This window comes from Bufo bufo, chromosome 8 (genome assembly GCF_905171765.1).
Source record: "Bufo bufo chromosome 8, aBufBuf1.1, whole genome shotgun sequence".
In the NCBI taxonomy this organism is placed as follows: Eukaryota; Metazoa; Chordata; class Amphibia; order Anura; family Bufonidae; genus Bufo; species Bufo bufo.
In genome coordinates, this window is record NC_053396.1 from 36,847,813 (window position 1) to 37,136,170 (window position 288,358).

Here is a 288,358-nt window from a genome sequence, read left to right on the forward strand (position 1 = left end):
AGATCCGGCATTCCGGCAAGTATTCCGGAATTTTGGACGGAGAAAATATAGCAGGATGCTGCGGTATTTTCTCTGTCCAAAAATCGTACAGTGACTGAACTGAAGACATCCTGATGCATACTGACCGGATTGCTCTCCATTCAGAATGCATAGGGATAAAACTGATCAGTTTTTCCGGTATTGAGCCCCTAGGACAGAACTCCATACCGGAAAAGAAAAACGCTAGTGTGAAAGTACCCTTAAGCTACTTTCACATCTATGTTTTGCATTCCGGTTTTGAGATCCAGCAGAGGGGACAAAAGAGAACAAGCCAGATCAGGATGCATTCTGAGCTCCGGTTTGTTCAGTTTTTTCGATTGGACAATAAACTCCCGCGAGCTGCGGTTTTGTGTCCAGTCAAAAAACTGAACAAACCGGATCCAGCATGAAAATCAATGTAAGTCAATGGTTCCGGATCAATTTTTTTTCGGTAACGAAAAAAAGGTTCCGGCTCCCATTGACTTACAATTATTTTAATGCGGGATCCGGTTTGTCCAGTTTCTATTTAATACAACCGGATCCGGACGAAATGGATGCATCCGGATGTAATAAATTATAAACAGAAGCGTTTTATTCAGGGTTTGAGATCCTGTGCTGGATCTCAAAACCTGAATAAAAAACGCAGTTGTGAAAGTAGCCTTAACATGTATGACTATACACATTCAACAGCTGTCGGTGATCTTTCTGCCAACAGACATCTTTCCCGTACACATACACCTTCGGCTCGGCCAAACATTGTATGTGTATTCTGTGGAGAGATCAGAGAAAGCTGCTGCCAGACAGTTCTGGTGGCGGCTTATCTTCCCGGAGAACAAAAGGATTGAGCGAAAAATGTTCGGAAAAGAGTTGAAAGGTCCAAGTTCCATATTACTGTGTTGGCTGAACCCGCTATTCTTGGTGGGTTCAGCCAAAAAAAGTATAATCTGTATGGCCAGATTTAGACCTGTAGTTTCCCAAAAGCTGATGGGATGTAGGTTGTAGCCCATTGGTTAAGGGTACCATTGTATGCTATGTATATGTTGTGCATGTAACCACCAGATCTGCTGTAGGATGATTATTTGATATGGTAGATAAGGAAGAAGCTAAAGGTTCGTTTTAATGAACACCAGTTTTGTCATGATGATTAAATAGGACAATTTTTCAGAAGTGGATTTGAAGAAGTTGTTTAATACTGAGGGGAGTTGAACAGGGCAGGCCAAGTCAATTCCTGAGTATAGGGCATTGCAAGAGAAGTCTTGTAGCTGTGTATGACAGGAAATTATGATAAAGGACAAGTCTTAAGAATTGCAGAAAGGACGGTTTATGGATGAGGTCTGACTTGTAGGGGGTCATAAGGATTAAAGTGACTTATGTAATGCACAGATGTTAATTTTAGGTTAATTTGAAGCCAGTAAAGAAAGTGCCAGCAGAGATCCAGTCTAGTTGCAAATTCAACAAAAAGTTGGATCCTCTGATAAGGCTCCATGGAATGCCTGGGTGAGAGGACCATGCATGGTACAGACTCCTGCCTCCCTAGTCATAATGAACAGCCGTGTATGTGCACAGCGTAAGAGAGGTCTGCATAGCGTGGCACGGTAGAGAGAGGCCCTGTTGTTTTGGGGACAGTTGTAGCTTGAGTGCATCCCCCAACTGCCTGGTTCTGTAGGGCGTAGGTGTATATCCTATTTTTATTCCATGAAATGGTTTTCCTACAAAAAATTATGGTACATTACCAGGATAACTTTTTCAGTACCTATCAGAAGGAGCTCAACCAATGGGACACCCATAGTCATTTGAAGGAAGGCAAAGTGCGCCACCCCGTTCAGCACCTTATCTGTATGTGAGATCCATAAACCTTATACTATATACCCCTGTATGTTAAAGTGACAAGTATCTAACAGCTCATATATCAAAGGAGCAAATGCAAGTTTTTGTGTGGATTTTTATAAAAAATCATTTTTGCTCAAAGTCCTTTACCTTAAATTCACAAAAGGTTAAACCTGGGCACTTACAGCTAACAATGCATGTTCTGCTACCTTGTAGTGCAGCAAGCCTCTACTGCATGGTTTCTTATGTATTCATCCTATGACTTCTGAAACCTGGTGAAGGAAACGTGAATGTTGAGTTGGAAATGTGCACCAAACTAAACTGCAAATTGGAAATCTTACGGTGGATTCTCTAATATATCAAACATTGGGGTGTGATGTATACCTGTATCGCCACCATTGATTTCATTCCAGAATGGCTCTACTTCTGGTGGTCCAGTGTCTTCTCTGCAATGAACTGTAGACAACACTATGCTTAGCAACAACTCCAAGTAACCGTGTGTATGTACCGCGTATAATGGCTGTCTTTGGTCCTTCATGCTTAATAGCATTATTAAGTGTATTCTCGTTGTCGATGAAAGCAACCCCATGACATAACTTTATAAAAAGGTTAAATTCACTTGCGCCAGCCAAGCCGACAAGTGGTCATATGCCAGTGCATGGGCCAAGTTCCAGCAACCACGATACTCCAAAAAGCAAAAGTCCAGCACTCTGACACTAAAACCATAACTCCTTTATTCCAGCTTGATTAAAATCACTCCGGTGGCATATTGCAGGACAGTCAACGCGTTTCGATCACCGAGTGATCTTAAGTCATACCAGTAATTAAGATTGTGTTGATGATCGAAACGCATTGACTGTCCTGCAATATGCTCATGGAGTGATTTCAGTTTGTAGTAAAAAAAAATATGGTATGGTATGGTTTTAATCTCCGAGTGCTTGACTTTTTTATTTTTAGAATTAACTTTATAAATACAGTACCTGGCAATACACAGGGTAAAGTAAACCTAAAATGTAAATGATCCATATGGGTTAATAATAACTGTTGTTTGATAGAGGTAAACCTGAACCTCACACACTGCTCTAATACCATTCTGTTCTAAGGATTTGCAATATGGCATCCATAGCCCCTTCTATGGGCTCATACTGTGTATCCACATACTTCTGTATACATTGGGGACATGACATGTTTTTTTGTTTTGTTTTGTTTTTTTTTTTATCATGGATCCTGCACCCATAGACGGCTTCTCCAGAAGTATTTTCCGCCATCATATTGTCTGCATATTTAAAGAGGACCACTGTTTAAGACCCTCAAAATAATAAAGAGTCCTTCAGAACAATATTGTTGCATGCCTGGCATACCAATCCGCTCGCTTTACTGAAATCCAGCATTTATTTCTCAGGAATGTGTTGTGGTTTTGGCAGTTTGCGTTACCTTCTCCCAAACTGCACACACGCTATATTTTTTTTCTTCTTCTGGGTTGTTAGCACTTCAGCCTTTCTCTGACAGCTCCTTTGCTTCCTCACCCCTGCTCTACAAGTTGGCAAAAGCTTCACTATTTCCTATTCTTGGCAATAATTTGTTCATTTGTCATCCCTTTGAGAAATAACACATGGTTGGCATTTAGATTACCTAGTAGCAGTCGTATTTTAAAATAAAGGATTTTATCTGTTGGCTTTAGATATGTCTCATATGTATTGTTATGCTCTGCCTTAAAAATCGACGGCCTTCCTGATATGTATCGAATGTTTTGTACATCGACCCTGGTTGAAGCCCTCAACAATGTGTTATCCACCTGTTATTGCTTTCTGACTGGAAAAGCTGTAATGAACACTACAGGTTATTGATGCATTTGTTGGTATGACGGCAAGGGTTGTCACAAATGTGTTAAGACCAGCATATTACACACTGGTTTTAATCTGTCCAGCAAATTTTTGAATGGGCCCCCCCCCCCTAAGTAACTTCTTTACAACCCCCTCCTCCCATGCACTTCCCACTCCTGTGTCTAGTCAAGATTGTTCTCTCAGACCAAGCTCTTTCAGTTTCCTACATGTCAATGTATAATTACTGTTGAGGGGGCCCTGACAATAAAATCTTTTAGTCCTTCTCCTGGTTGAGCCCCTTCGGAGCTAGGGCCCAAAAGCAGCTGCTTCCCCTATAGAGAGGGTTTTAAACCCCCAAAAAGTCACAACAATGAATACACATGAGGTTCTTGGTATATGTTTTCATTACCACATATAAGCCCACTTGTCAACTTCACGATGACCTTTTTTAAGTAGATTCCTACGCTATTGGGTGCTGCACCACATGCCGACCACTTCAACACAGCACCCGGAGGGGAGGGGGGGGGGTAGTAACCCAGAAGGGCATCAGTTGCCAGGCTAAGCCCTCTTGCCTTTGGTCCATAGGACCACTATAAGCCATGTACTCCACAGAAGAGATGGAAGTATCTATCCATAGGACCACTGTAAGCCGTACACTCCACAGAAGAGATGGAACTATCTGTCCGTAGGACCACTATAAACCATACACGCCACAGAAGAGATGGAAGTATCTGTCCATAGGACCACTATAAACCGTACACTCCACAGAAGAGATGGAACTATCTGTCCATAGGACCACTATAAACCATACACTCCACAGAAGAGATGGAAGTATCTGTCCATAGGACCACTATAAACCGTACACTCCACAGAAGAGATGGAACTATCTGTCCATAGGACCACTATAAACCATACACTCCACAGAAGAGATGGAACTATCTGTCCATAGGACCACTATAAACCATACACTCCACAGAAGAGATGGAACTATCTGTCCTTAGGACCACTATAAACCATACACTTCACAGAAGAGATGGAAGAAGTATCTGTCCATAGGACGACTGTAAGCCGTACACTCCACAGAAGAGATGGAACTATCTGTCCATAGGACCACTATAAACTATACACTCCACAGAAGAGATGGAACTATCTGTCCATAGGACCACTATAAACCATACACTCCACAGAAGAGATGGAACTATCTGTCCTTAGGACCACTATAAACCGTACACTCCACAGAAGAGATGGAACTATCTGTTTTTAGGACCACTACACTGCTCAAAAAAATAAAGTGAACACAAAAATAACACATCCTAGATTTGAATTTATTAAATATTTTTCTGAAATACTTTGTTCTTTACATAGTTGAATGTGCTGACAACAAAATCACACAAAAATTAAAAAATGTGAATCAAATTTTTCAACCCATGGAGGTCTGAATTTGGAGTCCCACTCAAAATTAAAGTGGAAAAACACACTACAGGCTGATCCAACTTTGATGTAATGTCCTTAAAACAAGTCAAAATGAGGCTCAGTAGTGTGTGTGGCCTCCACGTGCCTGTAGGACTCCCTACAATGCCTGTGCATGCTCCTGATGAGGTGGTGGACGGTCTCCTGAGGGATCTCCTCCCAGACCTGGACTAAAGCATCTGCCAACTCTTGGACAGTCTGTGGTGCAACGTGACGTTGGTGGATAGAGCGAGACATGATGTCCCAGATGTGCTCAATTGGATTCAGGTCTGGGGAACGGGTGGGCCAGTCCATAGCATCAATGCCTACGTCTTGCAGGAACTGCTGACACACTCCAGCCACATGAGGTCTAGCATTGTTTTGCATTAGGAGGAACCCAGGGCCAACCGCACCAGCATATGGTCTCACAAGGGGTCTGAGGATCTCATCTCGGTACCTAATGGCAGTCAGGCTACCTCTGGCAAGCACATGGAGGGCTGTGCGGCCCTCCAAAGAAATGCCACCCCACACCATTACTGACCCAATGCCAAACCGGTCATGCTGGAGGATGTTGCAGGCAGCAAAACGTTCTCCACGGCGTCTCCAGACTCTGTCACATCTGTCACATGTGCTCAGTGTGAACCTGCTTTCATCTGTGAAGAGCACAGGGCGCCAGTGGCGAATTTGCCAATCTTGGTGTTCTCTGGCAAATGCCAAACGTCCTGCACGGTGTTGGGCTGTAAGCACAACCCCCACCTGTGGACGTCGGGCCCTCATATCACCCTCATGGAGTCTGTTTCTGACCGTTTGAGCAGACACATGCACATTTGTGGCCTGCTGGAGGTCATTTTGCAGGGCTCTGGCAGTGCTCCTCCTGTTCCTCCTTGCACAAAGGCGGAGGTAGCGGTCCTGCTGCTGGGTTGTTGCCCTCCTACGGCCTCCTCCACGTCTCCTGATGTACTGGCCTGTCTCCTGGTAGCGCCTCCATGCTCTGGACACTACGCTGACAGACACAGCAAACCTTCTTGCCACAGCTCGCATTGATGTGCCATCCTGGATAAGCTGCACTACCTGAGCCACTTGTGTGGGTTGTAGACTCCGTCTCATGCTACCACTAGAGTGAAAGCACCGCCAGCATTCAAAAGTGACCAAAACATCAGCCAGGAAGCATAGGAACTGAGAAGTGGTCTGTGGTGACCACCTGCAGAACCACTCCTTTATTGGGGGTGTCTTGCTAATTGCCTATAATTTCCATCTGTTGTCTATCCCATTTGCACAACAGCATGTGAAATTGATTGTCACTCAGTGTTGCTTCCTAAGTGGACAGTTTGATTTCACAGAAGTGTGATTGACTTGGAGTTACATTGTGTTGTTTAAGTGTTCCCTTTATTTTTTTGAGCAGTGTATAAACCGTACACTCCACAGAAGAGATGGAACTATCTGTCCTTAGGACCACTATAAACCATACACTCCACAGAAGAGATGGAAGTATCTGTCCATAGGACGACTGTAAGCCATACACGCCACAGCGGAGATGGAATTATCTGTCTATAGGACCACTAGAACCCATACACTCCACAATGGAGATGGAAGTTTCTGTCCATAGGACCTCTATCAACCATACACAGCTTGGAGCTGCTGTAGATTTCATTCTGGCACACAGACTGGGACGGAGGTTCACCTTCCAGCTGGAAAATTACTTGAAATATAAAGCTACACTGGAGTGGTTTATGGGGAAACATTTAAATGTCATGAAATGGCCTAGTCCAAGCCCAGACCTCAATCCAATATAGGATCAGTGGCATGACTTGGAAGCTGCTGTACAGCAACAGAACCCATCTAATGTGAGTTGGGTCTGTTTTGCCTGGGCAGAAATCCAAGTGCCTAGATGTGCTAAGCTAATAGAGACATACCACAAGATACTTCGCTCCACAAAGTATTGATTTTCAGGGGGTGAATACTGTACTTATTAACATTAAAGGGGTTGTCTCACTTCAGCAAATGACATTTATCATGTACAGAAAGTTAATACAAGTCACTTACTAATGCACTTTTATTGTCCATATTGCTTCGTTTGGTGGCCTGATTCATTTTTCCATTACATTATACACTTCTCGTTTCCATGGTTACGACCACCCTGTAATCCAGCAGCAGTGGTCGTGCTTGTGGCTTCTCCATAACTTCGGTTCATCCAGTGCCAGTTCTAAATGTACAATAGCTTCCTTGCTGTCTTACATCTAGACCTTTTTCTACGCCTGAAACAGGCGTAGAAAATGATGAATAAGACGGGCCTGCCGTTCCACCCCCGTCCCCGCCCATGCCACACCAACAATTTTAGACCTGGCGTGAGTGGGGCAAAGTCGCAGATAGCTGCGCAACTAACCGTTGCATCACCATCTGCGCCTGAAATACGCCTGATTTAGGCGTATTTCAGCATGATAACTGACCCCCATAGTGACATGGAATAAATAACCACTAAAAAGTATTAAAAGTATGTCTGCCATAGAATCTTGGTTTAAACAATATCTCATTTTCTGATGACATATTCCCAAGAACTAAGCCAGAAAAAAGCAATAAAAGTGGTTTCTTTAATTAGTACAGGATATACCCCATTGGCTGCTCTCTTCATTAATGACTCACAATAATTAATCATTTTCTCATCTTTTCTTCTGTGTTAACGCTTCAACTATTTCAATTTTGCTGACTACAAATATGTTTAATTGTTCTCAATAATTCTCTCCTTTTAAATAAACCACAAGCTGTATGCACATTTCTTAAAGGGAACCGCCACATTTGTACCTTCAGAACATTTTGGATTTGTTTGTTCTGCGGATCTCACAGCAGAAGATGGCAACTTGCACACAGACCACCAGCCATCAGGAGATAATGAGCCAGCCTGGGTGACTAATTGCTGTTTCCTGGGCATGCTGGGTGGTCATAACCTGCTGGGACATGTAGTTTAATACCATCAGCGCAGCGTTCCGGTAGTGGTAAAACACAGTGCAAATTGGCTGCCTTCTGGGGGAAGCAGAGGGGAGAGCAGCTATATAGGTGATGTAATGCCCTAAACGTCCCCTTCTTTTTGTTACACGGGGCTAAATAGGTATGGAAAATCTAAATCCCAGGAGCAGTAACCAGTTCCTCCCACTACACTGTGCCTATATCCGGTGCCAGAGCTGCTGAAATACAGCCGATCTTTGGGTTGTCAGGAGCTGGACCTTACATTGACCCCAATCAATGTCTTAGGGCTCATGCACACGAACATATTTTCTTTCCGTGTCTGTTCCGTTTTTTTGCGGACCTTAAGCGGAACCATTCGTTTCAATGGGTTTGCAAAAAAAACTGAAGTTACTCCGTGTGCCTTCCGTTTACGTCCGTCCGCATGTCCGCTCCGCAAAACAATAGAACATGTCCTATTATTGTCCGCATAACAGACAAGGATAGGACTGTTCCATTAGGGGCCAGCTGGTCCGTTCCGCAAAATGTGGAATGCATCTAAAGTCTGTTCACATACCCATTAAAAACATAGGGGGTCATTTACTAACCAGAAATATGTCTATATTAGGCGCATTTCTGGCGCAGATTGCGGTGCAGAGCCAGGTCTAAAAAAAGGGGGCGTGTTCGGGGAAGAGGACAGGCCGGCAGGCCCGTCTCATTCATCACTTTCTATGCCTGTTTTAGGCATAAATCTACGCCGGCAAGAGAACTGGCGTCAATATAGAAACGGCGATGTATCTGGTCAAGTTATGTAGAGGCTGGCTCCTCTACATAACTTCTGTGGAGCACCGCCAACTCGGGTTATTAAGACCGACGTCTAAAATGCTGGTCTTAATAAATGACCCACTATACACTCTAAATGCCTTTCACCTCATCCCTCTATTCTCTTGGAATGTTTTTTACTATTTACTCTTAAAAACTGTTTGTCCAAAAAAGAAATGAAAGGGAATGAGTAACTTGAGAATTACCTTTTTTATTATGTTATATAATTGTAAACTGCTTTTTAAAAAAAATAGGTGGCTGGATAAGCCCTTTAAACCTTTCCTTCTCTTACTTTTGTCTTCTTATGGCATCTCATTTTCAATACCATGAGATTTAGGCTATTTACACCTTCTGGGGCATTTTTTATGACTGAATTTTACTCATTTTGGGCTGAGTAACAATGAGGTGACAGCTAAATGAGTAAAATGCTGTTATAAAAATGTCCTGAAGGTGTCCATAGCCTTTGTCTAATTTTTTTACTTTTATTTTTCACCTGTATGTGTGCCTTCTTTAGTCATTTTGCACTCTTGTATATTATGTGACCATTGCCCATGTTTGTACTCTTACTTACGGTACATACTTACAAAGAGGGGTTAATCCTACTGGTAAGACACTTATGGAGGATGTATGATTGTATGTATCATTTTGTTTGGAATTGTTGTCTTTCCTAATTTTGCCTGGCTTGTGTCAGATACAATAGTGAAGAAGTGACATTTACTGACTCGTGTCACGCTCCATTACAAGCAAGATGTCACACGCTCATGACATAATGAACTACACAATGTTTCTCTCTTTATAACTCTTCAATCAGTGTCGTGCTTTTGGAGTGCTACCATTGAGGCTGAACATATTTTGTTGAAATGCAGTCTTGATGTTGCTGCTGCTTTCCTGAAAGTACCGGAATGAGCTCTTCTGACGAATATCTTGTGGGAGACTTTCACAAATTGCTTGAAATTGATCCTTGAAAAGAGAGGGGTGGAGGAGAGAATCCAAATTGAGCTATTTGGTTAAATCATCTTAAATTTCAAGGTTTAAGACACCTCTTAAGAACCTCATTTCTATGTTATCTAGCTCACATCAGAGACGTTCTTCCTTCTCACTCTAGGAAGCCTCTTGACCTTCACATTGTTGCTGCAAATTTCACTTCCATTGTCCTTTTTGTATCATAAGCCACCCTCTGCCAGATCATTGGCAACTATTGCTTTCCTGTTTCCTCATATGTGTTTATGTGCCATTATTCAAAATTGTCTCCTTTTTTTTGGACAATGCTGTGGTGATGTTATCATGTCTGGTAATAGTCTCAGAACGTACAGTTGAAATGTTGAGTTCTACTCGTGGCATTATAGACCATATTTGCCAGCAGTTCATATTTTTTTCCCAGGAAGTCTTTGCTCATGTGGTCAAATAGATTCGGGCAGGAGCTGGGTTTAAACATTGGGAAAGATTTCTGCAGGCAATTGTTGGGAAGGCAGCATTCTTTCCCGGCAATCGCCTGCTCATTAGCGGAGGAGACCGCTACTGTTACTTGCCATCGGTCGTCTCCATGCTGTCTAGCTTTTTTCCGGCAGCAGATCGTGATTAGACAGCCCAGCCTGCCATTGCTACCAGTGTCAGACTATGAAGGGACACACCCACAACTGGTAACGGCCAGCTGGACCTTCATTGCAAACATCTAGAAGGAATAATAAAGAAATGGCACAACACAGAGTCATAAGAAAAGTTGATCCAGAATTGTTATTACCTGGGGAGTACAAGTAGTTACTAAAACAGACATGTCAGGAGAAACGTTCCCTCTTTAAAACTAGACCAAGGAGGCAGAAGAGGCACCAAATTTAACACACTATGTGACAGACACGGTCTCTTCCTTATCCCACCTCTTGGTTGGCTTGCCTTAGCCCAATATTTTGCACCAAAATTTTGGCACAATTTGCTACATCTTAAGACCCCTATAAGCCATGACCTTTTTGAAGGCCCTTTTTAAAACTGTCTAATGAGGCACAAAAAGTGTTGAAAATACATAGTAAATCTGGGGTAAGGCATGGCCGACAGTTTACTGGCACACATTGAGCCACAATTCTGGATCATTTAACTTAATCTACCCCAAGATTTCCAAATTTTTTATCAACCAAATGAAATTGAACATTATACATAAACATAGTGAGATAAGTTTGATAGGCCACCTCGATGGTCAGTGATTACTTGGTCACGTGTCAGGTTAGTCTCACAGCAGTGCAACCAAAGACTGGTGAGGAAAACTAAAACCATCAGCATGGAAGATTTCAAAGGTAAGAAGACATATGGCTGACTGAATGGCTTTGCTTAGTTTCCACTACATATTTCTTAAGCTACAGGGCAGATTGGACAAGCTTTGGAAACACCTGTTAGAAGTCTTTATCTCCATCCTCTGTTTTCCTACTTTTCTCACTGTCTCCCACCAAAAGAGAAGTGCAGGGAAGCACATAAGTCATAAAGTTGGCAGGAAGAGTAGGAATCGGATTTTAGCAGGACTGGCAAAAATTTTGCGAAGGTTCTCTGGGACTGAACAACTGATGACTTATCCTTAGGATAGGTCATTAGTATCTGAGCGGCGAGGGTCCTCCTCCCAGCACCCTGCTACTCGGGTGTTCTCAGAAGCAGGCAATGGAACGTCACATCTCGGTTAAAGTGGCCAGGGCTGGTCATTACACACTACTCCCATTCACTTGAATGGCAGTTGCATTGCAGAAACTATGTCCATCCTGGAAAGCCCATATGGAGTCAAGCATCTGTATAAAATATACAAGTTGATTACTGTAACCGCCCAGTCCCTGGTTTTCATCAGGTTTGATGTTCGGTGCCTCTACCAGACTGACTTCTCCCTCCTAATTGTTTTACTAATGTTTTGCCAGTCTCTGCGCTGGCTCCCTGTTTCTTTTTGGATGCAGTTCAGGTTTCTGTTTCACATTGTAGGCGCTCACCACAGTCTTGCAATCGGCATCTCTCTACTCATCTTCCTTCAGCAGTTTTGCTTATGCCTGTGACTATTAAAACCTCCTGCTTCGGACCTGTCCTCTGTAATGCACATACAAGCCGCAAAATGTATTGTCATCATTAACTAGGACAAAGCAGTACAACACTCACACTACTCTGCACTGGAAATTCTTAAAGGGGTTCTCCAGGAATACTGATTTTCTTTAGGCAAATGACCACAGCATTTCTCGACAAAGAGCAGATTCATACATACCTGCTCCCAGCCATTCCAGTCCTCCGTGATGCCACCGCTGTGTCCATCTTCCATTCCCCAGCTTGTGTCCTTCAGGCGCTGCATGGACATGTTCAAATGCAGCCAATAACTGGCTTCAGTGGTGACGTAGCCAGAAGCAGAACGTCACCGCGGAGCCAGTCATTGGCTGCAGTGGAGCATGTGACCAAGCCCATGCAGCGCCGGAAGAAAACTAACCGGGGACCAGAACATGCACGCAATGGGGAGCAGGTAAATATGGATCTTCTGTTTACGGCGAAAGGCTGCGGGCATTTGCTGAAAAATCAGCATTCCTAGAGAACCCCTTTAAGGTTATCATTGTATGCAGTTAGTATATGAAACACATATGTAACACATATACAGTACACTGCGTGCAGAATTATTAGGCAAATGAGTATTTTGACCACATCATCCTCTTTATGCATGTTGTCTTACTCCAAGCTGTATAGGCTCGAAAGCCTACCATCAATTAAGCATATTAGGTGATGTGCATCTCTGTAATGAGAAGGGGTGTGGTCTAATGACATCAACACCCTATATTAGGTGTGCATAATTATTAGGCAACTTCCTTTCCTTTGGCAAAATGGGTCAAAAGAAGGACTTGACAGGCTCAGAAATGTCAAAAATAGTGAGATATCTTGCAGAGGGATGCAGCACTCTTAAAATTGCAAAGCTTCTAAAGCGTGATCATCGAACAATCAAGCGTTTCATTCAAAATAGTCAACAGGGTCGCAAGAAGCGTGTGGAAAAACCAAGGCGCAAAATAACTGCCCATGAACTGAGAAAAGTCAAGCGTGCAGCTGCCAAGATGCCACTTGCCACCAGTTTGGCCATATTTCAGAGCTGCAACATCACTGGAGTGCCCAAAAGCACAAGGTGTGCAATACTCAGAGACATGGCCAAGGTAAGAAAGGCTGAAAGACGACCACCACTGAACAAGACACACAAGCTGAAACGTCAAGACTGGGCCAAGAAATATCTCAAGACTGATTTTTCTAAGGTTTTATGGACTGATGAAATGAGAGTGAGTCTTGATGGGCCAGATGGATGGGCCCGTGGCTGGATTGGTAAAGGGCAGAGAGCTCCAGTCCGACTCAGACGCCAGCAAGGTGGAGGTGGAGTACTGGTTTGGGCTGGTATCATCAAAGATGAGCTTGTGGGGCCTTTTCGGGTTGAGGATGGAGTCAAGCTCAACTCCCAGTCCTACTGCCAGTTTCTGGAAGACACCTTCTTCAAGCAGTGGTACAGGAAGAAGTCTGCATCCTTCAAGAAAAACATGATTTTCATGCAGGACAATGCTCCATCACACGCGTCCAAGTACTCCACAGCGTGGCTGGCAAGAAAGGGTATAAAAGAAGAAAATCTAATGACATGGCCTCTTTGTTCACCTGATCTGAACCCCATTGAGAACCTGTGGTCCATCATCAAATGTGAGATTTACAAGGAGGGAAAACAGTACACCTCTCTGAACAGTGTCTGGGAGGCTGTGGTTGCTGCTGCACGCAATGTTGATGGTGAACAGATCAAAACACTGACAGAATCCATGGATGGCAGGCTTTTGAGTGTCCTTGCAAAGAAAGGTGGCTATATTGGTCACTGATTTGTTTTTGTTTTGTTTTTGAATGTCAGAAATGTATATTTGTGAATGTTGAGATGTTATATTGGTTTCACTGGTAAAAATAAATAATTAAAATGGGTATATATTTGTTTTTTGTTAAGTTGCCTAATAATTATGCACAGTAATAGTCACCTGCACACACAGATATCCCCCTAAAATAGCTAAAACTAAAAACAAACTAAAAACTACTTCCAAAAATATTCAGCTTTGATATTAATGAGTTTTTTGGGTTCATTGAGAACATGGTTGTTGTTCAATAATAAAATTAATCCTCAAAAATACAACTTGCCTAATAATTCTGCACTCCCTGTATATAGGAGAGCATCCACATAAAAGTCAAATTCCTCACAAGCAACTGCTCTTCTCAGTGTAAGACTCCTATTACCTTAAAGTGTTTGTCCAGGATTTTTAAAAAAGGTCTATTTTATCTCCTGTACATGGGACATGTCTTGTACTACATATCAGCTCCATTCACTTAAGTAGGAATAAGCTTGTACAGGGTACCCCACTTGATGATGGCACAGTGACTCATACAGACTTGGCAAGGTTAAATTTGAGCAGCAGTTTATTGAGGCAACAATCATACGGTTAAAGTCGGCAAGTGCCCCATCGGGTCTCTGGTTCTGTTCCTCTCTTAGCGGGGCCAGACTCCAGCAGAGTACACCCTCCCTCCCTCTGATATATGGCCTGTGGTGAGGGAGGGAAAGTGGTGAACTACTGCCACTTCCCAAGGTACAAATAGAGCTTTATCCTGCAGCTGCCACTAGGGGAAACTTAGTACAAAAAGAGATTTTACAGCTTCCATTGAGTTCTACGGTAACATTATGTCTTTACTGGCAGTTACAATTTAAGAATACAATATGCTGGAGGGGGTGGTCAAGTGTTTGGACAGTACTCATTGGGACACCCCTTTCCGTCTGCATTACTAGACATAGTCTACTGACAAGAGTAGTGCTGTTCTAGGAAAAACTGATCATTATTCCTTAAGGCTACATTCAAACAACAGTAAACAAAAATGGCTGTGCGAGGGTCTTTTTTTTTTATTATATTTTTTTTTTACAACAATAATGGGCTATGGGGTATTCACATGCTCATTTTTTTATGGCCCTTGAATAATGGCTATCATAAAATAGGACGTGCCCTAGTTTGTCTCCTCTCACTGACCGACAGCCCCTATACAAATGGAAGGAGACCGTATTTAATGGCCGTTTCTCCGGCATTGGTGAAATAAATGGCCATTAAAAACAGACCGATTTGGCATTATTTTTTCACTGTCATGTGAATGTAGACTTATTCTGTACTATTCTGTTAATCTTGGTACCTCTATGGACTGTCATTCCAAGGTGAAGGAAGAAATTTAGGTATTAGAAGTAGTAATGTAAAGATGTTCCTACTCTCAAAAATTCACTCTGGTCCAGTGCAAACTCCAGTGTTATTTCCGTTTTTGCAGGTTTTTCATGCTAAGCGTTGCTCCATATGTTGAAATTATGTTGCATTAATTCTTGGAGTTCAGTATTTTCCTCGGTGGTGGTAAAAAACATCTATTATACATCAGTGAGGTTTTGTACTTTAACACGTTCTCTTCTTTAGAAAACCTGACGGCAGAACCTTGGTTGCCTGATAAACCCCGTCCTGTGTGTTTGTTGCAGGGATGTTAGGGTGAACTGCAAATCTGAGCCATGTCTGAACATTGTGTAATGTTTTAATCACAGGTCCGTCCCCCGAGACCCAATGTTGCTCGCCGGCCCAAAAGTAACGCTGTGGTGGAGAGCCGTAGGACTTCAATCTCCAGCCCTGACCAGTAAGTGCGGACCTTTACTTTATCCAAGTAACATGTTCATCTTGTAATATCTCACTAAAAGCTCCCTGAATCTAGTAACCAAAAATGTACATGCAAACTATTAAAAAAATTAGGCTTACACTTTCCAGGTTTTACAGGACCAGCAGAAGAATGAAGAAGGTTTGTCAGTTTATGGCCATGTGGACAGTTGACTCTGGTTCAGCAGTAGATCCAGGATTGTGAGCTTGGGCGAGGGAGGGGGGGAGACGAAAAGGTAGTGGTGTGCAATGTGTGCCACAGCAATTTGTCCGTAAATTGGTCACGCCACCTTGAAGTACCTCAAAGGAAATGTGTCACCAAAAATTTTATCTGCCAGTTAAAACCAGATAGTAACATATCTGATTTTTCTAATCTGATTTTATTTTTTGATTATAGATTTTTTTATTCCATTTCCTGAACATGATTATGCGGGCGGCCATCTTGGCTGAGCTGTTCTTAACAGCATTTATAAAGCACTAGCTGAAGGACCCGGCTTCGGTCGGGTATATTTATTCTATTTCATTTAATGTTTGTGTGTGTCGTTAAAAGATATCAACACTATCCACTATAAGTGACATCTACAGCACCCCGCCCCCAAAAACAGTGACCTCCACAGCCCCCCACCCCTTAACACTGACCCCCCACAGTGCCCCGTCCCTTAAAATTTGACCTCCACAGCAGCCCACCGCCTTAACTTTGACCTTTACAGTAGCCTTCCCTTTTAACAGTGACTTTCATAGCATACCACCCCCTTGACAGTGACCTCTACAGGGGCCCGCCCCCTTAACAGTGACCTTTACTGTATCGGGGGCGTGTCTTTTTGAACAGCTCACTAAGACAACAGCACTGTACTGTCTGAGTGTGAGCTGCAGGGAGAAAGTCACCGTCCCTCCCATCCCTGCAGCTGAAAGAAGTTGATTTTTACTTTCATTATTTCAATCCCTGTAGGCGGAGTGGGAGGGGGCGTGATTTAACCAGATCAGAGCGTGGCTTAGCGGGACCTAGAAGTTTATTTTTAACTTCATTTTTTCAATCTCAGCTGGCTGACGAGTGGGAGGGGGCGTGTCCTAACCAGATCGGGGGCGTGTCCTTTTAAACAGCTCACTCTAAGACAGCAGCACTGGGCTGTCTGTGTGTAAGCTGCAGGGAGAAAGTCACCCTCCCTCCCATCTCTGCAGCTGACAGAAGTTGATTTTTACCTTTATTTTTTCAATCCTCGTCGGCTCAGGAGTGGGAGGGGCGTGGCCTAACCTTATCTGGGCGTGGCTTATCAGGACCTAGAAGTTGATTTTTTATTTCATTTTTTCAATCTCAGGTGGCTGAGGAGTGGGAAGGGGGCGTGGTCTAACCAGATCTGGGCTTGGCTGATCGGGACCTAGAAGTTGATTTTTAACTTCATTTTTTCAATCTCAGTTGGCTGAGGAGTGGAAGGAGCGTGGCCTAACCAGATTGGGGGCATGTCCTTTTGAACAGCTCACTCTAAGACAGCAGCACTGTGCTGTCTTAGTGTAAGCTGCAGGGAGAAAGTCACCCTCCCTCCCACCCACCCCTGCAGCTGACAGAAGTTGATTTTTACTTTCATTTTTTCAAATCCCGGCGCCTCAGGAGTGTGAGGGGGCGTGGCCTAACCAGACCAGGGCCATGGCTTAGCGGGACCTGGGGGCGGGGTTTTTAATCTTTTGAGGGTGGACACATTGTGGCAGGGGGCGTGTCTGGGCTCCTTCCTGCAAGAGTGACGCCCCTCTGGGCACCTTACTGGCTCATTTCCATACCAAATAAACGATTTTCAGAGGATAAAAACATCTATTGCTGGAACAAAGGCACATCTGGAAATAAGGTACTAAGTGCTATTAGGCCATGGCTTTACTTCAATAGCAATTATCCTGGTGACAGATTTCCTTTAAAGCTCTCCTACAGCAGTGAAGATAAATGGCTGGGTTGTTATGGAAGCCTGGAGTAAAATTGTGTATGTGGAGGCTAACGGCCTGTGAGCTTTTATTGGTTGTTAAGGGTCATGTGACCAGGGTTGGTTAATGCATTTTTGGGGAATATCTCAGGATCGGTATGTCCTAGAAAGCTGAGACCTGGTCTAAAATCTTCCCGGACACCTGATGTACCTACGTGCCAAATTTTGTGATTGTAAATGCGACGGTGCAGATTCCTTTAGCGGACATACACACACACATACACTCAGCTTTATATATTAGATTAAGAAAATTGCTTTACAGCAGCCCCATGATCCATAGACACAATGGTCAAGAGGGGACCTCAGTGACTTCTATGAGAGAGTTTTCTAGGCATGCTCTGTGACCTGTGCAGAGGTCATTGTACAAGGAAAGAATAGATAAGATATGACAATCACCTATTGTGAATGGTGGATCCTGTCTTATCTATACTCAGAGGTGATATCATTACAGGCAGGATTAGAATGAGTTAAGTGATCTGTACAGACCAAAAAGTTGCGCCAATTATTAGACATAGTGGTCAGTGTGAAAATTGCAGTATTTCATGTTTTTTGTTTAACTATATGGAATACATGTGATTTTACTGTATTGATATCCTATTGTCATATAATGTATGGTTTATCTGAACAATTGGCTGTATGTAAAACCTTTAATAAAAATGATCTGATACAAAAACTATATGGAATACATGGAAAATGTAAAAACATCATCAAAAAGTCTTTAAAAATATATTAAACATAAAAATGTGATTTAACCAATAGGTTATTTTCTGATGACACATTTCCTTTAAAGGGGTTCTGCAGTTTTTTTAAACTGATGATCTATCCTCTGGTAAACAGTGAGAAGGCCGCGGCACTACTGCCAGCGCTGCTGCCTTCTCAAACAGCTGATCGGCAGGGGTCACGGGTGTCGGACCCCCGCCGATCAGATGCTGATGATCTATCCAGAGAATAGATCATCAGTTTTAAAAAAATTGCCGAACCCCTTTAAAGGAAATGTGTCATCAGAAAATAACCTATTGGTTAAATCACATTTTTGCAGAACCCCTTTATGTATGTATACCAACGCAAGAAGGAAAATAAAAGCTGAACATAGAAATGCCTAATTACTTTATCAGGAACAAACTAATAATACCGCCAAACAGTGACTCTAGTGATCAGATCCCCGATACACACTATAGCAGGATACACTGGGGAAAAGACACACTATTGGTGGATACACTGATTAGGTGATACACTATAGCGGAAAACACTGAGGAATAGACACACTATAGGGGGATACACTGAGGAAAAGACACATTATAGGGGGAAACACTGAGGAGGTGACACAATATAAGGTAATACACTAAGCAAGAGATACACTATAGCGGAATACACTGAGGAAGAGACACACTATAGGGGGGATACATCGTGGAAGTGATACAATATAAGGGAATACACTGAGGAGGTGACAATATAAGGGAATACACTGAGGAGGTGACAATATAAGGGAATACACTGAGGAGGTGACAATATAAGGGAATACACTGAGGAGGTAACACAATATAAGGGAATACACTGAGGAGGTGACAATATAAGGGAATACACTGAGGAGGTGACAATATAAGGGAATACACTGAGGAGGTGACAATATAATGGAATACACTGAGGAGGTAACACAATCTAAAGGAATACACTGAGGAGGTGACACAATATAAGGGAATACACTGAGAAGGTGACAATATAAGGGAATACACTGAGGAGGTGACAATATAAGGGAATACACTGAGAAGGTGACAATATAAGGGAATACACTGAGAAGGTGACAATATAAGGGAATACACTGAGGAGGTGACAATATAAGGGAATACACTGAGGAGGTAACACAATATAATGGAATACACTGAGGAGGTGACAATATAATGGACTACACTGAGGAGGTGACAATATAAGGGAATACACTGAGGAGGTAACACAATATAATGGACTACACTGAGGAGGTGACAATATAAGGGAATACACTGAGGAGGTGACACAATATAAGGGAATACACTGAGGAGGTGACAATATAATGGACTACACTGAGGAGGTGACAATATAAGGGAATACACTGAGGAGGTGACAATATAATGGACTACACTGAGGAGGTGACAATATAAGGGAATACACTGAGGAGGTGACAATATAAGGGAATACACTGAGAAGGTGACAATATAAGCGAATACACTGAGAAGGTGACAATATAAGGGAATACACTGAGGAGGTGACAATATAAGGGAATACACTGAGGAGGTGACAATATAAGGGAATACACTGAGGAGGTGACAATATATGGGAATACACTGAGGAGGTGACAATATAAGGGAATACACTGAGGAGGTGACACAATATAATGGAATACACTGAGGAGGTGACAATATAAGGGAATACACTGAGGAGGTGACAATATAAGGGAATACACTGAGGAGGTGACAATATAAGGGAATACACTGAGGAGGTGACAATATAATGGAATACACTGAGGAGGTGACAATATAAGGGAATACACTGAGAAGGTGACAATATAAGGGAATACACTGAGGAGGTGACAATATAATGGACTACACTGAGGAGGTGACAATATAAGGGAATACACTGAGAAGGTGACAATATAATGGAATACACTGAGGAGGTGACAATATAAGGGAATACACTGAGGAGGTGACAATATAAGGGAATACACTGAGGAGGTGACAATATAAGGGAATACACTGAGGAAGTGACAATATAAGGGAATACACTGAGGAGGTGACACAATATAATGGACTACACTGAGGCGGTGACACAATATAAGGGAATACACTGAGGAGGTGACAATATAAGGGAATACACTGAGGAGGTGACACAATATAATGGACTACACTGAGGAGGTGACACAATATAATGGAATACACTGAGGAGGTGACAATATAAGGGAATACACTGAGGAGGTGACAATATAAGGGAATACACTGAGGAGGTAACAATATAAGGGAATACACTGAGGAGGTGACAATATAAGGGAATACACTGAGGAGGTGACAATATAAGGGAATACACTGAGGAAGTGACAATATAAGGGAATACACTGAGGAGGTGACACAATATAATGGAATACACTGAGGAGGTGACAATATAAGGGAATGCACTGAGGAGGTGACACAATATAATGGACTACACTGAGGAGGTGACAATATAAGGGAATACACTGAGGAGGTGACAATATAATGGAATACACTGAGGAGGTGACAATATAAGGGAATACACTGAGAAGGTGACAATATAAGGGAATACACTGAGGAGGTGACAATATAATGGACTACACTGAGGAGGTGACAATATAAGGGAATACACTGAGAAGGTGACAATATAATGGAATACACTGAGGAGGTGACAATATAAGGGAATACACTGAGGAGGTGACAATATAAGGGAATACACTGAGGAGGTGACAATATAAGGGAATACACTGAGGAAGTGACAATATAAGGGAATACACTGAGGAGGTGACACAATATAATGGACTACACTGAGGCGGTGACACATCATAAGGGAATACACTGAGGAGGTGACAATATAAGGGAATACACTGAGGAGGTAACACAATATAATGGAATACACTGAGGAGGTGACAATATAAGAGAATACACTGAGGAGGTGACACAATATAATGGACTACACTGAGGAGGTGACAATATAAGGGAATACACTGAGGAGGTGACACAATATAATGGACTACACTGAGGAGGTGACAATATAAGGGAATACACTGAGGAGGTAACACAATATCATGGAATACACTGAGGAGGTGACAATATAAGGGAATACACTGAGGAGGTGACACAATATAATGGACTACACTGAGGAGGTGACAATATAAGGGAATACACTGAGGAGGTAACACAATCTAAGGGAATACACTGAGGAGGTAACACAATATAAGGGAATACACTGAGGAGGTGACAATATAAGAGAATACACTGAGGAGGTGACAATATAAGGGAATACACTGAGGAGGTAACAATATAAGGGAATACACTGAGGAGGTGACAATATAAGAGAATACACTGAGGAGGTGACACAATATAATGGAATACACTGAGGAGGTGACAATATAAGGGAATACACTGAGGAGGTGACAATATAAGGGAATACACTGAGGAGGTGACAATATAAGGGAATACACTGAGGAAGTGACAATATAAGGGAATACACTGAGGAGGTGACACAATATAATGGAATACACTGAGGAGGTGACAATATAAGGGAATGCACTGAGGAGGTGACACAATATAATGGACTACACTGAGGAGGTGACAATATAAGGGAATACACTGAGGAGGTGACAATATAATGGAATACACTGAGGAGGTGACAATATAAGGGAATACACTGAGAAGGTGACAATATAAGGGAATACACTGAGGAGGTGACAATATAATGGACTACACTGAGGAGGTGACAATATAAGGGAATACACTGAGAAGGTGACAATATAATGGAATACACTGAGGAGGTGACAATATAAGGGAATACACTGAGGAGGTGACAATATAAGGGAATACACTGAGGAGGTGACAATATAAGGGAATACACTGAGGAAGTGACAATATAAGGGAATACACTGAGGAGGTGACACAATATAATGGACTACACTGAGGCGGTGACACATCATAAGGGAATACACTGAGGAGGTGACAATATAAGGGAATACACTGAGGAGGTAACACAATATAATGGAATACACTGAGGAGGTGACAATATAAGAGAATACACTGAGGAGGTGACACAATATAATGGACTACACTGAGGAGGTGACAATATAAGGGAATACACTGAGGAGGTGACACAATATAATGGACTACACTGAGGAGGTGACAATATAAGGGAATACACTGAGGAGGTAACACAATATCATGGAATACACTGAGGAGGTGACAATATAAGGGAATACACTGAGGAGGTGACACAATATAATGGACTACACTGAGGAGGTGACAATATAAGGGAATACACTGAGGAGGTAACACAATCTAAGGGAATACACTGAGGAGGTAACACAATATAAGGGAATACACTGAGGAGGTGACAATATAAGGGAATACACTGAGGAGGTGACAATATAAGGGAATACACTGAGGAGGTAACACAATATAATGGAATACACTGAGGAGGTGACAATATAAGGGAATACACTGAGGAGGTAACACAATATAATGGAATACACTGAGGAGGTGACAATATAAGAGAATACACTGAGGAGGTGACACAATATAATGGACTACACTGAGGAGGTGACAATATAAGGGAATACACTGAGGAGGTGACACAATATAATGGACTACACTGAGGAGGTGACAATATAAGGGAATACACTGAGGAGGTAACACAATATCATGGAATACACTGAGGAGGTGACAATATAAGGGAATGCACTGAGGAGGTGACAATATAAGGGAATGCACTGAGGAGGTGACACAATATAATGGACTACACTGAGGAGGTGACAATATAAGGGAATACACTGAGGAGGTGACAATATAAGGGAATACACTGAGGAGGTAACACAATATAATGGAATACACTGAGGAGGTGACAATATAAGGGAATACACTGAGGAGGTGACAATATAAGGTAATACACTGAGGAGGTGACAATATAAGGGAATACACTGAGGAGGTGACAATATAAGGTAATACACTGAGGAGGTAACACAATATAATGGACTACACTGAGGAGGTGACAATATAAGGTAATACACTGAGGAGGTGACAATATAAGAGAATACACTGAGGAGGTGACACAATATAATGGACTACACTGAGGAGGTGACAATATAAGGGAATACACTGAGGAGGTGACAATATAAGGGAATACACTGAGGAGGTGACAATATAAGAGAATACACTGAGGAGGTGACACAATATAATGGACTACACTGAGGAGGTGACAATATAAGGGAATACACTGAGGAGGTGACAATATAAGGTAATACACTGAGGAGGTAACACAATATAATGGACTACACTGAGGAGGTGACAATATAAGGTAATACACTGAGGAGGTGACAATATAAGGTAATACACTGAGGAGGTGACAATATAAGGGAATACACTGAGGAGGTGACAATATAAGGTAATACACTGAGGAGGTAACACAATATAATGGACTACACTGAGGAGGTGACAATATAAGGTAATACACTGAGGAGGTGACAATATAAGGGAATACACTGAGGAGGTGACAATATAAGGGAATACACTGAGGAGGTGACAATATAAGGGAATACACTGAGGAGGTGACAATATAAGGGAATACACTGAGGAGGTGACAATATAAGGGAATACACTGAGGAGGTGACAATATAAGAGAATACACTGAGGAGGTGACAATATAAGGGAATACACTGAGGAGGTGACAATATAAGGAAATAAACTGAGGAGGTGACAATATAAGGGAATACACTGAGGAGGTGACAATATAAGAGAATACACTGAGGAGGTGACACAATATAAGGGAATACACTGAGGAGGTGACAATATAAGGGAATACACTGAGAAGGTGACAATATAAGGGAATACACTGAGGAGGTGACAATATAAGAGAATACACTGAGGAGGTGACAATATAAGGGAATACACTGAGGAGGTGACAATATAAGGGAATACACTGAGGAGGTGACACAATATAATGGACTACACTGAGGAGGTGACACAATATAATGGAATACACTGAGGAGGTGACACAATATAAGGGAATACACTGAGGAGGTGACAATATAAGGGAATACACAGGAGGTGACAATATAAGGGAATACACTGAGCAGGTAACACAATATAAGGGAATACACTGAGCAGGTGACAATATAAGGGAATACACTGAGGAGGTGACAATATAAGGGAATACACTGAGGAGGTGACAATATAAGGGAATACACTGAGGAGGTGACAATATAAGGGAATACACTGAGGAGGTGACAATATAAGGGAATACACTGAGGAGGTGACAATATAAGAGAATACACTGAGGAGGTGACACAATATAATGGACTACACTGAGGAGGTGACAATATAAGGAAATAAACTGAGGAGGTAACACAATCTAAGGGAATACACTGAGGAGGTGACAATATAAGAGAATACACTGAGGAGGTGACACAATATAAGGGAATACACTGAGGAGGTGACAATATAAGGGAATACACTGAGAAGGTGACAATATAAGGGAATACACTGAGGAGGTAACACAATATAAGGGAATACACTGAGGAGGTAACACAATATAAGAGAATACACTGAGGAGGTGACAATATAAGGGAATACACTGAGGAGGTGACAATATAAGGGAATACACTGAGGAGGTGACACAATATAATGGACTACACTGAGGAGGTGACACAATATAATGGAATACACTGAGGAGGTGACACAATATAAGGGAATACACTGAGGAGGTGACAATATAAGGGAATACACAGGAGGTGACAATATAAGGGAATACACTTTGCAGGTAACACAATATAAGGGAATACACTGAGGAGGTGACACAATATAATGGACTACACTGAGGAGGTGACACAATATAATGGAATACACTGAGGAGGTGACACAATATAAGGGAATACACTGAGCAGGTGACAATATAAGGGAATACACTGAGGAGGTGACAATATAAGGGAATACACTGAGGAGGTGACACAATATAAGGGAATACACTGAGGAGGTGACAATATAAGGGAATACACAGGAGGTGACAATATAAGGGAATACACTGAGGAGGTGACAATATAAGGGAATACACTGAGGAGGTGACAATATAAGGGAATACACTGAGGAGGTGACAATATATGGGAATACACTGAGGAGGTGACACAATATAAGGGAATACACTGAGGAGGTGACACAATTAAAGATGAGCAGATTTTTTGGGGGGGAAATTTGGTGCGATCCGAATATATTCACTGAGAATTTCGTTAAAAAATGGCTATTTCCTGGCTGCAGAAAGCCTTGATAGTGGCGTAGAACACTGTGCCTTGCAATAAGACGCATAGGGAGTCTGCTTTGGTAGTGAAATAATACTGTGAGTTTGTATGACATGCAGATGACAGGAGTCACTCTTAGAATCACTGCACACTTCACTTATTTGGGCAGTCACGGGGCCAAAACTGACCAAATATCTCAAGTATGAACTCAGCCTTACAGGTCGATGTTAGCGCCAAGAAAAAGCGCACTCCTTTAACACCGTCGTCAGCTGATTCCACATAGATGTTATCAGAACCTGTTCTATTAAACACTTCTACAAGTGGAGCCCCCCGACAGAGGGGAGAGGGTGTCAGCAGTAAGTTTGTGTCGACGTCACTGATTATTTTGCCCTTCCTCTGATCCGTCAGAACAATAACCCACAAAAAACAGATCCTGTTTGTTGAGCATCCGCCTTAACTCGTCAGCATTTGGTCAGTAATCCATCAGTATTGCTAATGCCAAAAAAACAGGAGTGGATCTAAAACAGAGATGACACGTGAATGGAATATTTGCATGTCTTCCTTGTTTTGTACCTACTCCTGCTTTTGGCTACCAAATCACAAGCCAATTCTGATGGGACCATACAGGCCTTACAGCTGCTACACAGACAGGATCCATTGTGCGTCTCATTTTTCCTTGCTTCTGACAGATCAGAAGAAGGGTAAAATAAATGATGATGTCAGCCAGGCTGTAAGGGATACCACCCCTCGTGCCGCTTGACGTCAACTACGTCGAGCTCACAAGATACGGTATGGTCGGTGGTTACCAAGGCGTGACGTTACACCCTCCTGGAGTGGTCTGAGGTTTCAAATACAGGTGGTATGGTACAAACAGGATTAAACAGAGCAAAAGTCAGTTTACCAGATGGATGATTCCTTTTGGGTTGTGATGAGTCATTTGCTGTAGTTACATGAAGGGCAGTGATGTTAGTAGGTTGCAGGTCCCTCTAAACACATGGCATGATGTGACCCTCCTTCAGAGAAAAGACACGCCCACTTGCTGGCACAAGCCTTTTAACCTGTAGCCGGCCCCTCCTGGCCTCTGGGAGGGGTCCATCCCGCCCTCTGCTGGGCTGACAGCACATGAGCCTAAAAAAACGATTAGGGCTCATGGCTCCAGACCAGAATGTCGCAGGGAGGTGGTTTTGGGACCAATGGATCCGCCTGGTTTCAGGCTACCATTAGAGTCCCAGCATGGTACCGTTATTTGGTTTCTGTGGGGAGATATGTATATCTCCCCTCCCTAGCATCCCACCACCAAGCTATGACCACGGGCCTGTTCATCATGGCTACAGGGACACGAATATGCATCTGGTTTATGTCTGTGATGGACGGGCGATTCATAATTCCTTATAAATCGCCAGTTCCATGCTGTCTGATACATTTTGATTGAACTGGGGACTGGCCTAGACCCCCTGCAGAGAGGTTTTTCCTGTTCCATTAGCTGGGTTCCTAGCTGGCTGAATGGAGGTGTTAAATTGTAAACAAAGGTGGCCTGCAAGAAGTTCTCTGCCATATGGCTGGGCTTTAAAGCAGGGCCCTCCTGTGGAGTTCACTACCTCTGCTATCTGACAGCTAATGGCTGGTGTGGGAACATGGCTAACATGAAATAATAATCCATATTCCTCACACAGGCCAGAAGGCAAAATAGTGCCCCAGTCATGAAGTGGGGAGTGTGGGAACAGCATGAGAAGTCCACATAGGGGCCCTGTGACATAGTGTTGAGGTGGCAGTGTGTGGAGGTGGTGGCAGCAGCATCAGGAGGAGGCCACAGAGTGGCACAATGACAGTGTGGCGGTGGCGGCAGCATGAGGAGGCCACAGAGTGGCAAGGTGACATAGTGTGGAGGTGGCAGCAGCATGAGGAGACCACAGAGTGGCCCAGTGACAGAGTGTGGAGGTGGCAGCAGCATCAGGAGACCACAGAGTGGCAAGGTGACATACTGTGGCGGTGGGTGGCAATACCAGTACCCGCTGAAGATGGTGGGTGTAAGAAGGAGCACTTGGCATCAGATGTGAGGCATCAGGTGGGTGACAGCATCAGAATATTAGCTGAGGCAGGTAGCCAGAAGAAACCGTTTTTTGTCAAAGTGTTGGTGTGGCACCATGGATGATCTAGTCTGATGCATCAGGCATTGGTGGGTGGAAATCCTGGCTGATCCACGCCTGATTCTGCCACATGCGGGAAAGTAGAGGAACGCCCCTATCTGAAGCGGGAAGGTCTAGCCCTGCCGACAAGGAGCGATATTACGGTGCAAGTAGAGGAAGTGGAAGCTCCTCCCTTGAAGCCCCTTCTTCATCACCAGAGAGGAAACAAGATGGCGCATCCTCGTCAGTCAAACTGGGGCGGCATGTGTTGGGGTGATGAAGTGCCCGAGATGCAGGCAGCACCCGAACAGATACGTGTCTCTCAAGTGCAGCAGACCCTGAAAGCTAAAGAGGTGGCATTCCCCGTGCTGGCTGGCGCAGCGGAGGCAGCCGGAGTCACCACTCCGCTGCCCAGGAAGCATGGCTCTTTTGAAGGACTAAATCCCATGGTCCCCAGAGAGATTACGGCCCATGGGGAAATATGTGGCAATATCGGAAAGCTATTGAGAACTGGGCAGTCAGGGTATGAGATTGACCCCATCCCAGGGACCCGATTTTTGAAAGGAGGACTGGGAGGATGGTGTGGTTCTCGGTTGAGAGGGGGTCTGGCTTCATCCAAGATGACAAGACCGGGCAGGAGCTGTATGTTAACAGGCGCTCTGTGAAACCCTGTGTCACGGCTGAGGATGGGGGAAATACGCAGCCGTGCGATGCCAGAAGATGTTAGTGGCTGCTCGGCCAGGATGACAGAAATAGGGAGCAGGTCACCTCCTAGAGCTTCCCTAATCTGACCCTGACTCCTAGCTGCATGAGCCGACCTTGAAGGTAGGAGGGCTCATGCTCAGGAACCTCGGATCCCTACTGACCCTCCGCCGATCACTGAGCTAGGAACTGGGTAGACAGCCCGTTCCTCCTGGACACGGAGGAACAGGAGTCTCACTGGCCAAGCTGCAAGGAAAAAGGGGTACCAAAAACAGACCTATGGATATGGCAGGTGAACTGCACTAGTTCCACCTACCTGCCACAGCCTTGCTGACTGGATCCCTGTGCTGACACGCTGATGTCCACACCATACTTAAATGGACACAGCCAACACACATACATAAACACAGGAACCCAGATCCATAGCTGCATTAAATAACAAAAGGAATACAACATCAACTTAACGTATAAACATCTCATAACATTTGCTATGACCACAAGGGTGGCCCTCACTGGCAGATGGTATTAGGTAGGAGGATGACTCCAGCAGACCATGGCTGAAGTACCCCTCAGACTACTGCTCTCAGCAGAGGCTATATAGGCCCAAGTAGCCACACCCACACAGACACACCCAGTACACACACACTAGGAAGGGAATTAACCCTTCCCACACCAGGGAAGGGAAGGGAAGACAGCCACTTAAAGGGGACGTGCACCCATAAATAAACCTTGTGCACAACAACAGAGACAAGGCACACCTACATAGACAGGTTGCCAGGTGCAACCGCATGCACAACATAGCAAGCTGCCACGCAACAGCACAGGCTGCTATGCTGCCACATAAATAATGTTGCCAGCGGCAACCACAGGTGAGGCAACATACTTCAGCCCCCACCTGTGATTGACAACCAGACCTAGACCGCAGGCAACTGCATGCGGTTACAGGAGTCACGACCATGACCATGGTCGTGACACCCTGTTACCTTCCTCAGGCCCGCCACAGCCTCTATAAGGGTGACACTGTAGAATAAACTCCCATGGAGTCCCTTCACGGTCCATGTACTGTAGCGGTAATCTGCCTCTAGAAACGTCTGGTCCGGTTGTCAGCACCGGAGGTATGGCCGGATGACCCAGCTGCAATAAGAAAAGTGCACTGTCTGAAAGAGTCGGCAGACGGTGTGCTCTGCTTCCTAGAACGACCTCAGCCAGAGCCTGAGCCGCTCATCCCAGGGTTGCCTACTCCACCTGAGAGATGGGAGGAACACCAGACCACCAACCTCCCTGCCTGTGGCCTATGTGAGACCCCAGAAGGTCTTTACTATGGCCCTGTCTCCCAGCCAGAACTTCGGGCTGAACCTTCCCAGCTTCCTTTAGAGCGAGAAACATGTACCACCGTAAGCAACATGTGGCTTCAGCTTCCTCTAATGTGTATGCCTACGGAGTCCTTTTGTTATGGCTTTGCACAGGGAGCAAGAATGTTACGCACAATTCTGATGGAACTCTTGATCTTAAGAAACTGGACTTGGACTCCAAAGCAGAGGCTCTCCTGTCATGTTTTGTGTGCTGTGGAGATCGAATGCAGACGGAGCAGATAAAAACACATGAATGTTTTCAACTTACTGAAGCTGCTTGATTTAATTGTGAATAGATGGTGAAGGCAAAGTCCATACCACAAAAGGAGATCTACAATCACCCATCAAATTTCCAGAAGAAAGCATGGTTGAAATGAAAAATTTCACCAATGAAAGGATAATGGATTTCGGTTCATACAGAAGAAAGTCTACAATCACCCATATATTGTACCAAAGAAAGCCTGTGTCACATAAAAAATTTCACCACTAAGTAATTCGGTCCATACCGCAAAAGGAGTTGTACAATCACCCATACATTTTCCTAAAGAAAGCCTGTATCACATAAATAATTTTACCACTAAGTAGTTCGGTCCATACTGCAAAAGGAGGTGTACAATCACCCATACATTTCCCAAAGAAAGCCTGTGTTACATAAAGAATTTCACCATGAAGAAATTCGGTCCATTCCGAAAAAGGAGGTGTACAATCACCCATACATTTTCCGAAAAAAAGGCAGTGTCACATATAAAATTTCACTACTACGTAATTCGGTCCATACAGCAAAAGTAGATCTAGAATCACCCATCAATTTTCCTGAAAAAAACAAGTTTGAAATAAAAAATTTCACCAATGAAAGGATAATGTAATTCGGTTCATACAGAAGAAAGTCACCCATCAATTTTTCCAAAGAAAGCCTGTTTCACATAAAAAATTTCACCATTACGTAATTCGGTCCATACTGCAAAAAGGGCTTCACCACATATAACTGCACCGCAGAACGGCAATTAGGCCTTAATTTTTTTCTACGTTTACACAAAAGGCTTTTCAACAGATATTTTTATTTCGCCACTAATACACTACAAACTGGGCTTTAGAACAGAAAACTGCACCGCTGAGCGGCAAAGATATTTTTCCTTTTTGGACTAATACACGCAAAAAAGGGCTTTAAAACAGATAACTGCAGCACTGAGCGGCAAAGATATTTTTCCTTTTTCCACTAAAACACGCAAAAAAGGGCTTTTGAACAGATAACTGCACCGCTGGCCGCCAAATATATATTTTTCCTTTTTCCACTAATACACGCAAAAAAAGACTTTAAAACAGATAACTGCATCGTTGAGCGGCAAAGATATTTTTCCTTTTTCCACTAATACACCCAAAAAAGGGTGCTGTGCTATGTGTAATGAACCATCTCTTGTGGTGCTTTACCCTGGTGAGTGTCCGCTCTGCAACCATCTCCAGTCACAGCAGTGACACACTCTACAACACACGGAAGACACACACCAGCTCCACATCACTCAGGTACTGGGGTCAGGACATGGCACTCCCACCTACAACCGCTACCCTCGCTGCCTTTGCCAAGTCCCCACCTTACAGCACAGTGACAACTGGAGGCAAGGAGGAGTCACTGCAGACTTGAGAAACAGAACCTAAGGATGAAAGGAGCCCTGCATTAGCATGGGATCATTGGAGGCCAGCACTGATGCGATGGAGTGGTGAATTGGCAGAGTATGCAGCTAACCTCCAGGGATTGCAGGAAGGTGTAGGCTAGGGATGACTGTCACCATGACACCTTTCCCCTAAATGAAACCCCTGCTCCTGTGCCTTAGAAAGTAGCAAGTTAAAGGGGTTCTCTGGGAATTAGGAAAATGAAAATACTTAAATATTACTTTATTATAAATATATTCCTAAATACCTTTCATTAGTTATGATGGCTCGTTTTGTCTAGGGAGCAATCATTACGAGAAATAAAATGGCCTCCGTCCTATTATTAATACACACAAAACCTGTCCTATACACACAGGAGGACATGCTACTTCCGAGCAGTGAGCCAAAGAGCCTACAGTTTACAGTTTAATATGATCTTCAGCTAAATCTCTGTAGAAATGTAGTTTGTGAGGAGACATGAAGTACAGAGAGGAGGGTGGGGATAATGAGCAGCAGCACTTGTATGCAGTCTCCATTACCACAGTCTGTCCTGTCCATCCTTTCTGTACTTCATATCTTCTCATGAACTCCATTCCCACAAAGGTTTAGTTAAAGTTCTTATAATTTGTATTCAGGATCGTTATCCCTGACAAGTAGGAGAGGAGGATGAGGCAGCTCTTTACCTCAGTGCTCGGAAGTAACTTGTCCTTCTGTGTGATTAGGACAGGTTTTGTGTGTATTAATAGGACGGCGGCCATTTTCTTTCTCCAAATGATTGCTCCCTAAACAAAATGAGCCATTATAAATAATGAAAGGTATATGGGAATATATTTACAATAATGTAATATTTAAGTATTTTCATTTTCTAAATTCTCGGAGAACCCCTTTAATAAATTCTGAAAAATGAACAGGGCCGGACAGTGACTCAGTGGTTAGCCCTGGAGACAACATTGGTGTGGAGTTTGTATGCTTTATCTGTATTTGTATGGGTTTCCACTGGGTATAGTTTGCTCCCAAACCCTAAAAATTGTCCTAGTGTGTGTTCCTAATAGTAAAGATTCTTCTCGGTTGACCATGGGCATGTTACTTAAAGGGGTTATCCCATGACTAATGTAAAAAATTAAAACCATTCACCATATAGTACATGGCAACCTCTTTCTAATAAAGCTAGAACCAGCCCTGTGCCTCACATGGATCCAGAGATCAAGGGAAGTGTCTTTTCTGCTGGAGCTCAGGGGGCGTGTCCATGCTCTCCCTATCACAGCTCAGGAGGCAGTTGTAGGATGAAACTGAGCATGTGCGGCCTTCTCAGTGAGCAGGACAAAGATATAGGAAAAATAAGAAAGAACAGGTGGCTCTATACACATATAGCTATGCTAAATTTTTTATTACATTCAATTAGAAAAGTATTCAGATACAGGTGCTGGTTTGAAACCTGTCGAATATTTTTCGCGGAACAATCCCTTTAAGTCCTGCCCCCAAAGAGCCCATGACGGTGGAATGTGTGCCCTTCAGAGAGCCCTATGCCTCTGTAGAGAGAATTTATATGTTGGCATTTTTTTGCCCGTTGGACTGGTTAGAACCACATGAAGGTTGAGGTAGGCCAATTATTAGTACAATTCTGCCCAATCGTCGAGCACTATTTAATATAAAATAGAATTATTTGGTGACCGAATCCTCTTCCATAGCGTTAGTACGTCTGTTTATAGCACTTTTAGGTGCCTGTGTTAGGCTGTTTTACATCTGTGGAAAACAGACATTGGCAAGTTCTTCATGACCATTTTCTGTCTTTAATAAAGCGTCTTATTATTCAGCTTTTTTTTTTCCCTGCCTACGTTCATTAGTGTTCACTGGAGCAAGGTGTAACTGGACTCCTTGGATAATGCACGATGTATATTTTTAGTCATATCGCCGTACCTGTCTGATTTTCTGATCACAATACAAACTGAAGGTAGCAGTTTGCACAAAAGAATAAAAAATGCTAATTTCTTTGTATACAGTAATCTCCTTTCACAGGCGCTAGGGGGGTGGGGGTTCTTCTTATTTTGGGTAGAAGAAAATGAGCATGGAACTCTAGTGCCCTCTTGTGGCCCAAGATGGTAAAAGGCACAGTCTAAACCATGGTACTTTTAAAGTGTATTTAATGTCCTCTTCTTTGGAGGGAGGTGGAAGTTCATGGATTTTACTGAACTATATGCTGTACATAGACTATCATCACTCACAATCTTACCAGTAATAGAAATTGCACGTTTTATTATTTTATTCAGGTATGATTATATTGGAAGTCAAATATTAGTACATTTATACAGTAAAGAAGGAAGAAATCAGGCGCAAAGATGTGAGGAACATACAAACTGGTCTTCTTGTAGCCCAAGCATTCCTGCAATGTACAGTTGTGTTCAAAATAATAGCAGTCAGACATCACTAACCTGATCAATCACTGTTTTTGGTTGAAATTATATTTCTACATGGCAAATAATTTACTAGCAGGTGTAGTAGAGTAATAGAAACCCAACATACCCAACAGTCATGACATGCATGCTGCTGATTCTCTGTAATTGAATCACTTATTAAAAGGGGCATGTTCAAAATAATAGCAGGAGTTCAATGATTGAGGTCATTCATTCTTTGAAAAACAGGTGGCAATTATTGCCCTGATTTAAGGAAGGAAGGCAGCAAATGTTGTACATGCTGGTTACAGTGCATTTCTCACCGAAATTCTGAGCAAAATGGGTTGTTCCAGACATTGTTCAGAAGAACAGGGTACCTTGATTAAAAAGTTGATTGGAGAGGGGAAAACATATAAAGAAGTGCAGAAAATGATAGGCTGCTCAGCTAAAATGATCGCAAATGCGTTAAAATGGCAACCAAAACCTGAAAGACGTGGGAGAAAGCGAAAAACTACCATTCAAATGGATAGAAGAATAGCCAAAATGGCAACGACTCAGCCAACAATCAGCTCCAGGAAGATCAAAGAAGATCTAAAGTTACCTGTGAGTACTGTTACAATTAGAAGACGCCTATGTGAAGCCAAGCTATCTGCAAGAAGCCCCCGCAAAGTCCCACTGTTAAAAAAAAGACATGTGCTGAAGAGGTTACAATTTGCCAAAGAGCACATTGACTGGCCTAAAGAGACATTCTGTGGACTGAGGAAAGTAAGATTGTTCTTTTTGGGTCTAGTGGCCGGAAACAGTTTGTCAGATGACCCCCAAACACTAGATTCAAGCCACTGTGAAGACAGTGAAGCATGGTGGCGCAAGCATCATGATGTGGGGATGTTTCTCATACTAGAAGAGGTCATGCTGCCTTATGCTGAAAAGGAAATGCCCTTGAAATGGGTGTTCCAACAAGACAACGACCCCAAACACACCAGTAAACGTGCAACATCTTGGTTCCAGACCAACAAGATTGACGTTATGGAGCGGCCGGCCCAATCCCTGGATCGTAATCCAATAGAAAATTTGTGGGGTGACATCAAAAATGCAGTTTCTGAGGCAAAACCAAGAAATAGAGAAGAACTGTGGAATGTAGTCCAATCATCCTGGGCTGGAGGACCTGTTCACAGGGGCCAGAAGTTGGTTGACTCCATGCAACACAGATGTGCAGCAGTTCTCAGAAACAGAGGTTATACAACTAAATATTATAAAGTGATTCAAAGGAAAGCAAAATCTTCAAACATTTTTCAGTTTATATAGTGAATGTTTGAGTTTGTAAAGAAGTATACAAACACTGCTATTTTTTTTTAACATTCTAATATTCACTTTTCTTAAAAAAAAATTTAGAGGACCAACACAAATTTGATATATTTCTCTTCATGTTTTGATTTTGAATAGAATGTGTACTGTTCCCAATGCATTTGTGTGTATGGAAATAAAAGCTATTAGAAGGATTTTGAGCTTTCTTCACTTTTTTTAAACACACTGCTATTATTTTGAACACAACTGTAGATGTGTGCCACAATACTGCCAACTGGAACATGGATCCAAATCTCTGCATCACTTTACTGTATGGCAGTCGTTTTATGGCTTCTTCATTTGCTAGTGTTAAAGAGGACCTTTCACTGATCCTGACATTGTGAACTAAGTATACAGACATGGAGAGCGGCGCCCGGGGATCTCACTGCACTTACTATTATCCCGGGCGCCGCTCCGTTCTCCCGCTATGCCCTCCGGTATCTTCGGTCACTAAGTTATGGTAAGCAGAGATTTTCGGTCACTAAGTTATGGTAGGCGGAGTCTGCCCTTGTTCTGCTGTAGCGCTGGCCAATCGCAGCGCAGAGCTCACAGCCTGGGAGGTTCTTTTCTCCCAGGCTGTGAGCTTTGTGCTGCGATTGGCCAGCGCTACAGCAGAACAAGGGCAGACTCCGCCTACCATAACTTAGTGACCGAAAATCTTTGCCTACCATAACTTAGTGACCGAAGATACCGGAGGGCATAGCGGGAGAACGGAGCGGCACCCAGGGATAATAGTAAGTGCAGTGAGATCCCTGGGCGCCGCTCTCCATGTCTGTATTCTTAGTTCACAATGTCAGGATCAGTGAAAGGTCCTCTTTAAGAGTAGGTAAAACCAAGTGTGTATTTGGCATGTAACATGTGCGCCCTGCTACATAAGGTGTTATGGGTGCAGTCACTAGATGCCAGTCGCGCCCCCTTTATTAACATACAGTGGATATTGAGACATCGGAGCGCAGGTCAGCAGGGGATAGTAGTTTTTTGCTGTGTTCACATCTGCTCCATATCCTAATCAGAGACAGAAAATGGCATCTATTGATGGCCACCACAGAGAGACAGCTTTTGGGGTAATACAGTCAGGTCCATAAATATTGGGACATCGACACAATTGTAACATTTTTGGCTCTATACACCACCACAATGGATTTGAAATGAAACGAACAAGATGTGCTTTAACTGCAGACTGTCAGCTTTAATTTGAGGGGATTAACATCCAAATCAGGTGAACGGTGTAGGAATTACAACAGTTTGCATATTTGCCTCCCACGTGTTAAGGGACCAAAAGTAATGGGACAATTGGCTTCTCAGCTGCTCCATGGCCAGGTGTGTGTTATTCCCTCATTATTCCAATTACAATGAGCAGATAAAAGGTCCAGAGCTCATTTCAAGTGTGCTATTTGCATTTGGAATCTGTTGCTGTCAACTCTCAAGATGAGATCCAAAGAGCTGTCACTATCAGTGAAGCAAGCCATCATTAGGCTGAAAAAACAAAACAAACCCATCAGAGACATAGCAAAAACATTAGGCCTGGCCAAAACAACTGTTTGGAACATTCTTAAAAAGAAGGAACGCACCGGTGAGCTCAGCAACACCAAAAGACCCGGAAGACCATGGAAAACAACTGTGGTGAATGACCGAAGAATTCTTTCCCTGGTGAAGAAAACACCCTTCACAACAGTTGGCCAGATCAAGAACACTCTCCAGGAGGTAGGTGTATGTGTGTCAAAGTCAACAATCAAGAGAAGACTTCACCAGAGTGAATACAGAGGGTTCACCACAAGATGTAAACCATTGGTGAGCCTCAAATACAGGAAGGCCAGATTAGAGTTTGCCAAACCACATCTAAAAAAGCCTTCACAGTTCTGGAACAACATCCTATGGACAGATGAGACCAAGATCAACTTGTACCAGAGTGATGGGAAGAGAAGAGTATGGAGAAGGAAAGGAACTGCTTATGATCCTAAGCATACCACCTCATCAGTGAAGCATGGTGGTGGTAGTGTCATGGCGTGGGCATGTATGGCTGCCAATGGAACTGGTTCTCTTGTATTTATTGATGATGTAACTGCTGACAAAAGCAGCAGGATGAATTCTGAAGTGGACAATATTATCTGCTCATATTCAGCCAAATGCTTCAGAACTCATTGAACGGGGCTTCACAGTGCAGGTGGACAATGACCCAAAGCATACTGCAAAAGCAACCAAAGAGTTTTTTAAGGGAAAGAAGTGGAATGTTCTGCAATGGCCAAGTCAATCACCTGACCTAAATCCGATTGAGCATGCATTTCACTTGCTGAAGACAAACTGAAGGGAAAATGCCCCAAGAACAAGCAGGAACTGAAGACAGTTGCAGTAGAGGCCTGGCAGAGCATCACCAGGGATCAAACCCAGCGTCTGGTGATGTCTATGCGTTCCAGACTTCAGGCTGTAATTGACTGCAAAGGATTTGCAACCAAGTATTAAAAAGTGAAAGTTTGATTTATGATTAATATTCTGTCCCATTACTTTTGGTCCATTAACAAGTGGGAGGCACATATGCAAACTGTTGTAATTCCTACACCGTTCACCTGATTTGGATGTAAATACCCTCAAATTAAAGCTGACAGTCTGCAGGTAAAGCACATCTTGTTCGTTTCATTTTAAATCCATTGTGGTGGTGTATAGAACCAAAAATGTTAGAATTGTGTCGATGTCCCAATATTTATGGACCTGACTGTATATTGTCCGGCACTATGCTATTTTCTGTTATGGTATTGTTGACCCCGCTTATTTGTGTTGCCCGTCCTTCTGTCAATTTAGACCCGCCTTCAACATGGGGCCACTTTTAGTTTACTTTTTCCAGGGATACTTTAAGTTCCCAGTCCAGCGCTGATAATGGAGCAGGGAAGAAAAGGGTGCACTTGTTTTATAATAGAGTCTGAACTGAGATGTGTATAGCTACAGTACCATTCACAATGTGCCCATCCATACCAAGCCAGGGGGCCAGCGTATGCAATGCCACAACCACTTTGTCTCCCTCTATTCTATGCCAGCCAAGTTGGTCCACTCGTACAGTAGCCACTGTGTTGTCTGCTGCAGAGATGCTCTCAGACACATTGTGCCCCCACATTATAGTACCAGCTCCAGTGCTCCCCATTATTGGGCACAATAAATTCTTACCTCCTCCACGCCTTGACATCATATAATTACAGACATGCCAGTGAAAAATAAACCCCTAGTTACTTGTCACCTCTGAGCCTACAATGTAGTGCGGCTGCCTCCTCATCATTATCAGATGAATAGGCTACTCTTGGTACACATGCCTCAAATATATCGCAGTGACCAGTTGGAGGATAAATGTGGTGCTCGGCTAGACATTTGTCTAACTTCATACCACCTATTGGTTTGGCTTACTTTGCGCCGAAATTCTGGTCGAAAATGTTGCCTCCTTAGTCCGTGACCTTTCCAGCTAAGCCGTCTCCGCTTGATGAGCAAGGTGCGGTGGATTTTCTAAAATTTTGGAACATCTTACGACAAAGTCTAGTAATTGTAAGCCACTTAGTACTTTCTTTATTAGCAGCGAGACGTGTGATAGAATGAGGTACAGCAAATAAGATGTCAGTCTGTTACATGAGCAGTCATTATTCGGGACGTTTATTACAGTCCAGTAGTCAGTATTTGTTCACGAAACGCTTCCTCACCGTCCTGTCTTATATAAAGCTATTTATGATTATGTTTCCTCCGTCCTCCCATTATAATCCCAGGCTCATTTAAATGTCAATTAAATTTGAAATATCTACATTTGTCAGCAGTTCCCAGTTCTGGCCACAGTGATGTGAGGCAGGCCTGTCCGTGATTTCTCACCATGCATATCCTCCTCATTAAAAAGAAAGCCATGCACTTGTAATAATGCACACCGGCTCGGCGCTACCCGCGGCTATTGCAGGATGTGTGTCTGACATGGTATTTAAAGAGAAGCAAGCTGTCACCAGTGTCACGTGCAGGTGTTAACACGGGGGGAACGAACTGTGCAGTGCATTACAGGCAGCCGTCCTGATCAAGGATGATGAGGGTTTGACATCCTGTACATTGGGCCTCAACACAGCAAAGTCTCAATTATCTTCATTCACGGAGGAGTCTAAACATCTTCAAGTATTTGAAAAAGTCTTAAGAAAGTATGCACAATGAAAATAAGTACTAGTAGATAGAAGCAATCACTGTGAATATGGCAACCCGGTCCTCTCCTTGTTCATTTTGTTAAAATAGTGGTGCAGTTTTTATTTTACTTTACAGTTTTCATAAAGTTAGATAATGGTAGGGTCCTGATATATATACAATTGCAAGAAAAAGTATGTGAACTATTTGGAATGATATGGATGTCTGCATAAATTGGTCATAAAATGTGATCTGATCTTCATCTAAGTCACAAAGTCACAAAAATAGACAATCACAGTCTACTTAAACTAATAACACACAAAGAATTGAATGTTAGCATGTTTTTATTGAACACACCATGTAAACATTCACAGTGCAGGTGGAAAAAGTATGTGAACCCCTAGACTAATGACACCTCCAAGAGCTAATTGGAGTGATGTGTCAGCCAACTGAAGTCCAATCAATGAGATGAGATTGGAGATGTTGGTTACAGCTTCCCTGCTCTATAAAAAACACACACTAGTTCTGGGTTTGCTTTTCACAAGAAGCATTGCCTGATGTGAATGATGACTCGCACAAAAGAGCTCCCAGAAGACCTACAATTAAGAATTGTTGACTTGCATAAACCTGGAAAGGGTTATAAAAGTATCTCCAAAAGCCTTGCTGTTCATCAGTCCACAGTAAGATAAATTGTCTATAAATGGAGAAAGTTCAGCACTGCTGCTACTCTCCCTAGGAGTGGCCGTCCTGTAAAGATGACTGCAAAAGCACAGCGCAGACTGCTCAATGAGGTGAACAAGAATCCTAGAGTGTCAGCTAAAGACTTACAAAAGTCTATGGCATATGCTAACATCCCTGTTAGCGAATCTACGATACGTAAAACACTAAACAAGAATGGATTTCATGGGAGGATACCACAGAGGAAGCCACTGTTGTCCAAAAAAACATTGCTGCACGTTTACAGTTTGCACAAGAGCACCTGGATGTTCCACAGCAGTACTGGCAAAATATTCTGTGGACATATGAAACCAAAGTTGAGTTGTTTGGAAGAAACACACAACACTATGTGTGGAGAAAAAGAGACACAGCACACCAACATCAAAACCTCATCCCAACTGTGAAGTATGGTGGTGGGGGCATCATGGTTTGTGGCTGCTTTGCTGCATCAGGGCCTGGACGGATTGCTATCATCGAAGGAAAAATGAATTCCCAAGTTTATCAAGACATTTTGCAGGAGAACTTAAGGCCATCTGTCCACCAGCTGAAGCTCAACAGAAGATGGGTGTTGCAACAGGACAGCGACCTAAAGCATAGAAGTAAATCAACAACAGAATGGCTTAAACAGAAGAAAATACGCCTTCTGAAGTGGCCCAGTAAGAGTCCTGACCTCAACCCGATTGAGATGCTGTGGCATGACCTCAAGAAAGCGATTCACACCAGACATCCCAAGAATATTGCTGAACTGAAACAGTTCTGTAAAGAGGAATGGTCAAGAATTACTTCTGACCGTTGTGCACGTCTGATCTGCAACTGCAGGAAACGTTTGGTTGAAGTTATTGCTGCCAAATGAGGTTCAACCAGTTATTAAATCCAAGGGTTCACATACCTTTTCCACCTGCAATGTGAATGTTTACATGGTGTGTTCAATAAAAACATGGTAACATTTAATTATTTGCGTGTTGTTGGTTTAAGCAGACTGTGATTGTCTATTGTTGTGAAATTGGACATACTTTGATACAAAACTCCAAAAATGGGTCGGACAAAATTGTTGGCACCTTCTCAAAATTGTGGGTAAACAGCTTTGTTTCAAGCATGATCGTTCAATCTTACCTGTGGCAAGTAACAGGTGTGTTCAATATAAAAATCACACCTGAAACCAGATGAAAAGGGGAAAAGTTGACTCAATCTTTACATTGTGTGTCACACTAAGCATGGAGAATAGAAAGAGGAGAAGAAAACTGACTGAGGACTTGAAAACCAAAATTGTGGAAAAATATCAACAATTTTAAGGTTACAAGTCCATCTCCAGAGATCTTGATGTGCCTTTGTCCATGGTGCGCAACATATTCAAGAAGTTTACTACCCATGGCACTGTAGCTAATCTCCCTGGTCGTGGACGGAAGAGAAAAATTGGTGAAAGGTTGTAACGCAGGTTAGTCCAAATGGTGGATAAGCAGCCTCAATCAAGTTCAAAAGAAATTCAAGCTGTACTGCAGGCTCAGGGAGCATCATTTGAATGAAATGAAAACTATGACAGGAGACCCAGGAGGACCCCACTGCTGACACACAAAAACATAAAAAAGCAAGACTGCAGTTTGCCAAAATGTACGCGAGTAAGCGAAAATCCTTCCGGAAAAACGACTTGTGGATAGATGACATCAACATAGAGCTATTTGGTAAAGCACATCATTCTACTGTTTACCGAAAACGGAATGAGGCCTACAAAGAAAAGAACACAGTACTTACAGTCAAGTATGGTGGAGGTTCAAAGATGTTCTGGGGTTGTTTTGCTGCCTCTAGCACTGGGTGCCTTTACTGTGTGCAAGGCAACATGAAATCTGAAGATTACCAAAGATTTTTGGGTCGCAATGTAGGGCCCAGTCTCATAAAGCTGGGTCCTAAGTCATGGGTCTTCCAGCAGAACAATGACCCCAAACATACTTCAAGAAGCACCCAGAAAAGGATGGGAACAAAGTGCTGGAGAGTTCTGAAGTGGCAAGAAATGATTCTGGATTTAAAACTTCATTTTCTGGAAAAATTTCAGGGGTGTCAACACTTTCGGCCATGACTATATATTTACAGGGTGATGCAAAAGTCTGGATACACCTTTTTAACTGATGTAATTTGTAGCAAATTGTCTTCCAATGTGTGAAAGTATTAATTGGAAGGGAGGCTGCATTATTTGCACAATTTTATCCACCATTTTAAAAGCTGCCGTATTGAAATTCAGCCTGGATTTTTCCAATGGGAAGGGGGTCATGTGATATATCAGTCTTGGTTTGAATTTACCCAGAAACAGACTGGAAGTGTCAGTTTTGACCTCTCTTTACCTGTTTAGGAGTTACGCAGGGTCAAAATTAACTTTCAATTAATTAATTGAACTAAAATTAAATATGTGATACATTCCCTTTAAATCATCATCTCTTTTAGATTGAGGTGTAACACAGTATGGTACACAGTAATTTGTAGGGATATGTTTTTCACTATACCGTAGGCTAGGACCCATATTTAACTTGGTAGGTTATAAGACATGGATTTTCATTGTCTACAGAATATATCTTATGTCTTAGACTTCTTGTACATGAGTGTATAGAACATGGAATGGTGCTAACTGTCTTCTGCTCCTGTTTTCTCAGCGTTGTGAAGCCCACGCGCCACTATACTGTCTTCCTTTCTGAAGATTCTTCTGATGATGAGTTCCTGCAGGAGGAGGATCCTGTTTCTGCTTTCTCTGAAAACTTTATCTTCTCTGCTCCCTTTGAATGGTCTCTGTCTTCATTTCCTTCCTGTTTACAACTAATTTTCACCTACCACAGATTAGCCTGAAGGACATAAGATCCATTAGGCGATGTATTTTTACACGTGTTATATAGTTTGTGTGTATGTTAATGGTAACTTTTATGTATAGATCTGGCTAAGGCCTCATGCACATGACCGTTGTGTGCACCCGTGGCCGTTGTGCCGTTTTCCGTCTTTTTTCGCGGACCCATTGACTTTCAATGGGTCCGTGAAAAAATCGGAAAATGCACCGTTTTGCAGCCGCATCCGTTATCCGTGTTTCCTGTCCGTCAAAAAAATAGGACCTGTCCTATTTTTTTGACGTACAACGGTTCACGGACCCATTCAAGTCAATGGGTCCGTGAAAGAACACGGATGCACACAAGATTGGCATCCGCGTCCGTAGGTTACTTTCATACAGACGGATCCGAAGATCCGTCTGCATAAAAGCTTTTTCAGAGCTGAGTTTTCACTTTGTGAAAACTCAGAACCGACAGTATATTCTAACACAGAGGCGTTCCCATAGTGATGGGGACGCTTCTAGTTAGAATATACTACGAACTATGTACATGACTGCCCCCTGCTGCCTGGCAGCACCCGATCTCTTACAGGGGGCTGTGATCCGCACAATTAACCCCTCAGGTGCTGCACCTGAGGGGTTAATTGTGCATATCATAGCCCCCTATAAGAGATCAGGGGCTGCCAGGCAGGAGGGGGCAGACCCCCCTCCCTCCCCAGTTTTAATCTCATTGGTGACCCCCCTCCCTCCCTCTATTGTATTAATTTCATTGGTGGCCAGTGTGCGGCACCCCCTCGGCCCCCCCTCCCTCCCTCTATTGTATTATCATTGGTGGCCAGTGTGTGCCCCCCCCACACCCCCCCTCTATTGTTTTAATATCATTGGTGGCCAGTGTGCGCCCCCCTCCCCCCGGCCCCCCCCGCTCTATTGTTTTAATATCATTGGTGGCCAGTGTGTGGCCTCCCCTCCCCCCCCCCCCGATCATTGGTGGCAGCGGAGAGTTCCGATCGGAGTCCCAGTTTAATCGCTGGGGCTCCGATCGGTAACCATGGCAACCAGGACACTACTGTAGTCCTGGTTGCCATGGTTACTTAGCAATATTAGAAGCATCATACTTACCTGCTGCGCTGTCTGTGACCGGCCGGGAGCTCCTCCTACTGGTAAGTGACAGATCATTAAGCAATGCGCCGCACAGACCTGTCACTTACCAGTAGGAGGAGCTCCCGGCCGGTGAAAAAATACGAAACCCCGTTTTGCGGACCGTGAAAAAATACTGTCGTGTGCATGAGGCCTAACACTGTAGATGACCCGAGACGGTGGTATAATTTTAAACTAATATATAATTTTATGTTAGTTTTGTCTGCCACATCACTCCACTTAATATCGAACTGCTCTGCACATTGAAGACAGTAAATAGCCTTTAACCCCATAAGGACCCATGACGTACATGTGCAGGAGCTGTGCCCGCCCGATCAGCGGCAGGGGTCCGACAGTCACTGATAGCCGAACCCCTGCTGTATGCGCTGGCATCGGTGAAAACACCGATGCCGGCGTATTAACCCTCGCACTGCGGCACGTGCGATGTATGGGGAGTGAACTGCCATCGGGTCACCGCGCTGCTGTGACGGGGACCCGATGGCAGCCCGATGCCTTCCTTAGGCATCGTGGCTGCCTTCCGTGACAGCCTGTGAGATCCAGCACCCTGACTTCAGACCTGAACTGGTCCTTAAAAAGTGGGTTTTGGAAGTTTTCTGAAAAATTTCCTTCTGGGCGCATGGATTACAGATCCCCTGATAAAAGTCATTAGTGACCGAAACGTTGGGACAACTGTACATAATCGCATGCTATGCCTTGAATAATATTGGATGTAATGTGACACAGTGTTCAAAAAGAATGAATAAAACTACACTGTAATATCAGTCAAAATTGGTGTGCCATAGAATTTCTCTCAGATATCGACTTATCCCTCTGTGAGCACCCACCTTCAAGAAGGTGTGCAGATCTCAATTACTAAAGCATTGTCTGGCTAGCTGTCCTGACTAGTTGTTAGGATTCCCTTTTGTCGTGTTTACAGGACTGGGTATAAAAAGATATTTGGAAAGATCTCAGCACTGTTCATTCTAAATATTTTTCCATGAAATGAATTGTGTACATGACATCTGACTTATGCTTTTAACTTGTCTTAGGCCCCAGCAGTATCGAACATTGAAGGAATCAGATGCTGATGGTGATGAGATTATCAGTCCAGAAAAGGAAAGTGATTCAGTGCTTGACCAGGAGCCATCACATAAGGAGGTCCCAAATATCAATCTACTAGAAGATATCTTTAGTAATTTCAGTGTGGAATCACAACCACCACTTTTAAGTCAAGCCAAAAGTTTGGAAGATTTGAGAACCCCCAAGGATAATCATGAAGACCATTTTACATTTGATTATCAGGTGAAGTATCTGACTTTAATATATAGAAAATGTAGATTGGTTAGCAACAAAACCGGAATACCACATAGGGCACCAGTCCACTAGTGGTATATGGTTTCCAAGATTTCTGTATAAAGTATCTTGCCCTGGGCTACAACACAGATTTAAACCGCTTTCTCTGAAAATATATGTTACATCATTTTAATCTAATTTTCTTTGACAGAGAATGGATCTCACAGTACCAGAAAGAAATCGATTGGTGCCACCAATGAAATACAACCACCCGTACAATAAACTGTGGAGCATGGGGCAAGATGACATGGCTATTCCTAACAAATATCTCCAGGTTTCACCTGAGGAACAGACATCCCTTCCTGGGAGCGACACCAGTACTCCACATAGGGAAATTACTTCATTATCTGTTGATAAAGAAGGAACATCTGGCATTAGCAGCCATGGTAACATCACCATCCCGAGACCACATGGAAGGAAAACGCCAGAGTTGGGAATCGTTCCACCCCCACCAGCACCTAGAGTCTCTAAGCAGCAAAATGTACCAGCAGTAGCTGAATCAGGCACACTACAGCTTGGGGAGAACATTTGCTTTCCTTTGCAAACTATACAAGGACCCTTTGGAGAACCATCAGTATCGGATGGACACAGACAAGTTTCTGATTCTAGTTCTATGGATTTGTTACAGCCTGTTAAAGTTTCTACTGATATATCTGTAAATGATGATATTCTTAGTCTTTTAGATCCTTTAATGGCAGCTCAGGGCCAGAGTGACCCCATGCATCCTCTAGGTAGTGGTCTTCAGAGCTCTGAAGCACCACACTACTCCAGCACTCCATGTTTTACCTCTCTACACAGTGATTTTACTCCTGCAGCTTTCCCTCACCAGTTAGGATATTCCACACCACAACCTGCATTTATACATTCACCCCTTAACCCATTTATTCAAGCAATGCCACCGGACCATTCTATCTCTGTGATAGGCATTACAGCGAGACCATTTACTCCACCAGTTGTCTCCAACTCTCCTTTCTCAAGGTCTGTTTTTTATCACAGCCAGAGACGCCCAACTCCAGCTTTGCCAGGAAGTAGCTCACTAAGCAATGTTCCATCTGGCATGACAGTCAACACGTTAATGCAACAAAGTCAAATGACTTCAGAAACACGGCAAAACATTCCACCAATTATGACTGGCCTATCTGGCCATAGAACTTTCCCTATGACTAAGCCTCCGGCCAAACCTAAAGACAAGCCCAGGGAGTATCCAGCCATACCTCCTAGACCTTCAAAAAATTCTGACCCTGTCCTTCTCCCTTCTAGACCAGGTCAGCCCAAGGATCCTTTTGACGAGCTGCTGTCCAAAACTAAAGAAGCAGTAACTCCAACACCAGGCAAAGTAGAACAACTCCGGAAGCGATGGGAGACTTTTGAGTAGGATTTAAATTTCTAGATTTTGGTTGAGGAGCAAGTGGTCCAGTAGTTAAAAGAACTTGTGGAATGACCAGGAAATCAAATATTTGCTCTCAAATTTCAGACATTTTGGAATTAAAGGCTTTAATCACAGTTGACTGATTATACTCTTTAGTCTTGGGTGACTCCCAGTTTTTCACTGTTGTCTACTTGACAACTTTCTGGTTGGAATTTGTCTTGATGTAGAACTACTGAATCCAGCGCTTTATCATAAAAAAAAACAGCTTCTGATGCTGTACAGACATCGCAGTATGTGGTCTGTCAAGGACTGTAAATTGACACTTTGCTTATCTAGTTAACTCCCCACCGAGTCCCCGGGAAGTGCTATATGATGTGTTAGCACACGTTATTACCATGTGCTGCAGTTTATAAAGCAGCACGGTTTTTAGTTTTCTGTAGCAAATTTGATCATTGTGATAGCAAATGTGATCATTGTGGTGAAACACTCAGTTTTGTATAAAGATTTTACAGACACTTAAGGATCAAATAGTTGATAGCTGTGTAGAAGAACACATACACTTGTTGATAGCAATTTCTGTGACTTAATACACAATGCCTTCAGGCTCCACAACAAGATCTAATAGTAGTTGCTACTCTAGGTCCTCGACACATCAGTTGATATAAAGTAGATGTTTTAGGTCCCACAACTTGATGTTTTGGATCACCAAAAATGATAGTCCTTAAGTATCTAGGGCACAGAATGTACTAGTTTCTAGTGTAGTTTGCACACTATATTATCTACATACTCTCTGCGTGCAAGACCAACAGACCGTGTTTAGGTGATGTTCTCTCTTAGCTGAGCCATAGAAAAGTGGATTTGAGTCAATATAAGTGTCAATATACACAACCTATCTTACTGTTCTGTATATTGTTTGCTACGTACAGGTAGGCACTAGGTAGGCTCACAGAAGTTCTGTACTACACAATAAGACAACCTGGGGTAATTTTTTTTTTTCCATTGATCACTTATCTGACTAAAACCACTTAGTTGGCTCTGGCTTCTGCCATGAAATAAAAGACAGGAACCCTTGCATGTGAGCTCTGCACCAATACACATGGAGCAGTATAGATGTATACGTGGTTTGATCATAATATCCAGTGTTAAACGCTTTTAAATTTCTTCAAAAAGTTATTTTAAACGTTTCAGTTTTTCCTGCTGGTTCCAGTCATGGTTGACAGGAGTATTTTTGTGAAAAGTAGTTTTTAGTTTTTTTGTTTCTTTTTGAGAATGTTGCTTTTCAGCTGCCTTAAGCCTGAGCTGAAATGGTCAAAGAAGTTGATATTTGGTAGAACTAAGCTGCTTTACTTCCCCTCATTCGCTCTGTCGTACATACTACAGCTTTATTTTTCATTCATTCATTTTTTTTGCAATGTGAAATTGTCTTTTTGGAGCTTTACAGGGACATTTGTGGCCAGTGTGCCCATTTACAGCATGTAATACTGCCAAAGCGAGAGAGCATAACTGCATCCAGTGGTTGTGATGTAATGTACAGATTTTTTGTAGACCATGAGCCCCCAAAATCAACAAATGTCTAACAGACAGATGAGCTACAGTCTTGGTTACTGGTAAAGTACAAACCTAATATGTTATTCAGCCAGTAATGTCTACTAGTTGTGATATAACGGCTATCCTCATTGTGCAGGGTGAATGCAGTGATTTTGATATTAGGAACTATAAATTGTGGCTCCTGGAAAATGTATTATTTTGTCGTCAAGTCAATTTGGTCTTTAGAGTTCAAATTCTGTATAACCTATTACACCATGTAGTTACATCGCAACATGCTATATGGACACCACATGCAACAATTGTCTATACAGCCTATATGTATGGGTTAGCTGATGGAGCAGTCTGGATATTAAGTCGGGACTGAGTGCCAAGTTTTGTTCGTATCCCCTATCCACAGTAGAGCTCGCAACTATTTCCAGCAGTCCCATAATGAATGGAGCGGCAGAGTGCATACTCAACCTGCTGCTCCATCAGGACAGGGAATGAGATTCTTATTCCTGGTCTCGAGATAAGTGCTGGACCTACACCAATCAGTTAGTTGTCCCCTATCCTGTGGATAGGGGATAACTTTTTAAACTTTGCACAACCACTTCAAAGGGGTTGTCCAGGATTTTACTATGAATGGCCTCTGCTCAGGATAGGTCATCAGAATCTGAACGGCGGTGGTCTGACACCCCCACCAATAAGCTAGGTCATCAGAATCTAAACGGCGGTGGTCTGACACCCCCACCAATCAGCTAGGTCATCAGAATCTGAACAGCGGGGGGCTGACACCCCCACCAATAAGCTAGGTCATCAGAATCTGAACAGCGGTGGGCTGACGCCCCCACCAATCAGCTGTAACAGGCAAGCAACGGAACTACCAGGCTTCGTCTGCTTTGTCATGAATGAAGCTGGTTACTGCAGTTCTGCACCTGTTGAAGTGAATGGAAGCAGCGGTGCAGTATCCAGTTAAGTCAAGTACACAGTGGACGTTGCTGAGTAGTCGTTGCTGGATCTACCCCAAAACATTTGAGTAGAGAAAGTGACAGTTATAGGACTCCTGCCAGTCAGATATTAATGACCTGTTCAGAGGATAGACCATCAATAGTAAAATTCTGAACAACCCCTTTTAGGCAAAGGCTAATTTCACGCTAGCGTTTGTCAGGGAACAGCCTGCCGGATCTCTCTGTATCTGGCCTTGCCGGAATCTACATTGATGCCATCTGGCACAGATCCGGACACAACCTGGCTAATATGCAGAGAATCGGCTCCGGAACAATTTGCCGGATCTGACAAACGCTAGTGTGAAACTAGTCTTTCATTCTACACTACTTTCGGCTCGGATGTACATTGGCCAGATCAGGACACTCTTTTGGCATACCTCTGACTAACAGACGTCTGTGGGCACATTAGTTGTATGCACAGAGAATATTTACACTGAACATGTTGCCCATTTGCAGTGTGAACTACTACTTCTTTGTGGGAGGCCCTCCCTGCTATACGTTCAGGGCTCCAGATGGTGACTAAAATATAATTAAGCTCCTAATTTTTAAACTTAGGAGCCAAAGGTGCCCAAGTGACTTTTAAGTCCTAGAGCCCTGTGGCATAGATGTAAACGATGACATTCTGGTTGCCTGCAGCCACCACTAGGGGGATGATAGGAAGTTACTGCATACTGTGTTATTATTGACTTCAGTATATGCAATAAGCTTCTGTGGTCCCTCTAGTGGTGGCTGCAAGTAGCTAGAATATTTAATTTGGTTGCTAAACTTTTAGACTAAGGAGTCAAAGGTCACTTTTTTATGCCTGTATATGTCTAGCTATAATGCCCAAAATGGACAGGACTGGAGTGCTGCTGCAGGTAACTCCTGTATAGAGTCTTTAGAGAATGTATATAAAAATTCCAAATTAATTGCCTACATAAGGAGAGATAAGGGAATGACCTGTCATTTTATTATGTGTGTAGGTTTGGTGCTTAACATTATTGACCAAAAACGCCTTCACCCCAGAATGGTAGAGATTACGATGTACTTACATATGTATATCTACATATAACACTGTCATAATGACCCCATGATCAGCACTTTTTTTCTCATTTCAGGGTGTCTGTAAGCTTTCGACTGCCAGAAAGACCCTCTCTGTAATAAGTTATGTTGTAGTATTGCTTACTGTCTGTCTCAGCGATACTCTCTGTTACATTTACAGTGTATTATACCTCTGCTGCTTGCACCTCTCATTGTGTTCCTGGCAGTGAGGTGCCTGTGCAGTGCAATACAAGTGACCCAGAAAAGTGTGGAGGCGGATGCTGTACCTGGATCCCAGAAAATGCACCACCCCACCTGCTGGTCAAGAGATGTTACTGCAACCTTACTTTGCATTTCTTTTGCTGGACATAGATGAAGATCAGACGCCGTCTATTGATTTAATATGAATCTACATTGAAATATTCTATATCAGGATAGTAAACTATTGTGCTTTCCGGCTGGATGAGACTGGAATTATAAATTGTATAAGATGAAAGATGATAAGATGGATGCATTGTGTAACATTACTGCACTGATAATTTATGGCAGAAAGTGCTTATCGGGTCACCATTGTTGTGTGATTAATGTGTATTACTTGCTGGAAAGCTCTGGTCACTGATGACTCTTATATTGTTGCTGGTTTAGAGGTTTGTCTTGTAGCGAAGCGTTAAAGTGGGCCTGTCCTATTGTAGTTGTAAAGAGAAGTAATGCCACTTGTGGCCACTAAGTGGTGGTGTAGGCCATTCTCTTCAAAGAAATTGATTGAAAAATTAGGTCAACCCTCAACAATGTATAGCATTCTTATATTATGTGATCAGTTCTTGTCACGGCTGGGGGTGTTGGGCTTTGTGTGTATGTACATTACATCCCCATAGACCCATGTTTTAATGCATTGGTCTCTAACTTGTGGAACTCCAGAGGTTGCAAACCTACAACTCCCAGCAAGCCATGCAGCTATCGGAGCATTCTGAGAGTTGTAGTTTTGCAACCACTGCAGAGACGCAGGTTGTAGACCACTGAACGTGGCGTCTGCTTTTGAAAGGTCATGTATAATTCACATTGCTGATAATTTTATTGTTTCTAGTCCCGAGATAAGCGTCAAAGTTGCATGTCACTGGTCTGGCTGATAACCTCCGGCTGAAAGTTACATATATGTTGCACTGGTTGTGCCTATGCAATTATCCATTTTGCATATGGAAATGGTGAATGCAGTTTAGATCCCGGATATACATGCGGGGTCAGGTAATGGAGATTACAGGTCCATTTTAATCGCTTGGATATTTGTTGCTACTCAAATTACAGAGCAACTCTGCATATTCTGCATGTGACATGCAGTCCATTTTAACCCTTCATAGTGTTTTGTTCTTAAATATAAAGATTTTATTTTGCTGTGGGCAGAGACTGGAGATGTGTGTGTGTTTGTGGCAGGCAGTGAACGGGTTAAACGCGCATTTTCTTTTATACAGTTGACGTGCATGCACATTTCAGTGATGATAAGTGTTCACTGTCTCACAGAAAAAGTATTTTTCTATCATTTATACCTTTTTATCCTGTGTGTAAAACACAAAAGAAAAAAAAAAGAAAAATCTGTTTTTTTTTTTAAGCTCGGTGAAATAGTGTGCACTTTACAAAGCCGTGAAAATGAATCTTGTGAAACCTACAGGAAAATAAATATCTACAGCCAGCTACCATCCTGCCTCGTCGTGTCCTTTATAGTGCCTGTATGTGTGCGTGTCAAATATGGTAGAACAACTGTGTGGTCCATTTCGTTAAAAATCTGCCTTTTGCATCTGTATTGCTGATAAATCAGGCAACTTGCTAACAAATACACCATTTAAGGTTCAGATACTCTTTAAAGAGAGATTACACATGCCACTTTAAGAATAGTAACATAAAGAAGTAAATTTATTAAAGTAATATGGATAATCAGGCAAATGTAGGTCCTTTTTTTAGCAAATTAGGAAAATTCACAACACCAAATAGAAAACTTACAATCAATAAAGGTTAGACAAAAGACAACACACACCTACTAATTACATAAATACAACCACACTTCATCTAGAATCCTGACTACATCCAGAATGAAGGTACTTACATCACCAATTGAGTTAACATGTTCTGACAGTGACACATCAGCTGGGGAGCCCGTTTCAGCTAAGGGTACTCTCAAACTAGCGTTTAAGTTTTCCGGTATTGAGTTCCGTCATAGAGGCTCAATACCGGAAAAAAAACACTTCAGTTTTGTCCCCATTCATTGTCAATGGGGACAAAACTGAACTGAACAAAACGGAGTGCTCCAAAATGCATTCCGTTCCATTTAGTTTCGTTCCCAGAACGGAGATCAAACCACAACATGTTGTATTTTGCTTTCCGTCCTGGGAAAAACTGATCTGGCATTACCCCCAATGCAAGTCAATGGGGACGGATCTGTTTTCTCTGCCACAATCTGCCACAATTGAAAACGGATCCGTCCTCCATTGACTTTCAATGGAGTTTAAAACGGATCCGTTTTGGAAATGTTAAAAATTGGATATTTTTAAAAGCATTCTAAAATCTAATTGTGAGAGGTACATACCTTATGGAAGTAAAAGGTTAAGGAACAAGAAGAAACCAGTGTGGATAAAAAGAACTGTAAAGAAAGCAAAAAATGACAAAAAGAATTTAAGAATGTAAATTTAAATCACTAAAACAGGAGGGTAGTGAGGAAGCACTGAAAAACTATAAGGAAAAAAATTGAATATGTAAAAATCTAATAAAAGCGGCCAAACTAGAGACCAAGAGATTAATTGCCAAAGAGAGTAAAACTAACCCTAAAATGTTCTTCAATTATATAAATGGTAAAAAGTATAAATCTTTACACAGTGACGAGGGGGGAGTTGCAGAAAGTGATGAGGAGAAAGCAAAGCTATTAAATATTTTTTTCTCCACTGTATTCACTGAAGAAAATAAACAGTCAGATGAAATGCAGAATGTAAAAGTAAATTCCCCATTAAAAGTGCCCTGTCTGACCCAGGAAGAAGTACAGCGGCGTCTTAAAAAGATTAAAAAAGACAAATCGCCAGGGCCAGATGGCATACACCCCCGTATCCTAAGGGAATTAAGTAATGTCATAGCCAGACCCTTATTTCTGATATTTAAGGACTCTATACTGACAGGGAGTGTTTCACAGGATTGGCACATAGTGGTGCCAATATTCAAAAAGGGTCCAAAAACAGAGCCCGGAAACTATAGGCCGGTAAGTTTAACATCTGTCGTGGGTAAACTGTTTGAAGGTTTTCTGAGAGATGCTATCTTGGAGCACCACAATAAAAATAAGCAAATAACTTCATTTCAGCATGGCTTCGTGAGGGATCGGTCATGTCAAACTAATTTAATCAATTTCTATGAGGAGGTAAGTTCTAGACTTGACAGCGGCGAATCAATGAATGTCGTATATCTGGACTTCTCCAAAGCATTTGACACTGTACCACATAAATGGTTAGTATATAAAATGAGAATGTTTGGACTGGGAGAAAATGTCTGTATGTCAGTAAGTAACTGGCTTAGTAATAGAAAACAGAGGGTGGTTATTAACGGTACACACTCAGATTGGGTCACTGTCACTAGGGGAGTACCTCAGGGGTCAGTACTGGGCCCTATGCTCTTCAGTATATTTATTAATGATCTTGTAGAAGGCTTGCACAGTAAAATATAAATTTGTGCAGATGACACTAAACTGTATAAAGTAATTGACACTGAAGAGGACAGTATACTACTACAGATGGATCTGGATAGATTGGAGGCTTGGGCAGAGAAGTGGCAGATGAGGTTTAACACTGACAAATGTAAGGTTATGCACATGGGAAGGAATAATGCAAGTCACCCGTACATACTAAATGGTAAAATACTGGGTAACACTGACATGGAAAAGTACCTAGGAATTTTAGTGAACAGCAAACTAAGCTGTAAAACCAGTGTCAGGTACCTGCTGCCAAGGCCAATAAGATAATGGGTTGCATCAAAAGGGGCATAGATGCCCGTGATGAGAACATAGTCCTACAACTTTACAAATCACTAGTCAGACCACACATGGAGTACTGTGTACAGTTCTGGGCTCCTGTGAACAAGGCAGACATAGCAGAGCTAGAGAGGGTTCAGAGGAGGGCAACTAAAGTAATTACGGGATTTAGGGAATTACAGTACCCTGAAACATAGAAACATAGAATGTGTCGGCAGATAAGAACCATTTGGCCCATCCAGTCTGCCCAATATACTAAATACTATGGATAGCCCCTGGCCCTATCTTATATGAAGGATGGCCTTATGCCTATCCCATGCATGCTTAAATTCCTCCACTGTATTTGCAGCTACCACTTCTGCAGGAAGGCTATTCCATGCATCCACTACTCTCTCAGTAAAGTAATACTTCCTGATATTACTTTTAAACCTTTGCCCCTCTAATTTAAAACTATGTCCTCTTGTAGCAGTTTTTCTTCTTTTGAATATTCTCTCCTCTTTTACCTTGTTGATTCCCTTTATGTATTTAAAAGTTTCTATCATATCCCCTCTGTCTCGTCTTTCTTCCAAGCTATACATGTTAAGGTCCTTTAATCTTTCCTGGTAAGTTTTATCCTGCAATCCATGTACCAGTTTAGTAGCTCTTCTCTGAACTCTCTCCAAAGTATCAATATCCTTCTGGAGATATGGTCTCCAGTACTGAGCACAATACTCCAAATGAGGTCTCACTAGTGCTCTGTAGAGCGGCATGAGCACCTCCCTCTTTCTACTGGTAATTCCTCTCCCTATACACCCAAGCATTCTGCTAGCATTTCCTGCTGCTCTATGACATTGTCTGCCTGCCTTTAAGTCTTCTGAAATAATGACCCCTAAATCCCTTTCCTCAGATACTGAGGTTAGGACTGTATCACTGATTTTATATTCTGCTCTTGGGTTTTTACGTCCCAGGTGCATTATCTTGCACTTATCCACATTAAATTTTAGTTGCCATATTTTTGACCATTCCTCTAGTTTTCCTAAGTCCTTTTCCATTTGGTGTATCCCTCCAGGAACATCAACCCTGTTACAAATCTTTGTGTCATCAGCAAAAAGACACACCTTACCATCGAGGCCTTCTGCAATTTCGCTGATAAAGATATTAAACAATATGGGTCCCAGAACAGATCCCTGAGGTACCCCACTGGTAACAAGACCTTGGTCTGAATATACTCCATTGACTACAACCCTCTGTTGCCTGTCCCTCAGCCACTGCCTAATCCATTCAACAATATGGGAGTCCAAGCCCAAAGACTGCACTTTATTGATAAGCTTTCTATGTGGGACAGTATCAAAAGCCTTACTAAAGTCTAGATAAGCGATGTCTACTGCACCTCCTCCATCTATTATTTTAGTCACCCAATCGAAAAAATCAATAAGATTAGTTTGACATGATCTCCCTGAAGTAAACCCATGCTGTTTTTCATCTTTCAATCCATGGGATTTTAGATGGTCCACAATCCTCTCCTTAAGTATGGTTTCCATTAATTTCCCCACTATTGATGTCAGGCTTACTGGCCTATAGTTGCCCGATTCCTCCCTACTACCTTTCTTGTGAATGGGCACAACATTTGCTAATTTCCAATCTTCTGGGACGACTCCTGTTGCCAGCGATTGGTTAAATAAATCTGTTAATGGTTTTGCTAGTTCAACGCTGAGCTCTTTTAATAGCTTTGGGTGTATCCCATCAGGCCCCTGTGACTTATTTGTATTAATTTTAGACAGCTGACTTAGAACCTCTTCCTCTGTAAAGACACATGCATCAAAAGATTCATTAGTCTTCTTTCCTAACTGAGGTCCTTCTCCTTCATTTTCCTTTGTAAAAACTGAACAGAAATATTCATTGAGGCAGTCAGCTAGTTCTTTATCTTCTTCTATATACATTCCTTCTTTTGTTTTTAATTTGGTAATTCCTTGTTTTTGTTTCCTTTTTTCATTTATGTATCTGAAGAATGCCTTCTGGCCTTTTTTTCCTGACTGAGCTAATTTCTCTTCTGCCTGTGCTTTGGAAGCTCTTATAACTTGTTTGGCCTCTCTCTGCCTAATCTTATAAATTTGTCTGTCATCCTCGTTTTGTTTTTCTTTATAATTCCTAAATGCTATCTTTTTGTTTTTAATGATTTTGGCCACTTCTGCTGAGTACCACAGTGGTCTCTTCCTTTTTTTGCTTTTACTGACAAGCCTAATGCAATTTTCTGTTGCCTTCAATAGTGCCACTTTTAAAGGGTTTCTATCACTTCGTATGACATATTTAGCTGTCAGACACTAGCGATCTGCTAGTGTCTGCTCTGGCCAACCATCCTACTATAATCACTTGTGGGGCAGCGGTTTTGCTAAAAAAAACTAACTTTTATAAATATGCTAATGAGCCTCTAGGTGCTATGTGGGCGTCATTAGCACCTAGAGGCTCCGTCTACCTTCATACACAGCCACCGCCCAGCGCGTCCCTCCAGCCCGCCCATGTCCTCCTCCGTGTGACGCAGCGGCCGAATTCTCGCGCATGCGCCGTGCGCGGCTGTATTCGGCGCATTTGAGATGTCTGAGCTCGGAGCGGTCAGACATTCAATGCGCATGCGCCGATGTCAACACAGTCACAGAGTGGTGAGGGTTGGAATCGCAAGAGTCATCAACACAGTGGCCCAGTCACAGAGTGGACAATGCTGAGCGTCCTCCGACGGCTTGATGAAAAATTCCCACTCCGTGCTGACTGCCTGCTACCGCTGCCTCCATAAACCCGTGCACCACTACTTCTTTCTGGACAGATAGGCTCCTATGTAGCAGGCTGTCTCCCCGTGGGCACGTTTGGCTACAGATCTCACACTGCTGACTCATGGCCACGCTACCACCCTGCTATCTCAGCCGCTGCCTCACGCGAAGTTGCCACCCTCTTCTTCTGATGGTGATGATGATGAAGCCCCCTCTTCACCCGGCTCCCACGTGAAATTGGCCACATCATTGTCCGCTACTGTCTGCACGTCACTGATGTCACCCTCACCAGTCTCAGGGCCACGCTCGCAACACTACCTCCCACTATCATCATCGTTACTTGCACACCTACCGGAAGTCGCAGCGGATTTCTCCTCCTCACCTGTCGGACATACTGTACTGTAACATTAACTGCAAAGGTAAAAGAGTAATAGTATCAGGCCGCAATTACGCACCAACTCCACATCTACTGATTGATGCATCAAATTAAGTGTAAAATAATTTGAACACCCTAAAATGTATAGTATCAAACCAGGTTTGGGTCAAAAACACAGAACAGGTGCAGATCTTTCCATTACACCTGATCTCTGAGTTGGCTTCACTACTGGTTTTGGCTCACAAAAAACGATAGTTTTAACTAATCAAATAACTGAAGTGTGAACTCACCCTAAAGTGTGTAGAATTAGACCGCTATTTCACATCAACTCTGCAACTAAAGATTGAGGCATCAAATTAAGTGTAAAAGACTTTGACCACCCTAAAAGTGTGTAGAGAAGTGTTTTGCTTTGGCGGATAACACTTTTCGGGTTTTCTGTTCTCTGCCTTTATGATGTGATCACTTCTAGTATCTTTTTCTTTTTCTTTTTTTCTTCTTCTTAAGCCCGAGGAGCTTGCTTTCTTTTCACCCATGCCAGACCATAAGTACTTATTTATAAACTAAATACACCCCAAAACTGTTTGTATCAGACTGCAAATACTTATATATATGAAATTAACACACCTCAAAACTGGTTGTATCAGAACGCAGTTTCACCACAGAATCAAGGATGAATGGATGTACTTGTATATCAACTAAATATACCCCAAAACTATTTGTATTAGACAGCATTTTCAGTACAGAAGAAAGGGTGAATGGAAGTAGTTATATATATTTAAAATTAACACACCCCAAAACTGGTTGTATCAGACCGCAAATTAACCCCAGAAGCAAGGATGTATGGAAGTACTTTTATATATGAAAAAAAAAAACACCTCAAGGAGGGGGGGCGTGGGCTGCCGCGCTGGTGAATGGACGCAGGAAACAAGGGTCCTGCGAGCAAATACTAATCTAATACCATCCAATGCCTCAAAAAAAAAAAAAAACATCCTACACTAAAAAGCCCCAACACACCAACCAAGACTAGCCTAGCCTCTTTCCACCCTCTCTGGGAGCGGTTCAAGCACATATCTAAGTTGTGGCCTACCATCCGGCCGAAGCCCCGACCTTAAGTACCGGAAACATCCTGCACCTCCACCAGAGCTCTTGCGCAGTCAACCCGAAGGGACAGCCTCCTAAGTCCAGACCAGTCCCCATCCAAAAGACCCGCCGAAGGACAGAGCTGGAACGGGTAGTCCAGAAGCCGACCACAGAAGCGGCGGTGAGGAGAGGAGGCCCAGACTGCGATCCAGACTCCCACAGATGCTGACTCATTAGCAGGTCAGTCTACTCTGGAGGGGGGGGGAAAGCCAGCCGCATGGGGAACTGAAGCTTGCGCTCAGCCACCATCTCCATCCCCAACAGCAATTAGTGGACTGAGCGCTGGGGGACATATTGAGTCATAGACCACTGTGCTAGCGAAATACCATGGAGAGATCCCCTGGAGCAGCGTCTCCATGATTCTCACACACCGGGAGAGGGGGGAGAGACTCCCAGTCTGATCACAAGGCTGAGAATCACACCACACACCAGGCCCAATAGCCAAATAGATTCTGGCTACAAATCAAACTAAAGAGGCCCATCTTGCCCTATCACTGCAGGAGGCTTAACAAGGACTATTGCAACTGACCCACCAACTAAGAGCATTGTTCCAATTTTTCAGATCCCTCACAGGATCTACACGCTATCAAACAGCCTCTCCTAATACCCACTACCCCACTCTCCCCATCTGACCTGTACTGCACATAGCGAAGAGACTGGACAAAAACCTTTTCCTCTTCTTTAAAGGCTTAATATAATGGGATCCTCCCATCATTCCAACAGGGGACCTCAGGCATACTACTAGCCTACAGGAGATCATTATGGTGAAAATTGGCCGTAAAACACTTAGAATAGAACAATAGATAACTATAGCATCTACCAACTCTGAAATGTATAAGTTCCTGACTAAACAAAACACTATGGCGGCATCCAAAACACTCACCTAAAGACACCCCTGCATTGTACTCAGACCAAGCAAGTGATGACAGCAGTGAATACTCTGAAAATAACAAACCAATCTAGAGCATTTCTTATCCACCTACTAACCTCCTCCCTGGCCCCTTTGCTAAAGACATCTCTGAGATCAAGCAAGACCTCCAACATCTGGGCCACAGGATTGATATGCTTGAACAAACACAGGAGTCTGTCATAAACCACTCGGCAGCAGTCGCTTCAAATCTCCAAATACAGTTGCAAGAAAAAGTATGTGAACCTATTAGAATGATATGCATTTCTGCACAAATTGGTCTCAAAATGTGATTTGATCTTCATCTAAGTCACAACAATAGACAATCACAGTCTGCTTAAACTAATAACACACAAAGAATTAAATGTTACCATGTTTTTTTTGAACACACCATGTAAACATTCACAGTGCAGGTGGAAAAAGTATGTGAACCCTTGGATTTAATAACTGGTTGAACCTCCTTTGGCAGCAATAACCTCAACCAAACGTTTCCTGTAGTTGCAGATCAGACGTGCACAACGGTCAGGAGTAATTCTTGACCATTCCTCTTTACAGAACTGTTTCAGTTCAGCAATATTCTTGGGATGTCTGGTGTGAATCGCTTTCTTGAGGTCATGCCACAGCATCTCAATCGGGTTGAGGTCGGGACTCTGACTGGGCCACTCCAGAAGGCGTATTTTCTTCTGTTTAAGCCATTCTGTTGTTGATTTACTTCTATGCTTTGGGTCGTTGTCCTGTTGCAACACCCATCTTCTGTTGAGCTTCAGCTGGTGGATAGATGGCCTTAAGTTCTCCTGCAAAATGTCTTGATAAACTTGGGAATTAATTGTTCCTTCGATGATAGCAATCCGTCCAGGCCCTGACGCAGCAAAGAAGCTCTAAACCATGATGCCCCCACCACCATACTTCACAGTTGGGATGAGGTTTTGATGTTGGTGTGCTGTGCCTCTTTTTCTCCACACATAGTGTTGTGTGTTTCTTTGAAACAACTCAACTTTGGTTTCATCTGTCCACAGAATATTTTGCCAGTACTGCTGTGGAACATCCAGGTGCTCTTGTACAAACTGTAAACGTGCAGCAATGTTTTTTTTAGACAGCAGTGGCTTCCTCTGTGGTATCCTCCATTGAAATCCATTCTTGTTTAGTGTTTTACGTATGGTAGATTCGCTAACAGGGATGTTAGCATATGCCAGAGACTTTTGTAAGTCTTTAGCTGACACTCTAGGATTCTTCTTCACCTCATTGAGCAGTCTGTGCTGTGCTCTTGCAGTATCCTTTACAGGACGGCCACTCCTAGGGAGAGTAGCAGCAGTGCTGAACTTTCTCCATTTATAGAAAATTTGTCTTACCGTGGACTGATGAACAGCAAGGCTTTTGGAGATACTTTTATAACCCTTTCCAGTTTTATGCAAGTCAACAATTCTTAATTGTAGGTCTTCTGAGAGCTCTTTTGTGTGAGGCATCATTCACATCAGGCAATGCTTCTTGTGAAAAGCAAACCCAGAACTGGTATGTGTTTTTTATAGGGCAGGGAAGCTGTAACCAACACCTCCAATCTCATCTCATTGATTGGACTCCAGTTGGCTCTTCGAGATGTCATTAGTCTAGGGGTTCACATACTTTTTCAACCTGCACTGTGAATGTTTACATGGTGTGTTCAATAAAAACATAGTAACATTTAATTATTTGTGTGTTATTAGTTTAAACAGACTGTGATTGTCTATTGTTGTGACTTAGATGAAGATCAGATCACATTTTATGACCAATTTGTGCAGAAATACATATCATTCCAAAGGGTTCATATACTTTTTCTTGCAACTGTACAAGAGGCACACATCTGTAAGGGTGTGGAGAAATGTTCATTAATGCTGTTGAATATAATTTGTATTATGCCTGCAACGTCTCCTGTCAGTAGATGGCGACAAAGGATAAGATATAGTCTCACTGAAGCTGTTAGCAGAGAAAAGTTATATTCAGTTTTGTCTTACAAAGTTCAAATAAAGTTAATTTAGGGGCTTAGTAGGACCCTCAGAAGGGTGATAGTGAACTGTAATTGCAGATTTGAGGCTGCACGAAGATATTAACTTACTGCATCACACTCTCCCTGGAAGGGGACGAGTTCCGGTGCAGAGCAGGAAGTGACCAGACTGGTGAATGCTGAGGACATCAGGAGAGAACCTCTGTGGAGCCTGCAAGAGGATTTACGGCTCACAGTGGAGTCTGGCAACAGCATCAAGGGAATATTTGCAGCGACGACTCCGGCAATCACGTGACTGTATGGTCCAGTTCGGGAGTGGACCAGTGGTTCAGGGAGAGAATGCCAAGAGTCCACTAAGTATCCAAGTATCCACTTTTGGCCATATATGAAAGCTGCAGGATACAGACTTCACCTTCTTTGGATTACAAATAGTATTGCGCAATACTTAGGGTGCACCCCAATGTTAAAGCTTGCTCAGGAACATTCAGGCGCAGCCAGGCTGCTTTATGGACATTGGGGAAATTTACGCAAGTACTAGGTTAGTGTTAGGCAGTATTATCCTTAGGCCTCATGCACATGACCGTAGTTATGGTCTGCATCTGAGCCGCAGTTTTTGCGTCTCAGATGCGGACCCATTCACTTCAATGGGGCCACAAAATATGCAGACAGCACTGTGTATGCTGTCTGCATCCGTTGCTCGGTTCCGAGGCCCCACAAAAAAAATATAGCATGTCCTATTCTTGTCCATTTTGCGAACAAGAATAGGCATGTCTATAATGGGCCTCCCATTCCGTTCCGCAAATGGCGGATCCGCGGTTTGCATTAGGCCTTACTGTGTGTTTATGCTTTGTTACCATTCTGTTTATGCATGCTCAGCTACTTATTCACTATAACTGTTCAGTAAACGCAAGTGTTGAAAAAGAACAGCGGTCTGTGTCTGTGTGGCATCATGTACCCTTTGAATCTGTGGGTCCAGCCCTCAGTCTTCTTTTACATCAACAAGTTGTATGCCAGTATGGAAGATCTAGAAAACCACAACAGACACAACAATTTGAGAGTTAGAGTGGTCCCAGAATCCGTTGAAGCCACAGACATTGCGACTACTTTTACAGATATATTCTCAGGGCTACTTGAGGACTTCGAAAAACAGTCGCTGATCATTAAAAGGGCACATAGAGCTTTGAGACCAAAACCCAAACCTACTGAACCACTCAAGGATATTGTCTGCAAACTACTAGACTTTCGCATAAAAGAAAAAATCCTACATAATGCTAGATCCTTGGACTCTCTTATCTATAATAGCATCCAAATAGCCATATTCCAAGATCTGGTACCATCAATGCTTGCAAAGCGACGATTGCTCAAGCCACTCACAGATGTCCTATGCCAGAGACAACACGTGTTTCGCTGGCTATTCCCATTTGGCATCTCCATATCGGCCAATGAAAAACGCTACACAGCTCGCACATCAGAAGAAGTGATTTCAGTGGCGGCGGATCTGGAAATCCCACTGCATCTGCCACCAGTACTAGAAACGGCGCACTCAACCATGGACATACCACCTTTACCTGTGCTGTTGCCATGGGAAACAGTTGAGAAGCCCAAGAATCAAAGAGCCAAGAAGAAGTCCCAAAGAGCTTCGACTTCACTAAGATGTCTGGAACCCGCATGAGCTGCTGAGACACATCTCCTGAGAGACTGCTATTAATATGCTGAGTATTATATTTAACCTTCTTTTACAAGTTTTCACTAGTTAATGTCCCTCAGTTCTACGGGTGCGCCTGACAGTACCTCCTTACTATATTACAAACACCACAAGCTGTTCAATTTTACGTTCTTAGACGTTCTGTAGTACACATAATACCACTACCGGTTACTCCAAAGGTCGTACACACTCCACCTTTACATTTGCCTTCCCAACTTCTGCCTCCCCTACCACACGAACCTCCTCACCCGAGATCATGTCTCATGCTCAGGCTATCGATCACTACACTCCCAGATGGCCACTGGCATACATGCTATGACTTTCGTCTCATATAATGTGAGAGGCCAACACGTTAGTAACAATAGGAAACCTCTGTGCTCCGAACATGCACCATGAGAGAATACAAACAATTTATACAGGGAATCTTCCTTTTCGGAGGAGACTTAAATGTAGCCTTACATCCTCACATGGACACGTCCACAGGGCGCTCAATACTGTCCAAAAGAGCGCTTACCCGAATCCATAAAACCTTACACTCTGCCCAACTTGTAGATATATCCATTCAACAGACAGAGATTACACCCACTTTTCCCCCGTGCAATAATCATACGGACGCATATTCCTTCCTCTCCCATCGCTCATGACCATCAGAGAAGTATATAAGCCCCAGTGTGCATTCAGATCACTCAATCCTACTGTTACGCACATCACTTGGCAACATCCACACTGACTTGGAGATTAAACAAATCCCTCCTCTCCAATCAACAATATAAAAGCCGCATAGAAAATACCCTAAGAGACTACTTTAATCAGAACACTGATAATATATTACCCTTTACCACGATTTGGGAAGCCCACAAAGCCGTCATTCGAGGCAAATTTATTTTGATAGCTTCACATCTCAATAAATCTAGACAAGAAACAATAAAGAAATTATACAGTGATATCCAACAACTAGAACTCACACACAAATCATCTAACTCTAGAAATACCCTCCGAACACTAGTGTCCAAAAGGCAACAACTGAGATATATATTAAACATGCAATCAGCTAAATTTTACATCTCATGGAAAAATAGACTCTTTATACATGGCGATAAGGTATCCAAACTAATGATGTCTCTCTTTAAGAAACGCAAAGCACGCACGTATATACTTTTAGTAAAACACCATTCAAGCTCACGTGTCACAGACGCTAAAGGCATATCTGAAGCATTTTGTCACTATTATAAAACCCTATATCAGCTAAGGGCACAAGACCCAACGATCAGTCAAGAGACAGGAAGATATCAAGGACTTTCTTCTCTCCGTCTCCCGACATTATCGGGGGACCAACAAAGAGAGATCAGCAGGCCTTTTACGCTGCTCAAGGTCCAGTCCATCCTGTCGAAGAGCCCCACGGGCAAGAGCCCGGGCCCTGATGGTCTCCCTATTTCATACTACAAATCCCTACGAGAAATTCTCCAACCCCTCCTCCTGTGCTTCTGTAAAGCTGTGCTGCAGGACTTGGCATTACCGAGACAACTGCTTGAAGCACATATCTCCCTTATACACAAAGAAGGGAAAGATCTAGAACTATGCAGACCAATATCCCTTTTGAACAATGACCTAAAAGTTTTGGCCAGCTTTGTAGCGCAGCGTTTGAGTCCCTTGTAACCGAGTCTGGTCTCCCCTGAACAGGTCGGCTTTGTAAAGGGTAGGGAGGGCAAGGACAATTCCATCAGACTTTTACATCTCATGCAACACGCTGCTCTAGTCCTCCTTAGCACGGACGCTGAGAAAGCCCTCAACAGGATGGACTGGACCTTCATGACTGAAACTCATTTCCAAATCCCTGACCCCTTTATCAAAGCCATCTCTCAACTATACTCCCACCCATATGCGCGAGTTCGTGTCAATGGCCTGCTGTCAGATTCGCTTGACATCCTAAACGGTACTTGGCAAGGTTGCCCACTGTCTCCCTCACTATTCATCCTAGTGATGGAAACTCTGATCCGGAGTGTAAGTGTCATGATCAGTGTGGGGGGGAAACTCCACACTGAACACAGGAGGGAAGGGGAACAGTAACTGGGCCTGAAAACTAGGGAAGAAACAGGTCACCTCCTACCTAGACAACCCTAATCCGGGCCCTAACTATCTATCAATATGAATAAACCCTGATGGTAGGAATATTCATACGCAGTATACCTGGGCCTTTATATCCCTATTAGGCCCTGGGAAAGGTTAGGACCAGAAACAACCCATTCCTCCCCAGATGGATGAATGGAAGTCTCTGTCTCAGGCCCAGATACAAACAGCAGGGAATATAACAAACAAACATGACACTTAACTTCTGTAGAGACGGACGAGCAGGAACACCAGAGACAAACTCACACCAGCTCAGCCAAACCCAAATTAAGCTATCAACTGCATAGTCAGAGGGGTGTGGTCAGACTATAAAGGGTAGAAGTGATTACCACTGAGCAACAGCTGAGAAAAGGGAAGTGGTCATTAACCTTATCAACACTCTGTGAAAGGCCTTCACCAGACGATCGGCATTAACATCGGTCGCTGGAACCCACATCCTATCCTCTGGTCCGTAAACCCTTCCAGTGGACGAGATACTGGAGGGATTTACGGAGAACTCGGGAGTCCACCATCCTACTGATTTGAAATTCTAAATTACTGTCTACTATGACAGGAGCGGGAGGCAAGGAGGACGGCTCAACAGAATCGACACATTTCTTCAACAACGACTTATTAAATACGTTTAGAATTTTCAAAGCCTGAGGAAGTTCAAGACGGAAAGCTACAGAGTTATGGCAGTGATCTTATATGGACCAATTAATCTTGGGCCCAACTTCCAAGAAGGGACCTTAAGCTTAATGTTTCTTATGGACAGCCACACAGAATCACCCACTCTCAGGTCCGGACCATTCATACGTCTCCTGTTAGCCACACGCTTATACCTGTTGCCCATCTTTTTCAGGTTATTTTTAATTTTCCACCAAATCGAAGACTAGGAAGAGGAAAATCGTTCCTCCTCAGGAATACCAGAAGTTTGAGAACCAGAAAATGTGCCAAGCTGTGGATGGAATCCATATGCCACAAAAACGGCGACTTATTAGTGGACTCCTGTCTACAGTTATTAACCCTTTCCTGACTGCCATACAGCTATATACGTCCTATCTGCACATACCCCGTGCAGCTAGTATGTGTATAGACATCATGGCAGCTCTTTAATCCAAGCGCTGCAAAACGTTTGGATTAAAGCTTCTGCCCCTGCCCTGCTGCTGTCACGGACAGTATACAGTTCAGTAATGCAGCAAGGGACCAATCAGAGTGGTCCCTTCCCGGAAATCGATCCGATTAGTTAGTCTGTGAAGACTAACCAATCGGATTGCGACAGTGTAAAAGTGCCTGTTCCAGGCTCTGATCTGCACTCTGCAGATCAGAGGCTGAAATCAGGTAATGTGTCCTCGTGCCCCCCCCTGTGCGCCTCCAACCCCCCCTCCTGTGAGCCCTGCCTCTTTGCCGGGCAGGCGCTCTCCCGTTCCGCCATCTGTCCTCGCCTGCCCCTGATGCGGCCCCCCCCATCAATGTATCCTGCCCCCAACTGTGCCCCTGATGCGGTCCCCCCATATATGTATCCTGCCCCCATCTGTTCCCCCTGCCCCGTTCCTGAGCCGCCGCCATCAGCAGCGAGTGTCAGCTGTATGCTGACACTCTGCTGTAACCCCTTAGATGCCGCGGCATCCATGGGGTTAATAGAGGGAGGGGGCTCCCTCTCTCAACCATTGGGGCTGCAGCGCTGCGATGGCAGCGCCCGATGGTTGCCATGGCAAACTGACACTTTGCAAAGGTGTCCGGTGTTGCCATCTACAGGAAATCTGGTAGTACTATACTTTGCTATGCAAGAGTGTTGCAATGTATAGTACAGCCATCAGCTCCACTGGATCTTCAAGATCCAAGTGAGACTTGATTTAAAAAAATGTGAAAATAAAAGTAAAAATAAATAATTAAAAATGTAAATATAAAATAAATTGCCTTTTCCTATAAAAAAAAGAAAACTATTCTTGTGGAACACCTAAAGGGTTAACAAAGTTTGTAAAATCAGTTTTGAGTAACTTGAGGCGTGTAGTTTCTACAATGGGGTCATGGGTCATTTATGTTTTTTTTTTTTTTAACTATGTAAAAAAAAAGTGACTTCAAAAAGTGGGTTTTGCTTCTAAGCCTTCTAACGTCCTAAAAAAATAAAATGACATTTACAAAATGATGCCAACATAAAGTAGACATATGGGAAATGTTAAGTAATAAATATTTTATGAGGTATCACTTTCTGTTTTAAAAGCAGAAAAATGTAAATGATGAAAATTGCTAATTTTTCTAAACTTTTAGTAAATTTGGGATTTTTTTCATGAATAAAGGTGAAATATATTGACTCAAATTTATGACTGTCATGAAGCACAATGTGTCACGAGAAAACAATCTCAGAATGGCTTGGATAAATAAAAGTGTTCCAAAGCTATTACAACATAAAGTGACGCATGTCAGATTTGTAAATTTTGTCCTGGACACTGGGGCATCAATGACCCTTGGTCATGAAAGGGTTAATGGCAAACTGAGCTAACAACAAGAATAAAGACCACTCCTCCTGGTTCTCCGAAACATAACATCTCAAGTAAGTCTCCAGATTCTGATTGGTGCGCTCCGTCTGTCCGTTCGACTGAGGATGAAAAGCTGAAGAAAAGGACAATTGTACCCCCAGTCGAGTACAGAACGCTTTCCAGAATCTGGAAACAAACTGAGCCCCCCAAACAGACACCACATCAGAGGGAATGACATGTAATTTCACAATGTTATCGACAAACACCTGTGCAAGAGTCTTGGCATTAGGTAGAGCCGGCAATGCTATAAAATGCGGCATTTTGCTAAACCGATCAACCACCACCAGGATAACGGATTTTCCCAAAGAATTTGGTAAATCCGTGATAAAGTCCAAGGACAAATGCGTCTAAGGTCTGCACGGGATCGGTAACGGAAGAAGAGATCCAGAAGGCCGAGTATGTGTCACCTTAGCACGAGCACAGGTATAACAGGCTGACACATAGTCCTCAACACACTTAAGCAGCCCCGGCCACCAAAATCTGCGCGAGATGAGATTGACAGTGGATCTACTCCCAGGGTGTCCAGCCAAGACAGTAAGTACAGTGATGTTCCTCAAATACCTTATGATGTAAGTCTGAAGGACCAAACAATTTCCCTGGAGGACAAGAGTCCAGTGCATCCTCTTGGGCTCCAACACCTTAGCCTCAAGATCAGGATATAGGGCAGATATGACTACCCCTTCAGACAAAATAGGATCTTTAGAATAACTCACTCCCCCGCCCCCCCCCCCCCCCCAGGAAAGCTGCGCGACAAAGCATCCGCCTTGACGTTCTTAACCCTTGACGGTAGGTGACAATGAAGTTAAATCTGGTTAAAAACAGCGACCATCTGGCTCCGTAGTGCTTCCGTGGGCTTCCCTTCCGTGCCTCCGTTCCGCATCTCCCGGATTGCGGACCCATTGAAGTGAATGGGCCCGCGATCCGTGATGCACACGGCCAGTGCCCGTGTATTGTGGACCCGCCGTATGCAGGCCGTAATACGGCCACGGGCAGCACACGGTCGTGTGCATGAGCCCTAACACTCCCCAAAGTGCTAGGTGGACTGGGTGTACCAGACCTAATCTTATACCTCTCGGCAGCAGTTCTTGCTAGAGTAATACATTGGGCTAGACCCACAACAGACAAAATTACATGTAGCACTAGAGGAACTCTCCTCTCCTATACCTCTTAAGACCTTACTAGTAGCACCAATTGACTACTTAGACACAATAACTTTTAAGAATGCCCTAACTCACGGGGGTAGCACACTTATGGAAAATACATGCAGCACACCTACTACCAACCCCCTCCCCGTTAGCTACAGTGAGAAACCTGCCGAAGCTATACATTCCACAATAGCATCTTTATTCCCCAGACCGATTACAGACCATAGACATACCACTAGAAAACATAATGGAAAATGGAACAATGAAATCTCTTACCGACATAAATAACTTAACGGGTGGGACACCATTACATTTCCTAGAATACAATAAACTCAAAATGGCACTCCACTCATACAAGTTGTGCTCATAAGTTTACATACCCTTGCAGAATTTATGATTTCTTAACCATTGTTCAGAGAATATGAATGATAACACAAAAACTTTTCTTTCACTCATGGTTAGTGGCTGGCTGAAGCCATTTATTGTCAAAAAACTGTGTTTATTCTTTTTAAATCATAATCACAACACAAACTACCAAAATGACTCTGATCAAAAGTACATACCCCAGTTCTTAATACCGTATATTGCGCCCTTTAACATCAATAACAGCTTGAAGTCTTTTGTGGTAGTTGTGGATGAGGCGCTTTATCGTCTCAGATGGTAAAGCTGCCCATTTTTCCTGCCAAAAAGCCTCCAGTTCCCCTAAATTCTTGGGCTGTCTTGCATGAACTGCACGTTTGAGGTTTCTCCAGAGTGGCTCAATGATATTGAGGTCTGGAGACTGAGATGGCCAATCCAGAACCTTCACTTTATTTTGCTGTAGCCAATGACAGGTCGACTTGGCCTTGTGTTTTGGATCATTGTCATGTTGGAATGTCCAATACGTCCCATGCGCAGCTTCTGGGATGATGAGTGGAAATTTTTCTCCAGTATTTGTTGATACATTACTGCATTCATATTGCCAGCGATTTTGACCAAATTTCCTGGGCCTTTGTAGCTCACACTTACTAAAGGACTCATTCTACCCAAATTCATTTATCTGTTCCAGATGCTGCCCATCAAGGTAACTAAGTCCTACATTATAAAAGTCAGATCACTCTTCTCAAAATATATCTGGAAAAACAAACGACCCAGACTAGGTTTCTCCTTACTACTAGTGTCCAATAGGACTAGTTACACCTATTAATCCTGCACCTACCTGATTAACTAAGACTTAACTTTTAATAATTTTTACTAATAGTACTTAAATTGATAACTAGATCTTTAAAACTTCCAGCAAATCACTGGCCTTGAAGTAACAATAGAGTTGCCCTGTCAGGACGTCGCCTGTCCAGGTTGCCTGCTAGTGAGTAGATACGCACTAGTGCCTAGCTGGCTGCGCGCTGCCAGCATAGTGTATAGGCACTGTGTGATTCATTGATACTGTAATAATAGGCTCCAGTGATGTACTGTTTTAAAATTAGAGCTTCACGCTGCCCCCCGACATGTTTCGCCGTGTACCGGCGTCTTCAGGGGTTAGGGCAGTGTAACACACTGCCCTAACCCCTGAAGACGCCGGTACACGGCGAAACATGTCGGGGGGCAGCGTGAAGCTCTAATTTTAAAACAGTACATCACTGGAGCCTATTATTACAGTATCAATGAATCACACAGTGCCTATACACTATGCTGGCAGCGCGCAGCCAGCTAGGCACTAGTGCGTATCTACTCACTAGCAGGCAACCTGGACAGGCGACGTCCTGACAGGGCAACTCTATTGTTACTTCAAGGCCAGTGATTTGCTGGAAGTTTTAAAGATCTAGTTATCAATTTAAGTACTATTAGTAAAAATTATTAAAAGTTAAGTCTTAGTTAATCAGGTAGGTGCAGGATTAATAGGTGTAACTAGTCCTATTGGACACTAGTAGTAAGGAGTTGTTATTTAACACACCACATCCTTGCACTTAAAGGGAAAGTTTAGTTTTTGAAGACTAGGTTTCTCGACACTAAGGGCTCATGCACACGACCGTGTGCGATCCACCACCATGTTTCACAGTAGGAATGGTGTACCTTTTATCATAGGCCTTGTTGACTCCTCTCCAAAACTTTGTGCCAGAAGGTTTGAGGCTTGTCTCTGTGCTGTTTGGAATATTGTAAGTGGGATACTTTTGTGGCATTTGCGTAGTAATGGCTTTCTTCTGGCAACTGGACCATGTAGCCCATCTTTCTTCAAGTGCCTCCTTATTGTGCATCTTATAACAGCCACACCACATTCTTTCAGAGTCCTGTATTTCACCTGAAGTTATTTGTGGGTTTTCCTTGCATCCTGAACAATTTTTCTGGCAGTTTTGGCTGAATGTTTTATTGGGCTACCTGACTGTGGTTTGGTTTCAACAGAACCCCTACTTTTCCACTTCCTAATTAGAGTTTGAACACTGCTGATTGGCATTCTCAAGTCCTTTGATATTTTCTTATCGCTTTCCTGTTTTATAGAGTTCAATTACCTTTTCCCGCAGATCCTTTGACAATTATTTTTCTTTCCCCATGACTTAGAATCCAAACAACATCAGTGCAGCACTGGATAAAAGATGCAAGGGTCTGTCAGGAGTCTAGAAAGTCACTGACCTTTTATACACACCAGCAAATTACAAGCAAACAGATCACAGGTGAGCATGGTTACCTTTAATAGCAATTGTAACCCATTTGTGTCAAGTTGTGTGCATGTTATCAGGCCAAATCACTAGGGTATGTAAACTTTTGATCAGGGTCATTTGGGTAGTTTCTGTTGTGATTATGATTTTAAAAGAGTAAACACAGTTGTTTGACAATAAATGGCTTCAGCCAACCACTAACCATGAGTGAAAGAAAAGTTTTTGTGTTATCATTCATATTTCACTGCGAAAGGTGCACCACAATGATATGCATCTGACAACTCTGGCTAATTCCTCAGGCTGATGTTAAGAACTGAGACTTTAGCCAATGTATTCCAGTCAGGAACACAACGGAGCCCTTTTGCACCACCGTCAAGGTATCTCAGTGTGGGATGGGTTCCTACCACTAGACTACCTACGGTGTGTGAACACGGTCGGAGAGGTGCTAAGATATAACTTACAGCCAAGCTCCCACATACCTCCATAGTGAAATCACTTAGGTAGTGGGAGAGATGATAAGGCTGCAAGCCCCACCTATAACAGGCCATGTGACACAGGCTACCGGGTGCAACAGAATGCTACCAGCATTGCGCAATGGCACATTCTAAACATTAAGAAAAATAACTGAAATAAAGTGGCCCAAATGGGAGGAAATGCTCAAAAACCCCAAACACTGTGGCGTGTTTATAACCGGGGAACAATTCCTTCGCATGTGATCCGTAGCTAACGGCAATCCCCAGCAAAAATGCATACAATGGAGGATGTCGGCAGCGGACCACATGCACCACAATGGCATCCTACACAAGATGGGATAAATACACAAATCACTGCGAAAGGTGCACCACAATGATATGCAACTGACAATACTGGCTAATCCCTCAGGCTAATGTTAAAAACTGAGACTTTAGCCAATGTATTCCAGTCAGGAACACAACGGAGCCCTTTTGCATCACCGTCAAGGTATCTCAGTGTGGCATTGCGTACTGCTGGTAGCATTCTGTTACACCTGGTAGCCTGTGTCACATGGCCTGTTATAAGTGGGGCTTAAAGCCTTATCATCTCTCCCACTACCTGAGTGATCTCACTATGGAGGTGTGGGGGAGCTTGGCTGTGAGTTAGATCTTAGCACCATTCAGACCGTGTTCACACAGCATAGGTAGTCTAGTGGTAGGAACCCATGCCACGCTGAGATACCTTGACGGTGGTGCAAAAGGGCTCCGTTGTGTTCCTGACTGGACTACATTGGCTAAAGTCTCAGCTCTTAACATCAGCCTGAGGAATTAGCCAGTGTTGTCAGTTACATATCATTGTGGTGCACCTTTTGCAGTGATTTATGTATTTTTATATTTTCATCCACACTTTATCCCATCTTGTGTAGGATGCCATTGTTAGCAACGGCTCAAATGCGGAGGAATTGCTCCCCCGGTTATATAAAGGAAAAGAGACAAAGGAGACAGGAGGCCACGCCTCGTGTGTGTGGCTGTATTACAGTCTAAATGCACTTTATACAAGAAGCGCTTACCATTTGTTGTTGTGTAGAGCCACAACAACTGTATGATGCTTGTGCTGGTATTCTCCTGTCCAGCGTGCGGGGTCCTGTACTGCTGCCAAGGTTCCTTTTCTCTGCCCCAGGTGTGGCAAGAGAGATAAAGTATTGAAGATAAAAATTTAGATTTTTTCCGAACCTTCAGGACAATAAAAATATATACTAGGATTTTTATTGTCCTGATGAAGAGGGCTGTGCGCCCTTGAAACGCGTTGACAAAAGAATAAAAATCAACCTTCTTTTTTAAAAATATCACGCAAGAATTCTGCCTCCTGTTTTCAGCGCTGATAAAAAGGTTCAGAAAAAATCTAAATTTTTAGCTCCCCCGGTTATAAACACGCCACAGTGTTTGAGGTTTTTGAGCGTTTCCTCCCATTTAGGCCACTTTATTTCAGTTATTTTTAACATTCATATTCTCTGAACAATGGTTAAGAAATACATTTTGCAAGGGTATGTAAACTTATTAGTAGTGATGGCCAGTTCGCAGTGTTCGCCGACGAACACATGCGATCTGCCATCTTTATTCCCAAGTCCGGTGATGCAGAGGTAAGTCCTTACCTGTGCCTGCGCCGCGAGACGCTCTGAAACACATGCGGTCACTGGGAGCAGGCAGTTCCGAGAACAGCCTTCATCGAGCTGCATGTGTTTCAGAGCGGCTCGCGGCGCAGGCACAGGTGAGGACTTACCTCTGCATCGCCGGACTTGGGAATAAAGATGGCAGATCGCATGTGTTCGTCGGCGAACACTGCGAACTGGCCATCACTGCTTATGAGCACAACTATATAGATCACATGAAACATTAGACAGCTGACACAACTCGAAACCCTAATAGCACAACATAACTCAACTATCAAAACTCTATAACCTTATTCTCACTAGGTCTGTCCCAATAAAGCAGGCTTATGTAGGCCTCTGGGAAAGAGACTTTTGACTTAACTTGTCACCCACCGCAATCTCCAACATTTCCGAGTGCTCCCACCACTGGCGGAACCGGGGGGGGGGGGGGGGGTGGCGCAACGGGGCACTAGGCCGGCAGCCTATCAGACGTCATCGCGCCGCCTGAGCCGTACAGAACGGGACACAGGCCGGAAGAGGCCTGCATCGCATCGCTGACATGGAGGTAAGTATAAGGCCTCTTTCACACGAGCGTGACGGATTTGGTCCAGATGCGTTCAGGGTGCGTTCAGTGAAACTCGCACTATTTTGCAAGCAAGTTCAGTCAGTTTTGCCTGCAATTGCGTTCAGTTGTTCTGTTTTTTTCCGCGAGGGTGCACTGCATTTTGATGCGTTTTTCACGCGCGTGATAAAAAACGGAAGGTTTACAAACAACATCTCTTAGCAACCATCAGTGAAAAACGCATCGCACCCGCACTTGCTTGCAGATGCAATGCGTTTTTCACGCAACCCCATTCACTTCTATGGAGCCAGGGCTGCGTGAAAAACGCTGAATATAGAACATGCTGCGATTTTTACGCAACGCAGAACTGATGCGTGAAAAACAATGCTCATGTACACAGACCTATTGAAATGAATGGGTCAGGATTCAGTGCGGGTGCTATGCGTTCACGTCACGCATTGCACCCGCGTGGAAAACTCGCTCGTGTGAAAGGGGCCTAAGTGTTTTTTTTTTTTTTTTATATGTACAATAGTTTTACTGGCACATTAGGGGGGGCTCTTGTTACTGGCACATTGGGGGGGCTCTTGTTACTGACACATGATGGGGGGCACATTTTACTGGCACATGATTGGGGGGCACTTATTACTGGCACATGATTGGGGGCACTTATTACTGGCACATTATTGGTGGGCACTATAGGGGCATCTACTGAAGCCACAAAGAAGAGGTATTTTATATGGGGGGCTCTGTACAGTAGCATTTTAAACTGGGACACATTATGGTGGGTACTATGGGGAATGGGGGAAGAAGAGTACTATGGGCTCATCTACGGGGGGCACTAAGAAGGGGTATTTTATACTTGCAAATTATGGGGGACACTGAGGGCATCTACTGGGGCACTATATATGGGGCATTTTATACTGGTACATTATGGTGGGCACTAGGAGGAAGGGGGAGAGGAGCACTATGGGGGCATTTACTGGGGGCACTATATAGGGGTATTTTATACTGGCACATTATGGGGGCACTATGGGGACATTAGCTCAATTGCGGGCATTACAAGGGGGTATTTTTTGCACTGTCACATTATAAGGAGAATTTTTTCTACTGGGGGGGCATTATGGTGGGCTTTATTACTCCCCCATGGTATGACCCCCTTGTAGCAGCACCATCCTCTCCCTGCTCTGCTATCCCTCTGCCCTCTTCTCCAAATCTTTATTATGAAATATTTCTCATTAGGATAAAATTCAACATCAGCTCCACCGAGCCCCCGACCAAAGTGTGGAAGTGGCGTCCGGGGTCCCCAAGGGCCAAGCCAAGTAATTGTAAGTTTTCATGTGAAATATGTTTATTATACACATATAGCATACACTGTGCCACACAATATACAGTATACCTCTACACTGTGTAGTTTGTTCTGTAAGCACCATTGTTTTGTGGCGGCGGACAGAAAATAATCTGGAAGTGCCCCTCCCGAGACCAGGCTCTGGATCCGCCACTGGCTCCCAGGGACCATCCTCTTGTTTACGAATGAAAGAAAACTCATACAAGATACTGTCCCACTGGTATATAACCCCAGTTAAATCTAATATTTGGTATCCCTCTATCCCTGACACTTGCTGGAGGTGTAACTCAGAAAGAGAGACGTACTTGCATATCTGGTGGTCATGCTCAAAATTGGCACCATTCTGGTCATCTGTTTTAGAGACTACCAAGTCCATCTGTTCTTTGAAAACAATACCTTCACCTACCTTGATATTCTTAGGTTGGAATGAAGAGCAACAAAATGTGCAAAGCAAATCCCTTCTTTCATTCCTGTTAGCAGCCCCTATACTTCTCATCCCCCCTTTGTGGAGAACATCGACCTGCCACACATTACCTCAATGGTTACATAAAGTAAACCTAATATATGGTATTGAAGAGATTGTCGCGTTAACCCAACATACCCATTGTAAATTTGTGACACTTTGGACCCCGTGGGTTACCTATCACAAATCAACCTCTTTCCTTTACCACATATCAGAAGAAAATTCACCCACAGACGGATGCCTACAGAGGCATATGAGACAAAATCACCAATCATGGCACCATTATCACTTCCTGCACCTCGGTGAATATTAGAAAGTGATCTCGGGTTTGCATACCCCCCCCCCCCCCCAATACATATAGTTACTATACTGGTTCTTTTACTTATTCTCTTCTACATACAAGGCAGTTCATTAAGTCCTTAACTTTGCTCCTCTGAAGATTACTAATACAAGACAAATACAAACACTTCGAAACAAGGAATGTCCCAGATTGTACGAGTCCATGTCCTTTGAGATTTAACATCATACCCGGGACTATAATATTCTACTCAAGGTCTACCGATGTTCAGGGTTTGACTGATCTATCTGCAATACCTATCCAAACAATGTATATTGTATTATATTGTCTTACCTGTGTAATGTCTTGTATTGTCTTACCACTTGATAATGTTAAACATTAATAAAAAAGAAAATTGAAAATAAATAAATAAACACACCTCAAAACTGGTTTATCAGACCACACTTTCACCCCAAAAGCAAGGGTGAAAATGGAAGTACTTTTATATCTGAAATAAACACACCCCAAAACTGGTTGTATCACTCTGCAAATTTACCCCAAAAGCAAGGATGAATGGAAGTACTTTTATATATTTAAAATAAATACACCCCAAAACTGGTTGTATCAGACTGCACTTTTAACCTAATAACAGAAGCTAGGATTACTGCAATTACTGTTTAAAACAACCTAAAATCTGTAGTAATAGATCACTTTTACTAACCCGAATTAGTGCAGCAAGGTGTAAGGCTAGGTTCACACCTGAGCGTTTTACAGCGCGTTCCTACGCGCTCTAAAACGCTCAACAGGCAAAAACCAATGTTTCCCTATGGGCATGGTTCTCACCTGAGCGTTTTACAGCGCGTACGAACGAGCTGTAAAACGCCCTAAGCCCCAAGAAGTACAGGAGCTTCTTTGGGGCGTATGGTCGCGCGTTCCCGCCCATAGATTCATTGGATGCCTCTGTGGTCAATCACACAAACGCGCGTACTACGCGCGTTTCCAAAATACAAAAACGCCCCAAAATACGCCTCAAAAACGCCCGATAAAAACGCCTGTAAAAAGCGCTTATCGAATACGCTCAGGGGTGAACCCAGCCTAATAGAATCACTCCTATTACCCAGGCTGTACACTCTCCTATTGCACCCTGTTCTACTTTAAGGCCTTATTCACACGTCCGTTGTTTCTTTCCTGATCTGTTCCGTTTTTTGCGGAACAGATCTGGACCAGATCTGGACCCATTCATTTTCAATGGGTCCTGAAAAAAATCGGACAGCTCAATGTCAGATTTTTTTTCAGGACCCATTGAAAATGAATGGGTCCAGATCTGGTCCAGATCTGTTCCGCAAAAAACGGAACAGATCAGGAAAGAAACAACGGACGTGTGAATGGACCCTTATACTGTAGATGATGCCTCTCTATCCTTTCCCTACACCTTGACTAATTTTTCCCTGAACTTGTAGTGTCTTTCCTTGCACTAAGTACACTTTAAAATGGCGGAGATCGGGCATGAGGAGACTATTTATAGGGCTGTGACATAACAGTGGCTGGCTATCTGCTGATTTCGAGACAAGTCCTTGATCATTTAGAGGTCATCAAATAAATGGGATAATGCCTTGTACACATGTCTTCTTTGTCCAGTCTGTCAGATAAACTGAACAAAGCCTTCCACAAACATCTCCACACCAGTTTCATTGTTTAATTTCATCAGACAAAAATATACAGGGTCTCAAATTAACAGTTAAGACAAATAGACATAGGTCAGAATCATTTTAATATTTTATTTTAGTGTCAATTTGCAAATTTAGGCTATGAACACTTTTGGGGGCAATATTTTTTTATCGCTTTCAACGAATTTTGGGCTAAAAATCATTTTTGCAATAGGTTTTTATTAAAAATGCTCAGCAGTTTTTGAGATTCAGGGATTAAATAACTTTCTGTTTAGTCCCGTCAGATCAGGGCTCATGTAGAGCTCTTATCTCTGATCTCCTGACCTCATAAACACTTAATATAGCTAAAAGGATTTTTAGCCCACAATTAGTAGAATGCAAACGTTTTTTTAATTGCCCCTGGAGGTGTTCATAGTATTTAAAGAATAGAGAATGAAAGAAAAACATGTTTTTTATGTTATGTGTTGAAAAAAAAATGTTAAAAAATTATCAGCAAATGAAAATTAAGCTGGCCGATTCACACATTAGGTGTATTCTGTCCAAACCCCACAATTTCTGTGGGGCCAGCCGCCCATCTAATGTGTATGGGGCCTCCTGACTCTTCGCTGACGGCAGATTTTGGAGCAGATAAGAAATGGGCATGCTAGACTTCAAGTCCTTGATTCGTTTTGTTCTCGGGGTGCTAAGCCACTGCCAGGGTAGTCCTCTTACTGTATTTAGCACACATGCTTACTTGGCCGAGCCAAGCAGGAATGTTTAAGAGGGGATCTGGAAGGATAGCTGTCGGCTGTATGGCGCCTTGGGCAATTATACCACCACGTACGTAAACTTCTAAAACGTGGTGGCTTTAGGCAGTGTTAGCATTTGACCCAGACACTGTGCCGCTGTTGTCCATAGGCTTTGTCTGGCATTGCAGCTGTGCTTTACTCTTATGAATGCGGTTGAGCTGCAACAATATAATTTTTTTGAGTTTTAATAGAATTTTGTTAAATTATTTTGGCTAAAGTGCCATAGATATTGGTTAGAAAACAGATGTAAAGGGGTTCTGTACTAATGTAAAATGTATGTTACACTATATCAGAACCTCGGGTACTACACTTTGTAATACAATACAGTGTCAAGGTTTTGCCTCCTTGTACAGTGTCCGGGGTTGTGAATTTTGAAAATGTGTAATGTTTTACTTTTGTCCATCAGGGGAACAGTTTACGTCAGTCCCAAAGAACCTTACGAGTGTGTAAGACTCGAGATAGAGGTCAGATTATCCTTAGCAACTAAAAGCAATATTTCAGCTAGTTACGCTTTGTAAATTAATGACATTCTGGGATCAAAGCTACAAAATTGGCAGGGGATATCATTAGGTAGTGTGTGGATACTTAAGAGAATTAAATAATAATGTACAGGAGCACTGAATGAAGCCATTCGCCCACAAATATCGATGATAATCTGCCTGATGACCCATGAACTAGGGATCCGGTATCAAATTGAAACTGCTACATACATGCAGGAGAACTTAAGGCCATCTGTCCTCCAGCTGAAGCTCAACAGAAGATGGGTGTTGCAACAGGACAACGACCCAAAGCATAGAAGTAAATCAACAACAGAATGCCTTAAACAGAAGAAAATACGCCTTCTGGAGTGGCCCAGTCAGAGTCCCGACCTCAACCCGATTGAGATGCTGTGGCATGACCTCAAGAAAATCGATTCGCACCAGACATCCCAAGAATATTGCTGAACTGAAGCAGTTCTAGAAAGAGGAATGGTCAAGAATTACTCCTGACCGTTGTTTCCTGTAGTTGCAGATCAGACGTGCACGTTTGGTTGAAGTTATTGCTGCCAAAGGAGGTTCAACCAGTTATTAAGTCCAAGGGTTCACATACTTTTTCTATCTGCACTGTGAATGTTTACATGATGTGTTCAATAAAAACATGGTAACATTTAATTCTTTGTGTGTTATTAGTTTAAGCAGACTGTGATTGTCTATTGTTGTGACTTAGATGAAGATCAGATCACATTTTATGACCAATTTGTGCAGAAATCCATATCATTCCAAAGGGTTCACATACTTTTTCTTGCAACTGTATCTTGCATGAGAGGGAAGAAAGTGAAAGCTGATAGAAAGACACAGAGGGTCATTTTTCAAAGACCAGTCTTTGATATTCCCTGAACCACCATAGAATATGCTTAATTTATGATGGGGTGCAGGCTTTGTCATAAATTAGGTGCATATTCCTGTAGTCTGTGCCCCTAAGATTGAAATCTGCTCCACCTCATAGCTGGAGCAGATTTCAGTCATCATTTACACAGTAAACTGGTGTAAATGATAGTAAATATGCCAGGAACGATGGGGCCGCCTATACGACACCCCACCCCTGTCACGACCCCTATTTAGAAAACGGCGAGTGGTGTAGAAGCACCATTTGCATCTAAATAAAGGCGCATTGTTGTTCAAAAAGTAGCAAACTAATACTGTTTCTGGCATAGGAGGTCATTGTGCATGACCCCCATTGACTAGGGCTAGCCACTCAAGAATCACAGAAAAATTGTGCTTATAAACATCCAGCTTTCTTTTCCTGAACCGGAGCTCCAAATCCAACAGGTTATCACTGTTCCTGCCCAACCTTAACTTTAATGATTGGTACTGATGGCATTATGTGAGTACAATTCATTAGAGTTGAGGTCTAATTGCAAGCTGTAACTCATAGCTCAATTCCTAAATAAAATTTAATAAGTGTTTTTGAGTTCAGGAAGTCAGAGATAAGAGCTAGGCCTCTTTCACACGGGCGTCATGGATTTGGGCCAGATAAGATGCGGGTGCGTCGCGGGAAAATGCACCATTTTTCCACGCGAGTGCAAAACGTTTTAACGCGTTTTGCATGCGCATGAGAAAAATCGGCATGTTTGGTACCCAAACCCGAACTTTTTCACAGAAGTTCGGGTTTGGGTTAGGTGTTGGGTAGATTTTATTATTTACCCTTATAACATGGTTTCTTCTTCTTTGAGGAAAAGGACCTGTGGTGACGTCACTGTGCTTATCACATGGTCCGTCACATGATCCATAACCATGGTGATGGATCATGTGATGGACCATGTGATGAGCGCAGTGACGTCACCACAAGTCCTTTTCCTCTTGGACAGCAAAGAAGAAGACAGAAGAGAAGCCGGGCTGCTCGAACAAGTGGATTAGGTGAGTTAAATTATAAAAAAAAAAATTAACCCCTCCAGCCCTATTTTACTAGGCATTCTGTATTAAGAATGCTATTATTTTCCCTTATAACCATGTTATAAGGGAAAATAATAATGATCGGGTCCCCTCTCCAATCATCTCCTAGCAACCATGCGTGAAAATCGCACTGCATACGCAATTGCTTGCAGATGGTTGCGATTTTCACGCAGCCTCATTGACTTCTATGGGGCCTGCGTTGCGTGAAAAATGCACAAAATAGAGCATGCTGCGATTTTCACGCAACGCACAAGTGATGCGTGAAAATCACCACTCATGTGCACAGCCCCATAGAAATGAATGGGTCCGGATTCAGTGCGGGTGCAATGCGTTCACCTCATGCATTGCACCCTCGCTGAAATCTCGCCCGTGTGAAAGAGGCCTTACACATGAGCCTTCAGATGATGGGATTCAAGGAAAACAAAGTGACTGATTTTTAACCCCTGTGTCTCAGAAACAGCTGAACATTTTTAATAAACTCCAATTGAAATGATTTTTAGCCCAAAATTAGTAAAATGGAATTATAAATAAAAAGTGTTCTGAAGGTGTACATAGCCTTTAAGTGTGCAAAAATACAGAGTGCATCGGGAATGCAGTGCTCCCCGTGCGGGCTCTGTACTCACTGCTTCCTGGTCTTCCTCGGCCTCTCACTGTGCTGTGTTCTACGCACAGCGTGAGGATACCAGCGCATGGTGTGGTGTTGGGTCACAGTACACTGTGGAAAGAAGAGCGCTGGGTCTCAGGAGTGGCACCCCCGATGCAGGAGGTGTAAGTTTATTTTATTTTATTTTTTTCTCTAATCGGAGATCTTCTTCATATGGGGGACTTATTAACATGGGGAGCTGATCTGAGGTCTGCTTCACATGGGGGGGCATATTTACACGGAGGTCTGATTAGGGGACTTATTAAACATTCTAAACATTGGGCATCCAATCTAATGTTTGATTGGGGGTCTGATCTGAGGTCTGGATAGGGGTCTTATTAAAATTGAAGGTCTTAATAGGGGCCTTATTAACCACCTGCCATCTGGGCCATTTGCCCCCTTCCTGACCAGGCCAAATTTTGCAAAACTGACATATCTCACTTTATGTGGTAATAACTTTGGAACGCCTTTATTTATCCAAGTCATTCAGAGATTGTTTTCTCGTGACACATTGTACTTCATGATAGTCATAAATTTGAGTCAAAATATTTCACCTTTATTGATGAAAAAAAAACAAATTTACCCAAAAATTTAAAAAATTCACAATTTTCTCAATTTCAATTTCTCTGCTTTTAAAACAGAAAGTGATACCTCATAAAATATTTATTATTTAACATTCCCCATATGTCTACTTTATGTTGGCATCATTTTGGAAATGTCATTTTATTTTTTTAGGACGTTAGAAGGCTTAGAAGTTTAGAAGCAATTCTTCAAATTTTTAAGAAAATTGCCAAAACCCACTTTTTAAGGACCAGTTCAGGTCTGAAGTCACTTTGTGGGGCCTACATAGTGGATACCCCCATAAATGACCCCATTGTAGAAACTACACCCCTCAAGGTATTCAAAACCGATTTTACAAACTTTGTTAACCCTTTAGGCGTTCCACAAGAATTAAAGGAAAATGGAGATCAAATTTTTACATTTCACTTTTCTGGCAGATTTTCCATTTTAATCAATTTTTTTCTTTAACACATCGATGGTTAACAGCCAAACAAAACTCAATATTTATTACCCAGATTCTGCGGTTTACAGAAACACCCCACATGTGGTCATAAACTGCTGTATGGGCACACGGCAGGTCGCAGAAGAAAAGGAACTCCACATGGTTTTTAGATGCCATGTCCCATTTGAAGCCCCCTGATGCACCCTTACAGTAGAAACTCCCAAGAAGTGACCCCATTTTGGAAACTAGGGGATAAGGTGCCAGTTTTATTAGTACTATATTTGGGTACATATGATTTTTTGATCATTCATTATAACACTTTATGGGGCAAGGTGACCAAAAAATTGGTTGTTTTAGCACAGTTTCTATTTATTTATTTTTACAGCGTTCACCTGAGGGGTTCAGTCAAGTGACATTTTTATAGAGCAGATTGTTACGGACGTGGCGATACCTAATATGTATACTTTTTCTCATTTATTAAAGTTTTACACAATAATAGCATTTTTGAAACAAAAAAATTATGTTTTAATGTGTCCATGTTCTGAGAGCTATATTTTTTTTATTTTTTGAGAGATTTTCTTATGTAGGGGCTCATTTTTTGCGGGATGAGGTGACGGTTTTATTGGTACTATTTTGTGGGACATACGCGTTTTTGATCACTTAGTGTTGCACCTTTTGTGATGCAAGGTGACAAAAATTGCTTGTTTTGACACAGTTTTTTATTTTATTTTTTTACGGTGTTCACCCGAGGGGTTAGGTCATGTGATATTTTTATAGAGCTGGTTTTTACGGATGCGGCAATACCTAATATGTATACTTTTTTTTATTTGTTTCACTTTAACACAATAATAGCATTTTTGAAACCAAAAAAATGATGTTTTAGTGTCTCCATGTTCTAAGAGCTATATTTTTTTTATTTTTTGAGAGATTTTCTTATGTAGGGGCCCATTTTTTGCGGGATGAGGTGACGGTTTTATTGGTACTATTTTGTGGGACATACGCGTTTTTGATCACTTGGTGTTGCACCTTTTGTGATGCAAGGTGACAAAAATTGCTTGTTTTGACAGTTTTTTTTTTTTTTTTACGGTTTTCACCCGAGGGGTTAGGTCATGTGATATTTTTTATAGAGCTGGTTTTTACGGACGCGGCAATACTTAATATGTATACTTTTTTTATTTTTTTCTATTTTTAACATTTTTTTTCATTCCTTACTTGGGGACTTTTTTTTTTTACATGTGAAACTTTTTTTTATTTTTTATTTTTTATTTTTTTTATTTTACACTTTTTGTCCCCCATAAGGTCATACAAGACCTCTGGGGGACATTTACTTCACTTTTTCTTTTTTTTTTCACAGACATAGTAGCCCCAGTTACAGGACAAATGCACCCCTAGAGAGGCTGTACAGCAGCAATCCAGCGCTGTACAGCCTCACAGCAGGGCTGATCGAGGTCTCTGAGAGACCTCACACAGCTCCTGCACACTCCGGTCACGGCGGTCACATGACCACCGGGCAGGAACAGGAAGCGCACAGCGCTTCCTTCTCTGCAGACACAGCGCTCGGTGAGCGCTGTGTCTGCAGCGATCTAGAAGGCAGGGACACCTGGGCACTGTCCCTGCCTTGTCTTAGGGTTGCCCTGCTGTCACTGACAGCGGGCAACCCGATTAGCAGCTGCACGATTAGCGTGCAGCTGCACTTTCTGAAAAGACGTCCGTTCAGAAATAGACGTCCACCCATAGGACGTTTATATTCTATGGGCGGACGTAAAGCGGTTAACATTGGGGGTCTAATCTTAGGTCTGATTAGGGGTCTTATTAACATTGGGGTCTGATTGGTGCTGTGAGCTGAGGATTGATTAACATTGTGCGTCTGAGCTGAGCTCTGATGAAAAATACTTTTTTCTTATTTTCCTCCTCTAAAACCTCAGTGCGTCTTATAGGGCAAAAAATATGGTACATTTGGAAATGATGGTTTTGAAAACAAGTTTACGCAAATAGTGTTGTATTTTTTATTATTGTAGTATTTAATAAAGACAGCTGCTGTTGATATGCCCTTTTAGATAATATGGACGTCATAAAGGTCTATAGAAAGAATGGAGACCCACTATGGTGGACTGATGTAATTTATGATTGTAAATGGCAGCTATGTAATAGTGCACTTACCTGTAGTTGCTGCTGGGGAAATGTCTGGGTGGCCATGGTGTCAGTAGCATATGCTGAGGTATGTTCATATAATATAGGTGTACTGATCTATCTCAGTGCCTGTACTGTGTTAGGTAACCTGTTTCTCCACATAACACACATAGAGACTACACTAAATGGTGCTGGGCCATTCCATGCCATGTCTAAAGTAATCCGGAAAGCATTCTAGATGTTGTCATCCTTTCATTTATGTCCACACGTGGCTGAAATGCTGCAAACTTTCAGGATCTGAAGTGGAAGTAGAAATGTGTTTAGGATTTGCAATGCAAATGTAGTGTAGCTCACTCAGATTTTGTCACGGATGTCCAGAATGTGCTGCGTGGATGTAGCCACAACATTACAACTACAGAGGAATCTCAATTTGTACCTTTTCTACAAGAACATGAATATTGTTGGGGCAATAGTTTTAATAGTGCATAATGGTCACCATAAGTTAGCTAATAAACTTTACCAGCCCTTCACAAAAATGATTGACAAGTGCCAGTCACTGAAGTGGCCACGAACTTAGAAGCACAGGCACTGCCCCCGACGCCCTCCCTCGCTCTTATGACAGAAGCTGGACTCATTAGGAGTTTTCAAAAACTAATTAGCAGGATTAGCCCTGATGGTTTTTAGAGTGGACGTGAAGCTGCTATGCAGTAGGGCACAAAACCGTGCAAGACATGTCTAAAATACACACAGTTTATATCCCAAAATATCTACCACATGTAACTAGGAAGTAAAATTAAATGTGAAAGGTGAATGTGCTCATGGTGGTAAATGGTAGTACACGGGTATAAAAATAAATTAGGATTTTAATGGTCTGTAGATAAGTCAAATTAACAAAGAGCAGAGCGCAGGTAATTAAGAGATGAGTAATATGCAGGCGTCAGCAGTTTTTCCTTACACTACAATGTGGACTCACATACACAACGGTAATAGGACCGCCATTGAGTACGAGTGCGCTACTCTACCTTTTGTATTCCTTCAATTTCATACTGTCACGGAACCATGAACCAGACGTACAACAAGAGATAAGTGAAAATAAGAAGGCTTTATTGAAAATAAAGCTGTAAAGCAAAAGTCCAAACGGATGGTGAAACCGAGCAGAGTCTTTGCGAAGCCAGAGGTCAGGAACCAGAAGGGTAGTCAGACGAAGCCAGGATCAGGAACCAGCAGGGTAGTCAGACGAAGCCAGGATCAGGAACCAGCAGGTTAGTCAGACGAAGCCAGGATCAGGAACCAGCAGGGTAGTCAGACGAAGCCAGGATCAGGAACCAGAAGCAGCAGCAGTCTTAGAAGCATGTGAACACAAGAGGACCAAGCAAGGAACTGAAGCCACAGACCTCCTATATATATGAGCTAGGCATCCAGCTCCTCCCAGGGGAAGGAGGAGCCGCAGGGTGGAAGGCTACAAGAAACCCAGAAACCAAGATGGCCGCCAGCACATGTCAAACGAAGGAGAGCAGCAAGCAGGTAAGACCATGACACATACAGAGAGATACCGAGATTTCTACTAAGTAATTTCTATAAATCCAACAGAAAATTGTAGCATGTTCCTTCAGATTCTGTATGTATGGAGGTATACTCTCCTTAAAGCGAACCGGCCGTGTTGAAAATGGTGTTTGAGCTGCTGGCAGGTTATAGAGCAGGAGGAGATGAGTAGATTGATAAATTAATGGGGAAATTCAGTAAAACTTGTAATTTATACATTTAAATTCCTGCTCATTCTGGGCTTTGAAGTCAAGGAGGCGGTCCTGTCAGTGATTGACAGCTGGTGTATACACATTAATAGAGGGAAGGCTGTCAATCACTGATAGGACTGCCTTCTTGACTTAAGTCCAGAGTGAGCAGGAATTTAAAGGCTATGTACACTTTTGGAGGCAATTTTTATTTATTATTGCATTGTACTAATTTTTTCCAAAATGTTTAACCCCTGTCTGTGAGCACCCTTGAGATTCTCTAGTAGCAGGCTCTGAATTTTCACTCTGTTTCGTGAAGCAGCTCAGCTGATGGCTCATCTCTGATCACTGACCTCCTAAACACTCATTATAACTCATCTTTTATCTTACTGATAGGAGTGTGACTTAAATAAGTGTTTATAACCATATAGTAATTTATGATAGTAAAGTATGATTCACACAGCTAGGCAGTTAAAGGAGTTTTCCAAGACTTTCTTACTGATCCCCGCCGATCAGCTGTTTGAGAAGGCACTGGCGCTCCTGGAGTGCTGCTGCCTTCTCTCTGCCTTTTCTAAGCTGAGTGATGACATGTTAATGTGTCACGTGGCCTAGGAGCAGCTCAGCCCCATTCAAGTACAGTAAATGGGGCTGAGTGTGATACCAATCACATTCGCTATACAATTTACAGAGCTTTGCTTGGTAAGCTGCAAGAAAGGCCGTTGCTGCCTTCTCAAAACAGCTGATTGGCGGGGATCCCGGGTGTCGGACCCCCACTGATCAGTAAAGAAATCCTGGAAAACCCTTTTAACCTTTTATGACAGAACAACTCAATATTTTTAATAAAGACCAATTGAAAAATTTATTTTTAGCCCAAAATGAATAAAATGCAATGATAAAAAATGCCCCCTAAGATGTAAGTAACCTTTAAATGTATAAATTACAAGTTGTACTGAATCTTTTTCCATAACACTATATAGATCAATCTGCTCAGCTCCTCCTGCTCCATAGCATGCTGCCTACAGCTTACACTGTATTTTTATGGTGACAGATTCTCTTTAATGGAGAATATCTTCATAAACACCAGACTCCTCTGAATGGGGCTTTCTGGCCTTTTACTGGGCCAGGCTTATTAACATGCTAGAAACTTCTGTATTAAACAGGGAGAAAATGCCTATGAAAATCCATATGAATTTGGAGCCCATATCTGTCTATGGGAGCTGTAAGACAACTTGCACACATTGCGGATTACGCACTGTTTTTCCACAGCATACAGTACCCCAAAGCGAATGAAATTACACAAATCTTATGTACATTTTGCTTTTTATTTCCGTACAGAAATTGACCTGCCGTGTGGATTTTGAAATCTACAGCATGTTAGCTGTTTATATGATTTTTAGTGCAAATTTCATCCTTTTCAAAATCACATCAAATTCGCAACAGAATCCGGAAGTAAGACATGCAGATTTTTAATTTGGAGTGGAAACACATAGAAATTTGCACAGAAGTTTTTGTGTAACTTCTGCAAGTCTGCCCGTTTGTGTGTCCAGGTAGCTTAATACAGCTTTACACCATAAGTGAATAAGCAACATGACGCAACATTCCGTTATAACGGAATATTATTGAATTCAATGACAAAATGCAAAATGGAAGCCTTTAACCACTTCCCATCTGGGCCCTTTGCCCCCTTCCTGACCAGGCCAAATTTTGCAAAACTGACATATCTCACTTTATGTGGTAACAACTTTGGAACGCCTTTATTTATCCAAGTCATTCAGAGATTGTTTTCTCGTGACACATTGTACTTCATGATAGTCATAAATTTGAGTCAAAATATTTCACCTTTATTTATGAAAAAATCCCAAATTTACCCAAAAATTTGAAAAATTCGCAATTTTCTAAATTTCAATTTCTCTGCTTTTAAAACAGAAAGTGATACCTCATAAAATATTTATTATTTAACATTCCCCATATGTCTACTTTATGTTGGCATCATTTTGGAAATGTCATTTTATTTTTTTAGGACGTTAGAAGGCTTAGAAGTTTAGAAGCAATTCTTCAAATTTTTAAGAAAATTGCCAAAACCCACTTTTTAAGGACCAGTTCAGGTATGAAGTCACTTTGTGGGGCTTACATAGTGGATACCCCCATAAATGACCCCATTGTAGAAACTACACCCCTCAAGGTATTCAAAACCGATTTTACAAACTTTGTTAACCCTTTAGGCGTTCCACAAGAATTAAAGGAAAATGGAGATCAAATTTTTAAATTTCACTTTTTTGGCAGATTTTCCATTTTAATCAATTTTTTTCTTTAACACATCGATGGTTAACAGCCAAACAAAACTCAATATTTATTACCCAGATTCTGTGGTTTACAGAAACACCCCACATGTGGTCATAAACTGCTGTATGGGCACACGGCAGGGCGCAGAAGAAAAGGAACTCCACATGGTTTTTAGATGCCATGTCCCATTTGAAGCCCCCTGATGCACCCTTACAGTAGAAACTCCCAAGAAGTGACCCCATTTTGGAAACTAGGGGATAAGGTGCCAGTTTTATTAGTACTATTTTTGGGTACATATGATTTTTTGATCATTCATTATAACACTTTATGGGGCAAGGTGACCAAAAAATTGGTTGTTTTAGCACAGTTTCTATTTATTTATTTTTACAGCGTTCACCTGAGGGGTTCAGTCAAGTGAAATTTTTATAGAGCAGATTGTTACGGACGTGGCGATACCTAATATGTATACTTTTTCTCATTTATTAAAGTTTTACACAATAATAGCATTTTTGAAACCAAAAAATTGTTTTAATGTGTCCATGTTCTGAGAGCTATATTTTTTTTATTTTTTGAGAGATTTTCTTATGTAGGGGCTCATTTTTTGCGGGATGAGGTGACGGTTTTATTGGTACCATTTTGTGGGACATACGCGTTTTTGATCACTTGGTGTTGCACCTTTTGTGATGCAAGGTGACAAAAATTGCTTGTTTTGACACAGTTTTTTTTTTTTTTACGGTGTTCACCCGAGGGGTTAGGTCATGTGATATTTTTATAGAGCTGGTTTTTACGGACGCGGCAATACCTAATATGTATACTTTTTTTTATTTGTTTCACTTTAACACAATAATAGCATTTTTGAAACCAAAAAAATGATGTTTTAGTGTCTCCATGTTCTAAGAGCTATAGTTTTTTTTATTTTTTGAGAGATTTTCTTATGTAGGGGCTCATTTTTTGCGGGATGAGGTGACGGTTTTATTGGTACTATTTTGTGGGACATACGCGTTTTTGATCACTTGGTGTTGCACCTTTTGTGATGCAAGGTGACAAAAATTGCTTGTTTTGACACAGTTTTTTATTTTTTTTTACGGTGTTCACCCGAGGGGTTAGGTCATGTGATATTTTTATAGAGCTGGTTTTTACGGACGCGGCAATACTAAATATGTCTATTTTATTTTATTTTTTCTATTTTTAATTTTTTTTTTATTCCTTACTTGGGATTTTTTTTTTTTTTACATGTGAAACTTTTTTTTTTTTTTTTTTTTTCAACCCTTTATTTTATTTTTATTTTATTTTACACTTTTCGTCCCCCATAAGGTCATACAAGACCTCTGGGGGACATTTGCCTCACTTTTTCATTTTTTTTTCACTATTGATTTCTCCTGTAACTGGGGCTGACATAGTAGCCCCAGTTACAGGACAAATGCACCCCTAGAGAGGCTGTACAGCAGCAATCCAGCGCTGTACAGCCTCAGAGCAGGGCTGATCGAGGTCTCTGAGAGACCTCACACAGCCCCTGCACTCTCCGGTCACGGCGGTCACATGACCGCCGGGCCGGAACAGGAAGCGCACATCGCTTCCTGCTCTGCAGACACAGCGCTCGGTGAGCGCTGTGTCTGCAGCGATCGTGAAGGCAGGGACACCTGGGAACTGTCCCTGCCTTGTGTTAGGGTTGCCCTGCTGTCACTGACAGCGGGCAACCCGATCAGCAGCTGCACGATTAGCGTGCAGCTGCTGTTTTTGAAAAGACGTTTTAAAACGTGCATTAGGAGATAGACGTCCACCCATAGGACGTTTATATCCTATGGGCGGACGTGAAGCGGTTAAGAAGCATTCCGTTTTGATCCGTCATAATAGAAGTCTATGGCCAAGCATAATGGATCTGTCTGGTTTCCGTTATGCAGGACCGAAAACAGACGGATCCGTTATGCTTGGCCATAGACTTCTATTATGACGGATCAAAACGGAATACCTCTGAACGGCTTCTATTTTGCATTCCGTCATCGAATTCAATTATATTCCGTTATAATGGATTCCATAATGGAATTCCTTCACTACCTTAACCCGGTTAGGTTTGGGTTCGCTCATCCCTAATCACCACCAGATGTTATTGTGGGACAACCCCTTTAATTACATTCAGAATGTAATTAGGAGAAATTTTTGTGAATATTTAAGTACGTAAGAGAACCTGACAATAATTCAGAAGGAAAATATTTTATTTACATTAAATAATTTAATCATTAAAATCACTTTGTCCATTTCTGCCATTACATGTTCAAAGTCCAACCACAAGAAAATATAAAAAAATCATTCATTCATTATTAGCATTCAACATACCTATGCTAACATCTGCATTCTGGATGTTTTCTATTCTACCTTCTTTAGGCAGGACGAATAGTCAGACACCACTCCAAAATTGGTGGTGTCTGCCTCCTATTGTCTTCAGTGGGAGACAGCACTGTAATTTACGGCCCAGCGGTTAAAAGCCACAACAAGAAGGAATGTGTCCCTTCTGGGTGCGGTGTGTGTCCGCTCATGGTTTAGTGCTCAAAAGTGGCAGAAACTGCTGTGGTTTCCGTCACTGTATAGGGTGTCACTTTGATAACGAGCCCTCAAGGGTAGTTGCTTGCCTATGATATGAGATTACCCTTGAACTAAACTTTACAACATTACAAGGCACTTAGTTTGGACCTATAGTGCATGATGGAAATCTGAGGTTATCACTGCCAATGTAAGCTGTAACTTTTAAATTAAAAACTTCACACAGGTCAAGGCAGATCTGTGTGTCTCCATGGTTACAGACTACAAACAAACACAGCTTAGTCTGATTCTTTAGTCAAGCTCCATTTCATCTGCCTGAACTCCTTGCTAACATACCAAATGTATGACTGCAGGGTCAGACTACACACAGGGTTAAGATTTTGAATTGACTATTTACAAAGTTGTTTCACATTTTATTCTAGCCAACCTTATTGGGAGCATATGTTTGCTAATTACTATGTGATATAAAGGAGTTGTCCCACAACCACTCGTTTTACTTATATAACTCATCAATCAGACAGGTCATAAACGTTTGGTGGGTGTTTGATCTCTGAGACCACCACCAGTGGTGAGAAAGAAGGGCCCCAAATTCACGTTCATGGCCAGAGAGGAAGATGGACATGATACTCCCATTCATTTATAGGAGAGCAACAGAGTTTTCTCATCCCTCCCTTCAGCCAAAAACAGAGACATGTGGCCCCCATTCTCGGAAATGAGGGTAGAACCCACCAACCTTGCTTTTATAGCCTGTCTGACTGATGTAACACTTGGGTGTTCTTGTGGGATGACCCCTTTAAATTAAATAATTAACAGACTGAGAGAAAAGTACATGAAAAATAAGTGTGACATTTTGACAATGATGTAAAGCAACTTGTTTAAGTGCATGGAGAAGGCTTCTGCAGATTTACTATTGCAAATGGGCCAGAATTATGATGCACATGTCTATTATTAAAGGTTTTAAGACACTCTTTCTGCCTGCCTAGCAAGGGGACATTGATTACTGGAAAGTGGGTGAGGCTTAAGATGCAACACCGTGCACCAAAATTGTATCAGAATGTAAGACAACTAATAAATGGCATCAACTTAGACTAGAAAATTTTAAGGTGTGACAAATTTGTCATCCACTGTCAGCCATTGTGATAAATCAGGTTCTTTGTTTGCACTAAATCTAAACTAAAAGTTTTAGAATCATCTCTTATTAAAGATGACCTGTCAGTTTTCCCAATAAACCGCTTTTTAGAGGCGGTAAAAGCCACTAAAACTCCCGTCACAATTAGATTGAAGATTTGGCCATTTGGGTGTTGTTCTACGACATGGCTCATATGGATCACCCTGACTTCAGTTTTTCCAAATATTTCACTTTACTGTTCTATATCCCTCCATGTTCAGGCTGCATTTATATGACCGTATTCTTTTGGGGTCCCCTAACCCCCGATACCATCCATGCGCATCCTGCATCACAGGCCCCTTTCTCAAAATTTAGATTCTTGACCGCAAAACAGACAAGAATAGGACACGTTTTATAATTTGTGTCATGACCACGCGGATGTGGACAGCACATGGGTGACATCTTTGCTGCCCCATAGAAATGAAGGGATCCGCTAAAAATCTGGATTGAACGAGAACCTAAAATACAGTCGTGTAAGTGAGGCCTTTCAGTGAGAATATTCTTTGTTTCTCAGCCAATAGTCATTACGTTGGTTAAATGGAATCTTCTCACCCCCATACCTGCATATATCATACCAAATGAATTATAAGATGCGTGCTGGTCTCCAGAGTAAAACACTTTCTCCCATCCTGATTGGAGCCTGCCATTCCAGAGAAATTCTTTTTCTGATATCCAAATTATCTGCTCTGTGCACCGAGAGCCATACTGATTATCGTTGGCCACCCCACCAAGCTTGGATGCTTTCCTGACCCTGTGCGTTTGCCTCAGAGTTCGGCATATACAGGCCTGTGTGTGCCTAGAGTAGTGGTGAGAGAATCAAACTTTGGATCATAGATGCGAAGTCAATTCGTTCTAACACTTCGTTTTAATGCTTTATGGAGACCTGTCTCCGTACAATATTAGGGCTCATGCACACGACCATATATATTTTATGGTCTGCAAAAACGGATCCACAAAAAATACAGATGACATCCATGTGCATTCTGTATTTTGTGGAACGGAACAGCTGGCCCCTAATAGAACAGTACTATCCTTTTCCGTAATGCGGACAATAATAGGACATTTTTTCTGCGGAAACAGAATGCACACTGAGTAACTTCCGTTTTTTTTTTTTGCTGACCCATTAAAATGAATGGTTCCACATACAGTCCGCAAAAAAAATTGAACGGAGCGAAAATATGTTCGTGTGCATGAGCCCTTAAAATGTATTGCCTCAGTTGAGACAAAATTCGTTTCACCAGAAGTCACACGAGACTTCAGTGAGTGAATTTGGTATTCATTGCTACATCTTTGAAAACATCTGAAATTCATAATCTGAAGTCAGGTTTGGTACCGAGGTACCAGTCATTACCAAACCCGACTTCAGATTACGAATTTGAAATGTAAAAGTTGTAGAACTAAATACTAAATTCATTCACCGAAGTCTCGAGCATAGTGTTGAGTGAACTTGTCGTTCGGCGTACAAGGTTCGGGTTATCTAAGAAATCCATTATGGATTCTACTACCAAGGACCATAAGTTATGGTCCGTAGTGGCGTAATACATAACGGAATTCTTAGATAACCTGAACCTTGTACGCCGAACTTGAAAACACAAGTTCGCTTATCCCTACTCGCACAACTTTGGGTAAAACTAATTTTGCCTCAACGGAGGCAATACATTTTGATGCTGCATGGAGACAGCGTTCTAACCAATCGGCTCAATTCGCTCAACACTAGCCTAGAGAGTACTGGGCTAGGCGAGATTACATCACTGCTTCCTGGCCCTGTCACTAAAAACTGGGGGGTGGCCAACAATAAGGAGCATGGCTCTCTTGGCAATAGTGACTCTCTTGATACAGCGAGCAGTTAACTTACATATCAGAAAAAGATTATATTTTTTTTCTGGAATGCAGGCACATGTCAGGATGTGAGAAAGAGCGCACATCTAGCAGTTGATTTGGGTTGATATGCAGGTATGTGGTGACAGCTTCCCTTTAAGTTTTGTAACGTAACATGAGGATAACCTTTTTACTATAGTGGAAAAATCTTAAGAATGATGGACTGTATTTTTTTCTCTTAGTTCTCCTTTTTTTGGTGCTTTTCAGAGTCAGTGTCCCTCCTCAGATCAGTCTCTCTGTAGGTGGCAGCTTGAGGACATTCCACATTTCTACTCTGGCTCCTTCCTTTTCTTGCCGGCTCGGACTATAGGTCCCTTGTGTGGCTCTCTTTTTCCTCATCGCTACCATAACAATCGTGATGACAAGCAGTAGGATGAAAAGCATTCCTGTTCCTATAGCGGATCCAACCAGAGTGGAGGCATCGGCTTTTCGCAGTAAACGTGGCTTCTGCATAGAACATAGAAGGATGAATGCAAATACCAAATCCAGCAAGTTTATAGAACGTACAAACGTGTAGGGGTTAAAAATGAGTTCTCTCCCCATTTATTTATAGATGTAGCTGCGCTAAACTTGACGGTAAACACGTTAAGTAAACAATGGCAAGAAAATGTTATTTGACTTTTTCACGAGATAACACTGTGACGTGTTATCAGAGTCAATTTTAGCTCGGCTACATCTGTACTGCATTTCTCTGTCTTTCGGAACATTAAAGTGATGGTTGGTTTAGGCAACTTTCACATCTGCGTTTTCCTTTCTGGAATTGAGATCCATCATGGGATCTCAAAACCGGAGGAAAACGCTTCAGTTTTGTCCCCATTCATTGTCAATGGGGACAAAACTGAGCCGAACAAAACGGAGTGCTCCAGAATGCATTCAGTTCCGCTTCGTTGGGTTCCCATGACGCACACAAAAGTACTGCAAGCAGCATTTTTGAGTGCCTCCTGGGAAGCAGAGAAGACGGATCCGACATGAAACACAATGTAAGTCAATGGAGTCGGATCCGGTTTTCTCGGACACAAAAGAACACTGATTCGCTGCCTATTGACTTACAATGATTTTATTGCCGAATCCGTCTTGGTCATTTTAGAGATAATACAACCAGATCCATTCAGAACGCATGCAGACTGTTGTATTATATACCGGATGCGTTTTTGCTGATCCCTTGACGGATCCAGCAAAAACGCAGTGGTGAAAGTAGCCTTAGAAACCCTTCATTCTGTAATCGGTGGACAATAACAATGGACACAGATTATCGGGATTTTTTTTTCCATTTTATTATTTTTTTTTAGAGTTCATTCATTTGCTGTTGCATTTGGCGGCTTATTTACATAGGATAGGGCACCTGGGCAATGCCGTTTTTTTACAGTACAAAATATACAAACCAGTTATCATACAGTTTATACATAGGCATTTACAGAACATAAAAGCAGTATTCATACAGCTGCGTTCTCCAATAAATGGACATGGAAAAAAAAAATCTGTATGCCATTGTGGCGGTACATTTTGGGGTGCTGTATTTGACATCCATTGAATCCCGCATACGCCCATGTTCTTTAGACCTAATGATCATATGGGCTGTTCACAGGTAACTAAAGTGGACAGTAAGTAGAACACAACATGACATTGCTTCTAGGTCATCTCATATGACAACTCTTAGCTAATGCCCATAGCCATGAGGTTCTACCTTTAGCAAATATACGTTGGGCAGCTTTAAATCAGTTTATCTAATCAAAACTATGACCACATGGTTCCATCATTTGTGGAAGTATGGTACATATTTTCTGATGTGTCTGCACCAAACATCTGTCTAAAAAGGTGGTGCGATTTCACGCATCCAGGGTTTCTACACGTTTATTCCCCCAACATGTTTAACAAGGGGCAGAGCTTTGTAGGAAAGGGGTAGGGCCTGAGGAGCACCATTTTGCGCCAAAATTGCACCACAGTTCTAGCGTAAAAATCTGTCTCAAAGTAAGCCAAGCAAAAGATGATATAGAGTCAATGAAAAGTGTCTATCCCAGGACCAGATTTATCATCCAGCCTGAGCCCCTGTGATAAATCTGGTGTAGGTCTAAGCGTACGCCCTCTATGGGATTAGTAAATCTGGGCCTATATGTGTGCTCTATAATGGAGGTGGTTCATGAAACTAGAGTCTAATCTGCTTGAAATCCTGAAAATGTCATTATTAACGGCATAAACAAAATCCAGTGTAATGTGACCATATTTAAGCAGTCTCATAAAAAGAACCATAAATAGAAGTTTTTTTCTGAGAAAACATCACCCTTCTTTAATTACTTACTGGGGATTTCCAACGAGAAATATTCTAAATTTTTCAACCAGCACCTGGATCTGAATACTTTTGTAATTACATGTAATTAAAAAATTTTGCATAGCCACTGAGCTATTCAATTAAATCTGTCTGTATAGCGCCACCTGCTGTTTATTATTGTTTTTTATCTCTTAGTATTATTGCTGAAGTGGTCACACATGATCAGTTCCATCCTTCAATATTATGTTAGAAGCTATGACAGTTAGGGCTCTTCCACACGAGCGGATGCCGTGCGGGTAATCCGCTGGGTGAAAGAGAGCCAAGCCCCGCTCCGGACAGCAGAGACTCGGAACATTAACATGAGTGATAATGCTCCGTGCCTCTCTTTGATATTTTTACTACAAAATCACAGTGAGATAAAGTTGTCACCGTGATTTTGTAGTAAAAAGATCAGAGAGAGGCACGGAGCATTATCAATTATGTTAATGCTCAGTGTCTCTGCTGTCCGGGCTTGGATCTCTTTCATACAGCGAATTACCCGCACGGGATCCGCTCATGTGAAAGAGCCCTTACAGGGAGAGAGCTGCAGCAGAATGGACACACCCCTGAGCTGTCATAAGGGGAGATCTGCAGCAGAAAGGAGATGCCAGCCCACCCTCCCCGAGCCGCCACCTTAAGTCTGGTGGAGTAACGAATGGTGAGATCTTTGGATCCATATGAGGTACAGGGCCAGTTCTAGTTTTTTTAGTTTTTTGTTTTTAAAGAATATCTTGTAATATGTGATGTCATTTTTTTTTACATTCACTGTGGGATAACCCCTTTGAATAGGATTGTGCTGCCATGCTAAATACAGTCAGTAAAGAAGAATGGTGATGTTTCTTGGGGAGACATTCTGAAGCCAATCATAAGTAATACATTTATGATTGTTTCATAGGTAAAATAAGATGTTTGACTTATTTTAGACCTAGAGCATTCTAAAATTTCTGATTTCTTTGTGAATGAGACAAATAGTTGACTTCTTATTCTCCCAAACCAGAGACTAGATAATATTTGTGTTGTAGGAACTTTACATTCCGCCAAAAATCTTGGCTTGGCTAATTTCCCCTGTCATGTCCCAAGGCTTGTTAAAAAGTTGGACTTTGCCGCATAGGGATCCACTTTCAAAGGTGGCGCTAGCAAGATGGTTCTTTTTCTCTAGGAGATACTTCTTTACCTGTTATTTTTTCACGGAGAACTGCTAATAAGTCTCAATACAGGACTGGTCCCTTTAAGGAGATTCAGAACCCTCAAGGAGAGAGTCGGCACCTGGACCCGATGCGCGCCGGCACGGGAAGGAAAAAATACACCGTGTAATAAATGAAGTCCCAGCGAGCACTTGTTATCTTCAATTCATCTGCTTTTTATTTCATAAATACATCAAAAATGGACGCGTTTCGGCCCGTCCAGCCTTCATCAGCTTGCATTGGTATACAAATTCGCAAACTTAAATCACAAATTGCCCCGCCACGGGTGGCTGCAGCCCAGAGGACTAATTAGGGAGTGTGAAATCATGCACTTGGTATAATATCATGTTGCAGTATGATTTATGTCAATCGTTTCTTCTTTTCCAGACAGAAAATCAAAGATGACTAGCTGCAATTGAGCGGTATCCTTAATAATGTTTAAATTGGTATTTCCATGTTTTGTTTTTATGTGTAACATTTGATATACAATGTGATGTCATCTGAGTACTGATTGACATGCGTAAAATTACCGCCCCATTCTTGGGCGTCTGACGTCATCACACGTGGCGGGGCAATTTGTGATTTAAGTTTGTGAATTTGTATACCAATGCAAGCTGATGAAGGCTGGAAGGGCCAAAACGCGTCCATTTTTTATGTATTTATGAAATAAAAAGCAGATGAATTGAAGATAACAAGCGCTCGCTGGGACTTTCTTTATTACTAAGTGATATAATAAGGCAGTAGCTCATAATGGAATTGTCATAACCTTCATTGCAGACAGATATTGCTCTTGTGCCGTGGCCGATACGCCTGGCACTTTTCCTACTAGTGTATGGAAGGTACTGAAAATAAGACAGGAGAAATGAGGATGTGCATGGTTTGGTTATACTACAGCAAAACTATGCAGTCCCAAGGCACAAGTAGGTTATAATTGTCTCTCAAAATACGAGAAGAATACCCCAAAAAGACTCCATGTAATGTATAAAAAAATAAAAATAATCAAAAAGGCACATCCAAAACATCGCCCTCTGGATAGTATTACAGATGTCTCACCTATTGAAGAACAGGGCTCTGGATATTTACCACGTCTGTACACAATATCAGTCACAGGTTTGTCTTAGCTTCTATATATTGTGGCTTTGTTTCGATGGTTAAATGGCCAGTAGTAAGACTAGCTGCCACATATAAAGCGGAACCAAAAATATCTCCAGTGTTGGGACTGTCCATATGACGTATTGTCCACTTTACAAAATTACCCACATTCAGATCGGGCAGATGTCCATTGCTCATGCTTCATATCAATCGCTCTTCAGGGGGCACTTTCAGAACACTATCCATTTCTAGCCGGGCTCCGGCCACCTCCTGTTGGCTGGGACTGTATGTGCCTTCCGATTGTCTCCTCTTCCTTGCTGTCAGCACCATGAAAATGCCCACAATAATAATTAGAAGCAAAACCCCACAAGACACAGGGACTGCAACTCCGAGGAGAGGGAAGGGGAAAGCCCAGGCTGCACTGCTTTTCTGCAAGAAATGAACATCATATTATATCACAGGAGCCCTACCTGAAAGGTACAGGATATGTTGCATACTTAAATGGTCATAACAAGTAAAAACATAACATAATATAGTATATATTGTATATATAGTAAAAACATAATATAATAAAGTTATAGAACATAACCCCTCAATGTGTTGGTACAATCATCTGCTGAACTTAGTTGAATGCTCTTTGTGGGATAACCCCTTTAATAGATCTACCACCTGTCCACAGAATAGGTGATAAATACATACTGGATTGATGAGGGCCTGCTAGAGCAGTGTTTCCCAACCAGTGTGCCTCCAGCTGTTGCAAAACTACAACTCCCAGCATGCCCGCACAGCCAAAGGCTTCACTGCAGTCCTCTGCTGCGGCTGGTTACTTCCGCCCGCTGGATTCCGAGCTACGGACCGGTGCATGCGCAGTCCAACTCCCTGTTCCTCTGCCCATATGGGCACAGCAGTGCGCGACAAATGTGGAGCGGCGCAGGCGCGAGATTTGTGAGGTAGAGGAGGAGGTAATAATAGGAAAGGAGGGCGAGCCAGAGGGGTGAAATAGGTGTGGTTTTCTGGGCACATCGCCGAGGGGTCTGGGCACTTGCTGCAGTAATGCCGCCCCTGGGCGGAGGATCTCGGCAAGGGACAGCACAAATAAAGGTAACATTGTAATGTGGGCACAGGAATCTATATCTGAGCGGTCTAAAAGCCTCAGATAAGGTGACAGACTCCATTTAAATCAACATATTTTTAAATAATTTTTTATGTTATTTTCCAAGTCAATATCTATATTTAAACGCAAACCATAAACTCCTGCAGTTTTCGCACTGATCATGAAGCCTAATAATAGACGCCACTTCTTGGTCTGTACAGATCACGTTTCTGCAGTTATATATTATTCTAATCCTGCCTGTAATGATATCACCTCTGTATATTGATAAGACCGGATCCACCATTCACAATAGGTGATTGTCATATCTTATCTATTCTTCCCTTGTACAAGGTCCTCTGCACAGGTCATGGAGCATGCCTAGAAGACTCTCCCATAGAAGTCAATGAGGTCCCCTCTTGACCATTGTTTCTATGGACCATGGGGCTGCCGTACAGCAATTTTCTAAATGCCCTTAAGAGCAGCTCAGGCAAGATGGCCGCACCCATAACCATGTTCAGGAAATAGAATAGAAAAGTTTGCAAGAAAAGGATATGTGTTGCTATCTGGTTTTAACTCGCAGATACAATTTTTGATGACACTTTTCCTTTAATGGCCCAAACGGATGCTAAATGTTCATCTGATGCATAGGATCTGTTTTTTTCTTTATTTTTCTGATGGCTTAGAAGAACGGAAAAATAACGGTGATGTAAACTCTCCCCAAGTTTGTGGGAGTCACATGAAAAAAGGAACTGCCCGCCAGATCAAACTGCCGCAAGTGTGAAAGTAGCCTAATACCCTGCTTGCATGGCTGCGTGGTACTTGGCCACACAGCAGCTATGGTTTTGGCCGTACACAAGTGTGACATACGGTATAAAGTCATTGGCAGGTGGGTTGTGGGATTAAAGTGGTTTTCCCATCTCAGACAATGGGGGCATATCGCTAGGACCCGCACCTATATCGAGCAGGGAAAGTGGTGGCTGGAGGACTCCTGTTCCGGCCACCCCCGAGCGTTATTCCCATAAAAGTGAATGGTAGTGCACCGCGCATGGACAGCCCCCGCTCCCATTCACTTTTATGAGTCAGACGGAAATATTTTCGGCGCATCTACGCCGAGAATGGAGCCCTGAAAGTGCTAGAGGGCGCACTGCGCATGGGCAGCCGCCCTCCATTCATTTCATGTACACCGAAAATAGTTGAGCGCTGTCTCGGTTATTTTCATCGGGCCCATAGAAGTGAATGGGAGCGGTGACCACGCATACTCAGTGGGTTCCCATTTGCTTCTATGGGGAGAGCGCTTGCTGGTGGCCAGACCCGGGGTCTTCCAGCCACCACTTTGGCCCCCACTGTTCTTGATATAGGTGCGGGTCCCATTGGTGGGACCCGCACTTATCAGACAATGGGGATATATTCTATCGATATACCCCCATTGTCTCAGATGGAAATACCCCATTAAGTACAGGTTTTGCTTGGGGGTCCCAGAAGTTTTAAACTTGGCTTTTGGTGTCAGAAAGCTAGCTAATGTACAAAACCACATGTAGCACAGCCCAAATCCTAAAATATTACAAAATACATGATAATCAGTGACAAACACTATAATTGATTTGGAGAATACTTGAGAAGCACATACATAGACATGCAGGTTATACACAAAGTGTGGACACCAATCAGATACACATCAGGAGTCTTAAAGGGGTTATCTAGGACTTTAAAATTGTCTTTAGTATAGGCCAGGGATGGGCAAACTGAGGCTCTCCAGCTGTTGTAAAACTACAACTCCCAGTATGCCCAGTCTGCCTACAGCTATCAGCCTACAGCAGGGCATGATGTGATTTGTAGTTTTACAACAGCTGTAGAGCCGCAGTTTGCCCATCCCTGGTATAGGCAATCAATAACCTATCTGGTGGGAGGCCAACTAGTGGCACCCTGCCAGTCAGCAAGTGCCTCATCCACATCATCGTTTAACTGGCACTTTTCATAGTAAGGCTACTTTCACACTTGCGGCAGAGAGATCCGGCAAGCAGTTCCGTCGCCGGAACTGCCTGCCGGATCAGGCAAAATGTATGCTAACTGATGGCATTAGTAAGACTGATCAGGATCCTGATCAGTCTTAAAAATGCCTGATCAGTCGAAAAAATGCATTGAAATGCCGGATCCGTCTTTCCGGTGTCATCCGGCAAAAACGGATCCGGCATTTATTTTTTCACCTTTTTTTCAGTCTGCGCATGCGCATACCGGAAGGACGGATCCGGCATTCCGGTATTCTGAATGCCGGATCCGGCACTAATACATTCCTATGGGAAAAAATGCCTGATCCGGCATTCAGGCAAGTCTTCAGTTTTTTTAGCCGGAGATAAAACCGTAGCATGCTACGGTTTTCTCTTTTGCCTGATCAGTCAAAACGACTGAACTGAAGACATACTGATGCAAACTGAACGGATTACTCTCCATTCAGAATGCATGGGGACATACCTGATCAGTTCTTTTCCGGTATAGAGCCCCTGTGACGGAACTCTATGCCGGAAAAGAACAACGCAAGTGTGAAAGTAGCCTAACTGGTATTACAGGTGACTGGGACTGAACTGGAATTCTAGGCACAGCTGCTACTAAACTAGTTGTGCCTTGAAAACCACGAAGGGGACACAGAGTCCACCTGAATGCCGTGGCACCGTCAGCTAATTAATGAAAGAGCCAAGAGTCAAACCCCCCAGGAATAATACTGACTGCGAAGGGTCATCAATTTTAAGTCCCGGATAACCCCTTTAATTACAAGTAGAAATTATGTGGAATCAGTACAAGCATGCAATTTTACAACCCAGTGTGGCAAATACAGTCATAGTAACAGATGAGTTGAGGTTTCCTGGCAGAAGTATAGAGCGAGTGATTAGCAATTCCCAGTGTTAATGAAGGTGGCACAATTTCGGGTGACACAGAATAACATAACGTGATCACACAGACCATGCAAACAGATTGTTAACCAACATGCAGATTCCCGACAAAAGCAACAGCAATGAAGGAACTCTGGCTAGCATGTGATCCTGGCAGGTGGAGCTCACACGTCTGGAGTGAAGTCACAAGACATTGCTTTGGAAAGCTTAGTGACACAAGACAGGCCCATATATTCATCATCATCTGAGATCCATCGTCACCTACCTCACAGCGGACCCCACTGAAGCTGGCATTGCAGAGACACTTGTAGTTGTTGACCGAGTCCTGGCATGTCCCGCCGTTGAGACACGGGTTGGGCTCACAGTCATTGATGTTGATTTCACATCTACACAACCAGAAATATTACAGAGAAGATCATTAAGACAAACGTCTAGAGCAGGGATCGGCAACCTCAAGCACTCCAGCTGTTGTGAAACTACAACTCCCCACATGCACTTCACTTCTGTGGAAGTTCGGAGAACAGCCGAGCAAGTGTGCATGCTGGGAGCTGTAGTTTCAGGGGGTGCCGGAGGTTGATGACCCCCTGATCTGGCATGTGCTACAGTATCGAGTATATAATATACAGCAGGATCTTATTATCCATGCTGCACTGAGAAGCATCTTCTTGTACATAGGGGTCTGGTATTTTTGCTGATATTTCTGTGACTATCCCATTCATCTGAAGCTGGCTTGCTGAAATCCATGCACATGTTACAGAAACAAACCCATTCAGAGGAATGTTTCCTGCACATCTGCCGTGTGTGAGCATATCCCTACAGGGTCACTCTGCTTTTGCTCATTGTTATGGTGGACCATACATACCCTGAAGGTTCAGCTCAACAGCATCAGGCTGAAATCTTGCAGAATAAGAAGTGCTACATAAAGAGCAATATCTATGTAAAAAATCCTGCAAAATCTTACGAAAATCTCAGTCAAATGTATTTTGACAAAACTTTATTCAGAACTAAAAACATACAAAAAAAATACATTCAACTACAGCTGAAGGATTGCTCTGATTCTCATCAATACTTCATACATAGAGGACCAAAGCTTGCACCCTTGTACTCATTAGAAGACAACTATGTAATCCTGCAAGTGACCAGAAGTGATGTTATATCGGCTTCGACATTTATACCCCCCTCTTGAGAATTAGGTTAAAGGGGGTTTTCAGGGAGTACAATATTGATAATCTATCCTTAGGGGGAGGTTATCAATATCTGATTGTTGGGGTCCGTCTCCCGGCACACCCGCCGTTCAACTGTGGCCTCCTCCTCCTCACCTTCATCAGTCACATGGCCTAGGCACAGCTCAGATGTGCTCGGTTAGTTGTGAGCGCTGTGGCCTCTACCAACAGTTGATCGCGAAGGTGACGGCTGACTCCCACCAATCAGATATTGATGGCCTACCCTTAAAGTAGATGAGTAATTGACTAAATTGATCCATGGGAATGTGAGGACTTTTTTTTACAGTATCCTCCTAATGGATCAGTCTTGGGCCTCATGCACACAACCGTTGTTCGGGTCCGCATCCAAGCCGCAGTTTTTGCGGCTCGGGTGTGGACCCATTCACTTCAATGGGGCCGCAAAAGATGCGGACAGCACACTGAGTTGCTCCATTCCGTGGCCCCGCAAAAAAATAAAAAATAACATGTCCTATTCTTGTCCGTTTTGTGGACAATAATAGGCATGTCGACAATGGGCCGCCCCTTCCGTTCTGCTAATTGCGGAAGGCACACAGGTGGCTTCCGTTTTTTGCGGATCCACGTTTTGCGGACCGCAAAAAACGGAACGGTCGTGTGCATGAGGCCTTAGAGCGAGTTCACACCGTGGCTTTTGCATTCCACAGCAGAATCCACTCTGGTTACTGCTTCGGCTTTTCAGTTTGATTGCAGGTGGACCCGCTCACCATTTAGCCCCAGTGAATGGACACTATGACAAGAAATGACATGTACTTTTTTTGGCGCTGTCGTAGAAGATAAACTGTGGCTGATTGAATGGCAGCATGGCTCCCATTTAAAACCACGCGACCAGTGCGCGCTTCTTGGCTTGGAATCTGTGCAAAACTCTGTGTGAACTAGCCCCTAGGGTTCATGCACACAGAGGTAGAGTATGGATCCATGGCGTTTTATGGGCGCAGTATTACAGTTTCGTACAATGTGGATTGGTAGTAAGGCCATGTGCATAAGGCTTTAATGGAGATACACAAAGGGGCATAGAACTATTAGGAGAAGGAATACATATTACAGATTTCTGATACAGGAAACAATCCTTATGTGAACAAAGGTGGAAGCCAAGGGCTCCATTAGACAATGTTGTGCATATCTGGCTTTGTGAGTGAAGCAGTTCATTAGACGTGCCTACTTGAGGATATAGGACCATAGGTGACCCAGTACATGTTGCCATGCTCTAGCTGCCAGCAATCTTAGTTCATTCCCTCAGTCTGACAGATGTGGCCAAGTTCTCCAAAAGTCACTCATAAGAATATAAGTATACTCATTTTTATGTAAACAGCGCACACCCAGTAAAAATGGTGGCTGTCGGCTGCTATGATGTTTAATTTCACATGAGTTCTTACCTTTTTCCTGTAAAGCCCGACCGGCAAGTACAGTTTGCGCCCCAGATTCCATTATTGCATTTACCGCCATTCAGGCAGGTTACATTTATTCCACAACGATCAGGAGGGAACGGCCATCTGTCAATAGAGAAAGTAAGATGATATTATAATAATCATCAAGTATTTTCACATCCTATAAATAATTCAAAGCTTCTTTTAGTGTGGCATGCATTCGCCTATTCTGAGAGAGAATCCATTGCCTTCACCGGTCACAAATATGAGCTGTAACATGAATGTATAGTAAGATCCCATAGGAAAGGCATGAAGAAAAGTACTGTCAAGCAAGTCACATTATTGTTCGAGACATGAAAACTTTCCACAATGGAGTTCCTCATTAGAATAAAACATTTGGGTTTTCTTAGTAACCTTCCGTTTTTGCTGGATCCGGCAGGGTTCAGCAAAAACGCTACCATTACTGATAATACAACTGTCTGCATCCGTTATGAACGGATCCGGTTGTATTATCTTTAACATTGTCAGGACGCATCCGTCATGAACACCATTGAAAGTCAATGGGGGACGGATCAGTTTTCTATTGTGTCAGAGAAAACGGATCCGTCTCCATTGAATTGTGGGTCATGACAGATCCGTCTTGCTTCGCATCTCGGGACGGAAAGCAGACCGCAGCATGCTGTTCTCTGGTATGAGAACGGAACGGAATGCTTTTTGGAGCATTCTCTTCTGTTCAGTTTTGTCCCCATTGACAATGAAAGGGGACAAAATGGAAGTGTTTCTTTCCAGTATTGACACCCTATGACGGATCTCAATACCGGAAAATATTAACACTAGTGTGAAAGTAGCCTAAGCCACCATTAAATTGTTTACTGCTTAAAAGGATAACTGTCATATTTTTTTTTATTTGTTAGTTTATTACAGCTAGGCATGTATACCTGAGTTAGTTTGTCAATGATCCCAAAAGATCTGTAATTACATTATAACAGCTTTCATTAATGTCTCCTGTCCCTTAAAATACCGTTGCTAGGGCTTGTCTGTCTTCCCTTTAGTATAAGCAGAAGACAGAGGGGCGGTCCTTCACACTGCATGCCTGCATTAGGCTTCAGAGTGAGGAGGCGTGTCTGTCTGTAATCCAATCTGATTGGCTGGCAGGAAGCTGATGGCTAAAGCAAGTGTGTATGTCAGGGATCAGCAACCTCTGGCACTCCTGCCATTCTGAAACTACAACTCGCAGAATCCTCCTTTCACTTATATGGGAGTTACAAGAACAGTGGCATAAGTGTGCATGAGTTGTAATTTCACAGCAGCTGGAGTGCCGAAGGTTGCTGATCCCTGGTGTATGTGAAGTGAGGGAAGGCAGTTTTGGCCTCAGAGAACTGGCGGAGGAGAAGATTCTCATATTGCAGGTTTCAAAATAGCCGTAACGAAGAGAAAAGCTCAAGGAAAACAGTGGTGTGTGATTTTTTGGACAGTTACACAGTTGTTTTTTTTGTTGTTGTTAATTTTTGGAAACTTTTTTTTATTACTTCACATTAAAAGGTCTTTTCTGACACTTACTCGCAGTAAACCCCGGCAAAGGTGGCTGGGCATAGACATTTGTAGCTATTCACACCGTCTAAGCAGAAGCCTCCATTTAAACAACGATGCTGCTCACAGTCATCCACGTTAATTTCACAGTTTTTGCCGGTGTAGCCTGAAGAACAGTTGCACCGATAGTCATTCTCCAGGTCGTAGCACGAACCATGAACACAGGGGCTAGACTTACAGTCATCAATATTGAGCTCACAGTGAACTCCCTCCCATCCCGATTTACACGTACAGCTGAATGAATCGAACAAATCTTGACATTTTCCACCATGCTGACAGGGAGCATCACCGCACACATCTGCCCCTTTACATCCAAGCTCCAGTGACACTTGTTCTTTCTTTACGAAATGTTGAGGAAATAATTGATCAGCAAATGGCAGATATAGGCCTCTTATGGAAACTTGTCCAAGGCATCCAGTGTAATTCTTAGCCAATATAATTGCAGTGTCCTCCACTAAGAAACTCAAGCTGGCAGCATTGCCGTGTAGTGTTTTACTCTGCTCATTGTCTAAGCTTATTGTCCATTGAGGAACCATATCTATAAAAGATTTCATCATCTCGACTCTGTGCCATAAGGCATCAGAAACCATCATCCTTGTATTCAAATGGATTCCGTCCACGCTGTTTCCACTCTGTAAAGTGATGAGCAATTGACCGTTCTGAACGATGATAGAAATATAGTCCAGATCTTTGGTGGCTTCAAGCAAAATAGCATCTGTGTCTCGAGTCCTGAAGTCTATTGAAATTGATTCAAGTTGTGGTCCTGATGAAATGTTGGATGTAAAGATCACTGAGCTTTCTTCTTTGAAAGTGGCGTTGACCAGACCTAAAAATAAGACAGACATCAAATCATCTCAAACTATTAAAGGAGAAAACAGAATTAGTGAAGCAAGCAAAAGTTCACATTTCTGTTTTGGAGATCTGCCGCAAATGCCAGCCAGACAAAATAAGGTTGCATGCAACAGTTTTCGTCCAGCCGAAATCAGCTGAATCACCGTCAGACCTCAATGCAGTCAATGGTCGATGGTGAAGTAGAGAATCCAGCAACGTTGGATCCTGTTATATTTGGCAGGCTGCTCTGTGCTGAAACAGCCTGCCGCATCTCAAAACGGAAATGTGAATGAAGCCTAACTGAATAGATAAAAAAAAAATCTATCCATACATGTATACCCTCCAGGAAAATCTTTGCAGGTGGCCTCTGATGGACAAGGTTTCCACTGACACCACACCTGCTCTTCACACGTTGGTCCAGTGAATTTGGCTGAGCACTCGCAGGTGAAGTCGTTCCAGGTCACGGTGCAGGTGGCATTATTCTTGCATGGGCTGGACTAGGAAAATGAAGATGAAGATCTATTCATTTGTTCCATCATTACAAGAGAAAAGAAAACACTCCATATTCAGCTGTAGATGAGAAACGTTGAGTCTAACTTGCGGAATTTAGGTCTTTACCCCCTTTTTGTAGATGCACATTTTCTCTATGCTGCCTCACACATACATTGGGGGAGATATACTGCAGCCGCACCCCCTCATCCATTCACTTTTTTTTACACTAGACAAACAGGGGGCTTTCCATTTACCCTGATCCTACAGCAGTGGCGTGCCCAAGGGGGGTGGGGCGTGCGCCCCGGGTGCCGGCTCTGACAGGGGTACCAGCAGGCCCAGAAGCAATGAGCGTTTCCATCAATACAGATGGAAGCAGTGGCGTAGGCAGGGCCGCTGATAGGCCAGTACAGCTGGCCCAGTTGTACCGGGCCCGGCTGGCAGGGGGGCCCGGGCAGCCTCGACATAACCAAACCACCTCCGGACCGCTGTACGCAGATTCGCGTTCCGGAGGTGGCAGCCCTGCGCTCAGCGACGCATATACGCGTCATCTCGCGTGAGCCGGGATTTCCTGTGAACGCGCGCACACAGGCGCGCGCGCTCACAGGAACGGAAGGTAAGAGAGTTGATCTCCAGCCTGCCAGCGGCGATCGTTCGCTGGCAGGCTGGAGATGTGTTTTTTTTAACCCCTAACAGGTATATTAGACGCTGTTTTGATAACAGCGTCTAATATACCTGCTACCTGGTCCTCTGGTGGTCCCCTTTGTTTGGATCGACCACCAGAGGACACAGGTAGCTCTGTAAAGTAGCACCAAGCACCACTACACTACACTACACCCCCCCCCCGTCACTTATTAACCCCTTATTAGCCCCTGATCACCCCTGATCACCCCATATAGACTCCCTGATCACCCCCCTGTCATTGATTACCCCCCTGTCATTGATCAACCCCCTGTAAAGCTCCATTCAGATGTCCGCATGATTTTTACGGATCCACTGATAGATGGATCGGATCCGCAAAACGCATCCGGACGTCTGAATGAAGCCTTACAGGGGCGTGATCAATGACTGTGGTGATCACCCCATATAGACTCCCTGATCACCCCCCTGTCATTGATCAACCCCCTGTAAAGCTCCATTCAGACGTCCGCATGATTTTTACGGATCCACTGATAGATGGATCGGATCCGCAAAACGCATCCGGACGTCTGAATAAAGCCTTACAGGGCTTACAGAAGGCGGCGTCTGGGGAGGGGCCAAGGGCGGGGCCAGGGGTGTGGCTGAAGGAGGGATCAGGGGGTGGAGCTGAAGGGGGCCCCGTCATGTATGCTGTACGGGGCCCCATGATTTCTATCAGCGGCCCTGGGCGTAGGGATCGCCATAGCAACCATAGCAGTGGCTATGGGGCCCTACGCCACTGGGGGCCCGTCCGTGCCGACTTCTGTTGATTTTTTTTATTTTATTTTTTATTTCCACACACACTACACACAGGCAGCCAGGCCCGAGCCGCGAACCGCCCGCCCACTACACTAGACTAGTGTAGTGGGCGGGACGCGGGCGGTCCGAGGCTCGGGCCTGGCTGGGGAGGAGTCAGGACTGGAGCAGGGCGCACGCAGGGCCGGGCCGACACAGTGGCTGCGGAGGCTCCAGCCAGGCCACTGAGAACTCAGAAGATCCGATAGTATATTCTAACCCCCAGGCGTTCCCATGGTGACGGGGACGCTTTCCTGGGGGTTAGAATATACCATCGGATCTGAGTTTTCACGAGCTCAGTGAGATTGTAAAAACTCAAATCCGATGGTATATTCTAACCCCCAGGCGTTCCCATGGTGACAGGGACGCTTGCCTGGGGGTTAGAATATACAGGGCCACGCCGCTCACAGCAGTATATTTATAAACTAATCAGTAACTACTTTAACTTTAATAATTGCTCATTGCTGAGCTCTTTACTTGGATTTTTTGGATATCTTACTCTGTAGGCTCCTCCGGTAATAGCAGGCAGTGCGGGGGGCGGCGCTCACTCACTGACGTCACGCGCCTGCTCCTCCCACTAGGCGGCGCAGGCGCGTGACGTCAGTGAGTGAGCGCTGCCCCCCGCACTGCCTGCTGTTACCGGAGCTAAGACAGAGTAAGATATCAAAAAAATCCAAGTAAAGAGCTCAGCAATGAGCAATTATTAAAGTTAAAGTAGTTACTGATTAGTTTATAAATATACTGCTGTGAGCGGCGTGGAGGGGGATCTGTGGATGGCACTGTTTAGGGGAGGGGGGATCTGTGGATGGCACTGTTTAGGGGAGGGGGGATCTGTGGATGGCACTGTTTAGGGGGGATCTGTGGATGGCACTGTTTAGGGGGGATCTGTGGATGGCACTGTTTTGGGGGGGATCTGTGGATGGCACTGTTTAGGGGGTATCTGTGGATGGCACTGTTTAGGGGGGGATCTGTGGATGGCACTGTTTAGGGGGGGATCTGTGGATGGCACTGTTTAGGGGGGGGATCTGTGGAAGGCACTGTTTAGGGGGGGATCTGTGGAAGGCACTGTTTAGGGGAGGGGGATCTGTGGATGGCACAGGGGTGGGGCCCATACATTTTTTTGCTATGGGGCCCATGCATTTCTAGCTACGCCCCTGGATGGAAGCGCTCATTGCTGAAGCGCTGACACCCGTGACCCAGTCCCATATACTGCGGCAGGGCAGGGAGCGCATAGTTCCCTGCCCCGCTGCCGATCACCGCAATAGGCTTCAGGCCTAATATGTGTATATACATAATACAATCGAATAAATATTGCAGGAACATGTTATTTCTCGTGTTTTATGCTCACCTGACACACGTCATCAGACACACAATTCTTTGTGACATTGCTGATGGAAACTGGGTAGACTTGATCATCTTTATCATCAAACGAATAAAACGCCAAACGACGATCATTGATTCGAACATCTTGAAGGCATCCTTTAAAATATCCACCCCACTGCTCAACGTCTCTACCCGGTGGTATTCCTCCAATGAGTACAGTGTCTTCTGCTGAAACTGATAATGTTGGCAGCTGCTCAAACTCTTCCTCGAATTTGACACCGTTTAGTTTGACAAGCCCCTCCATTACTGATATAGTGATCATATTCTTCTTGCCATTGCTGACATATTCTTTGAAAGAAAGTGTTTCTGACAAAAATTTGATATTGATTTGTCCAGATTTCAGGTAGATTAACAAGTAATCCACAGTACCATTACTCATCTGTAGGACCAGGCCATCTCGTTTGAATGTCCTAATGAATGCAGATATAGTGAAAGAGTCTCCAACATGTTGGGCGATTGTGAAGTTGGCAAAACTAGGTATATCTTCCCAGAAGAATGTCCCAGATGTGTACTCTGTAGAAAAAGAGAGGAATGAAGGTGAATCCACCAGAAATAGACAGCTGGACTAAAACGATGAGAACAAAACACAGGTGGTGGAGTGGGTTACAGGGCCGGTGTGGTTTGAAGAGGAAACCTGACGCATCAGGATCGACCTGTAATAGATGACAGATCCCACATCGCTGCTCCAGTTCTCCTGGCAGGGCTCTGTTTTTGCAGCTGTGAAATCGTATCAAAAACACGTGACCGCTGCAGCCAATCATCGGCACAGGTTCATATTTGAATCTGAATCTAATGTAGTGTTCTCACAGTGAGCACAGTACATTAGATCAACGATCAGATATTAACCGACTGTATCATAAATTCTACGATACAGTCAGGTCAGGGGAGCATGGTTGGTCCAGTAGATGTGGCCAATACATGGCCCATGTCTCCTGGGCCGATCACATTCGTGTGCATGAACCCTAATTTGTAACAATCTGTTTGCATAGAGTTCCCCTAGTAGTGGCTGCAAGAAAATGCTGGGTTTTCACATTGGGAAGAGGTGCTGGCTGTGGACTTTCTGAGAACGTTCTCCATCCACAGACCCAATGGTGTACTCACCTTGGAGGCAGACCCCATGAATGCTAAGGGACCGCGCATTTAACTCCTCCAGTCCCCGATATAAAACAATGGCATTTTCTTTCAGCCATCACTAGGGGGAGCTCATTGCATAGAGATGCTTACAGCTTACACTGAGTTCGATGGTAGCTGCCCATGCACTGAGTTTTATAATGTATGAAAGGAAACAGTGGAAATACGCTGAGAAATATGGTGTTCAGAATGAGTGCTGTATTTATAAAGCACCTGTTCCACTTTTTTATGACATGACATAGAAGTGAGTGAGGTGATGTGTGATACATTTTTCATCAAAAAAATTCTCGTTATTAAAAAAATAATATGTACAGTACAGACCAAAAGTTTGGACACACCTTCTCATTTAAAGAGTTTTCTTTATTTTCATGACTATGAAAATTGTAGATTAACACTGAAGGCATCAAAACTATGAATTAACACATGTGGAATTATATACATAACAAACAAGTGTGAAACAACTGAAAATATGTCATATTCTAGGTTCTTCAAAGTAGCCACCTTTTGCTTTGATTACTTCTTTGCACACTCTTGGCATTCTCTTGATGAGCTTCAAGAGGTAGTCCCCTGAAATGGTTTTCACTTCACAGGTGTGCCCTGTCAGGTTTAATAAGTGGGATTTCTTGCCTTATAAATGTGGTTGGGACCATCAGTTGCGTTGAGGAGAAGTCAGGTGGATACACAGCTGATAGTCCTACTGAATAGACTGTTAGAATTTGTATTATGGCAAGAAAAAAGCAGCTAAGTAAAGAAAAACGAGTGGCCATCATTACTTTAAGAAATGAAGGTCAGTCAGTCAGCCGAAAAATTGGGAAAACTTTGAAAGTAAGGGCTATTTGACCATGAAGGAGAGTGATGGGGTGCTGCGCCAGATGACCTGGCCTCCACAGTCACCGGACCTGAACCCAATCAAGATGGTTTGGGGTGAGCTGGACCGCAGAGTGAAGGCAAAAGGGCCAACAAGTGCTAAGCCTCTCTGGGAACTCCTTCAAGACTGTTGGAAGACCATTTCAGGGGACTACCTCTTGAAGCTCATCAAGAGAATGCCAAGAGTGTGCAAAGCAGTAATCAAAGCAAAAGGTGGCTACTTTGAAGAACCTAGAATATGACATATTTTCAGTTGTTTCACATTTGTTTGTTATGTATATAATTCCACATGTGTTAATTCATAGTTTTGATGCCTTCATAGTCATGAAAATAAAGAAAACTCTTTGAATGAGAAGGTGTGTCCAAACTTTTGGTCTGTACTGTAATTCTGACAGAATTCTCACTGGGTGGCCCACACTGTTTTGCTATTGGGTCCTATGATATCTGTGTACGTCCCTGCACACACCTCAACAACAACAATTTACCTGACCTGTTTTGGAGGGGGGTTTTGTTAAGACATTTAAAAAAAAAAAAAAAGCATGAAGGAGTCACAATTTTATCTGATGAGCAGAGATAACTAAATATACACAACCAATTGCAAAATGTGCCTGAAAGAAGAAAAAAATAAAAATCTGTAACTTAAGCACATACCTTCCAAGCAAGTTGGACCAGTGTATGGTCTGACACAGTCACACTTATAATTGATCCACTGGTCAATGCACTGTGATTGATGGTGACAAGGATTGTTGTGGCACCAGTCTGTTTTATTACATCCCAGTATGAGATTATAGGACTGGTCATCTCCAATATTCTCTGGTATCAGGATGGCGTAGTCAATTCTAAGATCTTCTAAACATCCGGTGAAGTTCTGCTTGCTCCTTGTATTGTTCAGTAGGGAGTCCTGTGCGAGTCCTCCTATGTATACTTTTGTGAATGTCTCCTGAAGCGGAGGATCATACTCAGTGTTTAAAGGTTTTCTGCTGTAACATAAGCCATCGCTGCAACCTTGATGGTATAGAGTTAGATTGAGGTATGAATTCAGGCTAACACTTGCTTGATACCAACGGCCGTCATCTACTTTATAATTATCTATTACTAGGACTGAAAGAGTGTCATTATAGTTAAATATAACCTGCAAAAATCCATTATAAAGTTCAAGTATTAGATAGCTTCTCTCATTTCCCCAATACAGGAGAACCATATCTGGCAAAGTGGTTCTAAACCGTACTGCTATGTGGGTTAAGTCTTCTTCAGCACTCCTCTTACTTCTGTTGGATACCTCAAGTTCATAGACAAAGTACCCAGTTGATGAGAAGGAAAATGTGGTGGGAGTGGAACAATCCAGCCCATAAAAGCCTGGTTGGCAGATGCAGAGATGGGTATGGATCGCCATCTCCTCCATATAGATGGGAACGCACACAGCATCATTTTGGCAGCTGTGATTTAAGCATCCCAGCAGCTTTATGGAGCAGTTTTTACCTCCCCAACTGATTCCATCTCGTGTGGTTGCTGGACATTCACAGGTATAGTCTGCAACTCCATCTTTGCAGGTTGCTCCATTCTCGCATGGGTTGCTTTCACAGTCATCAATGTCTATAGTGCATAGCACACCTATAAGATACAAACAAAAGGAATCAATGCTAGGGACTGTAAGCATGGTAAACAAAAGAGACCCCTTGGCATGCCATAGGGAGGGGCATCTCAGAGACGTCTTTCACCAGGCATCTAACCACCATATACAAAGCTGGCCTATAGCTTTGCTGCATTGGGTGAAATAACCAGAGAATTCCTGATACTGACAAGGCTGGTCATTGTGGCTGCCTTTACACAGCTATTGGGAATAGAAATCGACCACACTGTGATATACTTTGGAACTGTGCCTATTGCTGTTATTTGTACTAATACTACTCCCATCATCAACTTTACTCATTGTAACCAATGGCCTAGTCACTGATGCACCATCATCCGCTGGCCCTTGCATCTGCCCCCCGTCCTTGCATTCATCTAACATTTAGGGCACCCCGAACCAAGCAGGAGTCCCCAGAAAGTCCATTGTGTGCCCACAGGGAAGAAGTGATGCATTTACTGCATAACTCCAGGGAGCATTGGAGTGAGAACAGCCTCTGTGAATCAACTACTACTCCTATCAGTGCCACAACTACCACTCTTCTCCTCCCAGCGGGTCACTGCAGTAGAGGAAGAGACACACTGGGGATGGGGACTCAGTGTCATAATATTGCAGTAATGTCAGCAATGTAAGTCTGTTGCATGAAAAGGAACATTTCTGCAGCAAAATACATGGAATGCCACAAACCCTATATGGCGGAATGCGAAATCACAGAAATGTCCGCAACAAACATGACGCCCGTGAATATATCCTTGTAGGGAGGGGATACAATGCCATCACCAGAGATTATAGATTTTAATTCATTCAACTGGCTCCTATAGACTGCTACATGGAAATGAATGTACTGTACTAGACTCATACAGTAGTATATGCAGTAAGTATACTGAGGGAGCTTCACCTTTTATGTATATACACAGAGCACAGATCACATATACAGAAGGCACACAATAGTGACATGCTAGTGAACACAGTAGCATCACCAACAGTTTCAGGTGGCAGTTTTTTATGTTTGTGTATTTCTAAAAATGTATCATACAAAACTAGTATTGCACACATTTGTAGAACTGTAGTCCCCTGTAAACACCAGCAGAGGGCAGCGTTACCATTTTATGCCCGTCCTCTATCTGTCGGGCAGTTCCTCTCCGGAGTAATATCTTTGTTGTAGACCCTAATGATGAGCATGTGAGGGAATCGACAAAACCAGCCCTGATCCTCACACGTCTTCTCCTTCCAGTTCTTCGGCCATCTTCTATTTTCAATGGACTATGCAGCTGGGAAGAGCACTCTCATCATATCTATTAGGCCTCTTTCACACGACCGTTTTTTTTTTTTTTTCGTTTACGGGCCGTTTTTTGCGGTCCGTATACGAAACCATTCATTTCAATGGTTCTGCAAAAAAAAACGGAATGTACTCCGTATGCATTCAGTTTCCGTATTTCCGTCCTGTTGAAAGATAGAACATGTCCTGTTATTGCCCGCAAATCACGTTCCGTGGCTCAATTCAAGTCAATGGGTCCGCAAAAGAAACGGAACACATACGGAAATGCATCCGTATGTCTTCCAGATCCGTTCCGTTTTTGCGGAACCGTCTATTGAAAATGTTATGCCCAGCCCAATTTTTTCTATGTAATTACTGTATACTGTATGTGCCATACTGAAAAACGGAACAGAAACGGAAACACAACAGAAACAAAAAACGGAACAACGGATCCGTGAAAAACAGACTGGAAAATACTGAAAAACCCATACGGTCGTGTGAAAGAGGCCTTATTCCTCTATCCCATGGCTGTCCTAGTTCATTGGGATTTAAGGCAAACTAAAAGCAAAGGATTGGAATTATCCTTTAATAAGCCGCTGTTGGTCATACCCCCATCCCCGATATAATCAGCCTAATTGGTCCATGTCCTAGAGCTGATGAAGTAAAGAATAACCATTTTTAATCTTTTCACATTGTTCCTTTGTTACTAAGTGTTTAAGTAGTCATATGGCACCCTGTGTGGCTTCAGAAGGAGTCTATGGGTGACTACTGCCATTATACCAGGAGATGCCATGAACTGGTACACAAGGGAGGTCCAGAACATGATGCTGGGTTTTACACTCTTATCACCTGTGATAAAGTAAGGCATGCCACCTTTCTTAGGCTCTGTTCACACTTTGATTTGTGAACATATTCGTTGCATGTACCAGCAAAGCTCACAAAACATGTCAAATGTATCAATAGGCCTCCCCCCTATGCTAAAAGAGTGTCTGTCCTTTCGGTATACCAATATTTTCTTGTTTTTACTGTATAGGAAAGTGAAGTCAGCTGGGGTTTTCTAAACTGATGGATACAGTTAAAAATGTACACTGCAGAGTAATATATATATATATATATATATATATATATATATATATATATATATATATACACATATACACACACACATACATACAGTACAGACCAAAAGTTTGGACACACCTTCTCATTCAAAGAGTTTTCTTTATTTTCATGACTATGAAGGCATCAAAACTATGAATTAACACATGTGGAATTATATACATAACAAACAAGTGTGAAACAACTGAAAATATGTCATATTCTAGATTCTTCAAAGTAGCCACCTTTGCTTTGATTACTGCTTTGCACACTCTTGGCATTCTCTTGATGAGCTTCAAGAGGTAGTCCCCTGAAATGGTTTTCACTTCACAGGTGTGCCCTGTCAGGTTTAATAAGTGGGATTTCTTGCCTTATAAATAGGGTTGGGACCATCAGTTGCGTTGAGGAGAAGTCAGGTGGATACACAGCTGATAGTCCTACTGAATAGACTGTTAGAATTTGTATTATGGCAAGAAAAAAGCAGCTAACAGTCTATTCAGTAGGACTATCAGCTGTGTATCCACCTGACTTCTCCTCAACGCAACTGATGGTCCCAACCCCATTTATAAGGCAAGAAATCCCACTTATTGAACCTGACAGGGCACACCTGTGAAGTGAAAACCATTTCAGGGGACTACCTCTTGAAGCTCATCAAGAGAATGCCAAGAGTGTGCAAAGCAGTAATCAAAGCAAAAGGTGGCTACTTTGAAGAACCTAGAATATGACATATTTTCAGTTGTTTCACACTTGTTTGTTATGTATATAATTCCACATGTGTTAATTCATAGTTTTGATGCCTTCAGTGTGAATCTACAATTTTCATAGTCATGAAAATAAAGAAAACTCTTTGAATGAGAAGGTGTGTCCAAACTTTTGGTCTGTACTGTATACACACACAAGTGTAAAATAGAGCAGCACTCCAAAAAATAAGTAAAAAAATGAAGTACGGTAGTTTATTCACCCAATGGTGTAGAGACGTTTCGGCTCTATCCCAGAGCCTTTCTCAAGGCTTGAGAAAGGCTCTGGGATAGAGCCGAAACGTCCCTACACCTTTGGGTGAATAAACTACTTCATTTTTTAACTTATTGGGAGTCTACTTATTTTTTAACAATGGGAGTCAATGACTGACCTGCCAATAAATGCATATACTGTAGCATACAGCTTGTGTCAGAGGTACATGTCGGAGAATACGCCTGAATTAGGCTAGGAGTACATGGCGACACTGGTCGCTGCCAGGATTGTAGAGTTGAGGAGATCCCATAGAAATGAATGGGATAGCAGTGCAGGTCGCAAAAAAATCCAACACTGGCTGCCATGATTTAAGCACCCCAACAGCTTTATGGAGCAGTTTTTACCTCCCCAACTGATTCTATCTCGCTACAATCCTGGCCGTGACCGATGTCGCCATGTAGCCTTAGCCTTATATCTCCTAGGACATGAACAGAGCATTACCTACTGGAGCTGTCCTTATACCATTGCTTTGAAAGACCCAAGTGCACCAAACAAATATTGCAAGTATACAGGTATTACTGAGAGGCCACTATCTGTACCTTGTCTTGAGGTGCTGCAAACGGAACGGAATGTATTTTGGAGCGCTCCGTTCTGTTCAGTTACGTTTTGTCCCCATTGACAATGAATGGGGACAAAACAGAAGCGTTTTTTTCCGGTATTGAGACCCTATGACGGATCTCAATACCAGAAAAGAGAAACACTAGTGTGAAAGTAGTCCAAGACAAGTTACTTGGTGAGACAGGGGATATCAAGACCTCTGTAGAAGAGGTTCTTACCCCAGGAGACACATACAATGTCCCGATGGGGTATATGAGCTGTCCTCAGGCCTCATTTTAATGTAGAACATTTTTTAAATTTAACAAGAACCTGTCACGACAAAATGCAGTGCAATCTGCAGGCAGCATGTTATAGAGCAGGAGGAGCTGAGCAGATCGATATATAGTTTTCTGGTAAAAGATTTAGTAAGGCCTCTTGCACACAAATGTTTTTTTTTCCGTTTTCGTTCCGGTTTTTTGCGTTCCGTATACGGAACCATTCATTTCAATGGATCTGCAAAAAAAACGGAAGGTACTCCGTATGCCTTTCGTTTCCGTATTTCCGTTCAAAGATAGAACATGTCCTATTATTGTCCGCATAACGGGCAGTACTGTTCTACCAGGGGCCAGCTGTTCCGTTCTGCAAAAAAACAAATGCACACCAACATCATCTGTATTTTTTGCGGATCTGTTTTTTTTGCGGACCGCAAAATACTGAAAAACCCATACAGTCGTGTGCAAGAGGCCTAAATCTTGTAATTTATACATTTCCCACAAAAGTATGTATCGATCAGCTCCTTCCGCTCTATACCAAGCTGCCTGCTGACCGCACTGCATTTTTACAGTGACAGGTTCTTTTTATACTCCTAGTGGTCACTTGTCATATCAAGTGGTCAAATGGTATAGTCTCATATTTCAATTCAGAAGTCCATAGAAGCTTCTACAACCAACAGATCCAAGTTTTAGATATACCTTCATACTGTGTGTGTCAACTTCATATCAGCTAATTACTTCTCTTTCCTTCTTAACCTGGTTCTCATAGTTTGTCACCCAGCCTGGCACACACTGATTCCGCTTGTGCAGATTACCCTAATAATCTGATACATGTGACGTGACGGATGTACTGATGTGCGAGCCAGAAAAACAATAGATGTGATCCTCACAAACCAGAAAAATGCAGGTTATGTGTGCAGAGTACCCAGGGGCGAGGTGGGGGATAGAGACATCAGCTGCGCACGCACCTCTGACAAGGGGGCACGGTATGCCTCTCTACAGAAACGCTTTTCAAACAAAGAATTAATCCAACTTTAATGAAACTTTGAGTTAGCTGGAATACAATCATAACAGGGGTGCAGGGAAAATCAGAAGCAGCCTCAAAGTCAGGAGGAATAAAAAGCCCTAAGTAGGGCTGCAGCTATCGACTATTTTTGTAATCGAGTATTCTATCAATGAATCCAACGATTAATCAAGTACTGTAATAACAAAAAAACGAATTAAAAGAACGTTTTTCTTTATAAAAACTCATCAGCCCCCCGTCCCCCCGTGCCATCAGCTGCTCTCCATGCCATCAGGTTCCTCCCTAGTGCCATCAACTGCCTCTCCAGTGCCATCAGCTGCCCCCCTAGTGCCTTATCTGCCCCCTCAGTGCCATCAGCTGCCCCCTCAGTGCCATCAGCTGCCCCCTCAGTGCCATCAGCTGCCCCCTCAGTGCCACCAGCTTGCCCCCTCAGTGCCACCATCTCCCCCTCCTAGCCATGTCTCCAGCGCCAGTACTTACCTTTCCTGTAGGGGCGCCACTCCACAGCTTCTCCATCTTCTTCTCCGCGCGCTGCACTGTCATCCTGACGTCAGACAACGTTGGCTCATAGTGCGCGGTTACTGTACGAGCACTATGACCCGACGATGTGTCAGGATACAGTGCAGTGCGGTACGGGCCAGCGGGTGACCACGTAGTGGTGAGTAATAGCAAGCGTTTCATTCCCGCTCCGTGGTCACATCAGACAAATGAATCCTCGATGCTAAAAATTTGCATCGAGGATTTTTTTGTGTCGAATTACTCAATTCAATTGAGTAATCGTTTCAGCCCTAAACCTATATATTCTTTCTTCTATAAAAGCCCTAGCACCAAAGTCATCCTAAGCATGTATACAGCCGACTATGTTGTATCACACGGCGGGGAGCACTGACAATTCCAAGTGGAAACACCTGGGTCTGGGGTATAACCTGGACCATCTAAACTCCAATGCAACATTCTGTAATAGGGCCCCCAACAATTAATTTCCCTTTTCTTATAAAAACACTAAGGGTATGGCCACACAGAGTTTTTTTTTTATTTTTTAGGAGGTTTTAAGACAGATATGTCTACAGGATTTTCAGCCAAAGCCAGAATGGATCCACCAGAATAGAAAAGTATCCTTTATTTGTATTTCCGGTTCCTTTCAAATCCACTTCTGGTTTTGGCAAAAAATCCTGTAGGCAGATCTCCCTCAAAACCTCCTCCAAAAACTATTTGTGGCCGTACCTTAAAGCCTCTTTCACAGGTCCATGTTGATATCTGTGACAAGATGGTCAGTGATTCATCCTTGAAGATGTCCCTGAAGGATCCGTGTCTGTTATATTTGCCCTCCATGTGTCATTGGTATTCCACACACCCTGCTAGGCCGAAAATAAATTTCCAGAGCACCTCTTATGAATGGTCCTTGAAAACCACAAAATAAATGCATAGGCCCTCTGTGTTGTGTCCGTGGCTTTCATGGACCCATAGACTATAATGTGCATGAGTAATCACAAACAAAAGTGGGCATGCTTCCATTTGTCTCCACGAATCCATGGTCCATGGAAAACCACTGATGTGTGAATACACACAATGGGTACATATGCTGTCTGTGTAGACCATAGAAAGATCTGTGACTTACTGACACGTGAAAGAGGCCTAAGAGATTGTTATCACACCAGTCCGTGTTCTCTATGGTGCTCACAATGTAAACCGCAACACTTACTTGGGTCACATGTTTTCAAATTAAGCCTTACAAAGGCCTCCGAATCTGCCATGTACAGAAACCTACCAGGCTTTGCCAAAGACAGGGTCTGATAGAGCCAAGTGTCAGTGTAAAACTAAGGTACAATACACTGAAATAAATTGTACCAGCGATCGGACTGCTGTATCCTCAAGTCCCCAAGTGGGACTTAAAAAAATATGAAAACATTTTTTAAAGGGTTTTCCGGGACTTAAATACTGATGACCTATCCTCTAGATAGGTCATTAGTATCTAATTGGTGGGGGTCCAGCAAGCCTGTGCACTCCTCCCATCTGTGCCTGGCTGTCTGCAGGGGAGAGCTGCAACTGATCATCAGGAAATGGACAACATGAGTAGTTTTTATTTTTTTATTTTACTACTGTGAGGGGGGCACAGAGAGGGTATTTCTACTGTGAAGGGGCACAGAGGGGGCCTTACTACTGTGAAGGGGGCACAATGTGGGCATAACTGCTGTGAGGGGGGCACAATATGGGCATAACTGCTGTGAGGGGGGCACAATATGTGCATAACTACTCTACAGGGGTGCATTGTGGGCATAACTACTGTGAAGGGATGCACTGAGGGCATAACTACTGTGAGGGGGCACAATGTGGGCATAACTACTGTGAAGGGGCATGGGGGGGGGGGGCAAAGAAGGGATACACCCTGGGTGCCAAACACCTTAGGTATGCCACTGGGCTATTAAGTAAGTAGGGCTCAGAAAACCCCCTTAAGTTAAAAAATAAATAATAATAATTCCCATATCCACTGATTTTTAATTGGTTAAAAAAATAAAATAAACTACATAATTGGTATTACCGCATCTGTGACAACCTGATCTATGAAAGGATCATGTAACTTTTTCTGTGCTGTGACTGATATAAAAAAAAAGAATGAATTGCTGTTTTTGTCACCTCACCTCACCCCCCAAAAAAAAATCACAAAATCATAAGTACCTTAAAATCCCTCAGATGGAAAAGTAAAAAAGCTTAGATATGTCAATGCAAAAAAAGGTAATTAAAAAAATTATAGCAATTTGTTATCAAACTGCAGAATGAATTTATGGTGTCATATATACTGCATGATGAATCCCATAAAAAGCAGCGAGACTGCTGCCAGATCCATTATAGTCAATGGAGTCTGGTACTAAGCAGCATATTTCTCAATGTATTTACACCAGACAACTTCAATAAATGTATTGATAAATCTCCTGCTTCACTTCATATACAAGGGTCTATTCCCACATCCGTGTGTGTTTTGCGGATTCGCAAAACACGGACATTGGCGATGTGCGTTCCGCATTTTGCGGACCGCACATCGCCGGCACTTAATAGAAAATGCCTATTCTTGCCCACAAGATTTTATACATTTGCCATTGTCTTCAATGGAAACTGTAATCATCTCTGCAATAAGCCCCTGCAAATTGTGGCTGCATGAAAATACATTGTTTTCATATTGGGAACAGAAGACAGAGTTCTGCACCGGGCCCTGTAGCAGTTGCATGGTCTGCCTCCATTAAAGGTACGCCACTGACCTCCAGGACTCTGCACAACTGAATTTATAGCCACCATCTCCAAATGAAAAAATAAAATAAAAAGGAGTGGTGAATCTTCCAGGAGTGCTCTGTATGTTGGTTTACTTTGCTTTTTAAAGTGCGGTCATGATTTTATTTAGTCTAGCATCCTGTTTCTGAAAGCAAGGATATACACACAGTAGAGACGACCCCTGCAGTTACTATAGTGCCTATTGGAATGGGTGCAGAGTCACCCAGCTCGACGTCTTAGGTACTCCAACATCTACAAATGGAAAGAGGATGGGAGGACAAACCTGAACTTTATGCTGGTGTCCTCTCATACATGGAATGTTACTTATAGGGGGAGGGAGTAGAGGTCCCAGCATAGAGCAACGTGGTGGCATCAACCAGTGCCATGAGGAGACCAACTTTGATTTGTTACATATATTTCTCTGTTGGAACCAATGATTACTGTATATCACCATTTCCTTTTCAATTATCTTTTTATTGAGTTTTACAACAGATGTTAATAAAGAGTAGAGCTATGAACGGGTCCCAGAGGAAGCCCAGTACATGCAGAACTAAAAGTTATACAGCAAAAAAGGGAACATTTTTTAAAAAGAAACTTCTGCAACATATCTGCCACGTGTGGACAAACCCTACATGATCTTTTTTTCATTTTCTTGGTAGAAGTTCAGCCTATAAACTCACATGACATATGCCTCCAAGATTACAACTGAGCACACCCATGCTCGGTGCTCAACCTGCGGCCCTCCAGCTGTTGTAAAAATACAACTCCCACAATGCCCTGCTGTTCGGGCATGCTGGGAGTTATAGTTTTGCAACAGCTGGAGGGACGCAGGTTGAGCCTGCCTGGATTAACCTAAATAGGATGGAGGCACATCTTTTTGAAAAGACATGTAGTTAACAGCGCAATATTGTTAGAAATTAAAATATGAGGGAAGGCAAATCCTGTGTAAAGCATAATGCTGCCTTCTAACAGATTTTATTATGTTATGACAATTATTGACCTTGGCAGGCAATACTTTTAAGGTATATTGAGACCCTATGGTTGAGTTGGAGTGAGAATGGCCTCTGGACCCATAAACTGTCTGTCCTGGAACAGCAGATCAGCGAAGGTTCCAGTTGTTGGACCCCCACCAATCAGATACTGGTGACTAGGCTTGAGCGAATCGAACCTCAGATCATAGATCCGAAGTCGATTAGTTAAAAAAAAACTTTGTTGTTAATGCTGTTTCCATACAGCATTAAAATGTATCAGTTCCGCGCAGTTGCGTGAGACTTCGGTGACTGAGTACGGTATTCTTATCTGCGTATTTAAAAACATTTTAAAATAGGAATCTGAAGTGGGCTTTGGTGCTGGCTGTTTCCTTGGTACCAAAGCCCACTTCGGATTCCTATTTTAGAATGTTTTTAAATGCACAAATAGGAATCCCGTACTCATTCACTGAAATCTCGTGCAACTTTGGCTACATGGACACCATACATTTTAATGCTGTGTGGAAACAGCATTAACAATGAAGTTTTTTAATGAATCGTGTAAAGATTTTTTGAAAAACAAGGAATTTTTGCATTGTAAATCTTTACAAGATAATGGGTTGCATCAAAAGGGGCATAGATGCCCGTGATGAGGACATAGTCCTACCACTTTACAAATCACTAGTCAGACCCCACATGGAGTACTGTGTACAGTTCTGGGCTCCTGTGAACAAGGCAGACATAGCAGAGCTGGAGAGGGTTCAGAGGAGGGCAACTAAAGTAATAACTGGAATGGGGCAACTACAGTACCCTGAAAGATTATCAAAATTAGGGTTATTCACTTTAGAAAAAAGACGACTGAGGGGAGATCTAATTAATATGTATAAATATATCAGGGGTCAGTACAGAGATCTATCCCATCATCTATTTATCCCCAGGACTGTGACTGTGATGAAGGGACATCCTCTGCGTCTGGAGGAAAGAAGGTTTGTACACAAACATAGAAGAGGATTCTTTACGGTAAGAGCAGTGAGACTATGGAACTCTCTGCCTGAGGAGGTGGTGATGGTGAGTACAATAAAGGAATTCAAGAGGGGCCTGGATGTATTTCTGGAGTGTAATAATATTACAGGCTATAGCTACTAGAGAGGGGTCGTTGATCCAGGGAGTTATTCTGATTGGAGTCGGGAAGGAATTTTTTCCCCTAAAATGAGGTAAACTGGCTTCTACCTCATAGTTTTTTTTGCCTTCCTCTGGATCAACTTGCAGGATAACTGGACGGACTTATGTCTTTTTTCAGCCTTATAAACTATGCAAGAAAAGTTTACACATTTTTTTTTATCTGATTGACATGCCAGAAGGTTACACTGGTGGGGTTTACGAGCTGAAACCTCCATCAATGTACTGAATGAACTTACACCCATCCAATTAAGGCTACTTTCCGTCATAGGATCTCAATAGTGGAAGAAAACGCTTCAGTTTTGTCCCCATTCATTGTCAAAGGGGACAAAACTGAATGAAACCAAAATGCATTCCGTTCCGTTTGGCTGCGCTCCCATCGTGGACAGAATAATGCTGCAAGCAGTGTTCTTCTGTCTACAATGTGGTGCGGAGCAAGACGGATCCGTCCTGACACACAATTTAAGTCAATGGGGACGGATCCGTTTTCTCTGACACAATAGAAAACGGATCCGTCCCCCATTGACTTTCAATGGTGGTCATGACGGATCCGTCATGGCTATAGAAGACATAATACAACCGGACCCGTTCATGACGGATGCATGCGGTTGTATTATGGTAACGGAACCGTTTTTTGCAGATCCATGACGGGTCCACAAAAAACGCTAATGTAAAAGTAGCCTAACAAAAATTTTACTTCATACAGAACATCAGTGGGGGGTCTCCTCTCTCAGACCTCCCTCAATATGACCCCGTGATACGTGTTTATAATTGTTACTAATTTTATAATTGCTACACAACAATTTCTCTGTAGAATTACAAAATCTGAGTCAAGATTTTAAGAAAAATTAAGATTTCTCAGTGGTTGATCGCTAACTGAAAAAAGATGACCCAATTGCAAGCTTTCAAGCCTCTTCCTCAGGTATCTATTAAGAGAGTATCTGAAGAGTCACATATTTATACACCAAAGTACAACCCTGCCGGATCCAGCAAAAACACTGGTGTGAAAGTAGCCCAACAAGGGTACAAATATAACTTTTTCCTTTAAGGCTACGTTCACACTTGCATTGTTGTTTTCCAGTATTGAGATCCGGCAGAGGATCTCAATTACGGAAAAAAACCTTTCCATTTACTCCTCATGCATTCTGAATGGAAAGAGATCCTTGAGGATGCATCAGGATGTCTTCCGTTCCATCAGTATTCCATTTTGTGACTGGACACAAAAACGTTCCAAGCTGCAGTTTTGTGTGCGGTCATAAAAACTGAAAGAAATACGGATCCATCACTGAAAACAATGTAAGTCAATGGTGACCGATCCGTTTTTTTGGGAGCCTAAAAACCGGATACATCACCCATTCACTTTTGTTGTATTTAGTGACGGATCCATTTTGATTTCACACAACCGCATCCTAACAGAACGGACGCATCCTGATGTGCAAAATTAAAACGGATCCGTTTAATTCCGGTATTGAGATCCTCTGCCGGATCTCAAAACCAGAAAAACGAAAACGTAACTGTGAAAGTAGCTTTAAAAAGGAAAAAATATATTTGTACCATGTTAGCGAGTAAATAAAAGAGAACAACGGAATTAACAACGCAAGTGTGAAAGTAGCCTAACAAAATCTGAGCCATACAGTCAAGCATCTAGTTAACCCTTCATTCCAAGAGCTTGTACCTCATGCTTTACCTCCCCCTACATTTCCTTTTCATGTCCATCAGGAGTGAACGCACACAGGAATGCAGAAAATTCCTCCCAGAACTGACACAAGCAGTCCATTACTTAAGACAAACAAAATGCCCAGGGCTGTACCAGGCGGCGCTGGCTCCAGAGAAATATATTCATTACCACAACTCCCATCAAACACAACAGCTGTTCTTGCCATATTCAAATGCACAAATTATTTCAATAAAGATGCTTTTTATCAAAATGCAGTGTAATGTGAACATCACATTGCTTGTACTTCCGGGAGCCAAAGAAACAATGTTTAAACGAATCGGCCCAGATACAAACTGATTTAGAAATATACGGGATCTTAAGAAACGTGATTGTTAAAAAGTGCAATTGGTGCATTCCTGATTTCTTCAGTCTAGGCATTCGGCTACTGTATAGCTATGGTTAAAATAGACAATCGGTAATTACTGTCTAATTAGACTAGCAATTTACGCACCAATTAGTAACCTCATGTACTGATTAGTTTAGCTGTATCTGTAAAAAACGCACTTTTTCTTACACTCGCTATACAGCATTCAGTCATTTTATAACAGCTCTAACTGATCAGGATGATCTACAGGTTAGGTTAGGGTATGATCATGTATCATACAGGCACACTATTCACAGTCTAAAGTATTACAATCATCCATAGCTCACCTCATAGTCCAGATCTAGATTTTATTTCGCATCTTGCAGATACTTTTTGGTGCCCACAAGCTGCGCAAGTCTACAAATCACATCATTTACAATAAATTGTCAATTTTTTTACAAAAACAACCAAAGTTTTTTTCATTAAAAACAAACACAATGAATTTTACAATTGACGACCAGCCTCAGACCTACCAAGTCAACTCTATGATCATGAACTCTGGAGAATGTACAAAGGACACTAAAGAGACAGACAACTGTTGGGTAACGGTATGTGGTGCTCCAACTATACCTAGAAGCCGGGTAACTACAGTTCCTACACTAGTTTTACCGTGACCTCTAGCTCTCCCTGGATCAGCAGGAATGCTCTTATGGACCCTGTGATCCCTACCTCCAGGCTAAATCTTATTTACCTGCAACAAGACAGAGCGCACTCCAGATGGCCGCAGCAGTTCTCCTGCTCATGGTGTGATCACAGGCATTGGGGAGAGTGAGAAGCAGAAGAGAGGTAGAGATGGGCGCAGCGTGCAGCAAGCACCAGCCTCTCCCCCTGATACCAGTCAGGCAAAAAGGATTGGATTTGTATCCAGTCACAGAGCTAGGCTACACATCTAATCCGTTCCTGGTGCAAACTACCAGCTGGCTCCTGTCATTGCTGACTCATGGGATGCCTGCCTCTTCTGTCCCACTGACAGTACCCAGCTTCATGAGTGAAACAAATAGGAGGATCCAATTTACTGTATCCACATATAAGATCATTCAGTAAAGTGAGCGTCCCGCATTGCTGTGAGCATGAAACAAACCTTTATACATTTACTGTGCACGAATAGGAGGTAGGACACTCTCTCTGGATGCTCAAGGCAGGGGGTTTTCAGCATGGTAGCAACAAGTGCAACCATTCTTTTATTTGTACCCGTCGCATAATTATCTTACAAAACCCTTGGAAACGTGCATCAGCGATAAATTCCTCTAAAAAAAAAATAGCACATCGTTAAAGTGTTTTGTGACTAGAATGCCAGTGTCACCCCAAAGGGTCTACCTACCACGGTAGCATAGATGTAGGCAGGGTGCTGTGCACTACCGTCACTGTACATGTGCAACTCTCCATGAAATTCACATTGTTGGCTGTGTATTTTGAATTGATGACATTTAAGGATCAAAGAGGGACAGAGGGACTTGGGTCAAAAAGAGGGACTTTCCCTCCAAAAGAGGGACACTTGGGAGGCATGAGTTCATTTTGTAGGCCAAGGGCTAACAGACGCAAGAGCTTGTGTTGTAGGTACACTGTGTAGGCCAGATAGCTATATTGAGGTAGATGGGCTCACACAAGTAGCAGAGATGTCTTCAGCAGTTCCATGAGAGATGAATGGTGTGGCAGTCCCACTAAATTTATACAGTGGGACAAAGGACCCCAATTCTTGTGATCAGTGGGGGTCCTAGCAGTCAAAGTCACACTGACCAGACACTTGAGCCTGTCCTGTGGGTAGGTGATTAATTTAAATCTTGGGATAACCCATTTAAGAAATAACTTTCCATGTTCCAAGCTTATTGCTGAAAATGGTCATGGTGGAGTGGGGCGGCATTCCAGGTTCTTATATGGTGCCCAATGGTTTCCAGTTAGGACCCTTGGGTAAAAAAAAAGGACATTTGGCTGCCTTTAGAGCCAATCACCTGCCACTAGGACCTATTTCTTGTATTCAAATCTTATCAGACCTTATTGATCATATAGGAGTTGGACCCTAAGAATAATATCCTATGCTGGGCACAAGGTGCCCCAGTCCTACAATGCCAATCAATATTTCTTGAGTTCTATCTGTAGATCGTGACTTACATATTTATAAGAAATCTATTATCTGTGGTGGGTTCAGATATGTTTGCGTTTTAATTTTTTTTATTTTTTACTCCCTTCCTTCCTGTAGCCAAAACCTTTTTATAATCACATTTACATAGCAGTACGAGAGCTTGTTTTTAGCAGGACAAGTTGTACTTTCTATTGGCACCATTTAATATTGCATATTGAGGTATTAAGAAGCTGGTGGAAAAAAAATCTAAAAAAGGGGTAAAAATGCAATTCTGCCACAGGAAAAGAAAATATGAAATTTTTTTTTTTTTTTACATTTTTCATTCTCATATTCTGACCTCCATAAACTTTCTTTTTATAGTTATGTCTATGGAGCTGTTTAGGGGCTAATTTTTGTAGGACGATCTGTAGTTTTTGTTGACCATTTTGGACTTTGTATGACTTTTTGATCACCTTTTTATAAATTTTTTGGGGTAGGTGAAGAAAAAAACGGCAAATTGGTCATTTTGCTTTTTTTTTCCATTACGCCATTTGCCATCTGTCGGGGGAAGTGACAGGTCCTCTTTAAGGGACTATTAAAATACAGGAGTCCTCATTCCCATTGATTAGCCAAATTAGCCAACTTTGGAATTTAGGGGATGGTTGGTTGGTTTAGGGAAGCTATTGCAGGAGCACAAAATAGACATTTTTACTTTAAAGGGGTTATCCCATGACTAATGTAAAAAATGAAGATCAGACATCATACAGTACATGACAATCTCTTTCCAACAAAGCTAGAACCAGCCCTGTACCTCACATGGATCCAGAGATCTCCACATTCATTGCTCTGCTAGATTTATATCAATGCTGATGTGTCAATGCTCTCCCTATCACAGCTCAGGGGGTGTGTCCATGCTCTACCTATCACAGCTCAGGAGGCAGTTGAAGGATGAAACTGAGCATGTGCGGCCAGCTCAGTGAACAGGTCAAAGAAATAAGAAGAAAAAACCTGCAGGAAGGCACTATACAGATACATTTTATGGAATAAAATATATGCTAAATTTTTAATTACATGCAATTACAGAAGTATTCAGATCCAGCTGCTGGTGTGAAAACTTTTGAATATTTTTCATGGGACAACCCCTTTGAAATAATCTGGAATGGAAATTGGAGGAAGGTTAAGGTTTCAGGTGACTGAACTAATCCTCTCTAACATACAGTTGCAAGAAAAAGTATGTGAACCCTTTGGAATGATATGGATTTCTGCACAAATTGGTCATAAAATGTGATCTGATCTTCATCTAAGTCACAACAATAGACAATTACAGTCTGCTTAAACTAATAACACACAAAGACTTAAATATTACCATGTTTTTATTAAACACACCATGTAAACATTCACAGTGCAGGTGGAAAAAGTATGTGAACCCCTAGACTAATGACATCTCCAAGAGCTAATTGGAGTGAGGTGTCAGCCAACTGGAGTCCAATCAATGAGAGGAGATTGGAGGTGTTGGTTACAGCTGCCCTGCCCTATAAAAAACACACACCAGTTCTGGGTTTGCTTTTCACAAGAAGCATTGCCTGATGTGAATGATGCCTCGCACAAAAAAGCTCTCAGAAGACCTACGATTAAGAATTGTTGACTTGCATAAGGCTGGAAAGGGTTATAAAAGTATCTCCAAAAGCCTTGCTGTTCATCAGTCAATGGTAAGACAAATTGTCTATAAATGGAGAAAGTTCAGCACTGCTGCTACTCTCCATAGGAGTGACCGTCCTGTAAAGATCCAGAAAAGAAGATGGAGGCAGCATGTCCGGTAAAAAACCCTTTAAGGGGAATCGCCAAGTGAACTAACGTGCAGCAGGTTGTGACTTTTCGGCTGATCCGCAGCCTTTATCAAACACAATGTGAAATCTAAAAGTATCCGTTTAAATATATTAAGACACACCCACTCACACAGGAGTGGCCAATAACACAATGAGTGAGGTGCTAATGTCATTAAAAATGTATATTGCAGTGCTCCCACTCAGTGTATCAATGTACACCAATTATATATATATAAGATCCAATACCTCCACATACCTTCAGGGCACACATGTTCCTTGGCGTTCCTAGGCCACCAGTGCGCATGTCAGGGAAGGCGGAACTGCATCACTACCCAGCTGACCCGAGATCACCTGACCGCGAGTAACTCCGCCCTGGTGATCGTCGCGTCATTCCACACATCCTCCGCTATGCGCACCGTTGCTAGGGACGCCAATGAGCCGATCCACCCACCTCCACGTAATGAGAGCGGTCACCCCATGGAGATATGCTGGACGCAAGTCCTGTTGGAGTAGTAATGGTCGACTGGTCAGTAGGCGTCCAGCTTAGGAGAGCCTGGAGGCAGACGTGCTAGATTAATTTGGTCAGGCTTTCATGCGAGTTTGTAACCAAAATTTATAGCAATAAAATATGTCAACCCAGCTTACTTACAGACAGGTTTACAAAAATTTACGCTGTTGGATTCAGAAAGCAAAGCCAAGTGAGAATATCGGGAGCCAAGTGAGCTTGTCAGCAAAACACTTGTGATGAAAGCAATGGGCTCCCAATATGACCAACGATGGATTGTCCTATCTCCCTCTATAGGAGTGCCAGTCACAGCACCAACCAAAGGTCACCTATAATAGCACTAACGAATGTCCCTATAAATTTGCTAGCCGTTATGCTGCCATGGATTGTTAGACATATTTCCTCATATGGGTGCCAGCTGTAGAGTCTCAATACCATACCACAGAAACCCAAGCGGCTCCAGACAATGTCCACATAATGCCAACCACAGTAACTCTTTAAGTGTTACTGCTGATCAAGCAACTTGTTTGGGGGGTGGGGGGAGGGAATTGTGATGAAGTCGGGTGGCCTGGGTGACTTCTTGCCCTGACCACCTCTAGTCCAGGCCTTTTTAAAAGGGGTTGCCCCATCAAAAATATTCTACAGTTTAGAAACCAGCACAAGGATCTGACTACTTTTGTAATTAAAACACATAATTAAAAATATATTATAGCTACTGAGTTAGTCAATGAAATCTATCTCTATAGCGCCACCTGCTGTTTGCTCTTTTTCTAATTTCTCTGTCCTGCTCACTGAGCTGGAAGCACATGCTCAGTTCCATCCTTCAACTGCCACCTGCTGCAGTAGAAAGGACGTGCCCCCTAAGCTGCCAGCTTGATATAAATCTAGCAGAGCAATGAATGGGGAGATCTCTGGATCCATGTGAGGTACAGGGCTGGTTCTAGCTTTGTTAGGAAAAGGTTGTCATGTACTAGATTATGTCTGATTAAAATTTTAGATTATTCATAGGATAACCCCTTTAAGTATTTTTTATGGAATAGTATTTCTTACAGTAAAGCAAGCTTTCAGTATGGGCATGAGCGGACACCAGTTCTTGATTCGCACTTGGCGAGTGACACGTATTACAGAAAACATACAGCGAGGATCTTATTCTGATGACTATTATTCCACTTCAGTCTAAATGTCATAATTGTGCCCGTGGTGTCACAGTGACGGATGATCTCGCCCACCCTGTTCTGCATTTTCTTCTCACAATGACTGTGAAGGGTCTGTGTGTGATCCTAATATGAACTAATAAGCTGACTCTGGAGGGATTACTAGATGGAGTGCAGGGGATTAGCGGCTTTATTTTCTTGTCAGGCCATGTTGTTTATTCCGGGCCTCGCTTTGCTCACTAAACCAGTGGAGCATGTTCCCTTAAAGGTGCGATACTACTGTCACTGGCCAAATGTGTTTGGATAAAATGTTATGTTGAATCTTCAGCTTCTCGTGCTTACAAGATTACCGGGATGAATGATTTTGAAGCTTCAGGGCTTACTGAGGCTTCTTCTTCTTGGCTGCACAGCCACAGTAAACTTCTGATCAGCATGTTCTGACCAGACCGAAAGATGTCTGCTGTATAAATGCAGCGACCCGGAGGCGAGGCAAGGATGGAGTGGCCAAGATGGTGGTTGTAGTCCTCGGTTCACGGTGGCTAGCTCCACCGTGGCGCTGGAGGACGCATCCTTTCTTCCCTCCTGGTGTTCGGGCTCCTGCTTGGTAGTAGTTAGGGTGCCCTTGATGGTGAACAGTTTGGCTGGGTGCAAGGCAGTAGCACAGATGCAGGGCCGGTAGATGGATGATTGAGTCAATAATAAGGCCCATTGTTTGCAATAAAAAATAAAAAAAGTCTCTCTTTACAAAATCTCTTATACCATAAACGAGCTAATGCCCTGCTGTTAGAATCCTGCATGGCCTGGATCTGCACCTTCTATAAAGTATGGTCTATTTCCTTCAGGAGTACTGTGGTAGTAGAGTTACTCATTTGGAAGTTAGTCTCAGACAGTGGTCTGCAGGAACTCTCACACACGTCCTTCCTGTAGCTCTGCTCAGACTCCCCAACTAGCCAGGGGCGGACCCAGTCCATCACTCGGGTAACCTAACCAGTCTGCCAGTATTAACCCATATATCACCCATACATGGCTGTTTGGGAATGCATATGAAACTAAGTGCTTTACCAAGAAATCACAAGATTTAACTTGGTAAAATTAAAATAACCCTTTGCAGTAGTCCTCTGGGGGACTGTAGCAATGCCCTCCAATACCTGACTATAAGGTTTTCTTCTGCCAATTCAGGATTGGGACAATATGTGTTGAATGTAAGATTAGCAGTATTTTAAAAGGGGTTGAGAAAAAGTGAGTACATTAAATACAAAGATAGATATGAGATAGATACATACGAGATGGATGGATAGATAGATAGATAGACAGACAGATATATAGATACCGGTAGATAGGTTTATATCTATGTCTATGGAGGCATTTACATATCATCTCAGACTGTATAGACAACCACAGCAGTACCACATGCATAAACAAGTGACCTGCTTGGCTCATTGAACTGATGGGCCTCATTGTGCTATCCCCCCCCCTGCTCCCTGGTGAACTGTTTATACCACACCGCTCCCACTACATTCTCAACCTCTGGTTCCCCCAGTTAAGCTGACATGGCAGGACTGAGGGCAGGGATGGCAGACTCCTCCTCTGGTCACTGTCTGACACTCCAAACCAAATCCCTTGTTCTTTAGACCTCATTTCCTTGCATTAAAGAAAATATGTTCCCCTAAGGCCTGCACCGCAGACGCCAATCATAAGGAAAGAGGAGCGACCTGTGTAATTATCCACATCTGGGATAAGAATTATATTTTATGCATGTACCTTTATCAATTACATACTGTACATCCCACTGCTCTCCCAGTATAACATGTCAGTCTAAACCAGAACATGAAGTGTAACGAGTACAGAATCATACATCTTGCGGCATGTAGTCACCTACGGTATGTAGCTCCTTCTATAGGCAGGTAAGTACTCACCTGCAACGTGATATGCTTCACAATTCTTTTTAAAGGTAGTTTCCATTACAAAAAAAAACCCCATAAAAACTAATACTCACTTGCACCAGTTTCCTGCTAATGCCGGGTCCCACTGCTCTCTACTTCCTTCTCCTGTCTCGAAACATAAAAAATGCCAGCCAATCACTGGCCATTGTAGTGACCCACCCCAGACTGTGATTGGCTGAGCAGGCATTTCTTGTGTATCGAGACAGGAGCAGGAATCGGAGAGCAGTGAGAACCCAGGCAACATAGGAACGGCAGCGCCAGGGAACTGGTGGAGGTGAATATTGTCCTTCTGTACTATAGCAGCATCAACAGCAGAGTGCCCCCATAGTCAGTGCGTGGTCAGAGTGCCTCTGTACTATGGCAGCATCAATAACAGCAGAGTGCCCACACAGTCAGTGTGTGCTCAGAGTCCCTCTGTATGGCAGCATCAATTACAGCAGAGTGCCATCATAGTCAGTGAGTGGTCAGAGTCCCTCTGTACTATAGCCGAATGAAAAACAGCAGAGTGCCCCCACAGTCAGTGAGTTGTCAGGGTCCCTCTGTACTACGGCATCATCAATAACAGTAGAGTGACCCCACAGTCAGTGAGTGGTCAGGGTCCCTCTGTACTATGGCAGCATCAATAACAGCAGAGTGCCCCCACAGTCAGTGAGTGGTCAGAGTCTGTCACGTCTTGCCCTGTGAATGTGCGGAGGTCTGTCAGACTGGTTGCACATGTCTGACTTCTCTGTTTGTTTTGGTTTGGGTTTGAGCTGGATCCACATTCCCTCAGGTGTACTGGGTGTGATTGTTAGTGAGGCTATTTATCCCTCCTTCCCCCAGTGGCCTGTGCGGGTTATAGTTCTTTCTTGTGAGCTCTGGATGTGTGGTGGATTGTCTGCTCCAGCTCTGCTCTAAGATAAGTCCTCTCTGTTATTTCCCTATGTGTGTTTCATCTAGGCCTCTAGGGAGACGCTTGCTTCCTCCGGGTTTGAGGAAGCAGGTTGCCTCTTCCCTTTTGCTTAGGATTTAACCAGGGTGTATAGGTTTAGGCACGAGGGCATGTGCATATCCACCATAAAGGTATGCACATGGGCATAGCAGTTTAGGGAAAACCTTTAGGGATCGCTAGGAGGTGACCCTTTATCCCTAGCTTTTGGGCCTAGTCATTTGTTCTGTTTGTTTTCCTGTGTTTGGTTATTTCCCTGCTTACCTACCTATCGTGACATTATAACCCACCCAAAAACTGTCATTTCCCTGCTGTTTGCGAAATGGAGGCTATGGATGCCTTAGGAATTATTCTGGGAGGTAGCAGACCTCTGTAATTCAGTTGCACTGTGTCAGAGATGTTTGGCGCCGCTGGTGGGAACCAGGTCAGCCTTGAACCAAAGGTCGCTCTCCCAGATAGGTTTTCCGGGGGAAGTGATAACTTTGTTCAGTTCAGGGAGTCCTGTAAATTATATTTTCGTCTGCGGCCGATGTCATCTGGTGACGAGAATCAAAAAATTGGGATCATTACATCTCTGCTCAAAGGGGAAGCGCAGTCCTGGGCTTATTCTCTGCCGACCGGTTCACCATTCCTCCAGTCGGTGGATGAATTTTTCAGAGCCTTGGGCTTGATTTATGATGACCCAGACAGGGTCTCTATGGCTGAATCTAAGTTGTGCAGTTACAGGTAGAACGTACTGCGGAGTCGTATTGTGCTGAATTTAGAAGATGGGCAACTGACTCAGGGTGAAATGTTCCTGCGCTCCGGAGTCAGTTTTGTCAGGGGCTATCTGAGAAGTTGAAAGATGCCCTTACTTTTCATGAGTATCCCGATTAATTGGAAACGACCATGTTTTTAGCAGTGCGGCTTGATAGACGTCTTAGAGAGAGGTATAAGATTCCTCTCGAGCGAGGGGTCCCGTCTGTAAGTGGATCCGTCCCATCTATTCCCTGGGGTAATATGACATTTGAATCTGGGGCAGGAGAGGAGCCTATGCAGTTGGGCCAGGTTTCCTTCCGCTCAGGTGATTGGGATTTTAGGAACCTGAATAAACTATGTTACTTCTGTGGAAAGGAAGGTCATTTTGTTTGTGCATGTCCTTTTGTTTGTGCATGTCCTTTTGTTAAACCACAAAGCGGTAATGAAAAACTACAGAGGTATTCAGATAAAGAGAAAAAAAAACTTCCCTGACTCTTGGTAGTGTGAATGGGGAGTCTGAGCAAGCAAATATGCATTCTCCCTGTAATACCCGTTTCCTCCTGCCTGCCATGGTGGCGCTAGACTCAGGAAATTTTGATTTTGAGATATTTGTTGACAGTGGTGCGGGGGTAAACCTTATTGATTTTCAGTTCCTCCAAAATCTTGGTTTTAGAACTAATATATTAGATAAAGAGATACCAGTGTTTTCTATTGATTCCTCCCCTCTCTCACAAAAGAGTCTTACCCATATCGTTCATGACATTCAGTTACGGGTGGGCGATTCACATGTTGAGTCCATTTCTTGTTTTGTTATGAAGGGCTTGGCTGTCCCGATGGTTCTAGGTTTACCTTGGTTAATAAAGCATAACCCTACTATTGACTGGCAAACAAGACAAATCAGTAGCTGGAGTGAATTTTGTACGGACAACTGTCTTTGTGCTTCTATCTCAGGGGTGTCAACTACGATCCTACCTCAGTTTCTCTCTGATTTTGCGGACGTATTCTCGGAGGGTGGAGCTCAGGAATTGCCACCCCATCGCGAATATGATTGTCCGGTCAGTCTCATCCCTGGAGCTAAACTGCCAAAATCTCGGCTATACAACCTTTCCCAACCCGAAAGAGAAGCTATGCGGAAATATATTGCAGAGAGTTTGGCAAAAGGGACATATTAGGCCATCTAAGTCCCCTGTGGCCGCCGGTTTCTTTTTCGTAAAAAAAGAAAAAAAAAAAGACCGATCACTTACACCGTATTTAGATTTCCGGGAATTGAATCTCATTACGGTCCGTGATCCGTATCCCCTTCCTTTGATTTCTGATCTATTTGATCATATTGTCGGAGCCAAGGTGTTCTCCAAGTTGGATTTAAGAGGAGCATATAATCTGATCAGAATTAAGGAAGGAGATGAGTGGAAAACGGCCTTCAATACACCTGAAGGTCATTTAGAGAATCTTGTCATGCCCTTTGGTTTAACTAATGCGCCAGAGGTCTTTCAGCGATTTATCAATGATATTTTCCATCATTTAGTGGGAAGGTTCATTGTTATTTACCTTGATGACATACTAATTTACTCACCCGATTTGGAGACCCATCAGGATCACGTGAGACAGGTGTTGTCGATCCTTCGGGAGAATAAATTGTATGCAAAGTTGGAAAAATGTGTATTTGCTGTCCAGGAGCTACCGTTTTTGGGATACCTGCTTTCCGACTCTGGCTTTTGTATGGACCTCGAAAAGGTCCGGGCGGTACTAGAATGGGACCAGCCTGAGAATCAGAAAGCTCTGATGCGGTTTTTGGGTTTTACCAATTACCACAGAAAATTCATCTTGAATTATTCCACCATTGTAAAACCTTTGACAGATATGACTAAAAAAGGCGCCGACTTCTCTGTCTGGTCGGATGAGGCATTACAGGCCTTTTCTGCTATTAAGAAATGTTTAGAGTCTGCTCCCATTCTGATGCAACCTGATGTGTCTCAACCGTTTGTCGTGGAAGTTGATGCATCAGAAGTGGGGGTCGGAGCAGGTCTGTCGCAGGGTTCATCCCCTAGCAAATGGCGTCCGTGTGTTTTTTTCTCCAGGAAAGTCTCGGCCTCTGAGAGAAATTATGATGTAGGAGATAGAGAATTACTGGCCATCAAATTGGCCTTTGAGGAATGGCATCATTGGTTGGAAGGGTCTACTCATCCTATTACGGTATATACTGACCACAAGAATTTGGCTTACCTGCAGTCTGCTAAGCGCCTGAATCCTAGACAGGTTAGGTGGTCACTGTTTTTTACTAAGTTCAATTTTGTGGTCACCTTTCGCCCTGGAGTTAAAAACGTCAAGGCAGATGCGTTGTCACCTAGTTTTCCTAGGGGGAGTGATTCGGAGGATCCCGCTCCAATTTTGGCTGATGGGGTGGTGGTTTCCGCTCTGTACCCAGAGTTGGAGTTGGAGGCCCAGGAGGAGGTTCCTGATTCTTGTCCTCCAGACAAGTTGTTTGTTCCTGCTGAACTGCGATACAAGGAACATCATTATACGGTCCTTGCGGGACATCCTAGAAGCAAATCCACCATAGATCTTATTTCCCGGAGATTCTGGTGGCCAGGGTTGCGCAAGGGTGTGGAAGGTTATGTGGCAGCTTGTGAGACCTGTGCACGTGCGAAGGTGGCTCACACTCGGCCTTCAGGATCCCTTCTTCCTTTGTCCATCCCATCCCCTCCTTGGACGCATTTGTCCATGGACTTTATTACCGATTTACTGAGTTCCTCTGGGAAAACTGTGATTTTGGTGGTAGTGGACCGCTTCAGTAAGATGGCCCATTTGTACCGTTACCTAGCTTGCCCAATGCCAAAACTCTCGCTCAGGTTTGTATCGATAACATTGTGAAACTACATGGCATTCCCTCTGATGTGGTGTCTGATAGGGGGACGCAATTTGTTTCCAGGTTTTGGAGGGCGTTCTGCTCTCGTCTGGGAATTCAACTCTCTTTCTCTTCGGCATTTCATCCCCAGTCGAATGGTCAGACAGAGCGCACTAACCAAAACCTGGAGACCTATTTGAGGTGTTTTGTTGCCGAGAACCAGGATGACTGGTCTTCGTTCTGGTCTCTAGCCGAATTTGCCTTGAATAACCGTAGACAGGAGTACACTGATAAGTCACTATTTTTTGGCGCATATGGTTTTCACCCAGTTTGGTACCTTTTCTGGGACTGGTTCTTCTGGGATGCCAGAAGAGGAGAGATTCTCTTCCGCCTTGTCATCTATCTGGCGGAAGATCCAAGTTAATTTGGAAAAGATGCAGATCAAATTATTAAAAACTAATCCAAATTTTCTCATGCTTTGTGGTACCGAATCAGGTTTTCCGAAAATGGCGGCTGCACATTTTACAAAGCGGAACTAAGTGTAAAGGAGAAAAGCCCATGAACGCAAGATCACCCATAATGCCCTGCAGCTAGCCAATCCGAAGATAGCCATCCGCTGTGATGTCACAGCCCTATAAAACCCTCATCCAGCACAGTCTCCAACATTGTCCTGTGAGCTGAGCATAGGGAGAGACGTGGCAAGCGCTCATGTGCTAGGGACAGTGTTGCAAAAAACGATAATTAGAAGAATATTGGAGAGGGAGAGTGCAGATAGACTGCAGAAAGAGTACAGGGAGACTTGTACTGCGTCAGTTTTATTTATTTATTCCTACATTTACTTATTCCTACATCAGCCGTAAACTAAGATATGTAATTCAATAATAATAAGATGGAAGCCTTTATTATCCACTGTCAGCGTGCCAACTAATACCATACAGTCTGCACCACTTAGGGGGAGCCAGGTCTTAACCCCTTAGTGACCACCCATACGCCTTTTTACTGCGGTCACTAAGGGGCTTTAGGCTGGGCCCGGTCTAAGCACTGCATGGGTCCCCCGTGCAGTGGAGAGCAGAGGCTTAGCTGTCACATGAGAGCCGCGCTCCTGCTCTAACATCACTGACTGGCAGGAGTGCTGATCCAGGCTGTTTAACCCATTACATGCTCTGGGCAATGGCATGTAAGCGGTGACAGAGGGAGCGGACTCCCTCTGTCTCCCATCGGCACCCTGCAAATGTGATCGTGAGGTGCCGATGTGTGTAAAGGCTGGCTGGGACTTGGTGTAGGTCTCAAGCCTGCCTTGAGTGTTTTCCAGCAGGCTGTGCCTCTCTGGCACAGCCTGCTGGTCAATGTCAGTAAAGCACTGACATTGAAATGTAATGTACTATAGGGATAGTGCATTGTATTTTAGAAGCAATCAAAATATTGCATGTTATAGTCCCCATGTGGGACTATCAAGTGGTTAAAAAAAGTTTAAAAAATAAAAATAAAATTCCCCCAAAAATAAAAAATTGCACCATTAAAAATGACAACTTTTCCCGCAAAAAAACCCCCATACAGCTACATAAACAAAAAAAATATTAAAAAAGTTAGAGGTCTCGGAAGGCGACAAAAAAAAGGAAGAAAAATGCTTGGTCAGCAAGTCCCAAAACAGGCTGGTCACTAAGGGGTTACTGATGACCATCCTCATCTTTTGTTGGCTCTACTTCTTCCAAATCATCCTTTAAAGTATCCATGTCCTAGAAATGTCAGCAAGATGCAGAGAGGGGAGGAGCTGGATGTTCCTGATGACATATTACTGTATGGGGGCAGCCACAAGGAGACATTATACTGTATGGGGGCCACAAGAAGATATTATACTATATGGTGGCCACAAGGACACATTATACTGTAAGGGGGCCACAAGGACATATTATATACTGTATGGGCAGGCAGCGGGGCAGAAGGAGACATTATATACTGTATGGGCAGGCAGCGGGGCACAAGGACACATTATATACTGTATGGGCAGGCAGCGGGGCACAAGGACACATTATATACTGTATGGGAAGGCAGGACACAAGGAGACATTATATACTGTATGGGAAGGCAGCAGAACACAAGGAGACATTATATACTGTATGGGCAGGGAGCGGGGCACCGGGAAACATATACTGTATGGGCTGGCAGCGGGCCACAAGGAGACATTATATACTGTATGGGCTGGCCGCTCGGCAGGCAGTGGGCCACAGGAGTTACTATACTGCATGGGGCCACCAGGAGACATTATACTGTATGGGACAACAATTTGTAACCCCTCTGCCATCAGTATAATAATTTCTTGTGGTCCCATACAGTAATGTGTTCTTGTTGCTCTTGTATGGGGGCAACAGGGAGACATTATAGTTTATCAAGTGCCATCACCATGTGCAGTGCAGCTTGCAGGCAGGGCCAGGGCCACAGAACCTTTATTTCTGACACCTGGGCCATTAGGGTCTCTCTCTCCTCTTCCCCCACCTTGGCATGGACACAGACTGCTTACTGACTTTGCGCGCCAGTGGGCGGAGACTTGAATATGGGAGCGAGGAGGAGCCGGGGGCGGCCGCTGCAGAAAGTAATATGTACGATACGCATATGCACGATGCAGGGGCGGGCACAGAGTTAGGAGTGGTCAGCACGCATATGACCGCTCCTATGATGTCACCAAGTACAGCGGTTATTTGGAAACAGCGATATCGCCATATTGCTGTTTCTTAATACCGCGATATATCGTTGACACTGGTTTACTGCTCAACCCTATGCCAGAGCTGATTAATATTCTCTGTTTACTGTCAAATAACCAGCAAGAGATTGCAGGCCAGAACAGCAATAATATGCATATAGTGCCCACACTTAACCAGCCAAACCCCATACCAGCAACAGCCAGCTGTTTAAAGGTGCATTAAAGGTGCCGCGCAACCATTAACAATGAAGAAAGACTATACAGTGCGGTCTTCATTATCAAATGAAAGACAAATGGGGGTTAATTGGCCGCGCGGTTCTTCACCCTAGCATGGAAACAATCTGCCCGCAGCACCCTAAGGTAGAGTGGCTTGGGTATACCTGATTTATAGCGATTTGTGATGAATTAATTCTGAACAAATCGAATTTGTTGGCAAACTTCGGAGAAGTTGCTGAATCAAATTTTTCAAAACTTCGCTCATCTCTAGTTATAATGATAAGGTCCCCCCATAGCAATTCGCTTGGGGGACACATGGTGGCTCAGTCACTATCGTCATATTGTTCTGGTTAAAAGGTTAACGTCCTGAAAGTCCAGGGCTGTGTTTTTTAGGGTTAGTCTCCTTTTATTTGTTATTCTCTCCTCTATTTTCATGTTTCCCCTCTCATGTTTCTGTCTTCCCCATTCCCCCTTTTTTTGTTGCAGTGGTTCTTACCATTTGAAGAGGTCAGATAAGGGTCAGCTGTGCAGAGTACGAGCAGTTTAATCCGGTTAGTGCTGGTCCAAGATTTAAGTTCACGGATTGGTTCAAACTTCCAGTGGCGAGAAGAATCCCCTTTATATTGCGGTGCTTTCCTGAGGTTGACACCTGCCAAGAAGATTCAAGAACAGCTCCCTACCTGCCCTTCCTAATTTAATGAACTGTCGCTCTGTTTATTAGTGGGAGTTTTGGTGGACTGGATGAGATCACATTAGCGTCATAGCTCTCCAGCGGGCTGTTCCTGCAGATAGTGTGAAACTAGCTTTAATTGACAATTTGAATATTTTATAGTTTTATTGAATTTATTATAGTTAATTTATTATGCTAATGTATTGAAATATTTATTCATGAAACCCTTAATAAACATTGCAATTTACATGTGTCTGTGGTCATTTATTTTATTAGCTTATACCGTACTTAAATTATATGATAGATATATATAAAAATAATGACTAATGTGACTTGAGCCACCATGGTGAAAACAGTGGTCCAGCATTAGAGTTCAGCAGCTGGAAATCTCGATCTCCAATGAAAGGCCACCTCTTGAGTGAAAGTAGTGAAGACCATTATTCTGGAGGTCCTAGAAATAGTCACCCTACAGTTACATGCAAGCCGGCATCACTTTGTAGGTATGATGTATTCCAATATGCAATTTCCATACAGTAACATAGGCTAAAAAGCAGTGCCAGAAGGGTAGAAACATCCACAAATAATGACCTATACCATGGTGCCCACCACACATTTGACAACCAGAGCATAGCCATAAGGCAGGGTTTCTCAACTCCGGTCCTCGGGACCCACCTACTGCTCAGGATTTAAGAATATCCCAGAGAATGAATACCTGTGGTAAGTCCTGATGCCCTGACACCCATTATATCACCTGCTCAATACTAAGGAAATCCTGAAAACATGACTGGTAGGTGGGTCCAGAGTTGAGAAACCCTGCCATAAGGAAAGCAGAGTTTAGTACAGCTGTTCCAGCCACCGTGTCCCATAAGTCAGCACACCAGTCCTCATGGGCCTGGTTTTCTGTAGCCAATTAGCAACTTTTACATGCCCCCATCCCTTCCCATGCCCTTCTTTGGTCACAGATCATGAAAATGTCCATGAGGTGGAGGCGATAAGGAACCATCCTTACTGTGAAGGTATTTCCCATTCAAGTAACAAACCATGGTCCCCAAGATCAAGGACGCATTTTGACACAGTATATTAGAAAGTTCTACTCTACAGCATGTAATTCAGTAACATGTAAATGTCTGACTTACCAGTATATCCAGCAGCACACTGACAGATTAACCCATTGATCAGATCAACACAGGATCCACCATTCTGACACGGAGCCGAGTCACATTCATCAATATTCACAGAACAGTTTTCCCCTAGAAATAAAGTCCATGTGGTCAGCTGCCATGTCCATACTGGTCTACCACAGTACTGTTCTATATTACTTTACAGAATAAATTACGTTCAGTAGGTAAGAAAATCAATGCAATTCTGACCATTTTCTGTCAACATATGTGAAGCCGTTCTACAGAAGAAAGTGTGGTGAGCAACACGAGGTATTAGCCAAGAGATGCATTGTGGTATGCCAGTATTAAAGTGTTTTTCCAGGATTTTGATACTGATGACCTATCCTCTGATGACCTATCCTATTATCTGATCGTGGGGGTCCGACACCCGGGACTCCCGCCGATCAGCTGTTTGAGATGGCACCAGCACTTCTCTGAGCATCGCGGACTTCTCTGTGCTTACCAAGCACAGAGCCGTAGATTGTATAGCAGCTATACTTGGTATCGCAGCTCAGCTCCATTTAATTCAATGAGTCTGAGCGCGATAACAAGCACAGCCGCTATACAATGTAAGGATCTGTGCTTGATAAGCTGAGAGAAGGATGCAGTGCTCGTCGGACTGCCACCAGATACTGATGAACTATCCTGACCTATCCTGCTTTTTTCACCACCTGTGTCTTTTTTTTTTTTGTGTGTCTTTTTTTGCAGTTGCAGTTTTTTAGTTTGAGATGTCAGGTAAAGGTCTATGGGAAACATGAAATGCAGGACATACATGCTACTGATATTTGTTTTTCAGTTTGGGTGTCTTTTTGAAATCTGGCATTTTTTTTAAAGAAATGTTGAACCATTTGTGTGTTTAAAGGCAAATTCCATCCACACATTTGTTTTGTGAAAAAAAAGGCCATAAAATGCCCAGCTGAGGGGTGTAGTCCTATTGCAGTTGGCCAATCTGCCTTTAAAGCATGCTTGAGCCCTCAGTTCTCCCAGGCAAGTGTGCTGTGAAGTCCAAAGTCTTAGGCAGACCTCATCTCCACAGTCTATGTCATTGACCTTTTCTAAATGGCTGATTTGCTCCACAACAGTCTCAGGTGCTTCCTCAGAGGCTGGTATTGGGCGTTTTCTGATGGCTGGAAATCCCCCAGGACTGCTTTATTTTTGCTTCCAGTCTCTTTGCTGTCTCACACTACACTGAGTCTTAACCACTCCCTATGAAAAGAAACACCAACTATCTCCCATTAACCCCACCTGCAACCTCCAGGGCAAACCAAATGCATTGCATAATGTGAAGACATTTTAACCACTTATGCAGTGAGCCGTCGAAAGTCCCATATTTTCAGAAGTCCCATAGAAATGAACTGAGAGCGCACCACACACATAAGGCCGCCTCTCCATTCTCCTCTAGGGAACTTCCAAAGCGGTGAATAGAGGGTGGCTACGCTTCAATAGTGGTGTCACGGAAAGAAAAGGCGCTAAAAACATATACTTTATTATTATATTCCTTAAAAAGAAGAGCGGGGAGTGTGTGTCACCATAAATATACACCTTCAAAGCTGGGCTTTAGTCAATCAGGCACCCCAGCCAGTGAGTGTGTCATAAAGTGCCACATATGAGTCGTCTATAAGTGACTAGTGACAGCCACCAAAAAAGAAAATAAGCTATGTGGTCACTAAGGAAAGGGATACAAAAGAGGGTGGGTAGTATGAACAGTCTGGAAAGGACTGATCCTTAAATGTCCCTAGCTGTAGGTATGACCGGCTAGAGTGGGACTAAATAGACCAGTAAGCGCTGGGTCAATGGTCAGCGTGCTGGTGACCAGCCCAGAAGCAGCAGACTCAATACTGCGCTGGGTAAATGGTCAGGGTAATGGTGACCAACCCAGAAGCTGCAAACTTAACACAGACCTAACTACCTATCCCAGCTAAACTACAACTCCCATACAGCGTCTACGGTCATGCTCATCAGGAGCAGGTAAGGTGCACGTGTAGTATAGTAACAAAAACGCCGCCACACAAGTGGTGTGCGGCAGCGTAACCGATGCTATGACACCCTTCACGCCTGGACACAACTTGGCCAGTCATATCGCTAAAACTCTGTATCCCTCAGTGGACATTACAGCCACAATTCTAACAATACAATTGTGTGCCATCTGCAGGAACAGACTTGAGACAGATATCCTAAGAATAGACCATCAGTATCAAACTCCTGGATAACCCCTTTAAGATAGAACTAATGACACAAATTAAACTGGCACACACCGACCTTAAGCGTCGTTGCTTACCTGTGAATCCTGGCCGACACCTGCACACATATCCTGCAGCGCTCTCATAGCTGAAGTCTGTACTGAACTCTGGTTGTGATCCGTAAAAGGTTTCATTTGACTGTTCCATACAAAGGGAGTCATGTAGGCATGGACGGTCAGCACATTCATCAATGTCCAACTCACAGTGATATCCAGTATATCCTGCACAAAGAGAAATGTAATGTATGAAATGTCGGGAAGTGGGGGTGGATTGGGAACCTACAGTAGCCCTGGCCAAAAAATACCTAAAAGTGGCCCCTAATTGTAGGAGGGTCTAAATTGACAGGAGGCGGGGAAACACAAGTAGGTGGGTCAGCAATACCACATACCACAGTGCCACCCAATATATTGCCCCAAAAGCTGTCCCTCTGAGTTGGCCATCAGTAGAGGCCATTTTCTCTCCACCTCTTCCAGTTGTCTCTGATTAAGATCTGGAACAGGGGCTTAGGAGGTGAGATGTGGGACATAGTTGAATTCAGAAGGTAATGTCGATGGCCGGGTACATGAGTGCCTGATTCTCACAGAGTTAATTACCACTGATAGCTTATCATGGACCCATCCAGTGGCACAGAGGAGGTCTTGGGTGGCCCCCTGGGAAATTTCCCAGTATGGCCAATCCGCCCTTGTCAGAAAAAAAAAAAAAAAAAGTGTTATAGGACAGCATGATAGAGTATGGAATGGGAGTCAGATCATGTTAATGTAAAGAGCAGAAAGATTCATGTAGGTCCACACCACATTTTGCAGCATTTACACACACCTGGAATAACAGGAATGAAAAGCACAGCTTGCCCCCCCTCACAAAAAAAAATATTTCAGTCGTACTGTATACGGTATGTTTTTTATTAATTTTTTTATTAGAAGGAAATGGAGAAAGAATCTAAGGGTCCGTTCACATCACTTTTTTAAGGTCTACTTAGTGTATACACAAAGAAAGTGCCCAACTAAATGTGTCCACGTGTGCCCCCCCCCCCCTCATAGCAAATGTTGTATGAAGGATTGTGCATGTTGGATTTCTGGGTGTCTGTCAGCAGTTCTTCCCTTTTCTCTACAAGTTAAAGGGGTAGTCCGAGTGCAGGGTGACCACTTTCCTAACCCCCAGGAGCAGGACACCACACCCGGGACAGTGGGGCATGATACTACAACACACAGAACTTTGATCTATATACCAGCATCAGAGGACATTACAGGGATGAAGTATAAGAGGAGAGAGAACTACAACTCCCAGTATGTCCAGGTCGTTATTATGGGATATCAGAGGACAATTCAAAGAGGGAGTATAAGAGGGAAGAACTACAACTCCCAACATGTCCAGGCTGTTATTATGGGGTATCAGAACAATTCAGAGATGGAGAATACGAGGAGAGATCTATTTTCCAAGGTTTCTGAGGCCCACCACTTCTCCACTGCTGAACTCCACACCCCTGCACTTTTTCACATGACCGTGAAGTCTTCACAGGTCCTTACAACTTCTCCTCTCCACTGATACACTCTGCACTCTCCTGCACTGATTACATCATGGTGATGTCATCACAGGTCCTTCAGCTCTTGCACTGTAGCAGATTATATCGCCTCGCCCGGTGGCACCCCCCAACATCCTCCCCCGCCCCCTTCCTTGAGAAGTACAGACATTTTTGGTAATTTATAAATCCTGGCCGGACAATATTTTTAGGTCGCAGAAAGAGGTCTTTACCCAGGAAAAAGAGGACATATGGTCACCCTATTAAAAGGCATTGAAATTGTTCGCAAAATGGGGTGGCTCTACCAATCAATAGGATGGAATGGTGCTCAATATCTGTGTGTTAACTACAAAACACCAGAGGGTTAATTTAAATAGTAATAGAAGATATGGCACTCATATATCTGGAGGGCTGCTTAACCCCATAGGGACACAGCCTTATTTCACCTTAAGGACCAGGCCATTTTTTGCAAATCTGACCAGTGTCACCTTAAGTGGTGATAACTTTAAAACGCTTTGACTTATCCAGGCCATTCTGAGATTGTTTTTTTCGTCACATATTGTACTTCATGACACTTGAAAAATGAAGTCGAAATTTATTTATTTTTTGCATAAAAAAATACCAAATTTACCAAAAATTTGGAAAAATTTGCAAATTTCAAAGTTTGTTTCTCTACTTCTGTAATACATAGTAATACCCCCAAAAATTGTGACGACTTTACATTCCCCATATGTCTACTTCATGTTTGAATTATTTTGGGAATGATATTTTATTTTTTGGGGATGTTACAAGGCTTAGAAGTTTAGAAGCAAATCTTGAAATTTTTCAGAAATCCAATTTTTAGGGACCACTACAGGTCTGAAGTCTCTTTGCAAGGCTTACATAATAGAAACCACCCAAAAATGACCCCATTCTATAAACTACACCCCTCAAGGTATTCAAAACAGATTTTACAAACTTCGTTAACCCTTTAGGTGTTGCACAAGAGTTATTGGCAAATGGGGATAAAATTTGAGAATTTCATTTTTTTGCCTAATTTTCCATTTTAACCCATTTTTTCCACTAACAAAGCAAGGGTTAACAGCCAAACAAGACTATCTTTATTGCCCTGACTCTGCCGTTTACATAAACACCCCATATGTGGCCGTAAACTACTGTACGGCCACACAGCGGGGCGTAGAGTGAAAGGTGCGCCGTTTGGTTTTTGGAAGACTGGTTTATTTACACCATGTCCCATTTGAAGCCCCCCTGATGCACCCCTAGAGTAGAAACTCCATAAAAGTTACCCCATCTAAGAAACTACACCCCTCAAGGTATTCAAAACTGATTTTACAAACTTTGTTAACCCTTTAGGTGTTGCACAAGATTTAATGGAAAATAGAGATCCAATTTCAAAATTTCACTTTTTTGGCAGATTTTCCATTTTAATATTTTTTTTCCAGTTACAAAGCAAGGGTTAACAGCCAAACAAAACTCATTTATGGCCCTGATTCTGTAGTTTACAGAAACACCCCATATGTGGTCGTAAACCGTTGTACGGGCACACGGCAGGGCGCAGAAGGAAAGGAATGCCATACGATTTTTGAAAGGCAGATTTTGCTGGACTGTTTTTTTTGACACCATGTCCCATTTGAAGCCCCCTGATGCACCCCTAGAGAAGAAACTCCATAAAAGTGACCACATCTAAGAAACTACACCCCTCAAGGTATTCAAAACTGATTTTACAAACTTTGTTAACCCTTTAGGTGTTGCACAAGATTTAATGGAAAATAGAGATACAATTTCAAAATTTCACTTTTTTGGCAGATTTTCCATTTTAATATTTTTTTTCCAGTTACAAAGCAAGGGTTAACAGCCAAACAAAACTCATTATTTATGGCCCTGATTCTGTAGTTTACAGAAACACCCCATATGTGGTCGTAAACTGCTGTACGGGCACACGGCAGGGCGCAGAAGGAAAGGAATGCCATACGGTTTTTGGAAGGCAGATTTTGCTAGACTGGTTTTTTGACACCATGTCCCATTTGAAGCCCCCCTGATGCACCCCTATAGTAGAAACTCCAAAAAAGTGACCCCATTTTAGAAACTACGGGATAGGGTGGCAGTTTTGTTGGTACTAGTTTAGGGTACATATGATTTTTGGTTGCTCTATATTACACTTTTTGTGAGGCAAGGTAACAAAAAATAGCTTTTTTGGCACTGTTTTTTTTTTTTGTTATTTACAACATTCATCTGACAGGTTAGATCATGTGGTAATTTTATAGAGCAGGTTGTCACGGACGCGGCGATACCTAATATGTATGCTTTTTTTTTTATTTATGTAAGTTTTACACAATGATTTCATTTTGAAAACAAAGAAAATGTTTTAGTGTCTCCATAGTCTAAGAGCCATAGTTTTTCAGTTTTTGGGCGATTATCTTAAGTAGGGTCTCATTTTTTGCGGGGTGAGATGACGGTTTGATTGCCACTATTTTGGGGTGCATATGACTTCTTGATCGCTTGCTATTACACTTTTTGTGACGTAAGATGACAAAAAATTGCTTTATTTTTAATTTTTTACGGTGGTCACCTGAGGAGTAAGGTCATGTGATATTTTTATATAGCCGGTCGATACAGACGCGGCGATACCTAATATGTATACTTTTTTTTAATTTATGTAAGTTTTACACAAGGATTTCATTTTTGAAACAAAAAAAATCATGTTTTAGTGTTTCCATAGTCTAAGAGCCATAGTTTTTTCAGTTTTGGGGCGATTATCTTGGGTAGGGTATGATTTTTGTGGGATGAGATGACGGTTTGATTGTTACAATTTTGGCGTACATGCGACTTTTTTGATCACTTTTATTACCTTTTTTTGGGAAGTAAGGTGAGCAAAATTTCAATTTCATCATAGTTTTTTATTTTTTATTTTTATGGCGTTCACCGTTCGGGTAAAGTAACATGACCGTTTTATAGATCAGGTCATTATGGACGCGGCGATACCAAACATGTGTAGGGAATTTTATTTTTTTCCATTTTTAATCAGAGATAAGTGTTTTTTGATTTTTACTTTTTTTTCACTTTTTTTTTACCCCGACCCACTTGGTTCTTGAAGATCCAGTGGGTCTGATGTCTGTATAATACAGTACAGTATATATTGTACTGTACTGTATTTTACTTACACTTTGTCTGAACAGATCTCTGCCTGAGACGGCGTCCTGTTGCCATGGGAACCTTCCCCGTCTGCTCAGAACTTCGCAGGGGGGCTGTCTGGGAGCTCTCTCCCTCTCCATCGGGGGGCTGCAAAGGCACAGCAGCCCCCCGATGGGAGAGGGAGGGAGCTCCCTCTTACTGTTAACTTTTTCCATACAGCGGTCTGTACGGACCGCTGTATGGAAAGGGTTAAACGGCTGACATCGCATCGCAGATGTCAGCCGTTTATACCAGGGTGCCAGCAATGTGCTGGCACCCTGGTATACCCACTAACCACCAACGATCATTCAAGGGGAGGCGGGCGGGGGATCGCGATCCCGCCTGCCGCACCGCCTTTCTCCCGCACCGCCCGCAACCCTCCCCCTGCACCTCCCACCGGGCTAAAATCACTCAGGGGAGGGGGGGGATACAGATATATTTTGGACATTATAAAGTTTCTGATCCTCGCGGTCAGGGACCGCGGGGATCAGAAACTGCAAAAAGCGCATCAAACCGCAGGTCTGAATTGACCAGTGGTTTGTTGCGATCGCCGACATGGGGGGGTCACGGGACCCCCCCGCGCATTTAGCCTAGGTGCCTGCTCAATGATTTGAGCAGGCACCTTGTTCCGATCACTGCCGGCCGGGCGGCAGTGATCGGAACAACACATGACGTACCGGTACGTCATGTGTCCTTAAGAGGTTAAACAAACAACTTTATTTGAGTTCAACATATGCCACAATATTTAAAAAGTCATATTGTTAAAAAGTCATACAAGATACGTAAATTGTACAGAAATTTAAAAACAAATGAATAAAACATCACAAAAATGACAATTAGGATAAAAATCACTTGAGGTATGGATTAACTAATTAACACACATAGGTCAGACAGCATATAGGTGCTTGGCATATCCAGCACGATCAAATCTGGTTATCGATTATTCGCCAAAACAAAGTTCTCGATTGAATAGTCACCAAATATTCGATTAGTATAATCGCCAAATGTTGGTAGTATAGTGCACTTATATAATTTTCGATTCGATTATTAGTTTGAGCGACTGAAAGAGTCAATATTTCATAATAGTAATTCTATGCAACAGTTCGCAGGCTGATCAAAATTTAAGTTATTCGGGAGTTCAGCTCTAGGTGACCTAGAGCGATCAGTTTGCGAACTGTTGCATAGAATTACTATTATGAAATATTGACTCTTTCAGTTGCTCAAACTAATAATCGAATCGAAAATTAATATAAGTGCACTATACTACCAACATTTGGCGATTATACTAATCTAATATTTGGTGACTATTCATTTGAGAACTTTGTTTTGGCGAATAATCGATAACCAGATTTGATCGTGGTGGATATGCCAAGCACCTATATGCTGTCTGACCTATGTGTGTTAATTAGTTAATCCATACCTCAAGTGATTGTTATCCTAATCGTCATTTTTGTGATGTTTTATTCATTTGTTTTTAAATTTCTGTACAATTTACGTATCTTGTATGACTTTTTAACAATATGACTTTTTAAATATTGTGGCATATGTTGAACTCATATAAAGTTGTTTGTTTAAGCAGCCCTCCAGATATATGAGTGCCATATCTTCTATTACTATTAAAAGGCAATCTGTCACTCCGTTTTTGGATTGTTATCTACAGTAATACATGAGGAGTCCAGATCTTTATTTTTCATTTTCCTATTGCCCACCATTCCTCCACTGCCAGCGCTCAGAGCTGCATTGCAATACATTGTCAGGATTGCTCTGCATGCGCACGAGTCCTTTGTACTATGTTAGAACAGCACAGCAGTCCAGACTGTGTATTTCAGTGCAGCTTTGAGCACTGACAGTGGGGGAACAAGGGCGGTAGGAAAATAACAGATAGTGATCTGGACTCCTTATCTGCTGTACTGCTCATGTATTACTGTAGATAATAGTCCAAAATCAGGATGACGGATTCCCTTTAATACTAATGACCAATCCTCAGGATAGATCAGTATGTGATTGATGGGGTCCAATTGCCAGCACCCCATCACTTGTAGCTTACAAAGCACAGCGCCATCCACTGTAAATATGCATTATGTGATTACTTTATTTTGGCCCCCCTCCTCCATGGGCTCCAAGGACAGATGCATTGGGTGGTATGATATGCCAGCCCATTACTACAGCTTCTCTGGCCAATGCTGTGCAGGAGTTGAGTGTAAGGGCTCATGCCCACGAATGCAAGGGCTCCGTGCCCGTATTGCGGACTTGAACGGGTCCATGATTCTCAAGATATGGCAAAAACTAGAACATGTCATATCTTTAGAGGAGTGGAGGCATGGATCGGAAGCCCACAGAAACACTACAAAGCGCTTCCGTGGGCTTTCGGGTCCGTGCCTCCACAATCCACACCACCAAAGATAAGAGTCTTATCTTGGATCTGAATTCGGCTTCAGTTCCGACTGGTACCTCGGAACCGAAGCCAAGTTCGGATCCAGGCTTTAAAATCAAATACCGAAGTTTTGAGCTAAGTGACTTCGGATCTAGGAGCCAAAGCTTTCTTTGCTCATCCCTAGATAAAGCATGTCTATCTTTGCCTGTAGTTTGCGGATAACGGACCTATTCAAGTTAAAGGGTCTGCATCCGCAGCACGGACTGCACATGGCCGTTGCCAATGCATTGTGGACCGCTATTTGTGATCCGAGGCACAGGCACTGAGCCCTTACGTCCGTGGGCATGAGCCCTAAGTGACTGTACTAGCACTTACCTGCCCAGCAGAGACAAATGTAGCCTTTGATTCTGTCCTGGCATGTGGCATTATTCATGCACGGGTCGGAGGCACACTCTAGTACATCTATCTCACAGGTCTCTCCTACAAATCCAGTGTCCGTGCAGTTACAATAGAACCTGGAACACAAAACCCAAGTAAGTAACGTGTCTCCTACTACACACCATCCCCTATATTATACAGGTCAACAAAAGTCTGGAGCAGACAACCTGTTAATGGCGTCAATGCAAAGTCCTCCATTCTGACACGGTTGGCTTTGGCACTCATCAATGTCTAGCTGGCACAACTGGCCTTCATACCCTGCAGGGCATTCACAGGTGAAGAAGCCAATGTGATCCCAGCATGTGGCTCCATTCTGGCAGGGATCTGACTGACACTCATCGATCTCAGTCTCACAGTTGACACCTGCAGACACAAAGAATGATCTCATTAGTCAAGATGATCCGTTTTGTTTTTTTTTGCTTTGGACAATATGTTTTTATTAGAAGGGTTCCTTAGGTTGGTCACAGGTTGTCCCACTGATGATATCCCCAGTGATCTGCAGTAATCTGTAGAGGAACCTGGCAACAAGTGCTCAATTCTTCTGCAGCACCCCTACAGGAGAAACAGAGCATTACATGATACCCATAGAACTTTATGGGTTGTCTGTGTAATGCACACATGCGCCCTGTCCTTCAGAGAGCGCTGCTTTTTGTTGGTGCTCTCTGCAAAGAGATCTGAATGGGAGACCCCCTTGGTATTTGAAAATGGGTATATTAAGCCAATCCCTTTAACCCTTTCCTTGAAATGGGAAGCACATGTACTGATCAACTAGGTTAATGGTCTTGTACAGAAGTGGTCACCATGGAAGCCCAGCTGCTGATAGCCAGGCCTAACAAAATTCCCCAGGTTCCCATAGGTATGCGCCAGGCAATAGTGCAGATTTGCCAGCGTAAAACAGTGAAGGACCCCACAACAGATCATGACGGACACCATTATATGGTAAGTCAATAAGTTATAAATCAGCTTACAATACCTTCTATGTATATTGAATATAAAATATTTTAGCTCTAGATTATAAAAGTGATTGTTACTATCCGCAATACTGTGATTGTTCCCATGTTCTGACAGCAGGTGGCAGTATAATACCATACAACTACTTTACCTATCTTCCTGATAAGATGCAGGGGTAAGAGAAAATCCTTTTTGTAGAATCCCAGTTCCTGACTGTAAATTCTCCCCATTGGACCTATTTTTATACACGGAAATGTATGCAATTCTCAAATACACTTTTTTTTTACAATGAAAAATATGATTAGTACATAAATAAGCTGTTTAGTATTACAAAGGAGCAAATGTCCCAGGTCTATACTATCCTAGCAGGATGATTCTAGGGGCTCATTCACACCTGGAATTAGCTTTCCACTCCATAAAAAGGAAATGTAACTGAGCCATCTTAGGGTTCGGCTACATGGCGATCTTGGTCACGCGACAACTGTCATAGTGCAGTGGTGTTAGCTTAGAAAGGAATGGGGTTGCAGCACTGCTGGATTTTTTGCCATTCTGGGGTCACAGATGCGGCAAATGCGTTCTGTCTGTTGGATCCTCTACTTCACCGTCGTATCCCCATTGACTGCAATAAGGTCCGGCAGTGATCCGACCAATTTCCTGCATAAACACCGGGTTTTGACTGGACAAAAATAGTTGTATGGGGACAATGGGGATCTGTCGGTGAAGTAGATTCCGAATCCTGTGAGATCGGGCAGGCTGCTCTGTGCCGGAACAGCCTGCCGGATCTCCGACTGGAGTTAAATAAAAAATTGCGGGACACGGCTTTTCATTTGCAGTCCAAGGCATTTTATTCATGTCACATCACATAGAATTCATGATCCAGTAATTTCTCAGAAGCGTAATTGATTATAGGTATTAGATTTCGTGACTGGACGTTTCGGCCTGTCAAGGCCTTCTTCAGCGGTCTATTATCTTAATGCGGCTTCAGTGTAGCTCCAGCGCCGGACAAGTCTGACAAGTCCTTGCTGGCACGGGCAATTACGGTGTGCGGTGCTCTACTTTTAGAACATTCTCCGAACGGAGTTGTGAACAAGGCCTTATTTAAAGCATCAATTGTGATCAGTTTCCATCAGTTTGTGTCAGTTCCGTAGGAGATCAGTTATTTTTGACTGTAAAAAAAGTCCTGCATGCAAAAATAACTGATGTCTGACGAAACTAATGCAAACTAATCACAACTGGTGTTCAAAAATAACTGATGCCTGACGGAACCGACACAAACGGATCACAATAGACTGATCAGTTATTCTTCATTTTTCTGTTCTTCTGACGGATCAGAAGAACGGAAAGCTCAACGCAGATGTGAACTCAGCAGGTACTATCAGCAGACCATGGAACTAATTTACTAACTATGCTGTGCCATTCCTCTATTTTACATGCTAGAAGTTTATAATTGATTTGCCAGCAGTCTGCAAAAGACAAAAAAAAAAAAAAAAAAGGTCCACTTGGGTGTTACCAGTTAGGGGTGCGTCACTATCCACCCAGTGCTGCTGTGGCAGACTGTGCAGGGACATTCATACATTTTATCAGGAATTACAGAGAAATGACACAACATAGAGTCATACAAATGGATGTTCCAGAATTGTCATTACATGGGGAATGCAAAGACGCCAGGAGAGGGGACAGGTCCTCTTTAACATGTTACATATCATGATGCAGCAGCAATGTTAAACGGACATTTAACACATCGCATCCCTCTGAAAATATCAAGTTAAAAATGCTACATCTGTATGTAGTGATAGTATTTCAACAGTGTTATTTGGGAATTGTATGAAAGTAGATCATCTGGATATTTCAGGGTACTATCTGTCCAGTATATGGCGGTATTATGTGAACAGTGTGTTGTTTAAAGAGGACTTGTCACCTCTCCACACATGGCTCATTCTCCATGTGATAACAGTTCTGGAGCGTCTATTCTTATGATTACGTTGTGCCATTCCTCTGTTATTTCTTCTAGAATTTCTTAATGAATTATCAGCATCTTGCAGCAAAGGTACTGCTGGGTGTTACCAGTTGGGGTGTGGCCTTGCACAGTCCGACAGTAGCAGCACTGATTGGACAGAGTCAGACACACCCGCTACTGGTAACACCCAGGAGTACCTTTACTGCAGGCTGCTGGCAATTTAAACTTCTAGCAGGAATAATGCAGGAATGGCACAACATAGATGCTCCAGAATTGTTACTACAAGAGAAAAGCATGTAGTCACTAAAACAGACATGTCAGGAGAGGTGACAGGTCCTCTAAGCACTGAGGGGGTCATTTACTAACAGATATACACTACTTTTGTGGCGTATATCTATTGCAGATTGCGGTACAAAGGTTATTTGTGCCGGGTCTAAAAAAGTGGGCGCGGAGAGGGCAGGGAATGGCACGTCTCATTTATCATTTTCTACGCCTGTTTCAGGAGTAGAAAATGGTCTAAATTTAAGTCCGCAAGAAAGCAGTCTTACATTTAGATCGGCACTGGATATGCAAAGTTAGGCCTCATGCACACGACCGTTGTGTGCATCCGTGGCCGTTGTGCCGTTTTCCGTTTTTTTTTTTGCGGACCCATTGACTTTCAATGGGTCCGTGGAAAAATCGGAAAATGCACCGTTTTGCAGCCGCATCCGTGATCCGTGTTTCCTGTCTGTCAAAAAAATAGGACCTGTCCTATTTTTTTGACGGACAACGGTCAATGGGTCCGTGAAAGAACACGGATGCACACAAGATTGGCATCCGCGTCGTGATCAGTGGCCATAGGTTACTTTCATACCAACGGATCCGAAGATCCGTCTGCATAAAAGCTTTTTCAGAGATGAGTTTTCACTTTGTGAAAACTCAAATCCGACAGTATATTCTAACACAGAGGCGTTCCCATAGTGATGGGGACGCTTCTAGTTAGAATATACTACGAACTGTATACATGACTGCCCCCTGCTGCCTGGCAGCACCCGATCTCTTACAGGGGGCTGTGATCCACACAATTAACCCCTCAGGTGCTGCACCTGAGGGGTTAATTGTGCATATCATAGCCCTCTATAAGAGATCAGGGGCTGCCAGGCAGCAGGGGGCAGACCCCCCTCCCTCCCCAGTTTGAATATCATTGGTGGCCAGTGTGCGGCCTCCCCCCCCCTATTGTAATTTCATTGGTGGCCAGTGTGCGGCCTCCCCCCCCCTATTGTAATTTCATTGGTGGCCAGTGTGCGGCCTCCGTCGGCCCCCCTCCCCCCCTCTATTGTAATTTCATTGGTGGCGGGTGTGCGGCCTCCGTCGGCCCCCCTCTATTGTAATATCATTGGTGGCCAGTGTGCGGCCCCCCCCCCCCTATTGTAATTTCATTGGTGGCCAGTGTGCGGCCTCCCCCCCCCTATTGTAATTTCATTGGTGGCCAGTGTGCGGCCTCCCCCCCCCCTATTGTAATTTCATTGGTGGCCAGTGTGCGGCCTCCGTCGGCCCCCCTCCCCCCCTCTATTGTAATTTCATTGGTGGCGGGTGTGCGGCCTCCGTCGGCCCCCCTCTATTGTAATATCATTGGTGGCCAGTGTGCGGCCCCCCCCCCCCTATTGTAATTTCATTGGTGGCCAGTGTGCGGCCTCCCCCCCCCCTATTGTAATTTCATTGGTGGCCAGTGTGCGGCCTCCGTCGGCCCCCCTCCCCCCCTCTATTGTAATTTCATTGGTGGCGGGTGTGCGGCCTCAGTCGGCCCCCCTCTATTGTAATTTCGTTGGTGGCCAGTGTGCGGCCTCCCCTCCCCCCCCCCCCCCCTTCGCCCGATCATTGGTGGCAGCGGAGATTCCGATCGGAGTCCCAGTTTAATCGCTCTGGGGCTCCGATCGGTAACCATGGCAACCAGGACGCTACTGCAGGCCTGGTTGCCATGGTTACTTAGCAATATTACAATATTAGAAGCATCATACTTACCTGCTGGCTGCTGCGATGTCTGTGTCCGGCCGGGAGCTCCTCCTACTTGTAAGTGACAGGTCTGTGCGGCGCATTGCTTAATGATCTGTCACTTGGTAAATTAATTCCTGACTTTACATTGAAAGTCAATGGGGGACAGATCCGTTTGAAATTGCACCATATTGTGTCAACGTCAAACGGATCCGTCCCCATTGACTTGCATTGTAATTCAGGACGGATCAGTTTGGCTCCGCACGGCCAGGCGGACACCAAAACGACTTTTTTTTCATGTCCGTGGATCCTCCAAACATCAAGGAAGACCCACAGACGAAAAAACTGTCACGGATCACGGACCAACGGAACCCCGTTTTGCGGACCGTGAAAAAAAATACGGTCGTGTGCATGAGGCCTTATGTAGAGGCCGGCGCTTTATAACTTCGGCCGATCCGCCGCCGGTGGATCTAAAACGCCAGTCTCAATAAATGACCCCCTGAATCTTTTAGACAATATATGGGGAGGTTTACCAACTGTATATGGCACTATTATGTTGGTTCTACATGGTATTTTTACCTTATTGTAGATGAACAATTTTCATATTTTATCTATAACCTAATTTGAACTATTGCCTTTTTGCTTGTCCCAAAAAAAGATGGGTCTGACACCAGACCCAGAATATTGGGCTCACACGGCTGTCCCGAACTTCGCTCAGCTTCTTCAGCATTGAAGACACTTCGTTACTACTTGTGATCTCTATATACAGTACCAGTAAACCCTCTGTCTTGACAGGAGCAGCTTCTGCGACCATTTTCATTACGCCTGCTGTGAATGACTTAACTGACCAGTTAATTTTATTTGCTCTGTGACCTGACCAAGAGGAAACCACACAATAGAGTAAAGGCATCCAAGACTAAAAGAGGTCAGGGGGCGGTAATCTCCAGCAGATGCTGCGCTCCCAGGATGATGAGAGTGGCAGGGCTTATAAACCTGGGTTAATTGGTGGTTGCTGCTGCTGGACCATTAAGTCTGTGCTAAAGCCTCATTCACGCGTCTGTGTCCGCAGTAATGCATCCGCAAAGCTGTCCGTGAAGGATCCGTGTTGGGTCCGTGAGTCCGTTTTTTGCTGTCCGTGTTTCACTGACACTGAACAGCTGATTTTTTTTTTTCAAAGCATCTCTTGCCATCTGTGTTGCAGCTGTGGTTTTCACAGACCCATAGATTATAATGGACGTGATGAACGGGGAGCACTCAGGAATTTTGTCTGGGGGGGGGTCTGAAGGCAAAAAATGTGGCACGTGTAGCGCAATGTGCCAATTCTTTTGCCCGCCCATTTTTCAAAGCCCCCATTAATATTTAAAAATGAAGCCCAATTGGACGAGACTAATTAGTAGTGTGCGTAGTGTGTTGCGCTGATTCTTTTGCCTTTGCCATTTCTAAAAGCTCTGTAGGAGTGGGAAAATGCAGCGCTCTGCGCATTTTTTAGCCCCGCCCATTATTAAAAGCCCCTCCTACATATAATAGGCCACTCCCAACAAACTCTGTACAGCTGAAATTCTATAGTTGCGGCCTGTCTACACATCATACGGAGAGGGGGGGTCTGTCCTGGCTGCACTGCCTGCTTATACAACAAGCTACAGCCAGGGAGCTCCTCCGCTCTCCTTCCTCCCCAGATCCTGCTCAAGCCCTGTGGTTTCCCCCACCATCTGTCATCCGCCCGTGGCCTGCTGCCCCCTTGACCGTCCTCACCCAGCTCTGAATCCTCCTTCTGCAAATGGCAGGGGGGAGCCGGAGCATCTCCTCTCCTACATAGCGCCCCCTACCTCTTACATCCAGTGATGTCACCTTTGTTGTAGACATTCTCTTTCCTCATCTTCTCCATTCAGACCAGACCGCCATGATGATTTTTCAGCCATCTCCCGTCTCTGCAGAGATTAACAAACAGACATTAGTTTCCCACATTTCCATCATCTTCTGAACACCCTTTCCTGCCACCCCCAATACTATACTGCAGAGAAAGTCCCCCTGGAAATACTACTACCACACAGATAGTGCCCCCTTCAACAATTATTGGCACACAGTGCTCTAAAAAATAACTGCGCCCAAACACTAATAGTATAAAGATAATGTCCCCCAAAAATTATTGTACTAAACTAATACTGTGCCAGCGTGCCCCCCAAAGTAACAGTGCTCCCCAAAATGCCACCAATAGAAATAATTCTCTGCCAGGGCACACTTAGTAGTAATAATGCCCCTACAGTGCCCATAGTAGTAATCATGTTCCTCATAGCCCCCCAGTAGTAGTAAAGCGCCCCATAATACCCCCTAGTAGTAATAATTCTCCTTATAATATGACAGTACATGAAATACCCCCGCTTAGTGCCCGCAGTTGAGCTAATGTCCCCATAATGTATGCCAGTATAAAATACCCCTATATAGTGCCCCAGTAAATGCCCTTCTAGTGCTCCTCTCCCCCTTCCCCAGTGTCCCCCATAATATGCCAGTAAAAAAATTCCCCTTCTTAGTGCCCCCAGCAGATGCCCCTATAGTGCGCTTCTCCTCCATAATGTGCCAGTAAAAAATGCTCCTTCTTAGTGCCACCATATGCCCCAATAGTGCTCCACTCCCCCATAGTGCCCCCAAATAATGCCCCATAGTGCCGCTCTCCCCTATAGTGCCTCCCATAATGTGCCAGTAAAAAAATACCCCCTTAGTGCCACCAGATGCCATAGTGCTACCCATAAAGTGCCAATAAGAAAAAAGGCCCCTTTAGAGCCCCCACTTCCCCATAGTGCCCCCAAATAATGCCACTATAGTGCCACCAGGTGCCCCATAGTGCCGCTCTCCCCTATAGTGCCCCCCATAATGTGCCAATAAAAAAAAAGCCCCTTTAGAGCCCCCATAGTGCTCCTCTCCCCCATGGTGCCCCCCCATAATATGCCAGTAATAAATGCCCCATAGTGCCCCCCCCAAAATGGGCAAGAAATAAATGCCCCCAGAGTGCCACCCCCAAAAAAATTGAAATGCCAGATGCCCCCATGGTGCCAGCCCCGCCCCCCCCAAAAAAAAAAACAACCCCACTAATACTTACCTTCATCAGCAGTGATGCGATGCAGGCCTCTTTCGGCCTGTGACCCTGCTATGTGCTGCTCGGCTCAGGCGGTGCGATGATAATGACGTCATTGCGCCGCCCGAGCCGGCCTCTGATAGGCCGCTGGACCCCCCTGTAGGTGCACCACTGGTGATGGATCCGTGAACACAGACAAAATAGAGAATGCATCCGCGCTGAAAACACGGACCGTGCTAAAACACTGATGTCAATACACACATTAAAATGAATGGGGAAGTGCGCTGTCTGTGGAGAAAACATACCGTGGAACACTGACGTGTGAATGAGGCTTTAGGTTCAATACATTTTCCTCTCTCGTAGCGCCCCTGCTGTTTATCCTTCTCCTGCATGCCACGATTATGGTAGCCACTTCCTTAACCCCCAAAAAATCAGGATATCATAGGCCACACCCCAATCCCTATAAGTCCCGGCCCCAACTCCACCAAGCCACGCTCCGTCTCCCAGTAACAGTGCACGGCAGGAAAAAAAAAAAGGAGAAGAAGACCTTAATGTGAACTGCGCGGGCCTGAAGTGCTTCTATCACCCTTAGGCTACAAGCACACAAACGTATTTTGTTTCCATGTCCGTTCCGTTTTTTTTGCGGATAGGATGCGGATTCATTCATTTCAATGGGTCCGCATCAGTATGTCCGTTCCGTAGCCCTGCAAAAAAAAAAATAGAACATGTCCTATTCTTGTCCGTTTCAGGCATTGTTACAATGAATCCACAAAAAAAAACAACGGATGGCATATGAATGCCATCAGTTTTTTCTTGTGGATCCACAATTTGCCAAAGAAAAGGAGGGCACCCAATCGTCCGTCTGGGCCTTGTGCCGGTTGGAGAATATAGAGCCAGCAAATCGGACTGTCTGACCACCCTACCCGTCATAGTGATCTCACAATGATGCAGGTGAAGCGTCCCGACACCTTTCATTCATTCCCTAATTTCACAGAAGTATATAGCTCTCTCTCTCTAGACAGCGGAGAAGGAAATCGTGAGGGCATGACATACCATATGTATCTCTGGGGCTAGATACGAGGGACTATTATGTATGCAGGGGAGGAAGGGGTTAACAAGAGCTCATTGAAATGCTTTCTGGGAGATGCAGGTGCTTGATGAGCTGCCGTTCACCCATAGAAAGGAAAGAAAGTCCTTTAGATAAGTGAGTAAGGCCTCTTTCAGGCTACTTTCATACCTGCGTTTAGGTGCGGATCCGTCTGGTATCTGCACAGACGGATCCGCACCTATAATGCAAACGCTTAGATCCGTTCAGAACGGATCCGTTTGCATTACCATGAACAAAAAAACTGATCCGTTTGCATTACCATGAACAAAACAAAAAAAAATGATAATGCAAACGGATCCGTTTTGACTTTACATTGAAAGTCAATGGGGGACGGATCCGTTTGAAAATTGAGCCATACTGTGTCAACTTCAAACGGATCCGTCCCCATTGACTTACATTGTAAGTCTGTACGGATCCGTTTGCCTCCGCACGGCCAGGCGGACACCCGAACGCTGCATACTGAGTCATACTGATGCATTCTGAGCGGATCCGCATCCACTCAGAATGCATTAGGGCTGGACGGATCCGTTAGGGGCCGCTTGTGAGACCCTTCAAACGGAGCTCACAAGCGGAGCCCCGAACGCTAGTGTGAAAGTAGCCTCACATGGGCGTCCCGGATTTGCTCCGGATGCGTTGCGTGTGCGCACGCAATTTCAGTCAGTTTTGACTGCGATTGCGTTGTGTTGTTCAGTTTTTATCGCGCGGGTGCAATGCGTTGTGCACGCGCGTGATAAAAAACTGAATGTGGTACCCAGACCCGAACCCGGACTTCTTCACTGAAGTTCAGGTTTGGGTTAGGTGTTCTGTATATTTTATTATTTTCCCTTATAAAATGGTCATAACGGAAAATAATAGCATTCTTAATACAAAATGCTTAGTAAAATGTCGATTGAGGCGTTAAAATTTTTTACAAAATAACTCACCTCATCCTCTTGTTCGCGCAGCCAGCATAGTCTTCTTTCAGGACCTGCAATAGGACCTTTGATGACATAATCGCACTCACTACATGGTGAGCACGGTGATGTCCGCGCAGGTCCTGCTGAATAAGGATAGAAGATCCTTCTATCTTCATTCAGCAGGACCTGCGCTGACGTCAGCGCGCTCGCCACATGGTGAAAACGATTACGTCTTCAAAACTGAACAACACAACACAATCAAAACTGAATGAAATTGCGTGCGCACTTGCGCGGGTCTCCCGCAATGCACACGCCACGCATCTGGAGCAAATCCGGGACGCCCGTGTGAAAGAGGCCTAAGAGTTTAACATTTTGGATAAAATGGATAACCCCTTGAAGGAAATCCTCCAAACTTCCTAACAAGACACTTTTACAAAAGCCAAGCTGCCCTTGTAGCTTTCATGTAAATCAGGGTGCTTTCACACGACCGTATGTATTTTGAGGTCCGCAAAACGTGGATCTGCAAAAATTTCAGATGACATATGTCCGTGTTGCATCCTTTTTTGCAGACCCATTGTAACAATACCCAATAGGACATGTTCTATCTTTTTTGTGGGGCTGCAGGATGGATATACAGACAGGGTTCCAGCTGTAGGACCCCGACCGATCTGATAGTTATCCCCTATTCATAGAATAAGGGATAACTTACTAGGCCTGAAGCCTATCAGAGGCCGGTGCAGGCAACGCGATGACGTCATCATGTTGTGCCACCTCAGCCGGGCAGCGTACAGAAGAGACCTGTATCACATTGCTGCCGGAAGCATGGAGGTAAGTATTATTATTAATACATGCAGTTTCATTGCCGCATGCGACGTGCAAAATGTCACAAGGGGGACTATCACCCAAGGGCCCACATGAACCTGAAGCTGGCCCCGGCAGTAGAAAGTAAAGTGTTATTGCCACTAATGTTACCTTATACAAAAGGTCACATGAAATAGTATGACTGAATGCAGTTTCATATTGCACCTCATCTGATATCTCTAGTGTGATCCTATCTCTCAGAGATCATATTATCATGAAGTTTAGGCCTCATGAACACGACCCACTCATTTCAATGGGGCCGCAAAGAATGCAGACAGTACACTGTGTGCGGCCGCAAGTCTGTCCTGAATAGGCATTGTGACAATGGGGCCTGCGGAAATTGCAGGATGCTCATGACCGGTATACATATTTTGCCGATCCTAGCCGCGACAGCTGTCACATGACCTGTGTAGCCATGGGGCTTTTTGGCACATTTTATCAAGCTCCCCTGTTTTTGGGCATAAAATGAGACAGGTGTATTTCATTCTGCTGTCTTTCTGATCAGTACTATTTGCTAAAAGTCGCACAGCTGTTGATGAATTAGACTAGGCGTATTGTTATTACTCCGACCTCTGCTGGTTCTTTTTCAGTCAGACAGGTTCATATTCACTTAGACTGGTCTAATATATTTGCATGTGAAAAAAGTTGCATCTGTGCAGAGAAAAGTCACATGTCTCCAGGAAAGTGCAACTTATTTGCATTAAAAGTACTACTAAAAAAAACCTGTAAAAATAAAAATAAGCCAGCTCTGGAGTGCAGTAAAAATTAGAGTTTTTGGACCTAATTCACTCATAAATAAGGCGCACCTACATCAGTAGATCAACAAAAAGTGGCAAAAATTTGAGAACTCCGGAATCAGTCTAAAACTTTAAAGGGTTTCTGTCACCCCGCAAAACTCTTTTTTTTTTTTTTGGATAGTTAGATTCCTCATAGTGCGATATAGGAGAATATAATAGTCTTACTTACTTTCATGCGGCCGATACTTTATAAAACGAACTTTTATAATATGTAAATGGGGCTCTACCAGCAAGTAGGGCGTCTACTTGCTGGTAGCTGCTGCAGAAATCCGCCCCCTCGCCGTGTTGATTGACAGGGCCAGCCGTGATCTCATCCTCCGGCCGGCCCTGTCAGTAATTCAAAAATCGCGCGCCTCGCGTCATTCGGCGCAGGCGCTCTGAGATGAGGAGGCTCGTCTCCTCAGTGCGCCTGCGCCGATGACATCACCGAAAGAGAAGACGTCATCGGCGCAGGCGCACTGAGGATACGAGACTCCTCATCTCAGAGCGCCTGCGCCGAATGACGCGAGGCGCGCGATTTTTGAATTACTGACAGGGCCGGCCGGAGGAGGAGATCACGGCTGGCCCTGTCAATCAACACGGCGAGGGGGCGGATTTCTGCAGCAGCTACCAGCAAGTAGACGCCCTACTTGCTGGTAGAGCCCTCATTTACATATTATAAAAGTTCATTTTATAAAGAATCGGCCGCATGAAAGTAAGTAAGAGCATTATATTCTCCTATATCGCGCTATAAGGAATCTAACTATCCAAAAAAAAAAAAATGAGTTTTGTGGGGTGACAGAAACCCTTTAAAATAGTCAAATGAGGTTCAAAATCCTCCAAAACAGGTGCAATTTGAGTAGTAAATGAGAGTAATAAAATTAGACTGTCTAAGGGCTCATGAACACGACAGTATTTTGCGTTCAGTATAATGGCCGTTTTTTTCAGTATGCGGTACATATACTGAACCATTCATTTAAATGGTTCAGCAAAAAAAACTGAAGTGTCTCTGTGTGCATTCAGTTTCAGTATTTCCGTACCGTGAAAAGATAGAACATGTCCTATTCTTGTCCGCAAATCACGGTGCTTGCCTCCATTCAAGTCAATGGGTCCGCAAAAAAAAAAAAGGAACACATACGGAAATGCATCCGTATGTCTTCCGTATCCGTTCCGTTTTTGCTGAACCATCTATTGAAAATGTTATGCCCAGCCCAATTTTTTCTATGTAATTACTGTATACGGCACACGGAAAAACGGAACGGAAAAACGGAAACACAACGGAAACAAAAAAACATAAAAAACGGACCGCAAAACACTGAAAAAGCCATACTGTCGTGTGCATGAGCCCTAAGGCTCCATTCACACGTCCACAAATGTGTGCTGTCCGCATCCGCATTTGCGGAGCGCGGCCCCGATCTTCGGGTCCGCAGCTTCGCAAAAGAGAGAACATGTCCTATTCTTGTCCGCAGCTTGCGGACAAGAATAGGTATTTCTATAGGGGTGCCGGGCGGGTGTGTTGCGGATCCGCAATTTGCGGGTCCGCAACACACCACGGACATGTGAATGGAGCCTTAGGCTGCAAAAACAACGGATGACGTCCGTATGGCATCTGTTTTTTTTGCTGATCCATTGTAATTATGCCTACCCTTGTCCGGACAAGGACAAGAATAGGACATGCTCTATTTTTTTTGCGGGGCTACGGAACTGACATACGGATGCGGATAGTACACGGTGTGCTGTCAGCATTTTTTGCCGACCCATTGAAATAAATGGGTCCGCATCCTATTCACAAAAATGCAACGGACACGGAAACAAAATACGTTCGTGTGCATGTAGCCTAAAACAGCATTTTTTCAACTGAAAGACAGGCTCAGACACAGGGGTACAGGCGAAAACTGAAACGGCGAACCCCCCCCCCCCTCCCCCAATTTCTTAACCTAACCCTTTTGACACAATGAAAGCGCTCATTCCCCATGGCCCTTCTGCTGCCTCCCTCTTACCCTACCTGGTGCTGCCTGAGGCGATCGCCTCACCTCGCCTCATTGGTGGTGCACCCCTGCACAGACACTTTAGTAAATGTGCCCCAGTGTGCTTCAGCACCTGGTGTTTTTTTTAAAGGTTTTTTTGTATCCCTATCCTTTTCTTTTTTTCCTGGGAAATATGAACCCCTTGTAATGTCAATTCCTCTTTACAGCTGTATAGGAAAAAAGCATTAGTAAGAAAAACGCCATGCAAAAACACCATGTAAATTTTGGCGCATCTTAGGCCCTGCCCTTTGTCAAGCGTGTTGGGAAAAAAAGTGCAGATACCCTAGATGTGCCACTTTTAGACACATTGGTCACTCTGGCCCATAAGGCTACATGCACATGAACGTTGTTTATTTCCTTGTCCGTTCCATTTTTTTTGCGGATTCTTTTCAATGGGTCCGCAAAAATATGCTGTCCGCATCAAAAATATGCTGTCCGCATCAGTATGTCCGTAGCCGCGCAAAAAAATACATGTCCTATTCTTGTCCGTTTTAGGCATTGTTACAATGGATCCGCAAAAAAATAAAAACGGATGGCATACGGATGTCATCAATTTTTTTTGTGGACCGCAAAACGCATACGGTCATGTGCATGTAGCCTAAGGGCTCATGCACACGACCATTGGTGTCTCGTGCCCGTATTGCGGACCGCATTTGCAGATCCGCAATACACGGGAACCGTTCAGTTGTTATTCCGCATCACAGAACGGTGCGGAACGGAAGCACGAAACGGAACACTATGGAAGCACTACGGAGGGATCGCAGACCCATTCACTTGATCTGCGATCCCCATGCGCCTGCCCCATTGAAGGTGCCCGTGCATTGCGGACCGCAATTTGCGGTCCACAGCACGGGCACGGGACACCAACGGTCGTGTGCATGAGCCCTAAATCTGTATGGTACAGGCAATAGTATTGCTCATACAGAGTGGGAAAACTGGGAATGTAAAATGGCCCTGAAAAAAAACTAAAAGTGACCCGACCCCCCTTTCCCCAAAATAAAAATAAAAACAAAAAAAATAAAAAAAATACCATATCTTCCCCATATGGCGAAACGGAAAAAACTTTAAAAGTGATCAAAAAGTCATACACACCCCAGAATGGTATCAATGAAAAGTACAGATTTCCCCGCAAAAGATGAGCCCCCACACAGCTCCATACACGTAATTACAAAAAAGTTATAGGGGTCAGAATATGGTGACGAAAAAACAGATTTTTTCCAACTTTTTTTAATTATTTTATCACTATCAAAACACAAGAAAAACTATACATAGGCATCACCAGATTCATACTGATCTGTAAAATGAAAATAAGGCCTCATGCACACGACCGTTGTTTTGGTCCGCATCCGAGCCGCAGTTTTTGCAGCTTGGATGTGGATCCATTCACTTCAATGGGGCCGCAAAAGATGCGTACAGCACTCTGTGTGCTGTCCGCATCCACTGCTCCGTTCTGTGGTCTGCAAAAAAAATATAACCTGTCCTATTCTTGTCCGTTTTTCAGAACGCACACGGACGCCATCCGTGTTTTGCGGATCCGCAATTTGCAGACTGCAAAAACACACAACGGTCGTGTGCATGTAGCCTTACTGGTCAGTTTTATCGCACATCGAACGTCGTAAATAAAAAACCTGTAAAACTGTGGCGGAATAGCATTTTTTCCCCCCAATTTCACCCCATTTGGAATTTTTACACTTCCCACTATATCATATGCAATATTAAATGGCGGAATTGGAAAGTACAACTTGTCCCGCAAAAAACAAGCCCTCATACGGCTATGTGAATGGAAAAATAAAAAAGTCAGGGAGTGCAAAACGAAAACTAACAAAACTAAAATCACCCCCTTTCCAATAAAAATATCTAAACAGTAAAAAATATTAGGTATCGTCACGTCGAAAAAAAGTCTGAGCTATTCAAATATTAAAAAATATCTCCTACGCAGAGAACACTGTAACGGAAAAAATAAAAAACACACAATTTGCTATTTTCTTTGTCTTCTTGTCCCTACAAAAAATAGGATAGGACTGTTCTATTACGGGCCAGACGTTCCAAAAAATGTGGAATGCACGTGGCTTTTTTGGTGTTTTTATTTTTCTTTCATGTGGTATTAAATGGTATCAAGTATCGCAATACTGGCTGTATACCCCAGGAGACATGGCACCGGACAACAGTGGCTGTGCTACACAGAAAGGCCAGGACTGAGATAATATGGCTGTAGTGTGGAGTGACGCTCTTTAGTAAATGACCCCCAATGCTTTATTTGACTGAAAGGCATGTTTATGTTGACAATGTGCCCTTATGATGGGCACACTCTGAACAACTCATTTATCAGGGTTTTCCGCAAACATGTCCCATTTTCTTTGGTAGCGCTGAAGATGGCTGCTATCTCCAGCACTCCCATAGAGAATGAATGGAGTAGAAGTAGGGTGGCCACTGGCTTCACCCAAGAAAGCCGGACCTCACCGGCCACGCCTACCTTGATGAAGCCACGCCCTGCATCAGTGAAGCCACGCCCCCACAGCAGCCCACCAAAAAAAAAAACGGAGGGAGGAGAGGAAAGAAGGGTGGTGAGCTGGGGGCAGCCGGGGTGCTTCTCTCCCTCTCAATCAGGGGAGCCATGTCTGCGGCTCTAGTGACTGACCGGGGGTGAGAAAAGTCTCAGTCAGTTGCTGCAGCTCACACTCAGACAGCGCAGTGCTGCTGTCTGAGCGGGAGCTACTGAAAGGGTGGACATCCCAGTGTCCGTCCAGGCTCTGGACAGGGAGCCTGAAAACCGGACTGTCCGGCCTAAAACCGGACGTCTGGCCACCCTAAGTAGCAGGGTGCATGCCCGACCGGTCGCTACATCAGGTCGGGGGGGGGGGGGGGGGGGGGTTATCCTAAATGGGTATTTATCACGATATATATCGTTATCGCAATAAATTTCTTAATATCGTTATCGTGGGAAGATTTTTGATATCACCCAACACTAGGTGTAACTACAGTCTCTGTGGAATTGGTTTAACTTTGTACAGTCTCTTAGGGGCCGCACTTACTGTTCCTGCTAGTGGGCGAGGGACCCTTCTGGTGCTCGATCTCTCTCTCTCTTTCCAAGGCTGGCCTTTCTCTGTGCTTCTCTGTGGGGAGAATCTGACCAGACCCTTCTGAGGCCTTACTTGTCTGAACATGTGCTCCACACTCTGCTCCCTTGCACTGGTTCATGTTGCACTCTTCCCACCGTGCCACACAATGCTCTGCCTGCCGCAGCCTCTCTGTACCTGTCTGGGCTGCACTTCTTAACTTGGGTGGCCACAACACACCACCCCTGAGCTCTGCTAACGGACCCTGCTTTGGATCTCCTGCACTGCACTCCTCTCCTTTTCCAGGATCTGGGTGAACTGCTCTTCCTGTGTACCAGTCTTTGTCTTCCCCTGTTATCTCTAGCTGGGAACTGACTCCCTCTGCTGGTCAGGAATGATGGCAGCAAGTCTCTATGTTCTAGCACTTCAACAGCTCCTCCTGACACTACAGATATACAAGTATACATGTATGTAGATATGTAAGTATACACGCAGGGGCCCAGAGAGTGAGGGGGCCCTTCCCCGTGATAGTTGATGTGTTTATTTTATTATTTTTTCCCTCCCTTCCTCTGCCAGGGTAATATGGTCACCTTGGGGTGGAGGAAGGGGGGAGTTGGGGGGAGGGCTGATTAGGTCTTACTGTGAATCTGCTGCCCGTTCTGCCTATACTCCATAGCTGAAGGACCTGCGATGACCTCATAGTCATGTGATCCTTTCAACACTGGAAGTATTGGTAGGACCTGTGATGGTCACCATCATGTGACCAGTGCAGAAAGAGGCAGCGCTCAACAGTGGAGACCTGTGATGCTATGGAATGAATGTAAGTGTCAGAAATGGTGGGAGATGTGGTTCTTCCCATTATACCTCCTCCCTGTTTAGTGGGAGGGAAATATGTTATTTTACTGGCACAGTATGTTAGAGGGGCTGAAGGGAGGGGAGGGGTGTCAGTTACATAGGACTGTATGTTATAGAAGATTACAGGGAGAGGACTATTGTTATTTACATGGGACTGAATTTATTTTTTTCTGTGGGGCCCAGTCCGTTCTAGCTACGCCCCTGCTCAGGATGGCAATACTTTTAAATTCAGAAGTCAGGAGGGCAACTGTAGCCGCCATAGGTGCTTCATGCTCCCAGCTCTGGAAGTGACAGATCCTTACTTGCTTTGCTGGCTGCCATGAGGAGGGCTCAGGCGGCCCATGGGCAGTGGCCTAGCTGTTGGTAAAATTGTGTTATACAATACACTAGAAGCTCCAAAAGGTATATGGGCTTCACCAGTACTCCAATATCAATCAGCAAAAGGGCCCCCTGAGGGGGGAGTATCATTAACTAAAATATAACTTTTAATTCAATGTGCAGCTAAAACACACCACTAAGATGCATCATCATAAAAACAGATGGGGTCCAAACCTGGTACCCCAGTACTGGTAGAAAAGTAATTAAACCTGCTCCACCTGGTGAAAGGTGCGAGCAGTCTTACCAGACCAAAAGAGCTACTGGGATCAGTGAGAATTTCCTGGAGGATCTGTCCAAGGATATCAGAAGTAGGCCGGGTACGAGGTCACTCGATGGGGGTGGCGTCTGTAAAGGCGATGCAGAACTGTGCCCTATATAACCCTATGAAAGGGGAAGGGGGCTAGTTTCATTCTGCCTATCTACACAGAGCACCTGCCCCGATAGGGGCGACCCCGTCCGAATACCTGTCCCTATCCCGGACCTGATCCCTAGTGTTAGAAAATAATAAATGTGGCCAGTTAATAATTCCTTATGACCTCCCGACGTGGCATGTTTCTGTCTGTGTCGACTCTTCAGGGGGAAAAACGGTACAAAAAGGAAAAGGACAAAAAAACGCAGGTGTAAATCCTGCAGCAATAACTGGTTCAAGTAAAAAGACTTGTATTTGTTACCCCTGGTGCTGGGATGCAAATCTGCAGAGGAGTTGATAATCCAATGCTGGTCGGTATAAGAGGATATGATAGTCCTCTACATGGTAGATCCCCTATGGTTGGGGGACTAAATAACATGACAATCTACCAGCCGCGATAATACACTTATCTGTGGGGTTTAAATAGTACCTGTGCGCGCCTCTCCTAGAGGGAACGACCCCCTACCTTTGGCACTGGCGTCTGACGCGGGCTCCGCGCACGACGTCAGACACAAGCGCCGTGGTCACGTGGAACGGGCGGCCAATCACCGAATACGGATAGGCGGCACAGATGGTTGCCTGGAAATAAGTTAATAGGAAACCACGCTTAGGTCTAGCGTGTCCATAGTAAAGCTGTGAATTCAAATCACAGCATAATTACCATGGCATTTCTTGCAGGACCGCCAGAAACAGGACTTCCAAAAGAGAGGTCTAAAACAATTACATGACGCACCATATGAATTGGGTGCAAAGGACCTAAATGATCGACCCCTAATCTTATACTGTTATAATCCCCCATTTTATGCCCAATGAGAGAGTTGCAATGGCAGATGTATATTCAAATAAAACAACCATTAGTCAAGTCTCTCGTTCAGACCCAGAGGGGCAGATGTTTTTAGATAGAATATCCAGAGCGATTCGCGCTGGAGAAGATTCCTATCCCAGTCCCCTCCTCTGGATGGAGGTTTAACCAAATCAATGCCCAAAAACACCAGTTGGGCTCTGCCATTATGTGCTGTGTGTACATGTTTTGCCACCGGGGTATCTCTTGTGTGAAATGTCCCCCAGGTGTTCACCTACCCTCCTTCTGAACTCACGTATAGTTTTGACAATATACTCCATCCCACATTCACAATGGATGCGGTAAATCACTCCCCTTGATTTGCAATTGATGAACTGCGAGATGGAGTAATGTCTACCCGTGACTGAGCTAGTGAAGGATTTAGTTGTCTGTATGTGTTTTACACGCCACACAATTGCCGCATTTATGGCACCCCACAATGTTGGACCGCAACCAAGTGGGGGGGCATCACATTAGAGGAGAAGTGGCTGTGAACCAGCTTGTCACGTAAATTGCGGCCCCGTCTGTATGTGATCTGAGGGTATTCACCCAATACTTCATCTAAATCAGGGTCCATTTTCAGGACCTCCCAATGACGTTGGACAATTTGCTTCACCTGTTTGGATCCCCTATCAAAGTTAGTAATGATACGTAACACCTTGGCGTCTGGGTTACAGGATTAGTTAGGGGTGAGAAGAGAAGGTCTTTGTTGGGACAAAGCTGCCTTGTATGCGGACCTGATGACGTGGTCGGGGTATCCCCTTTGTTGAAACTGCGTCCTCAGGTCAGCTGCCTGGGTGATAAATTCCTGTTTGAATTTGACACTATATGGCTCAATTTTCAAACGGATCCGTCCCCCATTGACTTTCAATGTAAAGTCTGGACGGATCCGTCTGAAGCTACTTTCGCACTTAGAATTTTTTCTACAATATAATGCAGATGGATCCGTTCTGAACGGATCCCAAGTCTGCATTATAGGAGCGGATCCGTCTGGGCAGACCCCAGACGGATCCGCTCTGAACGGTAGTGTGAAAGTAGCCTTATTAGGTTTCGTGGTTGTCAGTATCGCGCCCACAGCCAATTTATCCTCCGTATCCTTGAGTTTACCCTGACCAGAAATTTCTTCTCCTTTGACAACAAAATTTACCACCAGCTCAGGGGTACCGCGATGGGGAGCCCCTGTGCCCCATCGTATGCAAATTTATTCCTGGGCTAGTTGGAGGAGACTCTAGTATTCAGGGATGAGAAATCGGAGGATATATCAAAAATTGGCTTGTATATATTGATGATATCTTTATTTTATGGAATGGCAACAAATCACAGATTGAGTCCTTTGTGTCGCATCTCAATCGGAATGATATTGGGATGCGTTTCACCTGCGAGTCACACTTTGCTAGTTTGCCATTCCTGGATATCAAGATCACTAAAAATATCAAGGGTGAATTAGACACATTCATAGGAAACCAAATTCCACAAATTCCCTCCTGAGGTGGCAGAGTAGTTATCCTCTCCAACTCAAGTGGGGGATTCCGAGGGGACAGTACCTTCGATTGAGGCGGAACTGTTCAAACAAACAGGAATTTATCACCCAGGCAGCTGAGGACGCAGTTTCAACAAAGGGGATACCCCGACCACGTCCTCAGGTCCGCATACAAGGCAGCTTTGTCCCAACAAAGACCTTCTCTTCTCACCCCTAACCAATCCTGTAACCCAGACGCCAAGGTGTTACGTATCATTACTAACTTTGATAGGGGATCCAAACAGGTGAAGCAAATTGTCCAACGTCATTGGGAGGTCCTGAAAATGGACCCTGATTTAGATGAAGTATTGGGTGAATACCCTCAGATCACATACAGACGGGGCCGCAATTTACGTGACAAGCTGGTTCACAGCCACTTCTCCTCTAACGTGATGCACCCCACTTGGTTGCGGTCCAACATTGTGGGGTGCCATAAATGCGGCAATTGTGTGGCGTGTAAAACACATACAGACAACTAAATCCTTCACTAGCTCAGTCACGGGTAGACATTACTCCATCTCGCAGTTCATCAATTGCAAATCAAGGGGAGTGATTTACCGCATCCATTGTGAATGTGGGATGGAGTATATTGTCAAAACTATACGTGAGTTCAGAAGGAGGGTAGGTGAACACCTGGGGGACATTTCACACAAAAGAGATACCCTGGTGGCAGAACATGTACACACAGCACATAATGGCAGAGCCCAACTGGTGTTTTTGGGCATTGATTTGGTTAAACCTCCATCCAGAGGAGGGGACTGGGATAGGAATCTTCTCCAGCGCGAATCGCTCTGGATATTCTATCTAAAAACATCTGCCCCTCTGGGTCTGAACGAGAGACTTGACTAATGGTTGTTTTATTTGAATATACATCTGCCATTGCAACTCTCTCATTGGGCATAAAATGGGGGATTATAACAGTATAAGATTAGGGGTCGATCATTTAGGTCCTTTGCACCCAATTCATATGGTGCGTCATGTAATTGTTTTAGACCTCTCTTTTGGAAGTCCTGTTTCTGGCGGTCCTGCAAGAAATGCCATGGTAATTATGCTGTGATATGAATTCACAGCGTTAGGCCCCCTGCATATGGATGTTTTTTTTCCCCGTTTACTGGCCGTTTTTTGCCTTCCGTATACGGAACCATTCATTTCAATGGTTCCGCAAAAAAAACTGAATGTACTCCGTATGCATTCCGTTTCCGTATTTCTGTTTTTCCGTTCTAACATAGAACATGTCCTATTATTGCCCGCAAATCACATTCCGTGGCTCCATTCAAGTCAATGGGTCCGCAAAAAAAACGGAACACATACGGAAATGCATCCGTATGTCTTCTGTTTCCGTTCCGTTTTTTGCTGAACCATCTATTGAAAATGTTATGCCCAGCCTAATTTTATCTATGTAATTACTGTATACTGTATATGCCATACGGAAAAACGGAACAGAAACGGAAGCACAAAGGAAACAAAAAACGGAACAACGGATCCGTGAAAAATGGACCGCAAAACACTGAAAAAGCCATACGGTCGTGTGCAATAGGCCTTACTATGGACACGCTAGACATAAGCGCGCCCCATGTGGTTTCCTATTTACTTATTTCCAGGCAGCCATCTGCACTGCCTCTCCGTATTCGGTGATTGGCCGCCCGTTCCACGTGACCATGGCGCTTGTGTCTGACGTCGTGCGCGGCGCCCGCGTCAGACGCCAGTGCCGAAGGTAGGGGGTCGTTCCCTCTAGGAGAGGCGCGCACAGGTACTATTTAAACCCCACAGATAAGTGTATTATCGCGGCTGGTAGATTGTCATGTTATTTAGTCCCCCAACCATAGGGGATCTGCCATGTAGAGGACTATCATATCCTCTTATACCGACCAGCATTGGATTATCAACTCCTCTGCAGATTTGCATCCCAGCACCAGGGGTGACAAATACAAGTCTTTTTACTTGAACCAGTTATTGCTGCAGGATTTACACCTGCGGTTTTTTGTCCTTTTCCTTTTTGTACCATTTTTTTCCCCTGAAGAGTCGACACGGACAGAAACGTGCCACGTCGGGAGGTCATAAGGAATTATTAACTGGCCACATTTATTATTTTCTAGCACTAGGGATCAGGTCCGGGATAGGGACAGGTATCCGGACGGGGTCGCCCCTATCGGGGCGGGTGCTCTGTGTAGATAGGCAGAATGAAACTAGCCCCCTTCCCCTTTCATAGGGTTATATAGGGCACAGTTCTGCATCGCCTTTACAGACGCCACCCCCATCGAGTGACCTCGTACCTGGCCTACTTCTGATATCCTTGGACAGATCCTCCAGGAAATTCTCGCTGATCCCAGTAGCTCTTTTGGTCTGGTAAGACTGCTCGCACCTTTAATTACCGGTACTTTTCTACCAGTACTGGGGTACCAGGTTTGGACCCCATCTGTTTTTATGATGATGCATCTTAGTGGTGTGTTTTAGCTGCACATTGAATTAAAAGTTATATTTTAGTTAATGATACTCCCCCCTCAGGGGGCCCTTTTGCTAAAATTGTGTTATCCAAAACCGCTCCCCTGAGAACGCCTCAACTCTGCCCACAAACATCTGCTTATGTGCAGGGTTATCAGCGGGACTGTTTCTGAAAATCAGGCACAGTCCCTGCAAATTCGGGACAGTTGGCAACTATGCTGGTTGTGAATGCACCCGAACTAGCGCACAGTGACCTGGAACAAGCGGTAAATGGGCCCTAAATCTGACAGTACTATATATTATATATTTCTTTACAGTGTATAACAGGGATCAGCAACCTTCGGCTCTCCAGCTGCTCTAAAAACTACAACTCCCAGCATGCACACTTACTCAGCTATTCCAGTAACTCCCTCAGAAGTGAAAGGAGGATTCTGGGAGTTGTAGTTTCAGTTGGACTGCTGGAGGTTGCCGATACTGATAAGAACTCATCAGCATTTCCTGTGAGCTGTAAAATGATGAGAATTACCACCAAAATAATCTAGTCAAGCCTCAAAAAAAAATCAGACGCATCCATTTTTTTCCACAGACACAAGAAAAAAAAAATTCTACGGACTGTCCAGAAATTTCTGGACAGTTGGCCACCCTGGTTCCTGTCTGTAAATGATTATATTAGTAAAATGGATGAATAGCCATTCCCTAACAGAGTGGGGGAGATTTATCAAACTGGTGTAAAGTAGAACTGGCCTAGTTGCCCATATCAACCAATCAGATTCCACCTCTGATTTTCCAAAGAAGGTCTGAAAAATGAAAGGTGGAATATGATTGGTTGCTATGGGCAACTAAGCCAGTTCTACTTTACACCAGTTTGATAAATCTCCCCCAGTGTTCTCTCCAAATTACCACAGTATCTTTGCTGCTGTAATAGTGGTGCTCCTGCGTCAGGGGATCATTCAGTACCTGAGCCTCAGTGTAGATGTTGTACACCCGCCGCCGTTCCATCTGCCGGCCTAATAGGATTAGCTTAGTTTTGTGGGGGTCGGGGGAGGGGGTGGTCTCCTTTCAACTTCCAGACAGAGATGTTACAAACCCTGGACAGTGATTGATCACAAGCAGATTTTTTAGCTGTGCAGCTCATGTCCCCCCACCCCACAGTATGGCTGCCATCACTGATAGTACGAGGCCGTGGTCTGGGGCTGGTGGGGGCAGTGCAGGGAGGTGGGAAACAAAGGACTGGATTACACCGCATGCCTGTCCCAGTGTATAATAAGTGTATACCACTCCCCGTGTATAATAATGAGATAGTGTATATGGAATATGCACCGCTCTATGAACAGCATGTATGCAGATATTATCTGGCATCGTCATTATTCCACCAAGAACACACTGGTCATAAAGGGTTAACCTTCCCAATCCCTGCAGACAGGTACAGCTGCTAATAGGCTCACTGACCGCATTAAAACCTTGTTTTAACACTCTCCTCTCCAGAATGACAGCACGTGGGAAACTCCTTGTGGAAGCCTTAGGCCCCTGTCACCAGAGCAAGAATTCCACGCGGGTGCAATGCGTGATGCGAACGCATTGCGCCCGCACGGAATCCGGACCCATTCATTTAAATGGGTCTGTATACATGAGCGGTGGTTTTCACGCATCACTTTTGCGTTGCGTGAAAAACGCAGCATGTTCTATATTCAGCGAGTTTCACGCAACGCTGGCCCCATAGAAGTGAATGAGGCTGCGTGAAAATCACATCACACCCGCAAGCAAGTGCGGATGCGATTTTCACAGATGGTTGCTAAGAGATGTTGTTTTTAAACATTCGCTTTTTTATCACGCGCGTGCAAAATGCAGTAAGTCGCATTGCACCCACGCGATAAAAACTGAACATCTGAACGCGATCGCAAACAAAACTGAATGGCTTTGTTTGCAAAATGGGTCCGGTTTTCACTGAACGCATCCACAACACATCCGGACATAATCCGGACAAGCTTGTCTGCAAGGGCCTTATGCACAAAACAATGCTCTTCCCTGCAGCTGTGGTCCCCAGCATCCTCACTGGGAGATCTGGTTTTACTGTGTCTGTATAATTTTATGGCGTTGTTCACACCCAGCATGGTATTGAATTTTTTGTACTGGGGCTCCATGGGGTGTGGAGGCTCCCTTAAACAGCTGATCGGAGGGGGTGCCGAGACTCAGACCCTTGCCGATGTGACGATCATGACCAATCCCTTTAAGGCCTAGTTCACACGAACGTTTTTTTTGCGAGTGTACGGGCCGTTTTTTTGTGTTCTGTATACGGTCATTTATTTCAATGGTTCCGCATTAAAAACGGAATGTGTTCCGTAAGCATTCCGTTTCCGTATTTCCGTTTTTCCGTTCCGTTGAAAGATAGAACATGTCCTATATTTGGCAGCAAATCACGTTCCGTGGCTCCATTCAAGTCAATGGGTCCGCAAAAATAATGGAACACATACGGAATTGCATCCGTATGTCTTCCGTATCCGTTGCGTTTTTGCTGAACCATCTATTGAAAATGTTATGCCCAGCCCAATTTTTTCTATGTAATTACTGTATACTGTACATGGCATACGGAAAAACGGAAAGGAAACGGAAACACAACGGAACTCAAAAATGGAACAACGGATCCGTGAAAAACGGCCCGCAAAAAAACTATAAGGCCTAGTTCACACGAACGTATGACTTTTTCAGTGTTTTGCGGGCTGTTTTTCACGGATCTGTTGTTCCGTTTTTTGTTTCCGTTGTGTTTCCGTTTCTGTTCCGTTTTTCCGTATGGCATATACAGTATACAGTAATTACATAGAAAAAATTAGGCTGGGCACAACATTTTTCAATAGATGGTTCAGCAAAAACGGAACGGATACGGAAGACATACAGATGCATTTTTTTTTGCGGACCCATTGACTTTAATGGAGCCACGGAACGTGATTTGCGGCCAAATATAGGACATGTTCTATCTTTCAACAGAACGGAAATACGGAAATGGAATGCATACGAAACACATTCCGTTTTTTTTGCGGAACCATTGAAATTAATGGTTCCGTATACGGAACACCAAAAAACGGCCCGTACACTCGCAAAAAAAACGTTTGTGTGAACTAGGCCTAAGAATTAATATCGTGTCAGTTTATGCTTCCGCAAGAAACATTTTGAGAGCTTTCTGCTGTGGCATATTTTCCACCTCATGCAGTCGCCAAGTGTGGACACACCCTTAGGCCTAGTTCACACGAACGTATGGCTTTTATAGTTTTTTTGCGGTCCGTTTTTCACGGATCCGTTGTTCCGTTGTGTTTCCGTTTCCTTTCCGTATGCCATGTACAGTATACAGTAATTACATAGAAAAAATTGGGCTGGGCATAACATTTTCAATAGATGGTTCAGCAAAAACGGAACGGGTACGGAAGACATACGGATGCATTTCCGTATGTGTTCCGTTTTTTTTGCGGACCCATTGACTTGAATGGAGCCACGGAACGTGATTTGCTGCCAAATATAGGACATGTTCTATCTTTCAACGGAACGGAAAAACAGAAATACGGAAACTGAATGCTTACGGAACACATTCCGTTTTTAATGCGGAACCATTGAAATGAAAAAAACGGCCCATACACTCGCAAAAAAAAAAACGTTCATGTGAACTAGGCCGTAGTGTTCACTCACACGTGACAGAATTTTCTGCCATAAAATCCGCAGGTGCAGATTTTTACAAATTTGTAGATTTTTTGGTGTGATTTATGGTACAGATTTTGCTGTGGATATTTCCACAGCATTTTCCACTGCAGAATCTATTTGCCATTGAAGCGAATGGAGAGATTCTCATGCAGAAAATCTGCAATAACATTATATTTATGCTGCGGAATGTAAAACCCAAGGGTGCCTGCCCACGGTGCAAATTTGTGTGCAGAAAATCCGCACCAAAATCAAATTAAAAAGCACATAAAAAAGCACATAAATCCGCACTCTTTATAGCGATTTTGGTGTGTTTTTGTGCTTTTTTTGTTCTGGATTTTCGTGAGGTTTTTCTGTTAATGTAAACAAAACCATTGGAGTCTATGGGAAAAAACCACTCTACAGAAGGTGTGGAATCGCACAAACAACTGAATCTTATTCGCTTTGCTGATACTGTATAATGCCTCATTGACATTTTAGTGTTCGTTCAGTGATTTCCATCAGTGATTTTGAGCCAAAACCAGGTGCGGCTCTAAACACAGAACAGGTGCAGATCTTTCCCTTATGTCTGTGGAGGCTCCAGTCCTGGTTTTGGCTCACACTCACTAATAGAAATAACTGACCAAACACTGACGTGTGAATGAGGCTTTAAGCATAATCCTCATCGTGTGCAGCAAACCTAAAAGGTGTTTCCGAGATGATTAAAAATCTTGGGCAAACAGTAGACCGTTGAGGACAGTGATTGGCTGCAGCAGTCACGTACCACACTGTGGCATATCACTGCTGATGTGTGTAACAAACCACAGTTGGGCAACTGGACCAGAATCACAGAGAACGGCGCTGGAGATAGGGGTAAATATAGCATTCTTTTTTTTTTTTTACGGCTTGTCACTTTTTTTTCAATTATCTCAGACAACCCCTTTAAAGCGGTTGTCCCATGAAACATATTTTATATTTCATACTTTTGTAACTGCATGTAATTAAAATTTAGTTCTGCCGCTAAATAATTCAATAAAATGTATCTGGATAGCGCCACCTACTGTTTGCTCTTTTCCTCATCTCTCTGTCCACCTCATTGAGGTGGATGCACATGCTCAGTTACATCTTTCAACTGCTACCCATCTATGGGACACATTTACTAAGACCGGTCTTAGTTTTCCTTTCTGCGCTGCCGTAAGATCCATCTAATTTAGGACGAGGCGTGCTCCTTGTCATAAATTATGCAAATCTGTGGCAGTTTGTTCACTTGGAGTAAAAACTATGCCAGCCCCTGTTTCCAGGTGAAAATGTAAGTAAATTTGCTGGGGCTGAAGTCCCAGACTCGGCATGGCCCCCGACACGCCCTCGCCCCCATCATGCCCAAATAGCGTACACGGCACAAAACCGGCCGCTCGGCACAATATTATCACACGGCTGGACAGAAAAGGGCACTTTTTACACCTGAGGCTAGGTCTACACGACGACATTTGTTGCGCGACAATAAGTTGCGCAACAGATGGGGCACAACTACACTGCAACATTTGTCGCGCGACAATTTTTATAATGGCAGTCTATGGTGTCGCACTGCAACATGCGACATACTGCGACAGTTGCAAAAAAAATCCATCTCGAATGGATTTTCTGCAACTGTCGCGTCGCAGTCGCAGCATGTCGCATGTTGCAGTTCGACACCGTAGACTGCCATTATAAAAATTGGTGCAACAAATGTCGTCGTGTAGACCTAGCCTAAAAGTGTTGCAAGTTCCTTAGTAAATGTGCCCTTATTATAAGCTGTAGCTGCTACTGAGAACTGCAGCAGAAAGGACACACCCGCTGAGAAGAAACACACCTGCTGAGCTGCCAGCTTGAAATAATTCTAGCAGAAAAATTGGAGTGATAAATAGGGAGATCTCTGGACCCATGGGAGGTACAGCGCTGGTTCTAGCTTGTGATGCCAGTTGCCGTATTGCAGACTGCATTTGCGGATCCGCAATACACGGGCACCGTTCTGTGGCCATCCGCATCACGGATGCGGACCCATTCATTTCAATGGGTCCGCAAATCCGGACATGCGGAACGGAAGAACTGAATGGAACACTACGGAAGCACACTACGGAGTGCTTTCGGCGGTTCCGTTCCGTGCTTCTGCACCGCAAAAAGATAGAACTTGCTCTATAGTTTTGTGGGACGGAAGGATCGCGGACCCATTTAAGTGAATGGGTCTGCGATCCCCATGCGCCTGCCCCACGCATGGTGCCCATATGCGGTCCACAGCACGGGCATGGCTTCACACGTTTGTGTGAACGAGCCCTTAGAAAGAGATTGTCATGCACTATACATATTTCATGTTTTACAGTAATCCTGGGATCACCACTTTAACTAGCACTTCTTCATTTTGAAAATATGTGGAGGTCCTGGTTTTAATTTTCTTACACTAGGTGGTTGGGGCCCCATCTTATTTTGCTATGGATTATAGTTGTGCCCCTGTATACACGGTCTCCTAAATTTACAGCAAACCATACATGAATTAGCAATGCCTACCATCCTTACCTGTGTAGCCTGTGGCACATTCACATTGATAACTATCCATATGGTTGAGGCAGGAGCCATTGTTCTGGCATGGCTTGGATGCACACTCATTTATGTCTATTTCACAGTGATGTCCTTGGAAGCCTGGCACACAGTAACAAAAGTATTTGTTTCCCTTTTCCACACAGATGGCATCGTTCCGACATGGATTTGATGCACACCCGCCTACCACAATCTCACAGTGTTGCCCGGTGTAGCCTGCTGGACAATCACACGTATAGCTGTCCGTGTTCTCTACACACACAGCGTTGTGGTCACAGGGGTTGGGTGCACATGGCGACAATTTGTTCTGGCATTGCGGACCATTGTATCCAGCTTGGCATTTGCACGTGAATGCCCTGGCATCATCCGAGCACTGAGAGTTTGGAAGGGCACATGGGTTACTATCACACTCAGTGGTGCAGTTAAATTCAGTTTCACAGACACACCGGTAATCTGGGTATCCAAGGTTAGCTTGACATAGGTGGGTGTTAGGGCAGTCAAATACTGAGCATGCATTATATAATACTCCACAATCTGGTCCAGTGAAGGCCTCTGGTTCTGTGGGGCATTGACACGTAAACCCACCAAGTGTCTCTTGGCATGTCCCTCTATTCAGACAAGTGGTAGGTAGACAGTTCTGTGCCAGACCTAGAGAGCAAAGAAAGAAAAGAGGTGTTCAAAATGAATCCATGAGATTTATTGCAGAGTGCAGAATTCACATACTGTAGCTAGTGTAGTGTCCCGGAGTACGGGTACTTTGAAATCTGGACAGTTTCCCTTATTGCGCAACTCAATTTTTTTCCCCACTTTGAACCGTTAAGGCCTCCTGCACACGACAGTATTTTTTAACGTCCCACAAAACGTGGTTCCGTTGTACCGTGATCCGTGCCCGTTTTTTCTTCCGTGGGTCTTCCATGATTTTTGGAGGATCCACGGACATGAAAAATAAAAAAAAAAATCTAAGTCAGGTTTGCCATTGAAATGTTAGGAAAAAACGGACACGGATCACGGACACGGACGCGGATGACAATCTTGTGTGCATCCGTGATTTTTCACGGACCCATTGACTTGAATGGGTCCGTAAACCGTTGGCCGTGAAAAAAATAGGACAGGTCTTATTTTTTTCACGGCCAGGAAACACGGATCACGGATGCAGCTGCAAAACGGTGCATTTTCCTATTTTTTTTTTTTTTCCACGGACCCATTAAAAGTCAATGGGTCCGCGAAAAAAAAACGGAAAACGGCACAACGGCCACGGGTGCACACAACGGTCGTGTGCAGGAGGCCTAACTTGCACTGTGATTTAAGTTGTTTTGTGCGTTTATGTTTTATATGGTTGAAGTGCATTATTATGTTTATTGTTATATATAGTATCCTGTTCATCTACACTTATTACACTATAACTGCACTGCACCATGCAAAGGGTTAATGCACAGCCAACTAATACTGATTTTATCACTTTCTACATACGCAAAGTTGTGGAGGGGAAAAAAAACAAACACACTAACCTTCTGACTGTTTGGTTTACCCCTGTTGTTGATGTCTGAAGACTTGTTTGTGTCTGGAAAAACTACTTTTTCATTCCCATAGACTTGCATTGAAGCTCTATACAAGTCTATGATAGACAGAAATTGTGACAATGTTTCTGTTTAGGCTGTGATTCTCCTCTCCACTCCTCCCACTAAAAAGTTCAGTTCTTGTTCAGTTAGAAAATATACTGTATATAAAGGAGAGCAGTTAGAGCCCTTAGGCTGGGTTCACACGAGCGTGTCCGGATTAGGTCCGGATGCGTCCCGGTGTGTTGCGGCAAAACCGCGCGAGTAGGAATGCAATTGCAGTCAGTTTTGACTGCAATTGCGTTCCGATGTTCAGTTTTTATCGCGCGGGTGCAATGTGTTCTGCACGCGCGTGATAAAAAACCGACACTGGTACCCAGACCCGAACTTCTTCACAGAAGTTCAGGTTTGGGTTAGTTGTAGTGTAGATTGTATTATTTTCCCTTATAACATGGTTATAAGGGAAAATAATAGCATTCTGAATACAGAATGCATAGTACAATAGGGCTGGAGGGGTTTAAAAAAATAAACTCATTAACTCACCTTCTCCTCTTGATCTCGAAGTTCCCGGTCTCTTTTTTACTTGAGTTGTGGGCTAAAGGACCTTTGAGTTGAGTTTACTGATGAGTTGTGGGCTAAAAGACCTTTGGTGACGTCAGATCACATGCTCCAATCACATGGTACATCACCACGGTGATGTAGCATGTGATCTGACGTCACCAAAGGTCTTTTAGCCCACAACTCATCAGTAAACTCAACTCAAAGGTCCTTTAGCCCACAACTCAAGTAAAGAAGAGACCGGGAACTTCGAGATCAAGAGGAGAAGGTAAGTTAATGAGTTTATTTTTTTAAACCCCTCCAGCCCTATTGTACTATGCATTCTGTATTCAGAATGCTATTATTTTCCCTTATAACCATGTTATAAGGGAAAGTAATACAGTTTATAGACTGTCACCTAGCAACCATGCGTGAAAATCGCACCGCATCCGCACTTGCTTGCGGATGCTTGCGATTTTCACGCAACCCCATTCACTTCTATGGGGCCTGCGTTGCGTGAAAAACGCAGAATATAGAGCATGCTGCGATTTTCACGCAACGCATAAGTGATGCGTGAAAATCATCGCTCATCTGAACAGCCCCATAGAAATGAATGGGTCCAGATTCAGTGCGGGTGCAATGCGTTCACCTACCGCATTGCACCCGCGCGGAAATCTCGCCCGTGTGAACGCAGCCTTAGTTGTCTGTTCATGGGAACCAGTGCTTAGTAGTAGAGACTCTGCCAGCCTGCATGAGTGACCAGAAGAAGACCTTGAGACGGGGATACTCTCCCACAGATCCTGGGTCACCAGCCCTGTGACCAGGGAGTCGGCCAGGCAACTGAGCCATAGACCCTAGGCGAGAGAAAGACATCTAGCTCAGGCTTTTCCTCAGCACAGAACCTTCTGCTACCAGAGGGGATACTGGAGAGCCAGCTCAGTGCCTTGCCTGTAGTGTTTTGCACTTGAGATCCTGTAGTAAAGAAGCACACTGGTTTATTGCAAACCTTAACTCTCTGGACTTTTTTCCCATTAGGGTGCACCACGCCTTACCATCCCCTACAGAGAGCAGCAACATGTGGTGACATCTCAGCAGTGTCGAGGAACCAGAGTAGCATTGGGGCCACCCCAAACCCGACCACTGCACTAGTAGCCTGGACAAGTGGCTAGGACTCAGCTTAACCGGCAGAGTAACAACTATGACTGGTGCCTGGTCAGAGGCCTGTATTAACCTTTACTTGCGTTGCGGTATCTACTTGGATGCTAACCACTGAGCCACTGTGCTGCTTGATACATTCCTGGCATAGAGTGAAATGAAATAAAATGAAAATTCTGCCACCACTAGGTGGCGCTTGGTGCATTCCATTAATACATTGAGCCTGATATTGATGTATTATGCAGTAAGCCCCACCTTTGACCAATATAAAAAATATACAATATATATCTATCTATATAATGTTCTATATTACATTTATATAAATGTTATAATATGCTCTAATTGTCATTATAGCAAAAGATGCCTGAATCAATAAGTAAACCATGGTCTTCAAATGGGGAAAACCCTGCTGTCTTGGCAACACAGACAATCTGTGTATCTCATATCTATCTATCTATCTGGACGGCATTTAGGATTTCCACTAAATTCAATGCGAGGCGGATCTGCTGCGGTTTTCACGTGAATTAAAACGTGGAATACATGCCTAATGTCCCTTTGTGTCCTCTCAAAATATTCTTGACAGGCACTTGGTAGTTACCGTGTATATCATTTTCTAGAAAAACTAGGTGGCAGATTATATGGCTGAGCTCAAACAATCCAGAACAATACACTTAAGTATAGGCATTTAGGTGACGACCCTTAAAGGGACACATAATGGGGCCATAAGAACTTTACGGTATGTATACTCTCATTTATAACAAATCGTTACTTACATATAGCTTTATGTGTCACGTACAATTTCTCGCCTTAGAATGCAAGAATGTTAACAGTAATGGTCTTTACAAGAGGTCAGAGAAAAGGGAAGCAGACAGCTACTAAATGAGGGTCATGCTGCACTAATAACCTGAAATATGAAAGGTCTTGGTCCTCTAGTAGCTTTCCAATTGAAGATTTTGCTATGAGAGGGGGCTCTGGGAATGTAGAAGCAATTAGTGCCGAGAGGGCGCAGAGGCTCTGCTCCGAGACAAAGCCTGAAGTTTATGGGAATTTACTCCCATTATGTGTGTAACAAGTGACCTCAGTCAATGGGCAGCCTCCTGCAGCCTTCTGATGACATGGCGGAGATAATGCAAATCAAGAAGTAGAATGGGATTCCTTTCCCATTGACAAGGTAACTATTGTACTGGGAGAAAGTCACTGACTCTCGATCTGTTGCACTTGTCTGCAGCAAGTCATGTTATCTGTATAGATTGTGGGTTCTAATTTCCGTGTACAGCATTCACTTTGTAATATCTTAAAAGGATTTTTTTTTGCTCATTACTTATCCACTGGATAGGTCATCAGTATCTGATCGGTAGGGGTGCGACACCCAAGACCCCCACCGATCAGCTGTTTGAGAAGGCAGCGTCAGTCCTGTGAGTGCCACGGCCTTGTCTCTTGCCACATGTGTCAAGTGGCCTGGGAGCAGCTCAGCACTGTTCAAGTGCATGTGGCCGAGCTGTGATACCAAGCACAGCCACTATACAATGTGCAGGGCTCACAGGAGCGCCGCTGCCTTCTGAAAACAGCTGATCGGCGGGTGTCCAAGGTGTCGGACCCCCACTGATCAGATGCTGATGACACATCTAGAGGATAGGTCATCAGTAAAAAAAAAAAATAAATCCCAGAAAACCCTTTTAAGCCACTTTACACTGAATCATTTATTCGGCTTCCACAACCAATAACTCTGTGGCCCATGTTGCTGAGAAAAGTAAAAAATATTGATTATCATTTTAAAAAATGTCTGCATGCATACAAAGTTTTATCAGCCAGTACCACATCATCCAAAGTCATATTGACAGTGTGTGAATTAGGCTCACACTACAAGACACGACCACATTGACAGTCATTAGATATAATGCACGTTACACCACCAAAGTGAAGCCATAAGGCCTCTTGCACACAACCGTATGGCTTTTTCAGTATTTTGCGGTCAGCAAAAAATGGATCCGCAAAAAATACGGATGACGTCCGTGGAACGGAACAGCTGGCCCCTGATAGAACAGTACTATCCTTGTCCGTTATGCGGACAATAATAGGGCATGTTCTATCTTTGAACGGAACGGAAAAACGGAAATACAGAAATGGAAGGCATACAGAGTACCTTCCGTTTTTGCGGATTTATTGAAATGAATGGTTCCGTATACGGTACGCAAAAAACGTAACGAAAAAGAAAAACGTTCGTGTGCAAGAGGCCTAACATGTAATGTGCTACCCTAAGAACATTACTTTGGCTGCTCCCCTGTATTCACCCTTTAACCCCTATACCACGATGTGGACTTCACTACAGGTTAGTGACCAGACTACTACCTCCTGGGATGGTCCCAGTGTACACGGCAAGCTGACCTACTCTGGTCAGAGACACTGGTGGAAACACCAGAGATACAGTCATTGCATCATTTAGAACCAGGCAGTATACAGGTAAATTCAAGACAAATATGTATTTAAAGGGGTTATCCATCCCCTATAATCCCCCCCCCCCCCCCCAATACCTGGCACCTCATATAGGTTATACTTAACCCGCTCCCCAGCACCTGCGTCGCTCCTGCCGCCATTGAATCTCCCTGTCGCGCAGATCAAAACATTCGGCGAAGAGGGGCACAGCCAATAGAAGGCCGCGAGGTGGATGAGCACATGGACACACGGACTTCAGGAACTCGGACTTACACTGCGCCATGATGCAGCAATGTGCATGAGCCCTAATCCTCTTATCATAAGACCATCATTTTATTATTTTGTGTCAAAATGGTTACTTGTGGGACATATCCCCTGAAAAGGTCTGTCCAACCGATATTCTAGAAGAGATGAAAATGAAAGCTATCTGGGTAATCCATATCCCTGGACACAGACTGTACAGTGAAATCTGATAGTGAACATAAAATAACGTGCAGTCCAGTGTAACCCTAGGATCTGAGCTTCAAAAGGCCACTTGATTTGTAGAGGTTTTGACCCTCAGTGGCTTTTCTTTTGTTCATCTCTTATACAGTATCTGTTTGTAGGTTTTCTGGTGGTACAAGAGGTAAAAAACTGTTTTTGCAATGTTAGCAAAAAACAAGATTTACCATTGTAGATCATATTTTTAAGTATGTTAAGAAAAATCTCTGCTGCTTGTCCCCCATTGTCCAGTTTCTAAAATAGTGTCCAGTGTTACGACCTGGAGGCCATCATCCATGGAGGAATCATGGCAAAGTGTTGGCTACTGGCATTACAGTGATTGGCTGGCTGGAACGCGACATCGGGTGCTAAATAGCACCCGATGACACATGTTCGGCTCAGTCTTAGTCAGGGAGAGCTGTGCTAAAGAAGGGACAGAGAGTGTAGGGAGTGAAATACTAATATTTTTATTGAAAAAACTTTTAAGGACTATAGTTGTATCTGGCAGCAATATACACTGCTCAAAAAAATAAAGGGAACACAAAAATACCACATCCTAGATCTGAATTAATTAAATATTTTTCTGAAATACTTTGTTCTTTACATAGTTGAATGTGCTGACAACAAAATCACACAAATTTTAAAATGGAAATCAAATTTTTCAACCCATGGAGGTCTGGATTTGGAGTCGCACTCAAAATTAAAGTGGAAAAACACACTACAGGCTGATCCAACTTTGATGTAATGTCCTTAAAACAAGTCAAAATGAGGCTCAGTAGTGTGTGTGGCCTCCACGTGCCTGTATGACCTCCCTACAACGCCTGTGCATGCTCCTGATGAGGTGGCGGACGGTCTCCTGAGGGATCTCCTCCCAGACCTGGACTAAAGCATCTGCCAACTCCTGGACAGTCTGTGGTGCAATGTGACGTTGGTGGATAGAGCGAGACATGATGTCCCAGATGTGCTCAATTGGATTCAGGTCTGGGGAACAGACGGGCCAGTCCATAGCATCAATGCCTTCGTCTTGCAGGAACTGCTGACACACTCTAGCCACATGAGGTCTAGCATTGTCTTGCATTAGGAGGAACCCAGGGCCAACCGCACCAGCATATGGTCTCACAAGGGGTCTGAGGATCTCATCTCGGTACCTAATGGCAGTCAGGCTATCTCTGGAGAGCACATGGAGGGCTGTGCGGCCCTCCAAAGAAATGCCACCCCACACCATTACTGACCCAATGCCAAACCGGTCATGCTGGAGGATGTTGCAGGCAGCAGAACGTTCTCCATGGCGTCTCCAGACTGTCACATCTGTCACATGTGCTCAGTGTGAACCTGCTTTCATCTGTAAGGAGCACAGGGCGCCAGTGGCGAATTTGCCAATCTTGGTGTTCTCTGGCAAATGCCAAACGTCCTGCACGGTGTTTGGCTGTAAGCACAACCCCCACCTGTGGACGTCAGGCCCTTATATCACCCTCATGGAGTCTGTTTCTGAAGGTTTGAGCAGACATATGCCCATTTGTGGCCTCCTGGAGGTCATTTTACAGGGCTCTGGCATTGTTCCTCCTTGCGCAAAGGCGGAGGTAGCGGTCCTGCTGCTGGGTTGTTGCCCTCCAACAGCCTCCTCCACGTCTCCTGATGTACTGGCCTGTCTCCTGGTAGCGCCTCCATGCTCTGGACACTACGCTGACAGACACAGCAAACCTTCTTGCCACAGCTCGCATTGATGTGCCATCCTGGATAAGCTGCACTACCTGAGCCACTTGTGTGGGTTGTAGACTCCGTCTCATGCTACCACTAGAGTGAAAGCACCGCCAGCATTCAAAAGTGACCAAAACATCAGCCAGGAAGCATAGGAATTGAGAAGTGGTCTGTGGTTACCCCCTGCAGAACCACTCCTTTATTGGGGGTGTCTTGCTAATTGCCTATAATTTCCACCTGTTGTCTATCCCATTTGCACAACAGCATGTGAAATTGATTGTCACTCAGTGTTGCTTCCTAAGTGGACAGTTTGATTTCACAGAAGTGTGATTGACTTGGAGTTACATTGTGTTGTTAAAGTGTTCCCTTTTATTTTTTTGAGCAGTGTATATTTTTAGTGCAACCTGCGCTAAATAGCTGGCAATTGTTTGGCCACTGCAGAGAGCGACATTATCTGAGCTACATCTCCTGTCTAACGTGTGCGCAGCCTAAAAATATCTGTGACATCCATTGTACATCCGGTGTCTGCTGCGGACAGTTACATTACCTGCGCTACATCTCCTATATAACATTTGCGTATCCGAAATATCAGTGACATTCAGTCCAATTTTTTTGCTGGTGGCAGCGACATTACCTGCACAACATCTCCTGTATAACGTTAGCTCATCCAAAATATCAGTGACATTTAGTGTAATTTTTTGCGCCGCCAGTGACGGCGACATTATCTGTGCTACATATCCTGTGTAAAGTGTGCGCAGCCTAAAAGTCTGTGACATTAATTCAGTGTAATTTTTTATTAGCCGCTGGTGACAGCGACATTACTTGCACTATATCTCCTGTTTAACGTGTGCGCATCCTAAATATCAGTGATATTCAGTGTAATTTTTTATTAGGCGGCGGTGACAGCGAAATTACTTGCGATATATCTCCTGTATAACGTTTGTGCATCCTAAAATTATCTGTGAAATTCAGTGTACTTTTTTCATGGACGCTGTGGACAGTGACATTACCTGCGCAACATCGCCTGTATAACGTTTGCGCATCCTAAAAATATCTGACATTCTGTGTACTTTATTTGCGCATACACTTACAAAACCTGCACTACTGTACGTGTGACATACTTGCAAGCATATATACCATTTAATATGCGCAAGGTGAGCAGTAAGGGACAGGGAAGTGGCCGTGATGCTGATGGTGCACGCAGAGGCTGTGGCCCTGGGCGCGTTGAAACTGTGCCTGCTGTCAGAGCACAAAAAACACACTCGTCCACGATACCTAACTTCATGTCCCAGTTTGCGGCGCAGGACACCACTCTCGAAGTCAGACCAGTGCGACCAGGTGGTCGGTTGGATTGTAGCAGATAATGCTTCCAGTCGGTTAAGCACCACCCTGTCTTCCACAAAGTCCAGTCTCAGTAGCCAAGAGTCTGGTCAACAGAATCCTTACCCTGCTTTTCCTTCCATGGAGAGTCTTGGTAAACAAGTGATCCCACACTCAGATATTCCGAGGAGCTTTTTTCAGCGCCATTCCTTGATTTGGCCCTGTCGCCAAGCCTGCTTGAAGAGGGACATGAGGATATCTTGTACCCTGATTCAAAAACTCTTGAACATCCACAGTCACACGAAGATGACCGTGGGGAATGGCAATTAGTGTTTCACGAGGTGGATGATGATGATGGTAAGACACAGTTGCCAATAAGTTAGTGCAATTAGTGTCTCAAGAGGTTGATGATGAGGATGAGACACAGTTGTCAGTAACTGAGGTTGTTGTTAGGTCAACAAGTCAGGAGGATAACCAGAGTGAGGAAGTGGAAGAGGAGGTGGTGGACGATGAAGTCACTGACCGAATCTGGGAAAGTGGCAAGCCGAGCGAGGACAGCAGTACAGAGGGGGAGCGATCTGCAGCACCGCAACAGGCTGGAAGAGGCAGTGGGGTGGCAAAAGGGAGAAGGCGGGCCACACCAAACAGGCCCGCAACTGTTCCCCGGAGCACCCCCTTGCGGCAATCTCCCTTGCAAAGGGGTAGGTGTTCCGCAGTCTGGCACTTTTTTGAGGAAAGTGCGGATGATAAAAGAATTGTCATTTGTAACCTGTGCTGTACCAAAATGAGCAGGGGCGTGAACACTAGCAACCTCACCACCACCAGAATGACCTTTCATATGGCATCAAAGCACCCTAATAGGTGGGCCGAACACTTGGGTACACAATCAGTGTCTGTGGGTCACACCACTGCCTCCTCTTCCCCTATGTTACGTGCTGGCCAATCTCCTGTCCAAGACTCAGGCCCGGATGGCCTCCCGACATGCACCTATACCTTCGCAAGCACCATCAGCTAGCACATCCACTAAATACCCAGCCACCCACCCACAGACCTGAGCACTAAATGCGCACCTTTCCAAATTGCTGTCCCGCGTTACTCTGTCCCCAGCTGCTATAGAGGGTAGTACCCATGGAAGTTTTATTCCATCTGTTCAGCGTGGTTGGGTAGAAGAGGAGGAAGAGGATGAGGAGATTGAGAGTCATCCTCCTGATGAGGACAGCGAAGTCTTGTCTGTTGGGACTCTGGCACACATGGCTGACTTTATATTAGGTTGCCTTTCCCGTGACCCTCGCGTTGTACGCATTTTGGCCAACACCGTTTATTGGTTGTTCACCCTTCTCGACCCCCGCTACAAAGAGAACTTCTCATCTCTCATTCCGGTGGTGGAGAGGACGAGCAAAATGGTGCAATACCAGAAGGTCATTGTGGAAAAATTGCTCCAAAAATTTTCAGCTGACAACGCTGGCTGCAGAGTACGTAGTTCCTTGGCCAACCGAGGAGGGGATACGAGGGGAACACACAGCAGTTCCAACAGAGGCAGGGCAACTCTCTCCAAAGCAGGGCCGTCTCTAGGGTCGGGCAGGCGGCCCGTGCGGCCGCCCGGGGCGCTATCAGAAGGGGGGCGCCAGCAGGAGCGCCCTCTTGTCGTTTCTCTGCCATGCGCCCTGGCTCCCTCCCTCTGAGATCTCGCTTGCCCTGCGACCTGCGCCCGAGTGCCGAGTCCTCTCACTCTTCAGACAGTGCCCGTACGTACTACAGAGTCCAGTCACTCAGCTCCGGTACGTGCGGGCGGCACTTACTGACGTCACGCACCTCCTCCTCCCACTAGGCGGCGCAGGCGCGTGACGTACAGTGAGCGCCGCACTGCCTGCCTGTTACCGCCCGCCCTGAGCCCCTGAGCAGTGCTGATGCTGAAAAGAAGCCTGCTGTGAGGCGAGTGATGGTCTGTGGGGGGGGTCATTAATTACAATGGGGGGCGGGGGCCACTGTGGGGGACATGAAAATGGGGGCCACTGTCACTGTGGGGGACATTAAGTTTAATAAGGATCACTATGGACATTATTTAGAATGGAGGCTGCTGTGGGTGTCATTACTCATTATAACTATAATGTCTGATAGGCCTAGTCCTGAGCTGAGTTATATTACCCTGCCCATGCCCTGTATAATAATGTACCCATCCCTGATACCCCTTAGTTATATTACCCCGCTGGGGTAATATAACTAAGGGGTATCAGGGTACATTATTATACAGGTGAGTGAGGTACAGTGAGTGAGGTGAGCACCGCCGCCCACACTGTCTGCCTGTTACTGCCCACCCGGAGCAGTGCTGAGAAAGAAGCCTGCTGTGAGTGAGAGCCTGAGTCTGTGGGACAGTGGGTCACTGGGTGCGTCACTGTGACCGTCCGTGCAATGTGGTTACACATTTTTTACAATGGGGAGACACTTATTTCATCGAGCAGTTTTAAGGTGGGGGGGGGGAGTATTTTTGACACTCGCCCTGAGAGAAATTTTACCTAGAAACTGCACACTGCTAAAAAGGTATATGGTTCAATCTCCCTTTTCTCATCCTCCTCCTCCTCCATCATATTATGCTTATTAGGCTGCCCTCGCTCCTAGTGTTTTAGAGGGTCAGCTCAGCAGCAGGCCCTCACCCATAATGTTTTAGAGGGTCAACAGCAGGCCCTCAACCATAATGTTTTTGAGGGTCACCAGCAGGCCCTCACCCATAATGTTTTAGAGGGTCACCAGCAGGCCCTCGCTCATAATGTTTTTGAGGGTCACCAGCAGGCCTTGTTCTTAATGTTTTAGAGGGTCACCAGCAGGCCCTCTCCCCCCTAATGTTTTAGATGGTCAGATCAGTAGCAGACCCTCACCCCTAATGTTTTAAAGGGTCAGCTCAGCAGCAGACCCGAACCCCAAATGTTTTAGATGGTCAGCTCATCAGCAGACCCTCAGCCCTAATGTTTTAGATGGTCACATCAGCAGCAGGCACTCGTCCCTAATGTTTTAGAGGGTCAGCTCAGCAGCAGACCCTCACCCCTAATGTTTTAGATGGTCAGATCAGCAGCAGACCCTCACCCCTAATGTTTTAGATGGTCAGATCAGCAGCAGACCCTCACCCCTAATGTTTTAGATGGTCAGATCAGCAGGCCCTTGCTCCAATAGTTTTTGAGGGTCACCAGCAGGCCATCAATCATAATTTTTCAAGGGTGTGTAGGATTCCCTCCTTTATGTGTAATAAAGGGTGTATTGTAGTGCCGGTTCCTTGTAATTTTTGGAAGCCCTTTCACTTAGTGCATAGGCTTTATGAGTGTAGGAGTCCCACTACCTGAACAATTGTACCACAATGTGAATGAGGTCCTCCTTTATGTGATATACAGGTTTTATCGGAGTGCCTCTTCCTTGTAATTTTTGGCAGCACTTGCACTTCATATACAAGTAAATATACAGGAAAGAATGTTTGCTAATAATTTTTCCTCTAAAATCAATTTTATCTTTGGTTTTGTGCGTATTATTGTCAGTCTGTAAAAGTGTTGTACTACTCGGACAACATCGTTCCCTGCAGTGACCTGGGAGTCCAAGATGCATCCAGACATCCTCCCCATGCTGTTCCCGAACCATTCCCGTGGTGTTTCCATCAATTTCTGACCTTTTCCTATGAACCAGACACCCTTCCCTCTTCACAGCAGGGGGGGTCTGGTTTAATGGACAGGTTCTCCCATTGACTTCCATTGTGCTCGGGTGCTCGACCAACACTAATGTACACCCCTTTTCATATGTACAGCGCTATGGAATGAATGGCGCTTTAATAAATAATAATAATAATTTTCTGGAGAAGTACAAACTGGTCTCTTTCTGCATGATGCCAGCCAAAGAGACGAGGAAGGACTTCTGCCATGTGGTATAGCCATATTATCTTGTTTGGACTTGGATTTGATACATAGTTAAAGAGGACCTTTCATCAGAAAATGGTGTGTTAAATTCTTCTACAGCCTTGTAGGGCTGCTCTCACTGATGTCCGGACACTTTTTTTTTTCAAATAGACCCCCCGTTCGGCCGCTACGCTCTCAGTTAGTTTCGTTGCCTCATATGCAAATGAGGCGACGAAGTTATAGTAGGCGCTGTTCTCTCCCTGGCAGCGAGCGCATCCAATCGCAGCGCCCCGCTCTTAGCCAGGGATGCTCTGCGCTGGGGACTCCAAGATGGCGCTCGGTCCGGATGTCTTGAAGCTCAAGCTCTCGCGAATCTCGCGAGAACTTGAGCTCCTTCTCCCTGGCTAAGAGCGGGGCGCCCACCAGTACTTAGAGAACAATGCCTACTATAACTTCGTCGCCTCATTTGCATATGAAGCGACAAAACTAACAGAGAGCGTAGCGGCCAAACGGGGTGTCCATTTGAAAAAAAAAAAAAAGTGTCCGGACATCAGTGAGAGCAGCCCCATAAGGTCGTATAAGAATTTAACACACCCTTTTCTGATGAAAGGTCCTCTTTAAGATAGACTTGTATTATAAAGAATAATATTGAGCACCTCTTGTTTGCTATCATTTACAAAGAAATAAGTGAAGGATCCAACCCTTCATTATAATTGTATTGGGACGCCTGGAGTCTTTGGCAGTCAACAACCCTTTGAAATTGAGGTTCTGTGTTAATTTTTTTGGCAAGATGTTACTTGACAATAATACAAAAAGAGAGAGACTGGGACACGCCTGGTGCAAAAAATATCTTGTATCTTCAAATAAGCTAGCGAAAATCATTTTGAGCGATATTTACTCAAAAGGTCGCGGTAATACGATTTAATAGTATTTACCCTGCCCATTTCTCTTATTTTAAAGAGCTATTTCTGCACTGCAAATTGTAAAAACTAACAAGTCATTGTAGGTCCTATGTAATGTCTGCATGGATGTGTCAACCTTATACATTAACCATGCATGCAATGTACCTGCAACATAACTTTCTCAGACAGCTCCACTGATAACAGAACCTAAAGCTTCACTTAACATTCCGATGCCAAGAAACTGGGGGCTGAGGTTATCAGTGGGCTGAAGCTGGATGAAAACACCTTCTGAGAACTTAAGAAAGAAGCTGTCTGCATCTCCAGACACACATTCTGCAATCCTATAAAACAAATACCAATTAAGAGTATGGAGACCCAGGTAACATCCTCAGTTTACACAGGGCTGACGATTAAATAGGAGACTACCCTGGCACCAAGGGATGGAGCCAGAGGCATAGATATTGGTCAAGGATATAGTGCCCATGGCTCCATGATTGTCTTTTGATGTCAAATAAAAAAACTAAATAAAATAATAATAACAGGATGGTTTGTACCCTTTTAGATTGTATACTCTTATGTGCAGTGACCTCTCATCTTCATTGCTTGTTCATTTGATTACATTTCTTGACATTTTACTTATATGTTATCTGCAGAATATGTTAGAGATATATCACAAAACATGATTATCATGGAAATCATAAAGCTGGGTTTGGGGTTTCCTCTGTCGAAGGTGTCCTTTTCTGCCCTTAAAAGGAAAGTTTCATCAGAAAATTACCAATTGTTGAAATCAAGTTTTCATGTTAAAATTAATTTTTTACATTTTTGATGGGTTTTTTTTAATTTCCATGTCACCATCTATATTTAAAGGGCATCTGTCATCAGATTTGTACTTATGAAACTGGCTGACCTGTTACATGTGTGCTTGGCAGCTAACGGCATCTGTGTTGGTCCCATATGTCCCCGCATTGCTGAGAAAAATTATGTTTTAATATATGCAAATGAGCCTCTAGGAGCAATAGGGGCGTTGCTGTTACACCTAGAGGCTCTGCTCTCTCTGCAACTGTCACGCCCTCTGCACTTTGATTGATCAGACCAAGCAAGAGTGATCACGTTTACACTGCCTGGTCCTGTCTATCAAAGTGGAGCGGGTACAGCAGTTACAGGGAAAGCTGAGCCTCTAGGAGTAAAGGCAACACCCCCGTTGCTCATAGAGGCTAATTTGCATATGCAGCGAGCACCCGAGGAGCCAGTACAGGAGATGGGAGGGGTTGTCTCCCTGATGTTGTGTTGTGTCGGGTCACGGTGTCCTACCTCAGGTCGTCGCTCCCTGGGGTTCAGTGCAGTGAAAAAAGGTGAACTGAAGGGACCAGGCAGAAATTGTACAGCAAAGAACTTCTTTACTAAGTGGATAAACAGCAGAACATCCAGAAGCCGTTCATATAAAGGGCAGTTTCTCTCTTACCAGGTGATTGAGTATGATGGCTGGCAATGTGTCAAAAGATGACACTTAGAGGTTTGTTAGCTGACACTGTCTCTCTCTGGAATCCCTTTCTTATGGCTTTGTTCTGGTACCTGTGGCTGTAAGTGACCACTATATGATGCAGGCTTATAGCTATGCCTGTCCTGCACTTTCATGATGGTGTCTTAATGTGTTACCCACCACTTTGCAGCAGAGTCTTGATAGCTTGGTAGCTTAATCACATTGTGGACTAAAATATGCTCTAATTTATAAATTCTTCCTTGGCTTAGACTGCAGGGGCAATTACATCCTCTTAGGTGAGCTGCCTCAGTGGTCTACATGGCCTGGAAGACCAGGAGATGGAGAGCATGCTTCCTCACTCCTCACTTTCTACATTCTCAACTCCAACTGACTCTCTGGCCAGCCCACTCCTACCAAGCGGGAAAAAATGGAATGGAATGGAATGTTCCATTCCTGTTGCCAAACACTGCCAAACGTACCCCATCTGCTGGTGAACAAAGTTTATTGCTTATAGTGAGACATAACATGAATATTACGAAGCATTATATTATAAACAAATTGTAGTACCCCAGGTCTGGGGTACTACACATATATTAAAACCTAGGGGGGCATTTATGAAGATGCCAGTCTTTGTCCTGCTCGCGGTTTATGCTCCTAAGTTATGTAGAGGCGCCACCCTCTACATAACTTAGGTTGACTTTACACTTGTATAAATCTATGCCAGCTTCCTTGCTGTCATAGTTTTACACCATTTTCTACGCCTAAAACAGTCATAGCAAATGATAAATGAGGGGGGCTTGCCGGTCTGCCCTTTATTCCACCCACTTCACGCCACCTTTTATAGACCTGGAGTGAGCGTCGGAAAAGGGAAAAAAGTAACAGAGGTTATTTGTGCTGCAATCTGTGACAGATATACGCCAAAAAGTGAAATATATCTGTTTGTAAATGACCCCCTTCGTGTTTCTCAGCAATGTAGGCACATATGAACATGGGACCAACACAGATGCCTTCAGCTGCCAAGCGCACATGTAACAGGTCAGCCAGTGTCATAGGTACAAATCTGCTGACTGTCCTTTAAAAGTAAAATGTATATATCCTGCATTTTTTACACTGGCCACTGGGCGTAGATTTCAGTTTGGTGCATGGACTGCCTGAGGAAGCATGTGATTTATAATTCTGGTCTTGAAAGATCAGAGTCAATGTTTCTAAGGCCTCTTTCACACTACCGTATGACTATTTCAGTGTTTTGCGGTCCGTTTATCACGGATCCGTTGTTCCGTTTTTTGTTTCCGTTGTATTTCCGTTTCGGTTCCGTTTTTCCGTATGGCATATACAGTATACAGTAATTACATAGAACAAATTGGGCTGGGCATAACATTTTCAATAGATGGTTCCGCAAAAAACGGAATGGATACGGAAGACATACGGATGCATTTCCATATGCATTCCGTTTTTTTTGCGGACCCATAGACTTTGACCTCTTTCACACTACCGTATGGCTATTTCAATGTTTTGCGGTCCGTTTTTCACGGATCCGCCTTTCCGTTTTTTTTGTTTCCGTTGTGTTTCCGTTTCGGTTCCATTTTTCCGTATGGCATATACAGTATACAGTAATTAAATAGAACAAATTGGGCTGGGCATAACATTTTCAATAGATGGTTCCGCAAAAAACGGAACGGATACGGAAGACATACGGATGCATTTCCGTATGCATTCCGTTTTTTGTGGACCCATTGACTTGAATGGAGCCACGGAACGTGATTTGCGGCCAAATATAGGACATGTTCTATCGTTGCACGGAACGGAGATACGGAAACAGAATACATTCCGTTTTTTTGCGGACCCATTGAAATGAATGGTTCCGTATACGGAACGCAAAAAACGGCCCACAAAACGGAAAAAAACAAAAAACGGTAGTGTGAAAGAGGCCTAAAGGAAATGTTGTTCTTTGGAAACATAAACCCTGATATTCATCAATATGGTGTCTATAAATCAATGATATCAGATATATTTGTGACATCATTCATTTTTACCATCTACACACGTGTTGTCACTAGTGTATGTAATTCTTAGTTGGATTATAGAAAAATATTAAAATAAATGTACAAGTCCAACCCAAATGCTGGACATGTAGTTAGAGGGTCTGAATTTTGGTTGCTGGTGATTTCACCCCTAGTGCACTCCAGTGAACACAGAATCACTAGGTCAACAAATATGTCTGCCCCGCACACTGCCAATGGAGCATGTAAACCCAGCACTGAAAGGAATGTTTTTCTTGCATTCTGACTACACACCCTAGATAACGGGTACAAGGACACAGTACTGTTTTTCTCTTGTAAAGCTTTTCATCTCATCCGGGATGTTAATGCTGGAAAGATCAGCAAATAAAGCGTAATTTATTTTCTTTAACTATAGATGCCTGGAGCAGAAATACATTATGCGATAGTTTTAGGTTAAGGGAGGTTCCTGAGGTTAAGGCCTCGTTCCCATCTCCGTTAGGGCTAATACACACAAACTTGTTTTTTTTTCGTCTCCATTCCTTTTTTTACAGGTCCGTATGCCGAACCATTTACTTCAATGGGGCTTGGAAAAAGAAAACGGAAATGACTGTGTTGACAAAAAAAATAGTACATGTCCTATTCTTGTCCTTTTTGTGGATGGATCTGCAAAAAAAAATAAAAAAAACGGATGCAACACTGATGTGCACATCCCAATGTGCAGGTGAACGTTGCCATGGAACACTGATGTCATCCATTTTTTGGGGAATCTATGACTGCAAAATACATATGGTCGTGTGCATGAGCCTGATCTGCTGCAAATGATGGCTGTCGGCTGGACAAAAAAACCATTGCATGCATGCGGTTTTAATCTGGCCGAAACTTGGCATTTATGCCACTGGATCACTGTTGGACCTCATTACAGTCAATGGGGATCAGACGGTAAAGTAGAGGATCCATCAGGCTGCTCTGTGCCGGAACAACCTGCCAGATCTTCTTGATGGAGATGTGACCAAGGCCTAACAAATGATTTTTTTTAGCACTTTAATTTGGCGTCCCAGTTCTATCTCACAAAACTGGTTCCGGGATTCTAGCTCTTGCCTGACGTCTAGACAGCAAAAATAGTGCTACGTGCTGCGATATGTGACGGAACTGCCGGCAGAGGCTCCGGCAGTGTGAACATAGCCTCAAAAAAAAAAAAAAAAACACATCTAGGCAGTGTGGATGCCATCATTTTTATTTTTTTTTACTCCTAGAAATGTCCTATCCTTGTCCGCAAAATAAACAAGATAGGACATGTTCTATCTTTTGTTGCGGGGCCGCAGAATGGACGTGCAGATGCGGACAGCACACAATGTGCTGTACGTATCTTTTGCAACCCCATTGAAATGAATGGGTCTGAATGCTACCCGCAGAAAATGCGTATTGGATGCGGACCGGAACTACTGGCGTGTGCATAAAGTTATGTTGGAGAAAAGAAGAGAAAAGTGAGAGCAAGGTCTAAATGGTGGACATCTCCCAGGCAAGAAGAAGCATTTTGTACACTAGGTTGTAAATGAAGCAGTACTGTACAAGCTGCAGAGCATGTTATCAATCCATTAGTGAATCCTGTGCATCCCAAAGCCTGGTATGTGAGTCACAGACTACATGCTCCCCTGCTGGAATGTTATATCAGTCTTTGACACCTCATCATGTTGCTTATCTGTGCCTCCCACAGCTGTGTAACACCAGACAATGACAGCACATCACTGGCTTCTGCAATCTCAGCGCTGACTGTAGAAGTCACGCAGGTGTTTGTGTACAAGACTGTAAGAGGAGGAGGAGAACAGTGCGTGGGCACCAATGTCAGACTAGGGTTCCTTGGACCCACCAAAGGAAATTACTGTTGGGGCCCAACTCCTTTACCATCAATAAAGTCTAATAGATTTTGAATCTAAGAAATAGACCCTAGTAGAAATTGGCAGTTCCAAATGTTTTTTTTCTCCTGGACCTGTAGAGCCCAATATTTTGTCAGAACCAGGCTCCACTGGACGATCCTCTGGTACTTTGGTGGGCCAGTCAGACACTGGCTGGCACAAACATAAGAACTTGCCACAGGAATGGAGATGTTCAAGTGAACCCGAGGTTATCAGATAGTAAATAAAGGAGTTAAGAAGAAAGAGGCTTCTTTGACTCCTCACCAACACTACAGTGTTATGGACCAGGTGCTGGGTCTGGGTTAGATATTGATGGCATATCCTTGCCTGGACAAGTCTAGCAGAGATGTGGGAAGTCTAGCAAAGGGTGTGAACAAGAATGTTCCAGTTTGTTGACAGCAAGCGAAGATTTTGAAAATGGTAAGGAATTGAAACAAAGTACAAATATATTAGAGAATTAGTACACATTTTATTATACAATGTTTAGGCTTTGTGCAGTACAGAACGGAAGACCTTATTAACTCCTTAAGGACAGAGCAATTTTCTTTTTTTTTTCCTTCTTGAAGCCATAACTTTTTTATTTTTCCAATTACATAGTCGTATTGTTTTCTTTGGGATAAGTTTTACTTTCTAATAGCACCATTGAATATTCTCTAGTGGGAAGCTCAAAAAGATTCCAAATGGGGTGGAATTGAAAAAAAAAAAAACTCCAATCAAAATTCCATCACAATTTTATGGGTTCGGTTTTTGTTTTGTACGGTGTTCTCTATGGGATAAATCTGACCTGTTCTCTTTATTCTCCAGGTCAGTATAATTACTACAATACCCATTTGTATAGTTTGTCTTGTGTTTTAATACTAAATAAAAACCTGAAAAAGACAACAAATTTTTTGATTTGCATCAGCATGTCCTGATCCCCATAACTTTTTTTATATTTAAAACTACAGAGGTGTGTGGGGGCTCACTTTTTGTGGAGCAATCTGTACTTTTTATTCATACCATTTTGGAATGTGTTTGACTTTTTGATAACTTTTTATTCCATTTTTTTTGGGAGGTGAAGCGCTGAAAAAATGGCAAATTGGCCATTTTGATTTTTATTCCATTATGGCGTATGGGATAAATGCATTTATATTTTAATAGTACAGGCATTTTAGAATGTGGTGGTACAAAGGATCTTAATTTTTTTTATTATTGTTTATTTATTTTTATGGGGGAACATTAGAATTTTTATATTTTCTCAAAAACTTATTTTTACTTATTCTTACACTTATATTAAGTCCCATTAGGGGACTTAAACATATGATCATACCGCTTCTCCGATAGACTGCAATGAATTATCATTGCAATCTAAAGGATATTCTATACGGTCCTGTGGAGCCCTGTAACAGGCAGGGCTCCAGAGGAACGTATTGCTGTGGTAGCCTTGAGCCTTCCTTAGACTTGAGGCTACCACAGAGAACAAGCAGCTTCCCCAACCGCTGTGCGGAGGAGCCGTTCGGGGACTGGGAGCACAGTGTTTCTGGGGAATCTACCTCAAACGCTGTGGTCACAATTGACTATGGCATCTGAGGGGTTAAAGGTCTGTGATCGGCGTTATCACCAATCACAGACTTTCCACCGGGTGCCTTCTGTGTAAAATGGGCATCATCCTTAAAGTACGGACATCCAATGTACATGTAAGCCGGATGTTCTAAAATGGTCAAAGGGGTTATACCATAATTAATGTAAAAAAAATCTAATGAAACAATATATAGTACATGACAATCGCTTTCTAGCAAAAGGTAAAACCAGCCCTGTACCTCACATGGATCCAGAAATCTTCCCATTCATTGATCCAATTGTTCTAGATTTATTATAGGCTGGCAGCTCAGGGGTGTGTGTCCTTTCCATGTAACTGCCACAGCTTCTAACAGGATATATTGCTGGTGACAGTTGAAGATTTAAACTGAGAGTGTGCGACCACCTTGTTGAGGTGGACGGGGAAATAAGGAAAACAGCAGGTGATGCTATGCAGATACATTTTATTTAATAGCCTAGGGGCCAAACAAAATTTTTAATTACCGGTACATGCAATTACAAAAGTATTCAGATCCAGGTGATGGTTTTAAAAACATAGAATATTTTTTGTTGGACAACCCCTTTAAAGGTGTCTTCCGAAAGTTTAATATTGATGACATTCCTTGGAAAATGTTCAACAGCTCTGTACATTGTATAGTGGCTGTGCATGGTATTGCAGCCCTCTCCCATTCACTTTAATAGTCGAGAGATGCAGTAGAATTCATGACTACTACAAAACATACGGAGCCGTGTCTCTTCCGATACCTTGGGTGCTGAGAGTCAGACCCCACCGATGTGATATAGAAGATACAGTAGCTCATCAATAATAAAGTCCCAGAAAGGTGAATTTTGAATGTTCTTCTTACAATTGCATATTGCATTGTAGTAAATTCCTTTTAGACGCTTCTTATTACATATTTGATTTATATGCTACATGATTGTGAAACAGAACTGCCTGTCTTTATGTAAGGCTGCAGTCATTGCTCACATGGACTCGTCATTCACAAGGGCTGCGTGTTCTTAGTCAGTGGCCTTGACATACTTACACAGCAACAAAGTTGCCCACAATGACTGTTCTGCGCATAGTGGAGTAAATGGTCATTGTGCATCGTCAATGATTTGCTTATCATATCTGTATATTTGTATCAGTGGCACAGGGATATTGTCATTCATGTAATACATTAATAATGTATAATAAAACCCTCATAACCCAACTGTCTTAATACTGCACAACGTGGTCAATGTCATAGAATTTCTTCATATCCCCTCATCTGACTGATCTCTCTGAATTAAGGCTAATTCACATGACTGTAGTACACCAGTCTAAAATGACCTCAATACTGACTATAATATTCAATGGTTTCGATTCACACAACTGGGTTTTCTGCATTGACACGATGCCTTAGAAATAAATCGGATGAAGATTTTTCGGTCAAGAGTTCCCCAAAGAAGTCAGTGGAGAACCGAAATAATCACATTTGTTATAAGGCTCCCATTAGGATCCATATTAGATCTGTATTACAGATGCGAGGGGCAACAGAGGTTATTTTTTTAAAGATTTTTATTAATCTAATGTGGAATTGGTAGGTATAACAGACACAATAATATGCTTAAAGCGTACCCACCGTTTCAGCGAACTCTGCATTAATGAATAGTACAGGGTGTGTACATGAGGAATAACAGTATTTCCAACCACTATGACGTCACTTTTATTAATAATACCTAAAAATTAATATATGTACCCACATCAAAAAGAAAAAATCTAATATATAAAAAATTATTATTATGGAGATAATAAACAAAATGTAGGGATTGTAATAGATTTACACTAGTTACCACAATTGTGGTTACTCACGGTACTTCGGACTTAGATGATGGAGGGATTGAATTCTCTACGTCACTTGGTGAGGAAACTTAGATGTAAGATATCACCACTTTTAATCCAAAGATCTCTGAACAATTCAGGGGGAGCACAAATACTATTAATAAGCCAAGTTCGCTTTTAGGCATCGGATACTTTCCCTGAGATGCTATACTGTCCCTGCCAAAAAGCAGAGTAATCGCACCGAAAGGGGGGCCTCACTTATCGGTGGCTGTACCCTCACCTAAAAATCCCTACCTATCCTGAAGTTCCCAATTGCGATGATGCCTTATTTTCTATAAATTTCCCATCACTGTGTAAATTCTCCCATCTTCAATCGTCCCGACGCATATACTCTACTTGTAATATGCTGGTTCATCAGGGGACCAAGTATAAAAACCATTTATCATCTATATGCCATTGTGCATTTTTTATACTTGGTCCCCTGATGAACCTGCATATTACAAGTAGGGGAAACGCGTTCGAACGTGGCGATTGAAGATTGTGTTTATTATTATTTCCACAATAATCTTTTTTTTATATATTTGTTTTTTCTTTTTGATGTATACATTTTTAGGCATTATTAATAAAAGTGACGTTTTAAGGGTAAATATACCGTTCAGTCACATTTTCTTATACGCTTACCCAGTTTTGACATCATTAAGTATTCAGTGATCCAACCACTATATGACTTGTATCTGACATTTCCTAGCCGTTTTCCTCTGTACATGCTGAACATCTATTTAGCAGTTCTCTCAGATAAGGTGGGTGGAGACTAGCTGTCATCCACTGCACACAGAAAGTAGAGGAGAATCAGCTTCTTAAGCCTCTCTTAATCACTCAGAAGCAGCTCCAAGATCATGGAGGACAGGACATTACAGAGATGTACTGACCTGTGTGGTTGTGAAATTAGCACTTTTGCTAAGATATAAATCTCCAATGTACAGTAGCTGTTAAGTGTCTTTAGTGTCTCTCTTTGAGTCTCATCTCACTCATGCTCCTGCTCACTCCTCCCCCTCCCCTCTCCATAGACTGTTATTGACGTGTAAATACTGCTCTTTCTTGAGACAGAATTCAAAGCATTTTTCAAAGTGAAAAACAATTAACATGGGGGGAGCGTTAAAGAGCTGATAAAATGAGAACTGGACATTTCTCACTGAAAACAAATTACATAGTCACTTTTTTAACCCCATTTTTTTTCTGCATGCAAATCGGATGCTTTTTCCCATGTTTGTGTGAATTAGCACTAAGAGAGGTGCAGCAGAATTTTTTTATTGCCAAGTTCGGTGATCGATAAAATATCTGAAGAGAAGTGAAGTACTAAACCCGCCTCATGGATGGTGCACCTATGGATGCATATCTGCAAATAGGATATACCAGATTTCAACAACCCTCATGAAGATTGGCAGTTAATGTGACTCCTTGCTTGGACAGTCACTTCAGATATAGTTTGAAGGCCACATAGATATATTAAGGCCATACATTACTTCTCCTGTAGGATTGTACTAGCAGCTAAAAGCAGTCATCCCGATCTTGGAGGTTGTGAAGGTGACACAGATGGCCATAAGACTACTGCCTCTCCCCAGTGTCAGCTGGAGGTAACAGGTAGTCTGTGCTGATACCTGTCTAAGTAAATGGCATAGCAGGCACCAACTGGTGACGTCACTCACAAGCAGCATCAACTGGGAAAAAGGAACTAAGGGACAGATTATACATTATTACTGATCTGTAGGGCTCCGAATGATCATTCACTGAGGGGACATTTACTTTCTGAATTATTTAAAAAAGAGTTTTCCAGGATTTTTTACTGATGACACCCAGGACCCCTGCCAAACAGCTGTTTTGGGAAGGCACTGGCGCTCCTGTGAGCCCCGCTTCCTTCTCGCAGCTTACCAAGCACAGCACCGTACATTGGATAGCGGCTGTGCTTGGCATTGCACTCCACCCCATTCACTTGAATGGGACTGAGCTGCAACTTGGCCAGGTGACACATAAAACGTGTCGTCACTCGATCTAGAATAAGCAGAGAGAAGGCTGTGGCATTCTCAGGAGCGCTGCTGTCTTCTCAAACAGCTGACGACAGGGGTCCCGGGTGTGAGACCCACACCGATCAGATACTGATAACCCATCCTGAAGATAGGTCATCAGTAAGAAAATCTCGGAAACCCCCTTTAACCTTTGGTTGACTATAACCTATGTTGTTTCTGAAAAATTAGATGCCTGGAAGGCTATGCCTATACAAGAGCAAGGTGTGTGTTGGGGGAAAAAAATGCCACAGACCCAAAAATTAAGAAAAATGCTACAAAAACAGCACTGTTTATACCGTCTTTTATATCCTCTTTGTGATTACATCTGGTGCAATGTTTTTTTGAAAAAAAAAAACATGCAGGAAAAATGCTGCTGCAAAAAAAAAAAAGGGCCATTTTCCCAAAGCGTTACATTTGAGAACAACCTAAAGCTATGGCGCCTCTATGAAGACACTTTTGAAAAATGGTCTAAAATAGCTGAATGTGATATTGGCCTTCGTGGAGTTAAGCGTCTATGCGGACTTGCTAATGAGATTAAGCTGAAGCAGAGAGAAGGACACTAAGCTGTAAATCTCAATTTACTGTGAACCTAGTAAGTGCCATATTGCCGTCTGACACGTCTCCAGGCGTGTATTTTATAAGAACTGTCACCATTATGTGCAAGTGCTTCACTTTCTAGAGATCAGTGACAGTGCTTGGGACACTAAGGCCTCATGCACACGAAAGGATTTTGTTTCCGTGTCAGTTTTTTTTTTTTATGCGGATAGGATGTGGACCCATTCATTTCAATGGGTCTGCAATGCGGACAGCACACCGTGTGCTGTCTGCATCCGTATGTCTGTTCCGTAGCCCGCAAAAAATATAGAGCATGTCCTATTCTTGTCCATTTTGCAGACAAGGATAGGCATTGTTACAATGGATCTGCAAAAAATCCGTATTTTTTGCGGATCCGCATTTTGTGGACCGCAAAATACATACGGTCGTGTGCAAATAGCCCTACGAACAAGGATAGGACTGTTCTATTAGGGGCCAGCTGTCCGTGTGCATTCCGTATTTTTTGCGGATCCATTGTAACATTGCCTATCTTTGTCCGTAAAACGGACAAGAATAGGACATGCTCTATATTTTTTGCGGGGCTACGGAACGAAAATACGGATGTGGAAAGCACACAGTGTGCTGTCTGCATTTTTTGCAGACCCACTGAAATGAATGGGTCCACATCCTATTGGCAAAAAAAAACAAAAAAAAAACGGAACAGACACGGAAACAAAATCCATTCATGCGCCTGAGGCCTAATGTGGAAAATAATAGGACGTGTTCTAACCATTTGCGGAACGGACATACGTAAACGGAATGGTTCCACATATGGTCCGCAAAAAAAATGGAACGGACACTGAAAGAAAATACGTTTGTGTGCATTAGCCCTAAAAGGAGACAACAAGGCGTTCAAAAGCAGCCGCCCCATTCGTGTAGGAATGCATGATATATACAGGGTAATGTCGCAGTATTTTGCCAGAAATCATACGTAAAACTAGTATAGCAGCTCCACAAGGATGGTCGGATTGTCACCTACTTTAGTCCTGGAAAGCAAATCCTACCTAATTTTAGCGCTATATGGAAGCTAAAAATGTATCATTGCAAAAGAAGGCGGACATTGTCTCCATTGGGGTATGACTACATGGCGCAAAACATTTCACATAATGTATTTCAATGGTGTTGCAATCCAACATGCTGCAACTGCAACATGACAGCCGCAAAAGAATTCGACTTGGATGGATTTTTTGCGCCTGTCGCGACATGAGATGAGCGAAGTATTGAAAAATTAAATTCGCCTGCTTCGCCAAAGTTTACAAAAATATTTGTTTTGTGATGAATATGGGCTTGTTCACATCACCGTTTTGCTTTCCATTCTTCTGATCAGTCAGAAGAGAGAGAAAAAAAAAACAGGATCCTGTATAAAAAACGGATTCTGTTGCATCAGTTGTCATCCGTTTGAGACATTTCTGTCTGAGATCCGTTTTATAGATGCGTGCAGTACTTTTGTTTCCGTCTAAGGCTACTTTTACACTAGTGATCTGTCATAGTATTTCAATGGCGGAAGAAAATGCTTCAGTTTTGTCCCCATTCATTGTCAATGGGGAAAAAACTGAACAAAACGAAACGGAATGCACCAAAATGCACTTTGTTCCGTTTGGCTGCGCTCCCATCGCGGACAGAATAATGCTGCAAGCAGTGTTTTTCTGTCCGCCATGTGGTGCGGAGCAAGATGAATCCGTCCTGACACACAGTGGAAGTCAATGGGGACTGCTCAGTCATGGCTATAGAAGCCATAATACAACCGAATCCGTTCATGACGGATGCATACAATTGTATTATTGTAACCAGGGCTTTTTTTCTCAGAGAAAAGGTGGTGGAACTCACCCCCCCTCCCCTGGCCACGCCCCTACCCACCCCTAAGACCGTCCCCCTAAAACCGCCCCTTTAGAGAACAGGGATGCAAGTATAATTTGGGGGGGGGGGGGCTATAAAAGTCCAGCCCAGCAAAGAAACCCCCCAGATGGGGATGGCACTGTTAATGGGGGATCTGGGGATGGCACTGTTAATGGGGGATCTGGGGATGGCACTGTTAATGGGGGATCTGGGGATGGCACTGTTATGGGGTGGAGGATCTGGGGATGGCACTGTTATGGGGTGGAGGATCTGGGGATGGCACTGTTATGGGGTGGAGGATCTGGGGATGGCACTGTTATGGGGGATCTGTGGATGGCATCCACAGATCCCCCATCCTATAACAGTGCCATCCACAGACCCCCCCATCCTATAACAGTGCCATCCACAGACCCCCCCACCCCATAACAGTGCCATCCACAGACCCCCCCACCCCATAACAGTGCCATCCACAGACCCCCCTCCACCCCATAACAGTTCCATCCACAGACCCCCCTCCACCCCATAACAGTGCCATCCACAGACCCCCCTCCACCCCATAACAGTGCCATCCACAGACCCCCCCATCCTATAACAGTGCCATCCACAGACCCCCCTCCACCCCATAACAGTGCCATCCACAGACCTCCCTCCACCCCATAACAGTGCCATCCACCGACCCCCCCTCCACCCCATAACAGTGCCATCCACCGACCCCCCCCCCCTCCACCCCATAACCGTGCCATCCACAGACACCCCCCATCCTATAACAGTGCCATCCACAGACCCCCCCACCCCATAACAGTGTTATCCACAGACCCCCCATTTCCGCTCCAGTACAGTTATAAAATGTGTAATTAAATGAATAATGATTCATGCTGCCCCCTCAGCCCCCTTTCAATATATTGTACTCACAGGGCTACTGTTATCGTAATGCAGGCCGGCCGGGCAGACGAGCGGCAGCGTCACTGACTGACGTCACGTGCCTGCGCCGCCTGCTTTATGAATGAAGTAGGCGGCGCAGGCACGTGACGTCAGTCAGTGACGCTGCCGCTCGTCTGCCCGGCCGGCCTGCATTACGATAACAGTAGCCGGCTGTGAGTACAATATATTGAAAGTTATACTACTGACGGGGCAGCATGAATCATTATTCATTTAATTACACATTTTATAAGTCTCTACTGGAGCGGAGGGGCCGGAGCACAGTGAACGTGCCGGCCCCCAGCTCCTCCTCCTAGTCCATCCCCGCTGATACATCGCAGGCTGCGATGTCAAAAGGTGGCGGAACACCGTTCCGGTGCGTTCCGCCAGAAAAAAAGCCCTGATTGTAACGGAAGCGTTTTTGCAGATCCATGACAGATCCGCAAAAAAGGCTAGTGGGAAAGTAGCCTTAAAAATGGATCTCAGACGGAAATGGCTGAAACGAATGATAACTGAGGCAACAGGATCCGTTTTTTTACTGGATCCTGTTTTTTTTTCTCTCTCTCTGACGGATCAGAAGAACGGAAAGCTAAACGGTGATGTGAACTCGCCCTTACTTCTTCACGAAGCGCTTAACTTTGTAAGTCGTGGGGCAATGACAGGGAACGGCGATAATACAGTGTAAAAAAATAAATAAATCATACTTACCTCTTCCGTTTGATCGCGAAGAGCCGGCCGCTGCCATTTTGATTGAAGATCTAGCTCGAAATCTCGCGCGGCCCGTCATGACATCATACTTCACCGTGCATGGGATTTCATGTGAGATCATCCGTCAAGATGGCGGCGGCCGACACTTCGCACTCAAACGGAGGAGGTAAGCATGATTTTTATTTTTTTTACCACCATTCAGGGAAAAATCTATTTGCTACCACGAAGCACAAGGAAATTCAGCTTTGCAGCAAATCGAATTTTCCCTGAAATTCGGATTGAAGTTCTTCGATTTGCTCAACACCAGTCACATTGTGACACAATTGAAATACAATATATGAAATGTTGAGCTACTTTCTTGACACGCGACACGTCACCATGTAGCCATGGCTAAAAGCGTTGTCAGAAAATGAGGAGCTGCCCATCCCTCCACAACCCATAGAATGTACATATGTCATGAAAATTAATGTCACATACATGTAGCTTTACACTCCACCAGAGAGGCCGGTGCTTTTTGCTATAGTGTACAAGCACGACCACTGCTGCTGGATTGCAGGGTGGTCGTACCCATGGAAACGAGCAGTGTATAATGTGATGGAAAAATGAATCCAGACAGCAAAGGAGGCAATATGGATAATAACAATACATTAGTAAGTGCCTTGTATTAAACTTCCTCTATATCATATATTGCCATTTGCTAAAGTGAGACAACCCCTTTAAGAACACCCTTTTAATATATATACAATTACAGCGACTGCTCATTTTTTTTACCCTCAGTTGTTCCGTCTACGGTTCGCGCTCGGTTTGCCGGATTAAATGTGCTTCAATGAATTTTGTGTATTTCGATTCTTGCTTTGCCGAGGCTAAATGGAAAAGCATGACCAGTGCAGCATATCTAATTCCTTACCACTGACAACTAAAGTAAGGGCATGAAAATGCTTCGTGTCAGAGGGCAAAGAAAAGAACGTCACATAGAGCGTCCTGTCCCCGGTGGAAACTGAAGAAATAGGTGGAGAAATATTGTGCATGAGAATTGCAGCAAAGTGGTGATGATTTTAATGTAAATTATATTTAACTGGCAGCAAAGGGTTAAAGGTATGGAAGATTAGAAAAGAATGACTGAAATGGAGGCAGTCTGCAGTATTGCAGCCGAGCAGTCCCATCCCCTTGAATGGGGATGAGCTGCAATACCACATACGGCCTATGGACAAGAGTGGCGCTTTTTCTGGAAGAAAGCAGTCATGTTTTATAGCCTCATACAAGAATGAGATGGAGTCACGTCACCTTCTACCTGCAATGTTACGATGGGGTCATTTAGGAAACTGGTGTAAAGTAGAACTGGCTTAGTTGCCCATAGCAACCAATCAGATTCCACCTTTCATTTTTGACAACTCCTTATGAAAATGAAAGGTGGAATCTGATTGGTTGCTATGGGCAACTAAGCCAGTTCTACTTTACACCAATTTCATAAATGACCCCGATTCTTTTTATAGAACTGAGATATGGATGATCCGTGTGCTTTCTGCAATAGGATAGAACATGTCCTATACTTGGACGTAAAATGCGGACGACGGACCCATTGAAGCCAATGGGTCTGCAAAAAATGTGGACACAACATGGACGGTATCCATATTTAGTGGATTCACAATTTTGGGAATGCAAAATACATGCAGTCCTGTGCGTGAGGCCTTAGGTTCCTCATTTTGAAAAGCCGTGTGAAAATTTAGCAAGCTTTATTAAAGGGGTATAGCGGTTGTTAGAGCTTATTACATTGGTGGGGGTCCTACAGCTGGGATCCCCGCCAATCACTAGAACGGGGGCCCTGTATCCCCTGCAGCCCCCCTGAAATTAGCGGAGTGGAAGGTCGCACATACACTTGGCCTCTCCATTAATGTCTATGGAAGTTCCAGAGATAGTCGAGTGCAGCGCTCACCTATCTCCAGAAATCCCATAGAAATTAATGGAGCGTCCGCAGGCATGTGGGACGATCTGCTCATTTCAGGGGGGCTGCAGGGTATACAGGGCCCCCGTTCTCGTGAACGGTGAGGGTCCCAGTGGTAGGACGTGCTCCGATCTAATAGTTATCACCTATCATGTGGATAGGGGATAACTTCTAACAACTGGGATACCCCTTTAAGCAATGGGTTTCCCATCTCCTAATGTTCCTCAATTAGGTTTGCAGCATTAATGATGCCAATGCAATGACATTTTTAAACTGGCTGAAATCATCTCTACCATAAAAATGCTGCTGCTGTCTTTCAGGAGCAGCTCTGTTCAGGTTCCATGAGACCCTGGTTTGAAATTGCCATAAATACACAGGTATCTATTTCATTCTCATAGCTAAACCATTTCTAAAGAGTGCTGTCAATGGTGACTCCTTCTCAGAGAACCTCAGTCTGCAGCCATACGAATATTGTAAGAGAAGCCATAAAAGGGGCTTGTCCCACAAAATATTCTACAGTTTTCAGCACCTAGATCTGAATACTTTTGTCATTCCATGTAATTATCTGTATAGCGCCACCTGCTGTTAGTTTTTTTATTTATTTCTTTGTCCTGCTCACTGAAAAGGCCGCACATGCTCAGTTTCATCCTTCAACTGCCTCCTGAGCTGTGATAGGGAGAGCATGGACACGCCCCCTGAGCTGTGATAGGGAGAGCATGGACACGCCCCCTGAGCTGTGATAGGCATGGACCTGCCCCCTGAGCTGTGATAGGCATGGACACGCCCCCTGAGCTGCAGCAGAGAAGACACTCCCCTTCAGCTTGATATAAATCTAGCAGAGCAATGAATGGGCAGATCTCTGGATCCATGTCAGGTACAGGGCTGGTTCTAGCTCTGTTAGAAAGAGGTTGTCATGTACTATATGATGCCCGATCTTCACTTTTTACATTAGTCATGGGATAACCCCTTTAAGGTCCCTTTAGACAGAACAATTCAGCAGGCGATTCTCCGGAAAGAAACGTTCCCGACAATCGCCGGTTCGTCAGCAGAGGAGACCGCTGCTATTACATTGCCGCAATCTCCTCCCCAGTATGGGGAGGAGCGATCACTAATGCCATCGCTCGTCCCCATACAGACCCGTTTTCCGGCAACAGAAGCTGTTTCCACACCTCGATCTGCTGCCGGTAAATAACGATTTAGGTGCCTGCACAAACAATTAAATTCCCCGATGAACGACCGGCACCTTTACACCGCCCGATAATCACTAACCAGCCCTTTACTCATAATGACGATATAATAGTATTTTCTCTCAATATCCTGATACTGGAAGTCCCACATGGGAGCAGTTTCTATTATATCATCATAAGGGCTGTTTCACACGAGCGAGTCCATTGCGGGAATCACGCTCCGTGTGTGAGAGTGATCCTCCGCTCTGGACTTGCAGGAGCGCACGGCATTATCATGATTTATAATGCTATGTGTCTCTGCATGGCCTTTTTTCCACAGACTCATAGTGACATAAAGCTGTCAGTATGATTCTGTAGAAATAAGGTCAAGCAGAGACACACAGCATTATACTGTAAATCATGATAATGCCGTGCGCTCCTGAAAGTCCAGAGCGGAGGATCACACTCTCACACGGAGCGTGATTCCCGCAATGGACTCGCTCGTGTGAAACAGCCCTAACAAGCGGTTGCCGTGCGTGGAATCCGCTGCATGAGTGGCCAGCTTCGCACCAGACAGCAGAGACGCGGAGCATTAACATGACTCTCTTTTTACTACAAAATCACAGTGAGATAAAGTTGTCACTGTGATTTTAGAGTAAAAAGATCAGAGAGGCACGGAGCATTATCAATCATGTTAACGCTCCGTGTCTCTGCTGTCCGGAGCGGGGCTTGGCTGTCTTTCATGCAGCGGATTCCACGCACAGGATACGCTCGTGTGAAAGAGCCCTAAGGGTATGACCACACGGCGCGGCTGCGCTGCGGTTGAGTACTGCGTGGCCTCAGCGGGCTCTAGTAAAGCTAATGAGACCACACTGTTTAGTTGGTCTGTATTGTTAATGGCCATATGGTGATGAAGGTGCTGCATGGCCATTAACAATACAGACCAAACTAAACTTAATTAGTGCCCACTGTCGCCATATGGCTGGGCAATAGTCGACCGCAGTGCATTGCAAGCTTGACATGACAACGCCATGTGGCAGTACCCTAACTAACTGGTAGCAGTTTTTACATCACTTTTGTTATAATTTCACCAACCCTTGTGGTTTTTACGATCTTGAGGGTATAACCACATGGAACAGTTGTGTTGCGGTTGAAACGCTACCATGCGGCCTTGCGGCTGCAGCGGGCTGTTACTAAACTAATGAAGACCGCACTGTTTAGTCTGCATTGTTAATGGCTGCGCAGTATTGAAGGTGTCCCATGTCCATTAATAATACCGACCGACTAAACTGTGCGGTCTTCATTAGTTTAAATTAGAGGCCCCCGCTGCCGCATGGCCGCCGCTACTTGACCGCATTGCTTTCGCGTCACGACACTACCATGCAGTGTGGTTGTACTATTGTAATGGAGAATAAATCAAATAGATTACTGCTATTTGTCATCGTGGGGTCTTCTGATCATCAGACAGTACAATCTTACCAGGGTTCATCTGACAATAATAATAATTCTATCTATTTGCTCCTGACTAGTATTGCCATCATCCAACTGAAATTACCAAAATAAAAGATGACTAGAGCCTACAGGGAGGCGATACATATGGCCAGAAGTGTAAAGAGTGATCTATACGGCCGGTGGTGTCCAAGCACGTGAAGACTGATTCACACTACTGAGAAGATTCCAAAACGGTAATGAATAGGGCAAGATGATACAGTTGACAAAAATCCCATCTGCATGGACCTGCTTTTGGGAAGACGTAAGACACAGTCACTTGGTGAGAACTTTCCTTTTGTGCCCTGAGACTAAGGAGTCCTGGCCGGCTGCTAGATACTTCACATGCTCAGCAAGTTACTAAGGTTACTGGTAACAAAAGAATGCCTGCTGCCTCCATCACAAGAGCTTCAAAGACCAGACAATGGCAATGTATGATGGCTCCTCACACATTCGAGTGCATAGAAAATATCTAAAGATTACAACTCTAATATTAGATCATTTCTTAGTAAATTATTAATTTCAGGTATAGATAAGAAGCAAGTGAAGCCACTTGTAAAGAAGTTGCACTTGCTTCTGTGTTTATTGCTATTTCCGCTACATTTGTTGCATCTTTGATTTTGTCATTTTGTGACATCACAGGGTGTTGATTGCAGTTTTACTGTGGACTGCACTTATTTCACCCAGGAGAGCCATCACACCAGAAGAGTTAAATGACAAATTCAGCTTTGCTACATCGTAATCTATAGTGAATACATGAGGACTATGACAATCAATACAACTGGTAAAATACCTAGGTAGGATGCAGGCTTACCATGTGCACAGACAGAGAGGAGCAGCAGTGTACAGGTCCTCTGCAAGCTGAGATTAACTCGCCTGAACTCCATGCTAAGTAGAAGATTTGCTGTCTGGAAGAAGAAAAATCCTCAAACATGGAAGAGTGGAGGCAAAGTGACCGCCTCAGTGAGGGTCAGGAGTGCTGAGTGCAGGAGGCTTGGACAGAGGGAGCTGAAGTTTGGGACTAGCACTACTGTTGTGGACAGAGACTGTGAAGCCTGACTCCCTGAGACTGGAAGCTCCTAAATAGTGGGCTGGATCTCCCGGAAGGGACTTAAGAGGAGTAACACAAAGTGTGCCGAAGACTTTGCATGATCAAGCGCAGTTAACTGAAACAGTCGTGATTAGTAAAAGGCAGGTTGACATACTGTGAAACCTCTCCGAAGGACCACCTCTTTTAGTACAGAACTGCAAAAATTTTAGGCAGGTGCGGAAAGAATGCTGCAAAGTAAGAATGCTTCAAAAAATAGAAATTTTTAAACTTTAGATTGAAATTTATTCTGCAACAGGACAACAACCCAAAACATTATAGCTAATGTCATTAAGGCTACTTTCACACTAGCGTCAATATTTTCCGGTATTGAGATCCGTCATAGTGTCTCAATACCGGAAAAAAACACTTCCGTTTTGTCCCCATTCATTGTCAATGGAGACAAAACGTAACTTAACAGAACGGAATGCTCCAAAATGCATTCCGTTCCGTTTGGTTGCTTTCCCATACCGGAGAGCAAACCTAGAAGATTTCTCTTTTGCTCATTTACGTTGCATTTTTATTAATTGATAAAAATAAAATATTAACACTTCTGCATTTTTCCTAAAATCTTTTGCACAGTACTGTAGATCATTCCCCTGTAACCAGATCACATATCCTTTGACATATTATCAGTTATATCATATAGTATTGCCTACCTGAGCATCTCCTTTAAGAAGACAACCAAAGATTTTAATGTGTATGTATATATGAATAGACATTTGTGCCTTTTGGTATATTTGACCACCTGATAAGTGATGTTGATCCAAGACCATGTTCTATTGTATGTAGTCTTTATTTCTTTACAATATATCTTACTTGTTACCTTTTAATAATGGGGAAAGAGATGATTTAATTTTTATTTATTTATTTTACTTTTTTGTAAGGCACCCTAGATGACTGTAATAAGCAATCAGTAGATTGCTTCTACAATACATCACTTTGAATTCCTATTGCAATTTATTGCAGATTCGCTATGTTCTTTTGGAGCCCTGCCACCTGTAGGGCTCTATAGGAACTACAGCTCTTAAAGCCCTGGTTTCTTCAGACAGACAACTAGGATCTCCAGACTGGGGAACCAGTCCAGCCTAGGAGTCCAGTGCTCCTGTGGTTTTCAGATGCTGTGGTCACATTAAACCAGGGGGTTAACTGTCTGCGATCTGCGGTACCACTGATCGCAGACATTAGCTCAGGATTTCTCCGGTGTGAAACAGCAGGCACCTGGAGGATATGGCTCTTGCTCCACTCTGGAGCAGACACCATATTTAAAGAGACTACTTCCGCCGTACATATGGCATCAGTCGTCAAGAGGTTAAAGGACTACAGAAATTGATGGCCTGTCCGCAGGATAGCTCATCAATATCAGATCAGTGGGGTCCAATACCTGGCACCCCCACCATTAAGCTGTTTTGGGCAGTCCTGGCATTGAAAACTATATAGGTGTAGAGGGCTGAAGCAGACAGCTCTGTATACTGTATACTTTCTGACACCAGCACACTGCAGTTCAGATCCCATTCACTTGAAACTAGAACTCCCAGAATGCTTTATTCACTTCTGTGGGAGTTAGAACAGCCGAGCATGTTTGCATTCTGGGAGCTGTAGTTTCACAGCAGCTGGAGTGCCGACTCCAGGTCTAACAAATCAAGCAAGGCCATTTGTTATGCTAAAAGTCCAAAAAAAGGAGGAAGATAAAGTGTCAGGACAGGTAGTAGAATACATGGAGTGACAAAAAAATAATATCCAGAAAACCATCAACCTGGTTTCTGAAAAAAATAAAATAAAAATAATAATCTAGAAAATTCACATGTAGGCTAATATAAGATAAAAATGTTGATGGTTTCCATTTAAAGTAGATTTTGCTGAGACTGGCAATCTAGTGTGCATGGGACTTCCTGACAGTCTTACCATTGAAAGAAACAATAGGGGGTCAAGCAGAGATATCCGTCTAATGTCCTTAGCCAGTATAAGCCTCATTTATGCCATGGAGCCATAGCGAGAACCATAATCTCCATAAAGTTACCCAGGCAGTTACATCTGCACTGCCGACCTTTCTAGTCTCAGCTAGGACTAGGATTTATGGGTAAAAGGCAAGGCTGAAATCATCAGTATATTTATGCCCTTAAGGAGATCCTCAAGGCACAACCTTACTAAGCCTCATTCTCCTCAGTATATGTGCAGGATTCAGGGGTGCACCTAGCCTTTCTGCTGTCTGAGGCGAAAACTGAAGCCGTGCCCCAACCCCCAATGCCAATTTCTTAAATGGGTTGTCCGTGTTCAGAGCTGAACCCGGACATACCTCCATTTTCACCCCGGCAGCCCCCCTGACTTGAGCATCGGAGCAGTTCATGCTCCGATGCTCTCCTTTGCCTTGGGGCGGATTGGCCATAGACCTTACAGGGAAATTTTCCGGTGGGCCGATGCCCAGGGGGCAGGGGCGGATTGGGAACTTAAAGTGGCCCAGGAAAAAAAAAAAACTAAGAGTGGCCCCATGTTGTAGGTGGGTCGAAATTGACAGAAGACGGGACAAAACAAGTAGGTAGGGACAACAGAAGTAGGCTGGGCCTGCAATACCATAGTGTAGTACAGAATACCGCCCCAGCAGAACCTAATATCACAGGGTAGCACAAAATACTGCCGCCCCAACCGCAGTATTCAACTGTATCACCATCATCATGAGGACGGTAATACAGTTGAGTTCAGGAGGGCACCTGTTGCCATTGAGCATCAGATCATTATGTACCTGACCTACGACCATCAAGAGGGCCCCTGTAGGGTCTATAGCCAATCCGCCCCTGCCAGAGGGCCATCTGAGCCCTCCTCACTGCTGGCCAGTGGAAGTTTTTGGGGATGTATTTTGTGATGCACTGTAGTATTTGGCTATGTTGGGGTGGTATGATGTGCTACAATATGGTATTGATGGCCCCGCCAACTTGTGTTGGCCCCGTCTTCCATCAATTTGGACCCGACTACAAAACTGGCCACTTTTAGTATTTTTCTAGGGCCACTTTAAGTTCCCAGTCCGCCCCTGCTCCGCCATAATGGAGTAACACAAAAAACAGCCAAGCAGCAAGATCTGAGTATAATAGATAGCAGGTGATCATCATTTTTTGGGGATTTACAGAGGCCAATGTTTGGGCCAATTGTTGGAAACAACGATGGCTCCTTCCTGATAATCTGCCCGTTTAAAAGTGTCGTAGATCACCCGATGAACAAGTGTTTCGCTCATTCATCGGGTGAAATGATTGGAGGTGTGGACACCTCAATCCTCGTTCCCGAGCAGCAGATCGTGCTGTCTAAATAGCAGCGACCATCGCTCATCCTCATACTGTGGAGGTGATTGCAGCATGTAAATGCAAAGCTTCACCTCCACTTAACGAGCAGCCAATTGTCAGGAGGGAACGCTTCCTTCCCAACAATCGGCATCTACCTAAATGCGCCTTAAGAAACAACCAAACACATTTATAAAAATAAATTGGGGGCATAAACCAAATCCCTGGCTTGTGTTTATGGCGTAGTTTTGATTTTAGGTGCAATTTGATTAATGTATCCAGAGATTTTGGGCTGTCCTCTATTTCACTTCACAGTGTTAACTGCGCTATAACATATACAGTAAATTTGTAGCTAAAAAATCTCAAGAGGCAGAATGAGAGGATTTACAGATCCAAATTCCTGATGTGATTGCATTATTCCACTTGAAAGACCCAAAAACAAGTCTTATAATATCCTCACACAACAGCCAAGAACGCGTAAAGTCTGTTCTGAATGTCATTTCGCATGCTGGCATATCCGTCTAGGCGTGCAGCTGGAGACATATTCACTTTATTATTTTGCTACAAAAGTGGAGTCTGTTCTGAGTGGTGGGTGATTGAAGACAAACTTTTAAAAAATGTCCCATTGTTGTGTCTCCCTAGACATGCTTTTGGTTTCGGAACTGCTGCTGTAGCAGCCATAGCAGCTGCTACGTGGCCATGCTCTTGGGGGGACCGGCCCTCCTGGTTTGGCATACTGTGATGGACCTCAGTCCTCCTGACCAATGGGGACACTACCTTGGGCCTCCGCTCTCAGAGGGTGAAGGAGAGAAAGGGAAAGGCATAGAATGGGAGGGTGGGGCAGGTTTAATCATTGGAGTTTCGAGGCTGTGCCCTAACTGGGGCTCAACAAAGAAGCCTCGATCCTCCACCTCCATTCAAGTGTAAAGAGCTATGTTCTTTTATCCATAAAGTCTAGCCATGGAGTCCACATCTGAAGATATTTCATTCTGGTGTGGGACTCCCAGCCCGCCAACTCCTCCAATCTGCAAATTTGGTGCACTTTGTTCATCCATTGATCTAGGGTCGGGGGGAGAGGTTGACGACAGTACAAGTGTGGCGTGCCAGAACCGCAGGGGCGACACGTGAGGTGCACGGTGGGCAGATGAGGGCCAGTAATAATACAGTTCATTGGTTTACTCACGGTTAACAGAAAGCTTCCCTGGGCCGGCAGCACAGTGATGAGGAAGACAGCACGAAATCCTCCGGGGCACACTCTGTGGTAGGGGAGCACCAGCCAAGATGGAGGTTGAGGTGCCCTTGATGACGGCGGTGTTTAGGGTGCTTGTGGCGGCTGGGTCCCTTGGTGGTATTTGTCATGACGCCAGTACCGTTTATGGTGGTACAACCAGTTGTAGTGGTGGTATTGAAGAATGAGGTAGACAGTGGTAGGATACAACTCACAACTTTTACTGTAGCTGGTTTTAGTTGCAGCATATACAATCATGACAGAATACAGTCTCTTGATATTTAGAGGAATTCTGTTGATCCACTGTTAATAGGCTTTGGCTAGGTTCTGACTCAGGCTGTGGTTCTGTATAGGTCTTACTGGTAGGTGACTTGCTTCAGGTCCCTTTTCAACCAGTGTAGTTTGGTGAGGTTGCCCGTGGCTAAAGATTCCTTCACCTGGATTCCCAAAGGTCTTTGATGCCTGGGTAGTGGCTATTATCCTTTGGTTTTAAGTCCTTTCTTTACTTTGTCCCTTAGACTAGACTTTTACCTGAGCTGTTTTGTGCTCGATCTGCCCACTCTCTAACTAACAGAAGACTGACCACAGATTAGACCTGAGCTGGGCTAGATATCCCAGAGTGGTGCTATCCCCATCTAGTGGTGGGATGTATAAAGCACACTTGACCAGCTTATGAACAGGGATACAACAGGTGATGTAATGCATAATGACATGCAACACAGTAATGCAGTTTTACAGTAATTTTGCAGTTCCCACGTGTCCTGAGTGGGACGCTGCACAAGGAGATCAACAATTTGGCAGCAGTGATGAATGAGGTTATGAGATCATGTTTGGAGGGCTGGAAGGGGCCCTTCGAGAGTGTGAGATTGTGGAAAAGCTCTGCCTGTATAATGTTTATGACTAAATTGTATTGGAACTGTCATTTGGCATTCCGGTCACTAGAGGCCACTGTTTTGCAGCTACAGTCAGCACACTCTGGGATCTGCATATGCAAAGCAGATGATGACTCATGCAAGCTGCTTCTGAAAAACCAGGAAGTCTGAGCTGATCTGACATGGTGGAAGGATTGTGCTATGAGGGACTGAATCGGATTCCATCCTGGCTTGCTGATGTCCGGCAGTGAATGGACACTCAAAGGAAGGAGAGTAGCTGTTGTCTCCTTACTGGATCCAGCTCTTTGAAAGAGAGGTTGTCCCAGGAAGACCATTTCCAGTGTGTGGACAAGAAGCCTTATCAAGCAAGGCCGCACGGTTGTTGAGAGCTTGGTGGCCATCCCAGGTAAGCGGCATCCTCGGGCCCAGAATGGCCGCAAGTCAGTACACTTGTTTACTCATTGTTTTATACTAGTGGCGCCTGAAGCAACAGAGACTAAGCCTAGGCCTGAAATTAGATAGATAGGGTTGTGTGATTTTCAGGCTATACAGAACTGTTCTGCGGCACAGTATTGACTTTGCAGGCTCTGCTGTGTCCGCCATCGGCTAGGCCTGTCCAGTGGGCAGGGAAAAGTGACTGTGGGTCCGGGATATAGCATTTTCTGTGCATGTTTGTATTGTTGTGGTTATACTAATTTTATAGTAAAGTTTCTGTTTTTGCATAAAAAGCTGGTGTCTGTGTTGTTTTCCCTGTTCCGTGACTTCACTGTATCCTGGGGGTCCCTCCCCGGTTCACGGTCTTACAAGAGCCAGAGGAGGATCAATTCCTTGTCTAAGGTGACCTGGGCACCAGGGCAGATCTGGTGTAATGCTCTCTCCAGGTCCGCCCAAAATTGTCTGAGCAGTTTACACTCCCAAAATATATGTGAAAGAGTGCCCACATCGTCACCACATCTCCAGCACATATTATCTGGGGAACCCCCAATTCTGAAGAGATAATCCAGTGTTCTATACCAACGGGTAACAGTTTTAAATGTGTTCTCCTTTATTTTTGAGAGTGAAGGAGGATTGTGGATATCTCCTTCTGTGTGAATGTACGGTTAAGCTCCCTCTCCCATAGTGCGATGAAGGCAGGTTTGGGAATAGTGCAGTCCCTAAGTAGGGCTGAGTAAATCTTGGAGAGGAGTTTAGGAGGCGGGGAGTCAAGAAGAGTATATTTCTCTAACTAGGTTGGGTTGAGTTTATGATCAGTACTTTTAAGCTTAAATTTGCAAAGAGATGAATAGAGATTAAATGAGTGTAAGCTAGAGAGTAGTGGGCCTGAATGTTGGTTAATCAGGGACAGCAAAGCTACCTCCGAGGGAGCTCTGATAGCTTCTGTAATTCGTATGTCAGGAAGTGAGTCCCACCATGTGGGGGTATCTTTATTTGCAATAGCTGATGGTATAGTACTAAACGGTGCTAGGGGAGAGACCAGACCCTTAGACAATGATAGGGTGGGGTAAGCTCTGCATACATTCAACATGCCCAGTGTCATATCACTGGGCACGAGGGTAGGGCTCAGGTGTAGATATCTAAGCCACAACCAGACTCGATATCTACAGTCGTGGCCAAAAGTTTTGAGATTGACACAAATATTAGTTTTCACAAAGTTTGCTGCTAAACCACTTTTAGATCTTTGTTTAAGTTGTTTCTGTGATGTAGTGAAATATAATTACACGCACTTCATACGTTTCAAAGGCTTTTATCGAAAATGACATGACATTTATGCAAAGAGTCAGTATTTGCAGTGTTGGCCCTTCTTTTTCAGGACCTCTGCAATTCGACTGGGCATGCTCTCAATCAACTTCTGGGCCAATTCCTGACTGATAGCAACCCATTCTTTTATAATCACTTCTTGGAGTTTGTCAGAATTAGTGGGTTTTTGTTTGTCCACCCGCCTCTTGAGGATTGACCACAAGTTCTCAATGGGATTAAGATCTGGGGAGTTTCCAGGCCATGGACCCAAAATGTCAACGTTTTGGTCCCCGAGCCACTTAGTTATCACTTTTGCCTTATGGCACGGTGCTCCATCGTGCTGGAAAATGCATTGTTCTTCACCAAACTGTTGTTGGATTGTTGGAAAAAGTTGCTGTTGGAGGGTGTTTTGGTACCATTCTTTAGTCATGGCTGTATTTTTGGGCAAAATTGTGAGTGAGCCCACTCCCTTGGATGAGAAGCAACCCCACACATGAATGGTTTCAGGATGCTTTACTGTTGGCATGACACAGGACTGATGGTAGCGCTCACCTTTTCTTCTCCGGACAAGCCTTTTTCCAGATGCCCCAAACAATCGGAAAGAGGCTATATCGGAGAATATGACTTTGCCCCAGTCCTCAGCAGTCCATTCACCATACTTTCTGCAGAAGATCAATCTGTCCCTGATGTTTTCTTTGGAGAGAAGTGGCTTCTTTGCTGCCCTTCTTGACACCAGGCCATCTTCTAAAAGTCTTCGCCTCACTGTGCGTGCAGATGCGCTCACACCTGCCTGCTGCCATTCCTGAGCAAGCTTTGCACTGGTGGCACTCCGATCCCGCAGCTGAATCCTCTTTAGGAGACGATCCTGGCGCTTGCTGGACTTTCTTGGATGCCCTGAAGCCTTCTTAACAAGAATTGAACCTCTTTCCTTGAAGTTCTTGATGATCCTATAAATTGTTGATTGAGGTGCAATCTTAGTAGCCACAATATCCTTGCCTGTGAAGCCATTTTTATGCAACGCAATGATGGCTGCACGCGTTTCTTTGCAGGTCACCATGGTTAACAAGGGAAGAACAATGATTTCAAGCATCACCCTCCTTTTAACATGTCAAGTCTGCCATTTTAACCCAATCAGCCTGACATAATGATCTCCAGCCTTGTGCTCGTCAACATTCTCACCTGAGTTAACAAGACGATTACTGAAATGATCTCAGCAGGTCCTTTAATGACAGCAATGAAATGCAGTGGAAAGGTTTTTTTGGGATTAAGTCAATTTTCATGGCAAAGAAGGACTATGCAATTCATCTGATCACTCTTCATAACATTCTGGAGTATATGCAAATTGCTATTATAAAAACTTAAGCAGCAACTTTTCCAATATTTATGTAATTCTCAAAACTTTTGGCCACGACTATAGATGACAAGACCTCTAGCTCCAAGTACGGATTTTTCAATTGGTGGTTAGCCAGTAGAGTCCAGTTTGCCAATTGAGTAGCTTGGAAGTATAGCGATAAGTCAGGTAGGGAGATGCCACCATTGGTTGGTTTTTGAGTGAGATGGAGATAGGGTAGTCTAGCTCTTTTGTTGTTTCACAAAAATCTTCTAGTGTTTGAATTCTTGAGAAGAAGGAAGCTGGTATATCTATAGGCAACACTTGTATCATATACAATAGCTGGGGGAGAACAAACGTGGAAAGAATGTTCTTTCTCCCAAACCAGGAGACATATGGGACTTTCCAGTCTTGGAGGGTTTTGCTTATTTTCTGGAGTAACAGAGGGTAGTTAAGACGAAACAAGGAGGTCCGATCGGCTGGGATAAGGACACCTAGGTATTTGATGGAATCTGAAGGCCATCAGAATGGGGAGATTTCTTTGACCAGGGCCCAGCTGGGAGCCCGGAAGGGACACATTCAGGGCTTCAGACTTGTCAAAATAAATTTTGAAGTTGGACACTCTTCCGAAGTCGGCAAATATCTGTAATATAATTGGGAAGGCTTCCAAAGGGTTTGTGATGAGCAATAAAAGATAGTCTGCAAAGGCGGCAGATTTATGTGTAAAAGTGCCCAGTTTGAGGCCTTTGATCAGGTCAGATTGGCGTAGTTTCAGAAGAAGCATCTCCAGACACAAAACAAATAATTATATAAATTTGGTAAAGACCGGCACTCTCTATTTGGAAGCACTCAGATATACACGGCGGTATAGTAAGAGCTTTAATGTACAAATGTACAATATCATACAAAGAACAATAAACCAGATTAAAAAGCACAAATGAATATATGTATAAAAAACACAAATAAAATATGTATAAAACAATAAAGTAAAAAATTCAGTTTAAAAAAGCCACATCTAATTCATTCATTACATCTAATTCATAAAGCACTTGGAGCTTCTGGAATCAGATGAAAGTACATATCTAGAGTCCACTGCAGTGGCTAGTGGGAATACTACTTCAAAGATAGTCTCATAAAAGGTAAGGAGATATTTTCAAACATACGTTGCAACAATGTGATGAATCGATGTACATCCAAACCAAGGGTTCAAAGTTCCCGATAGTCTCCTCATAGAATGCAAATTAGTCCTGGTGTCTCATTAAACGCAATACATGGATCTAAAAAAATGTCCAATATATATATCTATTCACAAAACCATAATCAAGTTTTGTTATACTGCGCAAAAAAAGGTGCTGTAGTGCGCAGAAAAAGGTGCTGTCGTATCTAAGCCTCGTTCGTTTGCGGAATACAGTCAGTTCATTCAGGAGTTAAATTTGTTGTTGGGTGTCAAGATATGCCGTACGTGGCATCCCACTGGCAATGACACCCTGACCACAGTTACCTGTTCTGTTGCTCTTGGCACCTCGCTCTGATTGTAAGTTCGGTCTTCTGTCCAAGTCTCGCTTCCGACGTCCCACGTGGTGCTTGTAGTGCTAGCGTCTCATGCGGTAAAGGAACGTTCATGTCCCGGCTGATGAATTAACAGGAACACGGACCAGTAAGGACAGGTGCCGATAACTAGAGCGGTACAGGCTCGAAGGTTTAAACCATATACAGTCCAGATTTATAAATGCGTGTCCAATTGCTATTTACCAGACGCGTTTCGGGGGCTATCACTGCCTCCTTCATCAGTGGTTACCTGCATTGTACTTTTCTCGCCCCTTTTATCATGGGGTAGAAGTGAAAGTCTGGAGTTGAGCAGTTACTTACATTCTATATGTTCAATGGTGATGGAGGCTGTTTCTTCTGTAATATATAAGCCTGAATGTTTTTAATCTTTATGGGCTAATGGTTTTGTGTATTAGTACAATTAGGCATATAAAAAAGGCATATCAAAATGTATTGCGTTTTTGTTGCGGTATTGAGTTTTTTTCCCCCTATGTGCGTTTTTCTACCTGGGTTTGCTATAAGTCCCACTTACTGTATATAAAGGTCTTTCATCTTAGTATGTCTTCAAATATGTTAAAATATATAAAATATACAAAAACATTGTATACATTTCACATAAGTTTTTATTTCCCTTCTTTTTTATGTTTTTTTCTTTGTTTTTTTATGATATTTTTGTCTCGGTCTCCTTTTGTTCTTTCTATCGTCAAATATAGGGGAGATTATTTGAAGATAGAAAGAACAAAAAGAGACAGACAAAAACATCATAAAAAACAAAGGAAAAAAACATAAAGAAGGGAAATAAAAAAACTTAGGTGAAATATATAGAATGTTTTTGTATTTTTATATATTTGAAGACATACTAAGATGAAAGACCTTTATATACAGTAAGTGGGACTTATAGCAAACCCAGGTAGAAAAACGTACATGGGAAGAAAAAAAACGAAGTGAGGTTCAGTCACCGCGAGGAGATATTTCAAGTTTTGCCAGGAGACCCCATGATTATTTGTGACTCTCTGGACCCATAGGTAAACTGCACCTGGTCCTGGTCGTAAAATGTGCCAAGTTTTCCATTTTTTCTGCAGTATAATGTTCTATTACTTTTTAAACCTATTTGTGGAGCAAATGTGCCAAAAAGAATAATCCACTGAGTCTAGCTTACCTGTTTTAGGCAAAGGGGCATGAAGGACACACCTAAATCCCCACCAGCTAGAAGATTAACCCCACCGGCAACCAGTCTGCACGGCAACCGCGTCATGGTCAAACAACAATATGACTGACATTGTCTCAGGCAGCACGAAGACCATGTGCTTCCCTGCCCCTTCCCAAACTTTTTTTCCCCACAAAATATAAACAGGAGAATATCACCCCACAATTTGCTACTCACTTTCTCCTGAATACAGTAAGACCCCAACTGTGGTCGTAAACTCTTATTTGGGGATACGCCAGGGCTCAGAAGGGAAGGAGCGGCATCTGGATTTTCTAACATGGAATTTTCTGCCATGGTTTTTATGTTTCAAATGCTTTATTGAAATTTTATAGCATCAAGAATGTATCATGAGATACCAATGGTAAAGGTATTCGGTACATACATATAAGAAAACAAAGGAACAAAATAAAATTACTTGAACAAATATCCAAAGGAGATCTGACTGTGGTCAATTACAGGGAAATATTATAAAGTATTACATCCGTACATCTTCAAGTGGTTTATAAGCCTCGTGTACTTGAGGTCTCAACAGGGCGTAGTAGATATCATAACGAAATACTTTGTTGTACATTGGCAGAGTAGGAGGAGGAGCTGCCATGGTTTTTAAGAGCGATAACTTTTTTATTTTTTGTTGAATGAGCTTATTTTGTGCAAGACAAGCTGTAGTTTTTATTGGTACCATTTTGGGGTACATTTGGCTTTCTGGTTGCTATTTATTTCATTTTTTGGGAGGTGAAGTCACAAAAAAGCAGTTTGGTGTCATTTTCATGGTTAATTTTTTTAGATCTAGTTATTACGGACACAACAATACCAAATATGTCTAGTTTATTTTTATGTTTTACACAATAAAAACAATTTTTAGAAAAAAAAAAATCATGTTTTTGTGTTGGCATTTTCTTAGAGCCATATTTTTTTCATTTTTCTGGCTATAGTCTACCATTTTGGGGTACATATGACTTTTTGATTGATTGAAATTATGTTTTTGGTGAGGTGGCAAAAAAAAGCTGTTTTGGCATAATTTTTTCTTAGTTTTTTTTTTTTACACCGTTCACTTGATGGGGTAGATCATGTGATGTTTTTGTAGAGCCAATTGTTACGTTTTACAAAATAAGAGCATTTTTAGAAAAAAAATCATGTTTTTGTGTTGCAATTTTCTTAGAGCCATTTTTTTTTTTTTTTCCTAGGTCTTGTGTGGGGGCTCATTTTTTGCGGGATGAGGTGACGTTTTTAATGCTACCATTTTGGGGTACATACGACTTTTTGATTGATTAACATTATGTTTTTTGGGAGGGGAGCTAACTAAAAAATCTGTTTTGGCGCAATGTTTATTTTTTTACAGTGTTCACCTGATGGGGTAGATCATATGATATTATTATAGAGCCAGTCGTTGCGGATGTGGTGATACCAAATATGTCCATTTATTTTTTTTTTCTTCTATTTAACTTTTTTATTTTTACGGATTTGGGGGGGGGGGGGATTTTTTTTTTATGTGAAACTTTTTTTCCCCCAAGACACTATTTCAATTTGTTCAATTTGTCCCCCATAAGGTCATAAAAAACACTGAATGTAGAACATGCTCCAATTTTCACGCAACGTACAATACAAGTGATGTGTGAAAACCAACGCACATGTACATAGCCCCATTGAAATGAATGGGTCCAGATTCAGTGCAGGCACAATGGGCATCATGCATTGCACTCGGGCGTAATACTCATTCGTGTGAAAGGGGCCTAACTCACCTTTGCCCACAATGAAAAATCTAACTAATACTGCAGGTCACACAGTGAGACCATTACTAGCAATGACTCCAAGTGGAGAGGCAGGCAACTAGTGAAGACAAACCAGTTATCAATTTATAACTTGGTACACGTATTGCCCTTTCTTTGTGCCTTATTCATGGTACCCCCTTGTTTGTTTGATTTTATATTACTAGAGACGATATTTAGCCGGTGGGAGGTTCCCATTAGATTATAGGATGTGATGTTGTGCGTTCCAGTGTGGAACGCACGCCATGGATATCCCGGGTAGACATGTGTGGCCACACATGCAAGGGTATTCTCACAGATTTTTTTAACTTATGCTGATTGATAGAGTATATAAGGTCAGTGAGCACAGTATGTGTCACGGTCCCTCAGGTGACTGATGTCAGGAAATCAAGGCGATTGGCTGAGTGTGGAGGAATCTCACAGCCTCCTTGATTTCTCTTGATTCAGTGTTGATAGGGTTAATGACCACTTCCATTTTCTCCGCTGTTGCTCAGTGGTCATCACTTCTACCCTTTATATTATTCCACCCCACCCTTCTGACTATACGGTTGATAGCTTCATTTGGGTTTGGCTTCCAGGTCTATTCATATTGATAGGTAGTCATGGCCCGGATTATGGTTGTCTAGGAGGTGACCTGTTTCTTCCCTATTTTACAGGCCCAGTTACTGTTCCCCTTCCCTTCTGTGTGGAGTTTCCCCCCCACACTGATCGTGACAGTATGCATCTATTCCATGAGGAAGTTACACGCAAAACGCGTGTCGGGGTCTAAATCACACTGGTCGGTATTACTATTTATTTCACTATGTACTCCTTGATGGATTTTATTTTAAATGTATGGCACTAAGCACTTTAGATTTGTATATATTTATTTGTGATAACTGGTTTGTCTCCCACTAGTTGCCTGCCTCTCCACTTGGAGTGATTGCTAGTACTGGTCGCACTGTGTGACCTGCAGTATTAGGCCTCATGCACACGACAGTATTTTTTCACGGTCCGCAAAACGGGGTTCCGTTGGTCCGTGACCGTTTTTTCGTCCGTGGGTCTTCCTTGATTTTTGGAGGATCCACGGACATGAAAAAAAAGTCGTTTTGGTGTCCCCCTGGCCGTGCGGAGCCAAACGGATACATCCTGACTTACAATGCAAGTCAATGTGGACGGATCCGTTTGACGTTGACACAATATGGTGCAATTGCAAACGGATCCGTCCCCCATTGACTTTCAATGTAAAGTCAGGAGTAAATATACCATAGGATCGGAGTTTTCTCCAATCCGATGGTATATTTTAACTTGAAGCGTCCCCATCACCATGGGAACGCCTGTGTTAGAATATACCATCGAATTTGAGTTAGATCGTGAAACTCAGATCCCACAGTATATTCTAACACAGAGGCGTTCCCATGGTGATGGGGACGCTTCAAGTTAGAATATACTGAGAACTGTGTACATGACTGCCCCCTGCTGCCTGGCAGCACTCGATCTCTTACACCGCACCTGAAGGGGTTAATTGTGCGTATCATAGCTCCCTGTAAGAGATCAGGGGCTGCCAGGCAGCAGGGGGCACACCCTCCTCCCTCCCCAGTTTGAATATCTCCCCAGTGCGCGGCACCCCCCCGGCCCCCCCTCCCTCCCTCTATTGCATTATCATTGGTGGCCAGTGTGCGCCCCCCCCCCGGGCCCCCCTCCCTCCCTCTATTGTCCTCTATTGCATTATCATTGGTGGCCAGTGTGCGCCCCCCCCTCCCTCCCTCTATTGTATTATCATTGGTAGCCAGTGTGCGCCCCCCCCGGCCCCCCTCCCTCTATTGTATTATCATTGGTGGCCAGTGTGCGCCAACCCCCCGGCCCCCCTCTATTGTATTAATATCATTGGTGGCCAGTGTGCGGCCTCCCCCCCCCCCCCTCTTCCCCGATCATTGGTGACAGCGGAGAGTTCCGATCGGAGTCCCAGTTTAATCGCTGGGGCTCCGATCGGTAACCATGGCAACCAGGACGCTACTGCAGTCCTGGTTGCCATGGTTACTTAGCAATATTAGAAGCATCATACTCACCTGCTGCGCTGTCTGTGACCAGCCGGAAGCTCCTCCTACTGGTAAGTGACAGGTCTGTGCGGCGCATTGCTTAATGATTTGTCACTTACCAGTAGGAGGAGCTCCCGGCCGGTCACAGACAGCGCAGCAGGTAAGTATGATGCTTCTAATATTGCTAAGTAAGGGGAGGCCGCACACTGTGCCACCAATGAAAATAATACAATAGAGGGAGGGAGGGCCGGGGGGGGGGGCGCACACTGTGCCACCAATGAAAATAATACAATAGGAGGGAAAGAGGGGGGGCGCACACTGTGCCACCAATGAAAATAATACAATAGAGGGAGGGAGGGGGGGCCGCACACTGGCCACCAATGAAAATAATACAATGGAGGGAGGGGGGGCCGCACTGGCCACCAATGAAATTAAAACTGGGGAGGGAGGGGGGGGGTCTGCCCCCTGCTGCCTGGCAGCCCTTGATCTCTTATAGGGGGCTATGATATGCACAATTAACCCCTCAGGTGCAGCACCTGAGGGGTTAATTGTGCGGATCACAGCCCCTTGTAAGAGATCGGGTGCTGCCAGGCAGCAGGGGGAAGTCATGTACACAGTTCGTAGTATATTCTAACTAGAAGCGTCCCCATCACTATGGGAACCCCTCTTTGTTAGAATATACTGTCGGATATGAGTTTTCACGAAGTGAAAACTCATCTCTGAAAAAGCTTTTATGCAGACAGATCTTCGGATTCGTCTGTATGAAAGTAACCTACGGCCACGGATCACGGACGCGGATGCCAATCTTGTGTGCATCCGTGTTCTTTCACGGACCCATTGACTTGAATGGGTCCGCGAACCGTTGTCCGTCAAAAAAATAGGACAGAAAACACGGATCACGGATGCGGCTGCAAAACGGTGCATTTTCCAATTTTTCCACGGACCCATTGAAAGTCAATAGGTCCGGGAAAAAAAAACGGAAAACGGCACAACGGCCACGGATGCACACAACTAGGGGTCCGACTGTCTAGGGGTCCGACTGTCTGATATTTGATGTATCATGTGGTTCTTTTTCTTTCCTAGATATGTATGCCGCTGCTATTTTTTAACTTATTTATTTTTATAATATGTGATTAATAAAATACTTTTTTTTGATCTATTGTATGCTGTGTATTGTGTTTTGGTGTGGTGGAATACAGAAAACTTACAAAAATTAACTTTGAAATGAAATGTCATTTTATTTCTTATTAAAAGTGCACTTGTTTTATTGTGTTGTATATAAAGATGAGTGGCTTTATTGTGTCTTTTACTGTGCAATTAAGCCAAGCACTTTACTTTATTACTGCCCCTCCAGTCTCTCCTAATCTTCCCACCTGCAGTCTGCTTATATACAAAGGAAAGACCTACTCCCCAAATACCAGCAGGAGACTTGGATGGTCTGTATAAATATACTTTGGGACTGTACATTTAATAAGGCAAATACTAAGATATGTGTTGTTAATATATATTGTAATTTATAAACTGTATATACAGTATAAATATCAAATCCTAACTGGGAGGAAAATTGTGTATTGGATCAGTAAAATGTTGTAATGTCCAATGCAGTGGCCAGGTTTGGAGTGGTCCCAACACTACACTGGGTCTCCTGGACACCATTGAGGTGTCACCATGTGTTGCTGCTCTCCGGAAGAGTTGATAAGGTGTGGTGTTCCCCAATGGGAATTAAGTCCAAAGAGTCAGAGTCTGTAGTAAACCAGGGTGCTTCTTTACTGAAGGAACTGAAGTATAAAACAATTCAGGCAACGCACTGGGCTAGATTCTTCAGTCTCCTCCCTGGCAGAAGAAGGGTTTGATGCGATTGGACAGCTCACAGCCAGGGAGAAGGAAACGCCCATGGAGAAAGACTCAGTCTCCTCCTCAATGCTCCAATGCTAAAATTAGCATACCAGGCGGGAGAATACAACGGGGGCCACAGCGGGCGAACGGAGCGGCGCCCAGAAAAAATAGTAAGTGCAGATAAATCCCTGCACTATGCCCTATGTAGCCTGATACTTAGTTTATAATGTCTGGACCCATGAAAGGTCCTCTTTAAAGTGAAATAAAGTGAGGAGTTGATGACTGTGCATATAGGAAACAAAGTAAAAGAAAGTGACTAAACAAATCAAAGAGGTTACACCCCTATAAGAAGCGCCAAAACCCAAAAGTGTATCAGAGAGAAAAAAAATATATATAATAAAGTGATCCAAAAATAAATAGCTGAAAATGAGGGTTGGGTGTTCACCCTAATCCAGGGTGACTAAAAAGAGAAGGGGGAGTCAATGAACAATAGACACACTACTAGAGCATACCTATAATCACAGTTAGTGAAATTAATCACATACAGTACAGACCAAAAGTTTGGACACACCTTCTCATTCAAAGAGTTTTCTTTATTTTCATGACTATAAAAATTGTAGATTCACACTGAAGGCATCAAAACTATGAATTAACACATGTGGAATTATATACATAACAAACAAGTGTGAAACAACTGAAAATATGTCATATGTCATATGGTTTTCACTTCACAGGTGTCCCCTTTAAGGTTTAATAAGTGGGATTTCTTGCCTTATAAATGGGGTTGGGACCATCAGTGGCGTTGAGGAGAAGTCAGGTGGATACACAGCTGATAGTTCTACTGAATAGACTGTTAGAATTTGTATTATGGCAAGAAAAAAGCAGCTAAGTAAAGAAAAACGAGTGGCCATCATTACTTTAAGAAATGAAGGTCAGTCAGTCAGCCGAAAAATTGGGAAAACTTTGAAAGTAAGGGCTATTTGACCATGAAGGAAAGTGATGGGGTGCTGCTCCAGATGACCTGGCCTCCACAGTCACCGGACCTGAACCCAATCGAGATGGTTTGGGGTGAGCTGGACCGCAGAGTGAAGGCAAAAGGGCCAACAAGTGCTAAGCGTCTCTGGGAACTCCTTCAAGACTGTTGGAAGACCATTTCAGGAGACTAAGCTCATCAAGAGAATGCCAAGAGTGTGCAAAGCAGTAATCAAAGCAAAAGGTGGCTACTTTGAAGAACCTAGAATATGACATATTATCAGTTGTTTCACACTTGTTTGTTATGTATATAATTCCACATGTATTAATTCATAGTTTTGATGCCTTTATAGTCATGAAAATAAAGAAAACTCTTTGAATGAGAAGGTGTGTCCAAACTTTTGGTCTGTACTGTATATTAACCATATGAAGGTAAATTGAAGTAGCTAAAGATAATAATCAACTCACTTCACAGGGGGGTGGGGGGGGCAGCTGGATAAACTCAAGACACCAGCATGGACCAATAACCCCCCAGCCAGGAGCGCCTGTGGAGTCTTCAAAACTGATAGTTGCCCAGTATGGAAAGAAAGGCTTCACCTCAGTAATATTGTTGAAGGCTTTGGCTTAAGTGGCTCATAAAAAAAGGCTCAACGCGTTTCGGGGTGTGCAAACCCCTTCATCAGGAGCAGGTACAGATAGGCATATGTCCCCTTATTAAGAAATAATATCCATGTGGCCCCCTAAAATGTACAGATGCCCCCTAAGTTGCAAACACTAGAATAGTTAGGGTCCTGGTGCAGGCACCACAATGCAATGATGTAATCACGCTGCCTGTGTCCAGACATTCCATAGAAAACTAGGAGGCCTAGAAGATTGGAGTGGCAGGGCATAGAGCTTATGACTCCCTGCTCTATCACAGGTTTCAATAGTATTAGCATCCTGCAGGTGCTGATACTGTTGTAAGTTTACTTGCTGTATTCAGGGATGCACTGGGAACTTAAAGAAGCCCCAGAAAAAAAACTAAAAGTGGCCCCATGTTGTAAGAGGGTCCAAATTGATAGAAGGAGGGATAACGGATGTCAGAAATACTGCAGTGCAGCGCAAAATACCGTCTAAGCAGAACCAGATGGCATATTGCAGCACAAAATACTGCCTCGGCACACTAAATTCTACAGTGCAGCTTCAAATACTGCCCCAGCAGAACCAAATACCACAGTACAGCACAAAGTACTGCCGCCCGCACCGTAGTATGAAACTGTATTATCGTCCAGAGCACGACAGTACAGTTGAATTCAGGTGGGCATCTGTGCCTGCTGGCCAGGTGCATAAGTTAATTAATTACTACATTAATTAATGCTGAGCATCAGATCTTTATGTTCCTGGCTAGCGACCAAGAGGAGGGCTTGGGCGGCCAGCTGGACATCAGCCCATCAGGAAATTTTCCTGTACGGTCTATGGACAGTCCGCCCATGGCTGTAGTCCTCCCCATTGGGCCCCATACATGCAAGTGGGCCTAGGGCTGCCACCGCCCTCCTGCACTAGCTACGCCTCTGGCCCTAGGGATAGGGGTTATGCTGTGCTGCATAAGAGAATACCTGACACTTTGCGTCTTTTATGCAGTCGATGTTCAGCAGGAATTCTCCCCATGAAAAAATGTGCTGCCGACATCATGTACAATGTATGAGAGGAATGATCGCATTAACAATTGCTCGTTCAACCCCCTCCAATCATTGTACAGGGAAATCGTTGATCGCACCCGTTATGGGCAGAAAATCTCCCCATGTAAAAGTTCCCCCAATACAATGGATCACGTAGAACAATCGAAAGGATTTCATGCAGATGTTGGTTGGAATGCAAATTGGGACCTCTGTGCTACAAGATGGTGATGGAGAAAATAATTGTAATTAAACCACTACAGTGTATTGAGGAACAGCTATGTAGATGATTCCCCAATGTAATCAAAGCAGCACCAAAAGTGCATTTTTTTTACACCGTTAATAATTTTCACCATTAGAGAGGCAATTATAACCTGCAAACAATCAAAATACACCTAAACCACATTCAAAAGACTTAAGAGAAAGCCCCCGATAAGCATTGTGTCATTACATTCCTATCAGCTGAGTCACTAGAAGTTCAATGAGGAGTCCGCCTGCCCCCTTTATACTCCCGAAACTCCCAGTTTCAGTGTTGTTGAATCAGACTGGAATGATTTATTTGTATCAGCATTCAGTAGGTGCAAACAAAGACCACACTGAGAGTTGCAATCCAAAAGACGTGAATCATGTGTAACAAAGGGGAGTGTGGCTTTTTTTTGGTAATAGTATTACACCATATATCGTGATATATCCAGTAGGTGCCTCTGGATGTACCGTATAAAAACAGGAATATCGGTACGTGTGTATAACAGGCACATGACATATTGTATTATTATACACCATGTGGAGCCTTTTGTTAATTTCTTTTTTATATTTAGACTACAGAGCCATGAAAAGGGTATTACCATATGGGATATTGATGGCATATCAATAGGTGGTACTGTTTTTGAAGAAAGCAACCATGTTTTCCTATTCCTGGACATCCCCTTTAAAGGAGTTAGCCCATCTGGAACATTGATGGTATATCACTAGGATATGCCATCAATGTCAGGTAGGTTTAGGTCTGATGTCTGGGACCCACTCCTATCTCCAGAAAGGAGAGCGCGGCCGCACATGCTTGACCATGCTCCGTTCACTGCTGTGGGAGTTTCAAAAATTGCCGAGCAGTGGCTTGGATTTTTCCATCAGTCCCATAGTGGTGAACAGAGGGGTGGTCGCGCTTGCGCAGTGCGCATCCATGTACTGCTATGGGACTTCAGAAGATAGCCAAGCTCGCTCGCTCGGCTAACTTCCATAGCGATTAATTAAGAGCACAGCATGCATGCATGATGCGGTCTTCTTCACTTTGGGGGCCCTATTCTCTATATAGGAGCGGGTCTAGAGGTGGGACCCACACCTATCTGACATTGCTAGCATATCCTAGTGATATACCATCAATGTTCCAGATGGACTAACTCCTTTAAAGGGGGATGTCCAGGAATAGGAAAACATGATTGCTTTCTTCAAAAACAGCACCACCCCTGTCCACAGGTTCTGTGTGGTATTGCAGCTCAGCCACTTTCACAGCAATGAAGTTGATCTGCAAAATTAGACATGGCTGTGGTGCTGTTTTTCAGAAAAAAGAAAAAAAAAAAGCCATATTTTTCAAATCCTAGATACATTTAAGTGATGTAAAGGGATTGCATGGTTTGGTCACTCCCTTCTTACATAATGTCAGATATGCTGATTATGAAGAGTCCACTTACATGACACCCATGATGAACTGATATCAACAGGGGAAGCTAGGGGTAAGACCTTGTTTCTGCTGTAGCATCACTCCATGGGCATTTATGTAATCAGATTCCACCTTTAGGGCTTCTGTCACCCCACTAAAAACTCTTTTTTTTTTTTTTTGGTGTACTTATAATCTCTATCCTGCCATATTGCCATACATTATGTTATTAATAATTTTCGTTCAGTAGATTTAGCAAAAAACGTACTTTAGTATATCATAAATTACCTTTCTACCAGCAAGTAGGGCGTCTACTTGCTGGTAGCAGCCGCAGAAAACCGCCCCCCTCCTTCTGTTGATTGACAGGGCCAGCCGCGATCTCCTCCTCCGGCCAGCCCTGTCAGCATTTCAAAAATCGCGCTCCTGTGTTGATTCGGCGCAGGCGCTCTGAGATAAGGACGCTCGCCTCCTCAGCACTCCCTCAGTGCGCCTGCGCCGATGACGTCTTCTCTTTCGGTGACGTCATCGGCGCAGGCGCACTGAGGGAGTGCTGAGGAGGCGGGCCTCCTTATCTCAGAGCGCCTGCGCCGAATCAACACAGGCGTGCGATTTTTGAAATGCTGACAGGGCTGGCCAGGGGAGGAGATCGCGGCTGGCCCTGTCAATCAACAGAAGGAGGGGGCGGTTTTCTGCGGCTGCTACCAGCAAGTAGACGCCCTACTTGCTGGTAGAAAGGTAATTAGCATATCATAAAAGTACGTTTTTTGCTAAATCTACTGAACGAAAATTATTAATAACATAATGTATGGCAATATGGCAGGATAGGGATTATAAATACACACAATAAAAAAAAAAAAAAGGAGTTTAGTGGGGTGACAGAAGCCCTTTAATTTTTCAGAGCTCATTTGGAAAATAAAAGGATCAATTTGATCAAACCAGTTTTCCACCGCACTTCATGGTGGTACTCCTTGCCACCCCCAACATGGTAATACACTTTAATTACTATTTAAAATTTGGTAGGGTTAACTACATTTTATATTTTATTTTTTGTTATCTAGCCAAGGTTCATATTAGAGGTTTTTGTATTAACCGGTTTTGGGACTTCAGGACCACAGTTTAGCTATTTTTAGCTTATGATACTTTAATGGCTATGACTTTTTAATTCTTCTGGCTAGTGATGTGATTTAGCACCACTCCTTTCATATACAGTCGTGGCCAAAAGTTTTGAGAATTACATAAATATTGGAAATTGGAAAAGTTGCTGCTTAAAGGGTTTCTGTCACCCCACAAAACTCATTTTTTTTTTTTGGATAGTTAGATTCCTTATAGGGCGATATAGGAGAATATAATAGTCTTACTTACTTTCATGCGGCCGATTCTTTATAAAACAAAGTTTTATAATATGTAAATGAGGGCTCTAGCAGCAAGTAGGGCGTCTACTTGCTGGTAGCCGCAGCAGCAATCCGCCCCCTCGCCGTGTTGATTGACAGGGCCAGCCGTGATCTCCTCCTCCGGCCGGCCCTGTCAGTAATTCAAAAATCGCGCGCCTCTGGTCATTCGGCGCAGGCGCTCTGAGATGAGGAGGCTCGTCTCCTCAGTGCGCCTGCGCCGATGACATCACCGAAAGCGAAGACGTCATCGGCGCAGGCGCACTGAGGGAGTGCTGAGGAGACGAGCCTCCTCATCTCAGAGCGCCTGCGCCGAATGACCAGAGGCGCGCGATTTTTGAATTACTGACAGGGCCGGCCGGAGGAGGAGATCACGGCTGGCCCTGTCAATCAACACGGCGAGGGGGCGGATTGCTGCTGCGGCTACCAGCAAGTAGACGCCCTACTTGCTGGTAGAGCCCTCATTTACATATTATAAAACTTCGTTTTATAAAGAATCGGCCGCATGAAAGTAAGTAAGACTATTATATTCTCCTATATCGCCCTATAAGGAATCTAACTATCCCAAAAAAAAAAAAAAGAGTTTTGTGGGGTGACAGAAACCCTTTAAGTTTTTATAATAGCAATTTGCATATACTCCAGAATGTTATGAAGAGTGATCAGATGAATTGCATAGTCCTTCTTTCCCATGAAAATTAACTTAATCCCAAAAAAACCTTTCCACTGCATTTCATTGCTGTCATTAAAGGACCTGCTGAGATCATTTCAGTAATCGTCTTGTTAACTCACGTGAGAATGTTGACGAGCACAAGGCTGGAGATCATTATGTCAGGTTGATTGGGTTAAAATGGCAGACTTGACATGTTAAAAGGAGGGTGATGCTTGAAATCATTGTTCTTCCCTTGTTAACCATGGTGACCTGCAAAGAAACGCGTGCAGCCATCATTGCGTTGCATAAAAATGGCTTCACAGGCAAGGATATTGTGACTACTAAGATTGCACCTCAATCAACAATTTATAGGATCATCAAGAACTTCAAGGAAAGAGGTTCAATTCTTGTTAAGAAGGCTTCAGGGCATCCAAGAAAGTCCAGCAAGCGCCAGGATCGTCTCCTAAAGAGGATTCAACTGCGGGATCGGAGTGCCACCAGTGCAGAGCTTGCTCAGGAATGGCAGCAGGCAGGTGTGAGCACATCTGCACGCACAGTGAGGCGAAGACTTTTAGAAGATGGCCTGGTGTCAAGAAGGGCAGCAAAGAAGCCACTTCTCTCCAAAAAAAACATCAGGGACAGATTGATCTTCTGCAGAAAGTATGGTGAATGGACTGCTGAGGACTGGGGCAAAGTCATATTCTCCGATGAAGCCTCTTTCCGATTGTTTGGGGCATCTGGAAAAAGGCTTGTCCGGAGAAGAAAAGGTGAGCGCTACCATCAGTCCTGTGTCATGCCAACAGTAAAGCATCCTGAGACCATTCATGTGTGGGGTTGCTTCTCATCCAAAGGAGTGGGCTCACTCACAATTCTGCCCAAAAACACAGCCATGAATAAAGAATGGTACCAAAACACCCTCCAACAGCAACTTTTTCCAACAATCCAACAACAGTTTGGTGAAGAACAATGCATTTTCCAGCACGATGGAGCACCGTGCCATTAGGCAAAAGCGATAACTAAGTGGCTCGGGAACCAAAACGTTGACATTTTGGGTCCATGGCCTGGAAACTCCCCAGATCTTAATTCCTTTGAGAACTTGTGGTCAATCCTCAAGAGGCGGGTGGACAACCAGAAACCCACTAATTCTGACAAACTCCAAGAAGTGATTATGAAAGAATGGGTTGCTATCAGTCAGGAATTGGCCCAGAAGTTGATTGAGAGCATGCCCAGTCGAATTGCAGAGGTCCTGAAAAAGAAGGGCCAACACTGCAAATACTGACTCTTTGCATAAATGTCATGTAATTGTCGCCTAAAAGCCTTTGAAACGTATGAAGTGCGTGTAATTATATTTCACTACATCACAGAAACAACTGAAACAAAGATATAAAAGCAGTTTAGCAGCAAACTTTGTGAAAACTAATATTTGTGTCATTCTCAAAACTTTTGGCCACGACTGTACAATGCAGTTTTCTTATCATTTTTAGGCCTCATGCACACGACAGTATTTGTTCACGGTCCGCAAAACGGGGTTCCGTTGTTCCGTGATCCGTTTCCGTTTTTGTTTCCGTGTGCCTTCCTTGATTTTTGGAGGATCACCAGACATGAAGGAAAGTGAAAAAAAATCTAAGTCAAGTTTGCCTTGCAAATGATAGGAAAAAAACGTACGCGGACGACAATCTTGTGTGCCTCCGTGTTTTTTCACGGACCCATTGACTTGAATGGGTCCGCGAACTGTTGTCCGTGAAAAAAATAGGACAGGTCATATTTTTTTGACGGACTGGAAACGGGGATCACGGACGCGGATGACAAACGGTGCATTATTCGAGTTTTCAACGGACCCATTGAAAGTCAATGGGTCCGCAGAGAATCACAGAAATGGAACAACGGACACGGAACACAACAACGGCCGTGTGCATGAGGCCTTATACACATACTTTATTCTTTTTAGAATTGTCAAGCTTCAAAAAATAGTAAAAAATATGCGTTTTTTCTGTTAATATAGTGTTACCCTAAACTTTATATTTATTAGTGCTCTTTTTATTGTATACTGTAATTTTTGATGCTTTACTTTTCCAATTTAGGGTAAGGCCTCTTGCATACGACCGCATGGCTTCTTCAGTGTTTTGCGGTCCGCAAAAAACGGATCCGCTAGCATTCTGTTTTTTCGGAACGGAACAGCTGGCCCTGATAGAACATACTATCCTTGTCCGTTATGCGGACAATAATAGGACATGTTCTATCTTTGAACGGAACGGAAATACGGAAGGCATACGGATTACCTTCCGCTTTTTTTGCGGATCCATTGAAATTAATGGTTCCATATATGGTCCTTATACGGAACGCAAAAAACAGAACGTAAACAGAAAACAAAAAACGTTTGTGTGCAAGAGGCCTAATAGGTAGAGCATCTGAGAACATTTTCTTTTTGTATTTATTGACTTAAAGGGTTTTTCAGGATTTACATACAGTATATCCTAAGGATAGGTCATCAATATCAGATCAGTGAAGGTCTGACTCCCAGGACCCCGCTGATCAGCTTAAAGAGACTCCGGCGCACCGTGATTGCTGAGGCCTCATCCTATGCCATCTGACATCACTTTCATCTGTCAAATGGCCTAGGCACATGAAGCTGACCTGCAATACCAAGCACAGCACTATTTAACGTGCAGCGCTTTGCTGAGTAAGCTCCGAGGAGGCCGCGGCGCTCCTCGGATTGCTGCAGCCTCCTCAAACAACTGATCAGAGGGGGTGCTTGAGTCAGGCCCCCGCCGATATCGATGATTTATCTTGAGGATAGCTCATCAATAAGTAAATCCAGCGGAATCCCTTTAATTTTATTTTAGATTTTTTTACTTTTATTTTTTATGGTCTGTCCCTCAAAGGTCAGAAAAGATATTATATTTTGCACTACACATTTCCACTGTAACTGGGTCTGCTATCGGGACGTCTGCCCTGTTTCAATGACAGTCAGTGCTAGGTCACTGACTTCCCCACATCAAAAAATGGCATCACCATATCAACCATTGCCTCTAATGCTCAATAAATATGTTACATTTTTTGCCAAAGTCTTTGAAAAGTATCATAAAGTACTATTCCAATCTGGACATTTATGACATATCAACAGTATACACCATAAATGTCCGATAGGTGTGGTCCCAACTCTCCTATCTCAAGAATGAGGGTCCTGAAAGGAATGGACAGCAAACCACATATCTGTGGCCAACCCTCTGTTCACAACTATGGGACTTCTGAAAATAACCAAGCGAGCATGATGGGCTGTTTTTAGAAGTCTGATTACTGTTTACTGAGATCCTGTTCTTGAGACACCTCTTGAACATATATGACATATCCTATTGATATGCCATAAATGTCCAGATAGAACAACACCTTTAATTTATTTTTAGCAATGGAAATCTTTTTTTAAATATAAGCTCAGATACCACCTCAATGGCTGAGGCTTACCCTCCTTGTCGAGGGGGTCAATGACTGTCTTCTGGACAACTGTCAATTCAGCAGTCTTCCCCATTATTATGTACAGTAGCATACAGAACCAGACTGAGGGAACACGTAAAGGCTTAGAAAACCTTTACAAGTGTTTTGTGTTGATTGAAGTGTGACATCATGAGTCTACAATATTGAACTTTTTCACAATATTCTAAGTTTCTTAGATATTGACTTTTGGGTTTTCATTAGCTGCAAACCATAATCATCAACATTAAAATAAATAAACACTTTAAATAGATCACTCTGTGTGTAATGAATCTGTATAATATATCAGTTTCACTTTTCGAATTGAACTACTGAAATATATTAAAGGTGTTGTGCAGCGATTTATATTGATGACCTATCCTCAGGATAGGTCCTCAATATCTGATTAGCCAGGGTCTGACATTCAGTTCCCCCGCCCATCAGTTGTTTAAAGAGGATGTCGCGCTCCATGCAAACGCAGCTTCCTGTTCATTATGCTGCACTTTGCCTCTTGACTGGAGCGACTACTTGTAATTACACTACACTGCCACTGCAAGGGAGACGACGCGTAGTGTAATGACCAGGAAGTGGCACTCACATGGAGCATCGCCTCCTCTTCAAGCAGCTGATTGGCTAGGGGTGCCAGGTTTCGGACCCCCACTGATCAGATATTGATGACCTATCCTGATAGGTCATCAATATTAAATTGCTGCACTACTAACTTTTTGATGATATTTTGATTTATTGAGATGCACCTGTAAACTGGGGGCGGGGAGGGGGGATATATTTATAATATGTATCTGTGGAATACTGCAGAGCTATATATTTAGTGTATATTCAAATAAGGCAAACTAATACAGCGCTCCAGATGGCGACTAAATTGGTCGCCAATGCATCTTAAAATTTGCAGCCTTTTTTGCAGACTTTTTAGCCTTGTCACCATTTGCGACAGGGCTGCTGCGCTGTATCTGAATATTGTGGCGGGGCATGGGAGCCAATAATTCCTTGCCACAGGCGTTCGCTCAGCAGCACAGGGGAGAAGGAAGCAGTCTCTCCCTCCCCCCGTGCCGCTGCTGCCGCCAATAAGAAGAGAGAGGGGCGGAGGAGGGGAGGGGCTGTGGCCACTGCTCCACCAATGATGTTAATTTACCCATTAATTCAAATACAGGAGTCTATGTGATTCTGCAGCCGTCACCCGAACTCTATGAAAGGGCGCTGCGATCCGCGGCAGTTAAACCCTCAGGTGTGGCACCTGAGGGGTTAACTGTCGCGGATCGCAGGTACTGTGATAGAGGTCGGGTGCCGGCTATATGATTCTGCAGCCGACACCCGCCTCCTGTATTTTAATTGATGGGTGAGTTAACATCATTGGTGGCGCCCAGACGCTGTCATGCCAGTGACAGGTTTGAGGAGGTCTGAAAGAATATCTGCACATTAGTTATCTGACAGCCTCTTTTGGTTTCACTTTGTCTGTGTGTTGCTGGTATGTCCACACCCCCTGTTCAGGTGTGGATCATGTGACCTTCACCTCTCCCTATTTAGTCTGACTTTACCCATCACTCCTTGCTCTGGATAGCTTCATTTGGTTTTTGAAAGAGCTGGAGTGTGGTTCGTGGTGAAGTCCTGTTCGTCCATCATCCATCATCCTCAGAAGTTAAGTGTTCCGCTTGTTGTGTTTTGTATTCCCCCCCACCTTTGTTGTTTACTAGGCCTCAGCGAGACGCTGGTTCCTTTCACCGGAAGGATTGGTTGTCTCTGCCCGGTCATTACTATTAGGGCAACTGAGGGCCACCAGAGTTTTCTAGGTTCCTGTGTATGGGCATCTCTACCATCGAGAGGTGCCCATACGATAGGAAGTTAGGGCCAGGAGCAGGTTTTATAGGTGGTGACCCTTTCTTTGCCTAGCGTGAGGCCTAGTGTCTTTTCCCTTCCTTCTTGTTGTCCTTTGGTGTTCTCCCCCTACAACATCTGTGACATTATCTCAAAGCCAATACCGCCAATTTTTGTTCTGATCTGTGCAAGCTATGGATGCTATGACTGCACTGGTCAAACAGCTGCAAACTTGACTTTGGAGGTAGCAGACCATTGTGCGATGGTTTTGTAGATTCAGAGTCCACAGGCTGCTGGTTCTGGTGGTGGGTTACAGGCCTGCCCTGAACCGAAGGTAGCTCTCCCGGACAGGTTTTCTGGGGGTAGTGACAATTTCATCCGGTTCAGGGAGTCATGTAAATTATACTTTAGGCTGCGTCCATACTCTTCTGGGGATGAGTGTCAACGGGTGGGTATGATTATTTTATTGCTAAAAGAGCACGCCCAATCTTGGGCTTTTTCTCTGCCGACCGGATTACCGTCTCTCCGGTCGGTAGATGAATTCTTTAGAGCCTTGGGTCTTATCTATGATGACCCGGATCAGATCTCTCAGGCCGAGACCAAGTTATGGGGTTTGCAGCAGGTAGAACGTTCTGTGGAGACCTATTGCTCAGAATTTAAGAGATGGGCTACAGATACAGAGTGGAACGATTCTGCTCTCCGTAGCCAATTCTGCCAGGGTCTCTCTGAGAGACTGCAGGACGCATTGGCTTTTCATGAAAATCCTGAGTCATGGAAGGCAGCTATGTCTCTTGCTGTACGTCTTGACAGACGCCTGAGGGAGAGATCTAGGGGGTCCTAACCTTCCAGGACGTACTGTCCAATAAGGGGATACTGCTTCCTTGACACTTATGGTGGAGAGACATGGGTGGTTGTGCCTTGTGATGAGCCTATGCTGTTAGGAAGGAGCTACTCCTGGAACTATTGGCAAAAGCTTGAGTCATGTGAAAGGAGTCTGCTTTTATTGTGGCAAGAAGGGACATTTGGTGAATATTTGTCTGTACTTGCAGCATCAAGGTGTAAACAAAAAGAAAAAAAACGTTTAATCCCCAAACTACTATTGGTAGTATGGGTGAGGAGCAAGAAAACCTACTTTTGTCTTTTACTGGTAGTACCCATTTTCTCCTGTCTGCCGAGGTGGGGCTAGAGTCCAAAACTGTGAAAATCGAAGCATTTATCGACAGTGGGGCAGGAGTTAACTTCATTGATGAACAGTTTGTACGCATTCACTGGTTGACTACTAATGCATTAGAGGATAGTATTTCTGTCTTTGCAATTGACTCAGCATCTCTCTCCCAAAAATGCCTGTCGCAGGTAGTGGATGACAGTCATTTAAGAGTGGGTGATTTGCATCAGGAATCTATCTCCTGTTATGTGTTGGAGGGTCTGCCTGCTCCGTTGGTGTTGGGCTTACCATGGTTAAGCAAACATAACCCTAACATCGATTGGCAAGCGAGACAGATTCTCGATTGGAGTGATTTTTGCATGGACAACTTAATGCATCGTTCTCTATGGTTACCACTAAAACTGTACCCTCGTTCATTTCAGAATTTTCTGATGTTTTGTCTGAGAGTGGTAATCAGAAGTTGCCTCCACACCGGGAGTATGACTGTCCCGTCAATCTTATTCCCGGAGCTAAATTCCCCAAATCTCGGTTGTATAATCTTTCGGAACCTGAAAGAAAGGCTATGTAAAGAAAAAGGATGGTACCTTGAGACCATGTCTGGACTTCCGTGAGCTCAATCGTATTACCGTCCGTGATCCTTACCCCCTTCCTTTGATTCCGGATTTGTTTAGTCAGATTGTCGGTGCCAAGGTGTTCTCTAAATTGGATCTGAGGGGGGCATATAATCTGGTAAGGATCAGGAGGGGATGAGTGGAAGACCGTATTTAATACCCCTGAGGGTCATATCCAAACCTGGTCATGCCTTTGGGTTAACCAATGCTCCTGCTGCGTTTTTCAACACTTTGTCAATGACATCTTTCATCATCTGGGTGGGGAGGTTTGTCGTTGTATACCTTGATGGACATACTAATTTATTCACCTAATATGGAGACTCATCAGGATCATGTGAGACAGTTGTTACAGATCCTAAGAGAGAATAAGTTGTATGCTAAGATGGAAAAGTGTGTATTTGCTGTACAGGAAGTGCAATTTCTGGGTTACCTGCTCTCATCCTCAGGTTTTCGTATGGATCCCGAGAAGGTCCGTGCCGTGTTGGACTGGGATCGACCCGAAAAATCTGAAAGCGCTTATGCGGTTTTTGGGGTTTACCAACTACTACCTTAAATTTATCTTGAACTATTCATCGTGGTTAAACCTTTAACAGTACATGACTAGGAAGGGGTGCTGATATTTCTATCTGGTCTGGCCTTTTCTGCTGTGAAAGAATGTTTTGCTTCGGCCCCCAATTCTGGTGCAACCGGACGGTCTCAGCCATTTATTGTTGAGTTGACGCGTCTGAGGTTGGGGTAGGAGCAATATTGTCGCAGGGTCCTTTCACCCAGTAAATGGCACCCATGTGCATTTTTTTCAAAAAAACTCTCGTCTGCTGAAAGGATTATGATGTGGGGAATAGGGAATTGCTGGCCATTAAGTTGGCGTTCGAGGAGCTAGCGGCATTGGTTGGAAGGAGCATTCATCCTATTACGGTAATTACGGATCACAAGAATCTGGCCTACTTGGAGTCGGCTAAGCGACTGTACCCAAGGCAGGCCAGTTGTCATTGTTTTCACCAGATTTAACTTCATCGTCATTTATCGCCCTGGGGTTAAGAACGTCAAGGCGGATGGTTTGTCACATAGCTTTCCTGGGATGGGGGTGAGTCTAATGACCCTAGTCCCATTTTATCTTGAAGGGGGTGGTTATATCCGCTATTTATCCTGATCTCGAGGCCAGGGTGTTGGAGGCACAGGAGGATGCACCGGACTCTTGTCCTCAGGGGAAATTGTTTGTTCCCTCCGAATTACGTCACAAGGTGTTCGAGGAACATCACTGTACGGTGCTTGCTGGGCACCCTGGGAGCAGATCGACTGTCGATCTCATCTCTCGCTGATTCTGGTGGCCAGAGTTGCGTAAGTGTATTGAGGACTATGTGTCAGCCTTGGTACCTGTGCACGTGCTAACGGTGACACATACTCGGCCTTCCGGATCTCTGCTTTCATTGCCCATCCCGTCCAGACCGTGGACCCATTTGTCCATGGATTTTATCACAGATTTATCGAATTCTTTGGGAAAGACTGTGATTCTGGTGGTTGTCGATCGTCTTAGTAAAATGGGCACACTTTATTGGCTATTACCTAGTCTACCCAATGCTAAAACTCTTGCGCAGGTTGTTTGTCGACCAACAATTGTGAAACTACATGGCATTCCCTCTGATGTGGTGTCCGATAGATAGTTTTGTTTCCAGATTTTGGAGAGCGTTCTGTACTCGTCTGGGTGTACAATTGTCCTTCTCTTCGGCTTTCATTCTCAGTCGAATAGACAGACGTTAGTGCTCTAATCAGAATCTGGAGACTTACTTGAGATGTTTTGTTTCAGAGAATAAGGAACAGTGGTCTTCATTTTTGTCGTTAGCTGAGTTTGCTATAAATAACAGACAGTATCCACTGATAAGTCCCGTTTTTGGGGGCATATGGGTTCCATCCACAGTTTTGGTACATTTTCTGGTGCTCATAATTCCGGCATTCCTGAGGAGGAACGATGGTTCCTCTTCTTTGTCTTCTATTTGGCGGAAAATCCAAAATAACCTGGAAAAGATGGGCAACAGGTATAAGCGTGCGGCTGACAGGAGATGCAGCGTACTCAAGTTTGGTGCAGTAGGTTTTCTAGGTGATGTAGTGCAATATACACTAACCGGTACAGCTGACTCTCTGCAAGGCAGGTATAGGTAAGGAATAGTTCGTGACGCCAGTGCCAAGTAAACGTTGGCACGCCGTTTGCGGATGCAGGAATAATTTGAGGAAACGTAAGTCTTAAACAGAACTTCAACTTTAGTAGTTTGCAGGCAGAGACAATATTGGAAACGCAGTAGTCCTCAGCAAACTGTCGATTTTGCATTCGGTCGATGCAGGCAATACAGTACAGCAGGGTTATTACAGAGTGTGGAACACAGGACTTGCAGCAAAGGAGCTTGCACTCTAACTCTGTCTGATCCTGGAATGTAGCAATTCTTCACCAAGGCCCATAACCTAAGTCTGGCTTTATATCCTTGATTATGGCTTAAATAAGTACCTCCTCTGTTTTCTCTTAGTACCTCTGGCTCCTCTGTTCTTTGCCTCAGTCTCTCCTAGCTTCTGAATGGTTCCTCAGGCCCTTAGCTAAGATGTTCCTCTGCTTCTGCATATGGGTATTCAGTAGGAATCTTCTCCTGAACAGCAGGCTTCAGCCTGGACTTGTCTCAACATTGTCTCAATCTCCACTGTAGCTTACTGAAACTAGACTCCGTCTCCCCTGCACTTCCTGGTCTGGCCTTAAATAAACTAGGGCTCCCTAGCTCCCTCTATGGACTAGAAGTAGGTATGACACCCCTAGCAGGCCTGTAAGTGCAAGTTTCAGTGACAGGAAAATACACACATTACATTACATTTATAAAACTGACATAAAGCAACTCCCCAATATTAAGGTAAGGACGACAGCACACCAAGTGACCTTTGGTAGTGACGGGTATTACAACTCCCGTACACTACATACCCCACGGCTTAAGCTTGAGTACGACCTCGTACTCCATCATGGGTCGCCCAACTGGAATCTCTACCTGAAATAGAAAATAGAGACATGCAGGCATACATACATGTAATTCATCTGCATTTACATTTACATCAGGTCCAATTGGCAAAAGTGAAGTGTGGGTGACAAGGGGCGTCGTTCCCTTCTCTCAGGATAGTGAATGAAACGGGGGGCGCTGACCTGGCACACAGCGTAACATTAGAACCAGGATAGGTCCATGACAATGATAAGTCCATGATAAAACAGAGAAAACGGTATAAAAGTTCTTGGAGGCTCAAATAACAAACTGAGTCCGTACCCAGGTTATTTCTATTAAATCACAGAGGCTCTCATGCTGGTGGAGTCCTTCTCTGGGCACAATACTTTTAAAAGAGTAAGAATCTCAGAGGCTCAGGTACTTTGAGTCTGTCTCCGGGCACGGTTCCTTGGTAACAGGTTGCACAATAAAATGGACAGCAAAGACAAGTGCTGTAATACCCCTGATAACCTGAAAAGGGGGTGAAGGGTAAAAGGTGCAACAAAGGAACAGGCACAACTAGGCGTGGGTAGCAAAAGCAGGCAGGAGATCCTGGAAACAAACGTGGCCTTGCTGACTTTGTGATTTCAGTGGTCAACACTACCACTGAGCCGTGGACAAAGCTGGCAGCTGCAACAAAGGACCAGCAACATAGGACTCCTGTCCTGGAAGGGTTAACATCAACTTCTTATGAAGAAATAAATCACAGGCCTAGCAGGCTGATCACAGTGGCATATTGTAGCTACTTGGCTCTCTGAGGAGGTATCTTCTGTAGTATTCCTCTACAGGAGGATGGGCCCACATGACAGTATCAGGGGGCAGCTGCAGGGTAAAGGGGCCCCTAAAAGGTATTGGCCCCATAGGCCTAGGGGTAAACCCTCTGGTGGGGCCGTGCCGGCCCTGGCCTGATCACTGCAGGGGGTGACATGCTTGGCGCCGCCGCAGCAAGCGGTCCGGTGCTCTGGGGTGCAGCAATTCACGGCAATCGCGGGTCCGGTCTGGGGGCACTGACGGAGCGGTGGCAACAGAAGGCGGTTGGCGGGTGGTGACAGGCACCCTTACCTCATCCTTCCTCGGCGGTGTCTGGATCCTGGCGGTGTAGGTCTTACGCAACTCCCGCAACTTCTCCTCCGCCAGCCGGACGATCTGCTCACCGATGCTCTCTGTGTCGGAGTCGCTGTTCTCTGCTGGCGCCGCCGGCGCAGGTACAGTCACCGATGACGCAGACTCGGCCTCTTCAGGTTCTGACTTGCATCTGGTCTCCGTCCCATCCGGATGTTCTCAAAGGTAGCACTAAGTCCTTTTAACTGTTCCAGCTCAGATATTGTCTTCTCCCGACGAGGCAGCTCGGGGGAAGGATAGGGGCTCACCCATTTCTCAACACGGTTGGCTGCCAGAGAACGTTCGGGGATTCGGCCCGAATGAAGAGCTCCGCTCCTGAAAGGCATGATGGGCCGGCTCTGGAGAGCGTTCCGGTTCTCGCTCGCAGCCAGAGTAGTCTTCTCCTTCTTTCTGGCCTCCCAATCCTCAGGTCCTCGCTTCGGACGGGTCACAGCAGTCGCATAGGGGCCGCGGCAGGCCCTCGGCAGGGGTTACTCCACTTCCTCTCCCTCGCGGAGGCTGTGCGGTACGAAGGGAGGTAGTCCTCTCTTGACAGACCTTCGATTCACATAGAGGTCTCTGCCAGTCAGATAGTCTTGAATAAACCCGTAGCACGGGATTTGTCAAACGACAGCACACACTCCCTTTCTCCTTCCAGGCGGTTGGGTGTGCGTATGCTTCTCGTGGATGGTCTTGGTCAATTCCTCATACACGATCTTAGTCTTTATGTTCCGCTTGATAGCGGCCTCTCGGATCTCCGCCATCAGGGGAAGACCATTTGAACGATGGCTGAAAAAAGTCCCTCCATGAGCCATAGTAGGGCTCGGGTTCTTTCTCCCTGGTGCGGCAGGCGGGTTGCTCCGGTCCCGAGCGTAGGTCGGTGGAGCCTCCTCTGCTCTACACCGGTGTCAGTCATCTTTTCAATACCTTGGTGCGGACGCTGCAGCAACACTCTGCTCACAATCCAACATGCTCGATCCTTCTGAGGAGAGCGATAGGGTCGCGTCAATTACAGCAGCCAGCTCCTCCCATTGCACTGGGAGGCCGCCCCCCAGGTATTCCAGTATAAGGAAGGCGGTGTCCATGCTGGCAGACATGCAAATGTCCAGATAAGCCGTGTGCGCCTGCCCTTGACCTTCTTCCCGCTTTTTTCCTCAGAAAAGGCGGCCAAATTTTTCCCGCCTTTTCGGGATGAAGGTGACGCAGCAGGTTAAATTCAGCAAGCTCAGCGCGCCATCTTTAGGTACAAACGCTGTCTATTCACTGACAGCAAGCAGGAATGTTTAAAGTCCACAAAACCACACTCCAATGCGGCGATTTTCTTCCTCTGTATAGCGCAATACTGCACAGCGCTTTTGGAAGTTTTGGTACACTTTGGGTACGATTTTCAGTCCACAAAGTCCACTTTCATTAAACAGGAAAATTGTCACTTTGGTCACAGGGCAACTGTATAAGGCACAAAGTTCACGCTTCTTGCACTAGAAAGCGTGCGTATCCTGTTCGTGGAACGCCAAAAGAGAAGTGCAGCGTACTCAAGTTGTGTGCAGTAGGTGTTTCTAGGTGATGTAGTGCAATATACACTAACCTGGTACAGCTGACTCTCTGCAAGGGCAGGTATAGGTAAGGAATAGTTCGTGACGCCAGTGCCAAGTAAACGGTGGCACGCCGTTTGCGGATGCAGGAATAATTTGAGGAAACGTAGTCTTAAACAGAACTTCAACTTTAGTAGTTTGCAGGCAGAGACAATATTGGAAACGCAGTTCCTCAGCATACAGTCGATTTTGCAATTCGGTCGATGCAGGCAATACAGTACAGCAGGGTTATTACAGAGTGTGGAACACAGGACTTGCAGCAAAGGAGCTTGCACTCTAACTCTGTCTGATCCTGGAATGTAGCAATTCTTCACCAAGGCCCATTAACCTAAGTCTGGCTTTATATCCTTGATTATGGCTTAAATAAGTACCTCCTCTGTTTCTCTTAGTACCATCTGGCTCCTCTGTTCTTTGCCTCAGTCTCTCCTAGCTTCTGAATGGTTCCTCAGGCCCTTAGGCTAAGATGTTCCTGCTTCTGCATATGGGTATTCAGGAGGGAATCTTCTCCTGAACAGCAGGCTTCAGGCCTGGACTTGTCTCAGACATTGTCTAATCTCCAACTGTAGCTTACTGAAACTAGACTCCGTCTCTCCCTGCACTTCCTGGTCTGGCCTTATATAAACTAGGGCTCCCTAGCTCCCTCTATGGACTAGAAGTAGGATGACACCCCTAGCAGGCCTGTAAGTGCAAGTTTCAGTGACAGGAAAATACACACATTACATTACATTTTATAAAACTGACATAAAGCAACTCCCCAATATTAAGGAAGGACGACAGCACACCAAGTGACCTTTGGTAGTGACGGGTATTACAACTCCCGTACACTACAGAGACGTATGAGTGGTCCGGACCTGAGAGTGGGTGATTCTGTGTGGCTGTCTACAAGAAACATTAAACTTAAGGTACCTTCTTGGAAGTTTGGCCCAAGATTTATTGGTCCATATAAGATCACTGCCATTGTTAACCCTGTAGCCTTCCGTCTTGAACTTCCTCAGGCATTGAAAATCCATAACGTATTTCATAAATCGTTGTTTAAAGAAATGTGTTGAACCTGTTGAAACCGTCCTCCTTGCCTCCCGCTCCTGTCATGGTGGACGGCAATTTAGAATTTCAGATAAGCAGGATTGTGGACTCCCGAGTTTCTCTGGAGATCCTCCAGTATCTCGTTCATTGGAGAGGATACGGATCAGAGGGAGAGGATGTGGGTTCCAGCGACTGATGTTAATGCTAGCCGTCTGGTGAGAACATTCCACAGAGCTCATCTGATAAGGTTGGTCCTGGGTGCCTGGAGGTCACCCGTAGAAGGGGGGTACTGTCACGCCAGTGACAGGTTTGTGAAGGTCTGAAAGAATATCTGCACATTAGTTATCTGACAGCCTCTTTTGGTTTCACTTTGTCTGTGTGTTGCTGGTATGTCCACACCCCCCTGTTCAGGTGTGGATCATGTGATCTTCACCTCTCCCTATTTAGTCTGACCTTACCCATAACTCCTTGCTCTGGATAGCTTCATTTGGTTTTTTGGAAGAGCTGGAGTGTGGTTTGTGGTGAAGTCCTGTTCGTCCATCATCCATCAGCCTCAGAAGTTGAGTGTTCCGCTTGTTGTGTTTTGTATTCCCTTCCACCTTTGTTGTTTACTAGGCCTCAGCGAGACGCTGGTTCTTTCACCAGGGAAGGAGCGGGTTGTCTCTGCCCGGTCATTACTATTAGGGCCACCAGGGTTTTCTAGGTTCCTGTGTATGGGCATCTCTACCATTGAGAGGTGCCCATACGGATAGGAGTTAGGGCCAGGAGCAGGGTGCTATAGGTGGTGACTCTTTTTCTTTCCCTAGCGGTGAGGCCTAGTGTCTTTTCCCTTCCTTCTTGTTGTCCTTTGGTGTTCTCCCCTACAACATCCGTGACAGACGCCAGGTCTAAAAAAGTGGGCTGGAGTGGGCAGAGAAGGGGTCGGCTCGGCAGGCCCATCTCATTTATCATCTTCTACTTCTGTTTTAGGTGTAGAGAATGGTCTAAATGTAAGCCAGCTAGGAAGCTGGCTTACATTTAGACTGGCGCTGGATGCGCCAAAGTTATGTTGAGGCCTCTTCATAACTTCGGCGGATCCACTGTCAGAAATAGGGGTTATTAATTATCTATAACGTCGTTCTTAAATAAATGATCCCATAGTGTGCTGTCCACATCTTTTGCGGCTCCATTGGAATGAATGGGTCCGCATCCGATCTGCAAAATGGCGGAACAGATGCGAACAGAAAAATACGGTCGTGTGAATGGGCCCTCAGTAATATGTCAGTCAGCCTTAACAGGTGAGCCCCAGTAACTAATGTTATTACAATCTATATAATATATATCTTATGTTTATTATTCCAATGACTTTATTATTTGGTGTGAACAATGACTTTCTCATTCATTTGGAGCAGCAGCGTGGTAAGCCGGGGGATTGTGCAGAGTGACAGGTCAGGTAGTTGTCTTTTTGAGCCCTTTCTCTTGTCACATAAAGCTGTCCTAGTCTCTTGTCTGTCTAATGTCATATACATCTGGAATGCATTAAGCCTCTCGCTCCTTTATCAGGCTGTCGTGGTGTTTGTTTACCCGTCTCATTCTTTGTAGTGCAGCTTGTACATGAGATCTGAGCCAAAAGGGAGATTTTGTGCACAAAGAATGCAAAATCTGAGCACTGCTCTCTTACTGGTTTAGAGTAAATGGCCCATTGTATATCAGGTATAAATGTAGGAGATGGTGCAGGATTGTACAGCGTCCTAAAAGAAAAGGTCTGTGTGAAATCCATGTGGGGGGAGTATTTTGTAAGCTGAATGCCTCACACTCCAGTCTTAAAGGGGTTGTCTTATGCCTGCAGCCTGCCTTTGCTACAGAAAGATTCATACATACCTGATCCCCACCGCTCCAATCCTGCTCGCCAGCTCCCGTGTGTAAATATATTCCTGTCCACAGCTTGTTTTCTTCCTCCAGGGCATGGTCACCTGCTCCACTGGGCTTCAGCAGTGAAACATGTCACCACTGAAGCCAGTTGTTGGCTGCAGAAGAGCAGGTGACCCTTCCCATGTTGCAGACAGGAGGATGGACATGTAGGAACCAGCGCGTAGCATGGTAGCATTTTTACTGCCCAACGGTCAGTAAAAAAATACTGAAATGTGGACAGACACATTTAAATCTATAGGTACATCTGCTGTCCGTGGAAAATGCAGACATCACTCAGTGAAAAACGGAAATGTGTACGAGGCCTTAATCTGAAGTGCACTGGAGTAAGATCAACCAAATGTATTAAGAGGGTGCCGAGAGTACCCGTACACCAGAAAAAAGCAGAGGTAGATTTGCGCCATAATTTCCACCAAGTTAGGCCTCTGCACACGGCTGCGCCGTTTTTTTGTGGTCCGCAATTTGCGGAACGGAATGGGTGCCGGCAATATAAATGCCTATTCTTGTCCGCAAAGTGCAGACAAGAATAGGACATGTTATAATTTTTTTAGCGGGGGCCGCGGAACAGAGCCACGGATGCGGACAGCACATGGAGTGCTGTCCGCATCTTTGCGGCCCTGTTTTTGCGGCTCGGATGTGGACCCAAACAACAGTCGTGTGCATGAGGCCTAATGGAGGAAATTAGGGTAAATCCTTGGGTGCTGTGATATCACTTTCCATAGGGTGCAGTCAAGTGAGTAGCTGGATTAGATTTTTTCATTACTAGATGCTGAGATTTCAGGGTGATTTTTACTCAACTGCAACAATTTGCAAGATCTCCAGGAATTCCTATGGACAGCAATATCACTGCAATCTATCTCTTCAATATTAACTAATTTATTTTCTCCAGAAAGTAACATGGAAACCAACTTTCGAAAGTCAAATTTAGCAGACATTTACAGTGATTTATGCTGTAAATGCTCCAGCAAACTTTAGCAATTACCAAACTGTCAAATATGCTTTACAGCTACAGATGCTAAATTGCAGTTGAAAAGAATTGTTGTAATGCATTAATTATTTTTTTATGTCAGTCCATTATAAGTACACCTATAGGCAAAAAATAATCCTAAAAGGAGTGTCTCCGGTTATTGTTTTTCTTTCATTTCAGCTTTTCTTACATTAAAGTGCAATGGATATCAAGTAGCGTAGGCAGATCAAAATCTAATAAGAAATAATTTGATCTTATCCCAAAAAGACTTAATGAAGTCTTAAACCGCAGTGATATGATACTGCAGCCCGACTGCTAGGAGAGAGTATTTATTGATACTAGGATAACTGGATTATTACGGGTTACCCTGCAATCGTGTCTGGATATTAACGCGCTTGTTTAAACATGACATAATATTGAAAGTCAGAATCCCGGCTTGTTCTTATGATCTGGTATCTAACATTACAAATCTATAATCCGTCCACAGGAGAGAAAATGTAATAAGGGCAATGAGAAAATCCTAATAAAGCTATGAGTGAAATTACATATACTAAGTGACACATACACTAGGGACTGACGAGGTGTCTCCCGTGACTTCTGTAATCTGCCAATCAATCAAACTCTGCACACACGAACAAAATCTCACATTATCTGGATTAGGGATCTATAAAACATGGATACCGGTGCATTCCACATTTTGCGGAACGGAAGGGCCGACCCCTAATAGAACAGCCCTATTCTTATCCGTTATGCTGACAATAATAGGACATGTTCTATTCTTTTGCGGAACAGCCATACGGACACGGAATGCACACAGAGTCATTTTTTTTTTTTGCGGCCCCATTAAAGTGAATGGTTCCGCATATGGACCGCAAAAAAAAAACAAGAACGGACACAGAAAAAAAATTACAATCGTGTGCATGAGTTCTTACTGGATGGTGATGGGAAAGGGTATACTGTAAAACTCACTTTGGGATGCTAAAGGAGGGTGTGGTCTAATTTATAAAAAAAATATTTCAAAGTCTGAAATTGTCATTAAATAATAAAAGGACATATACTAACCTATTTCTTTCCCCGCTGCCTCTCTGAACCTTCCTGCTGCTACAGCCAGGAAGACATTTGAAGCCACTGCTGAAGCCAATTGGCTGCAGCAGTCACGTTGAGTATATGGGCTCATCGTCGCCGCAGCCAAACAAGCAAAGCCCAGCGGGGAGGATCAGAGCGGCAGCACTTGAAGCGTCAGGGAATGAAATGTGTCAGTGTGCATTATTAATTGGTCAGAGAACCCTTTAATGGTATTACAGGTGACTTCACACACTGTGGTCAAATAGAGGTTTTTACCCAGGTTTTCAAAAAATTGCTGCATTATTTGGCTGTGATATTTGGATTCTATAACTTTGGTTATTTCTGCTCAATAGTCCTCTGGCTGTGCCGTTGCAGTTCTGTGAAAAACAAGCACCAGATTATCAGACAATGGGTTATCAGATGATGGATAAAAATAATTTTACTAGATATATACTGTATATAAAATCAATGTACAAAATAAATTAAATTAAAGTACCAGCTCCTGGATCTGAATACTGAAAAATTTAGTAAAAATTTAGTATAGCCAATGAGCAATTCAGTAAAATGTATTTGTATAGCGCCACCTACTGTTTTGTTCTTTTCCTAAGGTGGCCACACAGACTCAGTTCCATCCTTCAAACTGCACCAGCCATATTTACCGTTCAAAGTGTTGACAGTTACAAGGAGAGAGCTGCAGCAGAAAGGACGCACCCTTGAGAAGGTACACGCCCCCTGAGCTGCCAGATTAAAATAAATCTAGCAACTGGAGCAAAGAATGGAAAGATCTCTGGATCCATGTGAGGTACAGGGCTGGTTCTAGCTTTGTTAGAAAGAGATTGTCATACATACTATACGATGTCTGATTTTCATTTATTAAATTAATCATGGGATAAACCATTTAAGACAACTGCGAGACCCCCAGGGTAGCGGATATATTTCCCTATTCACATGCTTTATTTTGGTCCTATATTTTCAAATCTGGTTGACCACAGTATTTAGTGCATTTGCTGTAATTACAGTCATTAAGATTTTAAAGATTCCAAGCTGCTTTGGTTTTTTGCAGTGTAATAGTCTATCGATTTTGGGAAGTGAGTAGGAACTGACTGAGGTGGTCTCACACTGGTCCCATGTATACGTCATTTTGTAATAAAGTCATATTTACAGCTTGTTCAGCTCTTCATCCACTTCAGATCCACATTTTGTGGGCAGCTTGAACTTTGGGAGCATTTTTTTCTCGTACATTGTATCATATCCATAACAGTTCCCAATACTCCTTATCTTTAAGACACTAGGGGAGGTTGTGTTTATCATGGTGGCAGTGTGACTGCCATTAACCTCCAGACATATGTGTATTCTCAATTATTCCACCCCCTCCTTCCCAGATCATGCCCTTCTTGTCCTGTGACCTCCTCGGTCATTTACTTCAGCAGTACTGATGCACAAATCCACAAGTAAATACAGTATCTTACAATGGGTTAAGGAGTCACTAGACTTGAAGAAATCCTTTGGATGAGGAGTCAGTATCATAAATGGTGGGATATCCCGGTCATAACCTGATATGTGCTGTTAGAGGCTAATCAAAAAGGGAAAACCAGATCTGCTCGCCGGTCGATTTCTCCTTGTCCCGACCTCATATAGGACAGTGCTCGGTCTATACCACCTTGGCTGCGATTACGTAATTAATAGAGAGGAGCAAATTTTTTAAGATTTGATTCATCCGGTTTTGCCAAATTTTTAGAAAAAATTTGTTAGCTCTGAACTACTTGCGTCTGAAATCGCGTTTATAAAACGGAGAGAGCCTTTTATAGTGGTGTAGAACACTGTGCCTTGCAGGTAACACGCATAGGGAGTCTGCTGCGGTAGTGAAATAATAGCTGTGAATCAGTATGACATGCAGATGACAGGGCGTCGCTCTTAGAATCATTGCACACATCACTTATTTGGGCAGTCACGGGGGCCAAAACTGACCAAATAATTCAAGTATTAACTCAGCCTTACAGGTCAATGTTAGCGCCAAGAAAGAAGCGCACTCCTTTACAGAGCCGTCGCCACCTGATTCCAAATAGATGTCTACAGAACCTGTTCTATTAAACACTTATACAAGTAGAGTCCCCCGGACAGAGTGGAGAGGGTGTCAGCAGTAAGTTTGTGTGGACGTCACAGATTATTTTGCCTTCCTCTGATTCGTCAGAACAATAACGCCCAAAAAACGGATCCTGTCTGTTGAGCATCCGCCTTCACTCGGTCAGCATTTGGTCAGTAATCCATCAGTATTGCTAATGCCAAAAAAACAGGAGTGGATCCAAAACAGAGATGACACGTGAATGGATATTTTGCATGTCTTCTGTGTTTTGTACCCACTCCTGCTTTTGGCTACCAACTCACAAGCCAATTCTGATGGGACCATACAGGCCTTTCAGCTGCTACACAGACAGGATCCGTTGTGCATCTCATTTTTCCTTCCTTCTGAAAGATCAAAAGAAGTGTCAAATAAATGATGATGTCAGCCAGGCTGAAAGGCAAAATAGTGGCCCAGTCATGAAGTGGAGAGGATCGTAACAGCATGAGAAGTCCACAGTGTGGCCCTATGACATAGTGTTGAGGTGGAAGCAGCATGAGGAGACCACGAGTGCAAAGTGACATAGAATGGAGGTGGCGGGCAGCATGAGGAGACCACAGAGTGGGAAGGTGACATAGTTTGGAGGTAGGCAGCAGCATCAGGAGGCCACAGAGTGACCTGGTAACAGAGTGTGTGTGTGTGTGGGGGGGGGGGGGGGGTGGCAAATCCAGTACCAGCTGAAGATGGTGGGTGAAAGAAGGAGCACTAGGCATCAGATGTGTGGCATCAGGTGGGTGGCAGCATCAGGAATAGTAGCTGAGGCAAGTAGCCAGAAGAAACGGTCAAAGCTTTGGTGTGGCACCATGGATGATCTAGTCTGATGCATCAGGCATTGGTGGGTGTAAATCCTGGCTGATCACGCCTGATTCATCTTGACAAAGGTCAGTCTCTCCACATTTTGGGTGGACAGGTGAGTTTTTCCTTGGGGTAACTATGGCCCCCACCGCACTAAACACCCGCTCTGATGCCACAATACTGGCTGGGCAGGACAGATTTTCCCGGGCAAACTCTGCCACAAATCCAGTTTGGCTGCCCAGTAGTCCAGCAGATCTTCAATGACGGCTGGCAGGGTGCACTCCAAGTATGCCACCACCTGCTGGTTCAGGTTCTGCTCTATGTCTAGCTGCTGGTGAGTAGTTTCTTCACTATGCGGGTGAAGAAAGCTGCTCATCAGTGACTCCAGACTCAGGCTGCTACTGATGGAGCTGGTACTGCTCCTGCCACCCCACCCCTCTCCAGCAGCCAAAGCAGTGGAACGTGAGCACAGAGGGCCCCCCTGGTCAGACCTGCGAGAGGATGGACGATGGCGCAGCTAGGCAGAGGCCAACTGACTACATCGGATGTCTCTATAGTAGTTCAGTTTATCCTACCTCTCAGTGTGTGTAAAAAGCCCCCATTTTTTGGACCGGTAGCAGGGCCCAACAAGGTGGAGAGCCAGAAGTCGTCTACCGAATGGTGACAATTCGGGCTGTCCACTACGCAAGCAAGTGAGCATGCATCGGGCCATTTGTGCAAGTGACTTGAGACACTCCCTGCCTCCATCTCCACTGCATACTGCAACAGTGTGTCTGGGTCCTCTGTCTCGTCTTCTCATCGCCCTGTAGCTCCTCTGGCTACTCCTGCATCCTCCTTCCTGTCACCTGTCACCCATTTTGCTACACATTTGCTTGTGCTCCAATATCTTCTGTTCAAGCCCCACAGGCCTTGAAATGTAGGCGCCACGTCTCCAGTCCGCTGACCAGCTAGATTTACCAGCATCCTGTAGGTGCATGAAGCAGTGGAATGACATTGTTCATTCCCCGTTAGTCCTGGCGATCTGAACAAATAACGTGGCCTCCTCAAAGGGCCTGTGCAAACAGCAGGTGGCACTCATGAGCTGCCACTGGCTGACATCAAAGTTACACCAGGGGGAGTACTCCTGTCAGCTTGGATCATCAAAAAATCGTTTATGGCCTTTCTCTGTTTGTATAGTCGGTCCAACATATGGACAGTGGAATTCCAACGGGTGGAAACGTGTGGCACTAGCTGCCTAGGTTGGTGGATGCCGTTTAGCCGCTGCAGCTCAAGGAGGGTGTTGCTTTGCGTTGTACGAGTGGCTGAAGTGCATGCAAAGTTTCCTGGCCATTTTTAGGATGTCTTGCAGATGGGTGGAAGACTTTAGGAACCGCATCTTGACAACCAGATGAACACTTGTGCCATGCAAGGTGCATGGCTCAGCCCTCCTGACTCAGCGCCAACACAATGTTCTTCCAATTGTCGGTCACCATGGTTCCGATTTTCAGTTGTCGCGGAGAGGAAGCCAGGATTCGATTCTTGATAAAGGACACGGAGCAGTTCCTCCCCTGTGTGACTCCGTTTGCCCAGGCAAACGAGGTGCAGAACAGCATAACACTGCTGTGCCCTGCACATGTGGTATGCTGGAGGGGCACTGTGAATTGTCCCTGCAGTGGAGGCTGAGGACATGGTGGAGGATGAGGAGGCAGAAGTGGACATTGTAGCAGGACAAACGGCGGTGAGAACGTGGAGGCAGAAGCGGCGGTCACCTGGCCAAGTTGCGGGAGTTACGGTGCAGGGACCACATTCACCCAGTGGGCAGTAAAGGAAATGTATTGTCCCTGACCGTAGTTAAAGCTCCACACGTCGGAGCTGCAGTGCACTTTTGTTCTACATGTGTGTTCAGGGCTGGTACTGCCTTTTTTGCAAAGAAAATGACGGGCTTGGGACTCTCCACCTCGGCTCGGCACAAGCCATCAGTTCTCTGAAAGGTGCAGAGTCCACCACTTGGAAAGGGAGGGACTGCAGCACCAGCAACTTGGCCAGGAGCATGTTCAGCTTCTGCGCTGTTGGATGAGTGCACGCATACTGTTGTCTCTTGGCAATCGCTTCGGTGAACGATTGCTGACGGAATGACCGACGTGCAGTAGGGAGGAGGAGGAGGAGGAGGAGCAGAAGCATCAGGACCAGCAGTTGATGGAAGGAAAGACAGCTCCTTCGGCTGAAGTGGTGGAGATTGACTGCCTGAAATTGGCTGCAAAACCTTTCATCACCCGGCTCCCAAGTGCGATCAGCTACATCATCATCATCGAGTACTGTCTGCACGTCACTGATGTCCTCCTCAACCGTCTCTGGGTCAGGAGCCTGACCACACGCAACACCAGCCCCACGCCACTCTCCTCATCACTACTTGCCGACCAAGTGGAGGAAGCGGCGGATGTCTCCTTCAAATCTTGGCTTGCCAGTAGCTGCTGACTGTCTTTTAGTAGCTCGTCCTCACTGTACAGTGGAGCTGAGCCCAAAGCATACAATACTTCTCTGGCTGAGGGAACAGAAAAGGACAGAGGCAGGTTGAGGACAGGTGAGGGCACAGGGCCTGCTCCCGGACCATGCCAACTAAGGGTTGTGTCTGACGAACCCACCGACTCTTGGCTGGGGGTGTCTGATGTCACTTGCGACGAAGTCGAAGATCGAGTCATCCATTCTGGGTTGCTGGTCAAGACATCGACCGCTAGATGACACTGGGAGCTCAGGCCTCTTGAAGTGACCCTGCTGTCATGGCCCCTTACTCTGCTGCGACCTGTGCCAGAAACATTTAGGCTCTGCCACTCCCCTGTGCAGGCCCTGGCACTTCTCTGTCGAGATACTGTTAGATCAAATAAATAGGAAATAAAACACCCAAAAAAGTCAGTAATTTTCTCACAATATATAAGCCCTTTTTTCCCCACTAATACACAACAAAAAAGTGCTTTACAACATATAACGGCACTGCTGAACGGCAAATATATATTTATTTTTTCCACTTATACACTCCACAAAAGGGCTTAGAACATATAACTGCACCGCTGAACGGCAAATATAGTTTACTTTTGCCAATAAGACAAAAAGGGCTTCAGAACATATATCTGCACTGCTGAACGGCAAATATATTTTACTTTTGCCACTAATACATGACAAAAAGGGCTGTAATTTTCGCACTTCACCACACTACGGCTAATAAGCCCTTTTTTCCACTAATACAAGCCAAAAAATGCTTTAGAAAATATAACTGCACCGCACAAGGGGCAAATGAGATGTAGAAATATTTCCTTGTAATTAACCTGTGAATGCCTGTATCAAACAGAACTTGCAACCCAATAACAAGAACGGTTTGCTGGAATTACAGAGCTGTATAATGGCAATTTGGATCCCCAGTCAGAGCAACAAGGTGTAATAGGATTGTCCTATTACCCAGGCTGTAACATCCCTGCTGAACCCTGTTCTACATCAAATGCTTGTGGAATGATTCCTCCCTATCCTTTCCCTACACCTTGAATAATCTTTTGCTGAACTTGTAAATAGTTTTTTTTTAGCACAATTACGTTTTTCTAGCACTGTCCCTAGCGCCTGCTGACGTCTCTACCTGCAGAAGTACACTGGGAAAATAGCAAGATCCAAGATGGCAGAGGGCTATTTATAGGGCTGTGACATCTCAGGGCTGGCTGGCTGCTGATTGGCTGCATGCATGTCGTTATGGGTGATCCCGCCTTCCCAGCGTGCTCCATGTCCTCACACGTGCAGCAGCCATTTTAGGAAAAAATGGGATTCGTTACCACGAAGCGTGAGGAAATTCGGATTCGGTGCAAATCAAATTCTTCCTGAAATTCGGATAGAATTCCACTTCGTCAACTTCGATTCGCTCATCTTTAATAATGGAGACAAAAAGATCCAATCCAGAGCTTTGTCCAAAATTTTTAAATCTTTATTAATCGTATATTAACCCCTTAAGGACTCAGCCCTATTTCACCTTAAGGACTTGGCCCATTTTTTGCAAATGTCACTTTAAAACGCTTGACTTACCCAGGCCCGTTCTGAGACTTGATGACTTTACATTCCCCATATGTCTACTTCATGTTTGGATCATTTTGGGAATGTCATTTTATTTTTGGGGATGTTACATAGCTTAGAAGTTTAGAAGTAATTTTTTTATCTTTCAGAAATTTTCCAAATCCCACTTTCTATGGACCAGTTCAGGCTGAAGTCACTTTGTGAGGCTTACGTAATAGAAAACACCCAAAAATGACCACATTTTAGAAACTACACCCCTCAAGGTATTCAAAACGGATTTTACAAACTTTGTTAACCCTTTAGGTCTTTCGACAAGACTTCATGGCAAATGACATAAAATTTAAGAATTATTTTTTTTTTGGAAAATTTTCCATATAATCCATTTTTTCCAGGAACAAAGCAAGGGGTTAACTGCCAAACAAAACTCAATATGGGTTGCCCTGATTCTGTAGTGTTTGCAGAAACACTCCATATGGTGGTCGTAAACTACTGTTTGGCCAAACGGGAGGACATAGAAGGAGGGGAACGCCATATAGGTTTTGTAAGGCAAGATTTTGCAAGGACTGGTTTGTTATACCATGTCCCATTTCAAGCCCCCCGTTGCACCCCCTAGAATAGAAAATTCCAAAAAAGTGACTCCATCTAAGAAAGTACACCCCTCAAGGTATTCAAAACTGGTTTACAAACTTTGTTAACCCTTTAGGTGTTCCACAAGAGTTAATGGCAGATGGAGAAACAATTTTGGAATTTCTATTTTTGGGAAAATTTTCCATTTTAACCCTTACTTTATTACTGGAAAAAATGGGTTAACAGCCAAACCAAACTCAATAAGGGGTTGCCCTGATTCTGTAGTTTGCAGGAAACACCCCCATATGTGGTCGTAAACTACTATTTGGCTAAACGGCAGGACATAGAAGAAGGGGAATGCAATATGGTTTTTGGAAGGCAGATTTTGCAGGACTGGTTATTTACACCATGTACCCTTTCAAGCCCCCTAATGCACCCCTAGAATAGAAACTCCATAAAAGTGACCCCATCTAGGAACTACGGGATAAGGTGGTTGATGTTTTGGGACTATTTTAGGGTAAATATGATTTTTGGTTGCTCTATATTACACTTTTTTTGAGGCAAGGTAACAAAAAATTAAAATTCTAAAATTGTCTCTACATTTGCTATTTAGTTTTGTTGAACACCTAAAGGGTTAACAAAGTTTGTAAAGTACTTTTGACTACCTTGAGGGGTGTAGTTTGTTAGATGGGGTCACTTTTTTGGAGTTTCTAGTCTAGGCTACATCAGGGGGGGCTTCTAATGGGACATGGTGTAAATAAACCAGTCCATCAAAATCTGCCTTCCAGAAACCATATGGCGTTTCCCTTCGTTCTATGTCCTGCCGCGTGGCTATATAGCCATTTACGACCACATATGGGGTGTTTCTGCAAACTACAGAATCAGGGCAATAAATATTTAGTTTTGTTTGGCTGTTAACCCCTTGCTTTATTACCGGAAAAAAGGATTCAAATGGAAATTTTGCCCAGAAATTGGTGTTTTGGCACCGTTTTTTATTTTATATTTTTAACGCTGTTCACCCGAGGGGTTTGGTCAAATGTTATTTTTATAGGGCATATTCTTACGGACGCGGCGATACCTAATATGTCTACATTTTAAAATTTATTTCGATTTTACACTATATTATCATTTTAGAACCCCAAAAAATTATTTTAGTATCTCCATAGCCTGGAGCTACAGTTTTTTTATTTTTTTTTGTTGGGCGACTATGTAATGTAGGTCACTTTATTACATTTGACCCACTAACGCGTGTTGGGACATAACAAACTGATTGTTTACAATTGGTCACTAGGACCAGAGATTGTCTCTTGGTTGACACGCGTTATTTTTTACTAAAAATTAACATTTATTACTTGTCCTTAAAATACCCTTAGCTATGACTATCTTAAAACTATCAGCCATATCTGCACTACCGCTACAATAATAATTAAATAGCGGTAGTGCAGATATGGCTGATAGTTTTATGATAGTCATAGTTAAGGGTATTTTAATGACAAGTAATAAATGTTAATTTTTAGTAAAAAATAACGCGTGTCAACCAAGAGACAATCTCTGGTCCTAGTGACCAATGTAACAATCAGTATGTAATGTAGGGGCCTAATTTTTTGCGGGATGAGATGACGGTTTATATCGCTATTACACTTTTTGTGATGTTAGGTGACAAAAAATGGCTTTTTTGTACACTTTTTTATTTATTTTTTTAACGCTGTTCATCCGGGGGGGTTGGGTTAAATGTTATTTTTTATAGAGAAGATTTTTACGGACGCGGCGATGCCCAATATGTATGGCTCTCAGACTTTGGAGACACTAAGCAGGCATCCTCAAACTGCGGCCCTCCAGATGTTGTAAAACTACAATTCCCACCATGCCCCTGCTGATAGCTGTAAGTTGTCTGGGCATGCTGGGAGTTATAGTTTTACAACTCTGAGGGCCGCAGTTTGAGGATGCCTGCACTAAAACTAATATTTTTGGAAAAAAAAAAATTGTTTCCGTGTCTCCAAAGTTTGAGTGCCATAGTTTTTTATGTTCTCTAGGGGACTGTTGGGGATTATAAAATTTTTGTACTCATGGAAGTGTGATACTCCCTGAAGCAATCGATAACGCAGAGGCCCGGATGATCGGGGCAAGTGTCACATTGAGTGGTGGTGTCCTTCGTATCCCCCTCTTGTGACACACTCTGCACTTTTTTTGGGTTCGTCCCTTCTTTCCAGTATGGTGGACCACACCTGGAAAATGTTGGCCCGGGGACGATCCAGGCGCCTCCAGTTCCCGAGGTACTCCGGCCTGCTTCTTTCCCGGTCTGAAAAGATCAGGTCCTTGAGGACTGCCTCATAGAATTGGAGGAATGTCCCTGTGCTGCCAGCGCTTCGGGATAGTACAAAACGTTGTACAAGGCAACCTGTACCAAGTAGACTTTTTTGTACATGCCCATGGTGGGGGGGAGGGGGGGGGGGGGGTGCGCTAGGGTCTGGAAAGCTAGAAAACAATAAATTCAGATAAAGTGTTTTTTTTATTTTATTAACTTTTCCCTTGCTATCCCTGCCTAACGGTGCCTCTCCCTCACTGACCCTAACCTACCTGGAGGGTGATGGGTGCCGATGGGGGGATTGCACGAGCCTGGTGAGGACGGTGCTGCACAGTGCAGGTGCTGAACAGGAAGAGGAGGGGAGGAGGAGCGCTGGAAGTTTGAATCTCGCGCCTCTCCCTGCACCAATCAGCACCCTGGACAGCGGCATTCAGCACCACGGCCAGCACCGCCTCTCCCAAATGTTCGTACTGTGATTGGTGGTGTGTAATCACACCACCGATCAGTCTTTTTCCGGTTCATCGGGTCACCGGAAACCCGAATGGACCGAAACGCAGCAAACCGCAGGTCTGAATTGACCTGCGGTTTTCTGCGATCGCCGATACGGGGGGTCAAATGATTTCAGTGGACATCCTGTTGCGATTAACCCCCGCCGCGCCGCAATCGCGATTTAAAGTTAGGACTGTACCGGTACGTCCTGAGTCCTTAAGGACTCGGGAAATAGGGCGACCGGTACGCCCTAAGTCCTTAAGGGGTTAAAACAGGTGCATATAAGGAAGAAGTACATCTAATGGGTTTCGGTTACAGTCTGTCCTCACTCATTGTCTTTTTGACTTCATTACGGTTGTTAGAGGACATGTCTCACAAAGAGATGATAGATGATGCCAATATTGATTAGAATCAGGCTAAACCCGCAGACAACCCCCCATTCACCGATCTGTGGGGAAAGCACAGATCGGTGAATGGTGTTCAACTTTATCTGTTTCCTCAGGATCCAGGGGCCGTACATAAAAGTCAGTGGACCCCATAACAAGAATCTACTGTAAATTGGGCCCCCTGGCCAGCAGTGTACTGATATGTGAGGTATGAGGTGTAAATTACAGCTTGTACCTCACATATCTGTACACTGCTGTATATATACTACATATCTGTACACACTGCCCCCTAATGTACCTCACCTATCAGTGCACTGCTGTATATACTATATATCTGTACACACTGTATCTATTATACCTCATATATCAGTACACTCAGTGCTGGCAACAGCACTTGGCAAAACCCCAGGTAAGGGCAGGGGGCGGGCCCACTCAGATCTATGCAGAAGATGACTGCACAGAGATCCCATATATGGAGTCAGTGCTATGAACATGAAGGGGGTGGGTATTCACAAAGCATAGTCCAGTATGCTTAGGACACCCAGTGTATTTTAAGCCTCTATTTCTGAAATGTTTCTGCCAGGATTTGAACTCACAACCTTTCTACATTAGAGGCAAGATACTTAACCACTGAGCTAAAATGTGCTCGAAAAACCCATAGTATTTTACAATGTATAGGTATTCCTATACAGCAGAAGTATAATTTTATATTTTTTTTTGTAATTTAAAAAAAAAAATATGTATGGCACAAAAATAAATGTGTAATTACTAATATATATATATATATATATAATTTATATATATATAATCATACTGTTGATATATATGAATGTATATTATGTGGGAAACTACTATTGAGGTTTTTAGCCACAATATATGTACAGCAGATTAACATGAAGCTCTATAGCCCAGTGGTTAAGGTTCTTGACTTTAATGTAGAAGGCTGTGAGTTTGAATCCCAGCAGAATCATTTCAAAAATAGAGGCTAAATAAAACTTAAATAGACACATCAACCTTTTTAATTTGTGTAACTATTATTTTTTGTTGGTAAAGGTGGCAACCCTAACAGAACCCCTGCTCCCCGGTGACCCCAATAAATTTTTTATAGTTATGCCTCCGGAGATGTGTGGGGGTTCATTTGAGGGAAATCTATCTTTTTTGACTATCATTTTGAGGTGTGTACCACTTGATCACTTTTTACTCAATTTTTCTTGGGGAGACAAAGTGATGAAAAAAAACGTCAAATCTGCCTTTTTTTTCTGTTAGATCATTCACCATACTGGGCTAAGTTTTTTTTATATTTTAATAGTATAGGTGTTTTTCGCATGCGATGCCATAATGTTATTCTTTTTTTGTTAATTTTTATTTTGTGGAAAGTGGGGTGATTTTACTATTAAGTTTTTTTTTATATTTTCAAAACATTATTTTTTTTTTACTTTTTTTTATTACTTTTCAGCAGATTGCAACTTATACAGAATAATGGAAATTGCTCCATTTATTCTCTATAGAAATCACTATATCACAGTTTAGTGCTGCCCCTAGTGGCCTGAACTGGGATATACTAACAATGAGCCTGAAAGCCTAGTACAGGCTGCGGCTCATTATTAGAACAGGGTGCTTTCCCTGATCTCTGCTGGGGGAAGGTGCGTCCTGAGCAGCAAGCCCGCGCTTACCGTTTTTTTAACACTCTCAGATGCCGTGGTGACCATAGAAACATAGAATGTGTCGGCAGATAAGAACCATTTGGCCCATCTAGTCTGCCCAATATATCTGAAAGTCTGCCCAATATATCTGAAAAATTTGACATTTGACAAATGCCACAAGGGGGCCCACTGAGATTCATCGCCCAAGGGCCCACATGAACCTGGAGCCAGCCCTGAGTACACTGCTGGCTATACTATATCTCTGAACACATTGCGTGTATTATACCACATACCTCACATATCAGTACACTGCTGAGAATGCATCTACTTATAGAGAGAGAGAGAGTGGGCAGTGTACTGAAGTGAGAAGTATAAGCTATAATAGATGCAGTATGTACAGATATATGTGGGGTCAGTTATATATTATGGTCACTATGTGAGGTACATGAGGTAATAGTAGTTGTAACAGTCTGTGTGTATGTATATATATATATATATATGAGATATTTGAGTGAAATACGAGTAAAAAAAATAGGGAATGGGGGGAAAATGAAGAGAAAGGAGGAGGATCGCTTCTTACCACTCCATTCTAGTGTCAGTGGAGAGCTCATTTCTCCACTGGTAGGGATTCTGTACTGGAGCTGGATGTAATGAGTGTAATTAGGGGATGGGGCCTATCCTCCACTGTGGGCCCCTTTCCCACAGGCCCCCTAGCAGCTGCATGCCTCTGCCTCTATTGGAGGTACACCACTGCACAGGACTCAGTAACATCAGGACTAGTGTTGGGCGGAGCATGCTCTACCGACACACTAATTTTACTCGACCATCGCGATGCTCGGCACATCGCGGTGTTCGGCCGAACACCGTACATGCTCGAGCGCGATGCTTGAGTCTCCTCCTCGCAAGTTTGTTGGCTGCTATGCAGCCAATAAACGTTGCGCGGAAGTACTGGCACTCACTGTAATGCCGTAGCCATGTTGGCTACAGGAATTACAGTGATTGGCTGGCCGGAACGCATCATCGGTGCTATATAGCACCCGATGACACATGTTTGGCTCAGTCTTTGTCAGGGAGAGCTGTGCTGAAGAAGGGACAGATAGTGTAGGGAGTTAATAGTAATAGTTTAGTGAAAAAACTTGTTAGAGACCCAAAAGTCCTTTTAAGGACTATAGTTGTATCTGGCAGCAATATAATTTATTAGCGCAACCTGCGCTAAATTGCGTGCAATTGTTAGTGCTGCTTCTGATAGTGACAAAAACCTCTGCTACAGCTTTTATTTTACATTTGCACAGCCTAAATATCTGTGACATTCAGCACAATTGTTTGGCCGCCTGCTGACAGGAACATTACCTGCGCTACATCTCCTGTATAACGTTTGTACACCTAAATATTAGTGACATTAATTCAGTGTCATTTTTTATTAGCGCTGGTGACAGCGACATTACTTGCGCTATACGGTACCTACTGTATAACATTTGTGCATCTAAATTTTCTGTGATATTCAGTGTACTTTTTTCATAGACGATGCGGACAGCGAACATTATCTGTGCTACATCTCCTGTTTAACGTTCTGCGCATCCTAAAAATATCTATGACATTCTGTGAAATTTATTTGCACATACACTTACAAAACCTGCGCTACTGTACGTGTGACATAGTTGCAAGCACATATACCATTTAATATACACAAGGCGAGCAGTAAGGGACGGGGAAGTGGCCGTGCTGCCTGATGGTGCACACAGAGGCCGTGGCCCTGGGCGCGGTGAAACTGTGCCCGCTGCCAGAGCAAAAGAAACACACTCATCCACTATATCTCCACGCTTCATGTCCCAGTTTGTAGGCGGCGCAGGACACCACTCTCGAAGTTAGACCAGTGCGACCAGGTGGTCGGTTGGATTGCAGCAGATAATGCTTCCAGTCGGTTAAGCACCACCCTGTCTTTCACAAAGTCCAGTCTCAGTAGTCAAGAATCTGGTCAACAGAATCCTCACCCTGATCCTCCTTCCTCCCACCATGGAGAGTCTTGGCAAACAAGTGATTTCACACTCGGATATTCCGAGGAGCTCATTTCATTCGCTATTCCTTGATTTGGGCTTCTCGACAAGCCCGCTTGAAGAAGGACATGAGGAGATATTGTGCCCTGATTCCCAAACTCTTGAGCATCCACAGTCAACAAGAAGATGATGTTGGAGTGAACGGCAATATGTTTTCATGAGGTGGATGATGATGAGACACAGTTGCCAATAAGTCAATGCAATTAGTGTTCAAGAGGTTCATGATGAAGATGAGACACAGTTGTCAATAACTGAGATTGTTGTTAAGTCAACAAGTTAGGAGGATAAATAGAGTGAGGAAGTGGAAGAGGAGGTGGTGGATGATGAAGTAACTGACCCAACCCTGGGAAGGTGGCAAGCCGAGCGAGGACAGCAGTACAGAGGGGGAGGGATCCGCAGCACCGCAACAGACTGGAAGAGGCAGTGGGGTGGCAAAAGTGAGAAGGCGGGCCACACCAAACAGGCCCGCAACTATTTCCCGGAGCACCCCTTGCGGCAATCTCCCTTGCCAAGGGGTAGGTGTTCCGCAGTCTGGCGCTTTTTTGAGGAAAGTGCGGATTATAAATGAATTGTCATTTGCAACCTGTGTCATACCAAAATGAGCAGGGGCGTGAACACTAGCAACCTCACCACCACCAGATGATCCGCCACATGGCATCAAAGCACCCTAATAGGGGGCCAAACGCCTGGATCCACAATCGGTGTCTGCGGGTCACACCACTTCTCCTCTTCCCCTGTGTTACGTGCTGGCCAATCCCCTGTCCAAGACGCATGCCCGGATGCCTCCCGCCTTGCACCTGGACGCCCACCCACAGGCCATAGCACTAAATGCGCACCTTTCCAAATTGCTGGCCCTGGAATTGTTGCCATTTAGGCTTGTGGGACACTGAGGCTTTCCGCAGTCTGATGGCAGTGGCCGTCCCGCGTTACTCTGTCCCCAGCTGCCAATATTTTTTCACGGTGTGCAGTCCCAGCCTTACACAGCATGTGTCCTGTAACATCACCCATGCCCTGACCAACGCAGTTATTGGGAAAAGTCCACTTAACGACTGACACATAGACAAGTGCTTTTGGCCAGGGACGCTACATTTCCCTGATGGCACACTGGGTGAATGCTGTGGATGCAGCGAGTCGTACCCTGGGATGGCACAGGTGCTACCGGCACCAAGGAATGTGGGCCCTACTTCCATCAGGGTTTCCGCCACAACTACATTAGTGGCCTGCAACCTCCCTCCTCCTTCTCTTCACTTCCACCTCATAATTATCATTGTGCAGCACCAATCAGACATCAGTCAGTAGCTAGATGCAGTGTAGCACTGCAGTAGGGAAGTGGCAACAGGCCGTGCATAAACTGATCTGCTAGGTGACAAACAGCACACACCACAGAGCTGTGGCAGGGGATAAGCTGTGGCAGGATAAGGGACCAGACTGAGCTGTGGCTCTCGCCACCTCAACCCAGAACCAGGCATGGTTGTGTCTGATAATGGCCTTAACTTGGTGGCGGCTTTGGAGCTCGGCAAGTTCATACACATACCATGCCTAGCCCATGTGTTCAACCTCAGTGGTTCAGCTGTTTCTCAAAAACCTACCTCAATTTGCTGAGCTACAGGTGAAGGTGCGCCTCGTGTGTGCCCATTTCTGCAATTCATCGACAGCTTCTGCCGGTCTGGCAACGCTGCAGCAGTGCTTGCAATTGCCAGCTCACTACTATTGTGTGACGTGAGCACTCGCTGGAACTCGACGTTTCCACATGTTGGCCAGGCTTTGAGTGCAGCAGAGGGCAATAGTGGAATACCAGCTGCAACATGGTCGTCGCCTTTCCAGTCAGCTTCCGCTCTTCACAAGCGACGAGTGGGCATTGATATCTGACCTCTGTCAGGTTTTACGCAACTTTGAGGAATCAACACAGATGGTGAGCTGCAATACGCTATTATCAGTGTAACCATCCCACTTCTGTCTACTCAAACGCTCTCTGCTCACTATTAAGGCGGACGCTTTGCATGTGGAAGAGGTGGAAATGGGGGGAAGACAGTACACAGGGTGATAGCCAGACCACCCTCAGTTTGTCTTCTCAGCGCGAATTGGATCATGAGGAGGAGGAGCAGGAGACAGTTGCCTCCACTAACAGAGGATAGTACCCATGGAAGTTTAATTCCACCTGTTCTGCGTGGGTGGGTAGAAGAGGAGGAGGAGGAGATTGAGAGTCTCTCCTGATGAGGACATCAAAGTCTTGTCTGTTGGGACTCTGGCACACATGGCTGACTTTATGTTTGCTGCCTTTCCCGTGACCCTCGCGTTGTACACATTTTGGCCAACACCGATTACTGGTTGTTCACCTTTCTCGACCCCCGCTAACAAAGAGACTTCACATCGCTTATTTCTGTGGTGGAGAGGACGAGCAAATTGGTGCAATACCAGAAGGTCCTTGTGGAAAAATTGCTCCAAAAATTTCCAGCTGACAAAGCTGGCTGCAAGAGTACGTAGTTCCTTGGCCAACCGTGGAGGGGATACGAGGGGAACACACAGCAGTTCCAACAGAGGCAGGGCAAACACTCTCCAAGGCCTGGGACAGTTTTATGACACCCCGCCAGCACCCTCAACCTGATGAGAGGCCTAGTGTCACAAGGAGGGAAACATTTTGTAAGATGGTGAAGGAGTATGTAGCAGACCGTGTCAATGATCCCTCTGTGCCTTACAACTATTGGGTGTCCAAGCTTGATACGTGGCACGAACTGACGCTCTACGCCTTGGAGGTACTGGCCTGCCCCGCCGCCAGCGTTTTGTCAGAGCATGTATTTAATGCTGCTGGGGGCATAATAACTGATAAGCGCATCTGCCTGTCAACTGAAAATGCTGACCGGTTGACTCTTATAAAAATGAACAAGGCCTGGATTGCCCCTCACTTCTCCACCAGAGGAAAGCGGCTTAACATAAAGGCACTCTAAATGTGGCTTTTATGGTGTTTTTAATACACTGTATTGCCATGCACCTCTTTCACCACTAAAAAGGGTATATGGTTCAAACTCCCTTTTCTCGTTGTCCTCCTCCTCCATCATATCAACATGCTTATTAGGCTGCCCTTGCTTCTAATGTTTTAGAGGGTCAGCTCAGCAGCAGGCCTTCACCCATAATGTTTTAGAGGGTCACCAGCAGGCCCTCACCCATAATGTTTTTGAGGGTCACCAGCAGACACTCGCCCCTAATGTTTTAGAGGGTCAGCTCAACAGCAGACCCTCACCCCTAATTTTTTAGATGGTCAGCTCAGCAGCGGATCCTCACCCCTAATGTTTTAGCAGGTCAGATCAGCAGCAGGGACTCGCCCCTAATGTTTTAGATGGTCAGATCAGCAGCAGGCTCCCGCCCCTAATGTTTTAGATGGTCAGATCAGCAGGCCCTTGCTCCAATAGTTTTTGGGGGTCACCAGCAGGCCATCAATCATAATTTTTCAAGGGTGTGTAGGATTCCCTCCTTTATGTGTAATAAAGAGTGTATTCCAGTTCCTTGTAATTTTTGGAAGTCCTTTCACTTAGTGCATAGGCTTTATGAGTGTAGGAGTCCCACTACCTGAACAACATTGTACCACAATGTGACTGAGGCCCTCCATTATGTGATATACAGGTTGTATCGGAGTGCCTCTTCCTTGTAATTTTTGGCAGCACTTGCACTTTATATACAAGTAAATATACAGGAAAGAATGTTTCCTAACAATTTTACCTCTAAAATCGATTTTATCTTTGGTTTTGTGCGTATTATTGTCAGTCTGTAAAAGTGGCGTACTACTCGGACAACATCGTTCTGAGCAGCGACCTGGGAGTCCAAGATGCATCCAGACATCCTCCCCATGCTGTTCCCGAACCATTTCAGTGGTGTTTCTATCAATTTCTGGCCTTTTCCTATGAACCAGACACCCTCACCTCTTCAGAGCAGGGGGCGCCTGGTTTAATGCTCGGGTTCTCCCATTGACTTCCATTGTGCTCTGTAGAGCATCGAGCACTTTGGTGCTTGACCAACACTAATCAGGACATGTCACAGCCGTGCCAGGACAGTTACCAAAGTCTGGGACTGTCCCAACGATCCGGGAAGGTTGGGAGGTATACAGAGATTTTGGCAGGTTCGGCAGACTATCCTATGTGTATGGGGGTATGCTGACTCTCCCCTGACAGATGATACCTCAGGAAAGAAGGATCAGGCACCTTTAATTTCAATGCCTCAACCTTTGGTTTTCAGGAGAGAAAAGTCAATACCAGATCTGCCCGGTAGCAGCTTATTCCCCATTGAAAACACATGCATGCTCGGTGGAATTCAGCATGTACAGTATGTGAATGGGAAGGTGGAAGAGAACAGCTGCTGTCTGAAAGAGCATTTGACTAACAGCTACTTCAGGTGTACAGCCACATTTAGGGTCTGTTAGGCATATGGCAAAATTTCTCAATGTATGCTCCTGATATAAAGATACTTCTTGCCATACTGTGGATACATCATCCATCAGCTGAAATGTTAAAGAAAAAAAACGTATACCCCACAGGGACGTTCCTGGCACATATGCCAAACAATCAGGGCAAGTGCAGTGTGAGCAGAGCCATAGTGTCCGGAAATGTAGCTGAACGTGAATGTCTCGTACATAGGTCTCAACAAGGAAAGCCATATCCAGATCAGTTCTCATCAAGCTTTTAGTTCCATCTAGTGGTCAAAACCAGTAACTCACCTACTGTACATACTGTGGATCATTCTTGTACTTAAAATATGTAATAACTGAATGAATAATAATTTAATATCAGTGTTTGTTCTCAGTGTTCTCAGTAGTTACTAAAAGTAATTTTAATTTAAAAAAAATTCAAGTGACCGTATGTAGTAATATATAAGATAAAGTATAAGAATTGTAGATATACAAGACTTAAATGTACAGGTACATCACTTTATACTTGGTTGTTGCAGTATTGCGGTATTGCAGTATTTTGTATGTATATTGGTCTGCTGACTACTTATTGTTTACTGTGTATCGGTCTGGTATTACTTCCCTGCTTGTCTCTTATTGCCGCATCCTGCTCCAAGAGTCTATGGTGGCACAGCAGAAATTATTTTCCCGCTCTGGAAAGGGGGTGTCACTTAGTTTTCCTGCAGGTAGTGGGTCGTTGGCCACAGTGATGGCGCCGCAAAAACAACAAGGCCCTCGGGCAGCCAATTTGCAAGAAATCTACACTGCTCAAAAAAATAAAGGGAACACAAAAATAACACATCCTAGATCTGAGTTAATTAAATATTCTTCTGAAATACTTTGTTCTTTACATAGTTGAATGTGCTGACAACAAAATCACACAAAAATTAAAAAATGGAAATCCAATTTTTCAGCCCATGGAGGTCTGGATTTGGAGTCACACTCAAAATTAAAGTGGAAAAACACACTATAGGCTTATCCATTTGATTTAATGTCCTTAAAACAAGTCAAAATGAGGCTCAGTAGTGTGTGTGGCCTCCACGTGCCTGTATGACCTCCCTACAACGCCTGTGCATGCTCTTGATGAGGTGGCGGACGGTCTCCTGAGGGATCTCCTCCCAGACCTGGACTAAAGCATCTGCCAACTCCTGGACAGTCTGTGGTGCAACGTGACGTTGGTGGATAGAGCGAGACCTGATGTCCCAGATGTGCTCAATTGATTCAGGTCTGGGGAACGGGCGGGCCAGTCCATAGCATCAATGCCTTCGTCTTGCAGGAACTGCTGACACACTCCAGCCACATGAGGTCTAGCATTGTCTTGCATTAGGAGGAACCCAGGGCCAACCGCACCAGCATATGGTCTTGCAAGGGGTCTGAGGATCTCATCTCGGTACCTAATGGCAATCAGGCTACCTCTGGCAAGCACATGGAGGGCTGTGCGGCCCTCCAAAGAAATGCCACCCCACACCATTACTGACCCAATGCCAAACCGGTCATGCTGGAGGATGTTGCAGGCAGCAGAACGTTCTCCACGGCGTCTCCAGACTCTGTCACGTCTGTCACATGTGCTCAGTGTGAACCTGCTTTCATCTGTGAAGAGCACAGGGCGCCAGTGGTGAATTTGCCAATCTTGGTGTTCTCTGGCAAATGCCAAACGTCCTGCACGGTGTTGGGCTGTATGTACAACCCCCACCTGTGGACGTCGGGCCCTCATATCACCCTCATGGAGTCTGTTTCTGACCGTTTGAGCAGACACATGCACATTTGTGGCCTGCTGGAGGTCATTTTGCAGGGCTCTGGCAGTGCTCCTCCTGTTCCTCCTTGCACAAAGGCAGAGGTAGCGGTCCTGCTGCTGGGTTGTTGCCCTCCTACGGCCTCCTCCATGTCTCCTGATGTACTGGCCTGTCTCCTGGTAGCGCCTCCATGCTCTGGACACTACGCTGACAGACACAGCAAACCTTCTTGCCACAGCTCGCATTGATGTGCCATCCTGGATAAGCTGCCCTACCTGAGCCACTTGTGTGGGTTGTAGACTCCGTCTCATGCTACCACTAGAGTGAAAGAACCGCCAGCATTCAAAAGTGACCAAAACATCAGCCAGGAAGCATAGGAACTGAGAAGTGGTCTGTGGTCACCACCTGCAGAACCACTCCTTTATTGGGGGTGTCTTGCTAATTGCCTATAATTTCCACCTGTTGTCTATCCCACATATATAGTCTCTAGCAGGGCACAGAGGATTTGAGCCTGTTCATGACGCCAAAATGATACAGCAAACAGGACCACAGGGGTGCAATGTGTGAGAGTGGTGGGTGTAGTAGTTGGTAATGGTACTCACGGTTTAGCAGAACTCCCTGGGTCGGTGCAGTGAGGGGAAGGACAGCACCAGATTCCTTCGGGGCACCGAAAGAGAAGACGTCATCGGCGCAGGCGCACTGAGGGAGTGCTGAGGAGGCGAGCGTCCTTCTCTCAGAGCGCCTGTGCCGAATGAAGACAGGCGCGGGATTTGAAATGCTGACAGGGCCAGCCGGAGGAGGAGAGCGCTCGCTGGCCCTGTCAATCAACAGAAGGAAGTAGACGCCCTACTTGCTGGTAGTGAATATAATGTGTTTTGGGGGTGACAGAAGCCCTTTAAAGATACAGGGCCCCACTACTGATACAGAGTGGGACACTGCAGATGGCATTTAGGGCACTGAGGTTGGCAATGGCATCAATGTGGATTGCAATGGGGGCACTGTGGAAGGCATTTGAGGACACTGTAAATGGCACTGGGGGCACCGTGGATGGCACTGAGAACACTGTGGATTGCAGTGGGCGCACTGTGGATGGCAATGGGGGTACTGTAGATGGTATTTGGGGAGACTGTGGATGGCACTGGGGGCACTGTAGATGGCATTTGGGGGGATTAGATACACAGCTCAGCAGGCAGGATCATACCAGATAGGATTAGATAGACATTTCAGAAGGCCAGAAGACCAGCAGGACTGAACAGTGGGACTGAACATGGCTCATTTAGTGGGCGGAGCTCCTGCAGACTGAACAGTGGGAGGCGTGGCCAGCCCGCAGCCAGGCTTACCTGCTCAACAAAACAGGAAACTAGGAAAGTAAACAGATCTGCCAGGATAGCCTGATGCACAGACAGAGGGAAAGAAAGCACAGACATGAAAAACAGGTACTGGGGGCATATGTATGCTTGGTGAGGGGTGTTAGGAGCATAGAAAAATAATTTTGATTTTTGCGGCCGGACATCCTCTTAAATAGAAGGCAATTACCAATGTATTGTGATAGTCCATATTGCCTCCTTTGCTGGCTGGATTCATTTTTCCATCTTGATACAGAGGTTATGACCACCCTGCAATCCAGCAGCGGTGGTCCTGCTTGCACACTACAGGAAAAAGCGCTGGCATCTCTGATGGCCAGTACCTATCCATACAAAGAAGATCGGCACTCGCTGATGTCAATGCGATTACTTTACTTTAATCGCATTGACATCAGTGAGTGCCGGTCTTCTTTGTATGGATATGTATGGGAGGCCGACCCTGGACACGTGCACCGCTAACTAAACTGTGCCAGCTGATCTACCTATCATATTGATGGCCAGTACTGTGAGATCGTACTTAGGTACGCATGCGCAGCAGCTTCCATCCCGGCCACCTCGTATGTGGTCTGCAGTGGTGGTTGTAACCCCTGGAAATGAGTAGTTTATAATGTGATGGAAAAATTAATCCAGCCAGCAAAGGAGACAATATGGACAATCACAATATATTAGTAAGTGCCTTGCATTAACGTCATCTATATGATACATGCAATTTGCTGAAGTGAGACAACCCCTTTAAGACACAAATTAATTTTTATTCATTGTTTTATTTATCTCCATAGGTGGCATTATTCAGATACAAGCCAACCGTTCTCATTCATTCATTCATTCACACAAAGACACGCAAAACGTAACATGGTTTCTGTGCAGGTCACCATGGTTAACAATGGAAGAACAATGATTTCAAGCATCACCCTCCTTTTAACATGTCAAGTCTGCCATTTTAACCCAATCAGCCTGACATAATGATCTCCAGCCTTGTGCTCGTCAACATTCTCACCTGAGTTAACAAGACGATTACTGAAATGATCTCAGCAGGTCTTTTAATGACAGCAATGAAATGCAGTGGAAAGTTTTTTGGGGGATTAAGTTAATTTTCATGGCAAAGAAGGACTATGCAATTCATCTGATCACTCTCCATAACATTCTGGAGTATATGCAAATTGCTATTATAAAAACTTAAGCAGCAACTTTTCCAATTTCCAATATTTATGTAATTCTCAAAACTTTTAATGGCGGCACTGGCAGATATTGAAAAAATCGGGTGCACGTTCCAAGGGAATATACTTCTTACCCCAGTGAATAGTCCAAAAAATGAGCGGCACTCCAGTAGATTAAGAACAAATGACTCCTTTATTCACCCGTGCGGTGCAACGTATTAAGTCGCCGCAGGTAGGGATGATCCCCATCACAGGGCTCCCACGGAACCCGTGGCTATCAAAGGGGTATTGTCCAGGATGTCGTGCAGACATAATTACACTCATGAGGGTTCTCCTCCGGCCGGTACGCAGGTGACACAGGGGGCAACAACTTGTAAAAAAACAAAACAATAAAAAACACACCATCAAGGCTAATGTGACAATATGACATATGTCCCATGGCGCTCCCCGAGCAGGGCAGTGCATGCTATGAAGGACACTGCATGCAGGAATGCCTCCCTCCTGAAAGATGTACTGCGTCCACTTGATCCCTGTGCTCCATCCCTCCTGTTACAATAGTGCAAATAATCTAAAAAAAAAAATGGAAAAGAAGAAAAATTATTAATAAGGCAAGAAATTTGTTTTTTTGTGTTGTTTTTTTACAAGTTGTTGATAGCCGCGGGTTCCGTGGCGGTCCTTGGGATTTGTCCGGAGTGTGGGAGTGGGAGCCCTGTGAGGGGGAGGTTTTTTTCTCCCAGGCTGTGAGCTGTGCGCTGCGATTGGCCAGCGCTGCAGCTTAGGAGAAGGAGACGCCCACAGGACAAGGGAAGCCCCGCCTACTATAACTTACAGAGCGAAGATACTGGAGGGCATAACGGGAGAACGGAGCGGCGCCCAGGGATAATAGTAAGTGCAGTGAGATCCCCGGGCGCCGCTCTCCATGTCAGCATACTTGGTTCACAATGTTTTTCCTGATCTCTACTGGGCATGCACGGAATATTTAATTCACCGAGGCAGTCTAGTGATGCGGCGGCTGGAGAGCGTGCGTGCGTCGGTAAGTGCCTATGACGCATGACGTTCGCAGCTGCAGGAGTTTTCCGATTGGCGCCGCTCTGAGCAGGCGCAGAGTGATGTATACAACGTCGTGATGCCGCATGGAATGTGTTTCCTACCTGATTGGTATGTCTACACTATCTTTCCTTTGCTCCTCCCCCTGGATTTTAGATCATCATTTGTTATATGACATGATCAGTTTTTGCATATGAATAACAGGTTTATGTCACAAGATTAGCACAGTATGTATAGTATGTATCACGATTGACATGTATGATCATGTCCTTATTTTATGTTGTATTTTTTCACTTTATTTATTTTATTGTTTCACTTTGTAACACATCCACAGGGCGGAGTGTGGTCACATGATTTGTACCTTGATTGTTTCACCTATATATTTGCCATCATTTGTATTAGTTCTCTGCTTGAAAAAGGCTCTAGTACTGAGCCGAAACGTTGCACCGCACGGGTGAAAAAAGGAGTAATTTGTTCTTAATCTACTGGAGTGCCGCTCATTTTCTGGACTATATATATATATATATATATATATATATATATATATATATATGTTGATTTTTAGATAGTGTTCTTTTTTTGAATCTGCAGTAAGTTTTTATACTGCAATGTTTGCACGGACGCAGCGAACATCAGCTTTCGTGCATTCTGCAGCCCTGAGCACCAATAAGTACCATTTTTTTTACTGGTCGCTTTTACGCTCATTTATTTAATTTTTTTGAGAAAAAATATATTTAGTGTTACATAGATATAAATTTTAGGTAGTGTTAGTGTCGATTTTTGCACAAACATAATATCTGTGTGCCTGTGTGCGTTATGTACCTGCTGATCAGAAACATCCATTTTTTTGATCGGTCTTCTCAGTTTACTGTGCAGATATATATTTTTTTGTGTAGTTAGTTATATATCTATCTATATACACTCACCTAAAGAATTATTAGGAACACCTGTTCTATTTCTCATTAATGCAATTATCTAGTCAACCAATCACATGGCAGTTGCTTCAATGCATTTAGGGGGGTGGTCCTGATCAAGACAATCTTCTGAACTCTAAACTGAATGTCAGAAAGGGAAAGAAAGGTGATTTAAGCAATTTTGAGCGTGGCATGGTTGTTGGTGCCAGACGGGCCGGTCTGAGTATTTCACAATCTGCTCAGTTACTGGGATTTTCACGCACAACCATTTCTAGGGTTTACAAAGAATGGTGTGAAAAGGGAAAAACATCCAGTATGCGGCAGTCCTGTGGGCAAAAATGCCTTGTGGATGCTAGAGGTCAGAGGAGAATGGGCCGAGTGATTCAAGCTGATAGAAGAGCAACGTTGACTGAAATAACCACTCGTTACAACCGAGGTATGCAGCAAAGCATTTGTGAAGCCACAACACGCACAACCTTGAGGCGGATGGGCTACAACAGCAGAAGACCCCACCGGGTACCACTCATCTCCACTACAAATAGGAAAAAGAGGCTACAATTTGCACGAGCTCACCAAAATTGGACTGTCGAAGACTGGAAAAATGTTGCCTGGTCTGATGAGTCTCGATTTCTGTTGAGACATTCAAATGGTAGAGTCCGAATTTGGTGTAAACAGAATGAGAACATGTATCCATCCTCTGATGGCTACTTCCAGCAGGATAATGCACCATGTCACAAAGCTCAAATCATTTCAAATTGGTTTCTTGAACATGACAATGAGTTCACTGTACTAAAATGGCCCCCACAGTCACCAGATCTCAACCCAATAGAGCATCTTTGGGATGTGGTGGAACGGGAGCTTCGTGCCCTGGATGTGCATCCCTCAAATCTCCATCAACTGCAAGATGCTATCCTATCAATATGGGGCAACATTTGTAAAGAATGCTATCAGCACCTTGTTGAATCAATGCCACATAGAATTAAGGCAGTTCTGAAGGCAAAAGGGGGTCCAACACCGTATTAGTATGGTGTTCCTAATAATTCTTTAGGTGAGTGTGTGTGTGTGTATATATATATATATATATATATATATATACACTGCTCAAAAAAATAAAGGGAACACTTAAACAACACAATGTAACTCCAAGTCAATCACACTTCTGTGAAATCAAACTGTCCACTTAGGAAGCAACACTGAGTGACAATCAATTTCACATGCTGTTGTGCAAATGGGATAGACAACAGGTGGAAATTATAGGCAATTAGCAAGACACCCCCAATAAAGGAGTGGTTCTGCAGGTGGTGATCACAGACCACTTCTCAGTTCCTATGCTTCCTGGCTGATGTTTTGGTCACTTTTGAATGCTGGCGGTGCTTTCACTCTAGTGGTAGCATGAGACGGAGTCTACAACCCACACAAGTGGCTCAGGTAGTGCAGCTTATCCAGGATGGCACATCAATGCGAGCTGTGGCAAGAAGGTTTTCTGTGTCTGTCAGCGTAGTGTCCAGAGCATGGAGGCGCTACCAGGAGACAGGCCAGTACATCAGGAGACGTGGAGGAGGCCATAGGAGGGCAACAACCCAGCAGCAGGACCGCTACCTCCGCCTTTGTGCAAGGAGGAACAGGAGGAGCACTGCCAGAGCCCTGCAAAATGACCTCCAGCAGGCCACAAATGTGCATGTGTCTGCTCAAACGGTCAGAAACAGACTCCATGAGGGTGATATGAGGGCCCGACGTCCACAGGTGGGGGTTGTGCCTACAGCCCAACACCGTGCAGGACGTTTGGCATTTGCCAGAGAACACCAAGATTGGCAAATTCGCCACTAGCGCCCAGTGCTCTTCACAGATGAAAGCAGGTTCACACTGAGCACATATGACAGACGTGACAGAGTCTGGAAATGCCGTGGATAACGTTCTGCTGCCTGCAACATCCTCCAGCATGACCGGTTAGGCATTGGGTCAGTAATGGTGTGGGGTGGCATTTCTTTGGAGGGCCGCACAGCCCTCCATGTGCTCGCCAGAGGTAGCTTGACTGCCATTAGGTACCGAGATGAGATCCTCAGACCCCTTGCGAGACCATATGCTGGTGCGGTTGGCCCTGGGTTCCTCCTAATGCAAAACAATGCTAGACCTCATGTGGCTGTAGTGTGTCAGCAGTTCCTGCAAGATGAAGGCATTGATGCTATGGACTGACCCGCCCGTTCCCCAGACCTGAATCCAATTGAGCACATCTGGGACATCATGTCTCGCTCTATCCACCAACGTCACGTTGCACCACAGACTGTCCAGGAGTTGGCAGATGCTTTAGTCCAGGTCTGGGAGGAGATCCCTCAGGAGACCGTCCGCCACCTCATCAGGAGCATGCACAGGCGTTGTATGGAGGTCATACAGGCACGTGGAGGCCACACACACTACTGGGCCTCATTTTGACTTGTTTTAAGGACATTACATCAAAGTTGGATCAGCCTGTAGTGTATTTTTCCACTTTAATTTTGAGTGTGACTCCAAATCCAGACCTCCATGGGTTGAAAAATTTGATTTCCATTTTTTTATTTTTGTATGATTTTGTTGTCAGCACATTCAACTATGTAAAGAACAAAGTATTTCAGAAGAATATTTAATTAACTCAGATCTAGGATGTGTTATTTTTGTGTTCCCTTTATTTTTTTGAGCAGTGTATATATCCATATATATAGAATTAAATTTTAGTTAGGTAGTGTTAGAGTAGATTTTTGCACGCACGCAACATCTTTGTGCGTGCGTGCATCCTGCAATTTAGTTTTTTTAACTTTTTTTCTCTACTCCTTTTCTCTATATTTTTTATTTATTACAAGCCCTTTCACATGTGAAAACACAACATACACACTCCTCACACTAAATAAAGGTTTACACATTTCACACGCCACACCCCAATAAAATAAAAATGGCCCGTCCGTCCCAACGAGTATACTCAGCTTGCCTCCGATACTGAGTCTGCCAGTGAGGGAGAAGAGGATACCACTTTCCTCTACCCCTCATCATCATCAGCTGATGAGGGACCCTCTAGAAGGCGCCCAAGAACAACAGCTGAGGCAGCCCCCCAGAGAGAGCCCATATGGACCCCACCCCCTGATGATTATCAGCCCCAAATTCTGGATTTTGAGGGCAGCAGGATAGATCGTGCTGGCTTCACTGAACTAGATTTTTTCAAAATCTTCTTTGAGATTTTGTAAATTTAATGGTGGCCCAAACCAATTTATACGCCCAAAAATTCATTCATCAGAACCCTAAATTGGCATATGCTAGACCCCTAGGTCGGACCCCAGTAAGTGCAGCAGAAATGATGAAATTTTGGGAACTCGTGCTGCATATGGGCGTTGTAAAGAAGCCAAACGTTAGACAATATTGGAGTTCGGACATTTTCTACCAGGCTCCAATTTACAGTAAGAAACGATTTGAGTCAATTTGGAAATTCCTACACTACAACGACAATGCACAGTGCCTACCCCAAAATGACCCAACATTTGACCATCTGTTCAAGGTTAGGCCTGTCATTGACCGCTTTAACACCAAGTTTGCTGAGGTGTATAACTGTCACTCCTGTGACAGGTGTTAGAAGGTCTGAAAGACTGACTGCACATGAGTGATCTGACAGCCTCTTTTGGTTTCACTTTGTCTGTTTGTTGCTGGTATGTCCACACCTCCTGTTCAGGTGTGGATCATGTGACCTTTACCTCTCCCTAGTTAGTCTGACTTTACCCATCACTCCTTGCTCTGGATAGCTTAATTTGGTTTTGAAAGAGCTGGAGTGTGGTTCTTGTTGAAGTCCTTTTCATCCATCATCCTCAAAAGTGAAGTGTTCCGCTTGTTGTGTTTTGTATTCCCCCCCTCCCTGGTTGTTTACTAGGCCTCAGCGAGATGCTGGTTCTTTCACCAGGGAAGGAATGGGCTGTCTCTGCCCTGTCATTACCTTTAGGGCATCCGAGGGTTACCAGGCTTTTCCAGGTTCCTGTGTATGGGCATCTTTACCATCGAGAGGTGCCCATACGGATAGAAGTTAGGGCCAGGAGCAGGGTTTCATAGGTGGTGACCCTTTTCCTTCCCTAGCGGTGAGGCCTAGTGTCTTTCCTCTTCCTTCTTGTTGTCTTTTGGTGTTCTCCCCTACTACATCCGTGACAACAACCCAGATAAAAATGTCTGTGTAAATGAGTCCCTATTACTTTTCAAAGGGAGGATTAGATTCTTCCAGTACCTGCTTACCAAATGGGCAAGTTATGGCATTAAGATTTACAAACTTTTTCAGAGTAGCTCTGGGAACACCCACAAGTTCCCAGATATAACCCCCAGAATGCCCCCCCATCCTAAGAGTTAGTGGAAAGATCGTGTGGGACTTACTGCACCAACTGCTGGATAAGGGTTACCACCTCTATGTGGATAACTATTATACCAGCATACCCCTATTCAAGTCCCTAACTGCCAAAG

General features: G+C 43.9%; 2 protein-coding genes across 6 annotated transcripts in view; one reads left to right on the forward strand and one right to left on the reverse strand.

Annotated features, from left to right (window-relative positions):
- The window catches only part of DENND1A (DENN domain containing 1A), a 785,792-nt gene extending 733,986 nt beyond the window's left edge, over positions 1-51,806 (forward strand). For 2 of the 5 annotated variants that reach the window (XM_040406251.1, XM_040406252.1), the window contains 4 exons: positions 15,448-15,536; positions 42,544-42,672; positions 44,891-45,143; positions 45,346-51,806. In XM_040406251.1, the coding sequence (XP_040262185.1) occupies positions 15,448-15,536; positions 42,544-42,672; positions 44,891-45,143; positions 45,346-46,569 (1,695 nt within the window). In that variant the 3' untranslated portion in view covers positions 46,570-51,806. The remainder of the gene's footprint in view (positions 1-15,447; positions 15,537-42,543; positions 42,673-44,890; positions 45,144-45,345) is intronic. The other 3 variants (XM_040406253.1, XM_040406254.1, XR_005774032.1) reach the window with 2 other exon arrangements.
- A 47,044-nt stretch (positions 51,807-98,850) lies between these two features.
- CRB2 (crumbs cell polarity complex component 2) lies at positions 98,851-217,799 on the reverse strand. Its single transcript, XM_040406280.1, has 13 exons — positions 217,727-217,799; positions 183,449-184,117; positions 154,286-154,481; positions 154,056-154,195; positions 146,658-146,840; positions 144,356-144,469; positions 113,970-114,929; positions 111,286-111,833; positions 108,307-108,472; positions 107,115-107,970; positions 105,564-105,680; positions 103,215-103,335; positions 98,851-99,400 (listed from the first exon to the last, which is right to left on the reverse strand). Exons 1-13 carry the CDS (start codon positions 217,797-217,799, stop codon positions 99,173-99,175), a joined length of 4,371 nt encoding a protein of 1,456 aa, XP_040262214.1. The 3' UTR covers positions 98,851-99,172.
- Between the last annotated feature and the right edge of the window lie 70,559 nt (positions 217,800-288,358).

Coding starts and splice junctions, on each gene's coding strand:
- CRB2 (XM_040406280.1), bottom strand. CDS start 217,799: ATGGAGTTCAGGCGAGTTAATCTCAGCTTGCAGAGGACCTGTACACTG. Junction 146,841..154,055: donor CATTTGTCTCTGCTGGGCAG/GTAAGTGCTAGT, acceptor CTCTTTGTGCAG/GATATACTGGATATCACTGT. Junction 144,470..146,657: donor GTGTCGGCCAGGATTCACAG/GTAAGCAACGAC, acceptor CTTTATTTCTAG/GGGAAAACTGTTCTGTGAAT.